Source organism: Telopea speciosissima, chromosome 9 (genome assembly GCF_018873765.1).
Source record: "Telopea speciosissima isolate NSW1024214 ecotype Mountain lineage chromosome 9, Tspe_v1, whole genome shotgun sequence".
Taxonomy (NCBI): domain Eukaryota; kingdom Viridiplantae; phylum Streptophyta; class Magnoliopsida; order Proteales; family Proteaceae; genus Telopea; species Telopea speciosissima.
The window spans coordinates 16,859,356-17,147,713 of NC_057924.1; the positions used below are offsets into that span (position 1 = coordinate 16,859,356).

The 288,358-nt window shown below is 40.6% G+C and overlaps 5 protein-coding genes and 1 long non-coding RNA gene across 8 annotated transcripts; 2 read left to right on the forward strand and 4 right to left on the reverse strand.

The window, feature by feature from the left end:
• Positions 1–2,161: 2,161 nt before the first annotated feature.
• LOC122639147 lies at positions 2,162–29,290 on the reverse strand. Of its 2 annotated transcripts, none has more exons than XM_043831976.1 (9): positions 29,061–29,290; positions 27,481–27,608; positions 23,318–23,365; positions 23,089–23,202; positions 12,417–12,482; positions 12,253–12,303; positions 11,660–11,770; positions 2,706–2,786; positions 2,162–2,584 (listed from the first exon to the last, which is right to left on the reverse strand). In XM_043831976.1, exons 1-9 carry the CDS (start codon positions 29,224–29,226, stop codon positions 2,519–2,521), a joined length of 831 nt encoding a protein of 276 aa, XP_043687911.1. In that variant the 5' UTR covers positions 29,227–29,290; the 3' UTR covers positions 2,162–2,518. The 2 variants fall into 2 exon arrangements, with proteins under 2 accessions (XP_043687911.1, XP_043687910.1); XM_043831975.1 differs by having other exon boundaries at positions 11,660–11,812.
• Positions 29,291–41,126: 11,836 nt separating this feature from the next.
• Positions 41,127–217,021, reverse strand: LOC122640903 (glycogen phosphorylase 1-like). Its single transcript, XM_043834188.1, has 22 exons — positions 216,282–217,021; positions 214,485–214,599; positions 195,143–195,243; positions 189,132–189,223; positions 175,614–175,749; positions 175,420–175,488; positions 175,143–175,244; positions 174,036–174,134; positions 155,424–155,534; positions 154,690–154,896; positions 154,263–154,373; positions 153,751–153,846; positions 152,637–152,693; positions 145,304–145,450; positions 145,147–145,206; positions 144,907–145,011; positions 144,561–144,722; positions 144,151–144,224; positions 129,745–129,868; positions 105,326–105,420; positions 41,478–41,598; positions 41,127–41,376 (listed from the first exon to the last, which is right to left on the reverse strand). Exons 1-22 carry the CDS (start codon positions 216,981–216,983, stop codon positions 41,224–41,226), a joined length of 3,039 nt encoding a protein of 1,012 aa, XP_043690123.1. The 5' UTR covers positions 216,984–217,021; the 3' UTR covers positions 41,127–41,223.
• On the reverse strand, positions 206,824–207,300 carry LOC122640904. Its single transcript, XR_006329774.1, has 2 exons — positions 207,112–207,300; positions 206,824–206,969 (listed from the first exon to the last, which is right to left on the reverse strand). It is a non-coding gene; the product is annotated as an uncharacterized LOC122640904 (long non-coding RNA).
• Positions 217,022–224,419: 7,398 nt separating the features above from the next.
• LOC122641013 (probable transcription factor GLK1) lies at positions 224,420–230,173 on the reverse strand. Of its 2 annotated transcripts, none has more exons than XM_043834326.1 (6): positions 229,557–230,169; positions 229,048–229,188; positions 228,579–228,917; positions 228,425–228,487; positions 228,010–228,129; positions 224,420–224,687 (listed from the first exon to the last, which is right to left on the reverse strand). In XM_043834326.1, the coding sequence occupies exons 1-6, from the start codon at positions 229,986–229,988 to the stop codon at positions 224,538–224,540; spliced, it is 1,245 nt and encodes a 414-aa protein (XP_043690261.1). In that variant the 5' UTR covers positions 229,989–230,169; the 3' UTR covers positions 224,420–224,537. The 2 variants fall into 2 exon arrangements, with proteins under 2 accessions (XP_043690261.1, XP_043690262.1); XM_043834327.1 differs by lacking the exon at positions 224,420–224,687 and adding an exon at positions 227,822–227,937 and having other exon boundaries at positions 227,973–228,129; positions 229,557–230,173.
• Positions 230,174–262,652: 32,479 nt separating this feature from the next.
• LOC122641074 (signaling peptide TAXIMIN 2) lies at positions 262,653–263,272 on the forward strand. Its single transcript, XM_043834394.1, has 2 exons — positions 262,653–262,763; positions 263,134–263,272. Exons 1-2 carry the CDS (start codon positions 262,666–262,668, stop codon positions 263,255–263,257), a joined length of 222 nt encoding a protein of 73 aa, XP_043690329.1. The 5' UTR covers positions 262,653–262,665; the 3' UTR covers positions 263,258–263,272.
• Positions 263,273–281,907: 18,635 nt separating this feature from the next.
• LOC122640549 (dnaJ homolog subfamily B member 13-like) lies at positions 281,908–285,900 on the forward strand. The gene is made up of 3 exons (XM_043833774.1): positions 281,908–282,184; positions 282,314–282,741; positions 285,282–285,900. The coding sequence occupies exons 1-3, from the start codon at positions 282,020–282,022 to the stop codon at positions 285,718–285,720; spliced, it is 1,032 nt and encodes a 343-aa protein (XP_043689709.1). The 5' UTR covers positions 281,908–282,019; the 3' UTR covers positions 285,721–285,900.
• Positions 285,901–288,358: the final 2,458 nt, after the last annotated feature.

Consider the following 288,358-nt stretch of genomic DNA (forward strand, 5'->3'; position numbering starts at 1 on the left):
CGAATGTACTTTTTAAAAATAGAATTGTCACCAAACGCAGCCTAAGAAAATGCACTCAAGCAATCATGCCTAGTCCCACATTGGAAATTGAAGAAGACAAAAAGTGAATGCGAGTATAAATGAGTTGATGAGAGGGAGAGAGGGAGAGAGGGTGGAGATTTCAAAGTTTTATTATTATTGAGCTAACCAATTGGAACAGGGCCAAACCCAAGCCAGCCCATCCTGAGTCCGGTAGGGCCGGACCTAGGCTGAAATACCCCAGCCCAACCCAGCCTGAGCCTTAGGGACCCCTTGGGCTGGACTTGGGTTTCTAATCCGACCCTGTTATACCCCTAGTCCAGACCGAGTAGAGATGCCAATGAGACTGCTCAAACATACACTGATGTCTACGTATAATGAATATTTCATCAGACACGAGCACGGAAGCCCCAGGTCCAGGCTTGTGGGCCGGCCCAAGCAGTTCAACATTACCAATGGGTTAACTCCCTCATATTGTAGACGTCAATGTACCCACCTGAGAATGAACATGAGAGAATTCACGATCAAGGTTCACAAGGTTCACGTATACGAAATCAGATCCAGAATCAGCAGATTCTTCCGACTGATCCACCAAAACTAGATCTGCCTATATATCGGTCAAAAATATGGCCAAACATTGCCGGAGTTGCAGAACACGGCCGTTGAATCCCCGAGCTTGGCATCCTCCCAAGTTTCCAACACATTACTTGCTCTGGAGTTATCCTATCAATCTCTGACTCTCAGAATTCAAAATTTTCAGCAAAAAGATCAATTGGAAAACCTTGCAAGTAAAACCCCAAAATGGCAAAACCCTAGGCTCCAGCAAAAGATCAGTTGGTGATGTCCTCATGCAACAATTCCTCCAGCAGCCGCTCCATGACTGCCTTCCCAAGCTCAATACCCCCGGGATAACAGCTCCAACATGAGGGTAAGGGAGACTGAAGCTCCAATCAGAGATCTATAGCAACAAAGAAACAGATGTGACAGTCAAGAGAGCAACCACTCTTACTCTGTAAGAAACAGCAGCGATGTAGATTGTGGAAGGAGTCGAAGCCAAAGGAGAAGATGGAGGAGGATGGCAGAGGAGCCAATGGTGATGGCAGATCTTGGAGAAGGGGAAGAAACCTGTAGTCTTCACCAGAGGAGCAGTGGCTGTGAGGATGATTGAATCCAGGTTCTTGGCTTGGATCATGCGCTTGACTGGCTCCTTCTCTGCAACTCTTCACCACACCCTGGAAGCATCTGGATTCCCTTCTCCTGTAAAGCATTCTCCATGATACCCATGCAGCCCTCCAAGTCGTTGGGTAGTATGGGCAGGTCATATGGTTGGGCAGTCATCCTGTTCTTGCTGCCCTTCGAAGCAACGTGGCCGAATAACCCAAGTAGAGCCAAGCGGCCAAGCGGCCAAGCACAGGGCAGCAGAGGCTCTGCCTCGACCTTACATGTGCATTTGGGCTATTGCCATTGGAAGCACCAAGTGTGGCTCAGGATGTGGAAGAGCTAGTTGGGGAGGTCGGGAGGACCACCTGCAAGGTTGGATTGCTCTGGTAAGGCTGGGATTGTAGCTGGATGATATGGGGTTGGGAAGAACGCCTAGATCAGGTCTAGGTCTGGTTCCGGCAATCCTAGTGGAGGAAACAGAGCTAGGTTTGCCGGAACCAGAGCTGCTGGCAGTAGGAAGAAGACACCTTGGAGAGGAGATTTGGAGAACATTTCATTGAGGGCTGCCCTGTGTGTACTCAGATACTACGATGTTAATGGAGGCCGGAAAGAAACTGAAGAGAGTGAGAGGCTATATTTCAAGTTGCAGAAATTGGAGAATTGGGCCATTCCAGATCAGCCTGGATCGGATCTCCAAAGAACCTGCACTCCTTAGGTATCGGTCAGATCAAGATTGGGCTCATCCGATTCCGATTTGAATTGGATGATTCAATCCTATCCGATTCTGATTACTAAAACCATGCTCACGGTTGGACAATCGGGTCTCCAAGTCCACAGACAATTGTATCTCTTCTCTTTAGACTATCTTACGAGCAAGTCCTGTCCATCAGCAGCCATATCTAGGTCAATCTGGCTGAGTCAAGGGGCTTAGATGGCCACTCTAATCCGGTTTTAAGCTAGTGAAATCCCTAGCTTGTCCAACTTGCCAGGGACAGTCCCAGTTTAATTGCCTCAACCAGTAGCTGATGTGGGTTTTAGACCAATTGTCTTAAGTTAATTGCAACTGTCGAGGTCACACAATTGCCAGATTGAAGAATGTTTCATGCAATTGCTAAATATCCAGAATTTACAACCCCCTTCCAAAAAAAAAAAGAGGAAAAATCCCATGAAAATACTGCACAAAAATTTGAATTGATTTACCAACCTGACAGTTGAATTCAGCTAGATTTGGCTGGTATTGGTTTTCCTGCAATTGAACGGATGTTCCAACCCGCAATTTCAAATGACATGCCCTCTTACTCAAAGGATTGGGAATTACCAGGACAGGTAGGAGCCCTGCTCAACTGAAACATGATGATAGCCAGGTCCAAGCACCCATTATAGGGAAAATAATTAGAGCAGAAGCCTGAAATACAAAGACAAAGCACAATTAGAAATATGAAGGAAATAAGCAGATCATAGTGGTCCAAATAAGAAAGAAAACTTGAAAAAGGTGGCAGTAACTCGTTACAGATACAAAAACATACCACGAAAAATATAACCTCCTTGTTCGCAAGAACTGCTGTGAATTCATTCCTTTCCATCTCTTGTTTCACAAAGCCTTGCAGCTGCAAAAAGATTTGAGAGATCATGAAATTTGCTCTGCACATTTGGGATCGAATTTCAAAACTTGGAAACAAAACATTCTCTATCTCATAAGAACGAAATTAAAAACTGCTGCTTTAATTATCATCTTGTGGAAGATCCAACTTTGGAGATCTCAGAGTGCCTGTAATGTCTGTTACATCAATTGAAACCAATGACAGGAGAGGTGAACAATATGCAAAGAAGAAACATAAGACCATCTAATAAAACTATCTTGGTTCCATGACCATCATTCATGACTCATGAGGTCGTGAAATTCCATCATTTTCTCCCTAGGAGATTTAGACACGTTTTCTTTGCAGTAATGTCACTTTTACTTCCACCTTCTGGTTGGGTCAAACTAAGCTTCAGAAGGATTCATTGTTCATCATAACGTGCTTCTGTCAACATCCTCAGATATGATAAGGGCACTGTCATTCTAGTACATGCTACTCTATTTGAGCATTTAAAACCAATGATTTAACTAAAGCTACAGGCCTAGCTAGTTGACCTGGGAAAATGAGGATTGCACTCTTTTTTTTTTGTTGTGGGGGAGGGGAGAGCGGGGGACCACCAAGTGATCCAGGAATTCAAAAACTAGGTAGGCTTGGCTGTACACTAAGTTAAGTTTGCCTGCATAGGTTGGTTTTTGTACAGAACTCAAATTAGTGACACAGAGAGTGAGAGCTCGGTCTTCTGCTAGACAATTTGCTGACTGAGAAAGATAAGAAAGCCTCCAATGCAGTTGGAGAAGACAAGAGCTAGTATAAGTTGAGATATAGCACGTAAGCGACATTTTATTAATCAACAGAATTATGGGTACTATGCAATAATATTACATTGCTGATAATGTTGGCTGATCTGGTTTGAACCACAATTAATCCTGTCCACCCCTTCATGGTATGGTCACTTGTTAGTATTTAAAATTAAGTTTAATTGAAGTATTCGTCTTTCAAATGGGATCACTTTCACAAAAAAAATCCCTGTGCAGTTTTAAATGTGCATTAGAATCTTGGATGCAATGAAAAATTCAAGATCTGTAGAGATCAAATGAAATGGGACATACTCTATCTGCGTCAGTCTTCCAACAACTCTCACAGTTTTGAAAAATTGGTGAATGAGGTACATGGTGGTGGACGAAGTTTTAAAACATTGTTCCCATAAAAGTGGTCAAAGTATGAATCCTCAGGCAAAGGCTTCTTGAGAAACATTATGAGGCCCTTCATACCTTGCAGTTTCAGTCAACCCAAAATGCAGTGATCAAGGCCTAACCCGGTGCAAGTCCTGCTATAGCAGGGTCTTGGGAGGGGTGGATTGGGGCTGGTCCAAACCTTCTGCATTATTCACATTAAGTGGCTGTCCTCAGTCTCAAACAGAGTCATGATGCTGCAGCCCAAGCTTTTAACATCACACCAAGTGACGGCCCTAAATGTAGTAATGTGTCATTTAAAAGAAAAGAAATGGTACTAGAAAATCCCCTGACCCCCCAATTAAAGTTATAATCAACTGCCACCATTATTTTAGAGTCGGCCCCCAAGAAGCCTAATGTTAGAATATATGTACTCCAGAATACCGTGGGGGTATTCTGGTCCTTTTGGGGTATTTTTATGTTATTAAGTGTATTTAGCTTATGTCGGCTATGTGGGTTTTAGTCCCACATCGCCTAGCTTAAGACTATTTGTAATTTCCCCTCTATTATAAATAGAGGGGCTTACCTATCAATACGACAAGCCATTCCATTATTTTATCCCCTCTCTCTAACCCACGGTTCAACCAACATGGTATCAGAGATGGTCTGATCTAGGTTAGAGAGAAGAAAAAAACCCTATTTCTCCCTACTTCTCCTCCATTGATCTCTCTTCTTCTTCTCCCTTTCTCGGTTTTCTCCTTCTCCTGTTCTTCTTCTTCTTCTTAGCCTATAAAGGGGCAGCACTAATGAGGTAACTGAGAATGTCGATGACTTAGTTGCTGCCCCCCCCTCTTCCTTTCTATCTTTTTATTAAAAAATCTGCTCGAACCCTGCTGGAGCCACATCTGCGATTTGGAGTTCCCCTTTTTCTTTGGAGATCAGATCTCTCTCACCTAATGAAAACTGATTCTCCAATTTTGGAGCACCCTATGCAGCCTTTTTCTGCCCTATTCCAAAACCTAACTTCCCTTTTTTCTTACTCTCCATCTTTTATTAAGTTTTCCAGCCACAATCCCCAAATCGATCTCACCTTGTAAGGGTTTTTCAAAACCCAAATTCCAATCGATTTTGGGGCTTCCCTTGTCAGATGCAGCTAATTTTTCAAGGATAATTTACTACAACTACCAGCCTTAATTGACCTCAGTTTGGCCACTATATGATGGCTGGATTTGTACCTACAGCAAAACCTTCTCAACCTGCTATTTTTGGTTACCTGTTAAAACCCTGACTCAAATCGACATTAGGGTTATAGGTTTCAGTTTTTGCTGCCTTTTGGAGGGATGCTTACTCCACCTACAAGGATCACTTGACCTCAGTTTCAGCCTCTTTTCAAGTGTTTGAAGACCCCTAACCCCAATCGATCCTTCTCTTTAGGGTTTTTTCAAAATCCTGACAAATATCGATTTTAGGATTAGGGTTGATTGCTGCTGTTGGAGTTTTGGGGAGGTGTTTCTACCATCAAGAAGGACATTCTACTTCAACTATTCCTGACTTGAAGAAGGCCTATTGCACATGATAGCTGCTGCCCTATTTTTCTACAATTTTTTGGTGTTTCTCCCACGTGAAGATCAAGTCTCAATTACCACGGAGATTGGTTATTCAAACTGGAGATCCATTGCAGCAGTGGTGGTCAGCATCTATTACCAGAAGACATAACCTTTGACAAGTCATCATCACTTTGTTGAAGCCCCCTTCCCTACAATCGATCTTCCCTTTCAGGGTTTTTTTCAAAACCCTGACTATAATCGATCTAAGGGTTAGGGCAGTCCACTATTGCTGATTTTTTTAGGGGAGTTTTATAAACATCAGAGGAGTATTCAGCCCCTATTTCAGCATCATTCATCAGTTCTTTTTGGAAAAATTCAGGTTCATTCTTATGGCTTGGTTTCTCCAATTATCAACCTATTTTTCTTAATTGTTCCTATATGGCTGGCTGCTTCAACAACCTATGGATCTGTCTGGTTATTTATCAGACATTTGCTGGTTAGTTTGAGCTTTACTACCTACCTAGCTGGTATTATTGTTTGACTTCTATAAGCATAACTGGTTGATATGTTACTGCTGCCTTTATGTGGTATACTGCTGCCCTATTATTGTGACTCAGTTTCCTACTATTGGAGATCGAATTTCTTTCATTCTTGAAGACTCGAATCTGCTATCCTGGAGATCAGTTTATTTGGGTAAACAACAGTGAGTTCCACGGTTATTGGTTGCAACTACGAACCTATTCAGTTATGTGAAACTTTTTTGGTTCATATCCGGCTCACCTTGGAGCTTGAATCCTAGCATTGTTCACTAATTCAGATCTGATCCAATTTTTGTTGAAGCTTCTTACATCCATTGTTGTCCAGTTCGTTAATACTGTTTAGCATGTGGGAGTTTATACATTGGGGTTTTTGCACACTTGTTCCTCCTTGTTTGAAGATTGATCAAGCCTTGAAGAATGGAGTCTTTCCTTACTTCAAATCAGATCTGTATACTTATCAGATTTGAATATTGGAGTTAGGCGTTTCTCCCCTGCAAGAGTTTCCATCAAAAGTGTTTGTTTGAACATTTGCAGATGGTTGGAGATTTATATGTTGCATTATTTACTCCGTACTTCATTATCCCACTGTTTTTTCTTCACCACCTCCCAAACCATACTAATGTAGTCCTAGATAGGTAGGAGGCCTACTAGGAACCAAACAACAGGATCAAATAACAAAAGGGGTTGCTGGTTCGAATGGACAGCACTAGGATTTAGGTCAATTCCTAGGGTTAGGGTTGGATATTGGAAAGGGGTTTATAGGGTATTAATGGGCAGGTCTAGGGGGTCAATATGGTATAAAAATAATAGGATTTGGGAAGGTTTTAAAATTCTGCAGTTCTAGACAGAATTGTGTTGCAGGTTTTGGGTTTTAATGGAGTGAAGGAATGGAGGGGATAAAGTGGGAGTTTGGGGCTGAAACTTGGATCGAGTGTCAACAATGATGTAAGGGATGTATGCTGAAAGTTTGGTTTGAAACTGATGGACAGATTTGGAGTTATGGAGGTTTCCTAGTAGAAGTAGGAGAGAGGGGTAAAACTGTAATTTCAGACAATCGGCTGGGTGGATGGTGCTGAAATTTGAATCGAGTCTCTCTTAGGGTTTGAGAAAGACTTGATCAAATTTTTAGCAGATTCTAATGGTTAGATTTGGCTGGGCAGAATTCTCACGAAAATCACCTTGTATGTGACCTTCTAGAAGGAAGAAGAATAGTTGCAGAATTTCTTACTTGTTACAGGTCTTCAATGGCAACAACTTTGAAGATGAACAATGGGGTCTCCCGATCTTCACAATGCAAGGAGATAAGATAGGAGATCCACCAATCCACTTCAACCTTGATATTACTCCACCAAGGCAACCTTGATATTACTCACAAGGCACACTCACGATGGAGCAAAGGCAGAAACAAAGGCACCAAGCATAAAGCTAATTTTTATTAATCAAATTCGTGTCCAATGCTGGCCTTCCTTACAAACTTATATAGAAGACTCAAAAAATAGACTTAGACACTAAAAAGGAATGGCCTAACCTTATCCCTAACCTATTAGGCAACTTAAACTGACTAGGAAACTCAAATAGACTCAAAATAGAGTCTTAATGACTTAAAACAACTTAAACTACTTAAAATAAAGAAGATTCCCTAGTAGCCAATAGGATATAAGAATCTCTTAGCCAATAGGATCACTTCACTTAAATTAGACCAATTGAACCAATTGGATGCAACCAATTTAAACCGGCTCAATTAAAAACACACAATAAAAACTAAGTATTGGGCTAATCCCGTATGCAACCTATGTACCCCTATTTTAGGCCCAGAAAAGTGGCATATTACATTAGAAACCCATGAGATCAAAGGCCCAACATGTATATAACCCAACGCTAGACTTATTTCTAATGAAACAAGCCCTATTTGGTGATGAATCTGCATCACATACCTTTGGCATAACCCATAATCACCTTGGAAGTTAATGGTATTCTCTTCATTGCCATTTCTTCTTTTTCCATTACCCTTGGCAGCTCTTGGAAAATTCTGGAATATTAAGTTTTGCCCTATTTCTTCCATCATCCCTGTTATGTCCACGTGTATCACACGTGAGAGGAGGATTATATACAGTATACCTGTAGCCATTGCAGAAAGCAGAACTTGCAGGAACATTTGGTGTAAAACATAGAAGGTCAGAGGTTTCACCATTGCCAATGGGTATCTACTTTGTTATTGGGTTGAACTTGCCGCAAGGGGGAGGTTGGTCTTAAAGTTTTGAAGATGTTTGGTAATTGCCTGCCTATATGAGATTCTACAGTTGGGTTGTTTTTTCCACTGCTTGATCTTTACTGCTGCCTGATTCATCTGCTCGCTACCCTAGTTACTTATCTTCAAGATTATCAGTTCGAGATTCATCACTGCACAGCTACTGAAGATTGGTGAAAGTTTACTGATCAAGTCTGCCCAAGTTTTGAAGATCTAATTTTACAAGTTCTTGAAGGTTTATTGGGGAGCTGCGTTCATCTTGAAGCTGGATTCTGCTACAACTTATCTTTTCCCATTTTCATTGTCACACCCCGGCCCGGTTAATAAGGGCCAAGTGTGACTGGATGTCTCAGACACCCAATCAATCCCACCAGGATCGCAAGTGCAGTGTTCTATTCACAATAATCAGAATTTAATGCAGCGGACGCAGTAAATAGAGGAATAAGACAATAGTAAGGAAGAACTAGTGATAACATTATATTCATATGAACAATTATGTACAAGGAGTTACATTTGTGATTCTCAAAAAGTGGTAACTCAAAAGCCCAAAAAGTTATATTCTATGTTACTACAAAAGTGTTATAAACAAAAAGGGGAGGAAGAGCTTGATCATTTTGGATGATCAAGAGAGCGCGCAGGCATCACAGGAACATGAAGCATCGTGCTCAACCAAGATAGGAGTATCAGCTCCATAAGCAGCAGGAGAGTCCTGAGAATGAGGAATCCCCACAGAAAAACTAGCAGTATCGAGAGCAGCTTCATCTGTAAGAAAAAGTAAGGCTCCACAGGGGTGAGCTCTCCACTGAGCCCAGTAAGGGAATGCATGCAAACAAACACAGTAAATTCATGATGCATATCCTAAACTAGTATGCTCCTAGCACAAATGCTAAGTCTCATGAGGTCTAAGTACTATTAGTGGTAGATGCTAACCTCGGTCCCGGAACTAACCCTTCGGTCACTCGAGCGAAACCATTCTACCACAGTGAGGACCCGCCAGTCCCGGAACTAACACATCGGACCCCGACAGACCCCCAAAGACCAAGCCTATCTATTTATTCCCGCAGCGAAATACACACGCTAACATGGGACAGAAGATGGCATTCTGGAACTAACACATCGGACCTACTACAGGTTGTCCAACACCTCTTCCCCTGTTGGTAAGGGGCGTAGTATTGGGTAATGAATAGCAACCTAGCCCAGTGCAGTCTATTCATGAAGATACAAGCATGTTCAGTTGGGTTACAGAGTACTAAATTCCATCATCATCAATTCAAAATAGTAATAATACCAATGCAATGCAATGCAACGTGCTATTGTGTAGCCTAAATCATATGCATTCTAGTGCATCAAATCACAAGCTAAGAAACTATATGCATCTATGTAATATCAATGATGCATGACATGGCATTCAGCATAACAGCGAAATTAAAGTGATAAACATTCCCAAATTAAGGTCAAGGTTCCCTTACCTGTAGTGTAATTTAGTCCTAGTCAGATAACCCGGCAAGAACCCAGCAAAACAGTCAGAGATCAGCAGATACAGACCTATATATTATATAAGAATAGCATCTATTAGGTCCCAATAGAAGTCTAGGGCAATTCCCAACATACTAGGGCAGCAAGGGCACAAAAAGGACCAGCCGGATTCAGAGGGATACAGGGCCGGTCGACCAGCCTTAGGCCTGCAACTGCATCCGGCCCTGAGTCCGAAATTGGGGTTTTTGTTCCATAGGGCCAAATCCTTACATGCATGGCCCCAATTTGATGTTTTAAGTCAAAATTAAGGTGGGTCAGTCTAATTGGGGGTTCAATTTCATGGTTGGCTTCCTAATTTAGGGATTTTATTAATTAAACCCAAATTAGTTGGCTTAGGGTTTATCCCATAGTCAATAGTTTCAGCAACTAAGGTCAGATTAGGGTTAATCATACAATTTCAGGTATAATTGGACTGGAACTGATCCAAAACAGTCCAATTCATAGTAAAATCTGAATATTCAAGCTAGACTTGAAGCTTTAATGGTGGGAAGCTTATTTAGGTGAATTTAGGTTGGAGAAGAAGGGAAGAAAAGGGAAGTTCAGCAAGTTTCCATGGCTTACCTTAGTGTAGAAGCAGAAACAAGGTGCAGGCAGCCTTGAATTATGCAGTTCAGTCCCAATAGGTGGTTCTAAGCTCAATTCCAAGTATGGAGTCCAAGCTCTAAGTGTAAGCCCCTTCTTCTCCCTTCTTCTCTTCTCTTTTCCTCTTTCTTTCCTTCTTTCCCAAGCTGGAACGAAATTCTCAGCTTCCTTAGTTTGTAATGTGATTTGTAAATAGTGAAAGAGGGTTATATATATAGGTAAGTGGTATTTAAGCACTAAGGGGTAAATCTGTCCTTTGGACAGAAATCATTCCTAAAACTAACTTCTAAAGCTATTTACAGTTATAAATCTGTTTCTATTGGTTATTCTAAGCATAATGTGATGCCGGACGACATCAGAGATCATCCGAACATGGGTAACTGTCTGGAACAGCATTCCCCACTGGGGATGTGGGTCCCACAGAGGCAATTTGACTAAAATACCCTTCTAACCCTATTTGGTCGTATAAAATATTATATAAATATATTTTAAATTATACTTACAACAATTCTAATTGAGGGAGAGCTTCTGCATAGCCTCCAGGCAGCAGATCCTACACAGGTAACTCCGGTGCGGGGTTTCACAGGGGTCCTCTGACTCCAGAAGGGCAAATTGGGAAGGATCCTTGGAGTCCTCCATAGGTGTGTCGAGTAATTCTTCTATGTCCTCGACCGATGTAGCCCATAACATCGATGCTACCATAGACTGAGAATTGGAACCTGTAATCAGACAAGTTCCAAAAGTTCAAATTTATTCGGAAATTTGACCGGGTTTCACATTAATCCAGTTGAGCATTAGTACCTTGTATGTGCCAACTTGAGGGGGAGTGTTAGCATTGTTATGGAGTTCTTTTTTCCGTTAGTCCAAGCTGGATCTTCTTTCTTTAATATTAGTATAATCCAGCTTGAGGGGGAGTGTTAGAATATATGTACTCCAGAATACCATGGGGGTATTCTGGTCCTTTTGGGGTATTTTTATGTTATTAAGTGTATTTAGCTTATGTCGGCTATGTGGGTTTTAGTCCCACATCGCCTAGCTTAGACTATTTGTAATTTCCCCTCTATTATAAATAGAGGGGCTTACCTATCAATACGACAAGCCATTCCATTATTTTAGCCCCTCTCTCTAACCCACGGTTCAACCAACACCTAACAAGTAGAGATGAAATGTGACCTTCAACTTAATAACAAACCCTGGATATCACTTTCAAGATCACATCATAACAAGCTTACTTTGAAATGTTTCAAAGAAAAAAAAGGAGGATTGTTATACATACCTCATGATGATATATTTTAGCTGCTGAAATGGTTTTTTTTAACTGATGCAAAGCCTGTGATGTGTAGGAACTCAAAAAGGACTCCCGAACAAATGAATATTGACCCAGCACCTGAAATGTTTTTTGAAGATGTACACAGAAGTTGTTGAAGAGCTGTAAACAACATGAAGCATCAACTTTAGTTAAAGATCTATATAACCCCTCTATAGAAAATAATTACTGTAACTATGGCCATTAATGTATGTTTTTATCAAATGTTGTGAAAAAATTACAAAAAATGTAATAATATTTGTCAAGATTGGTAAAAATGGAATAAAGAAATTTCCTTCTCAATGTCACTGCTACATAATGGAGCTGTCTGAAGAATGCCTAGAAGTTAGAAGTAATTCTAACATAGCAAGTGAGTTGAAAATGATTCACTTTCAATGGATGATGCTTAGAGCAGAAAAGGAAAATTGACTCCAACCACTTCAAGCCAAGTGGTATGAATATTTTCCAAAAAGTCAGGTCCTGCAACCAGCAGACTAGTGCAACATATACATCAGAATGCAAAAGGAACAAACATTACACTGCAATCAAGTATCATATATTACCTTCAAGAATGTGCATCTGTAGTTTGCTTTTTGAGCCTTTAAATTCCTTGTCTATTAAAAGAAAATCCATCAATGTAGTTAGCAAAGGATTATAGCGGTTGACTTATCTAGTTCAGTATCTATTTATATGTATAATTATGCTGTTTCAGGGAGATTATACTAACTGCAATTAGAAGTGCCTGCTCAAGTTGCTGGATCTGGATCCACTGTTCTGTAACAATGTCTGTCATCTGGAAGTAAGGAATAAAAGAAGGAGCATGATAACTATTCAAATTACTTCTCAAGAGACAGATAGAGGAGTTCACTTAAACTTTGGGACTCCTCACACACCAATACAAAAATATAAAATATAAAATATTCAAATTATGCAGATAGTTAAAATCATAATATCTAGAAAAAGATTCATGGAGAAAATGCATCTTTGTACACTGCAGGATGTATTAAATTTAAAATGGGTTATAAGTCCACCTTCCTCGGAGGTGGAGAGAAATGGATACTATAACAGATACACAAAGCCCTTAAAGAGATTAAAGTCTTCCTAGGCAGAATGCAATCACAAAAGGAGATACAGGAAACTGGCCTTAACAAAGCATCTTGTTATAGCCATTAGTCATTTTATTGGCTATCCATAATCCATGTATGCTCTAATATACATTGTTAAGTAATACCGTAGGAATTTATTGTAATGTTGTTTCAGTTTCAGGGGCTTATGAGTGAATATTTATTAGTCCAAGGAGGTCTTAGTTATTCATTATTTCCTTTCTTATAAATAAACAGCTTTGTCCCCAATTAGGGTAACACTTACTCTAATCGTTCTGCTCTTCTCTTCTCTTCCTTTTCTCCATTCTTCTTCTTTTGCGCGGGTACTGGTAGTTCTAGTTCTGGTTTTGTCACATGGTATCAGAGCAAATCAACCAGTGACTGCACACTGTAATTGCTGTTTTGAGAGTTCAACTGATTGTGGAAGTGTGCAGCAGTTTCTGTTGCTTCTCTTGTTCGTGATGTCTTCTCTTGTTTGATGAAATACTAAAACAAGAGAATTTTTTTTATCGGTGGAAACTCTGATGTGATCATGTATGGATGATTATCAACTTTCAATCAGGCCTTCTATGATATGATCTGATTGTGGATCAAAAGGGGTCTATCAGGTTCTGAATTACTTTAGATTTTCCTGCAAGTTCAAAGCGCCTGTGGATACCTTATTTCTAGGTTTCCTGCTCTGTTTGGGAATCTGTACCAGATTTTATGTTGTTAATCTCGAATTTGGTCCACATCAGACTGGTTGATTGAGAGATATTTGGTCTCCTAAATTTTAGAATCTAAAGTTTCTATTTTTTGAAACATATCCATAATTGGGATGTTGATGAAACAACAAAAGAGATGTATAACAATATTTCTGGATACCACACAACTCAAATAATGAGTGAATGGCAATTCAGTAATTTTATGAAATTCAAACTAACAAGAGAATGAACAATTTATGCACTATAGATGGGTGGAAGTAGCTTTATAAGTTGGGAGGGCAATCTTGGAATCAAAAGTAAAATAAGGACAATAAAGCATAAGAAGGGGATGGGTAATTGTGGAAACAAGAAGCAAGAAGGGGGAAAATTACTCATACGATGAGATTGTCTTCAACCTCCCACCTGATAACAGAGGCGGTAACATAACAAGGGTTTCGGCACATCGAGCTCCTTCACACGGCAGCAACCTGATCCCAATTTAAAGATGCTAGACCCTCACACCCATTCTCCATTAATTTACTACAAGTAAATAATGAAGAAAAGAGATTCCAATGCTGATGTAGATCTGCCGGAAGTTGCAATCTGAAACTGATATGCCACGCAAGGGAACCAGGGTCTGAATCACTACATGGGTTTAACCTAACCCTTGAACTTCAATCCCAATCGATGGGGTATTAGGGAGCTCGAACTCCAATCTCAGACTGCCAGTAATGCTACAACGGAACAGGGAAGAGACTTAAGAAGGAGACGTAGCAGAAGTAGAGAGAAGAAACCAGAAGAACAAAAGAATAATAGAAGGGAGAAAGATGATCATGCGCAAGGGGAGCAAAGAGGGAGAAGATAGGAAGAACATCCACTGCTGCTTACGCCACACGGGCAAAAACCAAAAGAAACTCAACTCAATACATTCTCTAGCATTGCATTGGATTGCTAACATATATAAGGCTATGTTTGGATGTCAAGAAAAGAAAAGAAAAAATTTGAATTTGAGGAGAGAGATAGACACATAAATCAATCATTGCATCATCATGAATTGTGTCTCATTATGTTTTTTTATTTTCTTTTCTTTTCTTTTCTTTTCTTGGCATCCAAACATAGCCTAAAGGGGGGAAAAAAGACTCCTAACAAATTAAAAACTACTAAAACAGACTCTTCTCAAACTAGTAAACTAGAACACAACTGGACTCTAATATAGTAAACCCACAAAACAGGATAAGGAAATAAAATAATAATTGTTGAAATAGGCTGCTTACCCGATTGGGATAAGCAGTCCTAGTTGGATTGGGATTAATCCTACTAATCCTAGCTGATTAGGATTAGTCCTAGTCATGTTAGGAGTAGTACTAGTCAGATTGGATTCTTTTCTTTTATTTTATTTTTTGTTTTATCCTCAGCTGAGTCCTATTCTGGCATTCCTAGTTGTATTAGGAATTCCTAGTAGGACTAGGACTGAGGTGTTATTATTCCTATTTGTACTTTGATCAGTTTACTTCAAGTTAATATAAATAAAGGGGCTTGGGTGATCGATTAAATCACTCAAGCATTCAGTTCTAAGGGCTGTTAACATGGTATCAGAGACAATTCTGATCTAAAGAGCAGCTTTCTCAGTTTTTTGTTTTTTATTTTTCACTTTCCCCTCCCCACGGTTTCTGGTTTTCTCTTCTCCACCACTCTCGGCTCCTCTCTCTCATTCAGGGCAGCAACTATGAGGTGATCTGATGAAGATTTAGATGCTGCCCTCAATCCTACCTCATTGAAGACTGAAGATTATTGGTATGACCTAATTCTGCCGGCAGATCTCCTCCATTCTTGAAGATCAAGTTCTTCCTACACTTGAAGATTGATCTTTCCTTTTTTTTGGAGATTATTTTCTGCTATTATTGGTGCATACCTTCCCTATTTGAAGACTGCAGAATTGGATCAAGTATAATTCAGATCCAGACCTGCGGATTCTCCAAACACAGGTTTTTTACCTAATTTCTGATCAAATTAGGGTTTCTTATTGGCTCATCAGAAAGAGCTATTTTTTGGAGGACTTCTTCCCCACTACTGGAGGATCACTCGATCTATCTTTCAACCTATTCAGACGGCTGAAATTGCTGCCACTTCACAACCCATACTTCAGATCTGATTCAGTTTTTTGAAGATTTGTGTTTTTTTCAATTTTGTGGATCGGTTTCTACCTGAACTATGGGTGATTCAGAGACAACTACTGCTACTTCTGGAGGGGATGGTCAGACTAGGAATGATTTCCTTCCCTATGCTGCTGCCATCAAGCTTGATGGTACGAATTATTTAATCTGGGCCAGATCACTATCCTTGACTGTGGCTGGTAGGGGATTCACTGGCCATCTCATTGGCACCACCAAACAACCAGCTGAAGAAGGTGCTGCCCGTACTAAATGGGCTGCCAATGATGCAATGGTAATGTCCTTTGTTCTGAACTCTATGACCACTGACCTCTCTAGTCAGTATCTTCTCCTTGACACTTCTACACAGATATGGACAGCTGTCAAGGGCACTTATGGTCGTTCAGGAAGTGGTGCTCAGGTTTATGAAATCAGGAAGACACTCCAAACCACTACTCAGAAGGAGATGTCTGTCACCAAATACTATGCTGCCCTCAAATGTTTATGGCAGCAATTGGATCACTATGCTCGGTTTCAGCCTACTACTACTACTGATATTACTGCCTACCACACCTATGTAGACCAATTCCGTGTCTATAATTTCCTGGCTGGCCTCAATGATGACTATGATCCTATTAGGGTGCAAGTCCTTGGACGGGTTCCTTTCCCCACTTTAGAGGAGACTTTTTCTTATGTTCACAGTGAAGAGACACGACGGGCTGCCATGATGATTACTCCCAAAGTTGAGAGATCAGCCTTACAGACTGCTGGCCCCACTCTTGTTGCTTCTTCTGACAGTGTTGCTGCTTCTACTACCAAAAAGCCTGTTAAGTGTGAGCATTGTCACAAACCATATCACACTAAGGCTCAGTGTTGGAAATTATATGGAAAGCCAGCTGAATTTGAGGCCAAACGTGGTCGTGCTAAGTCTAAAAACAAAGCCAATCATACTGAAAGTGTAGCTCCAACTCCCACTTCTGACATTGGTTTCTCCCAGGAAGAACTCCAGGCTTTGCGTCGTATGTTGAACACATCAACTGCCTCTACTATGTCTGCTGCCAATTCAGGTTCCTTCTTTGCCCGTACAGGTATTTCTTTTGCTGGTCATTGTGCATCAGTAGTATCCATTCCATGGATCATTGACTCCGGTGCTACTGATCACATGACAGGTTCTTCTAGCCTTTTTAATACATATTCTCCTGCCTCTGGTAAGGATAAAGTCAAAATTGCTGATAGGTCCCTCTCCTCCATCTCAGGGAAAGGATCCATTGGTTGTTCTCCTTCCCTTATACTGTCATCTGTGTTGCATATTCCCAAATTTACAACTAACCTTCTTTCCATTAGCAGTATCACTAAATCCCTAAATTGTAAAGTGACATTTTTTCCCACTCACTGTGTTTTTCAGGAACTGAACTCGGAGAAGACGATTGGATCGGGTAAAGTGCATAGCGGATTATACCTGCTTGATGGCGATCCTACACCAGCTTTGCCTTCGGCATCTTTCTCTTCTGATTTACATAAATGGCACTCTAGACTAGGCCATCCCCCCTTAGGTACTTTATCCAATTTATTTCCAGCATTACTTAAAGACTGTAATAAGGAAGATTTTTTTTGTGAACCTTGTGTCTTAGCTAAACAGACGCGTTCAACTTATCCTATTTCTAATAAACGATCATCTTCCTTATTTCATATTGTTCATACTGATGTGTGGGGGCCTAGTAAGAAAGCTTCCCTGACTGGCCATCGGTGGTATGTCACTTTTATTGACTGCTATTCTAGGTTCACTTGGGTTTACCTTCTGCACACAAAGAGTGAAGTTTTTTTATGTTTTCAACACTTTCATCAAATGATTAAGACCCAGTTTAATGCCACTCTTCAAATTTTGAGGAGTGACAATGGGAAAGAGTATATGGAAGGTCGGCCAAAAATACCTTCGCACATGGAATCCTCCATCGATCATGTGTCGACACACTCCACCCAAAATGGTGGGCCGAGAGAAAAAACCGCCACCTCCTGGAGGTAGCTAGGGCCCTTATGTTTGCTCGCACCGTCCCTTCCCTTTATTGGGGGATGTTGTCCTTACGCAGCCTATTTAATTAATAGGCTGCCCAATGGGTTCTTCTTTCAAAAGCCCCTATTGAGCTATTACTTGGCTCTTTTTCCTTTATAGTCCCACCTAAGGTGTTTGGATGCATTTGTTATGCTAGGGATACAAGGTCCCCTGGTAAACTTGACCCACGTAGCCTCCGCTGCGTTTTCTTGGGTTATTCTGCTACCCAAAAGGGGTACAAATGTTATTACCCTCCATCCCGCAGGACTTTTGTCAGCATGGATGTTGTCTTTCATGAACATGTTCCATATTATGTGTCCCCACCTCTTCAGGGGGAGAGTGTTAGTGAAGATGTGCTGACTATTGACTCTCCACCTCCACTTCAGTCTGTTTACCATGAGTCTGAACCAGTTCGGCCTGCCCCTAGTACTCCCCCTGAGGCAGGGGAAGAGGTTCCTACACAGGGGGAGACCATTTGTATTCAGGGGGAGCAATCTACCCCGGTCCAGACTCCTATCCAAAGGACTATTAGTGAATTTCAAAGGAGGATTGATGCCAGTAATGTGAAGACCTATGCAAGGAAACATAAGCAGGTTCAATCAACTGTTGCTCCAATACCCATCCAATTGCCGAACCCGGATCCAGAACCTGCCTCTCCACCTGGTAATGATCCTGACTTACCTATTGCTCTTCGCAAAGGTGTCAAAACTTGCACTCAGCATCCCATATCTCATGTTGTTTCTTATGATTCCCTTTCCCCATCCTTTCGTGCCTTTATTTCCTCTCTTTCTTCTGTTCGTATTCCTAACAATTGGCAGGAAGCTTTATCAGACGGAAAGTGGAAGGCAGCTATGATGGAAGAAATGGACGCCTTGAAGAAAAATAACACATGGGAGCTTATGGTTCTTCCACCTGGGAAGAAAACCGTTGGATGTAAATGGGTGTTTGTAGTGAAACAGAAGGTGGATGGCACTGTGGATAGGTATAAAGCACGACTCGTGGCCAAGGGGTTCACTCAGACATACGGCATTGATTACCAGGAAACTTTTGCACCTGTTGCAAAGTTAAATACTGTTCGTGTGTTATTATCTTGTGCAGTCAACCTTGGATGGGATTTGCAGCAGCTAGATGTAAAAATGCCTTCCTAAATGGAACATCTGGATGAGGAGGTGTATATGGACATTCCACCGGGGTTCTCTGTGATGTAAACCAAGGAAAAATATGCGATCAAGCGCGCACTTTATGGGCTGAAGCAATCACCTCGAGCATGGTTTGGCGGTTCCACAAGGCCATGATTTTTGTGGGCTATAAGCGAGTAATGCTGATCACACACTCTTTATAAAGAGGGTTGGTGAAAAACTCACTGTTCTTATAGTCTACGTTGATGATATAGTGGTTACTGGCAATGATGGTGATGAGATCAGACGGTTGAAGACCTTCCTTGGACAAGAATTTGAGATTAAAGATCTAGGAAAACTACGATACTTTCTTGGGATTGAAGTAGCCAGATCTTCTAAAAGCATTTTTCTCTCCCAAAGGAAGTATGTCCTAGACTTATTGGCTGAGACCGGGTTGCTAGGCTGTCATCCTTCAGATACTCCTATGGACCCTACTGTTCGACTCAAGGAGAAAGAGGGTGAGCCTGTTGATAAAGGCCGGTACCAAAGACTTGTAGGGAAGCTGATTTATCTTTCACACACGCGTCCTGACATTGCTGTGGCCGTGAGTACTGTGAGCCAGTTTATGCATGATCCCTACTCTTCTCATATGGAGGCTGTTCTTCGTATCTTGCACTATTTGAAGTTAGCTCCTGGAAAAGGAATTCTTTTGTCTACGCATGGTCATCTACGGATAGAAGCATACACTGATGCTGATTGGGCTGGTTCTGCTGATCGGAAGTCTATTTCTGGGTATTGCTCCTTTGTAGGTAGAAATCTTGTCATATGGCGTAGCAAGAAGCAAAATGTGGTTGCTCGTTCTAGTGCCGAAGCTGAGTTTCGAGCTATGGCACAAGGTATTTGTGAGTTACTATGGCTTAAAGGTTTGCTACAAGATCTTAGTGTTCCTATTCGTCTTCCTATGATGCTGTACTGTGACAATAAGGCTGCCATCAACATAGCACACAACCCAGTACAACATGATCGTACCAAGCATGTTGAGGTGGATAGGCATTTCATCAAAGAGAAGTTAGAAGTCTGGGCTGATTTGTATTCTCTTTGTGACATCTCATGGATCAACTTGTCGATATCTTTACCAAGGGATTGTCTAGAAAATTGTTTCATCCTAATCTAGTCAAGTTGGGCATGATCGACATCTTTGCTCCAACTTGAGGGGGAGTGTTGAAATAGGCTGCTTACCCGATTGGGGTAAGCAGTCCTAGTTGGATTGGGATTAATCCTACTAGTCCTAGCTGATTAGGATTAGTCCTAGTCATGTTAGGAGTAGTACTAGTCAGATTGGATTCTTTTCTTTTATTTTATTTTTTGTTTCATCCTCAGCTGAGTCCTATTCTGGCATTCCTAGTTATATTAGGAATTCCTAGTAGGACTAGGACTGAGGTGTTATTATTCCTATTTGTACTTTGATCAGTTTACTTCAAGTTAATATAAATAAAGGGGCTTGGGTGATCGATTAAATCACTCAAGCATTCAGTTCTAAGGGCTGTTAACAATAATCTAAGAGGATAATCCTTTCTAGATCTCCCACAAGCTTTGTTTTTAAGAAAAGTAGAAATATTCGACGGATCTTTCTCCTTTTCTGGCTGTAAACTGCATCACTGATACTGACTGGCAGGTGCTGAAGGCAATAAGAGGTCGACCATTAGCTACTGTATATTTGTTGGTGGTAATTTTGTTACTTGGAGTAAGAAACAAACTACAGTGGCTAGGCCTATTGTTGAAGCCAAGTATAGAGCTATGGTTCATACTGCGGCTGAGTTGATGTACTTAAAGTCACTTCTTTAGGAGCTTGGTTTTCCGATTAACAAATCTATGATATGTATGATAATCAGACAGCTATCTAATTGCCAACAATCCTGTTTTTTCATGAATGGACTAAGTACATTGAAGTTGATTTCCATTTTGTATGGGATGCAGTGATGCAGAAGTTGATCTCTACTCCTTTTATGAGCTCTGCACATTTACTTGGTGACATGTTTTCCAAAGCACTGTTTCTTGTTCCAAGCCGGGCATGGGTGATATTTATGTTCCAGCTTGAGAGGGAGTGTTAAGTAATACCATAGGTAGGGGTTTATTGGAATGTTGTTTCAGTTTCAAGGGCTTATGAGTAAATATTTATTAGTCCAGGGAGGTCTTTGTAATTCTCATTATTTCGTTTCTTATAAATAAACAGCTTTGCAGCTCATTAGGTTAACACTGACTCTAATCGTTCTGCTCTTATCTCTTCTCTTCCCTTCTCTTCCTTTTCTCTTTTCTTCTCTTCTTCTCTTCTCTTGCATAAGTATTGGTTGTTGTAGTTCTGGTTCTGTGACTGTCACATACATAATGGGAAAAATAAATCGTGTACATATGTAACTACAAAATTATCCAATTTATGATGGGAGGTCTTATGATGGGTAAATTACATGACACCCACTGAAAATCGAACAATACTCAACTCACCCCCTCTTATTTGAAAGTACTCACCCGTCTCCTAGCATTAGAGGACTATATTACAACTTAGTCCTCACCGTTAGTTTTATGCGGTTAAGTTATGAATTCAGCAAGTTAAATATTTTTAAATCCCTAAACTACCCTTAACCAGTGCAGAGTTACTTTTTTACCCTTGGATCTAAAAACTCCAAAATCGATCCTCTTCCTCAAATCACTCGCTTCCTCACATGACCTGCAACTCAATCTCCGCCAGTCCAGTTGAGTCATGCATCGGAAGAAGTGTTGGGTTTAAAACCCTTGACTTTATCCTTCACATCGTCCATTCCCGATTTCGAAGGATCCATGAGATATCAAAGCTCTGATATGCAAGCGAGGTTTTGGGTTCATCTGGTCCCTCTGACCCTGTTCTTGCTCACCCAACCCAGATCGCTGAATCAAGACAAAGCCCACCTATATCAAATCCAAAGCCGAAGCCGCAGATACCCCAGACCGATTCTCGTACCGACCAAAGGCTGAAAGACGAGTCCATTCGACAAAATGTCCCCAATTCAGATCACGGAGCGGCAAATGGTTTCGATCCTTTTGAGTCTATGGTCTATAGTCTTCCCATCTCTTTTGCTTCCACAAAACCACCTTTATAATCTGCATAAACCACTTCCATACTGCTATTAAATTCGCCTTCCAATCTGACTTGGCTAAAACGGAAGAAAACCAATCAGTTCTCTTCCTGCTTCTCTGGAAACCAGAAATGGATATGCTCAGTGTTCATCAAAGCAGCAAGAGCTGCAAAACCCATCAAGGTTGTGTACATCTCAAACCCTATAAAGGTAAAGACCACTGCCTCTGAGTTCAGGGCTAAGGTGCAAGAGCTCACCGGCAGAGATTCTTGTTTAGCGGCGGCAGCGGCAGCGATACTGGAAGGTTCTCCATCGACGGAGGCCTTCAAAGGGTTCCTGATCAAGCCATGAAGGTTAGAGATGATTATTATGTCCCTCATCAAGTCCCTCAAGTTGTGGCCTATCAGGACTCACCAGAGAAATTTGATGACATCTTAGAGTATGAGGTTGAGCGCTTTTATGATCGGCAGAAAACCAGAAGAATTGGAAATTTCAAAATTGGGTGTCGGTGGTGGCTGCAGCAATGGTGGTTGTAGCGGTGATGGTGATTTGGGGTATAATTGGAAATATCAAAATTGGTATCCTAAATATAATTTACAAGCTTTGGGTATCTAAAATGCATTTTCTACAAACGTTGGGTACCTCAATTGTCATTGTTTATCTTATTTTGGTTGAGGTTAAAATTGTCTTTTCAGTTTTTGGATTGTTTTAAGTTAACACCGTTACTCTAGAGGGGGACGGATGAGTGTTTTCAAATAAGAGGGGGAATCGTTTGATTTTCAGGGGGTGTTATGTAATTTACCCATTTATGATTATTCTCGAGTTCTCCTGAATTCATCAGAATCATCAAATCCATGGAAAGACAATTGTGCGTTGAGTTCCTTCAATTTACTTGAATCAACTCGTCCATGGAAAGGCATTTATCTATGACAAAGTGTTCTCTATATACCAGGCTGACTTAATTTGTTGAGGCTAATAACAGCACTTTAAAGTTATGATTTATGAAGTTCTAAATGATGAACTTGTGTTACTCCCTTAAGAGGGTATAATGCTACATAAAAATAAGTCTTCTTCAGTCCAGAAAGAAAGAAATTGGAACAATCATCCCAACAACTAAAAAAAAATGGGTATCTGCAACTAGATTCATGTTGAAAGAAGGACACAAGGATGAGGCAGAAAACATACCTTTTCAACTTGTGAGCTGACCACTTCTAATCTTTTCTCAGCATCTCGTGCTTTAGTCTCCAAAATATGCATATTAAAGTTGTTCTTTCTTGATGCATCCCAGAGAAGTTGCACCTAAGCATCCTCTAATATTTTCTTCAAATTAGTTCAATTTAAGTAAGCGAGGAATAAAATTTTCTTACCATGAAAGAACCTCAAGAAAAACATAATTTGAAGAAAAGAAACAAACCTTTTCTTCTAGAGCATTAATCTTTTCCTCAGCAAATGATGAATCTCCCTGTGATTTGTCCGAAAATTAAATAGTGCCACAAAGCATCAACAGGAAAGAATTGCTAAATCAAATACTAAATTTAGCTTCAAATATGGATTCATAGCTTTTGTTACTTATCTATTCATTCAGCAGACATACATGGGATAACCGACCCCATTTAGTTGGGATAAGGCTATGTTGTTGTTGCTCATTACTATGGTTAGAAGAAATATGATGGATTCTTTATTCCTCTTGAAGGTATCGACTAATCTTACCCAGAGTTTCAGACCATAAACAGTTCCACATCCAATTCCATAACATCAGAAAAACTCAAAATAGAAAACTAAAATTTCAAGTTGAGTGAAAATATTTGGAGATAGTTTCTTTACTGGCCACTGGAACATTAGTTCCTTGAAAGTTCTCAAGAAGAATATTACAAGAGGACAGACATGCATGAATACAGATATTATAGATGGGCAATAATGCTGGGCAGATCAAAAGTAATTTCAGAATTCAGATTCAATCGATCAAACGTACCCCTCCCCTGTACTATGGCCTAATTACACCTTCTTCCCCTGCATTTTCGCCAATTACACTCTGACCCCCTCTACTTTGCAAAAAAATTGCTATTACACCCCTTCCGTTAGCGTCCGTCAAACAAAGTGTTGACGTGGCTTAGTAAAATTTTTCATAATCCCCATACTAGCCCTGGGTCCTTCTGAGATGACCCATTTACCCTTTTGATTTAATCCCCAAACTAACCCTAGGTCCATGTAAATAGACCTTTTTACCCTTCTTCTTCTTCTTCTTCTTCTTCCTCCTCCTTCTCCTTTCATCTCGTATCCTCAACGATCCTTCAATTCTGCTTTCTAGGGTTCCATTTCAACCTTCAATCTCAGCAACATGGAAGGAAACACCTTGAAATTGATACTAGATAAAGTTCCTTGAAAGGGGGAAACCCTAGATTGCAAAGATAGATCTGTGGTCCGAATCGGTAGAGTCATCAGAGGCAACACCTTCTGCATCAAAGACGAAGGAATTTCTTTGAAGCACGTGTTGATCGAGTTCAAAGATACGAAATGGGTGGTTTCGGACCTCAAGAGCTCAAACGGTACCAAGCCACAACACTTGTTTTCAACGGGAGGATCTGTAAGAAAAAAATTTGAAACTCCGCTTTTGCTCTTACCAACACAGGGCAAAGCAATAAAACCAATTGATTATGAGACACTCTTCAAGCTCTCCAATTGAAGCACTCAGAAATGGAAAACAAATTTGCCCAGAAACACAGAACTTTGGATCAAATCAGATCCAATCCCAATCTCCCAAAAGATAAAAGTGCAGCACATGAAATTTGAAAAGCATATCTTTTTGGGGTCCTAGAAGTCTTGAAGTGCAACTACCCCTTCCCCAACCCAACCCAATCCTACCACACAAGGTGGGCAGAACCAGAAGTCCACAGGTTTTTTTATTTTTAGTGAGCAGGACAGAGGTTGCAGCGGTGGTGGGGTTTCTGATGTTTTTAGTACTTCCAGCAGCAACCTTCAGTGATCTAATACCAATCGATCCCCTTCTTTCTCCTCTGATCTCTTCTTATTTGTTCTCCCTGTAATGTCTCTCTGATCTCCTCTGATTTTCGTTTGAACAACACTATAAACACTCAGAATAGAGGCGGTGAAGGAGGAGCAGGAGGAGGCGGCGGCGGCAGTGGTGGCAGCGGTGGTGGTGCTGGCAGTGGAGGAGGAAAGATATGGGTGCTTTAGGTTGAAGATGATGAAAAGGGTATCATTGTAATTCTATTTGTGGTGTTTTAGAACAAGGGTAAAATAGTCTTTTCCAAACAATAACTAACAGCAGGTTAACACCATCAGCCAGAGGGGGTCCGGGTGTAATTGGGGAAAATGAAGGGGAGGAAGGTGTTATTAGGCCATAGTACAGGGGAGGGGGATGTAATTTTCTCATAAGAAAACCTCAAAACAGGGTATCACATGGAAGACGGGGAACTGCAATTCCAGAAGATCAGCAAGGCTGATCAGTACCAAACATAGATCAAGTGTACCTCTAGGAAGGGTGAAACAGCCCTTAAAAACTGAGATGGATCCAATGGCCTGATAAGGAGTAATTTGAAATCTTCATAGCCATTAAAAAAAATCCAGAATCTGCCGCAAGCTTTGTAGATGCAAGAAAACTGTCTTCAGTAGATTAATCACACCATGACAATCAAGAAATAGGTAGTAAAGACCCTAGTTTGTAATCATATCCCCATTAACTAGGGCCTGAATAGATATTAGGCAGCATAGGTTGCTGCAATCCATGAACAATAACCTTTTTAGACTATCAAAACCAGAACCACGAATATAGACTGACTATTGATGGAGCTCTGATTTGGGAAACAGCCTCTCCGCGAAGCGGGGGTAGGTCTCCGTACATTATGGCCCTCCCCAGACCCTGCAGTGGCAGAAGCCTCATGCACTGGGCACGCCTTTTTATTTATTTATGGAGCTCTGATACCATGTAACAGAATATAGATCAATAACCAGTCAATAACAAGACTTGAAGACTAGAGAGCAAGGAGAAGAAGAAGAGAAAATGGAGTGAATTACTAAACCACGATAGACTCAGCTTAAGAGCTATCGTGGTCACTCCAAACTTTATTTATAATCACAATTACAAGCTAATGAAGGTGGACTCAGAAGGAATCCTACTTAAGAGTACACAACAATAATTAAACAATAAGAAGGAAACTAAAGAAAAGAAATAAAACACAATATCATGTTAAGGACAAACCCCAAATCGTGACAACAGCTAACACATTACTGCAGGGACAATAATACCTCGGTGGAACACTTAACAATTAGTTCCATGAAACTTCTCAAGAAGAATATACAAGAGGACAGACATGCATGAATACAGATATTAGTTAGATTCCTCAACACTATAGTTTGAGTTGCAATTTTGAAGTATTTGTGGAAAATTATTATTACATGATACATTTAACAAATTGGCGCAAAATGAAGTATCTGTTAACTAGCATTGGCACCATATAAGTTGATTTGACTTCTGAGAATTGTAGACATAGACCATGGAATGAACCTAAATAATCAACTTAATAAAGTATTAAACAAAATTTTGAAAGTATCCATATATGAAGAAAAAGCATAAACCCTTAAACTCAGGCAGAATAATAAGACAGACATTGAATAAAACATGCACGTTGGGGGAGAGAGGAGTAAGGTTTGAAGCATTGTTATTGGCAAGAGTATTAAGTTTCTTTCGAGATACGATATTGTATGAAGGATGTGCTAGGAAGCACAACTAAAGCTGTAGTTCAGTGCTACGGTATAAGACTCTACAAAGACTTCTACCTTCATCACCTTTATGTGTGATTACGGTGAACTGACCACCCTAAAGCTTTTGTAGACATTGCCAAGAGCTGATCCCAACACTGAAGGAATGACAATATCAGAAGCGAAATCTAGTTGTTTTGGAGAATTAAAAGTAGGGCCTATTTTATGAATCAGCAAAGCAGACAAGCAAATTACATGGCTAATTAGTTTGTAATTAAGTTGCCACCATATGTTTCAAGGCATCCATGCCCAGATGATGAAGGAAATATACCTGTAATATTGACAGGCCTGGGAAATGGAAAAAAAATGTGGAATATGGAAAATATACCTGTGAAATGGGGCTCGCTTTGGCAACTATGGTCTGGTCACATGGACGAGGAGTTTCTTTGGAAATATTCAACCAGATTATTCCATCCCCTACCCCTCCCCTCCCCCCCCCCCCCCCACCCCACACACATACACACAAAAAATTCAAAGCAAACAGGCAACTACGGAGAAAGAAACTGTTTTTTTTTTTATAACAAGACAAAAAATTACTGTTATTTATACTTCATAGAACTAAAAGAAAAGCATATCCACCAAATGACTCTAGAAAAGAAACTAATCAAATATGAAATGCCCAGTCACAGAGTTAAGGAGACACTAATCAATAAGTTTGACAGTGCATCCAGATTTGCTTGTGCATCACCATGCTCAAAGAACAGCTACAAGGTTTGCATGGAAAAAGAAAATAATGTATATGTAGGAATGCACTGATGCACAGAAAACTCAATTTGTATCTTTGAATCAACATCAGACCTTCATGCTGATAAGGGCAGTTTGTAGAGAATGGATCTTATGTTTCATCTCTTCAATTAGCTTCTCTTGTTCTTTAAGATGAAGGCTCTTAGCATTCAAGTTTTCAACACTTTCCTCCAGCACAGACTCTGCATTTATATTGTCAGAAAATCATACAAGAAAAGTGAATTCTACATATAAAACTTAAGCAAAAAAATAGAGATGTGAGAAAAGATAGCTAAAAAGTTACTATAAATTATAGCAAGGAGAACTTGTCAGTTATCACTGTGATCATTTTTTTCGGTGAAATAATCGAAGGCTAAGGAGCTCTGCTTCACTTGATGAAACTACCTCGATAATGTGCTGGGAAATTTTTTTAGTAACATTAACTAGCAAAAGCAAAACTGCATCACATTAAAGACTATTCTACTAGGAAAATCCTCAAATGACATTCATTCCCAAAAGTTGATTCCAATGGAAGGCAAATCCTAGTCAAATGGATGAGAGCCAAAGACAGTACAGGAAAAGTACTATAGGGCAATGACACTATATTTATCACGAGAAAGAAATAAAAGAATTGAAAAAGAACACTTATATAATTGTATTTGAATAAGCTATAATTTATATTGGGACCTCCAAGTCTTTAAGAGGATTTGGCCCAACCCTTTGCAATTGAATAAAATTTCCTATTGTTGTTTAATAAAGAAGTTATCATGTCTTTCGTTTTCAACTTTTACTCGCCATTTATATAATTTTTATGTGTGCCAACTCAGTTTCAGAACATATATTCTGAGCACACTTATCTGAGCCAAAACCACATTTTAAACATACTTCATAACAGTATAACACATGAAGTGAAAAGATGTGCCTGTCCTTTTCGTTTGTTGAGGTCAGTCTTTTCTACACTTCATTTGTATGTACACATTTGGCAGACACTCATGGATTTCTTCACAACCATGATTCATCAGAAACTAACATTAAACCCTAGCATACAACTCCCGAATGTAAAAGTTCGTATGCATCTGGGGAAAGAAGAACGCAGAGAAAAGAACACTCTCAGGTTCCATAGAATATAACATGAAAGTCATTTAATGTCTTCCCTAACTAGGTGAGGGAAGGAATATAACAAAAGCAACACCGATATAGAACCAATGTATATGCGAAACTCAAGCTCCGGTCATTTTAACTTAGGAGTCAAATCTACCCTTCGAACTAACTAAGAGTTAACGGCTGACCACTAAAAACTTATCAAGCAATCACCAGAACTGAAAATTTTAGCAATATATAGAAAGATAAGATATGAGGCAGGTTGAAGTTGCAGTTGAAGCTTCTTTTGTTAGTTGTGTTGTCTGTATTGAGCATAGGCGTGCTTCCCCAAGCAACGACTAAAAGAAAATTTGAAACCAGACAAATTCCAGTCTCAACCCAATCAGAGATGTCACAAATAAGATACTATACAGAAATAAACGAATCCTGTGAGATGAAAGTGCATAAACATGTAGAAAACAGATGGATACAAACATCGATTAGAATCAGAAGAAGCAATGAACGAGGAAATAAAATCCAAAGTACTCAAAAGGGAGGGTAGCATTAACAATCACCCATATGCGCGATCTTGAGCTTCATCTGCTGCAATTCGCAGATAATGTCATTGTTCTGATCTCCGCAAATAGTTGCAGAGCCCACTCGAGACACCGGAGGTGTTGTTCCCGACAGAGCGATAGCGGCCGTGAAGAATGCGGGAAGCAAAACCAGAAAACCAGCCATGCTTCTGTGAGTCGGAAAAGAACCAAACGGAACTGGCTGATCTGATTTATAACAGAGAAAGAGACAGAGAGAGACTCTTGAAAAATCGTCCATTTTAACTCGCACTGGACGAACCACCTCTCACAGGTCACAGACACGTGCAGTAAAGGATGACGTGGCCGATCCAGCCACGTATTGGTTATCATTTGCTACATGTTATGCCCTTACCGAATATTTTCTTGGAATAAAATAACAAAATTAAGGGAAAATCAGTCAGCACACATATATATTGTTATCAAAGTTTAAAGCATCGGTTCAGGTATCCTATCGAAAGGGTGATGGGAAGAAACGTATCGTATTGTATCAGAGAAACGCAAGATACGCTAAATATGTATGAAAATGATCAAAAAACATATGAAAATGTTTAAGATGTATGTAAAATACAATTTTGAAGCATAGAACACTATGTAAAATATATCATGTATATAGGAAACATGATATATCAATTTTCCCCAATAAATAATATGTGAATTATATCATGTATAAAAAAAAGAATAAAGTACGACGAAACAAGTGCATTCAATTGATTATATATACAGAATGAGATTTCTCATATGTATTAATACCACATTTTTTAAGTATTGTATAGGTACCTTAAAGATATAATACGTATAGATTAGTATTGGCAAATATAAAAGGATACTTAAAATCTTGGTTGTTATTATGTGAAGAAGTGATGTGACAATTTTTGTGGATGACTACCATGGTAGTCCACTTTTTTTATTTATTGTTTGCTACTTGGCAAATTTAGTCGGTATATGATATGCATTCTTGGAATAAATTATGGGTCTGGAATGCATTTTGATGCTTTATTTTCTCATTTAGAATACGGTCTAGACACACAATCTATTCCAAAAATGTCTATCCAACACAACCTTAAAATAGTCTGTAATGTGACATGTGATTGGGGACCTTGATGTCCACCTAATTGGCTAGTTATCAAACTTTCAACCCCATCTGAACTACCATCTAACAATTATAAAAGGTTATGCTAAACTCTTAATCATACCAGTTGGTCATGATCACTGTTAGCAAAAACGCGTTTTAAACACGTTTCCGTTTTTTACCGTTTTAAACACGTTTTACCGTATGCTTTCCAAACATACGATAAAAAATGGCAAATGGCAAGCATTTCCGTTTTAAACGCGTTTAAAATACGTTTAAAACACGTTCCCCTTTTTTTGGCGTTTTTTAAGACCTTGGACTTAACTGACCATATCTCTCTCTCCCGAACTCTGATCAGCTTGATTCTTTCACTGACGTAAAGATGACTCGAAGGGCTACATTTTTCATGATATCACCTTCAACTCAAACTCCATGCATGGATACCGGAAATAGAAGCATGTATTTCTAATAAAAATTCATCAATTTATATGAGAATAGTAACGTTTTTTTGGTTTCGTATTTTTGAAATATAAACGTTTAAAACCCATACCGTCCATTTTCCATTTTTTACCGTTCTCTATTTTTTTGACCGTTTTATTTGATCGTCCGTTTGCAATTTTTTATCGTTTAAAACGCGTACCGTAAAACTCCGTTTTATTACCGTTCCCGTTTTTGCTAACTATGGTCATGACAAGGCATCATCACTTCAAAAAACACTGAACACTTTACAAGGCTTCATGATGAGCACATTTATGTGTGAAATCTTAAGGGCATAAAGCATACATTTTACCACATTGGACAGAGTTACTCGGTGCTTTCTTGTGCTTTTCAGGTTTTAGGTGAATTCTTGTGAAAATGGAGGAGATGATGTTAAGGAACTGTTTTTAAGTTGTTTAGAAGTGTTAATGACTTGGATGCGTAGCCCATCGAGTCAGCTTTGCAACGGTTCAAACGACACTTGATTCCGAGTTGAAACGAAGAAGTTACGACCGTTTCCATAATGAAGCGCGAAAATGGTCTATAGGGGTTTATTTATAAATATTGACAGTCGGCCGGAGACAAAGTGAATCGAAAGTTTGGATTCTAGGGGCTTTAACATAATAACCAAAAGTTATATTTCCTGTACCCGAAAGATTCCATTTGGAGGGCTCTGGACAGTCCAACTTCAACTTGAGATATCTTGGGCTCCCGAACTCCAAATTTGGGTCTATTTTGGGTGATTTTTCGCAAGGAACACAATGATGAGGCCTATATAAGCACCCCATGCTCCACGTTTTCTGAAGGATAGAATGGGTATTTTATTTATTCTTAAAGGAATCATAGTCATCACCCTTACTCTCTCTCCTCCTTCTCAAGGGCACTTTTGGAATTCTACTTGGGATAGATTTATTTTGAAAGATATTCTCTCACCTATGGAAAGTTGAAAAGTCAAAGATGCTTTGATTTTATTGCTTGGAGAAGATATCTACAAAGAAAAGGAAGCACAAGTTAGAATTAGAAACTTACTTTTTTAGAAATAGAAAGTCTATGTAACTAATATTCTCTTCTCTCCTTCTTTCTATTTTTTTTCTTTTTTTTCTTAGGATTCAAGGCATTGTAAAAGAGGAAGGAGAAGAGAATATTCTCTTTTCTTAGGGAATATTTCTCCTACACTTCCCTCTTCTCTCTTCTCCTCTCTTACCCCTACAAATACCCCTTGCCCTTTGGGTTGTAAGAAATTAGTTTTTTAGTTCAGTTTTTAGTTAGTTTCTAGTTCAATTTTAATTTAGTTTTTAGTGTAATTTTTGGCTCATTCACTTAGTGAAATTTCTTCTCTTCTTCTCCTTCTAATTTGTGATTTTTGGCTTTTCTAAGTTCTAGTTTGCTTTTATGATTTTTAGTTAATGGTTATAATAGGTTTAGTTTATGCTTTAATTTCAATTTAAGTCTTCAATTGGGTTGTAATTTCTTAATTCTAATTTAGGTTTTAACCCTTCTAGTCTAAGTTCTTAAGTTGATGACAAGACTTGAAGATTTAGAAGAGGAGGTTATGGTAAGTTTATGCAAGTATTCAAGCTTTTCAATTACATTCATGCAAGCACATCCAGGTTTTACTATCTAAACTCTCAATCTCATTCTCCATCTCCTTTATCTCTCTCTATCTTCTTCTTCTTCCCCCTCTATTTCTTTTATTTTAATTTTATATGGTTGTGGTTTATGGATGCATTTTTATTCCCTTATTTCTTTTTATGTGGTTAGTATGTGTGGCTGCATTTTTATTTCTTTCAATTCACTTTAATTTGATAGGTTAGATGCTCATGTGTTAGGACACCGATTTAATCCCTTAATTTTGTTAGATGCTTATGAGTTAGGAGGCATTGATTTTCGTTAGTTTAATTAGTTTAGTTTAACACTTTAATTTGGTTCACTTTGCATTACTTTTAAGTTAGTTAAATAGAGTGGCGTATATCTCTTCGTGTTCGACCCGTAGCTACGATTGACCCGTACGCTTGCGGTTTTATTTTAACTCAAACACTTCAATTAATGATAAAATTGCCCTAAATGTTCCACCCTTTTTAAGCCACAACTGTGAAGTGGTGGATAGGAAGGCCCACTTTGGATTATCCATGAGTTAGTTTTGCTCCACTTCTCTACTATATGAACCATAATGTTTCAACGGTTGACTGAAATTGGCCACAGCTAAAATCTTTAAGCTTACACATTTCATATAAATAAAAGAAATTGTGTTGAAATTGTTGGGCATTTGGAATAGTTGTGTGTTGGCAACATTATGTTGGTTGAGGTGTTTCTAGCGTTTGTTGGTATTTTGGAAGGTAATCGAGAGTTCTTGAGCTTGCTTGGATGCCCAGGGACATTATTGTAATACATGTACTGATATGATACAGTATGAACCTGAAGAGTTGGATATGTGTTTAATAAGTTGGAGAAGTGTTAGAAGTCATACATGTTGATTTGAGTTTATTTTGTATACCAAGGGCATTTTGGTAATTTTGCACAGTGCTTGATATGCTCTGGAATGCTCGGATATGTTTTTGACAGTCATTGATATGTTTGATATGTGCACAGTCAGTTTCAGATGGATTTAGTATGGTTTTGGCAATGTTTCATAGCACAAGGGCATTTTTTTACACAGGCCATGGCATGTCTGGTGATGGGTATATACAACTTGTGATGGGTTCTTATGAGTTTGAAGGTGTTTCGGCATGTTTCGGAATGTTTGCTATACATGGCATGATGAGGAGATGCATGGCATTATACATAATGGTCATGAACCATGTGATGCATGGTTATGCTTGGTAGGTCAACATGATGTTGACGTGGCATTGGTGAAGTGATGTGGCAATTCATGAGGTTGCCACATGGCCTAAGGGGGTAGCATGAATAGTAGTCCTGGGTTGGTACCTGTCACACCCCGGTCCGGTTAATAAGGGCCAAGTGTGACTGGATGTCTCAGACACCCAATCAATCCCACCAGGATCACAAGTACAATGTTTTATTCGCAATCTCATTCACAATAATCTGAATTTAAATGCAGCGGAAGCAAATAAATAGAACAATAAGACAATAATAAAGAAGAACTAGTGATAGCATTATATTTATATGAACATTTATATACAAATGAGTTACATTGGTGATTCACAAAAGAGTAACTCAAAGCCCAAAAAGACTATAAACTATAGCTACTACAAAAGTGTTATATCAAAAAGGGAAGAAAGAGCCTGATCATTTTGGAGGATCAGGAGAACACGCAGGCATCACAGCAACACGAAGCATCGTGCTCAACCATGACAGGAGTATCAGCTCCATAAGCAACAGGAGAGTCCTGAGAAGGAGGAATCCCCATAGAAACACTAGTTGTAACGAGAGCAGCTTCATCTGTAAAAAATAAGGATCCACGGGGGTGAGCTCTCCACTAAGCCCAGTAAGGAAATGCATGCATACACACACAATAATCCATGATGCATGTCCTAGTCTAGCATGCTCCTAACACAGATGTTAAGTCTCATGAGGTTTAAGTACTACTGTGGTAGATGCTAACCTCGGTCCCGGAACTAACACATCGGTCACCCGAGTGAAACCATTCTACCACGGTGGGGACGCGCCAGTTCTGGAACTAACATATCGGACCTCAACAGACCCCCAAAGACCGACCCTGACTGTTTATTCCCACAGCGGAGTACGTACACACACTAACATGGGACAGAAGATGGCACCCCGGCATTATCCCTTCGGCTGTACCACGGGTTGTCCAACACCTCTTCCCCTGTTGATAAGGGACGTAGTACTGAGTAATGCTCCACAACCTAGCCCAGTGCAATCTATTTATGATGATACAAGTATGATCAGCTGAATTATAGAGTACTAAATTCCACCATAAAAAAATCACAATAATAATAACATCAATGCAATGCAATGCAATGCAATATGCTAATGTGCAACCTAAATCATATGCATTCTAATGCATCAAAACACAAGCTAAGAAACTATATGCATCAGAGTAGTTTCAATGATGCATGATATGGCATTCAGTATAACAACAAATTAAGATGACAAACACGCCCAAATTAAGTTCAAAGTCATCTTACCTGTAATGTAGCTTAGCCTAAACCAATTAACCCTCCAAGAAACCAAGAGAACTGACAGAGAACAACAGAAACAAGCCTAACAATACACAAGACATCATCCATTAGGTCCTGAGATGGCCCAAGGTTAAGTCCCATAGGGGCAGGGTCATAAGGGTACCAAAAAGAGGAGCCGGATGCAGACTTCCAGGGAGCCGGTCGACCGCCCCTGGGCCTGCAACAGCATCCGGCTCAATGGCCGAAATTGGGGGTTTTGCTTCTTAGGGTCAGATCTTAACATGCATGGCCCTAATTGCAGGTTTTGAAGTATATTTAAAGTGGGTCAACCTGATTTCATAGTTTATTTTGTAAAAACCTAAATTAAATTAGGGATTTTTGGATAATTAACCTGATTTAGTATTTTAGGGTCCATTAGAACTCATGGCCCAGCTGTAAATGAAGAGCAGCATGAATTTCACAGCTGAAACCTAAGTTTGAACATCATTGGGTGCAAATTAATGGTCACAAGATGGCTTTTGACCAATAAAACTTATAATTACTAAGGTTTAATGGCAGATTTTGCCATAGAGGTCATGTAGGGACAGAGATTAGAGAAGATGAGGAAGAGGACAGCATAGGTTCTGAGGCTTACCTGAGATCAGAAGTGAAAGCAAGATGCAGGCAGCCTCTAATTATGCAGCTCAGTCTCAATTAGAGGTTCCAAAGCTCAATTTCAAGTATGGAATCCAAGTCTTCAAGAACAGCTACCTCTTCTCCCTTCTTTCTCTTCTCTTTTCCAAGGCTGGAACGAATTTTCAGCCCTCCTTAGTTGAAATTGTGATTTGTGAATAGTAAAGATGGAATATATATATGCATATGGTACTTAAGCACTAAGGGGCAATCTGGTCATTTTGGATGAAATTAGATTTTAAACTGATTTCTAAAACAGTTTATAACTAGAAATTTATATTTATTACTCTATTCTAACCATAGAGTGATGTCAGATGACATCAGGGATAATCCGAACACGGATAACTGTTAAGGACAGGATTCTCCACTGGGGATGTGGGTCCCATAGAGGGAATTTGACTAAAATACCCTTCTAACCCTATTTGATTGTACAAAACATTATATAAATACATTTAAATTACACTTACAATAATTCTAATTGAGGGAGAGCTTCTACATAGCCTCTAGGCAGCAGATTCGACATAGGTAACTCCGGTGCGGGGTTTCACAGGGGTCCTCTGACTCCAGAAGGGCAAGCTGGGAAGGATGCTCGGAATCCTCCATAGGAGTGTCGAGTATTTCATATGTGTCCTCGACCAATGCAGCCCAAATCATTGAAGCAATCATGGACACAGAGCTGGAACCTAAAATCACACAAGTTCCAAAAAGTTCAAATTTATCGCAGATTTTACCGTACTTATGGGCATGAGACTTGGGTGGCAACAATCATCAAATGGTACATCGCATGGGCGTCAAAGGCCCTTACATGGGCGGCAACAAGGGGGCGCGCGCATGCAAGGGGCAAGGTCCCCACGTGCGCTAGGCAACATGCCTACAAAGGTCCTTACGTACGGGGGCTAGCCATGCTGGACTGACATAGCTGAAATGGCCTAGGCAGTCATGAGTTTGGCCAAAGTTAGTAGAAAAGAAGTTGTTACAAATTCACCAAAGATCGAAATCCCCAAGAATCATGTGTGTAGTTCATGTCAAAAAGTTAAGTAGACAAGGGCAACCTACAAGCTGAAGAAGTACCATTTAATGTGTTCCTATGAGAATCCAAACTATTGTAGGTAAGAGGTACTTCATTCTATTCATTGATAAGTACTCAAGGATGACATGGGTTATAATTCTCAAAGACAAAACTGAAGCTCCGAACAATTTTAAAGTGTTAAAGAAAAGTGTTGAGAATGAAACTGGAAGAACTATTAAATGCTTAAGGTCAAATCAAAATAAGGAGTATACCTAGGATATATTTTTCTACCTTTTGCAATGAGAATGGAATTAGAATCCAACATTCTACAACCAAATCCCTCAACAAAATGGAGTAATAGAGAGAAAGAACAATAGTGTCCAAGAAATGGCTAGATCTATGCTATTTGAGGATAATGTGGCAAAAAGATTTTGGAGAGAAGAGTCCTCACCTCTATTTACATTTAAAACATGTGTTCTTTGAGGCCTTATGAAAACAAAACTCCAGATGACCTGTGGTTTGGGAGGAGAACTATAATTAAGTATTTCAAAGTTTTGTTTCCAAATGTTACATCAAAAGAAATGATGACAACTTAAGAAAATTTGATGATAGAGTTGATGAAGGAATTTCCCATGGTTACTATTCCTTCAAATAAGTATGGCATACAAGTATTACGACAAAAGACTGTGTAAGGTGGTTGAGAGTTCAGATGTAAAAGTAGATGATATTCTACCAACTTCAAGACCAGTCCAGTCAGCACTAGTTTTTGAAGAGATCATTAATGGTGATGGAACAATTAAGGCCAGAGCAGAAAAAGAAGCAAACACATAATCAAACACTCAAGAAACAGAAACAAAGGTTTGTAAGCATAGTAGACCAAAAGATAACAAATGGTTGAAAATACATCCCTAACACCAAGTTATTGGAGATTTTGATGAAGGAATGAAAAATAGGAGGAAAATGAAAACTGCAACAGTTCTTTACTATCATAGGTAGAACCCAAAAATGTTCAAGAGGCATAGGGGTGTCAATACCTCAATCGAACTAGTTAAACCGACCCGACTGGGACCGAACCACACCAAACCAACCTCTTATTAAATTGACTTCGGTTTGTGTTTAGTGTTCATTCGGTTTTGGTTCGGTTCAGTTTAAACCGACTGTGCACCATTGAACCCGACCGACAGACCGAACCAAACCAACTCAATATAAACCCTAGTGGTGACTAAATGACCTAATCGGCTAATCCCTTTCAATCTTTCATCTTTTCGACTTTTCCTAACACTCAACTCTCGACTCTCGACTCTCTCAAGTCTCACTGTCTTGGCTCTCAGCGACTCAGGCACTCAGGAAATGGCACAAAAAGCCGCACAACTGTTCTTCCTTCGGTTCTACAGAGGGGCGGGGGAAGTAACAACTAGGAGGTTCGAACTCGAGACCTCCTAGTGAGGGTGGACTTAGAGCACAACAACTTCACCAACTGCGGTAGGCAGTTGTTGTTGGCTTAGTCCACTTTTATAACCTCTAAACCATTTCCTTTGTATTGTGGATAGATTGTGTAGGTTATTTGTGTTGAAATGCATTAGCTACATGTGAGATGTTGGGAATGATGTTTTTAATTTGAATTTGCAAATTGTAAGCGTAGTTGAGTGGGTGCTCAGCAAGTGTTTGTTAAAATACTTTACAGATAATGGGTGCTATGGGGGGGGTGTTGGAGCTCTTGACAGTGTTGGGATATTATTTGAAGCAGGAGTTGTAGCTTTTGAACTATAGTAGTAGTTAAAGTGTTGAGTGTTGGGCAATACATGAAGCCTAGGGTTGGGCATTACCCCGTGGATGTAGGCACACTGCCAAACCACGTATAATATGCTTGTGTTGTCTACTTGTGTTTTTTGACAGTTGTGGTTTTTGCTGGATGGGAATGCAACCCTTGTTAGACCTGACCTTTCTTAGTTGAAGGCGAAGGTGCATATGAATTGTAGTAGTAATTATGGAGTGCTCCGACCAGTGGTGTTATTTGGTGACAACATTGCAATGATAACAATAATAACATAGTGATAGCAGTGGGTGATTTGAGAGTACAGTTGAATGAAGATTTTTATTGAACACCGATTCACCCCACCTCTCAGTGTCAACTCCGACAATATAGAATTAAGAACTTAGGTTGGGACAAGAACAACAAACTAATGAGCATAGAGCCAGAACAAGTACTGGACTATTATGGATAAGGTCTCAGATTTGAATTCAAATTACGAAGATAGAATTTAAGTAAACCTAAACTACTGTTACACATTATTACAAGAGAAATAATAGGAATTAGAGATAGGAATAGGCAGTTAAAACCACACGGCAATTTTGCATCATACACTCCCGTTGCCGTATTCAAGATTTGATGGTGCTGGTGAGATACCATTTGTTGAACCAGCGATTGTAGTAGGCAAGAAGGTGGCAGTTTGTAGCAAAGAAGACTTGGCTGAAGAGTCTGATCGGTGGGAAGCAGCATTAGTGGGCTATGTATTTGGTCCAATACCCACCTCTTCTATGAAAAGGTTTGTACAAGAGAAGTGGAGCCATGTAGGAGCAGTGGAGGTTTTTGGGCTTGACAGCGGTGTTTTTGTTTTTGATTTCCAAGGATCAGATTTAAGTCACCAAATTCTAGAGGAGGGTCCATGGAGTTTTGGCACAAGGCCTTTAGTCTTAAGGCCTTGGTCTCCTGATATCTCACTCTCGAAGAGAGAGGAATCTGAATTGCCATTGTGGATTCGACTCTACGGTCTTAATCTCCATTACTGGGGTAGTCATACCCTGGGAAGGATCACAATTGTGTTGGGTCGCCTTATTTGCGCAGATGGGAGAACCGTTCGTCGCGAGAGACTATCATTTGCCAGATGTTGTGTGTCTATCGCTGCTGCGGATGGTTTACTAGGTACTATCCATATAGCAATGAAAGATGGATCTTTGGTTGAATAGTCGGTTCACTACGACTGGGTTCCACCATTATGCAGTACCTGTAAGCTGTTCGGCCATGTGGAGAAGGAGTGCTCAGTAGCCAAGATGAATTGTGATCGATCTTCAAATGCAGCTCAAGGGGAGAGTATGCGAACTGAGGAAGAATGGAAACCGGCTGGCCGGCGACGGGGAAGAGGTAAGAGGCCTGTGCCGTTGGAGTCTGCCTCAACGCCGGTGGTGCCGCCTATGGTGTCGGCGGTTGCAAAAGCAGTTGGTCATGGTATAACTTCCAGCATGGATATGGAAGTGCCATCTGGACCACCAATGAAGGCGGTTACAACTGAAGGGCAGAGAAAACTTTCAAATTCAGTGGTTATTTGTGATGTGGATAATGATGTAACAAGAGTTAAGATAGATGTTTCATCCTTGAAGAAACCAATGGAAATAAGTGGAAAGAATAAGGGAGTTATCACAATTGCACCTAAGGAACAGCGTGGTGGCAGTGACGTCTGTGGGCGGACCCATGCTACCCATCCTTTAGATCTAGTGGAGCGTGCTGTGGATCGGGCTGTAGTTCATTTGCGAGGAAATGCAGTGACCAGTGTTACAAAAACTCTTCTGACAGACTTGGGTAATAGACCGATTGTGAAGGGTGAAGGACAGTCATCCAGTGTGAATAGATTTGCTCCATTGCAAAATAATGGCATTGTAGCTATAGATGTTGAGAGTGTTGATGTTCCTCGTGTGCGTGAGCGTAGTCCGGACCATAGGAACGCGGTGTTTAACCCACCCCCCTCTCTGTAATGATGAACATAACTTCTTGGATTACTAGGGGTAGACGGAGGGCTGTGTGGGATTGGGCAGCAAAGGATCAACTTGTTGTAGGAGCCTTTCAAGCCCTGTGGGATGTCATTTGGCTGTTAGAGGAGATACGTGAGTTATGCAATGGTTTTCGTAGCTATAGCATCATTCATCACGTTAGGGAGATCAATAATTGTGTTGACTTTTTGGCAAGGTTTGTTCAATGTGTTCATGTTTTAGATTTAAGTATAAGTTGTCTACTTGAGGCACTTTCCAATTTAATAAGGAATGATGCGTCGGGTATGACATATTACAAAATGTAATTTCTATATTTCTATTAAATATAAGCTCCTTTTAACCAAAAAAAAAACAAGATTTGAACTTGAATTCAAATCTAAGACCTTATCCGTAATATGGACTATTGGAGCGTGCAAAATGAGTACAATGGTGCAAGGCCACCCCAATAGCAATGTATATGGCAACCCCTAATAAAGCAAACACGTCTCACGTTACAGTAGAAATTTCTATTTCACCATACAATGTCACAAATTATTCCTCACAGATCACATAAACCTGAGTTGTGGAAATCAGCCACTCTTCTGACCCTTCAATGGTCTTAAATGTTCTGAAGTTTATGGTTACAAATATCAAATGAAGTGAACGCAAAGATAAATTATTTTCACATATGAATAAATGAACCTTGATGATTGTAGAATCAACATTGCGAAGCCCCTGCTGAACTCCCTTGATTCACTTTTGAGCAATACCCATGGAAGAATAGATAGCATGGCTACTATGTGCTGCTACAATCATTCCCAGGTCATCCTCCAAGAAAACAAAAATGTAGACCATTTTTTTTTGCTTTTTTTGACTGGTAGCAGTGAAATTTATTGCAAAACAAATAACTAGATTACAACAGTGAGGTACAAACAACAACAAAGGGCCAAAGCCCACCCCCAAAGAAGGAACTACACGATAGGACAAGGCCCAAATACATTGATTCTCTATTAAAAGGCAAGCTTTATTTCCACTCTAATTGTTCCTACAAATATGGAGGACTTAGGTTCAAAAGGGACATTTGCATGGTTCAATTCCCCATGTTTTCTCTGCGTACTCAACAATGGTCCGATCACTACTGAATTTCCCAGAGCCCGCAGTGGCAAGAATGCTCATCTGAGTCCATCTCTTTTGATCAACAAATGCCTTGTCCGCAGCAGCCTACAGTTGACCACCGTTGGAATTCAAATCCTAACTAATTTCAAGTAACAGAATAAACCACAGGCATTGTTTGGAAACTTTCTCAAGGGAGAGAAGAATACCTGTGCTTCAAGATAGCTCTCAAAATCATCTCCCAGCAGATAAAAATCACCACCACTCTCCACGGCATCACATAGTGATCTGAAGTAATCCTTGAAACCAAAATACCCTTCACGAACCATCCTGTAAGTATTTTCACCAATGTAAAGTTAAGCATAACATGGAAGACAAATCTATGTCTGAAGAATGAAGCAACATTACATGGTTGTTGCATGGAGAACAGCAACATGCAACCAGGTCCATAGGTAACAGGCACATGACGCACAATAGAATGGGGTTCATACTTGATAGGCACAAAATGCTGCAAATAAAGCAAATTTAAAAAAATTTGATGTACAGAGGTGACCCAACTGTTACCGATCACATGATATATTTTAACAGTCCACCTGACAAACATGGCAGAGGGGGAAAAAGGGACTAAAATCCACTATTTAGGAATGGTGTAGGGATAAAACAAATTTGCTAGATCAAAGTCAACCCTATCTAAAATTTCATCATTTTCAATGAGAGGTCCAGAAAGGTTATTCTTATATATGTCAATTTGCCAATGGCTATAAAAGATCAAAAAGTTTTGGCATGCCAAACATAGAGTAGTACCTACTCTCAAGGAAAATTGACAGTAGACCTAAATTAACTGGCCCTTACATGGAGAAATTTACAAAAGACAAATGATATACACTTTAACAAATTGGAGAGAGCACAAAATAATTGTTGTACTATAGGTACAAGGGTAAATCTGTCCATAGGGGCATTCTTGTACTTGTACCTATCATTCACTTATTATAAATAAAGTAGTAGGGCTGTCAATAGACAGTCAATCTTTTCCCCCAATCAAACATGGTATCAGACCTGAGATCCACCTTGGGATCCCAGCCCTAGCTTATCTCTCTCGTTTTTTTCACCTACCACCTCCCACTCTCTTTTCTTTCTCTCGTCTTCTACATATTGCCCACTCTTGGTGGTGGTCTCTTACACCACCGAGAGCTTCTTCTCCCTCTACTCTTCTTTCAGTCTCTCAGATCCACCCTAATATGATCTGAGAGAATCCCATTCCAGCATCGATTTTTTCCCCTTCAGGGTTTTCTTACCCTAATCGATTTTTCAGGGTTTTCTTCCCTGTTGTTGATTTGTGATGATGATGATTTTTGCGATCATGGTTGCTGATTCTCTAGATCATGGTATGTTTTAGATCGGTTGTCTTCTTTCTTCAACCCATGTGAACATCTTGATTGGTAACTATGTGAGATCTTACCACTCCATCAATTGGAACTGAGGGGACAAGTCATGGGACTCATAATTATTTTCCCTCTTTCCCTGTGAGCTCTGTTTGACTAGATGGGAGCAATTATTTAATGTGATTGCGTTCTTATTACCTCTCAATAGATTCACGCGGATATGTTGGATGTATTACAGACAAAGCCGAGAAGCCTACTACTGCTGGTGCAGCACAGAAGAAATGGAGTTCTGACAACTCCTTGGTGAAGTCTTTTCTCATCAATTCTATGCAACCCCAGATTGCTCAGGGTTACCTTCTCTTGAATACTACTGCCAAGATTTGGAAAGCTGTTCAAGACACATATTCCCAGACCGGGAATGATGCACAGGTCTATGAAATCTGGAAGAAACTTCATGAGACCAAGCAAAAGGATCTAACTCTGTCACAATAGTATTTTGAGTTGTGCAGTCTGTGGCAGAAGTTAGACTTCTATGATGCTTTCAAGCTACTTGCACTGCTGAAACCACTAGTTTCAAGAAGCGGAAAGATAAGTTCTGGGAACCCAATGGATTAGTAGAGATCCTTTCCCTACCTTGGAGCAGTCCTACTCTTTGATTCAGTTGGAGGACAGCTGTTGCGCTGCTATGTTGCAACCCATCTCTCAAGAATGCTATGCCTTACTTTCTGGGTCTAGTACACAACCTAAAGGTAGCTCTATTCGTTCTAGTGATCGTCCTCCTTTTGAACGGGAGCCTGTGAAGTGTGACTACTGTGGTAAGGAATGACATATCAAGGAATTCTGTTGGAAACTTCGTGGTTGGCCTAATTCCTCCGCCTCACGAGGCCGTGGTTGTGGTAGATGCTACCAGTCATGCTCATCACACTGAGGCATCCGAGTCTACCCCCGCCAATATCGGTTCTTCCCTATCTCAGGACGAGCTTGCTATGCTCCGGCACTTGATGACTAAATTGAAGCCTCCATCATTCCCTGCACCTGCTTCCGCTTCAGCCTCTACATCTACTCTGGTCACCTTTGACTCCAACCGTGCCCATACATGTAATTATTTGGTGGTGTCATTGTGCATCGGTTGTCTCTCGTCCTTGGATAATTGACTCCGGTGCCACTAATCACGACTGGCTCATCTAGTCACTTTTTTCAGTACTCTCCTTGATCGGGTAAAGACAGTTTGGGTTGTTGATGGTTCCCTCTCTATCTCTGGGAAGGGTTCTATCACTAGTTCTCCCACTTTATCCTTAGCTTCTGTCTTGCATGTTCCTGATTTCTCTACTAACTTTTTTCCCATTAGTTTCACTGATCTGAATTGTAAACCCTTCTCGTTGCATTTTTGAGGATCTAGAGACAGAGAAAACGATTGGCTGTGGTAGATTGCATGGTGGTCTCCAATTGCTTAATGATGATATCTCTTCTGCTCGTCAAGCTCATCAGACCGATTCAACTACAACTCCTTTATCTGATTTATTGCTTTAGCATAGGTGTTTAGGCCATCCTCCTGTTGGAACTTTAGTTAAAGTTTTCCTCATTTGTTTCGGAAATGTAACCCGAAGGATTTCTTTTGTGATGCTTGTGTTTTGGCCAGCAAACTCATTCTACTTATTCTAGTTTAAATAATAGAAGTACTATTATTATTATTTTTTAATTAATTCATTCTGATTTATGGGGCTCTGCCCGTTGTACTTCTATCTTGGTCGTTGGTTTGTTACTTTTATTGATTGTCAGACGTGGGTTACTTGGGTTTATTTGATACATCACAAGAGTGAAGTCTTCCGCTGTTTTCAGCTCTTTCATAGCATGGTTCACACCCAATTCAACTCTAACATTCAAATCTTCCACAGTGACAATGGTAAGGAATATATGGACTGTTCGTTTCAGTCTTACCTAGCCACCCAGTGAATCCTCCACCAAACTAGTTGTGTGGATACTCGGCTCAGAATGGTGTCGCCAAACGTAAGAATCACCATTTGTTAGAGGTGGCTCGATCCCTCTTGTTTGAGATGCATGTCCCTTCCCAGTACCGAAGTGAAGCCATTTTGACCGTAGCATATCTATTAACTAGATGCCTACCCGAGTTCTTGACTTTTGTGTTCCTCTTGCGGTTCTCTAGGGTCGTCCACCTATCTCATCCCACCCAAGGTCTTTGGGTGTGCTTGTTTTGCCCGGAATCACCATCTCCATCGCAAGTTGGATCAAGCGGACTAAAATGTGTGTTTATTGGCACTTTGCCACCCAGAAGGGCTATAAGTGCTACCATCCCCCATCTCGTTGCGTGTTTGTTACTATGGATGTGGTTTTTAATGAGTCTACTACCTATTTTTCTCTGGCACCTCTTCTAGGGGGAATCCTAAGTTTAGTGAAGACGTGCCTCTTGTTCCTTCCCTTGCTCCTCCTACTTCAACTCCTTCAGTTCAGCGGAAATATAAGGTAATAATCAGCCTATTGTGAAAGTATATGTTCGTCGGGATCGTGAGCAGCAAATAAACACCACCGCATCTGCACCAATTCTACCCAGTCAACCGCCACCTCCTGATCCAGGTTCTGCTATCGGGTAATCTCTTTCCCGAGTCTCCTAGCAGTTATGAACAGTCTCTTGACTTAACTATTGCTCTCCATAAGGAAATGAGATCCCATTGCTCAAGTGGTTTCGTACAACTCTTTTTCCCCTTTATATTGTGCTTTTGTGTTTTCCTTCTCTTCTGTCTCTATTCCTCAGAATTGGCAGGAGGCTCTTACAGACCCACGGTGGAAGGTAGCCATGGTTGAAGAGAAGCAAAACCTGAACAAAAATGACACCTGGGACTTGGTGTGTCTTCCTCCTCATAAAAAGATTGTGTGCTGCAAGCCTGCGAATGGGTATTCACGGTGAAGCAGAATATGGATGGAACTGTTGATCGATACAAGGCTACGCTGGTTGCTCGAGGATTTACTTAGACCTATAGTCTTGATTATCAGGAGACATTCGCCCCTGTTGCAAAGATAAACACCAATCGTGTGATTCTTTAATGTACAGTTAATCTAGGATGGGAATTGTAGCAACTTGATGTCAAGAATGCATTTCTTCATGGAGAGCTTGAAGAAGTATATATGGAACTTCCTCCTAGGTTCTCTTGTCAGAAAACTAAAGGGAAAGTTTAATTTTGTAAGCTCAAAGGTGAGTTCTATTGGTTAAAGCAATCTCCTCATGCTTGATTTGGGAGATTCCATAAGGCCATGATGTCTGTCGGTTACACTCAAAGTAATGCTGATCACACCTTATTTATCAAACGATTTTGTTCGAAGATTTCTCTTCTCATTGTTTATGTTGACGATGTTGTGGTCACTGGCAACGACATAGAGGAAATCTCACGTTTGAAAGCTTACCTGAGTCAAGAATTTGCGATCAATGACCTTGGTAAGTTGCGTTACTTCCTTGGCATTGAAGTTGCTCGCTCTAACAAGGGTATCTTTCTATCTCAATGAAAATACCCCTTGATTTGCTATCTGAGATGGGAATGCTAGGTTGTAAGCCTTCAGACACTCCTCTTGAAGCTAATATTCATCTCTCCAGCAAGAATGGTGATCCTATGGATAAAGGCATAGTATCAAGGGTTAGTTGGGAAGCTAATATATTTATCTCACACTCATCCAGAAATTGCCTTCATCGTAAACTTGTTAGTCATGCATGATCCCCATTCCACACACTTAGAAGCTGTATTTCGTATCCTGCGTTATTTGAAATCTGCTCCAGGGAAGGGGGTTCTTTTCTCTTTCCATGACCACCTACGAGTTGAGGCCTTTAGAGATGCAGATTAGACCAGCTCTCCAGATGATCAGCAATCTATGAGTGGTTATGGTACACTTGTGGGAGGCAACATGGTTACTTGGAAGAGTAAGAAACAGACTACTGTAGCTCGGTCCAGTGCTAAAGCTGAATTTCGTGCAAAGTCTTATTGCAGTTGCGAGTTGCTTCTCAATTTCATGCTTGTTAGATGTCGTTATATGTGAGGGGGAGGGAACATGAATTAGCAACTAGTGCTAATTTCGATTTCCCCTTTAAGAGTGTTTTTATCCTTTCAGCTTGTACACTGGTTACCCAATTGGGTAAACTTATTAATATTAATGGAATCGGGGGCAGTCGACCAATATGACTGTAGCTCCAACTGTTGCAGCAATTTCGTCTCTCTCCTTCCTCTCTTCTCTTCTCTTCTTCCTTCTTTCTCTTTATTATTTTTACATGGTATCAGAGCAGGATTGTTAGGGACTGATTCACTCTTCCAAGGATCGATTGTTCTCTTGTTTGAAGGTTTACATTCGCTGAGTTCTTCTTCTACAAACAAATTACGTTGTAGACTCTCTGACCTTTCGTTTGAAGGGGTGCAGCATCCTAATGCTGTGTTTGATCTTTGTTTAGAGACCAGTTCATGATTACATGAAGAACTAGGTCTGTTGTTGATGGTATTGATGAATTATTTTGGGGAAGAAGATTGATGAATTGAGATCAGTTTTATTATTATTATTATTATTTTTTTAATCAGAAGTCAGTGCTATTAAAGGTGTTTGGTGATTCATGATTTTTTTTTTTAATCGTGATTGTTTGGTGGAGAATTTCTGGGGCTGCTTCAGATTTTTGAGGATTATTTGACGGTTGAGCATGGTTGAGACAAAGACTATGGTGACTGAAATTTCTTCATGTTCTCATCGCATTACTGAAAGGAAGCTAGAAGGAATTTCTAAATTTCAGCAATGGAAGAAGGTAGTCAGGTTGGCTTTGACTGGTCGTGATCAACAGGATCACTTGACCAAGACGAAACCTGAAGATGATACGACATGGGACACTGTGGATGCAAGGATATTGAGTCAGATGTTGAATTCAATGGATAGTCAGATTGCAGACTTGGTGACTCATATTGACATGGTTAAGGACTTACGGGAATATTTGAATGTCTTGTACTCTGGGAAGGACAACTTGTCTCGCATTTATGATCTATCCCAGGCTTTCTATAAAATGGATCAGAAGACCCTTAATGTTACCCAATATTTTGCAGAGTTCAAGAGGTTGTATGAGGAGCTGAATTCCATCCTTCCTATTACTTCTGATGTACAAGACATGCAAAAACAGCGAGAACAACTTGCTGTTATGGTATTTTTGGGTGGACTTCAAAAGGGATTTGAGTCAGTGCGATCTCAGATTCTTGGTGGTGATAAGGTCACCACACTTTTCGAAGCCTTTTCTCGGGTTTTACGAGTTTCTCATGAGAGCAGTCAAGATTCCACCCCTGTTGAAAATTCGGTTCTTGCATCTTTTACACCAAACCGTGGGCCCAATGGTGGGACAGGTAATGGTAGTGGTCGTGGTTGTGGGACTGGTATTGGTAAAAGCTCCCAGGTTTGGTGCTTCAGAGACTTCTGGACAAGTGAGGACTTGACACCATTGTGGTAAACCTGGCCACATTCAGCGTTTTTGTTGGAAGCTTCATGGTAAACCACCCCAGTTTGCAAATTCACCGAGTAGTGATCCGGTGGTTCCTTCATCTTCCAAGTCTGAGGGTAAAACAGTAACAATGCCTGATGAAGATTATGAGCGCTTTACTCAGTTTCAAAATTCCCAGTCATCTCAGTTCTCCACTGCTACCCTTGTTCAGCTAGGTAATGCAATTACGTGTCTTTCATCCGCTTCTCGTCCCTGGATCATTGATTCAGGTGCTTCGGATCATATGACTGGGGTTTCAGGTATTTTTTCTTCATTTCGTGAGTCTTCTTCGAATGTTGTGTTAGCCGATGGATCTTTAGCTAAAGTTCGGGGTACAGGCATTGTGCATGCTACCCCTTCTTTGTCATTATCTTCTGTTTCCTATTTGCCAAATTTCCTTTTAATTTATTGTCTATTTGGAAATTCACCAAAGCTTATGATTGTTCTGTCACTTTTTTCCCTGACCATTGTGTGTTTCAAGATCTCAAGTCGAAGAAGACGATTGGTAGAGACGGTGAATCTGGGGGGTTTTATGCAAGGTTTAAAGTATCGGTATCGGGTATCGTATTGGTTGGGTGATTTTAAGAGACATATCGTATCGTATCGTATCGTTTTGGAGATACGTAACAAACAATACAAATACGCATAAAAATGGTCAAGATACACATGGAAATACACTTTTGGAACAAAAAACAATATAAGTAAGCAATATATAATAAGTGTCATGCATAAAACCTAAAATGGTGAATAATGTATAACCAAACAAGTGCATTAAATTGAAATTGTTATAAAAGATGAAGTTTCTCACATGTTGTAATCGTCTATAGCCATGAAGAGTATTGGATAATGCAAAGGATGATGTTGTAGCACTCCTTGATTCGTTTTTTAGTTTTAAAGTGTGAAAAACCAAGAATAAATGTAAGATTTTAGAATCTTGGTTTAGAGTTTTCCTTCATTTTTTCGTTAGATTAGGAATTGTATAGAGTTTGCGAGTGAAAATGGTTTTTTTATGGAATGTATCGGTATGTATCGAGCCGTATCGGCCAACATGTATCGATACGTATTAAACCACCCATTGAACCCTTTACTGGACGTATCGTTGGTATCGATACGTATTGGCCCGTATCGATTGATACATTTCGATACAATTCGAGACAGTTCATTTTATAAAAAAAAGGAGACGTATTGTATCGGTATCGACCGATACTGATATGTATCGGTCCGTATTGTATCGTATCGGTCGATACTTTAAACCATGGTTGTATGTACTTGAAGATGCATCAGTTGTGGGATGTTCGAGTGTGGCGCTTCCTCATCAAATTCATTGTCGTTTGGGTCATCCTTCACTGGAGAGTTTGAAGATTTTGGATAGTCGGTTTAGGTCATTGTCTAGTTTGAATTGTGAGTCTTGTCAGTTTGGGAAACTACACCGTGTTAGTTATCCCCCTCGTGTCAATAAACGGGCCGACCACCTTTTTCTTTAGTTCATTCAGATGTGTGGGGCCCTTGTCCAGTTATTTCTAAGTTAGGTTTTCGTTACTTTGTTACCTTTGTAGATGACTATTCTAGAGTTACCTGGATTTATTTAATGAATAATTGTTCTGCACTATTCTCCATTTTTTGTGCCTTTGTCCTTGAAATTCAAAATCAATTTAATACTTTATTCAAAATTCTTTGTAGTGATAATGCTACAGAGTATTTTTCTGCTCCTTTCAACGACTTTATGGTTCAGCATGGGATAATTCATCAGTCCTCTTGTGCGGATACACCTCAACAAAATGGTGTAGCCGAAAGGAAAAAAAAGCATTTGATGGAAGTCACTCGATCTCTTTTGTTTGAGATGAAGGTGACTAAATTTTTTGGGCTGATGCCGTTTTGACTGCGTGTTATCTTATTAACCGTATGCCTTCTTCAGTTTTTTTTTTTTGGGTGAATAAGAATTTCATACCAAAAAAGAGAAGAAAACACAAGGGGCCCTGAAGGTTAGAAGAAAAAATAAAATAGCCAAGCCCAAGCTTAGCTAAAGGCCAGCAGAAGCAGCAATAGAAACATTAGATAAGCCCCAAGAATCAACAATGAGCCTGTTCCTTGGGGTGTCCGAGCAACAAGAGGGAGGAGCTAGCATTAACTTTGCTTTGATTTCAAAGGAAATGGAATCCCAAATCTTCTGATAGGAGCGAGAATTGGAGGTCCATTTCTTGATACTGCGCTCCATCCAAATGTGGTCCAGAGTAGCACAAAAGGCTAATTTGCCAACAGTGTCACAAATAGAGTGACCCCTAAAGGTCATATCAATCCAGATCCATTCCCTTGAGAAAGGGAGGATTCTTCTGCGAGAAGGCCAGCACTTGGACAATATTCCTTTCCAGATGGTAGCAGCAATAGGGCACTCAAAAAAGAGATGATCCAAGTCTTCAGAATTGTTCCAGTAGAGGCAGTAAGAAGGAGAGACTGAGATCTGCCTAGAGCGAAGAAAGGCCTGAGTTGGGAGGCATTTGGTGAAGATTCTCCAGGCTGTGAAGCAATGGTGGGGGATGTGGAGCTTGAACCAGAGCAGCTTGCACCAAGGAGCTAAAGGGCTGTTTTGACGGATGAGATTACAGGCAGCCATGGAGGAAAAGGAGCAGGAGTTTTTGGTCTTCCAAGAAACACAGTCACCTCTAAAAGCAGGCCTTCTGGAGATGTTGTGGAGCTCATTCCAAATGAGACCGAGGGGGGGAGAGGGGGGGGGGGGAGACCAGCCAGCTTGATCAATGATATCAGCCACTAGGTATAGCCTGTTGAGTCCCGAAGCATAGATGGTTCTTGGTGAGACCAAATGAAGGAGAATTCCCATGGGGTGTCAGTGGTCCAACCACAGGTAAGTAGAGATCCCATCACCAATAGTAGAGTGAATAGCTTGTAGGACCAAGGGGCGACTAGCAAGGATCTTACGCCAGACCCAAGAGGCATTGGAAGAGGCTGAAGCAGTCCATTGAGTCCTGGCGAAGAAGGCTTGAATATAACCAGTCAACCCAAATACTTTTCTACTTTGAGGCAATCTTCCAAATGAGCTTGATGATACCCGCTAAGTTCACATCTTTTATTCTACGAATGCCTAGGCCGCCTTCTTTTTTGGGGAGACACACGGTTGCCTACCTGGTAGGATGCAGGAATCTAGCTGTTTCAGTGCCCTTCCAAAGAAAAGAGGCCATGAGAGACTCCATAGATTTAATAACAGATTGAGGAAGATCAAAGATGCCTAACCAATAGATGTAAGACGATTCCAGAACTGATTTGATGAGAACCAATCTGCCAGCGTAGGAGAGAAGCTTGCCCTTCCAAAGCTGAAGCCTCTTCCTAATAAGATCAAGCATGGGGGTGTAGTAGTGGGCGGAGAGTCTTGCCGGGATTAAAGGAAGGCCCAAGTATTTGAAAGGCAGGTGGCCTTCTATAAAACCAGATTTCTCCAAGAAGGCTGATTTGTCAAGCTCAGGAACCCCCGCAAAGAATAACAAGGACTTGGCCGGATTGATGCGAAGACCAGAGAGCTCATGGAAGTGCTGGATACAGAGCACGATGGGCTCAAGAGAGCCAATCGATGCCTTTGAGAAAAACATCAAGTCGTCGGCAAAGGCCAGATGAGTAAGCTTGAGAGCTTTGCACTTGGCCAGCGGAGAGATATGCTTCTGATCAGTACTAATCTGAATTTCTCTGGAGAGGACTTCCAAAGCCAAGGTAAAAAGGTAGGGGGAGAGGGGGCAGCCTTGGTGGATACCCACTGAAGCACCAAAGTAGCCAGCCGGGCTGCCATTGACCAGGACCGAGAACATTGGGGTCGAGATGCAGGAGGAGATCCAATTGACAAAAGCTAAAGGAAACCCCATCTTGTGCATGACTTGAGCAATGTAATCCCACCTGAGCGAGTCAAAGGCCTTGTGGATATCAATCTTCATAAGGATAGAAGGAGCATGATTTTTCCTGTCAAAGCCTCTCACAATATCATTGCACAAAAGGATGTTGTCCGCAACATTTCTACCAGGAATAAAGGCGGATTGGTTGTCACTGACAAGCTGGTCCACAACACCTTTAAGTCTTCTGGCAACGATCTTGGCTATAAACTTGTCGAGCAGGTTGCAAAGAGCAATGGGCCTGAAGTCATTCATGACAGAAGCACCTTCCTTTTTAGGGATGAGACAAAGGAAAGTGTGGTTGATGCTCTTGATCTGGCTGGGGTTGAAGAAGAAGCCCACAATGGCGGCAATGAGGTCAGTTTTGATGATATCCCAGCAGGCTATAAAGAATCCCATGCTAAAACCATTAGGGCCCGGGGCTCCATTCACCTTGAGGGAGTGAATAGCAGCAGCAATTTCCTCTTCTTTCGGAATAGCACACAAGGAAGCATGCAGCTCAGGGGCAAAAACTTGTTGAGCAAGTGATCAGGGATGGGAGGATGATCCACCTGATGACTAGAGAACAAGTCTTTAAAGTGCTGAACAGTCAAGTCTTTGATACCATTAACTGAAGTGACAAGAGAGCCATCCGGATGAAAGAGCTGAGAAATAGAGTTGGCATTTGCTCTAGCTTTCACAGTGCGATGGAAGTAAGCAGTGTTCGAGTCACCCAGATCCAGCCACTTGATTCTAGACTTTTGCTTCATAAAGCTCTCTTCCCTAGCAAGCAAAGAAGCAAGCTCAGAAGTGATCTCCTTCTCTTCAGCAGCAAGAGAACCATTGTGCAAGTCAGACTGAAGCCGCATCTGAATTAAAGCCAGCCTGTCTTTACACTCAGCCACCTGAATATTAATGTTTCCAAAGGTATTGAGGTTCCCAGCCTTGAGAGCAACCATTACATTTTTTAGTCTTTTTGAGAAAGCAAGAAGGGGATTGGAGAAGGAGAAAACAGGCTTGTTCCAAGCTCAACAACCAGAGGCAAAAAGGTAGGGTGAGAGGACCACATGTCGAAGTACTTGAAGGGTTTAGGACCAAAAGAGGTGAAGGGCTTAATGGTTAGGGAGATAGGAGAGTGATCAGAGATACCCGGGTTGTCAAAGTTAGCATGGGAAGAGGGGAAAGTGGTCAGCCATTCTTCATTAACAAGAACTCTGTCCAATTTACAGGCAATACGATTAGGACCTGCCCTTTTGTTGGACCAAGTAAGAGGAAAGCCAGTCCAGCTAAGATCATTTGCCCCAATTTCCTCAATACACACATTGAAGGAGTTCATAGCATCCAAGTCCACAGAATCTCCACCTTGCTTTTCAATGCTGTACTGGATGACATTGAAGTCACCTCCCAAGCCCCAAGGATTGTTCACAGTGAGAGGGGCAATGGCACAAAGATCAGTCCAAAGGGAGGATCTAAGAGCAGGGCAATTGTGGGCATAAACCACAGTGAAAAAGAAAGAGAAATTACCTTGGCAATCCGAGAAGGAAGTGTGCAGAAACTGAGCAGAGGAGGAAGAAAGGGTGATTGAAATTTTTGTGGGATCCCAAATGATCCAAATTCTGCCATTGGGGTGGGAGGAATAGTTGGAAAGCAGGGACCAACCAGGGGCTAAGGAGGAGAGGATTTTTTTGGAGTTTTGTTCCTTGATATGGGTTTCCAGAAGGCAACAGAAGCAGGATTTGGATGAGTGAATACGGGAGCGAACTGCAGCTTGTTTCGAGGCAGAATTCAGGCCTCGAGAATTCCATATAGTGCCGAGGATCATGAGGGAGCATCGAAGACTCAAGGAGTCCAGAGAGAACAGCACGAGACCTTGTTTTGTTGTGGTGCCGACGCCTATAGGAGCAGCCAAGAGGGGAGATAGAGGTGTGAGGTGGGGGGTGATTTTTCCTGGAAGTCGAGAAGGGCATGGAACAGGGGAAGACGGGTGTAGGAGAAGAAGAAGCAGGCAGGTTTGATAGAGGACCCGACCCAGGCCCAGCTAGGGAAGGAGAAATGGAAAGGATGGAACTAGAGGGACCCGGCAACGACAGAGGGGGGTCCACAGGAAAAATGGAAGTAAAAGGAGAAAAGCCAGCTTGTAAAGAGGGGGGCCCCACAGAGCCCACGTCAGCAGACACAAGAGAAAGATCAGGCATAAAGGTATCTCTGGCAGTATTAGCCAAACCCGAGGTCAAGTTGCAGGCGCTAGAGGCCAAGGGGAGAGATCCAAAGACCAGCGACTCCGTCTGGGGGTAGGAGGCGACGATTTCTCCAGAGCTAAAAGAGGGAGGTTCTGTCGAGACAGCATCAGACATCCTTGACCTGCTGCGAGGAACAACACCAAAGAGGAGCTTTTAGGGGCAGTCGCTGTTTTCCAGATCGTCAGAGGTCTCCAGCAGACTGAAACGATTCTGACTGTCACGCACAGGTAGGGACTTCGACAGAGACGTTGCTTTGGGGCTTAGGTTTAGAGGATTCTCCGGTGGACAAAGGCGCCGGCGCCGGTGCCTGGTTCTCACCCTTCCTCGAGAGATGGATCGATGCACAGGACGACGGTGAATAACCTCCGCGACGGCAACATCAGGGACAGGGGAAACTCCGTCGAGAGCAGAGAGGTCATTTGAAGGTTTTCTCCCAATAGTGTTCATAGTAGCAACCACTCCTGGACCAGCAGTTTTAGTGGCAGAAGGATCGACAACATCGGGAGCCTTGCCTGCCGGAGAATAGTGGTGTGAGTCATGGCCAAAGACGTTGCAGACCAAACACTGGGGGGGCTTCCATTCATAGTAAATTTCTTGTTCAAATGAATAATCGCTTCCTTCATGAACAGTGATGAAAGCAGGGAGAGAGTCGTGTACTGAAACTTCGACACAGATTCTCGCATAGGCCAATCGGTCCTTGAGTCTGGTCCTCACATCAGAGAACAACGGTTTGCCAAGGACAGAACCAACATAGTTGAGCCCATCGGTGCACCAGAAATGGAGTGGCAGGCCAGGTAGTGAAATCCACAAAGGGATAGATGAGAGATCCAAGCTTCTGAGCTGCAACTGTCGATGCCATTGTCTCAGGAAGATAGGCTTCCTGCCCACAAGCCAAGGACCTCCTTCAAGGGCTCGAGTCTTATCTAGGGGAGAGGAGAATCTGAAAATGAAGAAGCCGTTGTCCAGCAGGAAGGTGTCCAACGATCCCTGAGGGCGACACTGTTTGGAGAGGGAAGACTTGACAACGTGGAAAGGGGGGCGAGAGCCCAGGAAATTCCCAAACAGGTAATTCTCCCAAAGCAAAGCTTCATCAGCAAGCAAGTCAACAGGACACATAGCCACCTTCGAGGAACCCACAGAAGAAGGGGCCACAAAGTGCAGGGGGAGACCATCGGAACCAGCTGAGGGGTTAACAGGGAACAAAGAGGTCCATGGGGCTGGTTGAGGAGTAGACTGAGGAGCAGGAGATGGAGGGTGCGAGGAGGGGGAAGGAGAAGGGAGAGAAGCAGTAGGGGAAGAAGCCTGCATGCCTCAAGAGAAGGAGAAGCAAACCAGGAGGAGAGGGGTCAGGCCTGCCGGAAGCTCTGGTCTCTGGGTGATCCACCCTTCTTCAGTTTTAAATGGTGGTATTCCGTATTCTTTATTGTTTCCTTCTCACCCTTTGTTTGTGTTACCACCACGTGTTTTTGGGAGTGTTTGCTTTATTCGGGATCATCGTCCCCATCGCTCTAAGTTGGATCCGAGAGCTCTTAAATGTCTTTTTGTTGGGTATTCTAAAACTCAAAAGGGGTATCGTTGTTATTCTTTTGATCTAAATAAATACTTTGGTACGACTGATGTTTCTTTCTTTGAGTCTACTCCTTTTGTTGAGTCTTCGTTGCCCGATTCAGCCTTAGATGATGATCTGCCTGTATATGTTGTCGAACATTCTTCTCCTTTGCAGGTTCCGTTGCCATCCGTGCCACCTCCAACAGAGCCACTTGCTGTGTTTCAACGTCGCTCACCACACGAGACATCGATGCCCCGCATTACACCTTTTGAGATATATAGCACCCGATTACCTGCTTTTACCTCGTTTTCTTTGCCTTCAGATCCACCAATATATACTTCCTCTTCTTCCACCATTCCTGTTATTTCTGATTTAGATGTACCTATTGCGCATCGTAAGGGTGTTCGGCGTTGTACTGAGTATCCTATCTCTAACTTTGTGTCCTGTTCTGGTTTGTCCTCTACTTTTGTTGCTTGCTTGTCTACTGTTGACTGTCATCCTATTCCTAAGTCTGTTACAGAGGCTTTGTCTAATCCTGGGTGGAGGGCTGCTATGACTGAGGAATTATCTGCGCTGGAGGAAAATCAGACATGGGACCTTGTTTCGTTACCTCCTGGTAAGTCTGCTATTGGCTGTCGGTGGATATTTGTGGTGAAAGTCAACCCTGATGATTCTATGGCTCGTTTGAAGGCCCGTCTTGTTGCTAAGGGATATGCCCAGGCATATGGGGTCGATTATCTGGATACTTCTTCTCCTATTGCGAAGCTTACATCTATTCGCATTTTGATTTCTTTGGCTGCTTCACATCATTGGCCTTTGTTTGAGTTACATGTGAAAAATGCATTTTTGCATGGTGATCTCCATGAGGAGGTGTATATGGAGCAACCTCCTGGGTTTGTTGCTCAGGGGGAGTCTGCGAAGGTGTGTAGGCTAAAGAAAGCATTGTATGGACTGAAACAGCCGCCAAGGGCATGGTTTGGTCGTTTTACTGATGTTGTATTGGAGTTTGGGCTGAAACGGTCTGAGAGTGATCATTCAGTGTTTTTCTGGCATTCTGAAGCAGGGAGGATGTTTTTGGTAGTTTATGTAGATGATATTGTTATCACAGGAGATGATTCTTCAGGTATTGAGAGTTTAAAGATACATTTGGGACAGCAATTTCAAACTAAAGACTTGGGACAATATTTTTTAGGTATTGAGGTAGCTCAATCATGGAAAGGGATTTCGCTCTCTTAGCGAAAGTATGTTCTTGACTTGTTGTCAGAGACAGGACTGCTGGGCTCTAAACCTCTGGACACTCCTATGGATCCTAATGTGAAACTTATGTCAGATGATGGTGATGTTCTTGATGATCCTGAGAAGTATCGGAGGCTTGTGGGGAAACTCAACTATTTGACTGTAACTAGACCTGACATTTCCTTTTCTGTCAGTGTGCTAAGTCAGTTTATGTCCGCTCCTCGGATGTCTCATTGGGATGCAGTTATAAGGGTTTTACGTTATATCAAGAAGGAACCGGGACATGGTCTCCTATATTCTGATCATGGTCATGGGAGGATTGATGGCTTTTCTGATGCTGACTGGGCAGGGTCTTCGGTTGATCGAAGGTCTACTTCAGGTTATTGTGTGTTTGTTGGAGGAAACCTTGTGTCGTGGAAGAGCAAGAAACAGACCGTTGTAGCCCGGTCTAGTGCAGAGTCAGAGTATCGGGCTATGGCACATGGCACTTGTGAGCTGATGTGGATTAAACAGTTGATGACTGAACTTGGGTTTGGTGATGATTCTCCTATGTTATTGTGGTGTGATGGTCAGGCTGCTATTCATATTTCTGAGAATCCCGTTTTTTCATGAGAGAACGAAACATTTTGAGATCAACAGTCATTTTGTTCGTGAGAAGCTGCAATAAGGGGTTATTTCTCCTCGTCATGTTCAACCGGGGGAGCAACTTGCTGATTTGCTTACAAAATCTTTTGGGAAGTGTGAGAGTGAATTATATTTGTAACAAGCTGGGCATGATTAACATCTATGCTCCAACTTGAGGGGGAGTATTAGATGTCATTATATGTGAGGGGGAGGGAATCGAGAATTAGGAACTAGCACTCATTCACGATTTCCCCTTTAAGGGTGTTTTTGTCCTTTCAGCTTGCACACTGTTTACCCTATTGGGTAAACTTACTAATATTAATGGAATTGGGGCAGTTGACCAATACGACTGTGACTCCAACTGTTGCAGCAATTTCGTCTCTCCTTCCTCTCTTCTCTTCTCTTCTTCCTTCTTTCTTTTTATTATTTTTATAGTGCTCTACTATGACAATAAGTCTGCCATCAGCATTGGTCACAATCTAGTTCAGCATGATTGAACTAAGCATGTGGAGATTGATCGTAATTTTATTAAGGAGAAGTTGGAACAAGGGTTAATCTGTATTACTTTTGTTAAGTCTGGTGATCAGTTAGCTGATAGTTTTACCAAAGGGTTAAGTAGTAAGTTGTTTCATCCAATTGTGTGAAAGTTGGGCAAGTGTGATATCTATGCACCAACTTGAGGGGGAGTGTTGTAATATGGGTATAAGGGTAAACCTGTCCATAGGGGCATTCTTGTACTTCTACCTATCATTCACTTATTACAAATAAAGTAGTAGGGCTGTCAATACATAGTCAATCTTTTCCCTCAATCAAACAATAATCTTACAGGAAATCTTATGATTACTGGGAGGAAAGGAGCCTCTATAGTCTATATGACTATATGACAAAATCAACATTTGAAGATATGCAAGAGGATACATCTAAAGAGAACTGACGGGAAGACAAAAGAGTTACTGTTGAGAAAACTTTGCCTAGTCATTATAGATAGGGACGCTGAGTCATAAAACACCTTACTTACCTACTTTGTTAGGGTTGTAATTTCATTATAAATAAAGCTGACCTCTGTCATTAATTGACAAGTCGAATCATTCCCCTAATCTTCTGATTCTCAACTTGGCATCAAAGCCCAAAAACCTAAGAAAGTTCCCCCCCCTTTTTTGCACCTCTACTAGGGTTTTTCCATGGGGGCCCTAACCTCCCTAGTCTACCAATCCACCATGTCACGCTAACCCTAGTAACCAACTACGCCTCCTCACTGTGCCTTTCGCCGCCTCTCTCCTCTGATGAACATTGATCATTGCCGCCATTGCCTCGGCTGTGTTTCTATTGTTGCGCCTCTCTGCAGCGACCTCAAGTTGCTGCGTCGCCACCGCCGCTGCCGCTGTTGCTGCCGCTGTCGCTGCCGCTGTCGCCACCCCTTTGTTGTCGCACCTCACCGCTCTGACCTTCTCGTCGCCATGCAGCCACTACCGCAATTCTTCTTCCTCCCTGCCACAACCTCCTCTGGTCGCCGTACCTTTCCGCGACATCCCTTGGTCACTGCGACCTTCATCGCGACTCTCCTAGTTGCTGTCCTACCCCGCCGCAACCCTCTCTAGTTGCCGTCTCTCACCGCAATGACTCCTTGTCGCCTGCGCTGCAACCACTGCGCCTTATGGCGACCCCCTGGTCGTTGTGCCTTACCGCAGTGACTCCTTGTCGCCTACGCTGCCACCAGTGCACTCAATTGTGACCCCCTGGTCGCTGCTCTTATCGCCGCTGCGGCGGCTGCACCCAATCATGACCCCTTGGTTACTGTCCCTACTGCCGCGACCCCCTTGGTCGTTGTACCTTCCCATTGCAGTCTCTTTGTCGCTGGCACTGCTGCCGCTTCTCTTTTCCGTTGCGCTTTTGTTCTTCTGATTCACCGACCCATGTCTGAGGGAGCTAATAGTGGTACCTCCTCTGGAGTTGCCGATGGACATCTACTGGGTTGTCCTGGTATCCATGGTCACAATCTCTCCAACCGGGTCCTATCAAGTTGAATGGTCAGAATTATCTCACATGGTCTTGCACCTACTTCCTCACTATCCGTGGGTACAACTTCTTAGGTCTTATCACTGGTGATACACCTAAGCCTACGGATCCTACTTCTGCTAAAACCTGGTTAACAAACGATGCCCTTGTTATGTCTTTCTTGCTCAATTCCATGGAGCCTACCATCAGCCCCAGCTTTGTGCTGCTCAATTCTGCCAAGGAACTTTGGGATGTAGTCAAACAAATCTATTCTCAGGCAAGAAACTGTGCTCAGATCTAGGAGATTTGCCACCAAGTTCGTGCCACTACTCAGAAGGAATTGTCTCTCACTGCATACTACTCTGCCTTGCACACTCTCTGGCAACAACTGGACTTTTATCATCCAATACCTATGGTCTTCCACAATGATGCTGGTACCTTTGAGAAGGAATGAGAGATTGGAGCATGTTTATGATTTCTTGACTGGTTTAAACCCTAAACATGATCAAATTTGGGTACAGATTTGGGTCGTGACACTTTTCCATCATTGCTTCAGGCATATAATATGGTTCGGACCAAAGACCATCACCGCTTTGTCATAATGCATTCCTTTGTTCCCATCCAGTCTGCTCTTCTGCCAAGGAACTTTGGGATGTAGTCAAACATATCTATTCTCAGGCAAGAAACTATACTCAGATTTATGAGATTTGCCACCAAGTCCGTGCCACTGCTCAGAAGGAATTGTCTCTCACTGCATACTACACTGCTTTGCACACTCTCTGGCAACAACTGGACTTTTATCATCCAATACCTATGGTCTTCCACCATGATGCTTGTACCTTTCAGAAGGAACGAGAGATGGAGCATGTTTATGATTTCTTGACTGGTTTAAACCCTAAATATGATCAAATTCGGGTACAGATTTGGGTCGTGACACTTTTCCATCATTACTTCAGGCATATAATATGGGTCAGACCAAAGACCATCACCGCTTTGTCATAATGCATTCCTTTGTTCCCATCCAGTCTGCTCTTCTCACTACTACACCACTTGTTGTGGATGCTTCAAAGGTTACCTCTTCTACCTGTGAGCCGGTAAAATGTGATTATTGTGGCCGTCCACGTCATACTAGAGAGACCTATTGGAAGCTCCATGGGTGCCCCAAGGGTAGGCATAATAGTAAATAGGGCAATATCCGTTCTTAGGCTCACCTTTCCGAGACTCCTGACAGTACTACTACTGCACCTTTCTCTCCGATCATATGGTTGCCCTCCAACAAATGATGACACAGTTAGGCACTGCTCCTTCCTCATCTCTTGCCTCTAATCTTGCTCAGTTAGGTAATTTCTGTGTTTTCTTTTGCTTCTAGACCCTTGTGGCTACTTGACTCTAGTGCTACAGATCATATGACTAGTAACTCAGAGGTTTTCTGTACCTACCTTCCTTCTGGTTGGGATAAGGTACGTCTTCCCGATGGGTCTATGTCCTCCATCTATGGTAAATGTTCAATGACTTGTTCTCCCACCATTTCTCTTCCTTCTGTTCATGTCCCTAATTTGTGTGCTACTTTACGTTCTATTTATCGTTTGTCTAGTGGAATTAAATTGTTATGTTAACTTCTTTTCCACTCATTGCTTATTTCAGGATCTAGTAACGGGTGTAACGATTGGGTATGGTCGGGTCTGTGATGGGCTTTACTACTTGGATTCTCCACCAACCATGTCTTCCCCGGTTTCAGCTCATACTCTTCGTTCGGACAACACTCTCACTCAGCTCCACCAATGGTATTGTCGTCTGGGACACCCTTCTTTTCATATTTACGTTTGATGTTTCCTGATTTAGTTAAACTTTGTTGTTTGGAACAACTTAATTGTGATGTGTGCGAATTCGCCAAACATACTAGATCTTATCCTCCTACTTATAGTAAAAGTTATTTCCCGTTTCCCATTATTCATTCTGGTTTATGAGGTCCTCGGATTGGTGATCGTAATGGTTTTTGTTGGTTTATTACTTCTATTGATAACTGCATTTGTCTTACTTGGGTTTATCTCCTTCATAATAAATCAGATGCTTTCTCTTGTTTTCAGTCTTTCCATGCCATGATCCGAACCCAGTTCAATGCCACTGTTCGAGTCCTTCACAGTGATAATGGCACAAAATACATCGATGGTAGGTTTCAGCAGTACCTTGACTCCTACGGTATTCTTTCCCAAACCTCGTGTGTTAAAACACCGGAACAAAACGGCATCCCAGAGCACAAAAACCGTCACCTTCTTGACGTAACGCTTGCCCTGATGTTCGCCACCAGTGTCCCTAAAACTTTTCGGGGAGATATTGTCCTTACTGCTGCCTACCTTATTAACTGGGTACCATCTAGTGTCCTTAACTTTAAGACACCAATTTTTTTCTCCTAGATCCCACTCTTGCATCTTCCCTACCTCCTAAAGTATTTGGCTGCATTTGCTTTCCCCACAATTCTTCTTCTTCTCGATACAAGTTGGATCCTCATGCTCTTCATTGTGTTTTTCTTGGTTACTCCGCCTCTCAAAAGGGTTACAAATGTAATCACCCTCTTACCCACCGTCTTTATGTCACCATTGATGTCACGTTCCATGAGTTTGAACCGTATTTTTCGTTACCTCTTCAGGGGTAGAGTCTTGAGGAAGAGCTTCCTTTGGTTATTGACACGGTTCCAATTCAAGGAAAGAACATTGACCATGACCATGGTAAGGGGAAGACTCCGGTTTAGCCTATACAAGATGTGATCACATATACTTAGACTCAGTCCAAGAAAAATGATCCCATTGCTGACCAACCATATCCTACTGTGGCACCTTCACGAGATTTGTCGCCTCCATCATTCGGTAATATCTCTCCTATACCTGACAATGTTTCTACTGCTCCTATGGATGACAACCGCCCTATTGCTATTTGAAAGTGAGTCGTTCCTGTACTTAACACCCTATTTCCCATTTTGTTTCTTATGAATCTTTATCTCCTTCCTATTTTGTGTTTGTTTCCTCGTAATCTTCTGTGTCTGTTCCACAAGATTGGAAAGAGGCCATTACAGATCCGAAGTAGAAGGCTGCTATGTTAGAGGAAATGCAGACATTGAATAAGAATGGTACCTGGGAACTTATACCTCATCCTGAAGGAAAGAAATTAGTAGGGTGTAAATGGGTTATTTGCAGTTAAGCAAAGGGCAGATGGAACCATCGAGAAACACAAGGTGCGATAGTTCCCAAGGGCTTCACCCAAAAGTATGGAATTGATTACTAAGAAACATTTGCACATGTTTCCAAGATGAATTCTATCTGAGCTTTGTTATCATGTGCCACTAACCTTGGGTGGAATCTTCAACAGTTAGATGTGTTAAGAATGCATTCTTCAATGGGGACCTAGAAGAAGAAGTCTACATGGATATACCTCCTGGTTTTGCATCTTCATCTATTACCGGTCGTGTTTGCAAGTTATAAAAATCCTTATATGGCCTCAAACAATCTCCCAAGCATGGTTTAAAATCTCACGATATATCGCCGATATTTCGGATATCTCGACACTGCCAAGACAAGATGATCATATGAAATGAAAAAAAGTCCAAATTTCGGTATATTATTTAAACAATGTGTATTTAACTATTTATACATCAGGGTCCGACCGTATATTTGTTAAGAACAGGAGTTTAAGGGGTATTCTTGTACATAACCCCATGTATTTTATGTTTCTTCTATTATTTGTATAAGGCCAGGGGCCCCTATGTAATTTATTATTCTTTTCAATATAAGCAAGTTTGTCTCTAGTTTGAGATACAACAGATTAAACACAAACCGTGTCTGCTCTTCTCTTTTCCTCTCTTCTTCTTCTTCTCCTTCCTTTCTAAAACTGAACATGGTATCAGAGCTTACTCTTCCTGGAGTTTGAAGGTGTTAGAAGGGTGTTTAGTAGGCTAAGAGTTGGCTTCTCCTCTTGGTTGTTGCTGGAGTTTGAACTCAAACCTACGGTTCTTCCCAGATCTGTTTCTTTCTTGTTTCTGGAGAGCAACCAAGTGCTCTAGTTTCGTTTGGAGGTCACCTTTCTTCCCATTGTGTCATCTCAAGCCATTTGGGAGCATCCAAGGGATAGGAGTGAATCTTGGCTAGGACTATTCTGCATTTTTTTCCGCCAGCCAGAGTGTGGGATTGGCAATAGCTCTTCAATAGAGCTTTGTTTGGGAGTTTTTTTGGGCTACGTACTATTGTTTCTTGTTAAGGAAGATTATTCCTTTTTACTCCGCTGCTGTTTGATGCTTGTGTGAAGTTCTACAAGTTATTTCAAGTTTTTTGGTTTAGTTTGCCTCTGTTTTTTCTGCTGTTTCTTGGGAACCAACTGTTCTTGCTTGAGGTGTTGTTGGTTGCTTCCCCCAAGTGTTTGCTTTGAAGCCACAATGGGTGAAAAAACTGTTGAGACATCTGAACTCCCAACTGTTGCAACAGCCTTGCCTATCACCCCCTCATATGAGAATCCAAATGTTTAGCTTCCCATTGTCAAGCTTGACAGTAATAATTACTTGGATTGGTCATGGTCAATGAAGCTCATTCTTCGGAGTAGGGGGAAGTTGGGATAGATATTTGTGAGCTTTAAGGTCCCTTCCTCTGCTGACCCAGGTTACTCCAAATGGGAAATCGAGAACTCCCTTGTGATGACTTGGCTCATTTTTTCAATGAAGCCGGAGATTGGAAGAACGTTTATGAGCAAGGAGACTGCCAAAGATATTTGGGATAGTGTTGCTCGTATTTTTGATAGAGTGGGGGACTCTACAAAGGTTTATCAACTTCTCCAACAGATTGTTAGCCTGCGCCAGGGTGACAAAAGTATCTCTGAGTACTATAGCCTTGTTGTGGGACTTTGGGAGGAGTATGATCACTATAGAGATCTCCAGCTGTGTCCTGTTGATGAGCCTAAAGTGCATCAGTTGTTTGAGAAGGAGAGGGTCCTGTTCCTTCTTGGAGGTCTTAACTCTGAGTTTGAACCCTTAAGGGTACAGATACTTGGCCGACCAAATCTTCCCTCCCTGGAGGAGGTGTGTGGTTATTTACAGAGTGAGGAGACCCGTAGAAGTGCTATGGAGACCACTCCCACTGTTGAGCGTTCTGCTCTTGTTTCATCCACTCCACAGGACCGTCCTCCCTTCACTAAGGGGGCTGGTAAAGGTCGATTCTCCTGTGACTATTGTGGCAAGTCTGGGCATAAGAAGGAGTTTTGTTGGGATCTTCATAGGAAGCCATCCTCTACTGCATCTGGACGACAGAAAGGACAGAAGAAGAATGGGTCTAAAGCCCATGTTGGGGTTCATGAGTCTAATTCATCCTCCCTCTCCAAAGAAGACATAGCAGCTTTTCGTCGGATTGTAGCACACTTGGATGGATCCTCCTCTACTGCTACTACTACTTCCACTGCTCTACAGGTCTCTACCTCTTCTGGCATCACTCCCTGGGTCATTGACTCAGGGGCCACAGATCACATGACTGGTAGGTCTCAGCTTTTTAATTCCTACTCTGTTTGTTTTGGAAAAGATAAGGTAAAAATTGCTGATGGTTCCCTTTCTTCCATCTCGGGTAAGGGAGATGTCCAAGCTACTCCACTTATTCCTTTGAAGTCTGTCTTTCATGTTCCCAACTTTGCTACTAATCTTCTTTCCGTTAGCCAATTGACTAAATCTTTGAACTGCTTTGTCACTTTTTTTCCTACCCATTGTCTCTTTCAGGATTTGGTGACGAAGAGGGTGATTGGCAGACGTGAGACTGATGGATTATATGTTCTGGACACTTGTGCTTCCCCTGTGACGACAGCTTAATCTTATGTGTGTGGGCAACATAGCGGACGTACACAGGAGGATATTTTACTTTGGCATCAGCATTTAGGACATCCCTTTTTTTCTGTTATGCGAAAAATGTTGCTACATTTATTTACCTCTTTTCCTGTCAATCATGTTTTTCATTGTGAACCTTGTCTTTTTGTAAAAAGTTGTAAGACAGTTTATCCATCTTCTAGTAATAGATCTATTTCACCTTTTCACATTGTTCATACTGATGTTTGGGATCCTTCCCCTGTTACTTCTTTACGTGGCTTCCGCTACTTTGTCTCCTTTATTGATGACTTCTCTCGAGTTACTTAGGTTTATCTCTTGAAACAAAAGAGTGACGTCTATGCTGCGTTTAAAAACTTTTATGAGTTGGTGTATACTCAGTTTCAAACTCATATTCAGATTGTCCATTCCGATAAAGGTGGAGAGTATATGTATGGTGGTTTGGAGTCCTTTTTTTCTGACCATGGCATTATCCACCAGGTGGCTTGTGTTGATACCCCTCAACAAAATGGGGTTGTTGAAAGAAAAAACCACCACCTGCCGGAAGTAGCCCGGTCTCTTTAGTTTACAATGCATGTTCCAAAAACCTTTTGGTCCGATGCCTTACTCACTGCGGTCTTTCTTAGCAATCATATGCCCTCCAGTGTCTTGAACTTCAGAGTACCTCTTGAGGTCTTACCCTTACTTTCTTCTTCTTTCTCCCTTCCCCCAAGGGTCTTTGGTTGCATCTGCTATGCCCATATTAGCAAATCTGCCCGCACTAAATTGGATCCCAAGTCCTTGAAGTGCCTCTTTCTTGGGTATTCCTCTATCTCCAAAGGCTACACATGTTATCACCCTCTTACCCGTCGGTGGCTTATCTCCAAAGATGTTTCTTTCTTTGAAACCATCCCGTATTTTCAGTCACCTCTTCAGGGGGAGTGTCGTGGTGGTAAAGTTGAAGAGGCTCCTGAGTTTTTATCCTTTCTTTCCTCCTCTCTTGTCCCTATTTCCCCATTTCAGATTGACAATGGAAAGAAAAGTTCTGAGGATACTGTTGTTGAGGGGGAGTCTCCGAGTGCACAGGTGAACAAAGAACAGGGGGAGCTACTTGTGTATACATAGGACAAGAGAAACCCTCCTTCATGGCTTCCTATAAAGAAGACCTGCCAAAATCCTCCTTCGTCTCCTCATCCTAAGCCTCCATCCATTGAGACAGGTATACCTTCCTCTACTCCTACATCCTCAGACTTAGATCTTCCTATTGCTCACCGCAAAGGAACTCGAGCTTGTACTAATCCCATTGCCAAGTTTGTCTCCTATGATTCTATCTCCCCTACAGGTGTTGCCTTCACAATGGCTATCTCCTCCATCTCTATTCCTAAGAATGTAGCAGAGGCTATGGCTGATCCAAAATGGAGAGAAGCAATGAATACCGAGATGGTGGCCCTTGAGAAGAACCACACTTGGGATCTTGTTGAACTCCCAAAGGGGAGAGTTCCTGTTGGATGCAGATGGGTATTCACAGTCAAGTTCAAGTCTGATGGTACTGTAGAGAGATATAAGGCAAGAATGGTTGCTAAGGGCTATACCCAGGTGTATGGCATTGATTTTCAGGAAACCTTTGCTCCAGTGGCCAAGCATAACTCCATTCGGGTACTCCTCTCAATGGCTGCAAATCTTGATTGGCCAGTATACCAGCTTGATGTAAAGAATGCTTTCTTACATGGTGACTTAGAAGAAGAAGTCTACATGCACTCTCCTCCTGGGTTCAAGCATCCTAGTAGCAATGGAAAAGTGTGTCGTCTTAGGAAGGCTCTTTATGGCCTTAAACAATCTCCTAAGGCTTGGTTTGAGAGGTTTAGACAAGCTATCCTACAGAATGGATACACCCAAAGTCAAGCCGATCACACTTTGTTTATACAAAGGAAGGGCAGCACTATTACAACTCTTATTGTTTATGTTGATGACATTGTGGTCATGGGAAACAACGAGGCTGAAATCTCAAAGCTTAAACTTTACTTGGCTCGGCAGTTTGAGATCAAAGATCTTGGTCCATTGAAGTATTTTTTGGGGATTGAAGTTTCAAGATCCAAGCAAGGGATCAATGTTTGTCAGAGGAAGTTTGTCCTTGATCTACTTACAGAGACAAGGTACTTAGGGTGTAAACCAGCCTCCTCCCCTATTGATCAGAATCACAAACTAGGAGAAGATTGTGGTGAACCTCTTGTAGATGCTGAAAAATATCAGAGATTAATAGGCAAGCTAATCTATCTTTCCCTTACCCGACCTGACATAGCCTATGCTGTCGGCGTGGTAAGTCAGTTTATGCATGCACCCAAAATGGGACATCTTAATGCAGTTTATAAGATCCACAGATATTTAAAGTCATGCCCTGGAAAAGGTCTTCTCTTCTTTAGAAATGGTCACTTGAGGATTGAAGCATACACTGATGCTGACTGGGCTGGATCTATTTCTGATCGAAGATCCACTTCAGGATACTGTACTTTTGTTGGTGGAAATTTGGTTACTTGGAGAAGTAAGAAGCAGCCTGTGGTGGCTAGGTCGAGCGCTGAGGCAGAATTTAGAGCCATGGCTCACGGAGTGTGTGAAATCTTGTGGCTGAAGTGACTTGTTCAAGAATTGGGATTTGAGACTGTTAAACCTATGAGTTTATATTGTGACAACAAGGCAGCCATAACTATTGCCCACAACCCAGTGCAACATGACAGGACTAAGCATGTTGAGGTTGAAAGACATTTTATCAAGGAAAAGATTGAGTCAAAGACCATCTGTACCCCTTTTGTGAAGACAAATGAACAAGTGGCCGACATCTTCACCAAAGGACTTAGTACTCATCACTTTGATTGTTTATTGAACAAGTTGGGTATGTATCACATATACCACCCAGCTTGAGGGGGAGTGTTAAGAATAGGAGTTTAAGGGGTATTCTTGTACATAACCGCATGTATGTTATGTTTCTTCTGTTATTTGTATAAGGCCAGGGGCCCCTATGTAATTTATTATTCTTTTTCAATATAAGCAAGTTTGTCTCTAGTTTGAGATACAACCGATTAAACACAAACTGTTTTTGCTCTTCTTTTTTCCTCTCTTCTTCTCCTTCTCCTTCCTTTCTAAAACTGACCAATACTGTCAATCAAGGGTGTAAACCCAAAACATCACGTTGAGTTCATTTTTTTGCAATATAAAGGTTTAAATGTGTTTATTTAGCTTAAATAAGGGTGTACATGAAGTATCACGCCTTAATATGGCAAAAAACCTACCGAGATGGACTGCTGAAATATGGAAGAAAAAATACCATTCGGTGAAATTTCGGATATTTCAGAAATCTCGACTTGCTTGAAATGGCGAGATGAGACGAGATCTTGAATTATGCTCCCAAGGCATGGTTTGGTCCATTCTTGAAAGCTATGCAGAAATTCGGGTACGGACAAAGTCAAGCTGATCATACCTTGTTCGTCAGACGGAAGGATAGTCAGATTACTGCTCTTATTTCAATGTTTACGATATAGTGATTACTAGCAATAATGATGATGAAATCTCCAACCTAAAGGCAAGTCTGAAAAAGGAATTCAAAACGAAAGATTTAGGGCCTCTACGGTCCTTCCTTGGGATTGAGGTTGCAAGATCCAGTAAAGGTATTTTTATTTCCCAACGAAAGTATATTGTTGAAATAGGCTACTTACTCGATTGGGGTAACTAGTCCTAGTCATATTATGTTTGTCTTTCTTTTATTTTTCTCTTTTTTATTGTATTCCCTCAGCCAAGTTCTATTTTGGTATTCCTAGTTATATTAGGAATTCCTAGTAGGATTAGGACTGAGGAGTTATTCCTATTCTTACTTTGATTGGTTGTAATTCAATTTAGGGAAGCAGTTTTCTGTCCGGGAGTGTGGCCTACGCTAGCACTCCCATGTGTCTATATCTCTCCTCCTTAAAACAAGGGGGCAGAGGTGTCTTTTCACATGGGGAGGAGAGATATAGACTCATGGGAGTGCTGGCGTAGGCCACACTCCTGGACAGAGATCTTTTTCCCTTCAATTTATTATAAATAAAGGGCCTGGGTGATCGTTTTTGATCACTCAAGCATTCATGTTCAAGGCTGTTTACATGGTATCAGAGCCACCTCTGATCTGAAGAGCAGCTCCCCCCCTCGATTTTTTTTCTGGTTTTCTTCTCAAACTCTCTCGGCTACTGGTTTTCTTCTTCTCCAACTCTCTCGGACTCTCTATTTCATTCAGGGCAGCATCTTTGAGATGATTCAATGAAGAATTAGCTGCTGCCCTCAATGACACCTCACTGAAGATTATACAAACACTGGTGTGATCTGAATCTGCCGCAGGTTTCCTCCAAGCCTTGGAGATCGAGCTGTTGCCTTATTCAAGCTGGATTTCTGTTTTCTATTTGAAGATTGATCCCTGCACTTGCTGATCTACACCTTACTTATTTCAGATTGCAGATTTGAATCCAATCCACATCAGATTCAAACCTGCAATTACTTTGCATTCAAATATTCCTAAATTTTCTTAAATTTAGGGCTTTTAATTGGCTCATCTGAAGGGGCAAATTTTTGGAGGGTACCTTCTCCACTACAAGGGAGATACTCGATCCTTGTTTCAGCCTGTTTTGACGACTGAAACTCATACAGTTTCAAAACCCAGGGTTCTACTCGATCTTGTAACCAGCCCTATTAGGGTTTCTTATTCCATCATCAGAAGTTTCTGATTTTTTGAAGGCTTATTCCCCACCACCTACAGGGAATTCGATCCCAGTTAGAGCCATTTCTGACGGCAAAATTTGTGGGAATTTACAAACCCGTACATGATGTTTGACATCACTTCAGCTGACTCTGATGGATCTTCTCGACCCTTCCTTTTGCTTCTCCCACCAAACTAGATGGGACAAATTATTTAATGTGGTCCAGATCCACTTACCTTACAGTTGCTGGCCGTGGCTACATAGGACACCTTATAGGCACTACTCCTATCCCTACTGAAGAAGGAGCTGCCAAGACTAAATGGTTATCTACTGACTCCATGGTCATGTCATATCTTATTCATTCTATGCATTCTTCAATTGCACCGGGCTACCTTCTCCTAGACACTGCTGCCCAGATATGGAAGGCTACCAGAGACACCTATTCATAGGTAGGGAATGATGCTCAGGTCTATGAATTAAGGAAGAAAATCCATGACACCAAGTAGAATGATTTATCCATCCCTCAATACTATGCTGAACTCTGCAAGTGTTGGCAGGAACTTGATCATTACTCTGATTATCAGCCCACTAATGCCACTGACATTGCTGCCTACAGAAAGCATATTGACAAAATTAGGGTTTATGACTTTTTGGCTGGCCTTAATGTGGAATATGACCCAATTAGGGTTCAGATTCTAGGCAAAGATCCTTTCCCTACATTGGAACAGTCCTATGCCTTGGTTAACAGTGAAGATCGCCGAAGAATTGCTATGCTTAAAACTACACTTCTGGATTGATCAGCCTTGCATACTGGGGCTGGTTCTACCCCTTCGGTTTCTGATACTTATATCTTATATCTTCTCAATGAGACTGGTATGCTTGGGTGCAGCCTGCAAATTTTCCCATTGAGGTTAACCATCAACTCATCAGTGTAGTTGGTGAGTCTGTTGACAAGGAACAATATCAAAGACTTGTTAGCTGGTTGATACATTTGTCCCATACACGGCATGATATTGCTTATGCTATGCTGTGTGTACTGTTAGTCGATTCCTCCATGATCCCAAACATCGCACCTTGAACCTGTATACCGTATATTACGGTACTTAAAGTCTACTCCTGGGAAAGGTATTCTTTTCTCTAATAACGGGCATTAAAAGTTAGAAGCCTTCACTGATGCTGATTGGGCTGGCTCTATTGATGATCGGAGATCCACCTCTGGGTATTGTTCCTTCCTTAGAGGCAACCTTGTTACATGGCAAAGCAAGAAGTAGTCAATTGTGTCCTGCTATAGTGCTAAAGCCGAGTATCGTGCAATGGCCAGGGGATTTGTGAGCTCATGCGGTTTAAGGGCCTTTTGTAAGATCTGGGTGTAACCTTTGAGGATCCTATACGCCTTTACTGTGATAACAAGGCTGCCATTAGTATTGCTCATAATCCAATTCAGCATGACAGAACGAAGCACATTGAGATTGACAGGCACTTCATACAAGAGAAGCTTGAGCAAGGGTTAAAATGTGTTCAGTTTGTCAGCTTTGTAATCAACTAACGGATGTGTTTACAAAGGGTTTGAATTGTAAGGTGTTTTATCCTCTTGTTTCCAAGTTGGGCATGTATGATATCGGTTATCAAAACCTGAATTCTGAGAATGCTTGAATGATCAATGAGATCAGTCAAGCTCTCTATTTATAATAATAATAATAAAAGAGATTACAAAGGGAAACACTGTTCACGGCACTGTTCACAACCCAAATTACAACTCTACCCTTGTTCAAAAGTACATAAATAAAGCATAAATAAAATACCAAAAGTACCCTTATAATATTGGGTAACACATCTCAACACTCCCCCTCAAGTTGGGGCATAGATATCACACACCCAATTTGACTAGGCTAGGATAAAACAACTTTCCAGGCAGTCCCTTGGTGAAGACATTAGCAAGCTGATTAGAAGAAGTCACAAAGGGAATACAAATCCGTCCATCTTCTAATTTCTCCTTGATGAAATGCCTTTCCACTTCAACATGCTTGGTACAGTCATGCTGTACCGGGTTATGTGCTATGCTAATTGCAGCCTTGTTATCACAATACAGTATCATAGGAAGGCGAATAGGAATACTCAGATCTTGTAGCAGACCTTTAAGCCAAAGTAACTCACAAATCCCTTGTGCCATAGCTCGAAATTCAGCTTCGACACTAGAACAAGCAACTACATTTTGCTTCTTGCTACGCCAAGTGACAAGATTTCCACCTACAAAGGAGCAATACCCAGAAATAGATTTTCGATCTGCAGAACCAGCCCAATTAGCATTGGTGTATGCTTCTATCTGTAAGTGACCATGTGAAGACAAAATAATGCCTTTTCCAGGAGCTGACTTCAAATAGTATAGAATGCGAAGAATAGCCTCCATATGTGAAGTGTAGGGATTATGCATAAATTGACTCACAGCACTCACAGCAAAGCAATGTCTGGACGAGTGTGTGAAAGGTAAATCAGCTTCCCTACAAGCCTTTGGTACCGGCCTTTATCTACAGGCTCACCCTCATTTTCCTTGAGACGAACAGTGGGATCCATAGGAGTATCCAAAGGGTGGCAGCCTAGCAAACCTGTTTCAGCCAACAAGTGTAGGACATACTTTCTTTGGGAGAGAAATATGCCTTTTGAAGATCTGGCCACTTCAATCCCAAGAAAGTATCTTAACTTCCCTAGATCCTTGATCTCAAACTCCTGGCCGAGGAAGGTCTTCAACTGTTTGATCACATCACCATCATTGCCAGTAACCACTATGTCATCCACGTAGACTATAAGAACAGTAAGTTTTTCACCAACCCTCTTAATAAAGGGTGTGTGATCAGCATTACTCTGCTTATAGCCCACAGAAATCATAGCCTTGTGGAATCGACCAAACCAAGCTCGGGGTATTTGTTTCAGCCCATACGAGTCTGCACGCTTTAGCCGGCACACTTTTCCTTTATTTCTGTCACAAGAGAACCCTGGTGGAATGTCCATATATACCTCCTCCTCCAGTGCTCCATTTAGGAAGGCATTTTTAACATCTAGCTGCTGCAAATCCCAACCAAGGTTGACAGCACATGATAACAACACACGAACTGTATTCAGCTTTGCAACAGGAGCAAAGGTCTCCTGGTAATCAATGCCGTATGTCTGAGTGAAACCCTTGGCCACGAGTCATGCCTTATACCTATCCACAGTGCCATCCACCTTCTGTTTCACCACAAACACCCACCTACATCCAACGGTTTTCTTTCCAGGTGGAAGAACCACAAGCTCCCATGTGTTATTTTTTTTCAAAGCTTCCATTTCTTCCATCATGGCTGCCTTCCACTTTCCATCTGATAGAGCTTCCTGCCAATTGTTAGGAACACGAACAGAAGAAAGAGAAGAAATAAAAGCACGAAATGATGGGGAAAGGGAGTCATAAGACACAACATGAGATATGGGATGCTGAGTGCAAGTCCTGACACCTTTGCGAAGGGCAATAGGCAACTCGGGAGAAGGAATATTACCTGGTGGAGAGGCAGGTTCTAGATCCAGGTTCGGCAACTGGATGGGTACGGGAGCAACAGTTGATTGAATCTGCTTATGTTTCCTTGCATAGGTCTTCATTTTGCTAGCATCAATCATGCCCTGAAATTCACTAATGGCCCTTTGGACAGGAGTCTGGGCTGGTGTGGTTTGCTCCCCCTGTACAGGAACCTCTCCCCCTGACTCAGGGGGAGGAGGAGGAGAACTAGAAGGAGGCTGAACGGGAGAAGTAGGCTGAATAGTAGGCTGAATAGATTCAGCCTCATCATGAACCAACTGGAGTGGAGGTGGAGAGTCTAAAGTCAACACATCTTCGCTAATACTCACCCCTTGAAGATGTGGGGACACATAGTAGGAGATACTCTCATGAAATACGACATCCATGCTGACAAAAGTCCGGCGGGATGGAGGGTGATAGCACTTGTACCCCTTTTGTGTTGCAGAGTACCCTAAGAAAATACACCGAAGACTACGTGGGTCAAGTTTGCCCGGGGACCTTGTATCCCTGGCATAGCAAATGCAGCCAAAAACCTTAGGGGAAACAACAAAGGAGGAAGAGCCAAGTAATAGCTCAACATGGGGTCTAGAGTTAAGGACCCGACTGAGCAACCTATTAATTAAATTGGTTGCAGTAAGAACAACATCCCCCTAATAAACGGAAGGGACATTACGGGCAAACAGAAGAGCACGAGCTACCACCAAGAGGTGGCGATTCTTCCTCTCAGCCACACCATTTTGGGCCGGAGTATCCACACAACTGGTCTGATGGAGGATGCCATGGGCAGCCAAGTATTTTTGGAACTAACCTTCCATATACTCTCTCCCATTATCACTCCTTAAAGTCTGAACAGTGGCATTAAATTGAGTTTGAACCAGCTTGTGAAAGTGCTGAAGAAAAGAAAAAACCTCACTTTTATTGTGCATAAGATAGACCCAAGTGAACCTGGAATAGCAATCAATAAAGGTGACATACCACCGATGACCCGAAAGTGAAACTTTTCGACTAGGACCCCACACATCAGAATGAACAACATGAAATGAAGAAGATGATCTTTTATTAGAAGTTGGATAATTTGAACGTGTCTGTTTGGCCAAGACACAAGGCTCACAAAAAAAATCTTCTTTATTACATGAAGTACTTAATGCTGGAAATAAAGTAGATAGGGTACCTAAAAGGGGATGTCCTAATCTAGAGTGCCATATATGTAATTCAGAAGAGAACGATGCTGGGGAGCAAAGCCTAGAAGATAATGCCTGCGTAGATGTAGGATCTCCATCAAGCAGGTACAATCCGCCATGTACTTTACCCGATCCAATCGTCTTCCCCGAGTCCAGTTCCTGAAAAACACAATAAGTAGGAAAGAAGGTCACTTTACAGTTCAAAGATTTGGTGATACTACTAGTGGAGAGAAGGTTAGTGGTAAACTTGGGAATATGCAACACAGAAGATAATGTCAAAGAAGGGGAACAACTAATGGATCCTTTCCTTGATATGGAGGAGAGGGACCCATCAGCAATCTTAACTTTGTCCTTAACAGAAGGAGGAAAGTAAGTGTTAAAAATACTGGAGGAACCTGTCATTTGATCGCAGTCTCGAGTCTATAATCCACGGAGTGGAAACCATCGATGCACAAGACCAAGCAAAGGAAATACCTGCAGGGCAAAGAAGGAACCTAAATTGGCAAAGCAGATGTAGTAGGGGCAGTAGATGAAGTCAACAGACGCCGGAGAGCTTAAAGTTCTTCCTGGGAGAAGCCAATGTCAGTAGTGGGAGCTAGAGCTACACTTTCAGTGTGATTGGCTTTGTTTTTAGACTTAGCACGACCTCTTTTGCTCTCAAAATCAGCAGGCTTCCCATGAAGCTTCCAACACTGAGCCTTAGTGTGATAGGGTTTGTGGCAATGGTCACACTTCACAGGCTCTTTAGCAGTAGCATTAGTAGCAACAGTATCATCAGAAGTATCAGTAGTGGAACCAGCAGTCTGTAAGGCTGATCTTTCAACCTTAGGAGTAATCATCATAGCAGCCCTCCTTGTCTCTTCACTGTGGACATAGGAAAAAGTTTCCTCCAAAGTGGGGAAAGGAACCCGTCCAAGAACTTGCACCCGAATAGGATCATACTCATCATTGAGTCCAGCCATAAAGTCATAGACCCGAAACTGATCTACATATGTGTGGTAGGCAGTAATATCCGCAGCAGTAGTAGGCTGAAACCTAGCATAGTGATCCAGCTGTTGCCATAAGCACTTGAGGGCAGCATAATACTTAGTGACTGTCATCTCCTTCTGAGTAGTGTTTTGAAGAGTTTTCCTGATCTCATAAACTTGAGCACCACTCCCTGAACGACCATAAGTACCCTTGACAGCAGTCCATATCTAAGTAGCAGTGTCAAGGAGAAGATACTGACTAGAGAGGTCAGTTGTCATGGAGTTCAGAACAAAGGACATCACCATTGCATTATTGGCAGCCCATTTAGTACGGGCAGCACCTTCTTCAATGGGCTGTTTGGTGGTACCAGTAAGATGGCCAGTGAGTCCCCTACCAGCCACAGTCAGGGATAATGATCTGGCCCAAATTAGGTAGTTGGTACCATCAAGCTTGATGGCTGCAGCATAGGGAAGGAAGTCATTCCTGGTCTGATCTCCTCCAGAAGTAGCCGAGGCTATCTCTGAGTCACCCATAGGATAGCTAGACAGATGTCGAACCTTGAGGTGAACAAAAAAAACTGATCTTCAAAAAAACCTTGCCAGGCTGAAATCGATTATGAATTCTAAAATTCTGATCTGCAGGAAAAAACTGCACTAATTGGTGTGAAACAGTGGTCGATTGCAGCAGTATGAGTAGGGAATTAACCCACAAAAAAACTCCCCAAACAGCAGCCCAAAAACTCCAAATCGATAATGTGTTGAGATCCATAAGAAGGGAAAAAAGGGGCTGAAGCTTTGAGGTCTTCAACTGATAATAATCCAAGTATGATAGATGCTGTCTGAAGCCCTGCCAATGATGCTCCAAAAGAGTAATCGATCTTCCAAGAGTTGTGAGATCGATTTCCAAAAAAGGTTGAAGCAGTCCAAATCACAGAGAGATAATTGCAGCAGCTATCGATCAACTTTTAGGGCATTAAAATTGAGGTGGATTGGAGGGCAGCACTCGAACCATAATTGGATCACCTCATTAGTGCTGCCCTTGAAGGGTTGAGAGAACCAAGCAAAGAGAAAGGAGAGAGAGAGAGGAAGTCAATGAAAAGAAGGGAAGAGAAGGAATTGATGGAGAGGGGAGAGTTTTGAAAACCCTAGGTCAGAGAAGCTGCTCTAATACCATGTTATCAAAACCTGAATTCTGAGAATGCTTGAATGATCAATGAGATCAGTCAAGCTCTCTATTTATAATAATAATAATAAAAGAGATTACAAAGGGAAACACTGTTCATGGTACTGTTCGCGATACTGTTCACGTGAACAGTGTCACAACCCAAATTACAACTCTACCCTTGTTCAAAAGTACATAAATAAAGCATAAATAAAATACCAAAAGTACCCTTATAATATTGGGTAACACATCTTAACAATATCTTTGCACCAACTTGAGGGAGAGTGTTGAGATAACTATGCCTAGCCATTATAGATAGGGACACTGAGCCATACATCGGCTCAATTCGAGGGTGCGCATGTTTGGCTCTGGTGGCGCACGTTAATTTTCCTTTGCACGTGGGGTTAGGACATGGCGCTTCCTCCCCCTCGGGAGGAGCAACCCCCTGATCCTCGTCAAGGGGTGATCGCAGGTAGGATCTCGCCTCCTTATGCTGCGGTGGCATCCAGGTAGTTAGCCACGCTTCCAGTGGTGGTGGAAGTAAAGAAACCCTCTTCCTATTTCAGAGAACTTGCGGTGTATTTTACCAAGGAAGAGGTGGAACTTTCGGAGAAGGCTTTCTCTACTGCCTTAATCGCGAAGTGTAGTTATGGGAAACCCTCGCTGTTCGTGATCAAGGAGTACCTTCGAAAGGCGCTGTTCCTATAAGAGGATGTGATCGTATCGTCTTTGGACCAGAGGCATGTGCTTCTGCGTTTTGCTTCTCAAGATGACTTTGTGAAGGTTTGGTTAAAGGAACAAGTTCATGTGCGAAGCTTCCTCCTGTGCTTCATGAAGTGGACCCCTGAATTCATCTTAGGCTGGGAATCCCCCTATGCTCCAATTTGGGTTTCTCTGCCAGGACTTCCGTTAACTTTTACCAAGGGAATTTCTTGGTGTCTATCGCTGGGGTGATAGGGCGGTTGCTGAAGGTAGATGGCGCTATGGCCAATTGCACGCGCACAGTGGAGGCCAGGTTGAGTGTGGAGGTGGACCTTAGAGCCTCACTTACGACTAAGGTATGGATTGGTTGTGGTGCTGAGGGTTTCTACCAGAAGGTAATATACAAGAAGCTTTCGGCATATTGTGCGACCTGCTCGAAGATTGGCCACTCTGTGGAGTAGAAAGCCCCTGAGGGGGAAGAGAACCAATGGGCCACAGCTCCCTGCCGAAGCGTTAGGTGCCCAAACAAAGCCTGCTTCAGGTGCTCAAGAAGATGCGAGTGCAGGTGCTCAAGAATTTCCAGGCACAGTTGCTCAAGAAGTCGATGTCGCAGGTGCTGTGAGGATGAACAGGGATGCTGCGGACAGGAATAATGATGGTGTCTTCACTCTAAGGGGAGAGGGTTGTTCACGCGTTGTCGCTGATGGGGGCGAAAGCCGCTGTGTTGCACCTAGTCAGCGTCTCTCTGTGGCTGGTCATTCGAGGGGGAGAAGGATGTGGTGATGGATGCCTGTTGTGCCACAGCCTGCTGAACCTGGAGGGGAGCAGTTTGTGGGTAGGGGTGTTGAGGGTGTCATCTCCGTAGAGGCGCCAAGGCCTGAAAATAGGCCCTTTGAGGTGTCGTTTCCGTAGAGCTGTCCCGGGAGGTTGGTACTCAGCCTTTAGAGGAGGGGGAAGTTTGCGGCGAGAGGGACGATCTTTCAGAAGCTGGAAGGGGTGTGTTGGCCAGCTGTAGTGCTCTGGCGTTGGTTACATCTGGGCGGAGAATGGACCCGGTGGAGGAGGAGGTCACGGGTGGTGCTGTTGGTGGCATAGTGGGAGCTGTTGGTTCGCAATCTGTGGGGGGACATCCCCTCGCTGTATTTTGGGGACAGGGATGGGCCCATGACGAAGGATGATAGCCATGTGGCTTATATGGCTGTGACGCTTGTCGAAGGCCGCGAGGCTCTATTGAAAGGCTTTAAGACCTTTAACGACTCGATTGGGGGGAGGATTCGTAGGACCTTTGCGGCCCAGGGGGAGAGGACCAGAGCCTCTAGGGAGGTGGCCATCGTGAACTGCGTTCGACCCGGCGAATGTGTCTCAGTGCAGCGCAGGTTTACAAGAGGAAAAAGATTAAGGAGGCTGTTCGAGTGATGCCGTCTAGGGAGTTGCCCCATCGGCGTGTTACGAGATCAATGAGATCCCTGGCTGCTGATCCAGGCATTTCCAGATGAGTTGTCTTTTTTGGAATGCTAGGGGTGTGGGGAATAAGCCTAGGTCTAGGTGTTTGAAGACTTTAATTAATCTACATAAAGCCGACATTGTTGCAATTGCTGAGCCGAAAGTGCAAGTGTCTAAGGCAAGGCTGGTGATGAGACGGATCGGGATGCATTCGGTTCACACGACGGAAAGGATCTGGGTGTTTTGGAAGGTGTCTATGCAGGTTACAGTGATGGAGGAACATCGGAAGTTTGTTACGCTCGAGTGTGTGGATGCCAGTGTGGGTTCTTTCTTTATCACTTTTGTCCATGGTCTATGCACGGTGGTGGAGAGAAGGGAGGTGTGGGAACGGCTTGAACTCTTTTCCAGGACCATCACTGCCCCGTGGTTGGTGGGAGGAGACTTCAATGCCATTGTGTCCCCTTTGGAAAAAGCAAGAGGAAGACCTGCTTGCTCGATGTCCCTGAAGGAATTTGGGAGCTTTGTGAGTGGCGCTGGCCTGATAGACGCTGGCTTTATTGGTAACATGTTTTCGTGGTCGAATAACCAGGCCGGTGCGGCAAGGGTAATGGTGAGATTGGATAGATTCCTGGTGAACACTGCTTGGGTTGGTGCCTTTCCTAGGTGTGAGGTTACCCATCTTAACCGGACTTGATCGGACCATGCGCCCATTTGGCTCTCTTTCTCTGCTGTTTGTAACCGTCCTTTCTCTGCCTTCAAGTTCCAGCAGATGTGGTTGTTGCACCCAGGTTTTCAGGAGTTTGTAAAGACCCAGTGGGATATACCGGTGGTTGGGCCCCTCGTTGTTTTATTCCTGAAGCTCAAAGGGCTTCACTGTGCCCTTCGCAAATGGAACAAGGAGGTGTTTGGTAACGTTCATCAAAAGGTCAAGGATGCTGAGGATTCGGTGAGCAGAGTGGAAGCTGATTTTGATAATCACGCCTCTAATGAATCCAGGGAGACTCTTGAGGAAGCTAGGAAGGCCTTATAGGGGGTGTTGTTGCAGGAGGAAATATTCTGGAAGCAAAAATCCAGAATCACTTGATTGAAGGAGGGGGATCGTAACACGAAAATTTTCCATTCTATGGTTAACATCAGGAGAAGACAAGCTAGTGTACATAAAATAAAGTGAGGGGACGGTGAATGGATCTCTGATCTTGAAGGGAGGCAAGCGGAGGCGGTGCGTCATTTCTCAGAAATTTTTTCTTCTCAAGGATGCTCGATAGATGAGGAGCTGCTGTCTTTGATCCCCAGGAGGGTAACGGCAATTGAGAACTCTTCTCTGTTGCCAGTCCCCTCAATGGAGGAAGTCAAGGAGGTGGTATTCACTTTGTCTTGTGACAGTGCACCGGGTCCTGATGGCTTCTTAGGGTATTTTTTTACAGCATGTTGGGATGTAGCGTGCAATGATGTCTGGGTTGTTGTTAAAGATGTCTTTGAGGGAGGGGCCCTGCCCAGAAGTTTCACTTCGGCCAACCTGGTGCTTATTCCTAAGAAGGACAACCCGGAGGTAATGACCAATCTTAGGCCTATTAGCCTTTGTAACTTCTCTTACAAAATTATTGCCAAGATTCTTGTTTCCAGGCTTGCAGGTTTTCTCCCGTTCTTAGTGTCAGAGGAGCAAGGGGTTTTTGTTCAGAGAAGGTGCATCCACGATAATATTTCCATTATCCAAGAGGTGGCTCAGGAGATAAACAGGAAAACTCGGGGGGGGGGGGGAATGTGATTCTTAAATTGGACATGGCAAAGGTCTATGACTGCTTGGAATGGAAGTTTCTTTGGTCGGTTCTCTCCAGGTTTGGCTTTTGCGAGTTATGGATCTCCTTAGTCCAGAAGACGGTGGAGAACTGTTGGTTCTCAGTGGCATTGGGGGGCAGGCAATCTGGCTTTTTCAAATCTTCCAGGGGGTGAGACAGGGTGATCCCTTATCTCCTGCTCTTTTTATTTTGGCGGAGGAGGTGCTAAGCAGGGGCATTAAAAATCTTTTTGTGGAAGGCCATGCGACTTTCTTTAGACTCTCGAGAGGATGCCCTGGACTCTCCCACTGTCTCTTTGTAGACGACACCATTATTTTCACTAGAGGTTTGAAGGGCTCTCTCAGGTAGATATGAAGGTTTTTCAGGGCAGCTGGTTAACAGGCAGAACAGCTGTTTTGTGTTGGGTGACAAGGGTTCGATGGCTAGGGCCCGTATGGTCGGGACGATGACTGGTTTTTCCAGGAAGGCCCTTCCAATCACCTACTTGGGGGAACCCCTCCACTCTGGAAGGATGAAGATTTGTTGTTAAAATAAGAAACAAGGTGGCAGGGTGGAAGGGGCGGCTGTCATAGTCCGAAATCTCGCGAGATCTCGCCGAGATTCTTGATTTTTTGAAAAAGCGCGTCGAGATGGCAGTCGAGTGGAAAAAATACCATATCTTGCCAAGATCTCGGGTAATTTCTCGTTTCGGGTGGCTATGCAAATGACTGAAGAGAAATTGAAAATCTCGCCGAGGTCTCGGGTCATGGGGCAGTATCTCGGGTCTCGGGTGGGTTTTTGACCCATTTTAGTTTAAATTATTAAGCCATCTCGACAGAACTCGCAAGAGGCCTTTTTATCTCTCAAACCTCTCTTCTTCTCTCAAATCCTGTCTTCCCTTCTTCATTTTTTGCATGGATTGAAAGCTTTGGAAAGTGATTTTGCTGCCAAATTGAAGATTGAAGCTCACTTTTGCAAGATTGATCAAGTTTTTTAAGGATTTTTGAAAGGTAACCAATTTTCCCTAAATCTATTTTTAAAAAAAAAAATTGATGAAACCTTGGTGGATTCATGTGATTTTAAGTTATGTTACACAACTTTGGCCGATCTATCACTTGATGGAGGCCGAATTTTTTTTGGGTAATTAAATTTTTTATTATAATTTCTGAAAAAAAAATGATTTTTTTCAAAAAAGACATTAAAAAAAATAGGATAAATACTTATTGTTTGGATGAGATTTTGATATATGTTAGACAAGTTTGCATGCTCTACAGCCTCATGGAGTCATTTTTTTTTTCACCCATTAATTTTTTTTCTTTTCAGATTTAATAATAATATTATTAAAATAATTAAAAAATATATAAGATTAAGGAAAAATACCTGTTTTTGTTGGAAAATTATGCACAACATTTGTACATAATGTCCAACTTCAAATGATGTCAAATACATCATTATGTCATAATATTTTATATTTGAAGGTATAATTATTTTTAATAAAAATTGTAAATATTATTTTTAATTAATAAATAAATACTAGGGTTAGGGAATAAATAAGAGATAGGTATTTGATTGTTCTGGTAGCTTCATATTATGTTTAATAATTATGAATACAATACTTTAAGTGTTTAATACCTTATTTTAAGCCTGTAATAGCTACTAATACATGTTTTTTTATGTAACAGTGTAAAAAATAAGATATTTCTTATACAATGGGGGATATAGCATGTCTATATGGAGTCCTGATGTCTGAGGACAAAAAGAAGTCAAAGTGTAACTACTGTGGAAAGATTCTAAATTCTAGAGGAGCAACTAGGTTGAAGGAACCTTTGTTTGGTTTGGGCAAGGATGTTGCCAAATGCCGAAATGTTCAGAGCCAAGTGAAACTGGCAATGGCACAAAACTTAAGAGGAATACGAACAAAGAAAGCTCAGAGGGAAAGGCAACAAATAGCTTTTGATGAGGCAGTTCTAGAGAGGCCTGATGTAGAGATCCGTGGAGGAGTAGGAGATGATACTAAATATAGGCTTACACCTGGTGAGTTCGAATCAGAGGCTAAATGGAGGATTTACCAACTGATTTTGGCAGAGAGTAGGCAAAGTTTTCATTTTGAGAATATAAGAGCATATGAGCAAGCAAGAGGAGCTGGTGGATCTGGCTCAGCTGCACCAGTGCAACAAGATGAGAGGAGGAGAAGCACTGGCACAAGAGATATCCCACGGCCCCAAGCCCGACCACGAGCACGTTTCCCAGATACCATTTTTGAGCAGGATCCATCTACCTTTAGGCAACAAGATGCCTTCCAGCCAACCATCCCGCAAGTGTTTGGTGGTAAACAAGAGGAAGTACGGAAAGCCTTCAGCAAGTTCAAGTTATACAATGGCATTCCAGCTAATGTAGCACAAGGAACATATTATAATGCATTCCTTGACACTGCAGGGAGGGCTGGCCTAGGATGGAAGGGGCCTACACCATATAAGTTATAAATTGTATATTTGCCTAAAGAGGTAGAGGAGCTGAAAGAGTACATAGAGGGTCTGAAGCCAAGGTGGGACACATATGGGGTTACTCTTATGGCTGATGGTTGGACTGGACCTACTAGACAGTCCATTATAAATTTCATGGTAAGTTGTAATGGGAAGACTGTCTTCTTGAAGTCTGTTGATGCATCAATGCATGTAAAGGATGCATCATACTTGTATAAGCTACTGAAGCAAGTGGTGGAGGAAGATATAGGAACAAAGAACGTTATCCAAATTGCGACGGATAACGGTTCTAATTTTAAGAAGGCTAGAGAGAAATTGATGAACAAGAAGAGTAAGAGGATCCGCCTCTTTTGGACTCCATGTGCAGCCCATTCTATTGATTTAATGCTGAAGGACATGGGACAAAAAAGCTTTCGTGGCTGGTGTGGTCAATAGGGCAAGGCAAGTGACCAACTTTGTGTATAACCATGGTTATGCTTTAGCCATGATGAGGGAAAAATGCAAGGGGGATTTAGTGAGGCCTGGTGTCACTCGATTTGCCACCAATTATATTGCATTGAAGAGCTTCCAGACGAAGGTGGTAGGTCTGAGGTCAATGTTTGCAAGTGAACAATGGTTTAGTTGGCAAAGTTCTAGGATAGAAGAAGGGAAGGCAGCACAACAGACCATTGCAAGTGATCAATTTTGAAAGGACTTATATAAAGTTGTTGCCATATTAGAGCCAATGGTGGCAGTACTAAGGATGGTTGACACGGAGAAGAAGCCTACCTTGCCCCACATATATGCTACCCTGGAGAAGATGAAGGAAATGGTCCGAGCTGCAATACCCCGAAGTGCTCGATCATACATTAACATCATTGATGAGCGATGGGAGAAGCACTTGAGTCATCCATTGCATAAAGCTGGTGAGTTCAACACTTCAACATACTTTAAACTTTATATGAGTTTTTATATTTACATATTCAAAACTCAAAAGTATTAAGTCACTAACAACTTATATTTGTGGTTTCCCCTTTACTAGCATACTATTTGAATCCAAAGTACCAGTACTCACATAATCTTGGGCTAGACACGGATTTGTTACTGGCAGTTGAAACTGTTATTGAGAAGTTGGAGGTCAATGCCAAGACACAATCTGATTGCAATGATGAGGTGAGAGTATGGGACTTTATTACTTTGGTAGTAAGTAAAGGAATGTAATTACGAAATAGCAAATACTAATGCCTCTTAACACTGTTTGAAATTTAAAATGAAAATAGATCAAATTCTTCAGAGAGGCCTTAGCAAGTTTTAGTCGAAAAGCTGCAGTGGAGGGTAGACAAAAGTCAGACCCTGGTAGGTGGCAATGTGGCATGACATTACATTTATGAATTATAATTTAATCCCTTTAGAATGCACATATTCTTAATATTCTATGTTTATAATGCAGCTGACTGGTGGGTGTTTTATGGTACAAGTTCACCCAATCTGAGGAAGGTAGCAATCAAAGTGCTCTCACAAACTTGTTCATCCTCTGGGTGCGAGCGCAACTGGAGTACATTCGCATTGATACACTCAAAGAGGCGGAACAGATTGGGTAGTCAACAACTGGAGCAGCTGATGTATGTGCATTATAATATGAGACTAAGGATGAGGCATATACGTGAAGAATTTGAGAACAATGACAAAGATCCCATCGAGCTAGCCAACATATTCCAGGAGGACTCTGATGATGATGAGGATCCCCTATTCCAGTGGGTGAGGGATCGTGGTGCACTAGAGATGGATGAGCCTGGAGGTAGGCCCGACTCCACCATTGCGTCCGTAACCGGTACAGATGTTGACGACTATATGTCGCAAGAGGGGCGTGCACATTCAGAGTCACCGAGACCTTTTGAGGATGCAACAGGAACTGCTCCTGATGATGATGATGATGATGATGGTGGTGGTGATGGTGATGGTGATGACCCTGCTGGTGGTGATGACCCTGCTGGTGGTGATGCTGGTGGTGGTGGCATGCAGAGTGGTGGTTATTATGATGATCGTCATGAGGGGATGCACGAGCAATACCAGCATGATGTGGGAACGCAGGACCCTGTGCGTTTCACGGGTGAGTCTCAGTTTACACATGCCACACAAGATTAAGACCATGGTGGCCATAGCAAAACGTATAAGAGGACGTGTCACAAACACAATCAACCTCAGTATGATGACACGAGTATTAACACCATGCTAGCAAGTTTTGGAAGCATGACTATGGATACTGGTAGTAAGCATCAGTCGTGGCAATCATATCAACCTCATCATCACTATGATTATGGCCAGTAGAGCATTGGTTCTGAATATAGTGCCTATGGTCAGTTTGGCCAGTCAACACATGAGTATGACTATCAAAGCAGTGGGTCTGGCATTGGGTCCAGCATTGGGTCCACATTCCCAGTCCCATACACTCCTCAATATGACAGTAGCATAAACAGTGGATCTAACACTTCATGGCAACGGTCTAACGCCACTGTTGAACAGCTATACCCTAAGATAGGGGTCTTGACATATGTGGATGAGAACTCTTATATGAATGCTGTGGAGAACTATATGCAACAGTGGAGCAACAATATGTCATGGGAAGACTATGTGGGACAAATGGGGAATGAATATCTGATTCAATCTCATTTTATATGATGATAGTTGTAACTTGTAACATTGTTAAGCTTGAGCAATTTGATGTATCACTTATTCACTTTAACATTTGTAATGCTTATTAAGTTGTTTTCCTATTAATTGAATGTTTTGTTTGAGTCCTATATACATAAATTATGTCATTAATGTATATAGTATGCTATTTTAATACGTCGTCGCATACCAACTAAGGGTCCGATGTAAAAGTCCTATTTGGACTTTGTTTTTGCAAAATCTGATAATGCCATTGTGTTTACATGGCCTCAAATAGGCTGTTTACCGATTTTCAGACCCAAAAGAGGTCTAAAACCCACTGAGATGGGCTTCCAAGACGGAAAAAAAAAAAAATAAACAAACTCGCCGAGATCTCGGCTCAACTCGGTTTTGGGCTGGGCCGAGATGGCTCCGAGACCCGAGTTTTCGAACCTTGGCCGCTGTTATCCTCAGGGGAACGTGTTAAACTATTGAAGCATGTCCTCTCTTCCATTCCCATCCATATCCTAGCAACGTTGGTTCCACCTAAGGCGGTCATCCGGAGGCTATATGGGATATTTGCAGATTTCCTTTAGGGCAACTCTGAATGGGGCAAGAGAAGGCATTGGGTGTGTTGGTAGAAGGTTTGCTGGCCGCTTGAAGAGGGAGGGCTGGGAATTAGATTATTGGAGGATGTTGGCCTGTCTCTCAGGCTTAAGGGCCTGTGGAGGGTTCTCTTTGACCACTCGCGCTGGAGTGATTTTTTCAGGGCTAAGTTCTTTAAAAACTTACATGTTACGTTGGCTGGGTCACATGTGGTGGGCTCTCAGTTGTGGCGTAACACTAAAGGGCTTTTAATGGATAAATCCAGATGATTGATTGGTTCTGGCAACGTCTCCTTCTGGCTTGATAACTGGGCGGGGGCGGGCCCCCTGATTGACTATGTTGACAATGTAATGCTGGTGGATACGGAGTTGTGTGTTAAAGATGCTTTGGAGGAAGATGGCTCTTGGAGGCAGGACATCCTTCTTCACATTGATTCGGCAGAGATCAGAGATAGCAATTGTCAAGGAAGCTTTACTCTTTCTGACCGAGAAGATGTGTTGGTATGGACCTCGTCTAGTGATGGCCGCTTCACTACATGGTCGGTTTGGAATGAGATACGGGATGCCTCCCCTGTAACACCCTATGCTAAATGGTTGTGGAACCAATCGGTACCACTAAAGGTTGCATTCTTTTTCGTGGCAGCTCCTTAATGGGAAGATCCCTACGGATGACTCTTTGATGGCGGTCAGTATTCCCTTGGCTTCCAAGTGTAACTGCTGTGGAAATCCAAGGGGGGAGACTACGGACCACTGCCTAGTCTCTGGCGGTACTGCTTCCAAGGTGTGGAACTATTTTTGTAGAACTTTTGACATCCCTTCTCTACCCTCACAGGATGTTAGAGGTCATTTCTCTCTGTGACACAAGTCGGCTAGGTGCAGCAGTTTGAGTGCTTTCTTCATAGGGATCCTTCCTTCATCGATTTTTCGGGAGCTTTGGAAGGAGAGGAACAATAGAAGACATGGGGACATCAGGCGTACTGCTGGTTCGATTATTGAGCGCACTAAAGGCTGGGTGAAAGAAGCACCGGTACCCGCTTCGGTGGGTCGGATGGCTTCCTCCAGGGACAGCCTAATACTCCAGTGTTTTGGGCTTATAGCTCAAACCCCCAAGTTACGACATCCTATTCTAGTTTACTGGTGTCCACCCCTCGCTTCTGTAAAGCTTAATGTGGATGGGGTGTGTAGGGGAAATCCAGGAATTGGTGGAGGTGGTGGGATAATCAAGAATTCGAATGGTGTGGTTCTGACGGCTTTTGCTAACTTTTATGGTGTGTGCACGAACTCGATTGCGGAGCTAAAAGCCTTGAGGGATGGTCTGCAGCTATGCCATGTCCTAGGTTGCCTTGATGTGGTGGTCAACTCGGACTCGGATGCCACTGTTCGAATGGTTAACCATTAGAGGTGCAATCTTTGGAAAGGTTGGTATTGGTTCCGAGAGGTATTGTCCCTAGTAGCTTTGACTAGGGCTTCGGTGTCCTTTGCTTTCTTGAGAGCAACAGAGCGGCAGATTGGTTGGCTAACCTTGCTTGTGATTCTGGGTCTTCGACTACTTTTCACCAGGGGGGCTGCCTACGGGTAACTTCCTTGGCATTATTCGCAAAGACAAGGCTGGCTTGCCTGTCCTTAGGAAGTAACTGTTTCTGGGTCTTTGACTCTACTTTGGGTTGGGAATTGGCTGTGTTGAGTATGGTAAGAGTGTCTGTTCTCCAGGGCTTGGGGTAAGGTGGTATGTCCCCCCCTTGTATTCTTTGATTTATGGGCAAATTTCACAGACACCCCCTCTAAGTATTCAATATGTCACAGACTAACCAAACTTTGAAAAAATATCATAGACAACCCTTATTTTATGATTATATTTTAACTTAGTCCACTCTGTTAGACCTGTGCAGTTAAGTTGTTGTTAGTTTTTTTTATAATGGCCAACTTACCCTTAAAAAAGGACGAAGTTACTATAATGCCCTTAAGGGTAAAAACCCCCAATTTACATCAGAAGACTAAGACAAAGTTGCCGGCGTTCAACCTGCAACTCTTTATTTCTCTCACGGTCTCCTCATAGTCCCTATCAGTGAACCTTTTGTTTCAACTCTGATTTCATGTTAACAAAACAGGAATTTCGTGAATGGCTTGAATGATCAATGAGATTAGTCAAGCTCTCTATTTATAATAATAATAATAAAAGAGATTACAAAGGAAACACTGTTCACGTGAACAGTGTCACAACCCAAATTACAATTCTACCCTTGTTCAAAAGTACATAAATAAAGCATAAATAAAATACCAAAAATACCCTTATAATATCGGGTAACACATCTCAACACTCCCCCTCAAGTTAGGGCATAGATATCACACATGCCCAACTGGACTAGACTAGGATAAAACAACTTCCCACTCAACCCTTTGGTGAAGACATTAGCCAGTTGATCTCCAGACTTCACAAAAGGGATACAAATCTGCCCACTCTCTAACTTCTCCTTGATGAAGTGTCTGTCAATCTCCACATGTTTGGTATGGTCATGCTGCACTGGATTCTGGGCAATGCTAATTGCTGCTTTGTTGTCACAGTACAACATCATTGGAAGATGAACAGAACCACGGATATTAAGGAGTAAACTCTGAAGCTATAGTAACTCACATATGCCCTGGGCCATAGCACGGAATTCAGCTTCAGCACTAGATCTTGCCACAACATTTTGCTTTTTACTCCGCCATGTGACCAGATTTCCTCCAACAAAAGTACAATAGCCAAAGGTAGATTTCCTGTCAAGGTTACCACCCCAGTCAGCATCTATGTAAGCCTCAATGCGAAGATGGTCATAAGGAGACAAAAGGATCCCCTTTCCTGGAGCTGACTTCAAGTAATGGAGAATACGAAGAACAGCAGCCATGTGAGTGGAATAAGGATCATGCATGAACTGGCTCACAAGACTCACAACAATGGCAATATCTGGCCTAGTATGGGAGAGATAAATCAGCTTGCCCACCAATCGTTGATATCTGCCCTTATCAACAGGTTCACCATCCTTCTCTTGTAGACGGGTAGTAGCTTCCAAGGGAGTGTCACAAGGATGACAACCAAGCAAACCAGTCTCTGATAGTAAATCTAGAACATACTTTCTCTGGAAGAGAAAGATGCCTTTTGGAGAATGGGCAACTTCAATCCCAAGAAAATATCTTAGCTGTCCTAGATCTTTTATGTCAAATTCCCGTCCCAAGAAAGCCTTCAGGTGAGAAACTTCATCTGTATCATTACCAGTCACAACTATGTCATCAACATAAACTATGAGAAGAGTGACCTTTTCTTCCTTTCGCTTGATGAACAGAGTGTGATAAGCATTACTCTGTTTGAATCCACAGGAGACCATGGCTTTATGAAACCTACCAAACCATGCCCGTGGAGATTGCTTCAACCCATAGAGTGCCCGTTTGAGCCTACAAACTTTCCCATGGGTCTTGCCAGAGGAAAAACCCGGAGGAACATCCATATAAACCTCCTCTTCCAACTCCCCATGAAGAAATGCATTTTTTACATCCAACTGCTGTAGGTCCTAGCCAAAGTTGACAACACAAGACAGTAAGACCCGGACAGTGTTCAACTTCACAATAGGGGCAAATGTGTCCTGGTAGTCGATCCCATAAGTCTGAGTGAAGCCTCTAGCCACAAGCCTGGCTTTATATCTATTCACTGTTCCATTTGGCTTCTGCTTGACAACAAATACCCAATTGCACCCGACTGGTTTCTTACCCGAAGGAAGAACAAAGCTCCCAGCTCCCATGTCTCATTTTTAAGTAAGGCCGTAAAATCAAATTTCTTCCTCTCTTCTTCCTCATTTTTGCTTTTCTTCCTCCCTTCCAAGCCTCACATCCAAGCATTGTTGAAGCTCCTCGTCGCGGGAAGACGTCGGAGGGTCATCTAAGCTCATCATCCAAGCCTATTTTCATTATTTAAGGTAAATTATATTTCTCTAAAACTATTTTTTAAAAAAAACTTTGACAAATGTTGTTGGATGTTGATGATATTAATATATGTTAGACAATCGGAGGTCGATCTACAACCTCACGGTGTCGAAATTTTTTCCCATATGTATTTTTTTATTTTTTTCTGGTTTTAAAAATTCATTTTCCTACAACTAAAATAGGAAATAATTAGGGTAATATGACTTAGATGGTAATGAATTAAATATATGTTAGACACCAATGGCGATCTACGGCTCCACGATGTCGGATTTATTTTTCTGCTCTTAAATAATTATTTTAATTTTCGAAAATTAAGAAAAATATATAAAAAATTAAAAAACAGAAATAAATAAGGAAAAATATGAGTTTTAAGTTTAAAAATAAAAAAAATAAGAAAGTTATTTCTATATGTTTTGAGATGCATTACATGTATATTATGTTTACTAATTCATAGTTTTGTTGTGTTAGGTCAATATACTTATATTAACATTATATATAAAAACTTGGTTTTAATTATGTGAAAAATATAAGGGTTAGGGAAAAATATTCAATAACTATACAAGTGTATTAGTAATCTAAAAGTGTCAATTGAAGTGCATCTACATTAAGTTTTTAATTATTTCGTGTTACTTACATTGCAAGTAAACAAGTATCATTATGGCGGATCGTGATAGACAACGGCGCCAACACCCCCAACCCCCCCCCCCCCCCCAACCCCCCCCCCCCCCCCCCCCAAAAAAAAAAAAAAAAAAAAAAAAAAAAAAAAAAAAAAAACTGGATGCATCCAAAGAGATGCATCCAAAGGATAAAGGATGCAAAATATATTTACAGATTGTTAAAGGAAGTAGTGGAAAAGATGTGGGTATTGAGAATGTTGTCCAGTTAGAATTGACAATGGAAGTAACTTAGCTGGCGGTGAGAAGATGATGAACAATAGTAAGTACCGCTCTCTCTCGACTCCTTGTGCAGCCCATTGCATCGATTTAATGCTAAAAGATATGGGAAAGTTAAAGTTGGTGAAGACCGTGGTTGAAAAGCAAGACAAGTCACCAACTTTGTATACAACCACTCCTATGCGCACTCAATCTATCGAGGGAAAAATGTGGGGCGACTTGGTTAGGCCTGGCATCACAAGATTTGCCACCAACTACATTGCCCTCAAAAGCATTGAGACAAAGAAGGAAGGCAGTGAGAAGCATGTTTGCTCGAGGAGTGGTTTGAATGGAAGGGTTCCAAGACCGCAAATGGGAGGGAAGCACAAACAACGATGTCATCTCGAGGACTTGGACCAAACTAAGCAAAGTGGTGAAAGTTTTAGAGCCGAGTTAAAGTTCTACATGTTGCCGACTCGCCTCAAGGGCCCAACCATGCCACAATCCTATATGCCGCAATAGACTGATGAAAGATAGTGTGCCTATAGCGTGGGTCCTCAGCAAAGAGCAAACACTTCTTAGATATCATAAATGCTCACTGGAGAATCAACTTATGATCCACCGCATAAGGTCGGTGAGTAAATTTGTTTTATGTTTACTAATTCATAGTATTATTATTTACTAATTACCTATGCATTTGACAATACCTCTATTCTATATGTCATATTTCAAAGCATACTACTTGAACCCTAAGTATCAATATAACAATAGGCTTTGGGTTGGAAACTCAACTTATTGATCTTTGGAAACAAGTAGTGAAGAAGTTGGAGCGGATGTGCACTACAAGCAATTTGCAACAATGAAGCTGAGTTCATTTGGAAACTCAACTTATTGATGCTTTCAAATAAGTAGTGAAGAAGTACTTACTAATTTTCCCACGGGTGTAGATCAAGGTATTTAGGGATGCATGGGAAGTTTTGAACCGAGGCTGCGATGAGGCAGAGCACGTGGCGATGCGGTAATTCTTTTAAGTTTTAAATTACATATGTATTGAAATTTGAAAGTCGACAGTATATACAACATTTGACACGTCTTTTTGTTGTAAACTTGTAATACAATTGAATGGTGGGTGTTGATGGGAATCGGCTGAAAACTTAAGAAGAATAGCAATTAAAGTCCTCGCTTCAAACATGTCTCGCATCCGGTTGTGAGAGGAACCGAGTACTTGCACTCATCCACTCCAAGAGGCGCAGTCGTATCGGGGTCTCAACGCTTATCCGACACGGTGATGCGCACTACAACTCGAGGTCGAAACCGCAACACATATCGCGTAGGACATAAAGGACAGAGGGGCACCACGATCTAGCCGACATCTTTCAAGTTGACTCGAGATGATGAGGACCCTATTGACTAGTTAGGTGAGGATAGAAGGTGAGCCGTGTTGGACGAGGAGGAGGTAGGCCCGACCCGCACGTATAGCTCCGAGATTGGTGCTGATGTGGGCGAGTATATGGCCGCATTTAGGGTCGATACATGCGAGGAAGCCTGCACCTATACCATTCTAGCCCAACGCGGCAATGTAGCGATGATGAAGACTCGGTCTAAGTCCTCGAAATGATGATGATGGTGCTTGGTGGTGGTGATGGTGATATTTGGTGCGTAGCGATGTTTCTGTGGTGGTGTTGCTTTGGTGAAGAATATGACGCATGCGAGAGCGTTATGTGGTAGCCAGGAGGCCCGTGGATCTGGCGACTGTGACTCCACTCCGATTCACCGGAGAGACAACATCATGCTCCCGCCATTTCGAGAATAGAAACAGAGGAAAGAGATCCAGAAACAAATGCATTATACGCCACGAAGGAGATAAACCGCATCATAGTGGAAACAATATCGAGATGGGGCGTCCCGCCACTACGGGAATAGTACAGCCGAAAGAGACAAACCTAACGCCAGGAGATGGGGTATTTGACTAGTTTATACAACTGATGTTGTGACTCCAAGTGACATAGGGAAGGATCCTAAACACGACTATATGATGTAGATGTCCTTAAACAGAGATGATCGCGACTCCGGGATCTTGGGATGTTCAGGGAGGCACAGAACTATTAGTAGTGTGACGTATGACGTAAGTCGTGATCATTAATGTAGTCTTAACTATTTATACATTAGTGGCGCTGGGGTCCCAAGCCCAATAATATTCACATTTTTACAATTATGGTTTAAATGTTGATTAGCTTAATAGGCGTCCATCGCTCCCTAAATATGGCCAAATACCCCCGAGAGGCCCCCAAATATTGCAGAAAAATGCAATATTTGAATTGCTGATATCTCTGGATATGGCTAGGCCACCCGATATAATAGATATAGCCTGGAATAGAAGAGGAAAGAGAAGAAACAACACATCTTAGAACGTAAAGGGCCCCCACCCAAAAAGGATCCTTACCGATCCTGCTAGGTGGTATGGTAATGTGTCTCAACTTACGTGCGCTCCCCGCCATAGAGCTACCCGTAGGAGCTGAAGTTCTAAGGCTCCCCCCTCCGAATAGAGGAGATAGTAGACCATCTTCAAAACCCTGATCCTGCTCCCCCTGAAGAGGTGTCTGGGAATAATATGACAAGGACTCATGGAAGACAATACCCATGGAGACAAAACTACGACGTGAAGGTGGATGGTAACACTTTTATCCTTTCTGGGTCGCAGAATAGCCCAGAAAAATACACCCAATGCTCCGTGGATCAAATTTCCCACGAGGATGATGATTGTGAACATAGCAAACACAACCAAAAACTTTGGGGGGAACCACAAAGGAGGAGGAACCCTGGAGGAGATCAATGGGGGAACGACCATCAAGGACACGGGTAGGCACACGATTGATGAGATAAGCAGCGGTAAGAATGGCATCACCCCAGTAGTGAGAAGGAACCTGCCGTGCAAACATAATGGCCCGGGCTACCTCAAGGAGATGTCTATTTTTTCTTTCAGCAACCCCATTCTGGGCAGGTGTGTCTACACAGCTGGTCTGATGGACAATACCATGTGCAGCCAAATAAAGTTGGAACTGACCCTCCATGTACTCTCTGCCATTATCACTACGTAAAATGCGCAAGGTGGCATTGAATTAGGTCTGAACCATACGATGAAATAACTGAAAACAGCAGAAGACCTCACTTTTATGGCTCATCATGTACACCCAAGTGGCACGAGTATAACAATCAATAAACGAGACAAACCATCGATGACCAGAAAGGGAAGTACAACGGGCAGGGCCCCACACATCAAAATGAACCAAAGCAAAAGGAGTCTCACTTCTTTTATTTAATGAAGAATAACTGGAACGAGTCTGTTTGGCCAAAACACAAGCCTTACATACAAACTCATTCCTATTACAATGCTTAATCAAATGTGGAAACAAAAGAGACAAAGTACTAAGGGATGGATGACCAAGCTGACAGTGCCAGAGATGAAGGTCAAGGGACGAGGTGGACTGTAAATGATGAGCTGTAGAGGAAGCCGAATGCACAGTAGAAGGCTGACCCGGGTCAAGTAAGTAGAGACCACCCTGCATTTTACCAGTTACCACCCCCAATCGTGCGCCCTGTCTCCAGATCCTATATGACACAATGAGAAGGGAAAAAAGTCAATTTGCAGTTCAGATCTCTAGTTAGATTACTAATAGAGAGAAGGTTGGTAGAAAAGGACGGAACATGCAAAACAGATTTTAATGAAAGGGTAGGTGAGCAGCGTATGGAACCCTTCCCATTAATAGGAGAAAGGGAACCATTAGCTATTCGAACACTGTCTTTGCCAGAAGATGGAGAATAAAGATGAAATACATGGGAGGAGCGGTCATGTGGTCGCTGGCACCGGAATCTATAATCCAAGGATCGGATACAACCGATGCACATGATCATCGATCGAGTACCGAGGCAAAATTAGAACCAGGAGGGGCAGCAAGTGCGGATGCCGTAGTGGAGGCACGGAAGAGGCCTGTAGCATGCGACGGAAAGCTAGGAGCTCATCCTGAGTAAGCCCAATGTCAGATGAAGGGGTAGCAGCAGCAGTAGTAGGAGAATCAGCCATATGAGCCTTTGGCTTAAACTTCCCACAGACTTTCTTTTCTTCAAAATCAGCAGGCTTCCTATAGAGCTTCCAGCATTGAGCCTTAGTATGATAGAGCCTGTTGCAGTGTTCACACTTGACAAGACCTTTAGGGACAGCAGTACCACCATCAGTAGTGGTAAGAGGAGTACTAGAAGCAACTTGCAAGGCGGATCAATCAACAGTAGAGGAATGCAGCATAGCAGCCCGACGAGATTCTTCATTATGAACAAAGGCAAACGCCTGCTCTAGGGATGGAAAAGGGGACTGCCCAAGTACTTGCACCCGAATAGGATCAAACTCCATATTTAGTCCAGCCAAAAAATCATAGACACGTATTTTGTCAACGTGTTTGCGATAGGCAGCCAGATCAGTAGCAATAGAGGGCTATTAGACGGAGTAATGATCCAATTGCTGCCACATGTTCTTGAGGGTAGCATAGTATTTGGAGACAGAGAGCTCCTGTTGGGTAGTGGCATTAGCCTTCTTTCTAATCTCATAGACCTGTGCATCATTCCCCGTGCGACCATAAGTCTCTTTGGCACCATTCCAGATGGTATGGGCTGTGTCCAATAGAAGAAAATTGTCTGAGATATCCCCTTGCATAGAATGGATCAAGTAGAACATCACCATCGCATCATTAGATAACCACTTGTTGAGCTGAGAACCCTCTTCCACTGGTTTAGTTGTTGTCCCAAGAAGATGGCCAGTGAGGCCACGGCCAGCTACTGTCAAATAGGTAGACCAAGACCACTTCAGGTAGTTAGAACCATCGAGTTTGACTGGGGCAGCAAGGAGAAGAAAATCAGTCCGGGGCTGGCCATCAATGCCAGAAGAGGCCGAAGAAGAATCTGAACCAGTCATTGTAGCAGGTAACCAACCTTCAATGAAATAGCAAACAGCCAAAAAATATCCAAAAAAAATTCTGGAATCGACCCCCAATAGAAGAGGGTTGTATTGGAGCGAAAAATCTCAGATATGTAGGCTGGGAATGATGTTGAATGAAGGCAGCAAGGGTGCCAATCAGATGCAGCAGGAACCGGCAGCCCAACCCCAAGATCGATTAATGTCAGGGTTTTGAAAAAAACCCTGAGAAGAGAGATCGATAAGGGGCTGGGGTCTTCAACCAATCTAATGAAGTGAATAGGGGCTGAGAACAATATCAAATAAAGATGCCACAATAGAAGATGCAGCCGAAACAGATGTAGAGGCCTGATCTCCAAAAAAAATTAGGAATCTTCAAATCGCAGACAGTTCTTCAGCTCCACTCGATCCAAAAAAAAAAAAGGCAGAAAAAAGGAGGTATGTTGGGGCAGCAGCTAGATCATTACGATCACCTCAGTAGTGCTGCCCTAATGGGAGAAGAAGAACCAAAAGAAAGGAAGAAAGAAGAAGGGAAGAAGCTTGATGGAGGGAAGGAGAAAAAAAATCGAAGGGAGGGAGGTGGGTTTTGAAAACCTAGATCAGAGTGTATTTGGCTCTGATGCCATGTTAACAAAACAGGAATTTCGTGAATGGCTTGAATGATCAATGAGATCAGTCAAGCTCTCTATTTATAATAATAATAATAAAAGAGATTACAAAGGAAACACTGTTCACGACACTGTTCACGTGAACAGTGTCACAGCCCAAATTACAATTCTACCCTTGTTCAAAAGTACATAAATAAAGCATAAATAAAATACCAAAAATACCCTTATAATATCGGGTAACACATCTCAACAATACCCATCTCATTTTCTTGCTCTGTTCTAGCCGCAAGGTATCTTCACTACCTCTAACGAAGGCCTTGGGGGCATTGGCTCGCATCAGAGACCTCGAGCAGAAAGAGTGTGAGAGAAAAATTGAGGAAACATCCGTCATCTATTCATGGCTCACTCGGCTATTTATGTAGTCAGTTCGGATTTTACTTGAAAATTTTCCATGAAAATATAGATTTCATTTGAAATAATTGAGTCATGGAGAACACAAAAGACATTACTCTATTTCTTAATACAAACGATTGGCCTCTTCCGAAACATAATTGACAATATTTAACCACAATTTGTTCTACTTATTAGTGGAATTTCAAACAATCAGTCAAATATGCAGGTTTTGAAGCTGAAAATCTTCGAACTACAAAAGGAGGAGAGAAGGAAATTAAAGAGAATCCTAACCAGAGGGAGGTCGGTGATGGCCGGATGGAGAATTCAAGATCTTGAGAAAATTGAGGACTGCGACTTCGATTCTAGCTCGTACCTGTACCAATCACATTTGGGAGAACAATTCCAGTTGGAGAAGAAGCAGAAGAGGAAGCAAGAAAAAGTAGAAGGCTTAGATGATAAATACCACTGAATGTGGAAGTATTTCTGAGTAGCATAGTTGCTGAGCAGAATAGAACAAGGACGATTTGCAGAAATCCCCCATTATTGTAGGCTTCTAGTAGAATTTAAAAGCGACTTTGGTCATAGTCCCTACCTCTGCTCATGGTCACAGCAGTTGGGTTGTATAAGAAAATGAGCTTCTTGTTTGGGTTGCGAGCGATGATCGTAAGATCGACCTTGGAGTTGAGCTTGGAGGAGGAGCCGTCAAAGGAAGTGGTGACGTTGAACTGCGAGATCCGGATGGACGTCACAGAGAAGGTAGGGTGGTGGGGGCGGTAAAGAACCCAGATGGCAGCGTCGGCGATGGCGGCGAGCAGGATGAGAGTGATGATGATTTAGCGTAGTCCAGAGCATAGTACTATATCTCGCGATATATCGGTATCTCGGGCCTACCGAGATATCCGAAATATCCGAGATATCGCGAAATATGCCCGAAATATTGCATTTTTTCTGCAATATTTCGGGGATCCATCTCGGGGGGTATTTGGCCATATCTAGGCCTGAAACTTCATGGACAGCCTTATTTAAGCCTAATAAACACATTTAAACCATAAAATTGTAAAAATGTGAATTCAAATTGGTGTTTTGGGCTTGCACCCTTGATTGACATACGGTCGCCGACCCTAATGTATAAATAGTTAAATACATATAGATTAATGAAATCACAACTTAAGTTACAAATTACAAGTGCTAAACTGCTAATAGTAGTTGCTGTGCCTCCAGGATCAATCCCACTCATGCCTCGCTGGAGTCGATGTCCATTGCTCTATGTTTAAAGGACATATGTGGACCACGGTATAGAATCGGAGAAGAAACGAGTGTAGTCATCCACAAGTGTCACGTAAATGGAATCATCAACATACTGTAGGTAACCTATCCTAGGATATAAACTAGGGTTACCAATCAATCCGTCCGTGAAGAAGATGATCCATGTGATATGATGTTGGCGCCGGCGCAAGAGGCGATGGCATTGGCTGCATGTATGGCTGGTGAGGTTGGTAGCTAGGTCTGCTAGGGTATGCAAAGATGTTATCTACAAAAGATGATCTAGTATGTCCCAGGGACTGGGACTGGTAGTCATAGTCCCCTACCCCACTAAACTGCCCATATGATGATGATCCATATCCATATCCACCATAAGGTTGTGATGCACCATAATCCGATGCCAATGGAGTGGCATGTGCGTCAAAAGATGGGGCACGCCAATGTCCAGTCGGTCCTCCCTCCCTATCACCCATACTCAAACCACCAACAGAGCTAGATAGGTTATCAATGTCCATGTGATCAGGTTGCAATTGTGTTTGTCGACCCCTACGCTTCTGTTGTATGTATGTAGGGGGCCTCTCGAGGTGGGGGTGCGGGGGCATGTGCTCCGTGGTCCGTATCTTGTGTGACATGATCAAACTGTGTCTCTCCAGTGAATCGGAGTGGCTCTACAAGTGCCGTATCCTGGGCCTCCTGGCCTACCACATAACGCCTCGCATGCCGTCAAATTCTTCACCAAAGATCACCACCACCAACATCACCACCACCAAAGATTACCACCACCAAGATCACCATCATCACCATCATCATCATTCGAGGACTTGCACCAGTCTTCATCATCAAGAACATTGCCACCGGCTGATGGAATGGTATGGCGAGGCTTCCTCGCATGTATCCGACCTCGTCGCCCATATACTCGTCCACATCAGCACCAATCTCGTGGTTATCGTGGGGTGGGCCTACCTCCCTCCTCATCCAACACCTGGCTCACCTCTATCCTCACCCAATCCACAATAGGGTCCTCATCGCCCGAAGTCAACTTAAAAGATGTCACTAGATCAATGGCGCCCCTCGTCCCTCATGTCCCATGCGTATGTGTGTGCGTTTCAGCCTCAAGTCAGAGGCACATACACCATATCGGATAAACGTTGAGACCCCAATCTGTTGCGCCTCTTGGAGTGGATGAGCGCAAAGGTACTCCAGTTCCTCTCACAACCGGATGCGAACATGTTTGGGCAAGGACTTTAATTGCTATTCTTCTTAAGTTTTCAGCGATTCCCATACAACACCCACCATTCAATTGCATTACAAGTTTACAACAAAAAGACATGTGTCAAATGTTGTTTCAACTTTCAACTTTCAAATTTCAATACATATGTAATTTAAAACTTAAAAGAATTACCAAAGATCACCACGTGCTCGCCTCAGACGCGACCTCGGCCCAAAACTTCCCAATGCATCCCTAAATACCTTGATCTACACCCACGTGGAAAATTAGTAAGTACTTCTTCACTACTTATTTGAAAGCATCAATAAGTTGAGTTTCCAAATGAACTCACTTCATTGTTGCAAAATTGTAGTGCACCATCCGGCTCCAACTTCTTCACTACTTGTTTCACAAAGATCAATAAGTTGAGTTTCCAACCCAAGCCTATTGTTATATTGATACTTAGGCTTCAAGTAGTATCTTGAGATATGACATATAGAATAGAGGTATTGTCAAATGCATAGGTAATTAGTAAATAATAATACTATGAATTAGTAAACATAAAACAAATTTACTCACCGACCTTATACGGTGGATGCATAAGTTGATTCTCCCAATGAGCATTTATGATATCTAAGAAGTGTTTGCATCTGCGAGGAGCCACACTATGACACTATCTTTCATCAAGTCTATTCAAGATATAGGACTGGCATGGTTGGGCCCTTCGAGAGGAGTCGCAACATGTAGAACTTTAACTACCGGCTCTAAAACTTTCACCACTTTGCTTAGTTTGGTCCAGAAGTCCTCGGATGACATCGTTGTTTGTGCTTCCCTCCCATTTGCGTCTTGGAACCCTTCCATTCAAACCACTTCTCGAAGCAAACATGCTTCTCGGCCCGCCTTCTTTGTCTCAATGCTTTTGAGAGCAATGTAGTTGGTGGCAAATCTTGTGATGCCAGGCCTAACCAAGTCACCCCCACATTTTTCCCTCAATAGATTGAGTGCATAGGAGTGGTTGTATACAAAGTTGGTGACTTGTCTTGCACTTTCAACCACGTCTTCACCAACTTTAACTTTTCCATATCTTTTAGCATTAAGTCAATGCAATGGGCTGCACAAGGAGTCCAGAAGAGCCGGTACTTACTATTGTTCATCATCTTCTCACCCGCCACGAAGTTACTTCCATTGTCCGTTATAACCGGACAACATTCTCAATACCCACATCTTTTTCCACTACTTCTTTTAACAATCAGAAATATATTTTGCATCCTTTATCTCTTTGGATGCATCCACGATTGAGGAACACTGTCCTCCCATCACAATAAACCATGAAATTGATGATGGACTTTTTCAGAGGCCCACCATCCATCCGCCATTATAGTCACCCCATATGTCTCCCACATATTCCTCATCTCACTAATGTACTCATCAATCTCTCTTTTGTTGAGGTAGACAAACATTCATTACCTCATATGGGGTGGGGCCCTTGAATCCTGGGCCAGCCCCGCAATGGTATCTATCATAGTATCATAATGGGGGCCTGCAGTGTTTGCGGGATGGTATGGTATAGCATCCACTTGCTATTGATTCTTTAACTAATCCCTTCATCCCCTTCCATGCTCCTTTGATTCTGGGTTGACTGCTTCCTTTCTTCTTATGCAATTTAGGATCAGATGTTGATGGTGGTACTGGTACTGGTAGAGGTGTTGGGGTTGCCCTCACACTTTGTGATCTTTTAAAAGGATTCAAAGTTCTAGGACCTCCAAGCGCCCGCTCCTCCACTACCCCTACTCTTTGTCTCTCCGATCATCTTGAAAACTTCCTCTACTCCTTCAAACAGTCCGCCTAAAATCCCTAGCCTCCTCTGCTGTTTGTATGTCATCAAGTACTGCAATGTCATCATCAGAGGAGTCATCATCATCATCATCATCATCATCATTGTATCGTCTTCCTCCTCCCATCGAACTCCTCACTGTATCCTCAAGTTGTTCTCTTATCCTTTGCTTGTCAGCCTTCCTCTTATTTCTTCCCCTCAAACTATCACCAATCTCCCTGGCTACTTTAGTAGGGACCATATGACAACCTACAACATCTTTAGATCCTCCAGTCAGATGTTGTTTAAGTCTACTAGACCCACCTCCCATAAATTGCATGTGACAATAGTTACATATAGATTTTCTCTTATCCCCATCAATGGGAGTACCATGTAACCATGCAATGTCACCCCCTATCTTGGCTGGCTGGTCTCTCTTGTTCCCTCTGTTCTCTTTGTTCCCTCCGCCCCCTTTGTTGACTACTTTCCCCCACCTTTTGCTTGCCCTTCGCACGTTGTCTATCACGATCCGCCATAATGATACTTGTTTACTGCAATGTAAGTAACACAAATAATTAAAAAACTTAATGTAGATGCACTTCAATTGACACTTTTAGATTACTAATACACTTGTATAGTTATTTAATATTTTTCCCCTAACCCTTATATTTTTCACATAATTAAAACCAATTTTTTATATATAATGTTAATATAAGTATTGACCTAACACAACAAAACCAAAAATTAGTAAACATAATATACATGTAATGCATCTCAAAACATATAGAAATAACTTTCATATTTTTGCATTATTTTTTAAACTTAAAACTCATATTTTTTCTTATTTATTTCTGTTTTTTTAATTTTTTATATATTTTTCTTAATTTTCGAAAATTAAAAGAATTATTTAAGAGAAAAAATAAATCCGACAATCGTGAAGCGGTAGATCGGCCATTGGTGTCTAACATATATTTAATTCATTACCATCTAAGTCATATTACCCCTAATTATTTCCTATTTTAGTTGTAGGAAAATGAATTTTTAAAACCAGAAAAAAATAAAAAAATACATATGGGAAAAAATTTCGACACCGTGAGGTTGTAGATCGGCCTCCGTGTCTAACATATATTAATATCATCAACATCCAACAACATTTGTACAAAGTTTTAAAAAAAAAAATAGTTTTAGAGAAATATAATTTACCTTAAATAATGAAAATAGGCTTGGATGATGAGCTTAGATGACCCTCCGAGCGTCGTCCCGCGACAAGGAGCTTCAACAATGCTTGGATGAGGCTTGGAAGGGAGGAAGAAAAGCAAAAAATGAGGAAGAAGAGAGAAAATTTGATTTTCAGCAGCTCTCGGTCGAAATATCGACCAAGAGCTGCGAAATATGGAATTATAAGGCCCTTAGTGTGACACTATTTGTCACTTTTACAATATCTCGCGATATATCGTGAGATCTCGCGATATATCGTGAGATCCACGATATATCGTCGATATATCACGATATATCGACGAGATATTGTATTTTTATGTTTTGGAAGTGTTTCGTATCTCGGACATGTCGAGATTCACGAAATATGGCGATATATCGCCGATATTTCGCGAGATTTTATACCATGGTCCAGAGGCAACAGATGCAGCAGCAACTGCGGCGCTGGTGCATCGGCTGAGGACGGTAGATGGGGCGGTTGTAGAGCTGACCTTTGGTCGCCGGGAAGAAGATGCTCCAACGGGAAGAAGAGGGAAGAAGAAGGGGAAGGTTGATATTTTAGGGTTAAAATGGACATTTCAACTTTGGGGTTAAAATTGATATTTCACCTTTGGATACTAACTGTGCTTAACGTTAGGGGGGAGGTTGATATTTTTTCAATGTTTGATAAGTCCGTGACATATTGAATACTTAGAGGGGTGTCCGTGAAATTAACCCTTGATTTATTGATTGATTCTAATAAAGCTCTAGGGGCTGGGCCAGGTCCCAGGTAATATTCAGGTTAAAAAAAAAAAAAAAAGGGACGCTGAGTCATAGACATCTTACTTACCTATTTTGTTAGGGTTGTAATTTCATTATAAATAAAGCTGACCTCTGTCATTAATTGACAAGCTGAATCATTCCCCTAATCCTCTGATTCTCAACTGTTACCAATCAGTCTGACTTTAGAGTGGGGGGGGGGGGGGGGGGGCTCATCACACTTTAGATAATAATCACAGTAAAAGGGCTTTGACCCAGTACAAGTTCTGCTTCCACAGCGTCCTGATAGGGCTGGAGACTTTCTTCACCTTCGCCAATTTTTGCACTAACATGACTACTCTAAAATTCGAAGGCTATGCTTTCACAGTGGCAGCTCGAGCTTTTACCACAAGGCCAAGTGACAGCCTTTTGGATAACAATCATAGTCATTGTTGAATTGGATCCACTCCTTTCCTATAATATTTTTCGCTTAGGATGAGGAAGGGGAAAATAAAGGCAAAAAGAACAGATAATCAAACAACTTACTTGAGAACTTACCCAAATAACTGAGGTCAGGAAGGAGGGAAGAAAGGATTAGACCCCATTCAATTCAAGAGGGCCGGGGAAAGGGGGGGAGGGGAGAATGGATTCATCCTCCAGCAGAGTAATAATGTTGTCCCAAGCATTTTCAGTCCATTAACCATGATATGCTGTTTGTTGACTGATGTTTTATTCCCCACAAGGGCATTTTTGTCCTTTCAACTTGAACAGCATGAATATTTAATATCAAAGTGAAACAAGGATCCATCGCAGAGTTGGTTTCCTTGTAAGCATGGGAAACTTGAGTTGAAAGATTCAAGTGAGATTAAGAGGATATCCTAAATGATGTTTCTGATTGACCACGGATGTTTCAAGCCCTTGGGAGAAAGCAATTTGGAATCAGTCTAGTCGCTTTCCTCGAAGGCTGTCTAATATTTTATATGGTGATGTAAGAGGAGGGACTATCCCTCATCTATATAGTCCTTTTCTCCTTTTGTTTTTCTCTTCGTAAGTCAGTCAATATATACAAATATCAATCAAGGAGGACATCTAGGTCTAGAGAGTTTGAACCCTAACTGCCCATCACTTTGTATGTAACTAGGTTACAGAGGGTAATCAGTGTCACTTACATTTCAACTTTCACAGCTTGTAAAACCTGAAGTTCCCCGAGGGTGGTAGTCACAGAAAAACTGAGCCCAGATATTTACTCTTGGACCTAGCTTTTGTCCCAATGTAATTTATTAATTTTCCTTGGAACCCTGGCTCTTTCATAAGATGAAAACCAATACTGATAAAAGTGAGAGAAATGAACCTTATACTATATGTAAACAGATGTACATACTGAGACTAAAAGGGCGTACCCAGTGCACGAGGCTCTCGCCACTGCAGGGTCTGGGGAGGGTCATAATGTACGCAGCCTTACCCCTGTTTTCCCAGAGAGGCTGTTTCCAGACTCAAACCCGTGACCACTTGGTCACAATGGAGTAACCTTTACCGTTGCACCTGGGGAGGGTCATAATGTACATACTGAAAGGCTAAAGAATAAAATTCAGTTCCATACCTGACAACACGTGCAAATTGAAGAGATGGTTTACGAGCAGCAGACCCATTGTCACGCAAAGCTGGCACTTCATGTACTTTAGCACCAAATATAAACTACAGAAAATATAAATTATTTAATCATTAAGAAATTGCAGAAAAAAATTGTCATTCCACCTAACAATTCACTAATTGGTACCCAGAAAAAAGAAACAATTTGCAAACAATAAAAGAGGGAGGGGGGGGGGGGGGGTTGTAGATAATCACTAACTGTGCAAATTAAAATCAGGATAACAAATAATACAAAATGAGAATGCCAAACTTGCTGGGGAGAGTCGTAATAGCAAGGAACAAATCCATGTAGCAGAGCAGGGAGATAAGGTTGTTAGAGTTGTTAGAATATTTTGTATAAGGGCAGTTCTGTCATTGTCTTATTATAAGACATGACTAAGTTGTATTTTTCTCTTTCTTTTCTTATTTCCATTTACCTCCCTGGGGAGGTCTGTGTAATTCATAGAAGTTAATTAATGAAGCTAATATGTGTGTTGAGAATCACTCAACACACAATCGATTCTCTGAACCTCTCTTCTCTTCTCTCTTACTAGAATCAATCCATCTTCAAGTTCTAACTAAGGTTCCAGCTGAACAAAAGGCCTACAACTACAGGAAGGGGTTGTTTTTAATGTAGGCTCCACTAAGGCACCCATGTATATCCTTCTTTCCATTTTTTTAATGACTTAGAATTTTTCTTTCAAATTGTCTGCTGCCTATTATTCCATCCATCACAGTAGCTGAATGTGAAAATTCTTCTTCTTCTGAAGAATCAGACCACCCTTCCTGCTCTACCTCGACACTCGATTAGTGAAATACTATCTCGCCAAAAAAGTATGTTCTTTTTTACCGACACAGAAAATATTTTGTTGCGTATGAACAAGATATTGAGGAATTGTACATACATAAGATCATAGTTATTGATACGGGCATTTTCCAAATAGAGAGAGAATCTTGTCCTTTTGTGTATGGGTGTAGGAACCCCAACATAAACTGAACACAAAGTCACTAGTGCATGAAAAACCAATCACTGGCCAAAGAAGGGGACCCATTAGGCTTAAATTTTTGGAAAAGTTAAAAAATTCCTTAGTCATATTTTTATTTTGTCTGATCCACATTTTGTTTTAGTAGCATTTGTTGAGTTTGGATACAACTGTAATTCTTCCATAATTTTTTTTATATGTTGGGGGGCGGGATGTTCAAAACTTTCCAAATTGGTTTGACTTTGGTAACACTTTTTTATGGCCATAACCTGGTGGAGTCCCAATATTGTAGGGTCTCAGGAGGAGCAGGCTGGAGTCTATCCTGATTTTTAGCAGTTTCTGCAAAGTGGCCATCCTCAAACTTGAAACCCATATCTCATGTTGGCAGACAAAGCTTTTAACATACACACCAAGAAATGAGTCCATTAATTAACAAAATGAAGGTGGATTGGGACTTTGCAGAGTAAAGGAATCCAACATTGCAGGCATCATAAAACTTATCTGGAAAATAGTTTCTAGACAGAAAAGCACTTGGACTGACTGGGTATACTCAAGATACCTAAAGTCGAATTCCATTTGGAACATGGTTCTAAATCTTGGATTCCCAAGAAACCGAGAGAAAACCTGGTATGAGTCAGGTTTCGACCATATTTTCACAAATTTCGGTAGTTTCGACCGAAAAATACCAAGTTTCGATCAATTTTGACCAGTTTCGACCAGTTTTGACAGCACATGACATGTCGAGTTTTGCCCAGAAAAGTACCAGTTCGACCTGGTTTCGGTCGAAACTTGGGAAATCTTGGTTTCCTAGCTGGTCGAAATCTGCCTCGAAACCGAGATTTAGAACCTTGATTTGGACTGCACTTGCCCCAATGATGCATCTTGGGCTTGGAGGAAAATTCTTAAGTATAGACACCTTGTTAGTGATGCCATTCGGTCAAGCATTGATGATGGATGTGATACTTACCTGTGGCTTGATAACTGACATCCTAATGGTGTGCTCATGTCTAGGTATGATGGGGATCGTATAAGATATGATGCTGGATTTGATAAGATGGCCAAGGTCTCCTCCATTATCTGGGATGGAATTTGGTGTTCAGGGCCTAGTAATTCCAATAACCTAATTGAGGTAGGTTTGATCTAGTCTATCTTCTGCACTGTTGAGGCCAAGGGGTAGTGGTGATTTAGTTCTATGGCTTCCAAATTCTTCTCAGAAATTTACCTCTACCTCTGCTTGGAATTTGATTAGAGCAAAATCTCAGAAAGTTCCCTGGCATAACTGTGTCTGATTCAGTTCAAATATTCCTAGGCATAGTTTTGCAGTTTGGCGTGCGTTGACTTTCTCTCTAGAGAAACATTTCTATCCCAAATTGTTGTCTATGTTGGAATTCTCAAGAAAGTGTGGACCACCGATTCTTTTCTTGTCCTTTTTCTAGATCTATTTGGAAAAGGGGTACTTAGTAAGTGTTGCCTCATTAAAGAACTATTCTTCCCTTTCAGGGAGAATGGATGGGTCTTAATAAAAATGTTGAGTTATGTAACCCGATAATATAAGGGTATTTTTGGTATTTTTTCTCTTTTTATTTCCCTATAGCTATCATAGTCGACTATACAGGGATATTATTGTAATTCTGTCCTCTTATTGAAAGTTATAAATTAAGAGGCTGAGTGGTCACATTGATCATTCTAGCCATTCTCTAAATTCTGTTTTGTTAACATGGTATCAGAGCCAAACTCTTCTCTGATCTAGGTTTTCAAAACCCACCACCCTCCCTTCGATTTTTCTTCCCTTTCTTTCCCTCAAGTTTCTTCTCTTCTTTCTCCTTGGTTCTCATCCTCACCTAAGGGCAGCACTAATGAGGTGATCATAATGATCTAGCTGCTACCCTCCACCCTACCTCTTTTTCATGCCCTAAATTTCAGATCGATAGCTGCTGGAACCATCTTTGCGATTTGAAGTTCTCCAATTTTTTTTGAAGATCAGGCCTCTCTACCTATTATTGGCTGTTCTTTCTTTGTTGGAGCTTCCTCTGCAACCTTTCCCAGCATCTATCCACTTTCTCCAGTTTTTTAAAGACCCCTAACCCTAATCAATCTCTCTTTTCAGGGTTTTCCAAAACCCTGACACATATCGATCTCTAGGTTAGGGCTGCTTGCTGCTGCTGCACTTTTATGGAGACCTTTCTACTATCAAGGGGGACACCTCTGAATTTTTTTGCCATAATTCAGACCTTCTCTTGGGATCGATTTCTCCCAATATTGATTCCAGGGTTTTTGGTTCTTCCTGGCTGGTTGCATCTATTATTTGCTTCTTCAACAACTTGATTGTCATGCCCCAGAATTTTGAAAGCTTAATTAACTATGCCCAAGGGTATTTTCATAATTTTACACCTCAGGAGCATTTTCGTAATTTTACACTTTAGGGGCCTTTTGTAATTTTACACCTCAGTGGCGTTTTCAGAAGTTTAAACATCAAGGGCATTTTCATAATTTTACACCTCAGGGGTATTTTCGTAATTTCACACTTTAGGGGCAAATCCGTAAGTGCATAATTATTTTTTTCCTTGTTACATATTGTGTCTAGAATTTAATTCTAGAGGTAACCTAGTACTGAATGACGATGATATTTAAGAATTAAACAGTGTTTTAGTTCTTTATTTAAATTTAATTTGGGAATTTAATAATCAAATGAGCATCTAGCCTAGTGGTTGAGATATTAATTTATTAAGAGGTCCTAGGTTTAAGTCTTATAAGCTGCAGGGAGGTAGGTGTTATAATTAAGTTTTTATATATTTTTGGATTTAAGTTAAATGGTGGACACCACCCTACCAAATGAACCGTAAAAGGGAGGAAACTTCAGAATCGTGAAAAGATATGAAGGGAGAGATAAAATAGGAGTGGATAAAAATAAAAATAAAAAAAGGGAGGAGGCAGAAATACTGTGTGAGAGAGGGAGAGAAAGAAATCGAGAGAGATAGGGAGAGAATGAGAGATTATCATGTGAGAGAGGGAGAATAAAAGCAAGAGATGGAGAGAGAGAAACCGAGAGAGATAGGGAGAGAGTGAGAGAATCTCGCAAGAGAGAGAGAGAGGAAGAGGGAGAAACCGAGAGAGATAGGGAAAGAAAGAGAAAGACATAAATAAAAGGGGATTGAGCGAAGGAACTATAAAAAAAAGGGAAAGAAATCGAGAGAGGAGAGAATCGTAGGAAGATAATGGGAGGAGGAAGAGGTCGTGGAATTAGAAGGGAGAAGGGACAGGGACTGCCGTCACGAAACAGTTGCTGCTGTCTTTTTTTTCCCATTCCACACTAGTGTCAAGGGCTCAAGGCAAGTAAGTGATCTACGCCGTCTTGTTGTTTTGCCTAACGCTTCTGATGGGAGCGAAACTTGGATAAATCCTGATTTTCTTTGCTGCATTGGAACCTACTCTGTTTTAAAGTTATTTCTGGTTTGGCTGCATAGGAACCTAGACTGTTTTAAAGCAATTTCTAAATTTTGCTGCATTGGAACCTTCTCTGATTTTAAAGTTAATTTCTAAATTTACTGCATTGGAACCTTCTCTGATTTAAAGCTAATTCCTGATTTTTAACTGCATTGAAACTTAACTCTCCAGCTGATTGAAGCGACGAGAGCGACTGTGGCCTTTGCTTACAGGGAGAGTAACAGGGCTGCTGACTGGTTGGCCAAGCGGGCTTGTGCCTCGCGATGTTCCATAACCTTTCAGCCGGACAACTTACCATTGGGCGATTTTTGATGTATTGTTCGGGAAGATAGAGAGGGCCTGCCAGTCCTTAGAGCTTAGGGCCTGGTTTTGTTCTAGTGAGCTGATTTGCTTTGGGCTGGGGTAAGGCGGGACGTCCCCCGCTGTATCCTTTATTCTTTCTTGACTTAATAAAACTTAGGGGCTGGCCCGGGTCCCAGAGAAGTTCGGGTTAAAAAAAAAAAACTGCATTGAAACTTACACTGTTTTAAAAGTAATTCCTGATTTTTACAGTATTGAAACCTATACTGTTTTAAAGTAAAATTCTAGCTTTTCCCTACATTGAAAACCATTCTGTTTAAAGGTCAAAATCCTGGTCTAACCCTAAAACTGAGTCGTTCTTCCCATTTCAGATTTGATTTAATCATCTTCCTGGTATGCCGTGGTTTTGGGCTGCAGTTCTGTTGAGTGACCTACTGTACTTGGGGTTTAGTACCTAGTTAGTCCTATTTGTACCTAGTCTTGTTGAGGGAGCGTGTAGGTACGCATGTTGGGAGTTTATTTAGGCAATCTAAGAAAGGATTTTTGGGGGAAAATAATGTACTGGTTTGGTGCTTAGAATAAGGTATTAATGGAGGACAAAATGGTATTTTGCAGGTTGTGACTATTTTTGAGTACTTAGAACACAGAGAGTTGAAGTAGGAGACTTCCAGACTGAGGTAAGTCGATTATAGTAAGTGTGTATCACATGAGTGTGTGGTATGTTTGACTTGTGTTTTATATGGTATGTTTGACTTGTGCTTTATGTGGAATGTTGTCATTGAAAGTGATATGTTGAACTATAGTGATTTGCATTGTACTTGCTGATGTATAGCGATTTATTAGTGATCAAGTGAGCCATGTGATTGTGTAAGTGAATCCTAGCGATGATGGAACCTATGTGTGGTGATTGAGTTTTGTATCTTTTTTTTTTTTGGGTGAATAAATAATATCATTACCGAAGAGAAGAAAAGAATTACAGAGGGCCCCTAGGGGCAAGAAAAACACAAACAGCCAAAGCCTTAGCTAGGAGAGGCTGAAGAAACAAGAGAAACATTAGAGAGGCCCTAGGAGTCAACAATGAGTCTGTTCCTTGGGGAGTCTAAACAACTAGAAGGGGGGATAAGAGATAACTTTGCTTTAATCTCAAAGGAAATGGAATCCCAAATCTTTTGGTAAGGACGAGAATTGGAGGTCCATTTCCTGATATTATGCTCCATCCAAATATGGTTGATAGTGGCACAGAAAGCCAACCTCCCTACCACATCACAAATAGAGGAGCCAGCGAAGGTCATATCAATCCAAATCCACTCTCTAGAGAAGGGGAGAATTCTTCTACGGACCGGCCATCACTTGAGGAGGATGCCTTTCCAAATAGCAGCAGCGGTAGGACACTCAAAGAAAAGATGACTCAAGTCTTCAGCATTGTTCCAGCATAGGCAGCAAGCAGAAGAGACTTGGATCTGGCGGCTTCGAAGAAAAGCCTAGGTTGGGAGACAGTTGTTGAAAACCCTCCATGCTATAAAACAGTGGCGAGGAATGTGATGCTTGAACCAAAGAACCTTGCACCAAGGTACCAGCTGGCCTTTCAAACGAATGTAGTTCCAAGCTTCCTTAGAAGAGAAGAGGCCAGATCTGTTTGTTATCCAAAAACACAATCTCCTCGGGCAGTAGGCCTTCTTGGAATAGAGGGGAGCTCACTCCAAATAAGGCTAAGAGAGTTGCCAGAGGGTGGGGGAGCCCAGCCATCCTGATCAAGAATATCAGCAATCAAAGATAGCCTGTGAAGACCCATGGCATAAATGGAGCGGGGAGTGACCTGATGGAGAAGAATCCCCAAAGGGTGCCAATTGTCCAGCCAAAGGTAAGTGGAGAGACCATCACCAACCTGGGACCGAATGACCAGTAGCACAAGGTGTCGGCTAGCAAGAATTTTGCGCCAGACCCAAGAAGCATCAGAGGAAGGGGAAGCCGTCCAGATAGAGTCATTTCGAAGAGGACCCGAATAAATCCAGTCAACCCAGATGCTTTTCTTCTTGGAAGCAATCTTCCAAATAAGCTTGATGATTATGACATTTTATCGAACACTTAGTGCGCACAGCCTAGTATATAATTAGAAGTAAAGTTTTGGATAAAAGAAGATTAGTAAGAAAGAACTTAGAAAAGAAGAAAGGAACCCAAATGTGTCCCAAATTGTGAACCAAAACACTTGAATCAAATTCCCAATACAAAATAAACTATAATGAAAGTAAATGAAAATAATTTAGATAATATTAAGTGTATAATAATAGTATTCTTAGGATATGGATCACACATCCCCTGAACACCTTCGAGAATACATAGAATGGGCTGATATCTGTAGAATTGAGGAATGACAATTTTTCCTTGAACGCGCGGAAGAGGTAAGGGATGACATCTCTACCTAGACTTGAAATTGTATATGACCGGGCAGAAACTTAAGAGTCTGGCCTGTTGAATTCAGGTATTAAAATATATATAAAAAAAAATATATATATATATATATATATATATATATATCTATCATACATACCCTTATACATGAGTACATAAATAGAAGATTCCTTCATGCGAACATACACTTAATGAACTATGAAATGCGTGCTGATAATGAAGAAGAAACACCAATCTTGCCCTCGTATGCTCACGATGCTACTATTAAGTGTTTAGAATTTCTCAAATAACTGATTTATTCCGTGAGACTCACCAAAACAATTGTCATGTAGTCTAGCAAATAGGAGGAGGTTGTCTTTTCTTTTCTCGTGACCTCAGTGTTTGATCCGGACTACCTTGGGATGTCATCCGTAGAACTCATTGGAACCCTTACATGAAATACTGAGAGTGATCCTGAGTACCCTTAATGAGCCTATGACCTCACATGCCTCTTAGGAGTACCATTCCTAGGACTTGTCAGTAATCCTATCGGAACTTAGAAATTTATTTGGTGCTTAGGTCCAGCCATTGACCTTGTCCAATAGATGTTTCCTGACTCGTGTCTAGATTCCTTAGGGACAGTGAAAGATTGTAGGCACGTAGTGAGATTTAATTTGATTGCTCACCCGTAACCGAAGAATGATTGAAAGAGAAGTTTCAGACCTGAGGCTTGAGAGAGTGAGTAACAACCTTAGAGATTGAAGTTTATGAGAAATTTATAATAGGTGTTGGTATATCCAAGTGAGACTGATAGAAAAGTTGTGACTGAAGCTGAAAGATTTAATAATACTTTGCTCAACAATAGATATGAGTGGAGTAATGGGTCCCCGAATGTCCCCTCCGTTATTGGGAGTGAACAATAGGGATTCCATCAATATTCCAATTCATTCTAAAGTTGAGTTAGGCATTGAAGAATCAGAAGTGGTAGTCAACGACGAAGAAAAAGCCAAATAGATCACCTACCATACATATACTGTAAAACAGTACTTAGTCACTATACCCTCCCCTAGATCCTATGTCCTGTTGGTGTTTACGTTCCTTCACTAATGGCCGTGTCACGATAACTCATTCCTAGTACAAACATAGAAATAACTCTGCAATCATTCTTAGTCCAACGTTCAATATCAAATTCGTTAAATAACCTCCAAATCAACAATGAAATTATTTAAGTTACCTGTTATCTTCATTAACACCTAAATACCAAAACAATTAAGGAACATACTTATTTTCACCTCAATAATTAGGTACCCTCTGTAGTTCTTCAACTTTGCTTTCAACATCTAGTTAAACTTAAAATCCATTCAACTATTAATATACCCTTTCCTTCTAAATTAATAATTCCATTCGAAAATTGAACTTACATTATGCTAGCCTTAGAAATACAGCTTTTAATGATTTAAAAAAAAAAAAAAAAAAATTTTTTCTAGGTTCCTCTTAAATACTTCAATCATATGTATAACTAACTTCTTATAAACATCTTAGGTATGTACCACATCAAACTTCCCACTAAGCTTAAATTTACTTGTGTGTTTATCATATAATTGTATTGTCTATATAATTGTAATATGATCTCGAATATCTATATACTAGGTAAATTGCCTAAACCAATATTAAAATCTTCTAGACCAGACCTAAGGTAATCATACTCAATTGTTATGGCCAGGTTCTCCTTGCAAGAAGGATGTCCTCACCCTTTCAGCTGACCAGCTACGCCAATTTCGAGGACAAAATTCCTTTTAAGGAGGGGGGAATGTGAAACCCGCAAAAAAAAAAAAAAAAAAAAAAAAAAAAACTAAACTTTCGGAACTTGAGTGGTTTCAGGTTCTGGTTCATTGCCCAAGTTAGTCTCTATGTGTTGGACTGTCTCGATTAAGAAATTTCGACTAATCTCATGACTCGTCTATAGAGGGCATTTCGAACAGCCAACTACCTCGCCCTTCTAGAGTCAGAGAACCCCAATGGAACCCTGCACCTAAGCTACCTGTGTCGTATCTACTAGCTGGACAGCATGTAGAACCCCTCCATTAATTAAACCCATTGTAAGTACAATTTATTTGTATTTTATAGGGTATCGTTCTGACCTTTTAGAGTTATAGGGGTATTTTAGTAAATTTACCTCTATGGGACCCACATCCCCAGTGGGGAATCCTGTTCCTAACATTTACCCGTATTAGGATTAGCCATGATGTCATATGACATCACTCTATGGTTAGATTAATGTAATAAGTACGAAATTCTGGTTAAAATTAGTTTTAGGAATTAATTTTAGGAAACTGATTTTGGTTGTATTAAAACCAAACAGCCCTTAGTCAATCCACTACATATATATATATATATATATATATATATATATATATATATATATATATATATATATATATATCAATCTATCTTTACTATTCACAATTCACAAAATCAAAAGAGAGGAAAATCGATCCAGCCTAAGGAGAAGAAAAAGAAGAGAAGAAAAGAGGAGAAGAAGAAGGGAAAGTGAGGGCTTTGCATGGGGCTTGGTTCCTACACCTGAAATTGAAGTTTTGGGACCTCCAGTGACAACTTAGCTGCATAAATCAAGGCTGCCTTCACCTCTTCTCATTGCTGTACTCAGGTAAGCAGAAATTCCTGCTGTACCCATCTTCTTCTCCTAATTTCTCTATCCCTAATTGATCTTTATAACAAATTCTTCCATTAAAGCTCAACCTATTGGTTTAATAAGCTAAGATCCATCCCTAACCTTTTTAATTAGACCCAATTGAGGATCAGATCTTGAATTAAGCGGTATAATTTCTGCTGTACCTCAAATCACAGCTGAAACATGAAACCTAATGAACCCTAGCATAGTGAATTAGGTTAATTTGATCAATTTCTCAAATTGGTTAATGATTTTGAATTAAATTAACCAAAACCCCTAATTTCTGCTGTTCCCCATCTTGTTCTTCTCTAATCTCAGTCCTAATTAACTCCTAAACCCTAATCAGCCATTAAAGCTTAGAAATCTTAGGTTTATTAAATTAATTTCAGTATTTAAGCCTTGTTTTGAACCAAAGAATGGTTTAGATGTAACTATGACCTGAGAATTTCAGGTTAGAAACCCAATTCTCTGCTGATTTACTCAATTAACAAACCCTTGATAATCAATTTGGGTTAATTTGTTAAACCCCTCAAATTGATTTTTCAATTTTGGAATTAATCATGAAATTGGACCCTCAATTAAATGGACCCACCTTAGAATTAGGTGAAACCATGAAATTAAGCCCATGCATGTCAAGATCTGACCATTAGGAACAAGACCCCAATTCTGCCCTCTGAATCCGGTCCAATATTTTTGGACAGAAATGCCCCTAGACCCTTGGTTAGACCTTAGACTGCCTTCTGACCCTAACACTTGATCTTTTCTAATGTTTTAGGACTGTGTTGGGCTGTATACTCTATTCTTGCCTGTATTGCTGGGATCTTTGAAGGGTAACTGACTTAGTCTAGTCTGCAACTTCAGGTAAGGGAATTCTGACTTTAATTTTGGAGTGTTTATCATTTTAATTTGTTATTGTTCTGATTGCCATGTCATGCATCATCAAAATTATCCTGTTCATATAGTTTATTAGCTTTTATTTACTGCATTAGAATCTGCATGTGAATTGGGTTGCATTGGCATGTTGCATTTGCACTGATATTTACTTGTTACTGATGATTATTACTGGAGAAATACTGTTCTATTTAAATTCAGCTATTCATACATGTGCTATCATGCATAGATTGCACTGGGCTAGGCTGTTATATCATAACCCAGTACTACGCCCCTTACCAACAGGGGGTAAGGTGTTGGACAACCCGTGGTACAGCCGAAGGGTATGCCGGGGTACCATTCACTGTCCCATGTTAGCGTGTGTACTCCGCTGTGGGAATAAACAGTAGGGTTGGTCATTGAGGGTCTGTTGGGTTAGCTGCCTGGTGATATGCTTTCCTGGCGGGTCCTCACCGTGGTAGAATGGTTTCGCTCGGGTGACCGACGTCTGGAGCTGCCTGGTGTCATGCTTTCCGGTTGGTCATTGGGGGTCTGTTGGGTTAGCTGCCTTGTGTCATGCTTTCCTGGCGGGTTCTCTTCGAGGTTAGCATCTACCACAGTAGTACTTATACCACATGAGACTTAGTATCCATGTTAGGAGCATGCTAGATTAGCACATTCATCATGAATTATTGTGTTGTGCTTTGCATGCATTTCCTTACTGGGCTCAGTTGAGAGCTCACCCCTGTGGATATCCCTATTTTTCAGGTGATTTAATTACTTTTAATGATGGATTTGCGGCGCTGGAGTTTGAAGTGCACGATACTTCGTGCGCATGTGATGATTGCGCAATCTTCTGATCTTGGCCTGACAGTCCAGGCTATCTCCCCACTCTTTTATGCTTATAAATATTTCTATATTGATATAATATAGTTTTTGTATAGTTTTACCCTGTAGTACCTTTGAGAACTGTATAGTAGTATCACAAGCTTTGTCCGTTATATAAATGCAATATCACATAGACTTCTCTTACTACTGATGTTACCTTTATTATTTAATTGTTTTCGCTGCCTCTGATTATTGTATTTGTGAGCAATGATTGTAAATAGGGTACTGCACTTGTGATCCTTGGGGATTGGTTGGATGTCAGAGATATCCCGCCACACTTGGCCCTTATTAACCGGGCCGGGGTGTGACAGTGACAACCGCAAGTGATCGTAAGTGATTGTAAGTGACTGTAAGGGGGTCGTGTTCCTCTCATATTATGGGCAGTGGCAGCCTGTTTCCCTCAGTGCCGGCTAGAATGATACAGAGTGGTGGTAATTTAAGGTGTTTTGTGAAAGTGTTATTTTGAGAAAACTAAAAGTGTCTTTATTGAATAGTGTTGTTTTAAGAAAATCTAAAGAGTTTGATTTAATTGTCGTGATTGTTTGGTTGTTGTTAATGTGTTGTTCTCTTGCTATGTTCTATCTTACTGGACTGTTTAGCTCACCCCATTTTTAACATCACAGAGGTTTGAGATGGAAGTGCTTCAGGTGGAGAGTTCAAGGGTAATTTGATTCATTTTCATTCACTATTTTATTTCATTAACTGGATGTAAAAGGGAGTAGTTTGAGAGGTAAACTCTGATAGATTGAAATTTGAGATTTTGGTTTGGACAAACATTAGACTGCCACTAGTAGGAGTCTTTGGGATTTAAGGCTATTGTTTGAATATTTTATGTTTGAGACTTGAATTTGATAATTTGTTTTGAATGTTTCCGCATGGATTTAGCGATCTTTTGATCAGCGCCCGTGAGGGCTGTACCTTTACCTGTATCTGGGTTTGGGTCATTACATTGATTGCTTGCTCCAACGACAAGCTCTGATTCTTCTTCAGCTTCCTCTGGGCTTGATGGACTGCCTCGAAAAGAATTTCTTCCCCTTGCTGCTCCTATCAAACTCGATGGCACCAACTATCTCAAGTGGTCTTGGTCTACCTATTTGACCATAGCTGGCCGTGGACTTACGGGCCATATTCTTGGGACTAACATAATGCCGGCTGATTCTGGTTCTCTACAAGATAAGTGGATGTCTAATGATGCTATGGTGATGTCCTACTTGATCCATTCTATGCAACCAGATCTCTTTGACAATGTTTTACTTCTGGAAACAGCCCATCAAATATGGAGTGCTGCCAAAGAGACTTATGGACGTATTGGGAATGATGCACAGGTGTATGAGATTCGTAAGAAGGCTCATGAAACTACTCAACAAGAGCTGTTTGTTCTAAATACTATGCTGCCCTCAAAAGCTTGTGGCAGCAATTGGATCATTACTCCGACTATCAGCCTTCTACTGCTACTTATCTTGCTGCCTATCGCAAACACGTCGACAAAATACGTGTATATGATTTTTTGGCAGGTCAGAATGTGGAGTATGACCCTATTCGAGTGCAAGTGCTAGCCACTCTCCCTTTCCCACACTAGAGCAGTCCTTTGCTTTGGTTCATACAGAGGAGACTTGTCAGGCTGCTATGTTGCATTCCTCTACAGTTGATCGCTATGCCTTACAAGCTATTTCCAGCGCTAATTCTATTTCCATTATTGATGGTGGTATTGCTGCTTTTAAAGAGTCTGTCAAGTGTGAACACTGCAACAACTTTATCACACTAAGGCTCAATGTTGGAAGCTCCATGGGAAGCCTACTGACTTTGAAGTGAAAAAGGGCCGTGGGAAGTCAAAACCCAAGGCCAATCTTGCTGATTCTCCTACCACTACTGTTGCTGCCCCTACATCTGACATTGGGCTTACTCAGGATGAACTCCTGACTTTCCGTCGCATGCTACAGGCCTCTTCCGCTGCACCTACTCCGGCATCAGCACCTGCTGCCCTTCCTGCTTCTCACTTTGCCTCAGATATTCCAGTCGGTAGTCTTTGTGCATCGGCTGTCTCAAGTCCTTGGATTATGGACTCCGGTGCTACTGATCACATGACTGGTTCCCCCCATGTGTTTCACCATTATTCCCCTTCTTCTGGAAAAGATAGTGTTCGAGTAGCTAATGGCTCCCTTTCTCCTATTAATGGAAAGGGTTCCATTCGCTGCTCTCCTACCCTTACATTAAATTCTGTTTTGCATGTTCCCTCCTTTTCTACTAACCTTCTTTCTATTAGTAGTCTTACCAAAGATTTGAACTGCAAAATAACCTTTTTCCCTTCTCATTGTGTCATACAGGATCTGGAGAAAGGGCACACGATTGGGGGTGGTAAGGTGCATGGTGGTCTCTACTTACTTGACACCGGTCAGCCTTCTCAGTTGCATTCAACTTCTACTTCGGCTCATCAGTTACATTCAGCCACTTCACCTGCTCTCCATCTCTGGCATTGTCGGCTTGGTCACCCTTCCCTTAGAACTTTAGCCTTTTTGTTTCCCAACTTGGTCAAGGATTGTAAAACGAATGAATTTTTATGTGAGGCCTATGTTTTGGCCAAACAGACTCGTACCAGTTATTCTTCATTAAATAAAATAAGTGTTTCTCCATTTGCTTTAGTTCATTCTAATGCATGGGGCCCTGCCCGTCGTACTTATATTTCTGGTCATAGATGGTTTGTCCTTTATTGATTATTATACTCGTACTACCTGGGTGTACATGATGCAGCACAAGAGTGAAGTTTTCCACTGTTTTCGGCTCTTTCATGGTTCAGACTCAGTTCAATGCCACCTTGAAAGTTCTGTAGAGCGATAATGGAAGAGAATACATGGAGGATCACTTCCAACATTATCTGGCTGAAAATGGTATTGTTCACCAGACCAGCTGTGTTGACACTCCGGCTCAGAATGGGGTGGCTGAAAGAAACAATCGGCCTCTCCTGGAAGTGGCCCGGGCCATTATGTTTACATGGCAAGTTCCCTCTCAATACTGGAGTAATGCCATTCTTACCGCTGCCTATCTCATCAACTGAATGCCTACAAGTGTACTGGATGGCAGTGCCCCAGTTGACATCCTCCAAGGTTCCTCTTCTTTTGTGATCCCCCCAAAATTTTTTGGTTGTGTTTGTTATGCTCGCAACCATCATCCTCATGGCAAACTTGATCCAAGGAGCATTAGGTGTATTTTTTTGGGCTACTCCGCAACCTAGAAAGGTTCCAAGTGTTATCATCCGCCCACTCGGCGTACTTTTGTTTCCATGGATATTGTCTTCCATGAGTCCTTGGCATATTATTCTCAGCCACCTCTTCAGGGGGAGTGTAAATACCTCGGTCCTCAAAATTTCAGTGTCTACAAGGAGCATGATCTAGGTTTTGAGATGCGTCTGCTATCCTTTCGGCTCCTATTCAGGGGGAGCCTTCTTCCCTAGAGCCTCCAACTTCAGTCCCTACCATGGTTCCTATTCAAGGGGAGCGTACACCTGTGAGTCAGATTCCTGTGGATAAGGTCTATACCCGGAAGCACACAGAGCAAGTTGAGACTACCACCACCACTCTTACCACTTCTACAATCGTCTGCACTTGATCCAGATCCAAACCCTGCTACATTATCTGGTAAGGATCCTTCTCTTGACTTACCTATTGCTGTTCGTAAACGCGTTAGTTCTTGTAGCCAACATCCCATCTCCAATGTTGTTTCCTATGATGCTTTGTCTCCTTCCTATCGTGCATTTGTATCCTCTCTTTCCTCTGTTTCTATTCCTCAAAAATGGCAGGAGGCGATTGCAAATCCAAAGTGGAAAGCAACCATGATGGAAGAAATAACAGCCTTATCAAAAAATGAGACGTGGGAGCTGGTAGTTCTTCCTTCGGGCAAGAAACTAGTAGAGTGTAAATGGGTGTTTGTTGTCAAACAGAAGCCAGATGGAACAATGGACAGATATAAGGCTAGGCTTGTGGCTAAGGGCTTTACTTAGACCTATAGGATTGACTACCAGGAGACATTTGCCCTAGCTGCAAAGTCGAACACTATTCGGGTTTTACTGTCATATGCTGCCAACCTTGGCTGGGCCTTGCAACAATTGGATGTAAAAAATACATTCCTTCATGGAGAGCCGGAAGAGGAGGTTTATATGGAAGTTCCTCTAGGTTTTTCTTCTGACAAGACTCATGGGAAGGTTTGCAGGCTAAAGCGGGCATTATATGGGCTGAAGCAATCTCCTCGGACTTGGTTTGGCAGGTTTCATAAAGCCATGATCTCTGTAGGATACAAACAGAGTAATACTGATCATACCCTATTCATCAAACGAAATGGAGATAGGGTCACTCTTCTTATAGTCAATGTCGATGACATAGTTGTGACTGGTAATGATGCAGATGAAGTTTCTCAGCTAAAGACTTTCTTAGGACGAGGACTTGAAATAAAAGATCTAGGACAACTCAGGTACTTTCTTGGGATTGAAGTTGCCCATTCTCCCAAAGGAAGTATGTTCTACACTTACTTTCAGAGACTGGTTTGTTAGGTTGTCATCCTTATGACACTCCTTTGGAAGCTACTATTCGTCTGCAAGAGAAGGATGGTGATCCGGTTGATAAGGGTAGATATCAACGATTGGTGGGCAAATTGATTTATCTCTCCTACACCAAACCAAATATTGCTGTTACAGTAAACTTAGACAGCCTGTTCATACATGATCCCTACTCCACTGACATGACTGCTGTCCTTCGTATTCTCCATTACTTGAAGTCAGCTTCAGGAAAAGGGATCCTTCTGTCTCCGCATTATCATCTTCGCATTGAGGCTTACATAGATGCTAACTGGGGTGGTAATCCTAACAGGAAATCCACTTCAGGCTATTGTACTTTTTTTGGAGGAAATCTTGTCACGTGGCGGAGTAAAAAACAAAATGTTGTGGCAAGATCCAATGCTGAAGCCGAATTCTGTGCTCTGGCCTAGGGCATTTGTGAGTTACTGTGGTTGTAGAGTTTGCTCCAAGATATTAGTAGTTCTGTCCATCGTCCAATGATGTAGTACTGTGACAATAAAACCGCAATCCAGTGCAGCATGACTGTACCAAGCATGTGGAGATTGACAGACACTTCATCAAGGAGAAGTTAGAGAGTGCGCAGATTTGTATGCCCTTTGTGAAGTCCGGAGATCAACTTGCTGATGTCTTCACCAAAGGGCTAAGTGGAAAGTTGTTTCATCCTAGTCTACTCAAGTTGGGTATGTGTGATATGTATGCTCCAACTTGAGGGGGAGTGTTGAGTTATGTAACCCGATAATATAAGGGTATTTCTGGTATTTTTCTCTTTTTATTTCCTTATAGCTATCATAGTCGGCTATATAGGGATATTATTGTAATTCTGCCCTCTTATTGAAAGTTATAAATTAAGAGGTTGAGTGATCATATTGATCATTCTAGCCATTCTTTAAATTCTGTTTTGTTAACAAAAAATTTCAGTGGTAAGTTAATTTCTGATTGTATTGGTAAGCTTGCTTTTAGTACTGTGATTCATCATATTTGTCCGGAAAGAAATAAAAGAAGATGAACCCCCTCGTTGTGTACTATACAACAGATTTGGGAAGCTATTTCGTTTGACATCAAAAATAGACTTCTTCCTATTCGTTCTGCGAGGCTAGACACTTTAAGAAATAGGCATCTTCCAATTGTTGGGATCTTCCTCTTATTCTCCCCCATCTCCAGCTTTTTGATGTATCATCCTTTTATCGTTGTTTAAGGTGGTATGGTCATATTCAACGGAGGCCTAGTGAAGCCCCAGTAAGGAGGAGTGATATGATTCCGAATGAAGGAGCTAAAAGAGCTAGAGGCAGACCTAAAATGACCATAGGAGAAGTGGTGAGGAAGGACATGCCTAGGCTAGGGCTTGTTCCAAGTATACCTCAGACAGAGCCAACTGGAGGTCAAGGATCCATGTCGCAGACCCCATTTAGCTGAGATTCTCCTAACGGGTAGGGCTATGCCTCTTTCCTCTTACTATCTTTCATCTTTCATCGTTCATTTTTCTATTTATTTCCCATTTTTCTTTTGTCCTTTTTCTTTTTCATCTCTCATCTCTTTCCCCATCTCTCCTTTCCCATATTTTCTTTCCTTTTTTGGCTAAAACTATGTTTTCCATACTTTGTTTTTTTTGGATCCATGTAGCCGACCCCATTAAGTTGGGATAAGGCTGAGTTTGTTTGTTATATCCTTTCATCGTTGTTTCTTCCCAACCCCCTTTTTTTATGTATCACCCTTCGATTACTTGTTTTCCCCATCCCCGATGTTTTTGGATTTACCATCCGTTAATTGTTGTTTCTCCTCCCCTCCCCAGGTTTTGATGTATCATCCTTATTAGCTGTTTTGTTGCTTTGTTCGGGGTCCCCCTAGTCTTGCCTATAGGCTTCGTTGATGTACTTTACTCTTTTTCTTAATTAATTTTTGTTAACAGATTTAGAATTAGAGTAAGGCTTGGATGATTAATGATCACCCCAAGTTCTTTATTTATATCCTTGAGAATAGAGGACAGCAATACAAATAAGCAATGTGGGACTAAAGCCCACATAACAGAAAACATAAAAGAAACAAAAGAGGGTCCAAAATACCCCTAAGGTTCTAACAGTTCTAACACTCCCCCTTAAGCTAGAGTAAATATGTCAATCATGCCCAACTTGACTAGATTAGGATGGAACAATTTCCCAGACAATCCCTTGGTGAAAATATCAGCAACCTGATCAGTAGACTTCACAAATGGAACACAAAGCAATCTGTCTTCCAACTTCTCCTTGAAAAAATGTCTGTCCACTTCAACATGCTTGGTGCGATCATGCTGTATTGGATTATGAGCAATGCTGATTGCAACTTTGTTGTCACAGTACAACATCATAGGAAGATGAACAGAAATAACAAGGTCTTGTAGCAAGCCTTTCGGCAAAAGTAACTCACAAATGCCTTGTGCCATAGCACGAAACTCTGCTTCTCCTTACTACACCAAGTGACAAGATTGCCCCCTACAAAAAAACAATACCCAGAGATTATGAGGAGACAGAAGAATGCCTTTTCCAGGAGCTGATTCAAGTAGTGAAGAATCCGAAGGACAGCCTTCATATGAGAAGAATAGGGGTCATGCATAAACTGACTCACAGTACTCACAGCAACAACAATGTTTGGACGTGTGTGTGAGAGATAAATCAGCTTCCCCACTAGTATTTGGTACCGGCCTTTATCAACAGGTTCACCCTCCTTTTCTTTGAGACGAACAATAGCTTCTATAGGAGTATTTGAAGGGTGACATCCTAACAAACCAGTTTCAGACAACAAGTCTAGGACATACTTCCTTTGGGAGAGAAAGATGTCTTTAGAAGACCTGGCAACCTCAATCCCTAGGAAGTACCGTGGCTTCCCTATATCTTTAATCTCAAACTCCTACCCAAGAAACTTCTTCAACCGGTTGACCTCATCACCATCGTTGCCAATAACCACAATGTCATCCACATAGACTATAAGAACAGTGAGGTTTATTCCAGCCCTCTTTATAAAGAGAGAGTGATCATCATTACTCTGCTTATAGCCCACAAAAATCATAGCCTTGTGAAACCGACCAAACCTGGCTCTAGGTGACTGCTTCAGCCCATAAAATACTCGCTTCAATTTGCACACTTTACCTTGATTACTTTCACAAGAAAAACCTAGTGGAATATCCATGTACACCTCCTCACCCAGTTCTCCATTTAGGAAGGCATTTTTCACATCCAGCTGTTGTAGATCCCATCTAAGATTGACTGCACAAGATAGCAATACCCGAACTGTATTCAACTTTGCAACAGGAGCAAAGGCCTCCTGGTAGTCAATCCTATATATCTGAGTAAAGCCTTTTGCAACGAGACGTGCCTTATATCGATCCACAGTGCCATCAACCTTCTGTTTGACCACAAACACCCATTTACATCCCACTGGTTTTTTCCTCGGAGGAAGATCTACAAGATCCCAAGTATTATTTTTTTTCAAGGCTCTCATTTCTTCCAATATAGCTGCCTTCCACGTTATATCTGCATAAGCTTCCTGCCAATTTTTAGGAACAGAAACAGAAGAAAGAGAAGACACAAATGCACGAAAAGACGGAGAAAGAGAACTATAAGAAACAAAGCGAGAAATGGGATGCAAGGTGCAAGTCCTAACACCTTTGCGATGGGCAATCGGTAGTTTGGAAGGAGAAGTCTCACCAAGAGGAGGAGGATGAGGATCTGGATCCTGAGCCGACTATTGGATAAGCATTGGTGCCACAATGGATTGATGCTGCCCTCTTTTGGAGCATCTCTTTTGGTAGGTGATAACATTCGAGTTGTCACTTCTCTTTTGAAATTCACTGATGGTCTTCTGGATTGGAGTCAACTCCCCCTGACTAGGAACATGACCATCATTATTTTCTACATGCTCCCCTTGTAAAGGGATCCCTGCGGAAGAAGTGACAGCAGCCAAAGGAGACGGGGCAATAGCCAAAGTGGGCTCCAAAGAAGGCTGGACAGCAGCCAAAATAGGCTCCAAAGGAGGCTGGGTTAGCAACCACAATAGGCTCCAAAGTAGATGGAAGAGGAGGAGCCTCAAGGGGAGGAAACACAAACACATCCTTTCTAGATCCAGAATTCTCCCCCTGAAGATGTGGGGATGGACAGTAGGAAAGACTTTCATGCAAAATGACATCCATACTGACCAGAGTACGACGGGAAGGGGGATGGTAACACTTATAACTTTTCTGGGTTGGAGAGTAACCCAAGAAAACACACTGCAACCCATAAGGTGAAGTTTACCTTGAGATTTCGTGTCTCTGGCATAGCACACACAACCAAACACCTTGGGAGGAAGCACAAAGGTGGAGTTCCCATGTAAAGTTCGGCCGGACTGCGGGAGTTAAGAACACGAGAAAGCAACCGATTAATGAGATAGATTGTAGTGAGGATAGCATCCCCCCAATTTTGGGAGGGAACATGGCGCGAAAACATCAATACCCTGGTCACTTCCGACAAATGTCGGTTCTTCCTTTCAGCCGCACCATTTTGGGCTGGGGTATCGATACAACTAGTCTGGTGAATAATCCCATTATCAGCCAAATACTTCTGAAATTGGTTTTCCTTATACTCGGTGCCATTATCACTTCTCAAAACCTTGAGATTAGCCTGGAACTGAGTTTGGATCATTTTATGAAAATGCTGAAAACAGGAAAAAACTTGACTCTTTGTGTGCATAAGATAAACCCATGTATGCCTAGAATGACTATCAATAAAAGAAACAAACTAACGATGACCAGAAAGGGAAGCTTTACGACTAGGGCCCCAAACATCAGAATGTACCAAGTGAAAAAATGAAGAACTCCTTTTATTGAAAATCGAATAAGTAGAACGTGTCTGTTTGCCCAGTACACAAGCCTCACATAAAAATCGGTCTTACCACATGGTTTGACTAAAGTAGGAAATAAAGATGCTAATATTCCTAATGGAGGATGACCTAATCTAGAGTGCCACTGGTAAACTTCAGAAGAGACTAAGGAGTTCTGATGTGGAGATGGTAATGGAGGTGGAGTGAGACGACCATCAACAAGCAGGTACAAGCTACCATGCACTTTACCCAATCCAATCGTCTTCCCAGAGGCTAGAGGAAAATAAATCACTTTACAGTTAAGATCACAAGACTGACTACTAATGGAAAGAAGGTTAGTAGTAAAATTAGGAATATGCAAAACCGAAGACAAAGTATGGGAGGAAGTGCAGTTGATGATTCCTTTTCCAGATATGGAGGAAAGGAAACAATTAGCCACTTTAACCTTGTCTTTCCCAGAAGTGGGAGAATACCGATGGAACAGGCTAGAGGAACCGGTCATGTGATCCGTAGCCCCAGAATCGATGATCCAAGGATGGGAAGCTACAGAAGCACAATGACCACCAAATGGAATACCTGACCGGGCAAAGTATGTACCTGAAGGAGCAGAAGAGGTGGTAGGTGCTGATGTAGTAGAGGCAGCAGCAGTGGAAGACCTTATCAGTCGTAGGAAAGCCTGTAGATCATCCTGGGATAGACCAGTGTTGGTAGTCGGGGCTGTAGGAACAGATTCAGAGTGGTTTGCCTTATTTTTGGTCTTCTTCTTAGCAACCCGTTTAGCCTCAAAGTCAGCTGGTTTCCCGTGAAGCTTCCAACACATTTCCTTGGTGTGGTAAGGCTAGTGACAATGCTCACAAGTAACATTCCCTGTAGTAGAATCACCAAGAGAAGCATGTCTGACAGGTGCAGGGGTAGCCTGGGCAGCAGACTGGAGGGCTGATCTGTCAGTAACAGGAGGATGAAGCATAGCAGCCCGACAGTTCTCTTCAGAGGAGACCAAAGCATATGATTGTTCAAGTGTGGGAAAAGGGGAAATACCCAATACTTGAACACGAATCTGGTCATACTCCATGTTCAAACCAGCCAAAAAATCATACACCTTGGTTTTGTCCAGATGCTTCTTATATGCAGTGATATCAGCAGCTGTAGACCTGTAGTGGGATGGTAATCAGAAAAATTGTCCAGTTGCTGCCAGAGACTGCGCAAAGTAGCATAATATTTGGAGACAGATAACTCCACCTGAGTAGTATTATTGGACTTCTTGCGAAGTTCATACACCTGTGCATCATTACCAAGCTGGCCATATGTCTCCTTGCAAGCCGACCAAATCTGATGGGCTGTATCAAGGAGAAGAAAACCATTGGCAAGGTCAGATTGCATTGAGTCAATCAAATAGAATATAAGTATACCATTGTTGGAGATCCATCTGGTCAAGAGAGTACCAGGAGCAGTCGGCATGGTGATAGTACCATCAATATGGCCACTAAGCCCACGGCCAGTAATCGCAAAGTAAGCCAAATGGGACCAGATCAAATAATTGCTCCCATCCAGTTTGATAGGATTAGGGAGTAGATCACGGTTGTCATTCCTACCAAGCCCATCAGCAGCAGAGGTGCCAGTAGAGACTTCAGAGTCGCCCATAATGCAGCAAATAAAAACCAAATCACAAAGGAGGGTTATGGTGACAAGAAACCCAATAAATCCTTCAAATTAATGGCTGAAAATTGGAGGAGAATCCCCTTTCAATGTCACAAAATGTGTCTCCAAAAATCAGCAGCAGCAGACAAGTGTAGCCCCTAGATCAATTTTTTCAGGGTTTTGAAAAAAACCCTGTTAGGCTGAAATCGATATAGGGAAGAATAGGCCCAAAAACTGAATTGTAGAGGCTCAAATTTGGGGCAGATATGTCTTTATAAGTGGAGAACCAGCCTTTAAAAAATCAGCACCAACAGAGGCTCAAAACCCTGAGATCGATTTTTTCAGGGTTTTGAAAAAAAACCCTGATTTTGTTGAGATCGATGTAGGGAGAGAAACCTGCAGAAAAAACACTGGACTGAGCTGAAACTTGGCTCGAGTGTGGGTCTCAAATAGACTGAGCACCCCTCCAAATATCAGCCCCAACAGAGGACAGCAGCCCCTAGATCGATATTTGTCAAGGTTTTGAAAAAAACCCTGTTTTTGGAGAAATCAATCTAAGGGGTTTTCAAGGCAGATCTGAGATAGAAAAAAACTTCAACAAAGGAACCTACTGCAGTTCTTGATCTTCAATAAGGGAGATTGGTTCCTTATAGTTGAGGTGAAATCAATCAAAAATGGGAATCTTCAAATATCGCAGCCAAGGTGTTGTTGATATCGAAAAACTTATTTAACCATGGAATGAGGTGAGAAAGGGCAGCAGCTAGATCTATGGATCACCTCATCAGTGCTACCCTATTGAAGAATAGAAAACAAAAGAAGAAAAGAGAGAAGAGAAGAGGAGATCGAGAGAGAGAGAGAGAGAGAAGAGAAAGAAGGAGCAGAAAATAGAAGGTAGAGGACCCTAATTCAAAACCTGCTCTGATGCCATGTTAACAGATTTAGAATTAAAGTAAGGCTTGGATGATTAATGATCACCCGAAGCTCTTTATTTATATCCTTGAGAATAGAGGACAGCAATACAAATAAGCAATGTGGGACTAAAGCCCACATAACCGAAAAAATAAAAGAAACGAAAGAGGGTCCAAAATACCCCTACATTTCTAACAGTTCTAACAATTTTCCATTCAAACCCTCCCCTCCAAAAAAAAATCTTAAAATAGTTTATGCAGAATGAAAAAAGTTTTATGACAAATTTTTCAAGATTCTTCCCTAGTAATTGATCAAAACAAATTTAATGTTCTCTCATGATCACTTGGATTTCCTTCTGACTGGCATATTATTTTTTCTAAATAAAAATCCAGTGTTCAAAATTTCAGAGATTGAAATGGTAGACACTTCATAAAACTGAGCACCAATTGTAATCTTTCAACAGCTATTGGTACAAGGATGAAAATTGGCCAGAATTCTCAACGGTATGTTGTCCTGATGATTACTAGAATTTCAATTGGGACATGATTTCCAATCATAGTAGTCACCAAAATTCAGGTTCAACATAACCACACCCAGTCTCTTCCACCTACCATGACTTATTGTAGGATTACTATATAGTATATACAGTCACATTTGCCAGTTGACTTGTATTTGAGGTATTTAGTTCCAGAATAATTAGTATGGATACTATGGACAATGTAATTCAGTGGCAGATACAATGAAGTTCAACTCCTACACTATAGCATTGTACTCCAAGACATGCGGAAAAGAAACACATTATAATAAAGAAAATTCATTTAGAGAATGATCTAACCACAGTCCAACTACAGTCTTATCCTTGGAAGCCCCATTAAGATGGAACTCACCATGTTCTCTTCTCCTATTTCTTCAATGATTTCAACAGTAGACCCATCAGCAGTAGCTAAAAGTAAACATCCATTCATCAAAAATTTCATGCTACCAGTCCCAGATGCCTCATGACCAGCAGTGCTGCATCAGAATTAAGAAATGTTAAAACCAACAAGAGGCAAATGGAAAGTTAACAGAACACATATGATGATATCCTTTTCTGAATTGTATGGTGCCTTTTTTCAGCTAAAAACATATTGTCAATTCATAACAGACAATTATAGAATCAAAGTAATAGACATGTCATATCCAATTTATTTATTGAAAACAGGCCTATATAATATATAGTGTAAGTTTAGTAAGACAATTACCTAGGACATTAATTCATCGAATATATGAATGAGACAAATGACAAGCTGATTACTGCACATGTGAGAAATTGTCTCAAACAGAAACATGAATGTCCAAGGTCCCTCTGCTGTCCACTAACAATTTTAACTTGGTGCACTTCATTATCTTGACAAACCACCACAGAAAATAGGTGCAAAGGAAACTGAGAATGTCACTGATTCTAATATATTGCACACCAAAAATTTCGTTTGCCTACCCTCCAATCTTGATGGACATATTCATCAATCTAAGGAACCAAGGGGAATATCTTAGCTAATTAACAGCATAGTACTAAATCTCGCCAAATCTCGGTCGAGATCTCAACTATTTTGAGTATCTCGACCTGATTGAAATGAAACAGCAGCTCGAATAAAAAAAAAATGCAAAAACTCGGTCAAAATTTTGACCATCTCGCGATATCTCGAGACAAAATCAAAATCTCGCAAGATATCGAGATTCCTTTTTCAAAAGTAGCTTTATAAATACCAAAACTCGTTAGTCTCGGTCGAAATTTCAACCGAGACTTAACAAGTTCTGGTTTTTTTCTCCTTGTTCTTCATCCTTTCACTTCTCCTTGCTGATTCTTGCACCGGCTTTCGAATCTTCACCACATCTACACTGGAGAACACACCATTAGCACATTTGTGAAGCTTTTCCACTATTTTCAAGTAAAACCAGATTCTCCAAAAATGCTTTTTTGAAAGAAGCATGATCAATACTTGTTTGTTTGTGATGAAATTAATATAAGTTAGACACTGGAGGCCAATCTACAACTTCATGGTGTCGAAATTTTTATATATATATTATTTTTTTATTTTTCTGCTTCAAAATTTTAATTTTCTTACAACAAGAATGTTAAAAAAACTAGGGTTATGTACATTGTATGGTGATCAATTAAATATCTTCTCCATCCATTCCCAGTTTTGAGTATGACTCCCATTCACAGGGACGGAGTGGATCATCTTTTGTAGATAACATCTTTTCCCATCCAACCCACCAGTCATACCCGTACATTCTCCTAGAGACGTCATATCATAGTGGATCAGTGGGTAGTACTTCTTTACAGTTTGGTGACCCAGATCCTAGGATAGGTTACCTTCAGCATTTTTACGATGCAATTTACAGGGTCACTATGGATGACTACTGTCACACCCCGGCCCGGTTAATAAGGGCCAAGTGTGACTGGATGTGTCTCACATCCAACCAACCCACCAGGATCGCAAGTGTTGTAGTCTATTCGCAACCTCATTCACAATAATCAGAATTAAATGCAGCGGAAGCAATTTAATACAAGAATAAAGCATAAAGGAAACTAATAAAGGATATATATATATATATAAAACTATATATATATATATATATATATATATATATATATAAACAGTGAAGTACAGCTGAGTTACATCGGTAGATCTAAAAAGAAGTAACTCAAACCCCAACAAAAGACTATATACAATATCTATTACAAAAGTGGTATAACAAAAAGGGGTAGAAGTAGCCTGATCAATCGGAGGATCAGGAGAACGAGCAATCGTCACAGGAACACGAAGCATCGTGCTCCATCATTAAAGGAGTATCAACTCCGAGGGCTGAAGAAGCACCCAGAGTGGAGAAGTCTCCCACAGTAATAGCAGCAGTATCATCTGAAAAATAAAGTGATCACGAGGGGTGAGCTCCACTGAGCCCAGTAAAGGAATGCATGCAAAACATATCACAGCAATTATGATGAATGTCCTAAGTAAGCATGTCCTAGCATGGATACTAAGTCACATGGGGTATAAGTGCTACTGTGGCAGCATACTAGCCTCGGTCCCGGCATTAACCATCGGTCACCTGAGAGAAAACATTCTACCACGGTGAGGACCCACAGTTCGAGCAAGTCACCAGGCAGCCCAACCAGTAGACCCCCAAAGACTAACCCTACTGTTGATCCCACAGCGGAGCGGATCGCTAACATGGGGACAGTGAATGGCATTCCGGTATTACCCCTCGGACCTACCACGGGTTATCCAACATCTCAACCCCTGTTGGTAAGGGTCGTAGCACTGGGTTATGAGAATATCCTAGCCCAATGCAATCTAATCATGATGGCATATGATTGTGCAACTCAATTTCAGTGTAAACAACATATCATAACATCATTGTATAAGAATCAAGTGATATTCAATCAAATGCAGCATGCCGATGCGACCTAAAGATATGCAACCTAATGCAAAAATTTAAGAGCTAAGAAAACTACATGCTTAGAGCATTTATAATGATGATGCATGGCATGGCACATCGAATAAAGGGAAATTAAAGCAACAAACACTCATAAACAAAGTTCAAATTCCCTTACCTGAAGTGATAAGCTAGCCTAGGCAATAGGATCCCAGCAATTCAGACAAACACAGGATAAACAGTCCAAAGGCAGTCCTAAAGCATTAGAAAAGATCAAGTGTTAGGGTCAGAAGGCAGTCTAAGGTCTAACCAAGGGTCTAGGGTCATTTCTGTCCAAAAATATTGGATCAGATTAGAGGGCAGAATTGGGGGTTTTGTTCCTGGAGCATGGATCCTTGCATGCAAGGTTCCAATTTCATGATTTAGACTCAATTTAAGGTGGGTCAACTTAATTAGGTTGATTTAATTGAAAACCCATCACTAATTTGGGCAAATTGGTCAAATTAACCTAATTCACTATGCCAGGGTTCAATAGGTTTCATGTTTCAGCTGTAATTTCAAGTTCAGCAGGAAATATATAACTTAACTCAAGATCTGAACCTCAATTGGGTCTAATTTACTGTTTTAACCCTATTTTAAGATGGGTCAATTTAATTTAGGGGTCCAATTTCATGGTTCCAACCTATTCTAAGGTGGGTCAGCTTATATGTTTATTCAATTTTAAAAAATTAAGTATAATTTAGGGAATTTTAATAATAGATTTCAAATTGGTAAATTAGGGTTCTAAAATCTGGTTCCTAGAACCAGAATTGAATTCAATTAGGAGGCTGCCATGAATTTCAGGTATAATAGGGTAAGAATTGGTCCAAATCAGTCCCTAACATACTAAATCTTCATTATCACAGCTTGGTTTTGGAGCTTTAATGGCAGCCAGCAGCTTAGGCTGCAATTAGAGGGGTTTTAGAGAAGAAATTAGGGAAGAATGGAGAGGAGCAGCAGGGATTGAAGCCTACCTGTGTGTGCAGTAGCAGGGATTGAAGATACAGCTCTGAATTTCCTGCTCCTAGCCTTCTAATGGAGATTTCTAAGCTCCCAAATCAAGGCCAGGTTCGAATTTCACAAGGCAAGTCTTCTTCTCCCTTCTTCCCTTCTCTTTTCTCTATTTCTTTCTTCTCCAAGGCTGGAACGAAATTTGGTTCCCCTTACTTTTTTTGTGAATTGTGAATAGTGAGATAGGAATGTATATATATATGGTAACTTAAGCACTAAGGGCAATCTGGTCATTTTAAGTGAAATCAGTTCTAAAACTGATGTCTAAAACAGTTTATAACTAGATATTTGTATTTATTACTCTATTCTAACCATAGAGTGACGCCATACGACATCAGGGGAAATCCGGACACGGGTAATTGCTAGGAACAGGATTCCCCACTGGCGAAGCAGGTCCCACAGGAGTAAATTTACTAAAATACCCCTCTGATTCTATTTGGTCGTACAAAACATCATATAAATACTTTTAAATTATACTTACAATAGTTCTAATCAAGGGAGAGCTTCTGCATAGCCTCCAGGCAGCAAATCAGACACAGGTAACTCCGGTGGGGGGTTTGACAGGGGTCCTCTGACTCCAGAAGGGCAAGCTGGGAAGGATCCTCGGAATCCTCCATAGGTGTGTCGAGTAATTCATCCGTGTCCTCGACCGATGCAGCCCATAGCATCGATACCACCATAGACTCAGAACTGGAACCTGAAATCACACAAGTTCCAAAAAGTTCAAATTTGTCCGAAAATTTGTTCAGCTTTTACACTCCACCCTCCTTATTAGAATTTCGTCCTCGAAATTGACATACCTGGGAGATCGAAGAGGTAAGGGTATCTCTCTTTCATCAAGTCTTCTCTTTCCCAAGATGCTTCAGCCGCAGAGTGATTACTCCACCTGACTTTAATAAAAGAGATAGTTCGGTTCCTCAAGTTGTGTTCTTTTCTATCAACAATCTCTTCTGGCACCTCTTCGTAGGTCAGGTCAGCAATAAGCTCAGCTGGTTGCTGAGGCAGCAGATGTGATGAGTCAGGGATGTATTGTCTCAACATAGAGACATGGAATACATCGTGTACACCGGCAAGTGATGGGGGCAGTGCAAGCTGATAGGCCGCTGCACCAACTTTAGCTAGGATCTCGAATGGGCCGATGTATCTGGGGTTTAATTTTCCTCTTTTCCCAAATCTAACAACACCCTTTATTGGAGACACCTTCAAGAATGCTTTTTCTCCAACCTTGAACTGTATGTCTTGCCTTCTTCTATTTGCATAGCTCTTCTGTCTGGACTGTGCAGCCTTGATCTTCTCTCTTATCAGGTCCACCTTCTCACAGGTCTTCTGAATCAATTCAGGACCCAACATACGTCGCTCTCCAACTTCATCCCAGTACGAAGGAGTACGACATGTCTTGCCATATAGGGCCTTGAATGGAGTCATGTCAATGGATGCATGGTAGCTATTATTATAAGCAAACTCAATCAAGGATAAATGCTCATCCCACCTACCAGTCATTTCAAGTACACAAGCCCGGAGCGTATCTTCTAAGGCCTGGACTGTCCATCCATCTCAGGATGATGTGCTAAACTATGGCTCAACTCAGTACCCATAGCCTTTTGTAGACTCCTCCAAAATCTAGAAGTAAACCTGGGATCTCTATCAGATACTATGTTTACTGGTACCCCATGAAGTCTGATAATGTTATCCACATAAAGCTTAGCCAACTGATCCATGGAGTAAGTAATCTTCATGGGAATGAAGTGGGCTGTTTTGGTCAATTTGTCTACAATTACCCAGATTGTGTCCATTCCCTTCTTGGTACGAGGAAGACCAGTGACAAAGTCCATAGTAATATTTTCCCATTTCCACTCTGGAATCGCAAGAGGTTGCAGAATTCCTTGAGGTTTGTGCCTGACAGCCTTTACTTGTTGACAAGTAGAGCATTTAGAACATAGACTGCCACATCATGCTTCATCCCACGCCACCATAAGTATTGCTTCAAATCTCAGTACATTTTTATACTGCCTGGATTTACCGTGAAGGAAGAATGATGAGCTTCTTGCAAAATCAGATCCCTCAGCTGACTATCAACAGAAACACATAACCTATTCCTGAACATCAGAACTCCATCAACTGTCACTGTGAAATCAGCATCCTTTTGTATTCCAGCCCGAACACCTTTTACAATGTCTTGAAACCCAGCATTAGAAGCAGTGACGGCTGTACTACCAATGCTGAAAGTAACTCTTCAGTTTCTCCAAATACAAGCTCTACACTCATTGCACGTAAGTCCTTCAAAATTTCATCTTCAATTTCAACTCTGCCTGTTGCCCAATCAGAGGACTTTCTACTGGGTGCATCAACTACAACGGTAGCTTTCCCAGGATGATATTGGATATCAAACTCATAATCATTGATGAGTTCTAACCATCTTCTATGCCTCATATTTAACTCCTTCTGAGTGAAGAAGTATTTCAAACTTTTATGGTCTGTGAAGATCTCAATCTTCTCACCATACAGGTAGTGCCTCCACAACTTCAATGCAAATACAACCGTTGCCAGTTCCAGGTCATGTGTTGGGTAGTTCTTCTCATGGTCCTTTAACTGTCTCGAACCATATGCAATGACTTTCCTATTCTGCATCAAAACACAACCTAGCCCTGTCTTGGAGGCATCAGTGTATACTACCATCCCCTCAGTTCCTTCAGGAAGAACAAGAACTGGGGCTATCACCAATCTCTTCTTCAATTCTTGGAAGCTATTCTCACAATCTTCATTCCATTCAAATTTATCACCTTTCCTAGTAAGCTGTGTCATGGGCATGGCTATCTTGGAGAAGTTCTCTATGAATCTCCTGTAGTATCCAGCTAATCCCAGAAAACTTCTTATCTCAGTTACTGCCTTGGGACTCTCCCAGTTCACTACAGCTTCAACCTTCCCAGGGTCTACTTCAATCCCTCTAGCTGAAATTACATGGCCTAGAAACCCAACTTGAGGCAACCAAAATTCACACTTGCTGAATTTTGTATATAGTTGCTTCTCTCTCAATCTCTACAGGACAAATCTCAAATGATGGGCATGCTCCTCTTCATTCTTTGAGTAGATCAAGATATCATCAATGAAGACTATCACAAATTTGTCCAAGACATCATGGAAGACTCGATTCATTAAGGCCATAAAAGCTGTTGGGGCATTAGTGAGTCCAAAAGACATAACCAGGAACTCATAGTGTCCATATCGAGTCCTGAAGGCTGTCTTACTTACATCGGCTTCCTTGATTCGAAGCTGATGGTACCCTGATCTAAGATTTATCTTCGAAAAGACTTTGGCACCTTGAAGCTGATCAAAGAGGTCATCAATCCTTGGCAAGGGATATTTATTCTTGATTGTCAGTTTATTCAGCTCTCTGTAATCAATGCACATCCGCATGGAGCCGTCTTTCTTCTTCACAAACAAGACTGGAGTACCCCAAGGAGAGATACTCGGTCTTATAAACCCTTTCTTCAACAATTCTTGAAGCTGAGCTTGCAATTCTTTCAATTCACTCGGCGCCATCCTGTATGGTGCTTTAGATACTGGTGCCGCTCCAGGTATCAAGTCAATTACAAACTCATTCTCTCTAGGTGGAGGCAGACTTGTCAAATCATCAAGGAATACATCAAGGAATTCCCCTACAACAGGGATCTCTGACATAGGCCTAACCTGTGTCCTAGTATCCATAACTGACACGAGGTATCCTTGGCATCCCTTGTCTAACAATTTCCTCATTTTCAAGCCTGAAATCACCATCTTCTTGGGTTTCTTCTTCTTATCACCCACGAAGATGAATCCCTTGTCGCCTCTAGGCTGGAACACTATCTTTTTGTCAGCGCATTGTACATTTGCCTTGTGTGCTGCTAGCCAATCCATCCCCAATATGACATCAAAGTCAGTCATATCGAGTTGGATCAGATGTGCATTCATATCTCTGCCAGCAATTGTCACCTCACACGGCTCATACAGTGTATTCAAATCTATTCTTGACCCAATAGGTGTGCTAACTGCCAGACCCTCTGCCAAACACTTGGGTGATACACCAGTCCTCTTGGCAAATGACGGTGACACAAAGGAGTGCGTCACTCCAATATCAAACAAGGTGTATGCGAGGGTAGAGCAGATAAGAATGGTACCTATCTGCCATGATTTGATGATTATGTATGCATGGTATCATTTAATGAAAATACAATAAAGTATAACTTAGAATGATACCAGTGACCACGTTCTGGTTAGTCTCAGCCTCACTTGCAGTCACAGAGCACACTCGGCCTTGAGGCTTACTAGCTGGTTGGCGGGGAGGAGGAACAGGTTTCCGGTAGAAGCATGTCCTAGAAGTATGCCCCATTTGTCCACAAGTGTAGCACTTGAACTCTGCAGTACTTGCTGGAGCTGTTACATCAGTTGCCTTAGTGTTAGGATTGGCATATACTGGTCTGGGCACTGATGACTCTGACTGACTCCTCTGTGGCAAGGCTGAAGTTGCACTAGATCCAAAAGATTTGATGAACTTGCTGAATCCTCTATCAAAGAACAGGGCTGCTCGCTTGCCGGATGACTGACTAACATGATAAGCATCCCTCTGCTTATCCTTAATCTTCTTTGCGGTTTGCACAGTCTCTGAGTATCCCTGGGTCGGTCTGGTGGCCATTATCGAGGCAATATGTGGCCTCTTCGAACTTCTGTGCTTTAGCTTCATCAGTACCCATGTGAGGGGGAGCAAAGAAGAATAACTCTTCGAATTTCTATTGGTACTCCAACACTGACTTCAATCCCTGTATCAATTCAGCCAGCTCAATCTCTTTCCTCTTTTTCACACTGGTGGAAAAATAATTCCCAAAGAAGGCTTGCTTGAATATCTCCCATGTTAGAACAGGGTGCACTGCTTGCAAAATAGGCTTAGTGGTCTCCCACCAAGCCTCTGCTTCGTATTGGAGCTTATACCCAGCACAGGTGAGCTTCTGCTGTTCATTGCAACCAAGGAAATTGAAAGCTTTCTCCATCGCTTTCACCCATTTGACAGGTAACAGGGTGTCCTTGCTGATTCCAGCAAAAGTGAGAGGCTGCATCTTGAGGAACCTTTCCATCATACGGCCCTCAGTGTCATTTTGTGGAGCAGGAGGGGGAGGGACAGCAGGGGCTACAGGGACTGCAGGGGCTGCCTGCGAAGTCTGGATGTTCCTGATGGCTGCCTGGAATTGATCACCCATGTCAGTGATCATCTGATGCATCTGTTGTTGCTGCCCTTCCATTATAGTTCTTACCAGACTAGCAATATCGGGCGTAGGCATGTCAGGAGGAGGATTTGCCTGTACACCCCCAGCTGGAGGATCATTATGGGGACGATTAGAGGAAGAGGCTGCCTGTGCACGCCCCTCGGTGTTATGCCTCTGATATGTAATAGGAGGCCGTGGGTCCATAATGATCAGCTGAGAAAAAGGATAAACATCAAACTATTAGCATAAGCAACAGTTTGATACAATAGAGTGCACAGTAATATAAGACAATAGAACAGTAAAGCATGATTCATCATACTTAACAGAATTCAAGGAAGGCCTTGAAGTTTATCCGCCCATCTGTGGAGGATGGATTCGATGCGAGTGGTATGGGCTTGAAGGTATTCTACCCTTCGATCGATGATATAGAAGTCCCTGTTCATCAAGGACTTGCTGTCATTCCAGAGGATCGACTGGAGATACAAAAGGTCATTGACGAGTAGCTCGAGTACTCGGTTCAACTCGTCGATGTTTTCGGGGTTGTAAGTGTATTCCTCGATTGGCCTTAACACATAACTCATTTTGAAACATAGTTATAAGTTAAGCCAACATCCCGAGTTCCTAAAAAGAAACACGCAATTATATAACACAATATTATATAATATAATAATAATAATAAAATATATAGGTATAATATTTAACAACATTTTAATGCTTTATGTATAAGCAGTACTAAGCATAATACTAAGCCAAAACAAACATAAAGTGCAACATATATTATTTTTATATTATATACGTATACATATATGCATATATACATATGAATCATTTACATATTACATACTTATTTATTTAGTCTAATCTATTCCATTATATTTGTTTAGACTTATAATGAGTTTTTTTAACATACAACATGCATACACATATACCATATATACATATATATTTTACATACTTGGTTTCACCACCCATTTTCGATTTTTTTTTTTTTTTTTTTTTTTTTTCCTGCCTATGCACTTTGCTGTATTTTGATAACAGTACTTACATATAGGCTGCTGTCCTATATATGTAAGCACACACTGAGTAAAAAAATATATATATATATTATTTTGTTTTGCTACTTACCATCATTATACATTGCTTGCAGCCTTTGATCACCAATGGCAGCAACCCGAGGGTGAGGTAGAGGTGGCAGCCAATCTAGATGAGGAGTTTCAGTGTGGCAATGCTAGATGAGGAGCATGCCACAAAGAGAGTTTCGAGCGTTAACCGAGTGACCTTGGTGAAAATGCGCATCCCGATGCCTTCCTTCTCTCCTGAGTTAGGCCATCCGGATTGCACTGAGATGGGGCAGCCTGCAGTTGAGGAGAATCTGCCCATGTTTGAGGAAGACTTGGATGAGGATGAGGTCCCAGTACACATGCCTATTGATCATCCCCCAGTGCCACAGCCTACAGCACCTCTTGGGCATCCAAGTGCTTCTTCTTGCTGCTGCTGCTCCAGAGTACACCGATGATGGTACTACATGGGCACAGCTGTTTAGCAGGTTGGAGAGCATGGAGAGGACCATGCAACAGGGCTTTTCTCAGTTGGGTGGGAGGATGAGTGTCATGGAGACTCAGTTTGCAGAGTGGAGGTCTCAGTTCACATGGGCAGGGTCCACCACCACAGTGATGACTTGGTGTTTTAGTCTTTTTAGTTTAGACTTCCTACTATGTATTTTTTTCCCTTTCTTGTCTTTACTTTTCTTGTAAGGGCTATGTCCCCCAGCTAGATCGGCACACTAACCTATGTAACCAAATCAGCCTAAGTGCTGTAATTTTGTAAAGACTCGACTACATATATAAATAGAAATTTTAATCTTTACATTTGTAGTGTTCAATCAAATTCTTTTACTTAATATCTTTTAATTGAAGTTTTTATTTAAACCTAGACTGGACTCACCTTCAAATCAATAAGTCCAAGAGCTGTTGTACCATGAACTTGACTGCGAATAGATCTAGAGCATGATCTCTCTGATACCACTAAAATGTCACACCCCGGCCCGGTTAATAAAGGCCAAGTGTGACTGGATGTGTCTCACATCAAACCAACCCACCAGGATCGCAAGTGTTGTAGTCTATTCGCAATCTCATTCACAATAATCAGAATTAAATGCAGCGGAAGCAATTTAATATAAGAATAAAGCAGTAATAAAGGAAAACTAACTGAACAGTGATATATATATATATATATAACAGTGAAGTACAACTGAGTTACATCGGTAGATCTCAAAAGAAGTAACTCAAACCCCAACAAAAGACTATATACAATATCTATTACAAAAGTGGTATAACAAAAAGGGGTAGAAGTAGCCTAATCAATCGGAGGATCAGAAGAACGAGCAATCGTCACAGGAACACGAAGCATCGTGCTCCAGCATCAAAGGAGTATCAACTCTGAGGGCTGAAGAAGCACCCAGAGTAGAGAACTCAACCACAGTAATAGCAGCAGTATCATCTGAAAAATAAAGTGATCACGAGGGGTGAGCTCCACTGAGCCCAGTAAAGGAATACATGCAAAACATATTGCAGCAATTATGATGAATGTCCTAAGTAAGCATGTCCTAGCATGGATACTAAGTCACATGGGGTATAAGTACTACTATGGCAGCATACTAGCCTCGGTCCCGGTATTCACCATCGGTCACCCGAGAGAAAACATACTACCACGGTGAGGACCCACCAGTTCGAGCATGTCACCAGGCAGCCCAACCAGCAGACCCCCAAAGACTAACCCTACAGTTGATCCCACAGCGGAGCGGATCGCTAACATGGGGACAGTGAATGGCATTCCGGTATTACCCCTTGGACCTACCACGAGTTATCCAACACCTCAACCCTTGTTGGTAAGGGTCGTAGCACTGGGTTATGAGAACATCCTAGCCCAATGCAATCTAATCATGATGGCATATGCTTGTGCAACTTAATTTCAGGGTAAACAGCATATCATAACATCATTGTATAAGAATCAAGTGATATTCATGCAAATGCAGCATGCCGATGCGACCTAAACATATGCAATCTAATGCAAAATTTTAAGAGCTAAGAAAACTACATGCTCAGAGCATTTATAATGATGATGCATGGCATGGCACATCGAATAAAGGGAAATTAAAGCAACAAACACTCATAAACAAAGTTCAAATTCCCTTACCTGAAGTGATAAGCTAGCCTAGGCAATTGGATCCCAGCAATTCAGACAAAACAAGGATAAACAGTCCAAAGGCAGTCCTAAAACATTAGAAAAGATCAAGTGTTAGGGTCAGAAGGCAGTCTAAGGTCTAACCAAGGGTCCAGGGGCATTTCTGTCCAAAAATATTGGATCAGATTAGAGGGCAGAATTGGGGGTTTTGTTCCTGGCGCATGGATCCTTGCATGCAAGGGTCCTATTTCATGATTTAGACTCAATTTAAGGTGGGTCAACTTAATTAGGTTGATTTAATTGAAAACCCATAACTAATTTGGGCAAATTGGTCAAATTAACCTAATTCACTATGCCAGGGTTCAATAGGTTTCATGTTTCAGCTGTAATTTGAAGTTCAGCAGGAAATATATAACTTAACTCAAGATCTGAACCTCAATTGGGTCTAATTTGCTGTTTTAACCCTATTTTAAGATTGGTCAATTTAATTTAGGGGTCCAATTTCATGGTTCCAACCTATTCTAAGGTGGGTCAGCTTATATGTTTATTCAATTTTAAAAAATTAAGTATAATTTAGGGAATTTTAATAAATTGGTAAATTAGGGTTCTAAAATCTGGTTCCTAGAACCAGAATTGAGTTCAATTAGGAGGCTGCCATGAATTTCATGTATAATAGGGTAAAAATTGGTCCAAATCAGTCCCTAACACACTAAATCTTCATTATCACAGCTTGGTTTTGGAGCTTTAATGGCAGCCAGCAGCTTAGGCTGCAATTAGAGGGGTTTTGGAGAAGAAATTAGGGAAGAATGGAGAGGAGCAGCAGGGATTGAAGCCTACCTGTGTGTGCAGTAGCAGGGATTGAAAATACAGCTCTGAATTTCCTGCTCCTAGCCTTCTAATGGAGATTTCTAAGCTCCCAAATCAAGGCCAGGTTCGAACTTCACAAGGCAAGTCTTCTTCTCCCTTCTTCCCTACTCTTTTCTCTATTTCTTTCTTCTCCAAGGCTGGAACGAAATTTGGTTCCCCTTACTTTGTTTGTGAATTGTGAATAGTGAGATAGGAATGTATATATATATGGTAACTTAAGCACTAAGGGCAATCTGGTCATTTTAAGTGAAATCAGTTCTAAAACTGATTTCTAAAACAGTTTATAACTAGAAATTTGTATTTATTACTCTATTCTAACCATAGAGTGACGCCATACGACATCAGGGGAAATCCGGACACGGGTAATTGCTAGGAGCAGGATTCCCCACTGGGGAAGCGGGTCCCACAGGGATAAATTTACTAAAATAACCCTCTGATTCTATTTGGTCGTACAAAACATCATATAAATACTTTTAAATTATACTTACAGTAGTTCTAATCAAGGGAGAGCTTCTGCATAGCCTCTAGGCAACAAATCCGACATAGGTAACTCCGGTGGGGGGTTTGACAGGGGTCCTCTGACTCCAGAAGGGCAAGCTGGGAAGGATCCTCGAAATCCTTCATAGGTGTGTCGAGTAATTCATCCGTGTCCTCGACCGATGCAGCCCATAGCATCGATGCCACCATAGACTCAGAGCTGGAACCTGAAATCACACAAGTTCCAAAAAGTTCAAATTTGTCCGAAAATTTGTTCGGCTTTTACAACTACAGTCGTTTCTTCTCCCATACTATGATATGGCATTCATTTGTCCCACAGTCGGAGAACAATGCATGTCGGCTCCATCGGACTATGAGTGGGGTCGATCCTGGACATCGGAGTAATTATTATTAGAATATTTGCAAACATTTGAGTCACTAGATGACTACTTGACTTGTATTGGACTATTGGGGATATTGTCATATTGATATCATCTTCTTAACTTGTTATTTACTTATTGTACTTAATATTATGACTTAAGTTATGACTTATGAGTCATTCACTTTATGTCCCAACTTCCAATTCAATTTACTTGTTTAAATTGCTTATTAATCATTAATTTATTATGTCCTCTAGTATTTAAAGTCTTAAACAATGTCTAACTAAGTTATACATTAGGATACGATAGTACATTGCCAATCAATGGTGCAAATCTAAAACACCACTTTGGGTGACTATTTTTGCAATTTGAACATTGAAATGTGTTTATATAGCCTAAAATAGGGTTTCCATGAAGTTTCAGGCCTTAACTTGGCTTAAAACCCACCGAAATGACCTATCGAAACATAACAGAAAACTGCAAAATTTCGACCGAAATATCCGAAATTATTTCGGATATTTCGGTCAACCCGAAACACCGAAATGAAACGAGTTTTCGAACTATGATTAACAGTATTAACTAATCACAGTATGAATCAAGTAAGGAAAACAAGAGCTTTGAAACTGAACCAATATTGATAACACCTATTTAATTGCAATTCCAATCGTATTGTTTTTCAGACCTTATGTGCTGTGACAGGTCACTCCCCGGTATTACCAATTCAGCCACAGAAACATTGTAATCAGGAATAAAAACCTGAAAAATATAAGAGAGGGGGGGGGGGGGGAGAGGAAAGCTATACCATCAGATGATCCATATAATCTAAAACTAATGACAACAGAAATTCACTCCCTTGCCAATCAGATCAAATCATACAATCCATAGAACGAGGAAAAGAAACATTCAAATTTTTATTTTTATTTTTTTTAATTTCCCTCAAGGCTCCTAACTTTTATCTTCAGGAATGCAGAATAAATATAATAATCAGAAACTTTTCTTGATGGCCTTCTTTCAGCGTTTGATTTATTTATGGGTACACTGTTACACATTTACATAAAGAAATCATGAAATCCACAGCATCACTTATCTCACCAATTTCAGAAGATCTCCAACATCCGGATCATTATTAATTTTTTCTGCAACAGCATGACACAGTTTGATTATCTTCTTTGCTATTTCATAACCAGGAGCAGCTTTTCCTCCAATAATGCAAACACGTGGTACAACCTTCCACCTATCACTCTCCCGCATGTTCTGTAACAGAGTCAGAATGGAGAAAGTCAAGGCAGTGGAGAAAATCAACTACACTTCAAGGGAGCTACAAAATCTACGAAGATAATCAGAAAGTGGAAAAGAAGAAAATCCAGAATGTTGGATCAAATGATTTTTCAGTTCAACACTGCAAGGTGTTTGACAAATAGAAAATGGCACCGCTAACCTTTATACAGTCATAACGATGGATAATGCCAAGTAAATTAAGCAGTTGTCTTTTGTACTCATGTATTCGCTTGATTTGTACATCAAACATTGCATCAATGCTAACCTGCAACCCAAGGTGAAATACTGTCAATCAGATCAATGTGGAACTTCCAATATTCTCTATTCTCTTATGTCAATTTATCTGATAGATAAACATGACCACTAACACTCAAAACCCAGAGTAAATTATTATCTGAACCTTTACACCGCTCATAACTTCAAGGTACTCAGCAAGCCTCATTTTGTTTATCCTTCTGACCTGGCACATGCATTCAATAGATTCAATTCAATCTTAACAGAAGAAGTGGATATATTCTAGATTTCAAAACTGCATGAGCATTAAGCAAAAGAAATACCAGTTTCCATTCTTGTTGAAGATCAGCATTGGCTGCATGTTCTCGTAGTCCCATTAAGAGGTCCACATCACGGATCCAAGCTTCTGTTCCAAGCCATTTTGAGATGAGGCCACATAAACTAGGATTGCTCACCGCAATCCAGCGACGCTGAGCAATAAAATATTTTAGAAGTTATAGATGTTTAACAAGTAAACTTAATCAAAGCTTACATATGCCCAAAATTTAATATTATAAGTCCAAGGAGAAACAAAACATCAGGTACTGCAGTCATAAGCATTGCCTAACCACCTCTGCATGACTCTGAAAGCCAAGTCCACAAAGGACATTTTAGATTGTATGTATCCCAGACTGAAATCCATGCCAAAGCACACCCATATTCTAAACAAATCAACAGAATTGCAACCTACTCTAACAGAGCTGACAGCGTAACTAATGCTAATTGTGCCGTATTTTGGTGCATCAAGGCTACACCAAATCTCTCTCACAAAGGACCAGATCTCTTACCAACTTGCACCGCTTTTGATTATGCCTCGACCTTGAGCAAAGCATTGGGATCAACCTCCAACTCCCCAACACCGCTACTGAAACAACCCTGAAACCTTGATGGAAGACCTTCAGAGGTAAACCAAGCTCTTAAAAGATGCAGTACCCAATCCCTTACCTCGCAAAGCCACTGGCAGTAGGTGACCCGATGACCTTGCCACCCTTTGCCTTTGATGTTGGCAAGTGTTAACAGCCTTGGGAATGAATGCTTAGATGATCTAGATCGATCACCCAGCCTCTTATTTATAATAAAATCAAATTACAGCTAAAGTATGAATCCCCCCCAATCCTATTCCTATTAGGAATTCCCACTATAACTAGGAATCCCAAATAGAGATTGGATAGAAGGGAAAAACAGGAAAAAAACAATTAAAACATAAACTAAATAAAACAAATAACTGAAACCAATAAGGACTAAGTTACCCCTATCGGGTAAAGTAGCCAATCTCAACACTCCCCCTCAAGTTGGAGCAAAGATGTCGATCATGCCCAACTTGACTAGATTGGGATGAAACAACTTCCCAGACAATCCCTTGGTGAAGATATCTGCAAGTTGATCAATAGATGTCACAAAGGGAATGCAAATCAGCCCTTCTTCTAACTTCTCTTTGATGAAATGCCTATCCACCTCAACATGCTTGATACGATCATGTTGTACAGGGTTGTGTGCTATGCTGATTGCAACCTTGTTGTCATAGTACAACATCATAGGAAGACGAATAGGAACACCAAGATCTTGTAGCAACCCTTTAAGCCAGAGTAACTCACAAATACCCCGTGCCATAGCTCGAAACTCAGCTTCAGCACTAGAACGAGCAACAACATTTTGCTTCTTGCTACGCCACATGACAAGATTTCCACCTACAAAAGAGCAATACCCAGAAATAGACTTGCGATCTGCAGAACCAACCCAATCTGCATCAGTGTATGCTTCTATCTGTAGATGACCATGCGTAGACAAAAGAATTCATTTTCCAGGAGCTGACTTCAAATAGTGCAAGATACGAAGGACAGCCTCCATATGAGAACAGTAGGGATCATGCATAAACTGGCTAACAGTACTCATGGCGACAGCAATGTCAGGACGAGTGTGTGAAAGATAAATCAGCTTCCCTACAAGCCTTTGGTACCGGTCTTTATCAACAGGCTCACCCTCTTTCTCCTTGAGTCGAACAGTAGGGTCCATAGGAGTATCTGAAGGATGACAGCCTAGCAACCCGGTCTCAGCCAATAAGTCTAGGACATACTTCCTCTGGGAGAGAAAAATGCCTTTAGAAGATCTGGCTACTTCAATCCCAAGAAAGTATCATAGTTTCCCTAGATCTTTAATCTCAAATTCTTGTCCAAGGAAGGTCTTCAGCCTTCTGATCTCATCACCATCATTGCCAGTAACCACTATATCATCAACGTAAACTATAAGAATAGTGAGTTTTTCACCAGCCCTCATTATAAAGAGTGTGTGATCAGCATTACTCTGCTTATAGCCCACAGAAATCATGGCCTTGTGGAACCGACCAAACCATGCTCGAGGTGACTGCTTCAGCCCATAAAGTGCACGCTTCAGTCTACACAATTTTCCTTGGTTTATGTCACAAGAGAACCCTGGTGGAATGTCCATATACACCTCCTCATCCAGTGTTCCATTTAGGAATGCATTTTTTACATCTAGCTGCTGCAAATCCCATCCAAGGTTAACTGCACAAGATAATAACACACGAACAGTATTTAACTTTGCAACAGGTGCAAAAGTTTCTTGGTAATCAATGCCGTATGTCTGAGTGAACCCCTTGGCCACGAGTCGTGCCTTACACCTATCCACAGTGTCATCCACCTTCTGTTTCACCACAAACACACATTTACATGCAACGGTTTTCTTCCCAGGTGGAAGAACCATAAGCTCCCATGTGTTATTTTTCTTCAAAGCTTCCATTTCTTCCATCATAGCTGCCTTCCACTTTTCGTCTGATAAAGCTTCCTGCCAATTGTTACGAATACGAACAGAAGAAAGAGAGGAAACAAAGGCACGAAAGGATGGGGAAAGGGAATCATAAGAAACAACATGAGATATGGGATGCTGAGTACAAGTTCTGACACCCTTGCGAAGAGCAATAGGTAAGTCAGGAATATTACCAGGTGGAGAGACAGGTTCTGGATCCAGGTTCGGCAATTGGATGGGTACTGGAGCAACAGTTGATTGAACTTGCTTATGTTTCCTTGCATAGGTCTTCACATTACTATCATCAATCCTCCTCTGAAATTCACTAATAGTCCTCTAGATAGGAGTCTGGACCGGGGTAGATTGCTCCCCCTGAATAGAAATGGTCTCCCCCTGTATAGGAACCTCTCCCCTTGACTCAGGGGGAGTACTAGGGGCAGGCCGAACTGGTTCAGACTCGTAGTAAACAAACTGACGTGGAGGTGGAGAGTCACTAGTCAGCACATCTTCACTAACACTCTCCCCCTGATGAGGTGGGGACACATAATAGGGAACATTTTCATGAAAGACAACATCCATGCTGACAAAAGTCCTGCGGGATGGGGGGTAATAACATTTGTACCCCTTCTGCGTAGCAGAGTAACCCAAAAAAATGCAACGGAGACTACGTGGGTTAAGTTTACCAGGGGACCTTGTATCCCTGGCATAACAAACGCAGCCAAACACCTTAGGTGGGACGATAAAGGAAGAAGAGCCAAGTAATAGCTCAATAGGGGCTTTGGAAAGAAGAACCCGACTGGGCAACCTATTAATTGAATAGGTTGCAGTAAGGACAGCATCCCCCCAACAAAGGAAAGGGACATTGCGAGCAAACATAAGAGCCCTAGCCACCTCCAAGAGGTGGCGGTTTTTTCGCTTAGCCACACCATTTTGGGCTGGGGTATCGACACAGCTGGTCTGATGGAGGATTCCATGAGCAGCAAGGTATTTTTGGAACTGACCTTCCATATACTCTTTCCCATTGTCACTCCTCATAATTTTAAGAGTGGCAGTAAATTGGGTCTTAATCAATTGATGAAAGTGCCGAAAAAATGAAAAAACTTCATTTTTTGTGTGCATAAGGTATACCCAAGTGAACCTAGAATAGCAGTCAATGAAAGTGACATACCACCGATGGCCAGTCAGGGAAGCTTTTCTACTAGGCCCCCACACATCAGTATGAACAATATGAAATAAGGAAGAGGATCTTTTATTAGAATTAGGATAAGTTGAACATGTTTGTTTAGCCAAGACACAAGGCTCACAAAAAAAGTCTTCCTTATTACAATTTTTAACTAATGCTGGAAATAAATTTGATAAAGTACCTAAGGGAGGATGGCCTAGTCTAGAGTGTCATTTATGTATTTCAGAAGAGAAAGATGCCGAAGGTAAAGCCTGAGTAGGTGTAGGATCGCCATCAAGCAGGTACAATCCGCCGTGCACTGTACCCGATCCAATCGTCTTCCCCGAGTCCAGTTCCTGAAAAACACAGTGAGTGGGAAAAAAGGTCACTTTACAATTCAAGGATTTAGTGATACTGCTAATGCAAAGAAGGTTAGTTGTAAATTTGGGAATATGCAACACAGATGACAGTGTAAGGGAAGGAGAACAACCAATGGATCCTTTCCCTGAGATGGAGGAGAGGGACCCATCAGCAATTTTGACTTTATCCTTACCAGAAGCAGGAGAATATGTATTAAAAAGATTAGAAGAACCTGTCATGTGATCAGTAGCACCGGAGTCTATGATCCATGGAGTGGATACTACTAATGCACAATGACCAGCAAATACCTGTACGGGCAAAGAAGGAACCTGAATTGGCAGCAGACGTAGTAGAGGCAGCAGATGTGTTCAACATACGACGCAAAGCCTGGAGTTCTTCCTGGGAGAAACCAATGTCAGCAGTGGGAGTTGGAGCTACACTTTTAGTGTGATTGGCTTTGTTTTTAGACTTAGCACGACCACGTTTGGCCTCAAAATCAGTTGGCTTCCCATGTAATTTCCAACACAGAGCCTTAGTGTGATATGGTTTGTGACAATGCTCACACTTAACAGGCTCTCTGGTAGTAGTAGTAGAAGCAGCAACACTATCAGAAGAAGCAACAGGAGTGAGGCCAGCAGTCTGTAAGGCTGATCTCTCAACTTTGGGAGTAATCATCATGGCAGCCCTTCGTGTCTCTTCACTGTGAACATAAGAAAAGGTCTCCTCTAGAGTGGAGAAAGGAACCCGACCAAGGACTTGCACCCGAATAGGGTCATAGTCATCATTGAGGCCACCAGGAAATCATAGACATGGAATTGGTCTACATAGGTGTGGTAGGCAAGAATATCGGCCAGAGTAGTAGACTGAAACCGATCATAGTGATCCAATTGCTGCCATAAACACTTGAGGGCAGCATAGTATTTGGTGACAGACATCTCCTTCTGAGTAGTGGTTTGGAGTGTCTTCCTAATTTCATAAACCTGAGCACCCCTACCTGAACCGGCTGAATGACCATAAGTGCCCTTGACAGCTGTCCATATCTATGTAGCAGTGTCAAGGAGAAGATACTGACTACATAAGTCAGTGGTCATAGAGTTCAGAACAAAGGACATTACCATTGTATCATTGACAGCCCATTTAGTACGATACGAGCAAAGACCTTCTTCAAAAGAGGGTCGTTTGGTGGTGCCAAGAAGATGGCCAAAGTGAGTCCCCTACCACCCCAACGTTAGGGATAATGATCTGGCCCAAATTAAGTAGTTTGTACCATCAAGCTTAATGGCAGCAGCATAGGGAAGAAAATCAGACCTAGTTTGATCTCCTCCAGAAGTAGCAGTAGTCATCTCTAAATCACCCATGATCATAGTTGCCACGGCGATCCAAGTCGGTGGAGGGGTGTCACGTCGATATATCGACATGTCGCCCGCCATGGCGTTGCCATGGTCGTTGCCATGGCGAGCATGTCGACCATGTTTTATTTTTTATTTTCTCTATTTTTAATGTGTTAATAGATGTATACTCAAGCCATGTTTTATTTTTTCTCTATTGTTTCTCAAGTTTTAAGAAGAAAATTCAGAACTCAAAGAAGAAATCGAAGAGGGAAAGAAGAAATCGAAAGATATCGAAGAGGGAAAGAAGACGGGAAGAAGAAATCGAAGAAGAAATCGAAGAGGGAAAGAAGAAATCGAAAGAAATTGAAGAGGGAAAGAAGAAATCGAAAGAAATTGAAGAGGGAAAGAAGAAATCGAAGAGGGAAGAAGAAATCGAAGACAGGAAGAAGAAATCGAAGAGGGAAAGAGAGACAGGAAGAAGAAATCAAAGAGGGTCGCCATGGCGTAGGTCGCCATGCAACCCTCTCCAGTGCCAGGACGCCATGACAACTATGCCCATGATTCAGCCAGGGAGAAAAAAACCGATCTTCAAAAAGAACCTGATTCGAATGTGAATGATGGGTTTTGAAATTGCAGAATTTTCAACCGTCAGAATGGGCTGAAACCTTGGTCGAGTTTCCCTCTAATAGTAGGGAAGATAGCTTCCAAAAATTAGCTCTTTCTGATGAGCCAATAAAAAGCCCTAAATTTTGATAAATTTAGGAAGAAAATTTGATCGCAGAAACCTGATTGCAGAACTTGATTGCAGAAAAAATTGCAGGACTGGTTCTAAACCAATGCTGCAGTCTTCAAACAAGGTCTGGTGTAGACCAATAAGAGCAGGAACCAATCTCCATAAGTGCAGAAATCAAACTTCAGTTGAAAGAATAGCTCGATCTCCAACGATGGAAAATCCTGCCGGCAGATTTAGGTCACACCACTGTTCTTCGATCTTCAATAAGGTGACATTGAGGGCAGCAACTGAATTTGCATTAGATCACCTCATAGTTGCTGCCCTGATGGAGAGAAAGAGGCCGAGAGTGGTGGAGAGAAAAGAAAAAAGAAAAAAAACAGAAACCGAGAAGGGGGAAGACCAGAAAACCAGAGAAAACTGAGAAGGGAGAGAGGGGAGAGAACCAGAAATCGAGAAAAGCTGTTCTTAGATCAGAGTTGGCTTTGATACCATGTTAACAGCCTTGGGAATGAATGCTTAGATGATCTAGATCGATCACCCAGCCTCTTATTTATAATAAAATCAAATTACAGCTAAAGTATGAATCCCCCCCAATCCTATTCCTAGTAGGAATTCCCACTATAACTAGGAATCCCAAATAGAGATCGGATAGAAGGGAAAAACAGGAAAAAAACGATTAAAACATAAACTATATAAAACAAATTACTGAAACCAATAAGGACTAAGTTACCCCTATCGGGTAAAGTAGCCAATCTCAACAGCAAGTAAGAAAAGGCTTGCCAATAAAAGAGGTATACACCTTTTACATCTACACTTACATATGAAAAAATAAAAAACAGCCAACAGGCAGTTGGCACCAAGGTGTCCTGATTCTCACCCCCTGACAACAATCTTGGAGCAAGGCAGGAAAACTGAATCAGCTTTCCCAATTGCTATGGTCTGACCTACATATTTGGTTTGGGTTATAAAATAATACTCAGGCCTAGAGTGGATGAGAAACTCACCATTTGGTATGCAACTTCAAATGATGTTCAAAGGTCAGTTAAGAATTAGCAGTCTTCACCAATGACTTACATCACAAGCCAATGCTTTTGGAAGAGTGTTGTCAGGACTCGGGACCAGATAAAATTTTTAAACGTTGAAAAGAATATGGAGTATCTCTAACTACAATTGCCTTGCACCCAATTGAATATACCCAGTAGCAGTAGCAACCATTAAAAAATAAAAAGAATTTGAATATACCGAGTAGCATACAGCTTTAAAACTACCTGTGTAACACCATTTGTCTTGTATTGAAACTTTTGAGGCCACAAATCATAAAAATCCTGTAAGAATGTTTTGAAGAAGTCAAACAACTCCATTGAAATTTGCATATACAAAAGATAACCCCCCCCCCCCCTTCCCAAAAGTAAACACAACTTTGGATCAAGAACAAATAGTGGGCATAGAAAAAAAGTTCCAATTATGACAGTCATAATAATCTTTAGCTGTTCGGCTCATTCAGAAATATCAAACAAGAAGCTTACTAGATATATAGCAGGGAGCGCCTCTAGAAACCAATGGGTATCAGAAGATGATATGTCTCAATACATATGAAAATTTTATGGTCTGGGTAACAGAATGTTAATTACTGTAGGTAGGTCGAAACTTTGAATGTGAGTGACAAATAACATTAGATATAATCTAACCTAGACATTTTGCTAAAGACACTAGACCTCAGCAACCAGCATACCCCATTTGCTTTGTTACAACTTAGTGTGGGAGAACAAATCTGTGAATAAAAAGTATTGCTGAACAGACATGTTGAGAAGGGGACAATTTCTCAATTATGGCCTAACGAATAAAAGAATGAAACTAGGCATATCTTTTGTGTATGACAATGAAATGCATCCTAGGAAGAGAACTGTGAACTCAATAAAGGAACAAAGTGCGTCCAATAGTCTACAGGAAGGACAGGGAAACATTCATAGATTATATAAAGGAAATAAGCACTTGTTCCTCTCTATGGTTATACTTTAACCCCAAAATCAATAATATAGTTTCTAAATGTTGGATAATACCTAAAGGCTATGCAGTTGGGAATTGGGACAACAATTCTCAGTTCTTTCTGTCCAAAACATGACATAGTTGTAATACTATTTATCAGCCCTTCTATTTTCATTTTATTCATCAGCTCAAAGTACAGTATTTCAAGTATCTCAACTGACTTCAAAATAGAGTAAAAATTTGCAAAAGATAATGGTTTAAAGACAAAGCTTCTTCAAGAAGAATCTAGAGTGAACAACCTTGATCCAACAAATCAGGGAGGAGCAGGAAAAAAAAATAAAAAAGGGGAAACCAGAATTACTTTGCATAGGGGAAGCACCATGAGTTAAAAATTACCTTGAAAACCCTTGTTTTCAACAGTTCTAGATGAATCTGGGATACACCATTAACAGTATGAGAACAAACAATTGAGAGGTTTGCCATCCGAATATTCTGTATATTACCATAGGAATGAAGTATCAGATTAGTTAAAGAAAGCCCTAATTCAGGATGGAAGTCATATTTTCTTAGTAACAAATCTAAAAATAGATGCTTTTAAGTTTTAACATGAACACAAGAAATGGAAGGGGTGAATACAATAAGAGAGAAAAAAAAAAAAAGGAAGAGGAGAACAAAAATAAAGGCAATAGATACCTGCAACTACATGCTTGTAAACGTGACAGATGATTACAAGAAAAAATACAACTAAAAGTTCGATACAGAGGTAGTTTTGATCCTGTGTGATATTATCAGTACTTTACTGTACCCTAAAAATTTTAGCTACACATTTCTGGAAAGTTCACTTCTCTATCAGAGAACATCAAAGTATAATACACTATAATATAAAAGAAGGATGTTTTGTTGAGTACCTTCACAGAACCTTCCTCCTCAACAATTGACATTCGAGAGAGTCTACTGTAATCAAGACCAATCTTCTTTTTCAATTCCTCCATGAAATTAAAGTTTATCTCATATATGATCTGAAAGAACAAAGTTGTAAGAGATTACTAAAATGCAACATGGAAATGAAATCATTGCACCAAACTAAGTACATCTGGGACAGATCCATTTTACCCAAAAGTTTCCAACAGGCAAAAACAACATAGAATAAAAATCATGATTGCAATCTGAAGTTTCACATTTGAACCTTTCTACAAATTATCCACTTGTTTACAAATTATACTTAAAAACCAAAAACAGAACAAGTACAACAACTCATTGAGCCTTGTCCCAACTCCTTGGTGTTGGCAACAAAAAAAGTGCAAATATAGTTGCAATGTTATTCTAAAATGCAACCTGTAAATGTCGTGGAAGAAGACTGCCCAGTAGGTCCACAGGGATCTTCTCTAGTGCTTCAGGTTGTATCGTGTGAGTTGTGAAAGAGAAAATTTTGCATACAATGCCCCATGCTTTGTTCCAACTCAAATGTTCTTCATCAACAAGCACCCTCATGACCTCAGCAATTGCAAGTGATGGATGAGTATCACTCAGCTGCAGAGCTACCTGCAAAAGACATCACATGCAATAGTATTGATCAAGGAATAGAAGAGTAACGAATTTGTACTCTATGAACCAGAATTCTTTTCAGAGGGTGGGCCTTGGTGCAACGGTAAAGGACCGGAATTCTTTTCCCGTCTCGCATTTCATACAATACTATGCACCATTGTGTTCTAATGAGACCCATCCAATCATGAATTAGAGAACAAATCGTATTGGAGCATGGAATCTTCTGTCCTCACAATAAAAAGAAACATCAACACCAAAAGGTTTACATGACTATTTTATGTTCAGTGTATTCATCTTGCAGCTTATATAACCAATACAAACTATCGGAATAGGCAATATTTTAATTCACTTTTTTTTAATTTGAAATAGTCCAGGTAACCATGAGGCATCACGGGCACTGCAGACACCCATCCTAACCGCCCCAGAAGCAAAATAATGCAAAAACAAAGTGGGATAGAACGGACAACTGCCAGGCATCCCGAGCATCCCGTACATTTCTTTCAAACACTGGGAATAGGAATAACCTTATCAGGAAGCCCTTCAAAATTACTGTGCACTTCTTTAAATCTCCGTATGATGTCCTGCAATGATGCTGAGACAAAGAAATACTGTTGTTTCAACCGCAGTTCCTTCCCCTAAAAGACAGTAGCTCAAAATGAGGGTTTAAAATGGAAATATGTATGACAATAACAGATATCTACAGGGGAAATGAAACAAAATGCAACACATAGAACACACACACACACATGTCCACCTCTCTCTCTCACTCACTCACTCACTCACACACACACAGACAGAAAATAGTATAGAAACAAAATCCTATACAACAACAACAAACTCAGCCTTATGACTTATCCCAACTTAATGGGGTCGGCTACATGGATCCAAACAAACAAAGTAGGTAAAACTGAGGTCTAGGCACACACACAAGAACAAAAAAAAAAGAGAGAGGAATGAAGAGATGGAAAAAGAGGGATGGGAAATGAGATGAGAAGTGAAAAAAGGAAAATGACAAATGAAGTTTGGAAAATAAAAGAAAAGTGAAAGATAAAAGTGACAAATAAAAGTAAGACGAAAGAAGCACAGCCCAGAAACTCAAGAGAACCTCAACTAAATAGGGTCTGCTACATGGATCCTTGTCCTCCAATAGAATCTATCCAAGGTCATACATACAAGAGCTAGATTATCCATGCCCTTCCTCACAACTTCTCTTATGGTAATTTCTCCTCCAATAGAATCTATCCAAGGTCATACATACAAGAGCTAGATTATCCATGTCCTTCCTCACAACTTCTCTTATGGTAATTTTAGGCCTGCCCCTTGCTCTTTTAGCTCCTTCAATCGGAATCATATCACTCTCCTTATTGGGGTGTCCCTAGGCCTCCATTGAACATGGCCATACCACCTAAAATGACTCTCTCGGAGCTTGTCATTGATCGGAGCAACTCCTAAATCAGCTCTGATATGATCATCCCTTACTTTATCCTTCCTTGTTTTTCCACACATCCATCTTAACATCCTCATATCTGCCACACATAGCTTCTCGATATGACACTTCTTATCCTTTCTTGTACACCTTAGAGGAATACGTCGGCCATACAGCACTCCGGACGCACCTCTCCACTTCATCTATCCCACTTTAATTCGCTGTGAAACATCATCTTCTATGTCACCTTCTTTATTTATGATTGACCCAAAATATCTAAAATAGTCACTTTGCGGTATCTCTCTTTCCTCGATTCGCACCATGTCAGTATCCATCATAAAAAAAGGCGTACCCAGTGTATGAGGCTCCCGCCACTGTAGGGTCTGGGGAAGGTCATAATGTACGCAACCTTACCCTTGCTTTCGCAGAGCGGCAGTATCCATCATAGTGTGACTAAAATTACACATCATATATTTTGTCGTCGTTTTACTAATCCTAAAACCTCTTGTTTCCAAGATTGATCTCCATAGCTCTAACTTAGCATTAATCCCTGCTTTTGTCTCATCCACCAAAACGATATCATCGGCAAAGAGCATACACCACGGGACCTCACCTTGAATGCTCTTGGTTAGGTCGCCAATGATAAGTGCAAAAAGATAAGGGCTTAAGTTTGATTCCTAATGTAGCCCAGTCGTAATTGGGAATACCTTGGCCTGATCTCCCACAAATCTCACGCTAGTCACCATGTCCTCAAACATATCTTTTATTACATCCACATATATACTCGAAACCCCTCTCTTCATTAGACCATGATGGATTAAATCTCTAGGGACTCGGTTATAGGCTTTTTCCAGGTCAATAAAGATCATATGGAGATCCTTCTTGCTATCTCTATATCTTTCCATGAGCCTCCTCAATAAGTAGATAGCTTCCATCGTAGACCTATCTGACATAAAGCCAAATTGGTTCACCGAGATATGGGTCTCTCTTCTCAAACGGGCTTCAATAACCTTCTCCCAAAGTTTCATAGTGTGACCCATAAACTTTATGCTTCTATAGTTATTAGCTTATTGCAACTTTGGATATCACCTTTATTTTTGTAGATCAAGACTACAATACTTCTCCTCCACTCATCTGTCATCTCCCAAAGTTTAATAGTGTGACCCATAAGCTTTATGCTTCTATAGTTATTAGCTTATTGCAGCTTTGGATATCACCTTTATTTTTGTAGATCAAGACTACAATACTTCTCCTCCATTCATCTGTCATTTTCCTTGTGTTTATAATCCTGTTAAACAGATTGGTTAACCAATAAACCCCACAATCTCCAAGGGTGTTCCACACTTCTATCAGAATCTCATCTGGGCTTGGAGTCTTGCCTGCTTTCATCTTTCTTAAGGCTTCTTAACTTCCGCCACACTAACCTTCCTTACATATCTAAGACGTGTGGTGCCTCGTTGTCGTTCGGTTCATTTCTACTCAACTTATCTCCATTTAGTAGGTCACAAATATACTCATCCCATCTCTTCACGATGTTCTCATCCCTTACCAACACTCATCATCACTCTTGATTAGGGGTGTAAGTTTGGCCCCGTCTGCCCGAGCCCGCCCTCAGCCCGAACAGGGCCTAGGCTAGATTTTTCAACCCTAAGGGCGTGTTATGGTTGAAATTTTTAGGCCTAGGGTCAGGGTTGAGCTAGGCCAGAGTTGAGGGCTCGGGCTAAGCCCAGTCCAGCCCGGCCCTTTGTTAGGTTATGCTTTATAATTTATTGATTACATTTTTCAATTTTAGTTTAGTATCTAATTATCTATTAGTTTACCAAAAAAAGGTTAATTATCTATTGAACAAAAGTATTTAAAATTTTAAGATTGGGCTAAGTTTTTTAACCCAAAGAAAAGTTTCATGAGACTAGTCAATCAGGGCCAACCAGGCTATAGCAAAAATCAAGGTCAATCAGGGCCAACGCGGCCCAACCCTGCTCAATCAGGGTCGAACTGGGCTGGGCTGGGCTGAGCCCGATAGGGCTGGGCCTGGACTAAGATATCTCAGCCCCACCTAGGGCCAGGTTGGGTTTGGGTTGAGCTAGGAGGACTCAAGGTTGGGCTAGGGTTTTAAAAAACCCGGCCCAACCCGACCCTGTTTCACCCCTACTCTTGATGCACCTCACTTGATCGAAATCTCTACTCTTCCTTTCTCTCATCTTAGCTATCGTATATATAGCTTTTTCCCCTTCTTTAGTGTTTAGGTCGGTATAAGGTCATAGTTGTCAAGGTGGTAAGGCAACCCAAGCCGAGGGGAGGGGTGTCTAAGCGTTTAGGTGACAAGGCGCACACCTAGGCGTTGCCTAGGCAACCAAGGCACGCAAGCATTACTTTTTATTTCCCCTCTTTTCTAACATTATTTAGTATGCTACAATATGTACCTTATAACATAAAAAAATCAACATTAAGCCCCCATCAAGTCATCAAAAATCAACATTAAGTCACATCAAGTCATCAAAAATCAATATTAAGCCACATCAAGTCATAAAAAATCAACATAGAAATAGAAGACAGAAGAATCGAAGAAGCAAGCTATTGGAAGTTTGAAACAATCAAAACATACATTTGGTTTATATGTTCTTAGAATTGGTCATTTTCAACCATACCTAGTCTCACATTTGTTTTATAATGTTCTTAGAAAATATGATCTTATCAATAAGTAATTAACCTGCTCTCGATTTAGAGAAATGTTTTTGTTCTCTAAGAAATTTGAATGATCAAATGATTTTATTTTTACATGAGACTTTTGTAGGTAGAGCACAAAACCAGCTTTCCAACAAAACCAAGATTGCTTAAATCTGATTTATATTGAAGGATTTATGTTCCGGTCAAACCTTATTTGGTGTGCGCGAATGCTGTCAAAATCGCTCTGAATGAAAATATTTTTTTAAATATCAAAACAAATGAATATTTTACCACAGTTTTGGTTTTTAGCAATGTTTACCACATTAAGATTTATGAAATTTTTAAATTTGAGAAAAACTCCAACATTAGAAAGTTGAAAATTTCACCTATCGCCAAAATTCGAGTTTTTGTTCTTGAGCTTGGGGGGTTGACTTTTTTATCCTTTTAGAATTTTATTTTTTAACTATTTTTATTGGATTCAAATATGGGGGTATTTGCTTCTTTATGAATAATACCTCGAGTAAATGTTATTTCAATTACTTAAATGATATTTGGCATAAATAAGTGTCAGAACCTGATTCGATACCCAATTAAACCAGTGCAAGGCGTCCTACAATAAGGCGGCAGCCACCCAGGCACCCAAAAATCGGCCTAGACGCCAAGGCGACGCCTTGACAACTATACTATAAAGATGTTCATAATTTTTCACCCTAGCCATCCCCCACAATCTTCCTAGCTTCATTTTTGGCATCATAATACCTCTTTTTATCCTCAATTTCTTTAGTCCGTCGCCATGTCTTAAAACAAACTTTCTTGTTCTTAATGGCTGCTTAGACCTCAACATTCCACCACCAAGTCTCCCTAAGGGGGCCTGAGGACTACTCTTCGCTTCCCCTAGTACATCTTTGGCAACCCTCTTAATACAAGTCATCATCTCGTTCCACATCGCGTTGGTGTCTTCCTCAAAGTCCCACTTTCTTTTTTTTTTTTGGATGAATAAATAATTTCATTAACAAAGGTGTAAATAACACCAGATTTAATAGAGAAGATGGAGAGGAAGAAAATGAAGAAGAAGAGAAGTGGCTGTAATCCTTTGGGGAGAACTATCGAATGAAATTGTTCTCCTCTCTTCACCAATATTATTAATAATAGTGTAGAGCTAACACACAAGAGAAATTCCCAAATTGCCCCTGACTAACAACTCTCATCTTCTAGTTACTGTTCACGTGAACAGTGTACGGTACTGTTCACGTGAATAATGTACGGTACTGTTCACGTAAACAGTACCCAAAGCACATTAACACTCCCCCTCAAGCTGGAGCATAGATGTTAATCATGCCCAGCTTGTTACAAATATAATCAATTCTCACACTTCCCAAGGACTTGGTAAAAATATCAGCAAGTTGCTCCCCTGTACGAACATGTTGTGGAGCAATAAAACCTTCTTGTAGTTTCTCTCGAACAAAATGGCAATCAACCTCTATATGCTTCGTCCTCTCATAAAACACAGGATTGAAAGCTATATGGATAGCAGCTTGATTATCACACCACAGCTGTATAGGTAACTCCTTCGCAAATTTCAACTCAGTCAACAACTGCTTCATCCACATCAGCTCGCAAGTAACCTGTGCCATAGCCCAATACTCTGCCTCTTCACTAGATCTTGCTACTACTGGCTGTTTCTTGCTCTTCCAGGACACCAAATTTCCCCCCACAAAGACACAATACCCAGTGGTAGACCTCCTATCCACAGGAGAACCAGCCCAATCAGCATCACAAAATCCCTCAACACATCCATGACCATGATCAGTGTAGAGTAGACCACGACCTGGAGCTTTCTTAAGGTATCTCAGAATTCGAATCACAGCATCCCAATGCGACGTCCTAGGAGAGGACAGAAATTGACTTACTACACTAACCGGAAAGGAAATATCCGGTCGTGTCACAATGAGATAATTTAATTTTCCAACAAGTTTTCTCTATTTTTCCGGATCATCAAGAGCATCACCACTATTAGCTGTCAACTTCAAATTTGGGTCCATTGGAGTATCTAAAGGTTTAGACCCAAGCATACCTGTTTCGGAAAGCAGGTCAAGAACATATTTCCTCTGGGAGAGAGAAATACCTTTACTAGACTGAGCTACCTCAACTCCAAGAAAGTACTTCAACTTACCAAGATCCTTGGTCTGAAATTTACACTGCAAATGTAACTTAAGCTGCTTAATGCCTTCAACATCATCACCAGTGATGACTATATCATCTACATATACTACCAAAAATATCCTGCCAACCTTGCTATGCCGGTAGAACACCGAATGATCACTGCCACACCGAGTCATCCCAAATTCCAAAACAACATCTGAAAATCTCCCAAACCAGGCCCTAGGAAATTGTTTCAAACCATACAACGACTTCTTAAGTTTGAACACTAAACCAGACTCCCCCTGAGCAACAAATCCAAGAGGTTGCTCCATATAAATCTCCTCATGGAGATTACCATGAAGAAAAGCATTCTTCACGTCCAACTGAAAAAGAGGCCAATGATGGGATGCGGCAAGAGAGATCAAAAGACGAACAGATGCAAGCTTGGCAACAGGGGAAAAGGTATCAAGATAATCAACTCCATAAACCTGTATATAACCTTTGGCAACTAAGCGTGCCTTCAAACGAGCCAAAGAACCATCAGGGTTCACTTTAACCACATATACCCACCGACAACCAACAACCTTCTTGCCAGCATGTAACGGTACCAAGTCCCAAGTGTGATTTTCAGCCAAGGCACCCAATTCCTCCTCCAAAGCTGTCCTCCAGCCAGAGTGGGATAATGCCTCTAAAACAGACTTAGGGGTACGATAAGACTCAACAGTAGAGAGACAAGCAGTAAAGTTAGCAGATAAGCCTGTATAAGAAACAAAATGAGAAAAAGGATGTTGAGTACAACTACGAACACCCTTACGAAGAGCAATGGGAATATCAAGATCAGAAGAAGGAATACTTAACTGAGGAGTAGGATCCGCAGGTGAAGTTGAAGTTGGAGGATCAGTACAGACCGGGGGTGCTGTATCATCTCGAGGACGCCAAACAAATGTAAACCGAACAGGAGGACGGGCAGGCCGAACAGGAGGAGGTGAGGTGGAGGTGGCGGAGACAGAGCAGCAGCCGGTTGACCATGGGAAATAATACGTTGCACCACATATAAAGGAAGATCCTCATCCAACTCCGAGGAAACAAAAGATGTATCATCATAAGCAGTGGACTCAAAAAAGTTAACATCAACAGAGACAAGTACTTTCGAAGAACTGGTGAATAACACCGATAACTTTTTTGAGTGCGTGAATAACCCAAGAAAATACATTTAATAGCCGGGGATCTAATTTGGACAAACCTGGACGATGGTCACGGATAAAGCAAACACACCCAAAAATTCTAGGTGGTAAAACAAAGAGAGGTTCGGTAGGAAATAAAAGAGAATGAGGAATCCCACCCTGTAACACGTAAGATGGCATACGATTTATAAAGAAACAAATAAGACAAGATCAGCCCAAAAGATTTTTGGTACTTTCATCTCAAAAAGAATTGAACGGGTCACTTCCATTAAATGTGCATTCTTCTGTTCAGCTACACCATTTTGTTGGGGTGTATCTGACCAAAAAGACTGGTGCAACATGCCACGGTCAGCCATAAAAGAATTAAATGGAGCAGAAAAATATTCAAGGGCATTATCACTACGTAAAACACAAATATTCTTATTAAACTGAGTCTGAATTTCAGTAACAAATGCACGAAAAATGGCAAACAGCTCAGAACGACTTTTCATCAAATAAATCCAGGTGACTCGAGAATAGTCATCGACAAAAGTAACAAATTATTTAAATCCAATCTTGGAAGTAACAAGGCAAGGCCCCCATACATCAGAATGCACTAAAGAAAAAAGGTAAGCTGCGAAATCCGCAATAAATTTAAACTTTTTGGAACTTGTGTGATTTCAGGTTCCAGCTCTGTGTCCATGATTGCTTCAATGATTTGGGCTGCATCGGTCGAGGATACAGATGAATCTCTCGACACTCCTATGGAGGATTCCAGGGATTCTTCCCAACTTGCCCTTTTGGAGTCAGAGGACCCCCGTAAAACCCCGCACCGGAGTTACTTGTGCCGGATTTGCTGCCTAGAGGCTATGTAGAAACTCTCCCTTAATTAAAACTCATTGTAAGTATTATTTAAATGTATTTATATAATGTTTTGTACGACCAAATAGAATTTGTGGGGTATTTTAGTCAATTTACCTCTGTGGGACCCACATCCCCAGTGGGGAATCCTGTTCCTAACAGTTACCCGTACCCAGATTACCTCTGATGTCATGTAACATCATTATACACTTAGAATAGGTTAATTAGTAATTAATTTTAACAAAAATCAGAACTTAGAATTAATTCTCAAAACAGATTTTTGTTTTAAAAACCAAACATAACTTAATTAACCCACTAACTATATATATACATTCCTATCACACTATTCATTATTCACAAACAAGAGAAGAGGAACCAGAATTTCGTTCCAGCCTTAGAGAAGAAAGAAAGAATAGAGAAAAGAGAAGAAGAAGAAGGGAAAAGAGAGGGTTGTTCTTGAAGGCTTGGATCCCATACTTGGAATTAAGCTTAGGAACCTCCATTAAAGGCTGAGCTGCACAGTTGAAGGCTGTCTCCATCTTGTTTTCACTTCTGAACTCAAGTAGGCCATGAATCTATGCTGTCCTCTTCCTCATCTTCTCTAATCCCTGTCCCTACATGACCTCTATGGCAAATTCTGCCATTAAGCCTTAGCAATTATAGGTTTTATATAACAAAACCCATCTCTGACCTACTAAATTGAACCTATTTATGGTTCAGACTTAGGTTTCAGCTATGAACTTCATGCTGTCCTCCAAATTACAGCTAAACCTTAAACCCTAATGGACCTTAGAATGCTAATTTAGGTTAAATGACCAAAATCCTCAATTTAATTTAGGTTTTTACAAAATAAATTATGAAATTATGTTGACCCACCTTAAAATTAACCCAAATCCTGCAATTGGATCCATGCATGTAAGGATCCAAGCAGTAGGAGCAAAAACCCCAAATCTGGCCAAGCAGCCGGATGTTGTTGTAGGCCTAGGGGCGGTCGACCGGCTCCCTGGAGGTCTGCATCCGACTGCCTATTTTGGTGCCTTTATGACCCTGACCCTAAGGGACTTGGCCTTGGGCCATCACAGGACCTAATGCATGATGTTTTGTGTATTGTTTAGGGCTGTTTCTACTGTTATTTGTCTGTTTTGCTGGGTTCTTGGAGGGTTATTTGAAATAGGCTAAGCTACAACTACAAGTAAGAGAACTTTGAACTTAATTTGAGTGTGTTTGTCATTTTAATTTACTGTTGTTCTGGATGCCATGTCATGCATCATCAAAACTACTCAGATGCATATAGTTTATTAGCTTATATTTTGATGCACTAGAATGCATGTGTTTTAGCTGCATTTGACATGTTGCACTGCATTGTATTGATTTTATTTTTATTGTTAAATGTTGATGGTGAAGTACTGTACTTTATAGTTCAGCTATTCATACCTGTATCATCATGAATAGATTGCACTGGGCTAGGTTGTTGATCATCACCTAGTACTACGTCCCTTGCCAACAGGGGAAGAGGGATTGGACAACCCATGGTTCAGCCGAAGGGTAAATGCCGAGGAGCCATCTTCCGTCCCATGTTAGCTTGTGTACTCCGCTGTGGGAATAAACAGTTAGGGTTTGTCTTTGGGGGTCTGTCGGGTCCGCTGCCTGGTGATATGCCGACCTGGTGGGTCCTCTATGTGGTAGAATGGTTTCACTCAGGTGACCGATGTGTGAATTCCGGGACCGAGGTTAGCATCTACCACAGTAGTACTCATGCCTCATGAGACTTAGTATCTGTGCTAGGAGCATGCTAAATTAGAACATGCATCATGAATTTATTGTGTTTGTATGCATGCATTCCCTTGCTGGGCTCAGTTGAGAGCTCACCCCGTGGATCCTTATTTTTTTCTTACAGATGAAGCTACTCTCGTTGCTGCTAGTGTTTCTGTGGGGATTCCTCCTTCTCAGGACTCTCCTGCTGCTCATGGAGCTGATACTCCTATCTTGGTTGAGCACGATGCTTCGTGTTCCTGTGACGCCTGCGCGTTCTCCTGATCCTCCAAAATGATCAGGCTCTTTCTCCCCTTTTTGATATAACACTTTTGTAGTAGCTATAGTATATAGTCTTTTTGGGCTTTTGAAGTTACTCCTTTTGTGAATCACCAATGTAACTCACTTGTATATAAATGTTCATATAAATATAACTGTTATCACTAGTTCTTCTTAATACTGTCTTATTGCCTTATTTAATTGCTTCCGTTGTATTTAAATTCTGATTATTGTGAATGGAATTGCGAATAGAATACTGCACTTGCGATCCTGGTGGGTTGATTGGGTGTCTGAGACATCCAGTCACACTTGGCCGTTATGAACCGGGCCGGGGTGTGACATACGCAAACCGTTTATTGACTCTGGGGAGATAACTCACACGGTGGAGCTTTCCAAACTGACATGACTCACACTCTAAACTAGAAAGGGAACTAAAACGAGGATCCAATTTCTGTAAACTCTGCAAAGGCGGATGGCCCAGCCGACAATGAACTTGGTATGGAGACAAAACACTGGAATAAGCAACTAAAGGAGAGTCTTCAAGATGATACAACCCCCCCTGCTCACGTCCCCTACCAAGCATCTTCTCCGTCATAAGATCCTGAAAAACACAGGAATCGGATAAAAGGTCATCGAACAATTGTAGGCTTTAGTAATTTTACTAATGTAAAGCAAAGTTACAAGGGAAGTCGTAAATGGAGAACAGAAGACAAGGACAAGGACTTAGTTGGGTTGACAGTACCCGTGCCAGTGACTTTGGCAAGGGAACCATCAGCCAATGTAACACTAGACTCTAAAGACCGAAAGGAAGAAAAATTACCTGACACACCAGACATATGATCAGAAGCACCTGAATCAATGATCCAGGGACGAGAAATGGAGAAACACGCAGTGGCATTACCTGTCTGGGCAAAAGTAGCCGTGGAGGAAGATGAAGATGGTCGAGAAATCTGAAACTGTGTGAACTCAGCATAATCCTCATCAGATAACCTTACCAACTTACCCTCAGAAGGTGTAGCAGAAGACTCGGTACTAGCTACTGAATTAGTATACTGCTGTTGCGGTGGCTTCCCATGAAGTTTCCAACAAAAGCGTTGGATGTGTCCTGGTCGACCACAGTGATTACAAGTCTTCACAAAACCAGAATTTTCACCACCATTACCACCACCACTGCCTCTTCCACCTCCACGGCCAGCTATACCACCACCACTGCCTCTTCCACCTCCACGGCCAGCTATACCACCACCACGGCCCCCATTACGTCCACCATTACGTCTCCCATGACTAGAAGCAACAAGGGCAGAGCTCTTACCAGGAGCAGTTGCTGGTTCATGGGAACAATCATGAGAAACACGAAGAACGCGAGAAAAAGTTTCTGTAAGTGAGGCAATTTTATCTCCTCCAGGAATAGTGGAGCGTACTGAGTCATATTCCTGGCCCAGTCCTCCCAAAAATCCCATGACCGCAAGTTGTTCAGGTTGATCTTGCATCTGTTTCACATCCGAACTAATGGGCAGCAATGCATTTAACTCTTCGAACATTCGTTTATAATCGGCAAAATATTGGGTCAACAGACGTCCCTTCCTATCAGCACAATAGAATTCCTGAGATAGCTCATATATACGAGATAAATTATTCTGTCCAAAATACAAAACATGTAAGTAATCCCATAACTCCTTCACAATATCTATGTGAGTCACTAAGTCAACAATCTGTGAATCCATACTAGTCAACATCTGTCCCAGAATGCGTGCATCTACAATTTCCCACGCTTCATCATCCTCTAGTTTGGCCTTTGTAAGATGTTTCTGTTGGCCACGACCAGTCAAAACAACCCACACAATTTTCTTCCATTGCTGGAAATTACTTACCCCTTCCAATCTCTTCTCTGTAATAGATTTGGAAGAGCCCGAAACAACCTCAGAGATAACACCTTTAGAATATCCAGTTGGGTCGCCCATCTCGATCAAGCAAACCGATGCAGAAATTCACCAACAACTAATAAAAACGGAGCAAAAGTGATGAACTAGCAAGCAAACACGATCGCCAACAGCCAACGAAAAATTCAAAGATCGATTTTAGAACAAAAAATCGATGCAATCTCAATATCCAACAAGGGTCGATTCAGGGAAAACCTTACAAAGAACCTTCAAACCACCAAAAAAAAAGAACTGAAATCGAAAAAAATAATCACCTCGCAAAACCCTGAATCGATATCAAGCAATCACCACAAAATCGAGACTAGGTTCCTTTATATAATCATGAACCAGTCTCAGCAAACTCCACCAAAACGCAGCATAGGGTGCTGCAGCCCCTTCAAACTGTGGTCACGAAAACCTTCAAAACCGCAATACTGTCTTGATCAATTTGAGAGTAATCGAGTAGGTCCTAGGATGTAGAATCGACTCCTAAGATCCTAGCTCTGATACCATGTAAATAAAACCAGATTTAATGGAGAAGATGGAGAGGAAGAAGATGAAGAAGAGAAGTGGCTGTAGTCCTTTGGGGAGAACTATCGAATGAAATTGTTCTCCTCTCTTCACCAATATTATTAATAATAGTGTAGAGCTAACACACAAGAGAAATTCCCAAATTGCCCCTGACTAACAACTCTCATCTTCTAGTTACTGTTCACGTGAACAGTACCCAAAGCACATTAACAAAAAAGAAAAAAGGGAGGGGGGGAGGGGAACAAGCGCGAACCAAAAACAAGACCTGCCAAAGCGGTCAAGGGCTAGCATAACAAAAGGCAAGAGCCCAAACAAGAACTACACCCTAATCAAACAAAGCAAAAGACCAACAAGTCAACCCGGAGGCAGCCACGACGAGACAAGACCTCTAACCCAGATCCGCCGTCTCACGGCAAAAAAAATGATCTCTGGTAGCCAAACTCAAAGGCAAAATCTTTTCAGCGCAGGGAAGGGAGTAGGCAATGTAGGGTCGAATGTTAGGGAAAGGAAGGGAACTGGGGTTACGATGACGGCGGAAGACACTTAAAGGCGGGGGGGTTTTAGGCTGGGGCTCAAAGGTGGGAGCATCAATAGAGGAGGAAAGGCCCAAACAAGTCCTACTTTCTTGTTTGACCATATTATTAGTAAATGTCTTTAGGGACTCCCCTTTTAATCTCCACCACCTTATCTTAGGGTACATAAGTTCCCTCCTCTTATGCTTCTGTGAAACCCGCCTCTAATTTGAACTTTTTCGAACTTGTGTGATGCTAGGTTCTGAGTCTGTGTCTATGCTAGCCTCTACGTTATGGGCTGCATCAGTGGTGGATTCAGAGCAATCCTTTGACACACCTATGGAGGATTCCGAGGAGCCAGGACAACTAGCTATCCTTGAGTCTAAAAATCCTGTCGGGTTCCAACATATCGGTTTCTTATGCCAGACTTGCTGGGTCGAGCATATGCGGAACCTCACCATATCCTAGGCTGGTAAATAGGTAAGAATCCCAATCTATGTTTATATGTATACTATTCTTGTTTAATTACTGTACTAGGGGCAGAATAGTAATTTTTACCTAGTGGGACCCACATCCCCAGTGGGGAATCCTATTTCCAATAGTTACCCGTACCCGGACTACCCCTGATGTCATATGACATCATTATATAATTAGAATAAGCTATTAGGTACGAAATTCTATTAAAAATCAGATTTAAGAACTAATTTCTAAAAACTGGTTCTAGCTTTAATTAGGCAAACAACCCTTCACTTAAGCACTATCTATATATAAGTTATTTCACTATTCATAAATCACAAATCTAAAGCTAAGAAATCAGAATCGATTCTAACTCTTAGAACCTTAGAGAAGAAAGAAGAAGAGAAGGAGAAAGGAAGAGAAGAAGAGGAAATTGGGAAATCTCATCTTAGGGCTTTGGTTCCATACCTGATCTTGGAGCTTCTAAGCCTCCTTTGGAGTCCTTGCTGCCCAAGGTTAAGTTGCCATCACTTCTTCTTGCTACTGCATTCAGGTAGGTCATAAAAACCTGCTGTATCCAACTTCAACTTCTCTATTCTCCATCCCTAATTGAGACTGTAAAGAAATCTGCCATTAAACCTTAGCTTATATAGGTTTAATTGACTAATGACCCATCTCTGACCTCTTAATTTGGGCCTAACTATGGTTCAGACCTAAACTTAGGCTGCTAATCCCTGCTGTTCCCATCTCTTTCTTCTCTAATTTCACTCTAATCTCAGCCTAAAATATTGGCAGCCATTAAAGCTTACAAACCAAGCTTTGTTAATAGAAATTCTGCCATTTTAACCTTGAATTTATAGGTTTAAGAGACCAATTTCCATGCTTTAACCCTCAATTTCTGTAATTTATTGGTTCAGATGTAGCTGTAGCCTATATATTACATGCTACCTTCCATGTTACACCTGAACCATGTAATCTATTAAACCCTAAATGTGTGATTGGAATTAATTAACAAAAATCCCCAAATTGGAACCAAAATTTTGAAATTGATTCCCTAATTGGTTGATCCAACTTAAATTAGACTTAAATTGTAAAATTGATTCACTAAATGGACATGACCCATCTTAGAATAGGTCTAGAACACCAAACTAGACCCAATGGTGGTTCAGACATGAAATTAGGCTGTGAATTGTACGCTGTCCTCTTCCTCATCTTCTCTATTCTCTTGTCCCTACTTGGGTTCTAAACCCATTTCAGCCATTAAACCATAAATTAATAGGTTTAATTAGCCAAATCCTATGATTTAACCCTAGGATGGTAATTTGGGTTTATTTGGCCAAACCCCCAAATTTAATATGTTTTTGAAATTAACCATCAATTTATATTGACCCACCTTAAAAATTGTCCAAAAAGTGAAATTGGACCCATGCATGTCAAGATCCAGGGCCTACAACAAAAACCCCCAATTCTGCCCTCTGAATCCGATCCAATATTTTTGGACCAAAATGCCCCTCAATGCTTGGATTTGACCTGAGCTTACTTCTGACCCTAATATGTGACATTTTGTTCTATTTTAGGACTGTTCTAGCCAGTCTTTGACTGTTTCTGACTGGATTGCTGAGGTTTTACTGCCCTAGGCTAGTCAATCATATCAGGCAAGGGGATTTTGACTTAATTTTAGTGTATTTGTTGTATTAATTTCTATTTGTTAATATTGTCATGTCATGCATCATAATACTACTTTGATCATATAGTTTTATAGCTTTTTCCTTCTCTGCATTAGATGATGCATGTTATTAGGACGCATTACATGATGCATATGCATGAAATTACTTATGTTCTTGAATTGATGTTGTTATTACTATTGCTGGACAGAATTACCTTACTATCTTATATTGATTCATATGCCATCATGTTAGTATTCATATGGTTAGGATTATCATGAACCCAAATGCTACGACCCTTGCCAACAGGGGTAAAGGTGTTGGATAACCCGTGGCAGGTCTGAAGGGTTAATACCGGAATGTTATTCACTGTCCCAGGTCTGATGAGTACACATCGGAATGCATAGTTGTCACGGCGGTTAGGCGACCCAAGGGGGTGGAGAGGGCTAAAGTTCAAGGCGACACCAACTAGGCGTACAAGGCGTCCAAGGCGCCCGCCTAGGCGACCAAGGCACCCAAGTCGACCAAGGCGCCGCCTAGGCGACGCCTTGACAACTATGTCGGAATGGGAACAACAGTAGGGTTATCACTAGGGTTCGTCGGGGTCAGATGTGTATATCTCAGAACTGGCGGGTCCCCACCGTAGTAGAGTGGTATTCTTGGGAAGACCGATGAGTTCATTTCGTGACTAGGAATATCATACCTACTACAGCAGCATTTATACCTCATGAGACCTAGACATTGATGTTAGTAGCATTCTTAGATATAAGTCATGCATCATGGACTATGTCCTTGTGTTTGCATGTTTCCCTTGCTGGGCTCGGTGGAGCTCACCCCTGTGGTACCTCTTCTTTTTCAGATAGTGCTGTTGGTTTTGAGAAACCAGATGATGTTGATATTACTACTTCTGACTTCCACACCGAGGGAGACCGTGTGGTGCAGAAGTTTGAAGTTCATGAAGCCTTCTATGGATGCGATGCATGCGCGTTCACTTGATCTGGCCTGATGGAACAGGATAATCTTTTGTGTTTATAAACTTTTTGTTAAATATAATATGTAGTTACTGTTCTACTTTTGTACTTGTGGTGCCTTCTGAGAACTATACATTGTATCACAGGTTTCACTTAATATTAATACTCAGTTATCATCTAACTCCTTTATTATTATTGTTATTATTACTGTTTATTCTCTTCCGCTGCAATGATTTACTGTGTTTATGAACTGTGATATGGAGTACTGCACTAATTGATCATGGGGGATCGATCGACGATCACACCTTGCACTAACTGGGCCGGGGTATGACAGCTTTTATGCACTAAGGTACATATCCAGGGCCACCAATCTATGTTGGGTGGTTGGGTTCTCCCCAGGTATAACCTTACAGTCCTTACACACCTTTCTGTCTGCTCTTCTCGAAATCCTTTACATAATGTAGAAAACAAACAGAAAGAGCAATCAAACAATGACATAACACAAGGATTTACGTGGTTTGGCAAGGTGCCTACGTCAATGGAGAGATGAGAGCAGTTTTCACTAACAATGGAGAACGGGTTACACGCTCTCTTCTTCTCGCCTCTCTATGTTCGCAAAGAATTCCCAATAACCCTAATAACCCCCATTGCTACCAATTTATAGGGAAAACAAAGAGATGCAATTTAAAAAATTACCCCCATGTAAACTCTACAAATATTCCTCAGCGACTGCACACAGTACCAGTAGGCATACCCAAGGACTTAAGTATCTGTATCGGGTATCGTATCGGTCGGGCGATTTTAAGAGACGTATCGTATCGTATCGTATCGTATCGGAGATACGTATCGATCGGTGCAGAAACGCATGAAAATGATCAAAATACACATGGAAATACACTTTTGGACAATAAAAACAATATAAACAAGCAATTTGTGTCATATATCATACATATATACTAAGAATTGTGAATAATCAATAGCCAGACAAGTGCGGCACATTGAAATTGTTATAAAAGATTAAAAGATGAAATTTCTTACATGTAGAGTCACTCAATTGCCATGAAGAATGTCGGGGTGGATCAAAGTCATGTCTGTAAGGGTCTTCAACAATAGGAGTGACTATTGTGATAGATTTTAGGGTAAATATATAATCTTCTTGGAATGTGATAGATCTATACATAATATAGTACATATATTATATACATTAGCATTTGTTTTAAATTTTAGAAGAAAATAAAAAAAAAATCATTTTAAAGAAGCAATTTTCGATTTTGGGTAAAAAATGCAAAGAAACATGGATTTTGAACTCAAATCTATGTAAATGTATACAAAGAATGCAATACTAAGTTAGTTTAACATAATCTCTTTGAATCATAGCAAAAAAAATACCAAAAATCAAAGATTTAAACAAAATAATCAAGTTTTTTTCAAAAAACCTACCTTGCCCTTCAAGAACACCTTTTGATTTCGAATGTGGGCTGTTAGATGCAGCAAATGATGAGATTTCACCTCCTTTAGGATCGTTTTTGGCAAAGGAATCAAAGCCCTCAACAAATCTTTGGCAAAAACCAAGTTTAAAGATGTTTTTTTATGGTTTCTCAAAGCTGGAACTGTTTTTTTTCCGCCAGCCTGCTCCCGCTCGAGTTTTCTGTTTGAGAAGACTTGGGCCCATGTGGTTTTTAAGTTGCGATACGATCGAGACGTATCGAGACGCTCGGTATGTATCGATATGTATCGGTCGGTCGATACATATCGATACATACCAGACGCCTCGAACGCCTCGATATGTATCGTTATTTCAAAAATAATAAAATAATGGTTTAAATCATGTCTCGTTTGTATCGATACGTATCGACCGTATCGTATCGTATCGTATCGATATGTATCGGTCGATACATACCGATACATTCGAGACATTTACATTTAAAAAAAAAAAGATACGTCTCGACCTGTCTCGTCTCGGCCATGACCGATACCGAGACGTATCGGCCGAGACGATACGATACGCTCCGATACTTAATTCCTTGGGCATACCACGATAACAACCACCAAACTAAATTCAATAAATTTCATTTTGACTATTTAGATGGATTACATGCATATTTAAAGACTTGTAACAGAAACCAAACCTATTCAAACTCAACTACTGAAGTAGAGTTTGAATCAAATAAAAAAAATTATAAAATTAACCCCTCAATAACCATTGTGAACCAAGCAACTGCGGCAGTTTGTTAAAGTAAAATTGTTAATGAACTGGAGAAGTAAAATAGTTTGTAATTGGTAAATAACACAAAGATAAGAAACTTAGAAGAGCAAGGAACTTTGACCTAGAATTGGAAACAAATCTCACCAATAGCATTATAGGAGTTTGGGAAAAGGCCAGGCACGACGCCAGCCCAGCATGTATCATCCTCTCTCCTCCCCCTTTGGAAAAGACTCCCTTGCCCTCCTTTGTCCAGCCCTGTGATTGGTGCATGCCGCTAGCTGACCAAAAGCTGGCAGCATACCTAACCCTCTTTCTAGAAGTTTTTACGCCTCTCATCAAACACAATCTATAGTTCTTTGTTTATGCACCATTTGTTTCCAGTTAAAAACCGCTAGTCATCTTTCTCCCTGTCTTAATCATATTCATGCAACCTTTAGACATGATAATCTATTACATTCAACGTGGACAAATGCCCTCCTTATCAATCATACGAATACCATAAGAGCCATGAGCCCAAGATAGCACAATAGTATGCCAAACTTTCATATTAATTGGTTCATATAACACATTAAACAAAGCCAAGGTACCTGATAAGAACGATCATCAGGATATAAAACACAACTAATTGTCTCAGCCTTCTGTCTGTTGACTACAGCATTGATATAATCTCCAGTATTATAAGATTCCTGCCAAAAGAACAAACTAGTGACATATTTTTCAAAGGTATAATGTTAAATAAGTCAAAGTCCATTTAAAGTTATATACAATGTTCATAGTAATTCGAATAAACCTGATCCAGAATGAAATGAAATATATTTGGGCGAAGGGAAACAAACTAGAATCAAGTCTTAAATGTGACATGGATTAAAAATATATATGTACAATATAATGCTGAAACCAACAGTTAAATTGAGGAACTACAAACTTCAGTGTTCCCATCAGATAACTATGGCTTGTGCACCTCTTAATCCAGTTCATTTTCCTCAAAGTAAGCAACACAGAAGAGTGGGGGGAACATACAAAGATGTAGAGGCAAACACAAGAAAAAGAACGTCAAGAGAGAAATCCATTAACCTTATTGCTTCAAAAATAAATAAAATAGTGGCAAATCAAATTCAACAGCATGCAATCCATTTCATGTAGCAATATTTTGACAAACTCATCCAGACGATTTCTTCCATCATGATTTTAACCATGCACAGACACGAATAATACATCCTGGAAGCTGGAATCTATGTCCTGACAAATCCATTTATCTGAATTAAACCAGGTTAGATTTGGGTTTGCCAGTCCAGACAACATGACATGGTTTCCCAGATTAGAGACATTATATGAGACTATGAGTTATAACCTTTACAGTTTGCTTCAAAACTTAAGAAACAATAATTTTTTTTACTTGAACTAATTTTTTTTTACTTGTTCAATTGGAGAATTAAATGTATGTTGAATACACAGGTTCAAAATCAAGGCCTGGTAGCACTGGCTACCATTATGGACAATCTGGATTAAAACTGGTTAAAACACAGACAAAGTCATTGTCCAAAATCCAGGTACAGTAGCCATTAGCATTGTGCATTCTCCACCCTGTATCCAGATTTCTCCAAATTTGTAAGCCTTACAATGAATCACCGTGGATTAGATTGAGGAAATAAAAGGCTGAACATGAGCAAATGAAATTTTAGTTCCAAACTTACCATATCATACTGCCCACTTGGTTTAGCTGCCCATAGACGAAGATTAATTGTATTCCTCGTTCCGTAACCAGGTATTGGGTTGTCATAAGCAACGGCCTCAACCTAAAATGAGGAGATCAATCATACCCCAAAATAAGATCACATCATTTTGCAGACCACGGTTTTTACACAGTTTGTATCTGGAACTTTAAAGGAAAATGCTGGATGTTTACTTGGTATACAACTGCTAGTGGAAAAAGAACAAGAGAAGTAACAAACATTTCTTGGCTTGACTTACCATTTCTCCAGGGACCCAAATTGCAGATTTGTGTCCATTCATATTCTCCTCCTCAACAGTTCCATAGAACTAATCCATCAAGGAAAATAGTTTTAGGCACTTCGAAAGATTAGGAAGCTAATATATAACTTAAACAAGTCATAAACAACCTAAACAAGTTCATAGAAATAAAAGGACTATATATACATGCAAACCTTCACTGGGTATGAGACATGAACCCGTTCTATTTCCCAAGGATTCCCAAAGTTCAACCAGTAATCAGGTTGCTCATGTTGAAAGCCATCCAATATAACCTGACGGAACAACCCATACTGATACCGAAGTCCATAACTGAGAAATGAAAAATTAGTACTACCAAGTTTCAGCAGTTTCTAAACAAAAAAACATATATGTTCATTGACACTGAAATACTGAATCTGGTCTGGAACATGTAAAACCTTCAAATTGACAGTGTTCATCATATGTATCCTGGAAGCAATCCAATAGATAAATTAGCTGCATATTGAGTTGTAATTCAGAGTTTATTTTTTTCACACATGCCTTTTGCATAACTTTCTTAAAGTGAAGTTTCCTATTTCTGTTGTTCCTTCCAAAGAAAATAGACCTAAAAGATTTCTAGTTGGTTCACCTGAAACTCTTGGCTGGGTAAAAACCCTTATTTCTGCTACACAGAGGAATGATGCAACTGATCTCACCATCCCTCTCTCTCCTAGGGGAATCCTCCCCAGATGAGGAGCTACCAACTACCCACTCCCTCTATTGATTAGGACTTTCCACTAGTTTGGCATTGGTAACAGTTCAAACTGTTGTGGCTAGATGCACTGCAGAGATTAAGTAGAGAGAAGAGAAAAACCTAAGAGAAAAAGGAGGAGAAGAAGAAAAGATAGTGAGTTCAGAAATCATTGACTCACAGTCCTCATATGCTATTAACTTATATGAGAAACAATAAAATTACAACTATGCCCTTATAAGAAATGATATTCCCCCACATAAACATTTTACACTTATATGACCAAAATACCCTCACTAGTTATGCCCAGGGTTTAAGATTTCGCGATATATCGGCATCTCGGGCCTACCGAGATATCCGAAATATTTCGAAATTTTGCTGAAATATTGCATTTTTTCTGCGATATTTTGGCAATCCATCTCGGTTGGTTTTTGGCCATATCTAGGCCTGATATTTCATGGACACCTTTATTTAAGCTAAATAAACACATTCAAACCTTCATATTGCAACAAAATGAACTCAAAGTGGTGTTTTGGGCTTGCAACCTTGATTGACATTATACGGTCGCCGACCCTAATGTATAAATAGTTAAATACACATTGATTAAGCAGTCAAAGACATAAAAGAAATTTAAATAAACTAATTAAAACTCATAAGACATAATTCATAAATCATATTCTCATAAACTCCATAATAGTCAATGACTCAATACTCAATAGCTCAATAATTTAATAAGCAATACAAAAAGTCACAAGTTCACAAATCACAACTTACAACTTACAACTTACAAGAGTGCAAGACTCACAAGTCACAAGTGCTAATAATAATTGTTGTGCCTTCCTGGATCAACCACACTCATGCTCCACTGGAGTCGACGTCCATTGCTCTCTGTTTGAAAGACATATGTGGACCACAGTATAGTTTCGAAGAAGAAACGAGTGTAGTCATCCACAACTGTCATGTAAATGGAGTCATCAATATACTGTAGGTAACCTATCCTAGGATATGGGTTAGTGTTACCAATCGGTCCAGCCTGGGAAGAAGATGATCCAGTATGATATGATGTCAGCGGAAGGGGCATTGGCACTGGCTGCATGTAAGGCTGGTGAGGTCAGTAGCTAGGGTATGCAAAGATGTCATCCACAAAAGATGATCCAGTATGTCCCTGGGACTGGGACTGGGAGTCATAGTCCCCTACCCCCACTAAACTGCCCATATCCATATCCATATCCACCGTGAAGTTGTGATGCACTATAATCCGATAACAATGGAGTGGTATGTGCGTCAAAAGAGGGGAAACGCCAATGCCCAGTCGATCCTCCCTCCCTATCACCCATACTCAAACCGCCAACAGAGCTAGATAAGTCATCAATGTCCATATAATCAGCTTGTAACTGTGTTTGCTGACCCCTACGCTTCCTGTTATATGGTTGTATGGGGGCTTGTGAGGGTGCGGGTGCGGGTGCGGGTGCGGGGTCACGTGCACCGTGGTCCGTATCCTGTGTGACATGATCAAATTGTGTCTCTCCAATTAATCGAACTGGCTCTACAGGAACCATATCCTACCACATAACGCTGTTGCATTCCAGTAAATGCTTCACCATCACCACCATCATTATCAGAGTCACCTCCATCAGTTCCAGTCTGAGTATGTGTCTGAGTTTGAGTCCTACCAATACCACCTGAGGACCTAGCCCAGTCATCATCATCAGCAACATTGCCACCAGTGCTGGAATGGTATGGGTGATGCTTCCCGTGCATGTATCTGACCCTCGTCAGCCATATAATCATCCACATCAGCACCAATCTCGGAAACTATCACGGGGTATGGCCTACCTACCTCCTGATCCAACACTGGCTCTCCTCTATCCCTCACCCAATCCACAATAGGGTCTTCATCGTCTGAGTAAGCTTGAAAGATGTCAACAAGGTCAATAGTGCCCCTTTATCCCTCATGTCCCATGCGTATGTGTTGCAGTTTCAACCTTAAGTTGTAGTGCACATACACCATGTCAGATAGACTTTCGGACCCCAATCTGTTGCGCCTCTTGGAGTGGATGAGCACAAACGTACTCCAGTTCCTCACACAGCCAAATGCGGAACATGTTTGGGTAAGGACCTTGATTGGTATTCTCCTTAAATTCTCAGCCGATTCCCCATACAACATCCACCATTCAGCTGCATTACAAGTTTACAACAAAAAAAGACATATGTCAAATGTTGTTTCAAGTTTCAACTTTCAATACATGTGTAATTTAAAAGAATTAGATATTGAATTGAGTACCAACATCACCACGTGCTCTGCCTTGTATTGCAACATCGGTTCCAAAACTTCCTAATGCATCCCTAAACATATTCATCTACGCCCATGTGGAAAATTAGTAATTACTACTTACTAATTATATTCCAAATGAATTCTAAGACTCACCTCATTGTTGTAAATAGCTTGTAGTTGAACATTTGGCTCCAACTTCTTCACTACTTGTTTCACAGCATCAATAAGTTGAGTTTCCAACTCAAGCCTACAATTATATTGATACTTGGGGTTCAAGTAGTATGCTGAAATTTGACATATAGAAATGAGATATTGTCAAATGCATAGGTAACTAATAAATAGTAATGCTATGAATTAATTACATAAACAAATTTACTCACCAACTTTAAACAATGGATGCATAAGTTGATTCTCCCAGCAAGCATTGATGATATCCAAGAAGCGTTTGCTACTACTAGGAGCCACACTGTAGACACTATCTTTCATCAAGTCCATTGCAGCATATAGGACCAGCATGGTAGGGCCCTTAAGAGCGGAGTCGACTATTTGTAGAATTTTAACTACTGGCTTCAAAACTTTCACCACTTTGCCTAGTTTTGTCCAAAAGTCCTCAGATGACATGGTTGCTTGTGCTTCCCTCCCACTTACAGTATTGGAACCCTTCCATCCAAACAACTCCTCAGAAGCAAACATACTTCTCAGCCCGGCCTTCTTTGTTTCAATGCTTTTTAGGGCAATGTAGTTGGTGGCAAATCTTATGATGCCCGGCCTCACCAAGTCACCCCCACATTATTCCCTCAATAGATTGAGTGCAAAGGAGTGGTTGTGTACAAAGTTGGTGACTTGTCTTGCTCTTTCAACCACAGTCTTCACCAACTTTAACTTCCACATATCCTTTAGCATTAGATCAATGCAATGGGCTGCACAAGGAGTCCAGAAGAGCCGGTACTTACTGTTGTTCATCATCTTCTTACCAGCCAGCTTGAAGTTGCTTCCGTTATCCATTACAATCGGGACAACGTTCTCAATTCCCACATCTTTTTCAACTACTTCCTTCAACAATCTATAAATGTATTTTGCATCCTTTATCTCTTTGGATGCATCCACAGATTTGAGGAAAACTGTCCTCCTATCACAATAGACCATAAAATTGATGATGGACTTTCTTGTAGGCCAGTCCAACAATCTGCCATTACAGTCACCCCATATGTCTCCCACATACTCCTCATCTCCCCAATATACTCATCAATCTCAGACTTCTGTTGAGGGTAAATAAACATTCATTACCTCATGTGACGTGGGGCCCTTAAACCCTGGGTCAGCCTCTATAATTGTAGCAATCATGGTATCATAATGGGGGCCTTGTGCAGTGTTTGCTGGGATGGTATGGTATAGCATCCACTTAGCTATTGGCTCTTTAACTCACCCCTTCATTCCCTTCCATGCTCCTTTGATTCTTGGTAGACTGCTTCCTTTTTTCCTATGTAGTTTAGGATCTGATGGTAGTACTGGTACTGATAGTGGTGTTGGGGCTGCCTTCACACTTTGTGATCTTTTAAAATGATTGAAAGATCTAGCTCCAGATGTGACACCTCCTCCACTACCCCCTACTCTCTGTCTTTGCTGATCATCTTGAAAACTAACTCTACTCCTTAAAACAGTCCGTCGAAAGTCCCTAGCCTCCTCTGCTGTTTGTATATCATCAGGTACTGCAATGTCCTCGTCATCATCATCATCAGAGAAGTCATCATCATCATGGTATTGTCCTCCTCCTCCCATTGACCTCCTCACTACATCCTCAAGTTGTTCACTTATTCTCTGCTTGTCAGCCTTCATCTTCTTCTTTCCCCTCAAACTCTCACCAATCTCCCTAGCTACTTGCACAGGTGCCATATGACAACCTACAACATCTTTAGATCCTCCAGTCAGATGTTGTCTAAGTCTACTGGACCCACCTCCCAAAAACTGCATGTGACAATAGTAAAATTGGGATTTTCTCTTATCCCTATCAATTGGAGTGCCATGTAACCATGCAATGTCACCCCTATGCTGCCTGGCTAGCCTCTGTTCTCTCTGCTCCCTCTGTTGACTACTTTCCCCTACCTTTTGTTTGCCCTTCGCACGTTGTCTCTCACGATCCACTATCATAATACTTGTTTACTGCAATGTAAGTAAAACACATAATTAAAAACTTAATGTAGAAGCACTTCAATTAAGACTTTTAGAATACTAAAACAATTGTATAGTTATTTAATATTTTTCCCCTAACCCTTATATTTTTCTCATAGTTAAAAACAATTTTTATATATAATTTTAATATAAATATTGACCTAACACAACAAAACCAAAAATGCATTTCAAAACATGTAGAAATTACTTTCATATTTTTTCTTGATTTTTCAAACCTAAAACTCATTTTTCCTTATTTATTTATTTTTTTTATTTTTTAAATATTTTTCTTAATTTCCAAAAATAAAATAAATTATTTATGGGCAGAAAAATAAGTTCGGCACCGTGAAGCCGTAGATCGGCCATTGGTGTCTAACATATATTTAATTGATCCCCATCTAAATTATATTACCCCTAATTTTTTCCTATTTTAGTTGTAGGAAAAACAATTTTTAAAACCAGAAAATATAAAATATAAAATACATATGTAAAAAAAATTTCGACACCGTGAGGTTGTAGATCGGCCTCTTGTGTTTACCATATATAAATTTCATCACCATCCAACAACTCTTGTACATAGTATTTTCAAAAAAATAGTTTTAGAGGAAAAATATTTACCTTAAATAGTGAAAAAATGCTCGGAGGATGTGCTTAGATGAACCTCCGACGTGTTTCCAGCGACAATCCGTAAAAAAACGAGCTTGAACAATGCTTGCAGTCTTGGACTATGGCTTGGAAGAGTGGAAGAAGAAGAAAAATGGACAAAACTTCACCTTACAGCAGGTCTCAGTCAATATTACAAAATTTTTGACTTAAAGTGTCTCGTGACACTTGCATATAATGCAAAATTTCGTAGGTCTCAGGCGAAATATCACGAGATATCAACGAAATATGTATATTTTTCATTTCGGTACTCCATTTCGTCTCGGCCCACTCGAAATATCCGAAATTTACCGATATTTCGCCGATATATCGCGAAATTTTGTACCATGGTTATGCCAATTTCCAACACTCCCCCTTAAGCTGGAGCATAGATATCTCACATGCCCAACTTATCTAACAAGTCATAAAAGCGTATGGAAATGAGTTTTTTGGTCAAAACATCTGCCATTTGTTCTCTTGTTCTAACAAAAGGTGAGCATAGACATCCAGATTGAAGTTTTTCCTTAATAACGTGACGGTCCGCTTCAATATGTTAAGTGTGGTCATGCCATGGTACAAAATTTGGCGAAATATCGGTAAATTTCGGATATTTCGAGTGAGCCGAGACGAAATGGAGTACCGAAATGAAAAATGTGCATATTTCGTCCATATCTAGTGATATTTCAACGAAATTTCGTGGCCTCACGAGATATCGTCGAAATATCAGTTTTTGACTTAAAGTGTCACGTGACACTTGCATTTAATGCAAAATTTCGCAGGTCTCGGTCGATAGGACCTGCTGTAAGGTGAAGTTTTGTCCATTTTTCTTCTTCTTCCACTCTTCCAAGCCATAGTCCAAGACTCCAAGCATTGTTCAAGCTCTTTTTTTACGAATTGTCACCGGAAATACTTTGGAGGCTCATCTAAGCATATCCTCCAAGCATTTTTTCACTATTTAAGGTAAATCTTTTTTCTCAAACTATTTTTTTGAAAATACTATGTACAAGAGTTGTTGGATGGTGATGAAATTTATATATGTTAGACACTGGAGGCCGATCTACAACCTCGCAGCGTCGAAATATTTTTTACATATGTATTTTTTATTTTTTATTTTCTGGTTTTAAAAATTGATTTTCCTACAACTAAAATAGGAAAAAATTAGGGGAAATATAACTTAGATGGGGATCAATTAAATATATGTTAGGTACCAATGGCCGATCTATGGCTTCACAGTGCCGAACTTATTTTTCTGCCCATAAATAATTATTTTTATTTTCAAAAATTAAGAAAAATATTTAAAAACTAAAAATAAATAAATAAGGCAAAAATACGAGTTTTAGGTTTGAAAAATCAAGAAAAAATATGAAAGTAATTTCTACATGTTTTGAAATGCATTAGATATATATTATGTTTAATAATTTTCGGTTTTGTTGTGTTAGGTCAATATTTATATTAAAATTATATATAAAAATTATTTTTAATTATGAGAAAAATATAAGGGTTAGGGGAAAAATATTAAATAGCTATACAATTGTTTTAGTATTCTAAAAGTCTCAATTGAAGTGCTTCTACATTAAGCTTTTAATTATTTGTTTTACTTACATTGCAGTAAACAAGTACTATTATGGCGGATCGTGAAAGACAACGTGCGAAGGGCAAGCAAAAGGTAGGGGAAAGTAGTCAACAGAGGGAGCAGCGAGAACAGAGGCCAGCCAGGCAGCATAGCGGTGACATTGCATGGTTATATTGCACTCCAATTGATGGGGATAAGAGAAAATCCCAATGTAACTATTGTCACATGCACTTTTTGGGAGGTGGGTCCAGTAGACTTAAACAACATTTAACTGGAGGATCCAAAGATGTTGTAGGTTGTCATATGGCACCTGTGCAAGTAGCTAGGGAGATTGGTGAGAGTTTGAGGGGAAAGAAGAAGATAAAGGCTGACAAGCAGAGAATAAGTGAACTTGAGGATGCAGTGAGGAGTTCAATGGGAGGAGGACAATACCATGATGATGATGACTCCTCTAATGATGATGATGACGAGGACATTGCAGTACCTGATAATATACAAACAGTAGAGGAGGCTAGGGACTTTCGACGGACTGTTTCAAGGAGTAGAGTTAGTTTTCAAGATGATCAGCAAAGACAGAGAGTAGGGGGGTAGTGGAGGAGGTGGCACATCTGGAGCTAGATTTTTCAATCCTTTTAAAAGATCACAAAGTGTGAAGGCAGCCCCAATACCTCTATCAGTACCAGTACCACCATCAGATCCTAAACTACATAGGAAGAAAGGAAGCAGTCTACCAAGAATCAAAGGAGCATGGAAGGGGATGAAAGGGTACGTTAAAGAGTCAATAGCTAAGTGGATGCTATACCAGACCATCCCAGCAAACACTGCACAAGGCCCCCATTATGATACCATGATTGATACAATTGCAGAGGCTGGCCCATGGTTCAAGGGCCTCACCCCATATCAAGTAATGAATGTTTATTTACCTCAACAGAAGTCTGAGATTGATGAGTATATTGGGGGATGAGGAGTATGTGGGAGACATATGGGGTGACTGTAATGGCAGATGGTTGGACTGGGCCTACAAGAAAGTCCATCATCAATTTTATGGTCTATTATGATAGGAGGACAGTTTTCCTCAAATCTGTGGATTCATCCAAAGAGATAAAGGATGCAAAATACGTTTATAGATTGTTGAAGGAAGTGGTTGAAAAAGATGTGGGAATTGAGAACGTTGTCCAAATTGTAACGGATAACGGAAGCAACTTCAAGCTGGCTGGTAAGAAGATGATGAACAACAGTAAGTACCAGCTCTTCTGGACTCCTTGTGCAGCCCATTGCATTGATCTAATGCTAAAGGATATGGGGAAGTTAAAGTTGGTGAAGACTATGGTTGAAAGAGCAAGACAACTCACCAACTTTGTATACAACTACTCCTTTGCACTTAATCTATTGAGGGAAAAATGTGGGGGGTGACTTGGTGAGGCCGGGCATCACAAGATTTGCCACCAACTACATTGCCCTAAAAAGCATTGAGACAAAGAAGGCCGGGCTGAGAAGTATGTTTGCTTCTGAGGAGTGGTTTGGATGGAAGGGTTCCAATACTGCAAGTGGGAGGGAGGCACAAGCAACCATGTCATCTGAGGACTAGACAAAACTAGGCAAAGTGGTGAAAGTTTTGGAGCCACTAGTTAAAGTTCTACGTATAGCTGACTCCGCTTATAAGGGCCCTACCATGCCAATCCTATATGCTGCAATGGACTTGATGAAAGATAGTGTCTACAGTGTGGCTCCTTGTAGTACCAAGCACTTCTTGGATATCATCAATGCTTGCTGAGAGAATCAACTTATGCATCCACTGCATAAGGCTGGTAAATAAATTTGTTTATGTAACTAATTCATAGTATTACTATTTACTAATTACCTAGGCATTTGACAATATCTCATTTCTATATGCCAAATTTCAGTATACTACTTGAAACCCAAGTATCAATATCATAATAGGCTTGGGTTGGAAACTCAACTTATTGATGTTGTGAAACAAGTAGTGAAGAAGTTGGAGCCAGATGGTCAACTACAAGCTATTTCCAACAATGAGGTAAGTCTTAGAATTCATTTGGAATATAGTTAGTAAGTAGTAATTACTAATTAGTAATAAGTAATTACTAATTTTCCACATGGGTGTAGATGAAGATGTTTAAGGATGCATTAGGAAGTTTTGGAACCGATGCTGCAATACAAGGCAGAGCACGCGGTGATGCTGGTACTCAATTCAATATCTAATTCTTTTAAATTACATATGTATTGAAAGTTGAAACTTGAAACAACATTTGACACGTCTTTTTTTGTTGTAAACTTGTAATGCAGCTGAATGGTGGGTGTTGTATAGGGAATCGGCTGAGAATTTAAGGAGAATAACAATCAAGGTCCTTGCCCAAACATGTTCCGCATCTGGCTATGAGAGGAACTGGAGTACGTTTGTGCTCATCCACTCCAAGAAGCGCAACAGATTGGGGTCCGAACGTCTATCTGACATGGTGTATGTGCACTACAACATGAGGCTGAAACTACAACACATACACATGGGACATGAGGGACAAAGGGGCACTATTGACCTCGCTGACATCTTTCAAGTTGACTCAGACAATGAGGACCCTATTGTGGATTGGGTGAGGGATAGAGGTGAGCCGGTGTTGGATCAGGAGGGAGGTAGGCCAAACCCCGTGATCGCTTCCGAGATTGGTGCCGATTTGGATGATTATATGGCTGACGACCGTCAGATACATGCACGGGAAGCATCATCTATATCATTCCAGCCCACTGGTGGCAATGTTGCTGATGATGATGACTGGTTTAGGTCCTCTAACGGTACTAGTAGGACTCAAACTCAAACACATACTCAGACTGGAACTGATGGAGGTGACTCTGATGATGATGGTGGTGAAGCATTTGCTGGAATGCGAGAGCGTTATGTGGTAGGCGAGGATACGGTGCCTGTAGAGCCTATCCGATTCACTGAGGAGACACAATTTGATCATGCCACACAGGATACAGACCACGGTGCATGTGACCCCACACCCGCACCCTCACAAGCCCCCATACAACCATACAGCAGGAAGCATAGGGGTCGACAAACACAGTATGGGTATGGGTGACTTATCTAGCTTTGTTGGCAGTTTGAGTATGGGTGATAGGGTGGGAGGATGGACTGGGCATTGGCGTGCCCCATCTATTGACGCACATACCACTCCATTGTCATCGGATTATAGTGCATCACAACCTCATGGTGGATATGGATATGGATATGGGCAATTTAGTGGGGTAGGGGACTATGACTCCAAGTCCCAGTCCCAGGAACATATTGGATCATCTTTTGTGGATAACATCTTTGCATACCCTAGCTACCGACCTCACCAGCCATACATGCAGTAGTGGCATCAATATGGTCAGTAAGCCCACGGCCGGCAATGGCAAAGTAGGCAGAGCGAGACCATATCAGGTAATTGCTCCCATCCAGTTTGATAGGATTAGGGAGAAGATCACTTGTATCATTCCTACTATACCCACTATCAATAGAAGTTCCATTAGAAATTTCAGATTCAGCCATAAGTGTAGCAGAACAAATCAAATCGCAGAGAATGTTGTGGTAATAAGAAACACAAGATATCCTCCAAATTAAAGGCTGAAAATTGGAGGAGAATCCACTTTCAATGTCACAAGATGTGTCTCCAAAAATCAGCAGCAGCAGACAAGTGTAGCCCCTATATCGATTTTTTCAGGGTTTTGAAAAAAAAAACCTGCTAGGCTGAAATCGATATAGGGAGGAATAGGCCCAAAAACTGAATAGTTGAGGCTCAAATTTGGGGCAAATATGTAATTATAAGTGGAGAACTAACCTTCAAAAATCAGCACCAACAGAGACTCAAAACACTGAGATCGATTTTTTCAGGGTTTTGAAAAAAACCCTAATTTTGTTGAGATCGATGTAGGGAGAGAAACCTGCAAAAACAGCACTGGATTGAACTGAAACTTGGCTCAAGTGTGGGTCTAGAAGAGACTAAGCACCCCTCCAAATATCAGCCCCAACAGAGGACAGCAGCCCCTAGATCGATATTTGTAAGGGTTTTGAAAAAACCCTGTTTTTGGAGAAATCGATCTAGGGGGTCTTCAAAAAATTCAACAAAGAAACTAGCTGCAGTTCTTGACCTTCAATGAGGGAGATTGATTCCTCACAGTGGAGGTGGAATCAATCAAATATGGGAAGCTTCAAATATCGCAGCCAATGTGTTGTTGATATGGAAACTTATGTAATCATGGAATGAGGTGAGAAAGGGCAGCAGCTGGATCTATGGATCACCTCATCAGTGCTGCCCTATTGAAGAATAGAAAACAAAAGAAGAAAAGAGAGAAGAGAAAGAAAGAGCTGAAAATAGGAGGTAGAGGACCCTAATTCAAAACCTGCTCTGATGCCATGTTAACAGATTTAGAATTAGAGTAAAGCTTGGATGAATAATGATCATCCCAAGCTTCTTTATTTATATCAATGAGACCAGAGAATAAAAGTACAAATAAGCAAGGTAGGACTATGCCCACATAATAGAAACATAAAAACATAAGATAAGGGGTCTACAATAGCCCTACGGTTCTAACACCTGTAATAGTCATATTCCTCCCACAAGCCAACCACCGAATTATAATACTTGAACATCTTTGCGTCGCCCTGTTTAGTGGTAATATGTTAAAGCAGGTGATAGACCTTCGCAGAATCCCCCACTCGATCAAAAGCCATGGCCATGCTATCCCCTATTTCTTTTGCAGTCAACTTTCTAATCAGTCTCCTACCAACCTCTGGTTTCATAGAAAATATAAGCCATGTCATTACCATAGAATTTTCAGTCTCCCACTTTTAGTAAGTGGGATCACTAGAATTGGAGCTTTTATTTCTCTGGTAATACATTGTAATTTTACTCGGCTCTGCAAGGACAACTTGATAGAGTGAGACCAGTCTAAGTAGTTGGTACGATCCAACTTGACTAGATGTCTGTGGAGGCATACTGTCCATTGTAAACACACTTGAACTTTTAGTGCAGGCTCTCCCCAACATGCAGTCCACTGACCCATTGATGTCCAACATTATGAGATATTACTGGAAGCTTGGTCTGGTTGGATACCCAAACCCCATAGGGATTCACAGAAATATCACAAACTAACCGATAGAAGTAAATTTCAAGAGTAAATCACTCCTAGCATGGTATGTAAACTGATATAATTGATCCTTACCATCCAGGCTTGACTGATTGTAAGCCCGTCTGAGAAGCCATGAGATGCTTGACTAGTTTTAGTGAACAGCTAACAGGTACTACTTGTCGGAGTTACTGTCATCAGTATAGGTGATCTCTGAATTTGATGTTGAAGCCCCTAGAAGAGAGCCGTAGGGAGATCTGGAAGGTATCAGATTTGGATCGGTTTGTAAAAAGTACGAAACAATTGTTCCTTTAGTAAGGTAGGACTCATTATGGGAATGGGCATGTATTCTGTCCCTTGCTATCAGCCTTCTTCCCTAAAAGACCCTGGTTTGTGTGAAATCAAACCCTGCAACCAGAACCTGGCAGTAGAACCTTTCCGCCATGTCGGAGCTGCTGCACCCACACCAGGTAAGCTCTTAACTTGACATCTGGAGCACCACTAGAATACCCTAGGCAACCTGAAATATACTAGTTTCATGCCCTAAAGCCTCTAGTTGATGAAAGAAAGCTCTGCAACTATACTTAGTGCACTGCCCAGAACTGTCCCAGCAGCTCTATACTCGCATCTAAGGATTAGAGATGACAATCCTCACATGCTTTGAGCATATCAGAACCCTTCATCTCTATTGGGTCAGGACCCGATAGAGAAGGAGCTGTGAAAACTTTACCTGATTCTCAAAACAATAACCTTGCTCTGATACCTAGTTCAAACTGTTGTCGTTAAGAGCAAGGTTATCCTCATCACACAGAAGAGGATAACCTGAGAGAAAAAGGAGAAGAAGAAAAGCGAGAGAGTTTAGGAGTCATTGACTATCACTCCTCATATGCTATTAACTTTCATGAGAAACAAATAAAAGAAAAAATAGGCCCTTATAAAAAATGGAATTCCTCCCACATATACATTTTACACGTATACGATCAGAATACCCTCATCAGTTATTCCAACAGTAACATTACCGAATCTAAGGCTAAGAGGCGTTCAGAAAATTTGTTCATAGTGGTAAGAAATGACGTGAGTCAGTAGAGACAGAAAGAAATGGGGACATGATTCACATGTAACCTTATATATTGTGATTTGTCACCAGGCTTTGATGTTGGTTATAACAAGATAAATGTATTTCTAAGACAAACAAGGCATACCCCCAAGCAGGAAAGTCCAGTGTTGCCAAAGAGTCCATCTGACATGCAGAAAGGCGAGCTAGGCCACCATTACCAAGGGCAGCATCTCCTTCCTGGAAGCAGCAAGAGCAAAAGAGGGGAGAGGAAAGAAAGATCAGGCATAAAAAATAAATAAATCACTTCTCTGAGTGGTAATCAGGAGGGGAAACAAAAGAAAAAGAAAACAATGAAAAAAATATTTAATTCCCAATCCACAATTTGCCAGAGTAATATGGTAATATTTATCATTTAATATTCCGGAAAGAAAAACCATTAGTATGAACAAAGTGTTGTACTAGGCTTCTCTACTGAGAGGGGGGTGAATCAGTAGTTATCAAAATTTCTTCCCAAAACAGTCCCACTGACAGTCACCAAACTCAATCACACATTCACAGGTTGCCAAGAGTTGAGACAGATCAATTTGAGCACCACTGGCTAGGGCACCCCATTGGCCAGCTACAGTTCGTGTGTACTCTTGCCTACTACCAAGATTCGTTAGGCCTACCTAGTGTAACCCACCCACTCTGCACACACCCCAACACTTCAAAGAGCACAAGCAACAAACCACAACACAAAAATATACGGGGTTCGGCAATATGCCTATATCCACGATGCAATACCCATGTTAGGTTTCGTATTTGCACAATCATAGTACTAAAACTCGCGAAATTTCGGTCGAGATACTCGAATACCTGTCCGAAACGAAACGCAAGTCCGATATGAAAAAATGCAATATTTCGAATATTTCGGAAATTTCGGTCATCTCGTTTCGGAAATTTCGGAAATCTCGGTAATTTCGGTCATCTCGTTTCGAAAATTTCGGAAATCTCGGACATTTTTGGCATTTTACACCCACAGAAAAATACCATATTTCGACCGAGATTTCGACGAAATTTCGGTATCTCGGAAATTTCGGTCAGACCGAAACACCGAAACGAAACGAGATTTAGTACCATGTGCATAATATACTCCAATACCGCTCCTAGAGCTATGGCTTCGGTCCTTAATGGTACAAGGATTAAGGGCTACAACCCCAACCACTCAACCCCAACTATGAGCACCTAGCACCTAGTAGCATTTTTTACAAATACCTTATGAGCAACAACTCATAAAGGTTCTTATAATGAAAATATCAAGGTAAAATGGAAATCCCCAATCACTACAATGATCAACTAGGAGAATACATCATACATCACCATTTCGTAGGATTTACAAATGAAAGAAAGGGAAGATTTCACCTAAGTGAACTCGCGACTTGAAAACCAATCTCCAATGGAGTCTCCACAAACTCCACCAAGCTAACACACCTCCAAAATGATGAACTCAAGCAATACTCAAGTCATTTCAGGCTCCCAAATGCGTTGAGCATAAAAAACCTTCAAAAACCAAATTTCAAATCCAAAGCACTCCCAATGTATTCTTTACAAAATTCTGGAAAAAATCCCCAGTTTGAATCATCAAAATTAGAGTTGTATAGCCCAAGATATGGGCATTTGAAATTCCAGGGGCAATTCTGTCCATTAAGGACCTTTTTCGTGACATGGGGAGCCTCACAATTAAAGTCCGTGGGTTTCTACACGTAACACACACGGTCGGCTGCCATTAAGGCCGTTGGATCCTCAAGATTTCTTGCGCCTATCATAACAGCCATTAGATCTGGGCATATTTAGCACTCGAAGACCAATGTATAATAACCAAAATAATGGAATCAATTAGAGGACATCTATGCACTAGGGCTTCACTGAATTAAGTCTGACCCCTGACGCATTTGTCGGATGTGACACCGCATATAAATGCATCTTTGCACAACCGATTATAAAATTTCAAATGGAATGTTAACCAATGTCTATTCAATGTACAGCCACACACAGAGGCTTCTCTGCACTCAAAAAAATAGGAGACCGCGCGTAAGAACCTGACGCGACTGACATACCCGTGTTCTTTGGATCGGAATCTCAATGATGTGGCTAATTGTGAGCTCACAATCTAGAATCTTGTGAATTCTTCAAAATAACAACAAAGATCCACACACCTTTTTGTTTAATTTTTTAAACCCTTCCGACTTTATATGAATTACATTTAAACCCCTACAAAGAAAAGAGGTTTCAGTAGCCATTCAAGAGAAAAGCCTTGAAAATTTTCTAACGCATGGAAATGCCTTGCATTCGGGAGCCCATGGGGGGCCATACCACTTGCCTACCGAAGGGCCAATTGGCTGCCCACATGGGGGGCCACTGCCGCCCAGGCCTTAGCCACTACTACTAACCCGAATCTCTCCACAGGCCATGTGACCTTATTTCTTGCCACAACAGTCCACTTTTCCATGACGATGCCATTTCACCAAAACACCTCAACTCCTTGTGGGCCCCATACCCTTATAAACAACACAAATACTTATCACCATGCCACCATGAACATTTCATGAAAACCACATGCTGAATGCATTTAAAACTCATCAACAACCATCAGTAACCGACCGAGTACATCATCTGCCACATCAATACCAGTGCAAAAGTATTGAAATACCCTTAGGCATCAAAATACACTGTATACATGTAGAACCATCTCGAATACATCTGAAAAAATTTCCCAGCTCATCTTTGACACCTCCAACACATGAAACACCATGAAACACCTGCACTGTTGCCAACAATGACAACACATGCACTGTGAACTCTGTGAAATGTTCACAGAGCTCACAATGCATGTGTTGTCATTGTTGGCAATAGTGTAGGTGTTTTATGTTGTTTCATGTACCGGGATATGTTGGGGGTGTCAGAGATGAGCTGGGAATGTTTCCAGATGTTTTCGGGATGTGTATGATGTGTTTTGTAAGCATACAAAATATTTTATAGTTCAAGGGCATTTCAATAATTTTGCACTGGTTTTGGTATGGCAAGAAATGTTATTTGATGGTTGTTGATGTGTTCAATATATGTCTTATGAGTTTCGGATGCTTCTACATGTGTATTTATGATATTACAAGAGGGAGCATATATGCGGATGCATGGTGATAAGTTCTTGTAGTTTTTAATGTGGGTGTGAGCCCCACAAGGAGCTGACGTGACAACTTGGAATGATCTGACAAGACACATGGCCACATGGATAGCACTGGGTTAGTAGCAATGGCAAGGCCATATGACTTATGGCCCTACCCAGCTGGGCAGTAATGGCCCATAGCCATGCCCACGCGCATGGGCGACAAAGGCCACTGTGGCCTAGCAAAAGGGGCGGTGCATAGGCAAGGGCATGGCCCCCACACGTTGGGTGGCATGCCCGCAGAGGCCCCCGCGTGCATAAGCAAGCCATGGCTCTCCCGCACATGGGCAAAATTCTCATGCCTTAGAATACTTTTCAAGGCAAAACTCTTTTGAAGCTATTGGAATGGTTTATGACTTTCATTGGTTCTTTTAAAAATCATATAAATCAGCAAGGTAAAGAAAAATATCCAAAAAGGAACACAAACCTTCTTGTTAATTTGAAAACTTCGTGAGATTCCAGATCGTGAGCCCATATTGAGCAATGTAGTCAAGATTCAATTTGTATGAGGCACGATTTACTTGAGTTCGTCACATTTAGGCGTGAGCCCTGGCATCGGATGGTGCAAACATGCCTTGGTGAGTGGCGCATTAATGATTTATTCATTCCAAGGAAGATTCCATAAAGCAGACTTTGATTAGCCGCGCAGAGAAGCGGACGTACGTGGTTATACTTCGCGAGCGAATGCTGCGGAGAGCCGTTATTCGGTGTACCGCCTGTGTACAGCACACAATTATATAGATTCCATTAGAGAGGGTGGCAATTCTCGTTATTTGCGTGACGGATTTAACTGAATCAGACGGCTGATTTGTCAAGCGCCAGGAATCTTTAGATCGGACGGCCTTAATGGCAGCCGACAGTACGCATTGCGCACAATTTGACACGCCTTTAAATGGTGAGTTTCCAACTGTCACAAAAACTATTGCAAATTGACAGTTTTGCCCTCCGAACTTCAAATGCCCGTAACTTGGACTATACAACTCCGAATTTGGTGATTCAAATTGGGAGTTTTCCAGAATTTCGTGCATAACACATTAGGAGTGTTGGTGAAAGCTCCAGTGTGCCCAGAAATTCGATTTTTGAGGGTTTTTTGTGTTCAATGCATTTGGGAGCCTGGGATGACTTGAAGATAGCTTTGATTCATCATTTTGGAGGTGTATGAGCTTGGTGAAACTTGTAGAGACTTCATTGGAGATTGGTCTTCAAGTGACTAGCCCACTTAGGTGAAATCTATCATTTCTTTCATTTGTAGATCCTAGGAAGTGTTGATTCATGATGTATACTCCTTTAGTTTATCATTGTGGGGATAGAGGATTTCCATTTTACTTTAATATTTGCATTGTAAGAAGCTTTTGAGTTGTAGCTCATAAGGTGTTTGTAAAAAATCCTAGTAGGTACTAGGTGCTCACAGTTGGAACTGTGAGTGGTTGGGGTTGTAGCCCTTAGTCCGAAACTCCTTGTACTATCCAAGACCGAAGCAATCATTGTCAGAGCAGTTATTGAAGAATATAGTACATATACGAGACTCGTTACAGGTATTGCACCGTGGACGTAGGCAATTCGCCGAACCACATAAATATTGTTGGCTATGGTTGTGTGGACTTGTTGGAAGTGTGTTTGTTTTGCACAGTGGGTGTGTTACTCCAGGTAGGCCTAACCAATCTTGGTTGTAGGTAGTACACACGAACTATAGCTGGACAAAAATGGGGTGCCCCAGCCAGTGGTGTCTACAACTTGACAATTGTGTGGATTAGTGATTGGTGACCGTCAGTGGGACTCAGTTTCGTGAGAATTTTTATTGTCTACTGATTCACCATCCCTCCCCCCCTCTCTCTCAGTAGTGACGCTTGGTACAACACAAAGTTGGAGTTTAGTATAACTCAGGTGCTAGAAATAGAAAAGACAGGGTCCATGAGACAACTAGTCAGTGGCAAAAAATTTTGTTACAATGAAGGGCAAAACATATTTGTTTGGGCCATTAGTGGTATGCAACATTTTTGGGTAGTCATTTATTAAAAATACTTTTATTCATCTACTTGGAAGGAAACATTAGAAAGCTAGTGCATATGACGTTCTCTCAACAGGAATCACAGGACAATCCAAAGGCAAACATGAAGTTCCTTGTTTTTTTTCAGGGGGGCGATTGCAGGGCAAGTATGTCAAATTAAATGAAGGCAAGCAATGCAAATTCAATTCATGCGCAACAATAAACGAAGTCAAGTGATGTTCGGTCTACTGTTATGCAAAGCAGAAGCATCACAGATCAAGTGTTTAGCACACAGGTTCAATTTAACATCAAATACTAGCACATACAGACTCAATTAAATTGACACATATTATGCTATACGGATCACAGAGAGATTCATCTCTGGCATAATCACAAGAAATATTATGGCAGAAGCAACCACTGGAAACATGCTTTAACAGACCCTTGTTAATTAACAATAAGGCTGGACTGCATACTGAAGCAGGAACCCGCTGGTAATCAACCGCTTTTATAAAGTCTGCCTCCAACCCCCTTTTCAGTTGAATTTAAAATACGGCTCGCTCTGACCTTATAGGATGCACAGGATCTTTCAATTGCGATATCAGGGATATTAAAATTTTAGCACCATATGCACCTAATTAACTTGTGCCCCATGCTCTGCTTCATAGAAATATTCGCCTATTCCTCTTCTTGTTTATTTTTTAATGCATTTGGCAAGTATACCAAATGAGATGCTACTGAAATATAACAAAGCATCACGGGGTTTTCATCCATAATTTAACACAAATGCATTAACAATTTTTATTTTGGTAGGGTGGGGGGGGGGTGGGAAGTAAACTACAATTAGCTAGAAGAATGTGACAGGTGCAAGCCATGGACTTATTTCAGTATTGTCTATCATATAATGTAGTAAAAACACAACCACCAAAAAAACAATTTCAAATTCAAGGTCACATGTTTTTCCCACCTGTTCAGCCAAGACTTCAAAATCAAAACCGAGTTGCTTCAGAGCATCTGCATACTGGTCCTTGATGCCTAAATTTATAACACTATTTGATAAAGAACGACCTGAAAGAACAAGTGGGAGTAACTTCAGCAAATTGTATCTCCAAACTGAGGGGTACCAAACTACCAATAGAGATTGCATATTTAGTCTAAATTATTAACAGAACTAAGTTAAAATGTCAAAGAATCCTTTCACCGACGACTCTACGACAAAATCCATGTATACCATTTGATAGATCACAAAATTCTTCCGACTAAACACTGAACCTGAAATTCATTTTCCCTTAATGTTCACAGCTACAGAATCACAAGTCCTTAGATGTTAGCATGCAACAGATGATTGTATGAATCATGAATGCAATCATCCACAAAAAAAAAAGGCATAGGGGAGCTGCTATAGTCCATCAAATACATCAGCTCGTTAGCATCCCAGTCATCCATGTTACCATGGGCCCAAGGCCAATTGACAGACAAGAGTTGCAAAATAGCCAGAGGGCTATGCCACATGAGCAGTAGGACTTAGCTTGGTGGGATAATTGAATAAATCTTATCATGGATTTACGAGAACATAACAATGCACACATTCAGGACACCCCCCACCCTCCAAAAGAAAATGATTAGGGAAAAAAAAACTGAACACATATTCCACGGAGACCAATCTAATCCAAAGGAATGATGTGTAGCAACAGGTTTTTGCCTTGTGCAATAGAAGGTCTACAAAGGAGATCATGCATGTGACAACTTTTAGGATGGCTGTAATTAGACTAATCCCAAACCAGAAATCCAACTAGAGACTAATACAAACAGAATCAGAACAGGGTGAAAATAGAGATTCCACAGGGTGAAGAATTTGACAGAAATCTGACCTGCGCACTTGAATAAAAATAAATAGAAATCAAGAAGAGATAATAAGGAAAAAATCCACCTGCAGTGGTTTTGGAATCCACCAAAACCTGTGAAGAGAATTCACTCTTCCATCAAGGAATGTACCTTAGCCTTCAATTGGAATCCACCCAAGCAACTACGGAATCCACAACAGTAAAATTCAGGAAATCTGAACTGATGTATTACTTCAAATTGATGGGGAGCCATAGACCTTAAATCTATTAATAGTATAAGCTACGCCAAATATGATATTATAAGGACAGATTACAGATGACCTTATCCAAAAGAAAATAATATAAAACAGCAACCTACTTTACTAAAAGACAATGACTCTAAAGATAGAGATAAGCTTATGCTAACATCAGGCCTATTCTAGCTAGAGATAAGAAGGGAAAATTTCTATCACTCCCCAATATTTACTCAAACTTTATTTTCTGATTCCCCAAGAAAAGAAAACTTCCACCTCTCTCTCTCTCCGGTTCTCCCTTGGTACTTCAAAATTCCCAAATTACCCCTCTATTTGCATAAACCAACCAATGCCTACCTGTCACCACATCCAGGCGCCGGAATGGCACGTCGCTTACAAGGGACAACCTAGCTAGTCCAAAATCATAGGATTAGGTTAGCATCTTGGAACATTGGATCTTTAACGGGTAAGAGTCTAGAACGGATAGATGTTATGAGGAGCAAGGTTCGACGTTTACTGCCAGCCAAGGGTGCAAATCCAAAACGCCACTTTGTGTGATTTTTTTTGCATTTTGAAGGTTTTACATATATTTATGTAGCCTAAAACAAGGTTTCCCTGAAATTCGGAGCCTACTATGGCCTTTTGCCCACCAAAAAGACCAATTGAAACAAGCTGGCAAGATTTACACCATTTTGGCGATGTCTCACCGAAATTTCGGTATTTCATTGGTTTCGGTCCGACCAAAATAGCGAAACGAAGCGAAATTTCGAACCTTCAGATTTGCATCATCATAGTTCGAAATTTCGTCTCGTCTCGCCATGTCGGGCTGGTCGAAATTTTCGAAATATGGTCTTTTTTCTACCATATTTCGGCACTCCATCTCGGTGGGTTTTTGGCCATATTAAGGCCTGATACTTCATGTACACCCATATTTAAGCTAAATAAACACATTTAAACCTTCATATTGCAAAAAAATGAACTCAAAGTGGTGTTTTGGGTTTGCACCCTTGATTGACAATATATGGTCGGACACTCGGACCCTAATGGATAAATAGTTAAATACACATTGTTTAAGTAATAAACCGAAATTTCAACGAAATATACCGAAATTTGAACATTTTTCATTTCGGAAGCCCATCTCATCTCAGTAGTGTCGAGATTTCCGAAATATGCCAATATATCGGCAATATATCGCGAAATTTTGAACCATGCATCATATGTATCCAGTAAGAAGATGAAAAAAAAATGCATACTTAATTTATAGAATTAAATGAAAAATTTTGTATGCCAAATGCATACCAGATACAAAGATGAGATGGTGTTCCCTTACAAGCTGGAATGGATTTGGGTCCCTCTTGGCATGGACTAATGTTGAATAATGTACACCAGAATACCATGGGGGTATTCTGGTCATTTTGATGTTTTATTTTTATTATTGTGTACTGCCTAGCTAAGTCGGCTATGGTAGGGTCATTATTGTCACTATGATGTAAATTTTCAGATTATAAATATATGGCTTGGCTGATCACATTGATCACTCAAGCAATTCCATTATTTCTGTTTTGTTAACATGGTATCAGAGCCAATTTCTCTGATCTAGGTTACAAAACATTCCCCCCTCCCTCCCCTCCACCGTTTTTCTCCTTTTTTAACCCGAACTTCTCTGGGACCCGGGCCAGCCCCTAAATTTTATTAAGACAAAAAAGAATAACGAATACAGGGGGGGACGTCCAGCCTTATCCCAACCCAAAGCTATACAGCTAACAAGAACACACCAAGTCCTAACCTCTAAGGACCGGCAAGCCCTCTTTATCTTCCCTCACTATACATCGAAAGCCGCCTAGCTGCAAGTTATCCGGCTGAAAGCTTATGGAGCATTGCGATGCACAAGCCTGCTTGGCCAGCCAGTCAGCAGCCCTGTTGCTCTCCCTGTAAGCAAATGCCACCGTCGCCCTAGTCGCTTCCATCAGCTGGAGGATCACATCAAACCAGTACCATCCCTGCCACAGGTTACACTTCTTATGATTAATCTGTCTAATAGTGGTCTCTGAGTCCGAGTGAACAAGCACATCTATGTACCCCAGATCATGGCATAAGCGGAGGCCATCCCTCAAAGCCCTCAACTCTGCAATAGCATTAGTGCACATCCCATAGTTGTTAGAAAAAGCTGCCAGGACTGCTCCCTCATTATTCCGGATGACCCCTCCTCCTCCGTCCCTTGGATTGCTCCGACAGGCTCCAACAACATTTAGCTTGACAGCAACAGAAGGGGGGCACCAAAAAACAGGGAAAGGCCGAGTGGCCTTGGCCGGAGGAACCACTAGCTCGAACCACTGCTGAATCAGCCCATCCCTTGCAGATCCACGTTTGCCCACCTGTGAGGGGAGCGGGAGCTCTTTCACCCACCTTCTAATGCGATCAATGATAGTGGCAATTGTACGCCTAGACTCCCCATGCCTCCTGTTGTTCCATCGTTTTTCTCCTTCTCCTTGCTTCTTCTTCTCCTTTTTTTCTGGTTTTTCTCTTTGCTTACGGGCAGCACTAATGAGGTGATCAAATGATCTAGCTGCTGCCCTGTTTTCTTCTGCGATTTTTTGGAAGCCCTCCCCTTTGAAGATCAGATTTACTTATTCCTGGAGTTTGATTGTTCACCTTTGGAGGTTCCTCTCTCGCAACATTGGACAACACCTATTGCAGCCCTACATCCATCATTGAAGCCATCTTCCCTCAATCGATCTCTATTTCAGGATTTTTTCAAAACCCTGACTCCTATCGATTTTGGGGTTTCAGGTTTCAGATCTTGCTGATTTTTGGAGGGTGTGTTTCTCCAACCACAAACAGCACTCGACAGTATTCTCAGCCCTTTTCAGAATTTTTTGAAGACCCCTAACCCTAATCGATCACCTCTTTCAGGGTTTTTTTTAGAACCCTGTAACTTATCTATTTTTGGGGTTAGGGTTGTTTGTGTTGCTGCTGCCAAGAGGGTTTTCATACCCCATATTCAGCTTCTTCTTCTGGTATTTCTGTTCAACATTTATCCTCATTATGCCGGACTCTGATGTTACCACGGCTACTTCTGACGGCGATGGTCAGACTAGGACTGACTTTCTTCCATATGTTGCTTCCATTAAGCTTGATGGTACGAACTATTTAATATGGGCCAGATCTCTCTCCTTGACCGTGGCTGGTAGGGGACTTACTGGCCATCTTACTGGCACCACCAAACAGCCCACTGAGGAGGGTGCTGCTCGTACTAAATGGGCTGCCAATGATGCTACGGTGATGTCCTTTGTTCTGAATTCTATGCACACTGACCTCTCTAGTCAGTATCTCCTCCTTGACACTGCTACACAGATATGGACTGCTACCAAGGGAACCTATGGTTGGTCAGGTAGTGGTGCTCAGGTTTATGAGATCAGGAAGACACTCCAAAACACTACTCAGAAGGAGTTGTCTGTCACTAAATACTATGCTGCCCTCAAGTGTTTATGGCAGCAATTGGATCACTACGCTCGCTTTCAGCCCACCACTACTGCTGACATCACTGCCTATCACTCTTATGTGGACCAGTTTCGGGAATATGATTTTTTGGCCGGCCTTAATGCTGATTATGACCCCATTCGTGTGCAAGTTATTGGTCGGGTCCCTTTCCTCACTTTGGAGGAGACCTTTTCTTATGTTCACAGTGAAGAGACACGTCGGGCTGCTATGATGATTACTCCTATAGTTGAGAGATCAGCCTTATAGGCTACTGGCTCCACCCAAATTCTTTCTTCTGACAGTATTGCTTCTGCTGCTACAGCAAAAGAGCCTGTGAAGTGTGATCATTGCCATAAACCATATCACACTAAGGCCCAGTGTTGGAAATTACATGGGAAGCCAGCTGGTTTTAAGGCCAAACGTGGTCGTGCTAAGCCTAAAAACAAGCCAATCACACTGAAAGTGTAGCTCCAACACCCACTACTGACATTGGTTTCTTCCAGGAAGAATTCCAAGCTCTACGGCATCTGTTACAATCTTCCACTGCCTCTACTACATCTGCTGCCAGTTCAGGTTCCTACTTTGCCCGTACAGGTATTTCTTTTGCTAGTCATTGTGCATCGGTTGTCTCCACTCCTTGGATTATAGACTCCGTTGCCACTGATCACGTGACAAGTTCTTCTAGTCTCTTCAATACCTATTTCCCTTCTTCTGGCAGAGATAAAGTCAAAATAGCTGATGGATCCCTCTCCTCCATTTCAGGGAAAGGATCCATTGGCTGTTCCCCTTCCCTTACATTGTCTTCTATGTTGCATATTCCCAAGTTTACAACTAATCTTCTTTCTATCAGCAGTATTACTAAAAATCTGAATTGTAAAGTGACATTTTTTCCTACCCATTGTGTTTTTCAGGAATTGGACTTGGGGAAGACGATTGGATCTGGTAAAGTGCATAGCGGATTGTACCTGCTTGATGGCAAACCTACATCTGCCAAGGCATTACCTTCTCAACTCTGTCACCCGGCATCTTTCTCCTCTGAATTACACCAATGACATTCTAGACTAGGACATCCCCCTTTAGGGACATTATCCCTTTTATTTCAAGCATTAGTTAAAGATTGCAATAAGGAAGATTTTTTTTGTGAGCCTTGCGTCTTGGCCAAACAGACACGTTCCCATTATCCAATTTCTAATAAAAAGTCTTGTTCCTTATTTCATGTTGTTCATATTGATGTGTGGGGTCATCCAATTTCTAATAAAAAGTCTTCTTCCTTATTTCATGTTGTTCATATTGATGTGTGGGGTCCTAGTAGAAAAGTTTCTCTTTCCGGTCATCGGTGGTATGTCACTTTTATTGATTGCTATTCTAGATTCTCTTGGGTTTACCTCATGCACACAAAAAATGAAGTTTTTTCTTGTTTTCAGCATTTTCACAAGAACCACTCTTAAAATTTTGAGGAGTGACAATGGGACAGAGTATATGGAAGGTCAGTTCCAAGTTCCAACATACCTTGCTGCCCATGGGATTTTACATCAGACCAGCTATGTTGACCCTCCAGCCCAAAATGGTGTGGCTGAGAGGAAAAACCACCACCTTTTAGAGGTGGCTAGAGCACTTATGTTTGCTTGCAATGTTCTTTTTATTGGGGAGATGTTGTCCTCACTACAACCTATTTAATTAATAGGCTGCCCAGTCGGGTTCTTGATTCCAAGCCCCCTATTGAGCTCTTACTTGGCTCTTCTTCCTTTGTTGTTCCCCCTAAGGTGTTTGGTTGCGTCTGTTATGCCAGGGATATAAGGTCCCCTGGTAAACTTGAACCTCGTTGTCACCGCTGCATTTTCTTAGGTTACTCTCCTACTCAAAAGGGGTATAAGTGTTATTATCCTCCTGCCAAACGTACTCTGGTCAGTATGGATGTTGTCTTTCATGAGACTGTTTCCTATTATGTGTCCCCACCTCTTTAGGGGGAGAGTGTTAATGAAGATGTGCTGACCATAGAATCTCCACCTCCACTCCAGTCTATTTGCAATGAGTCTGTTCTTGTTCGGTCTGGTCCTAGTCCTCCCTCTGAGTCAGGGGGAGAGGTCCCTATACAAGGGGAGACCATCCCTGATGTTGCTGACATTCTTATTCAAGGGGAGCAAACTACTCTAGTTCAAACTCTTGTCCAGAAAACCATTAGTGAATTTCAGAGGAAGATTGATGACAGTAATGTGCAGACCTACACAAGGAAGCATAAGCAGGTTCAATCAACTGTTGCTCCAATATCCATCCAATTGCCGAACCTGGTTCCAGAACCTGCCTCTCCACCTGGTAATGTTCCTTCTCCTGAGTTACCTATTGCTCTTCGCAAAGGTGTCAGGGTTTGCACTCAGCATCCCACATCCCATGTTGTATCTTATAACTCCCTTTCCCCATCCTTTCGCGCTTTTGTTTCTTCCCTTTCTTCTGTTCGTATTCCTAACAATTGGCAGGAAGCTCTATCAGATGAAAAGTGGAAGGCAGCAATTATGGAAGAAATGGAGGCCTTGAAGAAAAATAACACATGGGAGCTTGTGGTTCTTCCACCTGGGAAGAGAACTGTTGGATGTAAGTGGGTGTTTGTAGTGAAACAAAAGGTGGATGGCATTGTGGATAGGTATAAGGCACGACTTGTGGCAAAGGGGTTCACTCAGACATACGGCATTGATTACCAAGAAACCTTTGCACCTGTTGCAAAGCTAAATACTGTTCGTGTGTTACTATCCTGTGCGGTCAACTTTGGGTGGAATTTGCAGCAGCTAGATGTGAAAAATGCTTTCCTAAATGGAGAATTGGATGAGGAGGTGTATATGGACATTCCACCAGGGGTTCTCTTGTGACAAAAACCAAGGTAAAGTATGTAAACTGAAGCGTGCACTTTATGGGCTGAAGCAGTCACCTCGAGCGTGGTTTGGCCAGTTCCACAAGGCCATGATTTCTGTGGGCTATAAGCAGAGTAATGCTGATCACACACTCTTTATAAAGAGGGTTGGTAACAAACTCACTGTTCTTATAGTCTATGTTGATGACATAGTGGTTACTGGCAATGATGGTGCTGAGAGCCGGTTGAAGACCTTCCTTGGCCAGGAATTTGAGATTAAAGATCTAGGGAAACTACGATACTTTCTTGGGATTGAGGTTGCCAGATCCTCCAAGGGCATCTTTCTCTCCCAAAGGAAGTATGTCCTAGACTTATTGGCTGAAACTGGATTATTAGGTTGTCACCCTTCACATACTCTTATGGATCCTACTGTTCGTCTCAAGGAAAAAGAGGGTGATCCTGTTGACAAAGGCCGGTACCAAAGACTTGTCGGGAAGCTGATTTATCTCTCACACACTCGTCCTGACATTGCTGTCGCTGTGAGTACTGTGAGCCAGTTTATGCATGATCTCTACTCTACTCATATGGAGGTTGTTCTTCGTATTCTTCACTACCTGAAGTCAGCTCCTGGAAAAGGCATTCTTCTGTCTACACATGGTCACCTACGGATAGAGGCATATACTGATGCAGATTGGGCTGGTTCTGCATATCGCAAGTCTATCTCTGGGTATTGTTCCTTTGTAGGTGGGAATCTCGTCACTTGGCGTAGCAAGAAGCAAAATGTAGTTGCTCGTTCTAATGCCAAAGCAGAATTTCGAGCTATAACACAAGGCATTTGTGAGTTACTCTGGCTCAAGGGTTTGCTATATGATCTTGGTGTTCCTATTCGCCTTCCTATGATGTTGTACTGTGACAACAAGGCTTCAATCAGCATAGCACAAACCCAGTACAGCATGATCGTACCAAGCATGTTGAGGTGGATAGGCATTTCATTAAGGAGAAATTAGAAGAAGGACTGATTTAAGTTCCCTTTATGCAATCTGCTGATCAACTTGCTGATATCTTCACTAAGGGATTGTCTGGAAAGTTATTACATCCTAATCTAGTCAAGTTGGGTATGATAGACATATTTGCTCCAACTTGAGGGGGAGTGTTGAATAATGTACACCAGAATACCGTGGGGGTATTCTGGTCATTTTGATGTTTTATTTTTATTATTGTGTACTGCCTAGCTAAGTCAGCTATGGTAGGGTCATTATTGTCACTATGATGTAAATTTTCAGATTATAAATATATGGCTTGGCTGATCACATTGATCACTCAAGCAATTCCATTATTTCTGTTTTGTTAACAACTAGTAAACAGCCCTCTGATGTAGTATGTAGTTCTTCATTGTCTTATGAATTAAAGAAGCCTCCTTATCTTTCTAGTCCTTTAATATTCCATCCTTTGAGAGCTGTATCAATTGTCAAGTGTCTTGTCACTTGTGCTCTCTTTAATCTTTTTTTTTTGTGTGTGTGTGTGTGTGTCTGTGTGTGGGTGAGTGGGTTATTCTTTTCTATTATTTCCCTGTTGTAATGACTGATAATACTAATGAATTTTCTGATTTGTTTTCAATTGAGAATAGAAGATTTAGAGAATGATTTGGCTTGTCTAGAATGACAAGGGCCACCTTTATTTATAGATGGGAGAAGGGATTACAATCATAGTTGTCACGGCGTCACGGCGATCCAAGTCGGTGGAGGGGTGTCACGTCGATATATCGACATGTCGCCCGCCATGGCGTTGCCATGGCGAGCATGTCGACCACGTTTTATTTTTTATTTTCTCTATTTTTAATGTGTTAATAGATGTATACTCAAGCCATGTTTTATTTTTTCTCTATTGTTTCTCAAGTTTTAAGAAGAAAATTCAGAAATCGAAGAAGAAATCGAAGAGGGAAAGAAGAAATCGAAAGAAATCGAAGAGGGAAAGAAGACAGGAAGAAGAAATCGAAGAGGGAAAGAAGACAGGAAGAAGAAATCGAAGAAGAATTGAAAGAAATTGAAGAGGGAAAGAAGAAATCGAAGAGGGAAGAAGAAATCGAAGACAGGAAGAAGAAATCGAAGACAGGAAGAAGAAATCGAAGAGGGAAAGAGAGTCAGGAAGAAGAAATCAAAGAGGGTCGCCATGGCGTAGGTCGCCATGCAGCCCTCTCCAGCGCCAGGACGCCATGACAACTATGATTACAATTAAGGAATGTTAGGTAAGGAACTAAGGATGTGTCACAATCCTTATCCTAAGTCCTAACATGTATAACAATGTGCACAATGTATGTAGATGCATACATTGTATCTACACACTTTAACACGTACATTGTATCTATTGAGAATTAGGGGTATTTTAGTCTTACAACTTTGGGTTTTGGGTTTTTATGTATTTTCAGTATTTTCTTGTCCTTAGTTATAAGGCTATAATGTGTAATAGGTTAGGAGTAATATTGTAAACCTCCAACTTATTTACACTCTTATTCATATTTAACTTATATATAGTTGAGAGAAGGGCCTGTGATAGATTATTCCAACCTTTCTATCGCAGGCTGCCTTCTGCCTTCTTCCATCGGCAGTGTGTGCTTTCCCCTCTCTTCTTATATTCCTTCTTTCTTCTCTTCTCTACTGATTAGTTAGGTTCTAGTTTGTATCATGGTATCAAAGCCATGCTAATCAGTAGAAGAGATCCCCCAAATCCTTAGGTAAGGAAGGTGACCCAGTGGACAAGGGTAGCTATCAGAGGTTAGTTGGCCGATTGATATACCTCTCACATACTCGGCTAGACATCACATTTGTTGTAAGTGTTGCCAGTCAACACATGCATGATCCTCACTCTTCTCATTTGGAAGCAGCATACAGAATACTCCGTTACCTCAAGTCCTCTCCTGGAAAGGGAGTCTTGTATTCTTCATATAGCCATCTCCGGATAGAAGCATACACTGATGCAGATTGGGCTGGCAATCCTGATGATAGGAAGTTCACATCCGAATATTGCACATTTGTTGAAGGGAACCTTACTACTTGGAGAAGCAAAAAACAAGCTGTTGTAGCTTGATCTAGTGCTGAAGCTGAATTTCGAGCTATGGCACAAGGTATTTGTGAACTTCTCTGGCTCAAGGGGCTTTTTCAAGACTTGGGGATGAATGTTGATCTTCCAATGCGGCTCTACTGTGATAGCAAGTCAACAATCAGCATTGCTCACAACCCGGTTCAACATGATCGTACCAAATATGTTGAGATTGACCGGCATTTCACCAAAGAGAAATTGGAACAGACTGGCATTTCATCAAAGAGAAATTGGAACAAGGAACAGTTTGTATTCCGTTTATCCAGTCTAGTGAACAGCTGGCTGATATCCTTACCAAAGGGATCAGGAATAAGTTATTTTTTCCTATTGTTAGCAAGTTGGGCATGTTTGATATGTATGCACCAACTTGAGGGGGAGTGTTGTAATATGGGTTCAAGGGTAAAATGGTCATAGGGGTAAAATTGTCATAGGGGTAATATTGTCCTTGTACCTAGTCAAGAATGTTCGTTCACATATTATAAATCAAGGATGGCTGTAGTCACTCTGACTCAAGCCAGTATTCACGGAATTCAATAACATTAAAAGTAAAATGGTTGCTCTATGACGTCCAATTAGTAGATGGGATATATTCAATAGTTAATTTTGTCAGACAAAGCAGAATATTTTTGTGTAACTTTACCCAAGTGCGGTAATGGATCTGTCAGGTTTTGGATCAAGACTTGGATGCTCTATAAATTGAAACACCGCCAATCAAAAATTATTATATGGGTGATATTCAACTCCTTGAATATTAACCAGTCATCTGGTTTATTTCCAATATTTTAATCAAGGGTTTTTTACACGTTCCTCCCCTGAGCTTTCAACTATTTACAAAAACACCCATGAGTTTTGGACATTTACGCATGCCACCCCTACTTTCCAAAATGTTTATTAAGTAAACCCAGTCCGTTAACCTGGGACTAAAAACGTTAGAATATATCCTCTATTGACCAAATTGCCCTTCTAAACTAACCTCTTCTTCCATTATTTCTACTGTGGAGCAAGACCAAACCGAAAGGAGAAGCCCTAACAGCTACTACACCTCCGAGGCGACCATCATTCTTGCCGCTGAACTGAAACTGGCCATCTATGGCTTCCGGCGACCTGGAAATGATCCAGGGTGGTGCAGACCCACTTCACCAAATCCTTTCTAATTCAGGGTGGTGCAGACCCACTTCATCAAATCATTCTCCCCATACTCAGGATCAATGGGAAGTCTCCCTGTCACCAACTCTAGAATCACCACTCCAAAACTGTATATGTCACTCTTCTCGTTCACTCGAAGAGTATACGCATATTCTGCATCAAACTGGATAACAAATTCAGCTATCAACAGTGTCAAAATCAGCACAAAAATATTATGAGCACAAGAATTACAGATTATAAAGGCTATGAGCAATCTGCAAGCTTATAAAATCTGGAGAGATGTAACCACATGAACCTGGAGCTATGTAACCACACGAACCAGCAATCATAGACATGGATTTCCGTCCCTTCCCAACCATGTCAACTACCTTGGCAACACCGAAGTCAGCAACCCGAGCTCCAAACTCCCCATCCAACAGGATATTGTTTGATTTCACATCTCTGTGAACAATGGAAGGCACACAATCGTGATGCAAATAGGAAAGCCGCTTGGCTGAATCCACCGACCAATCCAACAAGCCTCCCTTGCTGCTATGAAGCAAATCACGTAAGCTTCCATTTGGCATCATATACAAGAAGCCTGCAATCTCGGGTAGTACAGCAACACCATAATTTGACAATATTTTTGTGGAGGATTTTTCCCAATGTCTAAACCTCTGCCTCAAGCAATTGCCTAGGATCTGACCTTTCTCAGTATCATCACTACTATCATCTTTCTTTGATCCTCCCCAAAGCTTCTTCACGGCAACTGCCTCTCCATTACTAAGTACAGCTTTGTAGACCTTCCCAGAAGCTTCACTACCAATCACGTTATCTTTATCTAGGCAATCCAGAATCTCGTATTCACTGAAACCCAGTTTATGGAATGAAGTCAACGTCCACTTTGATTTATCAATACCATTCTTCACCACCTTGAAACTCCTGTACTTATTTATCAATACCATTCTTCACCACCTTGAAACTCCTGTACTTGCAGTAGAACCACCCAATCCCAATAAAGAAGATTAGAACAGCAGGTGTAAAGATTGATCGAAGCAGCCAGACGAAACCCTGGTTCTTAGCTTCACTTCCCCTTGGACAAAGATCCGGCAGATCACCACACAAGCCCGGATTGCCCAAGAAGCTATCCCTATAATTTTCCTTGTCATAAAGAGGAGGAAGGTCTTCAAAGAGTTGGTTGTCTAACAAATTGTCAAATGGGATACTCCCAGAGAAAAGATTTCCGGAGAGATTGAGATAATTAAGCACGGTCAAGCTCCCAATTTCAACTTTGATCTTCCTATAGAACTCATTATTCGCAAGGTTGAGATCCTTAAGCTTCTTTAACGACCGAAATCCGGATGGAAGCTCACTGGAAAGCTCGTTGTTGTGAACATCAAGCCCCTGCTCACCGGAAAGCTCAGCGGCGGCGGGGAAGATGAGTTACAGGTGTACACTGTGGAGATGTTCTTGCGCAAAGATGACGCGAATATTTGGTTTGACGGTCGATTGTGTTTTAGAGGTAAGTATAAGGACAATAATGTCATTCTACCCTATCAAGGGTATATTGGTCAGAAAATGTATAAAAAACTCCTACCATTCACAACTAACAGGAACCAGTAACGGACTGGGTTTACTTATTAAATATTTTGGAAAGTAGGGGTGGCATGCGTAAATGTCCAAAACTCACGTGTTTTTGTAAATAGTTGAAAGCTCAGGGGAGGCACATGTAAAAAACCCTTTAATCAAAGTTGCTAATATGTGCCTAATGGGGCCCGATCTAATGTATGGGTGCTAGATTGGGCCAGCCTAGTATGGGATAGGTTAAAGAGCTTGATTTAACTTGTTCCATCAGCTCTGGAGCTTTTGAGGTATCGGCATAGTTCAAAAACTCGCCGAAATCTTAATGAGATCTCGAATATCTCAAGTTCCTCAAGACGAGATGACATATGAGACACAAAACATGCACAGTTTTGAATAACTCGACCGAAATTTCGAATATTTCAAGAATCTCGGAGAAATCTCGAATATTTCAAGCATAGTTGTCACGGCGTCACGGCGATCCAAGTCAGTGGAAGGGTGTCACGTCGATATATCGACATGTCGCCCGCCATGGCGTTGCCATGGCGAGCATGTCGACCATATTTAATTTTTTATTTTCTCTATTTTTAATATCATTGAGTATGCTATAATATATGTCCTATAACATCAAAAATCAACATGAAAGTGTACTACACTACTACTAATATACTATGCCACTATGGACTTACCCAGGACTAATTTGTGTAGAACCATCCATTAGTTCAACTATGAAAGAGACTACAAAAGTCACAAAACAAAAATAACAATTAAACTGGTTTTTAGGCTGAACTAAAACACAAAATCAAACTATCAAAGTACTGGTTTTTCTGCTATAACATTAAGTTGAAGGGGGAAACAAAAAACTGAATTATGGACTAATGGAGTTGAATATGTGCTGCTGTTGTGTGTGGCTGTGTGCAGGGCAAGAAGAAGAAAAAAATAAAACACCTCTCATTCTCTGTCTATGTGGAAGCCTGCAACTGCAAGGCAAGAAGCGGAAAAGCTCAAAACCGAGAGGTTGTGTGCAAGCCTGCAAGGCTGCAAGTGCAAGGCAACAAGAAGAAAAAAGGAAAAAAAAAAAAACTGAGAGGTCTGCTGTAAGCAAGCCTGCAACTGCAAGGCAAGAAGAAGAAAAAAGAAAAAAAAACAGAGTACTGTGGCTGTAACTGGAATAAATCCCTCCCCCCCCCCCTCTGTCTCTCGACTATCTCCCTGTACAAGCAGTTGCGAAGAAGAAAAAAAAAACCGAGAGGCTCTCCGCTGTCTCTCAAGTCTCGACTATCTCCCTGAGTCCCTGTTCACAGAGACTGAACAAAGAGGTTGCGAAGAAGAGAAAAAAAGAGAAAAAAAAAAACCAAGAGGCCCCCCTCTCTCTCGACTATCTCCCACTGTACAAGTAGTTGCGACTTGCGAAGAAGAAAAGAGAAAAATAAAAATAAAAAAACCGAGAGGACTACTACCCCCCCCCTTCTGTCTCTCAACTCTCTCCCTGTCTCTGTGTGTAACACTGTAACTGCGTATGTGTGGCTGTGCAAGACAAGAAGGGGAAAAAAAAAAAAAACGATACTATTACTACTGGCTGGGAGGAGAAGAACTGAAGAAGAAGAAGAGGACTGCTGGGAGGAGAAGAACTGAACTCAAAAATCGAGTTGCAGAGGACTGGGAGGAGGAAGAAGAACCAATTTAAACAAAAATACAAATTACAAAATAATAAAAACTTACCGGAATGGAGTCTTGGAGGTTGCTGACTTGCTGGAGATGTTCGTTACTTCGAAGGAGTGAAGAACTGCTGCCGAGAGTTGCAGGAAGCTTGCCGGAATCTCGTCTCAACTCTCACGAACTCTTCCTCACTTCCTCCGTCTCGACTCTCTGAGGAGAACCTTGAAGTTTCGAACTCTTTAGGCGTTTAGCCTTTTGCGATTTCGATTTCCCCCAAATTATTAGGGTAATATGTTTATTGTTGATAAATTGATAATGTGTATTGCAGGTGTATACTTTTAAGTTACACCTCCAATAGACATTAATAAAAAAGCATCTAAGCTATTAAATGGTTTAAAAAAAAAAAATTTTAAATCTAACTTTTATATGTACAAATATCGACCGATATGCCAACATATCGTGGTATGGCGTCCATGGCAACGCCATGGCGACGCCATGGAAGCCATATCGAACGATATATTTACATCCACCATGGCGTAGCTCGATATGCCACCTCTCCCAGCGCCATGGCGACGCCATGACAACTATGATTTCAAGAATCTCGGAGAAATCTCGAATATTTTGAGATCTCGATCTCCTCAGTACTCATTAAGTCATAGTATTGTATTGTTGGGACTTGGGAGTTGAGAAGTGGAAGACTAGGGTAGTAAGGTGTCTATGACTTATGTATTATTTTTATTTTTTTTTGGTGAATAAAATAATTAAAATACTAAAGGGGAACAAGATTACAAGAGCCCCTTATTCATTGTACTTGGGTTGGGTGTCTATGTAATTGGCATTGTGAACACTTCACTGCATCTTGTGGTTTGTAGTAGAAACTTTAAGTTCAACTATTTCTTAAACAATTATTCAATATTATGTCTCTTCATCCATTATTACATAATTTACTTGTTTTACTTGCCAATTACGTCTCATAGCACTCAAACAATGTGTAGAATAGGCAATATTACATTAAGGGTTCAATGATTACTGCCAGCAAAGGGTGCAAATCCAAAACACCAAATTGGGTGCTTTTATTTTACAATTGGAAGATTTAAATGTGTTTATTAAGCCTAAAACAAGCTCCCCGTAAAGTTTTGGAGCCAACTATAGCCATTTGCCCACCGAAAAATACACTAACTCGCCGAGATCTCAGTCATCTCGACTTAGTCGAGACACCGGGTCGAGATGAGTTTTTGAACCTTGCGTATCGGTCAAGTACCTAACATTTGGTATCAAAGTCAGGCACCACGTCACGGGTTCAAATCATGGAAAGGGCTACCTAGGAGAGGGCTACCCGGAGTAGAGTGAAAGCCATCAAGAAAGGGCTACCTGCTACCAGACAAAAACTCTGGAGCAGAGTGGAGCCGCTTGGAAAGGGCTACCTACCACTAGAGTGAGAGTTGCCTAGAGTGAAAGCCGCAAAGGATGACGGCTACGGAAGTGTGGTGGTCTGTTATGTGTCTAATGGGGCCCGATCTAATGTATGGGTGCTAGATTGGGCCAGCCTAGTATGGGATAGGTTAAAGAGCTTGATTTAACGCATTCCATCAGCTCTAGAGCTTTTGACGTATCGGTCAAGTACCTAAAAGTTGCCCATATGTGTTCAAACTGAACAGGCTTGCATCTCTCATGTCATGTAAAAAGCATTGGTCGGTTGGGTTGTTTCAAGTATCAACCACTTTCCTCCTGAAATGCCTGTTGTGTGCATACATTGCATAAAATTATGAACTAGCAGAATGGAACCACTAAAAAAAAAATCAAAAGCCAGTTAAATTTCCTGGCTGAAGTTTCTATAGATGAGTGTTTAATTCCTTTCTAATAGGATCCCGTACAAATTTTAGAGTTGTTAAGAAGGTGAGGATATTACTAGCATAAAAAGGAACACCAAGGAAGTAGCATGCCCCAAAAGTACCTATTGAGACCCATACAGGGGATGACCAAAAGAGAAATGTGCTGTAAGCCTTCTGTAGCTGCACCATTGGCAACCATCTGTATTCTTCTGTCCACAATCTTTCTATAACATTTTTGAAATGGATCTCCCATGCATAGCTTCAACACTTTCATGTTCCCAAGAGCTCCTGAACTAGCCTTCAGCCTCTCATCTTGCGCTTCCTTAGGCATCTAGTCATCTACAGTGACATTTCATTATATTGCACACTGAATGCATCTTCTTAGCAGCATTTGAGAGTCTCAGCTTCTTCCTATAAATAGCTTCCTAGAGCATGGATCTAACTTTAAGTCCTACTATTCTACTTCGGAAGTACCATTGCCTCTGTGATAGAGGATTCTAAGCTTTTGCAAGGAGTAGCAATATGGTTAATCTTTAATCCTCACTAACAAAAGCTCCTTTCCCTTCAGCAACCTCAATGAAGGCATTAAGAAACAGAGGACCAGCAGTTAGCATGAATATCTCAAGCAGAGCAAAGAATCCAAAAATTAAAATCTCTTTCCAATGGCAAAGAACAATTGTCCACAAAATTGAAGGTGTGGTAAATGACCTGGTTCGTTTTTGGCTATTCAATTTTTCCATGAAAATCAAGTAACAGAATTCCGCCCAGTCTATCTTGCGTAAGCAGGGTATATCTGCCCCCCATGGGGTCTTTTCCTTACCTTCCTCCTCTAAGGCGTTCAAACACCAAAATGATATTCTACTAAGAAATTCAGATTTGGCAAGTCACTTTACTGTCCAAATCAAAGGTGTATGGGGGGAAGAGCCATCAGCAGTTTCACTGTTATCTTCATATTTGTGTACCTTATAAATGCAATATAGCAATAGAATCAGTCCTGGCAAAGATAAAACATTCAGCACAATAGTAGTTGATATTTCCTTCCCCACTGTGACAGCAACCAGAGATGAAACACAAAGGATTCCTACAAACAAGCAGCCAGCAAGCCCAAAAGCCTCAAAAAAGCATTTGGGTATTGCCTTCCTCTAAGGCTAACTATTAAACCAAGAAGCAACCGTGACGAGTACCAATGTACCATCCACTAATGAACAGGTAAAAGATTATCAAAAATTTTATATTTCTCTTGCAGGATTACTTAAGTATACCATATCCAAACCACCATTGAAAATGACAAAAAATGTCTGTGAAAGTCAAAAGCCTAGGAAGAGGCCAGGAATTCATAGTGTTTTCCAGTGATGGTTTGTGAATCACGGTGAATAACAGCATGAGCAGGAGCAAGGTATCAAAGGAAATGACAGAAAAATCTTTCAACAGTTTTCCTGAAACCTAAAAAGGATGAATTTTTTCTCGTATTAACTACTTTCCCCAGAAAGAGCATCCATTCAAGGCTTGATTTAAGAACATTGCAATCAAGCTTTCTTTATGGAAGAAAAATAAGGCAGAAAAGGCAAGTATGAAGAGAGAGAGAGAGAGTGAATGAAAGATAGATTGAGAGAGTACCTTTGAGTTGAAATTGATGGTTAGTGTCCCAGAAGCAGAAGAGGATTGTTTGTTCTTGTTCTCAAGAAGGTGGGAGGAGAAAGAGTCGGAATGGGATTGTTCTTGCTCTCAAAGACAGTGGGAGAAGGCAAAGTCAGTTCCCGTTCCGCATATTTTCCCTTCTTTTCATTGTTTGCTTATCTGACTCACTCAAGTAATTTGGTGAAACCAAATATGTTGAACCAATTCAATAGGAATGGGAGAACTTGTTGGGTTATGCAAATAGAGGAGTAATTAGGGCATTTTGAAGTACCAGGGGAGAAAGAGAGGTGGAAGTTTTCTTTTCTGGGGGAATCAAAAAAGAAAGTACGAGTAAGAGAGTTTGATTAAATATAGGGTAAGTATTGAGACGAGAGAAATTTTCCCTAAGATAAAATAATAAGGGAGAAGGTTCCCCATGCTGCCAGTGTCTCCCACACCACACCAATAACGGCGAGGGAAACGCTTTCATCAACAAGGAGGGCCTACATGGTCAGGGAGGAGAGAGAGGGTGATGTGGGTCCCACATGGTCAGGATGTGAGCAGACATGAGAAAGGATCCTCACACTGTCGGTGTGGGTATCTTTTTCCCAAATAATAAATAAAGTGAAACAGAAAACAACGACTAAGACCCCAACTTAACTAACCAATAAATATTGTTTCCTATCTTCTACCTATACGTTAGGTTTATCAAAGTGGCCCATTACAATGAAAAACTCTTGGACCAAAGGCCCAACACATATATAACCCAGACCAAGGTTTATTTCCACTAAATAAGCCCACTTCCGTGTTTTATCTGCATCAGGTTGTAGGGAATGAAGAACGAAAATGTTCACCAACCTATAAAGGATTAAATTACCTTTAAAATCTGTCAATAAAAATATTTACATTAATGGCACACAGAAAACAGTCACCATTGTTACTACCAAGTAGAGACAAATGATAAAGCATTGAAAATTCATCAATAATGCTGCAACAATACCCATAAGAAATTCGAGAGAGAGAAAGTACAGGCGCTTTGGGTCTTTCCTCTTGAAGTACTGTTGAGTATCATGCCAACGCTCAATCAACCGGTCTCTCACACTGTGTGATAATGCCTACAAACACCACCATATCAAGACCAACTTTATGGTAAGAAGAGACGAGAAATGAAACCAGAGAATGGAGGAAGTGGGGGTCATAAATTTTTTGGCATTATCTTGTCAATAGATCATATTCACAGCTTGCATAAAAGAAATGATAAATATTCGGACATCCTACCCATCGGCCGGGGGAGGAATAAAAGTTTGGCTCACCTTTATAACTGATGACAATGGCACAAATGTTCAATATATTTTTCTATAATTCCTGCCCATGATATATTCCTAGCATTTTGGTATTTTCTTTTCTCAAAAACTAAATTTTTTATTGATTGCATGGAATAGTTAACAATTTCTATTTATTGAGAACAAGTTTTCTTTTTTTATACCATGTAATGACTCTTTTTGAGAAAAATAAGATTTTTTCCCCTGATGCTTCTACAGTGTTGATTCAAAAAAATATGTACATAGCGCAAACTCTATGTCACCAGAGGGTGAGCATATTGCATGGCGCTGGAGTGTGGAAGAACATAATGAAGGACTTTGGTCATTGCATTTCATTTCTCTGATCTCTTACAGAGTGGGTTATGATTCAAAGCCCAGGTTTTGGGAAGATGTTTGGGCTGGTGATGAACCTCGTTTAGTCACTTTCTAAATACTTTCTGGTGCTGGATTTGAAAAAGAAATGCCCTGGTTCAGTAGTAGATAGAGATCCATAACAGAGTTATGAACTGGAAACTTTCTTCAAAGGAATCTGCAGAAACAGTAAACAGAAGCTTGAGCCTAACTTTAACAGCTTATTTTGAGTCCCTCTGGATAGTTTTAATCTAATTGCAGGGTATGGAAGAATGGGGTTAAGGGGTTGTTCTCAGTCAGAGCTTATATCATGAAACATTATGTAATATAGGCCCTGATCATAGTGATAAGGTTGTTATTTGACATCCAAAGATCTTTCAAGGACGATTTTTCTAGCTTGGTTACTCTATTTGAATAAAGTTGTCATCTCTTTCTACATTGTAATTTTTCTTTTACAGTATCAATCTGGAAATATTATGTCAGTATATCTGAGCTGAATCATCTTCCACTTCCCCCCCCCCCCTCCCCCCTCTCCCCCAAGAAAAAAGAAGCTGAAAACAATCTTTACAAAATGGCCTGAATTGGAACTTAACCCAAAGCTTTGATGCTGTGGAGATCATTGACTTTCTTAGGGTACATAGAAGGAAAGGAACATATGTATTTTTTATAATGAAGTCCAGAAATAACTACACATGATTGCAATTATTAAAAGCATGGTAAAGCTATGAATGGATATTAAGATGTTTCACAGGGGTTCTCAGTGGTTTGATATAATCCAAGGACTTGCACAAAGTGAGAAGTTTGGATTTTACAAGCAATGTACTCTATAAACTGCTGTAACTGTACATTCTTCTAATCACTTTATTGAATCATCTTCTCTTAATCCATGTAATTTTATTTACTACAAATTAGTCTGGCTACTCTCCCCCCCCCCCCCTCCCCCCCAAAAAAAAACCCTCCATTTTATTCGAGATTCAAAATCAGATTCACTTTCATTTCTGACTGCGTAAAGTAAATGTAGAAAACAACAACATTGATAGCTCGAATTAATAACATTAAGAAGCCGATTCTAAGTTTAAAATTTAAATTAGATATAGAAATACATTCACTAGTCACTACATTACCTGGTAAGCCTCGAAATCGTCGAAACTAAACCGGGACCTTGCCACAGTATACTCAACGTGATCTAGAATGTCCTTCTGAAGGCTATGTGAATCATTCTTCAGGAATCCATCCATCAACCCGAACAACTTCTCTGCCTTGGCCTTCCTCTCCCCAGCTTCGGGTAGATATCCCGCTTTCCGCACAACAATTCCTCTAGAAGAAGGCACTGAAGAATCCGCCAACACCACCACTCCATCACCACCCTCGATAGCCTCCAACAAAGCCTTCTCGATACGGTCCAAGCTGCCGGGGTCCTCGATCTTCCTCCCATGCGAATCAGTCACGAAGAACTTCTTCACAAAGAAATCGCTCTCGATTTCAACGGTCGCTTTCTCAATTCGTAAACCGAGGACCTTGAGAACCCTGGTGATAACTTGAAGAAGGCCGATCTTATTGCGAGCTCTGATCTCGAAGAGCGTTGAGTCAGAGGAGGAGTCATTGTCGATGCTTATGGTTGAAGTGGAAGTCTCGGAGATTGTTCCCTCGGTAGCTCGAAGAGGCTTGGTTTGAAGAGAGGAATAGCGGAGAAGATAAAAAGAAGAACATAGTGGCTTTGATAAAATTGAAACTGTAGAAGCAAAAGAACGTGAACAAGGAGCCGAAGAAGAGATTTTTGAGAGGAATGGACCGAAAGTGAGAAGGGAAGAAGAGATCGCAGACATCGAAGAGAGAGCGGAGTTGCAGAGAAGATTGCGATTTTTTGAATTACTCGAAAGAAGAGAATCAAGAGATGAAAACGAGTTCCAGGGCTTGCTGCTCAGAGTGACTTTGCGACTACTGATCACTACCGCTACTGGAGCTAGAACAGAGAGAAGGTCGGAGTGTCCAACGGCTCGAACAACGAAAAGGACGTCTCTATATTAAATGACCAAATTGTTAAAAATTTTCAAGTGGATACTTCATTCTTGGCAATAATTAAAGGATAATCTGGTGATTTGGTCTCTACACTATCACGATCTTCGGATCTTGTATGTAATCTCACGCGCACAAGCAACAGAGTCGGATCACGCTCGGACATCCAACGGTCCGAACTCAACATAGTCAATGAGCTCGGACTGTTGGATGTCCAAGTTGCCACGTGTCAGGATCTCCTCCTAACATTGCCGTACTGCCAAGCTTTTAGGGAATTGAAGAGGTTAATTTTCCCTTGGGATCATCCGCTTGCAAGGAAACTCCCTGGTGAACATAGGGGTACAGTATCTCCTAGTTCGTGTGTGTTAAGGGGTCGTGCACCAACCCTGAGGGAATTAGTCAACCAAAAGCCGAACACCTCTTGTTACCAAAAAAATAAATAAACAAAAAAAAATAATGGTAAGCCGAGCAACCTCCTCTTTAAAGTTATCTTTTTCTAATTTTTTAATGGTGAAAATTATCATCCATGGTCATGCATTAGTATGAGTGGCATTAAATATAATCAGATTGACATAAGTACCCATACAAAATAACATAAAAACACCTTCCCCCTATTTGATGGAGCAGATTAGAGAATATCCTGTGTTCAAATACCTTCCTCTTTTTCAATATCAGAAAATAGTGGGACCATAGTCCACTTGACTACTTGAGTCTGTCTGAAATGGAACTTTCCCCAAAGACCCAGTTAAAGGAAAACCCTACGACAAGTAACCCATCCTCATTGTGTTTTTTTTTTTTTTTTTTTTTTTAATGATAAAAAAATCAAAATAACTTACAAATTAAGATAGGAATATACAAATGCATTGTTTGATTGCTGAGCCATTTTGCCTTGGTTTGAAGCGACCACCGAGCAAAACGGATCCCTCTTAAATCTAAAGTTCATATCTTGTCCTATAAAGTTGATGTCTAAAAGAAGTTTAAGTAATGGCCAGGGCCAAAGATTAATAGATGGAGATGGAAGAAGATCGGCAATTCGCTGATTCGAACCCATCCTCATTGTTGCAATATGTTTCAAGGCCAATCGAGTTGGACTTAAGTCATTTGGTGGGTAATGTTTTGGATCATCCTAAAGACCTTTCTGTGCTGAGCCCATCTCCACGATTGAACCCCACGATTGAACCACCTGGTTTCTGCTCCAGGTTCCGACCAAGTGCTGAATAATCAGGGCTCTAGCTCACCTTTTGGATTGCCTTTTGCAAACCTTTATGTGCATAATCTGGGACTTAAGAAGACATCAAGCTCTGATAAAGGAGGAAAGGTGTCTTCTGAGCCTGAATGTGATGCTATGGCTATGTCAAGGGTTTCCAAAATTATTTAGTATCTTCTAAAATGCCCGAGGCTAGTCCTGATTTGTCATCTTCAGTTATAATTGAGGAATTGCCTTCTTCACCCCACTCCCCAGTGAGTAGGAAGATCGATAAAAGATCCCCCAGAGAGGTTCCTAGTCCTTTCATTCGTAGTTTCAAGCGATTGTATATATCCTCAAGCTCTATGTTGTAAGAAATCCCCATAAATCAACCTACCCTTCTTAAATGGCATCTGACAAAATAGTGCATCAAGACTCGTGCTCGACAACAACGCATTGTCTTCAACATGGAGACCTCTTCTTCTCAACTCCCTCTATTTCTGAACAGGTGTGGGTGGGTGGCTGCCCAATCTCAGCCCCCAAGGGGCCATGAGTCTATTGTTTTGAAACTGTCAGGGGTGCTACCGTCCCCTGATGATTCAATATTTGAGCAAAATTTGCTCGAATGTTCAGCCGGCTCTTGTTTTCTAATTGAAACGAAGCAACATGATTCTTATATGAGTAACATCCAAAAAAGGTTAGGATTATCTCACTCTTTTTTTCTTACACCTCATGGTATGTCTGGTGGTTTCGCATTATTTTGGAATAATTGTGTTTCTCTAATCATGCTCTCGGTGTCTCGCAAAATTGATATGCCCATTGTGCTTGGTTGATGGCATCGATTGGAGACCACATGTTACTGTCGTGAGTATTGTTGTTTCTGGCTCGCCAAAGGTACCAACCAAGGAAACTGTTGGATGCGTGTGTCCATCAAACCCGGTTTATATTAATAAAGTGTTTATTTTATATCACGCATGACCTATATTTATTGGACTTGTAAGTTGTTCTATGAGTTTTCACCCAAAATAGTTCTCAGTTAGAGATAGGACCAGACATCCCGTTTATATGGTCGTCACATTGTATGTTACTAGAAATATGTTTTCAGTACATAAATGTGGTTACGCATATTGTGTGTATAGAAAAGAATCTGGTAAAAATCTCGCACATGCTACTGCCAGTTGTGAGAGGACGAGATTTGAACATGTCATTTGATCTTTGACCTAAGAGATTTTATTTGGTACAACACTGTATCATTTGTTTTGGTAAGCCAATGGTTGGTGTCTTATGGACTATATATCAGTACACTGGACATGTGATTCTGTGTTGTGGATGAAAGAGATGCTGAACATGGAATCCACTGTCGTTAATTTGGGAATATCAAGGAGAGAGAAAGTCTGTGACCGATCATACACAAATCTAGTGCTAGTGTCGTTTTTGTAAATTGTTTAAAAAAATTATTTATAATATTAAAAATAATAATTAATATATTAAAATTTATTTTTAAATATTTTACAGCATCCGATCGTGGTCACAGAGTCTCTGAAATGGACATGTACAATGAGTTGGGGTTTGACAGTATTTATTTACTTGCCATGTAGCTCATTATGGGATATAGAAAAATGAAAGGTCTTACATGTGAATTAAAGAGTCTAATCGTGCATGACAATTTTGGGAATATTAAATTTGTTAATTGTCTTTTTATTTATGACATTAAATAAAATATAATTTGATTATATAGTTGGTCATAATTAACGAGATAGGAATCATTTTTAGATTCTACCTCTTCCCACTTAAGAAGCAAGGGTGGTGAACAATTTGGAAAGAAGACAAAATCTCACTAAAGTGGCAAATCCCAACTTGAAAATTTAACTTGCACAAGGCAACACTCCAAAAAAAGGGGCTTTATATATTAAAGGAGAGGGGAGAGAGCTCCACGGTTTTGGAGAATCTCTCTCTTGTGTGTGAGGGTTGAGGTGACTAGGGTTTTATAAAACCTTAGTGAGATTGGTGGCGTTCTTCCATATTGTAGGGGATTGAAAGCTTCAAGGAATTGAACAAGTCAATCACATACATTGCTCAAGTTGTGGAAGAACTATTATTTGGAGGAGGAGCCACGTTTTCTGCTCTAAGGTAACCAAATCTTCTCGAGTAAATTTTGATTTACCATGTTTTTCCAAATATGAATGCAAAAGCAATGTTATCCAATCTGTTTCCGCTGCACCATGGGATCTAAACCAACAGAAACTACATAAAGAAGTGGTTTCCCTTTGAGTTTGCTTCCCAAGAGTACTTAAAAGAACTTGAACTCTTAATCCATTGAAAATGCTTGGTTGTCGAAAGACACAATAAGTTAGAGAGCTTCCAAACCAAATTGCCTTTGCAAATGGACAAGAAATAATAATGTGATCAATTGTTTCCATCACCACATTGCACCTTAAAGAATGGTGATCAAAAGTAACCTTTCCCTTTCGTTGAGCTAGCATTGCACGTGTTGCTAAACCTCCCGCACAAGCATGCCAAAGAAAATTTCTAATTTTTAGAAGAGTATGATATGACAAATAGATTTCCAAACCATTGTAGATAGAGTTGACACTTGAGTATTAGATGAAGAGGGTCCCCTTGCAAATTCTTGTTGCTCCACCAAACAAAGAAGATGATAGGCAAACTTCACACTAAAGTTTCCATTCCTTTGAAGTGCCCCAATATAATGCATCACTTTGGGGGAACAACAACAAGGGATATCAGGAACAACTTGCATATCTGTTGGATGGAAAGATAAGCTCAATGGTTTCTGGTTCCAAACTTTATTGGATCGATCAATGATCTCTAAAACAAAAACCAACGAACAACTGCTTGGACATGGATATTGTGTCTTGAATCCTGGTGGACCTTTATCCGTTGCTGTAACTGGAGCACTGCTAGCTGTATGCATCACACGGCGCAGCAACGGCCATGTACGTATGGTGGGGCCCACTATGCCCACATGGCTGCTGCTGCGCCGCACGATGCGCACAGCAGCGCTCCAGTTACAGCAGCGGATAAAAATTTGAATCCTAGTAGACCTGGAATCCATCGATCCTCCCAAATGTTAATTTGATCTTCAACATGCACTTACCAAATTAGACCCTCCAATAATACCTCTGGCCCCACCATGATGCTTCTACACCAATTCATCATGTGGTAGATATTTGGACCATTGAGATTAGCTTATCTCAATGCGTCTTTGAGAACACCTTTGGCCTCGTATATTTTAATAAATTAGTTTCTTTTTCTCTATCGACCAAAAATTCCAATTAAAAAAAAATCAACTTGATCTTTTGATTACCAATCACTTGCATTATTTTTGAAAAACTATCAAATTAAAAAGAAAAAGAAAAAATTATATGGTATTAAGGGCTGATTTGGTATGATTTCAATTTTAATTTCAGATTGATTTCATGAAATAGTCAACAAATAGAGTTTTGGTCAAGAAATTGAAATTGTTTTGGTTGCATCGTTATGAAATATTTTAAGAATAACGATGCAACCATTTGATAGTTCAATTTCTGAGAATAGACACTCTCTCTCTCTCTCTCTCTCTCTCTCTCGCTCCATATTGGAAGGATTGGAACCTCAAATCAGAATCACAAAAAACAGAACTACAATGCACGGTTAGCACTACTTGCTTTCTAGCCCTTACACAGGCGACCTTACCATGTGAGACCGAAGCACGACCCATGAGCTACTAATGATTTGTCAAGTTTTTCTTCACCTGTTATAAGGGTTATTTTCTCTTTTTCACTCTTTGTAATACAAGGCAAATACTGTAAGACTAATCTGTAACACAGAAATAAGAAAAATATCTGTTATCAGTACCGAGACACGAACCAGAGAGGAGAACTCCAAACAGCACAAACAGGAACAAGCACGAATAGGGTGAGTTGAGTCGTATCTAACAGATACTTTCCTTAAGTTTTTAGATGTCCCCACTTCTGCAACGGGGTTGACCTTGCACCTAACCCTCCAAGATGAAACAACTCCTAATCGTATAGGTTGCAGAACCTAATACGAGTACTAAGGATACCAAACGGCTATACTAGCCCTCTATTAAATAAAGAAAATATAGTAAAGACTGGTCTCTGGAACGGACTGTTGCAGAGACAATTCATTTCTGTTGTATGTTTGAAATGCCAGGCAAGACTTGGTATTTATAGTGCTTGAGTACCCTTTCATGAAGGGATATATCCATAGGTGAGACAGTACGTGTTTCCATCACATACAGGGAGGGGGTGTATTTATTCGTATATGTGTATGAATAGGTATGTACAGTTCAACCGTATAGATGAACCATGGGTGAACCAAACCGAATTTTAAAATGAAAATTAAAATTCAAAAGTGCAAAACTCCTACTATCTAAAAATAAGGTTTTGCCCACACCTTGACCCACACCCCGACCCCGGCCACGGCACGGCCACTTGATTCAAAAGCACCCCAAGGACCCCCCACACACTAGAAAGTAGGGTGACTACCCCTCAAAAGGGCTCACACCTTAAGGAACCAACCGTATATATATCTCTCTCAAGTTACTCTCTCACAACCAATGTGGGACTATACTTGAGCTCAATATTGCCTCTTGCACACAAGAGAACACAATAAATTCAAACTAAAAAAATGGAGAGAAGATAAAAAAAGGAGGGAATGAACAAAAGACACTCTTTTTGAAACTTTGAACCTCTTGACTCTAAAAATACTTTTTTGAAATAGTAAATTGACTCAAAAAATGCTTTCTGAAATAATAATACAACACTCTTTTTTTCTTTTTCTTTTTTTTTCAGGAGGAATAAAATACATTTTATTGAAGGAGAAAAAAATAGAAATGCAGTATTCTCCTTCTAGTCAATGAAATAGCAAAGGGGAAAAACCCAATGAAACCAACCTCTTCTAGCAAGTTGTATAAGTCTTTTGAATAAAAAACTCTAAAAAATTACAAATCTATGACAATATTTGTTTTTCATCTAATCATTGTTCCAAATATCGGTATGGTATCGGTGTGGTGTATCTTTTTTTTTTTTTTTTGGAGACAGGAAGGGTATCCGACCGGTGTGGTGTATCTTATTGGTATTGCTAAGGCCTGATACAAATACGATACAGATACTGATCGGGTGTATTGGCAAAAATTGGATCAGTTTCGTAATTATGCCCGATACCGACACAGAAAAGTAAATCAGTTTTGAAATTACGCCCGATATTGGTCTGGTTCCAGCATCGATTGAGACTGATTCGGACACTAATACCGATACCTATAACCCTGACTCGGATCCCATTATACCGTGGGAGGTGTGGACAACTGTCTTCATCACTGCCAGATCTGCCCTGAGATTCCATGTCAGCATCATCGACTTTTGCAATGTTGGATTTTTCGGTATTTCTACTTTCACTTTCACATCCAGTGGTCCCTCCCACCTACGAATCTTGGGCTGTCCTTTTCAGATTATAAATTTTAAAATTCTTCCATTAAAATGAAAGTTTAATAGAAAAAATCGAATGAAATCAAATAGAGGTGAAGAATATTAGAAGGGAATGAGTTTTCGGTCCGGGAGTGTGGTTCCTACGCTAGTGTGAGAGGCCAATTACAACGCACATGAAAGAATCAACATGGGTCATATTTTTGCTTTCATGTGGGATGGGGTGGTCATGTCACCCATCATGTATCTTGACGCAGTCCTCTTTCCCATATTAAAAAACTAAAAATAATAGAAGTTCTGAAATTTACCAACGAAATAGATGTTCTTACCATTATTAAGAACTCATACAACCATTAATAAAAGAAAACAAAATGGTTTATTCATCTTCTAAGGCCTTATCGATCACTTTTTAAAGAAAAACTGTTATTTCTCTTACAATGAAGACAAGAACAAGGAAAGAGTACAAAAAAAAAAAAAAGGTGTACCCAATGCACGAGATTTCCACCAATGTGGGGTATGTGAGGGCCATAATGTACGTAGCCTTATTACCCTCTTTTCGGAGAAGCTGTTTTCTGACTTGAATCCATGACCACTTGGTGAAAAACAAAGAGAGAATGAAAAAACCAAAAGGTTACCCTGATCAGATGGTTACATTAATTACATGAAATTAGACATGTCGTCGAATTCTGGTTTGGAGCTAAAATCACCATCAAAACCTTCTCAATGAGAATGGATCAAGCACAAGTGGGTGGTATTTTGGAGATTCCCTGATGTTGGAGTTCTATAACCACACTTTCAACTGATGGAGGCTTTAGCCCAAGAGGAAGTGGCAACCATGGTTTGGATAAAACATCTCCAACAGCTGCATCTATGCTCTCTTTTGACTGTCGATCAACATCACAATGTAAACAATTTCAATACCTAAGATGCTTCTAGAGTAAATCAAGGAGAAACAACCAAGCAAGACAAGAGGATCCGGCTCCTCTCCAGAGAGCCCAGCGCCCAGGGAGTGTCCAGGGGGCATCCAAGAGCTAGGCTGTGCCACACACATCTCGGAGTACATCCAATCAGCCATTGGGATGCATGCGACACAGCCCAATGGCTAGATGCCCCCGACCACTCCTTGGGCACTGGGCTTCTTGGAGAGGAGCTCAACCCAAGACACGAACCAAGTACAAGCTATGAAAGTTGACGGGTCGTAATTAATAGAGAAGAATATTTGATGTATTTCAACCAAGATAAAAAATCTTTCTCATTTTCTCTCAAAAAAGAAAAAAATGGAGAAAAAGTTAAAAAAATATGAAGAGAATTCCAGAATAAAATCAGCGACCAATCCCTACAGAGGATTAAAGCTAAAAGAAGAATCCGCGAAAAGCATACATGGACAATGCCCAAAACAACCATACACCTGAGCCTATCCTAGAATCTAGCTTACTGAGAGGATTGGTGAAAGGACCACACCCACCTCAGCTTGCTAGAGGTGTTTAAACCTCTATCAATCTAAAAGACAAAATGAAATAAATAGTACTTCAATTTAGAGTCTCCCTAAACAAAATGACAAAGAAAGTTTGGTATCTATCGGTATAAATTATTACCCCCTTGAAAACAACAGGTTACATTGGTACATAATAAACTTTAAATATTATAGTAAGTGACACCCACAAGATAGATCAGAGAAGATATGCATTCAATATTTTTCCATTTATGAAAACTATATGGCCTTATCACAAAAAAAAAATAATTATAATTATATGGGAAAAGGTTAGGCACGCCAGTAGGTTGCCCAACATATATCATTCTCTCTCTTTCTCTTTTGGAAAAGACCCTATTTTTATTTTTTTTGTGTCTAACCTTGTGATTCGTATATGCCACTAACTTACTGAAAGCTGATGGCATGTCCAACCCTCTCCCAAATTATATATATATATATATACACTCTAGAAACATGAGTTGAAAAGTGTCATAAAGCTTAGGTATATACTAATTCAAAAATATGGAGAATAGATTATGACAAATCCTAATCAACTTAATGTGAAATTTTGCTAGGAATTATTCTATACATATTAATGCTTAGAGGCAAGCATCTGTCCAATGACAAAATGTTATGGAGGATAATATTAACATTTCAAAGTTAAGCTGTAATAGCCCCTCAAAATTCATGAAAGAAAATATTCAAAAATGGTTACTGAATTGAGCTACAAAGTCAAATATTTTTGTATTTGGATAGGACACAACTCGATCAATTGAGCCTCTTCTTAAATAATTTGGGCCGATAAATTATCCAATTTCACCATTCAACTATGTTTAAAGACATGTGGGTAATATTATAATAAAATAAGAAAAGAAATTGATATACCAAATCTAATTGTCTTATAAAAGTATAAATAATATGTTTAGCATATTTCCTATTTAGAATTATAGATAACTATATGATAATTTTATGAAATCATTATAAATTCCTTTAATATTGTAAGGATTTATATAATTGTTTCCGGATTCAAATATCCGAATCCTTAACATATTTGAATTTTGAATTAGTTATTAGTAGAAATGTGTATCAAGTACCAATTTGAATTCGAATATTATGTACATAACAGATTTGGATTCACTTGTTGGTCTATTCTTAGTTTTGTTCAGTTCTTTTTTGTTCCGAGATCTCTAAATCAGGATCCGGCTTCACTTTTCTTCTATTTGGTGGTCTAACCCACCCGCTTTGTATCCAATCCTACCCTTCTTAAAGGTAGGAACTTCTTTGCAATGTTTCAATAAAATCATTTGACCGAAAGGCCTGTTCCTGACCCAAAAAAAAAAAAAGATTTGGATACACTTGTTGGTCTATTCCCTTTGAATTTTATCTGATTATATACCTAGCTTAATGCTTTAATTTATTTAATTTTTCCTGTAAATGAAACATTATCATTTTGCCATCAACTTAAATAGAACAAAGAATTAAAAACACTATTATCTTTCCTTTTCGAAGCTTCTACTAATTACTCAATAAAATTATCCAAGAAAATATTTAATAAAATCATGTTTAATAGTATAAAATCCATATTATATAAAATATTCAATTATGAATAATTTGATGGCTTATGTGGCTTCTCCACAAGTTCTCAATTAATTACATTTTTTTATTGGTTAGTAAAGAGAGAAAGGGAGGAATTGGTGGCATTTTCTAAGAATCTAACATCTCTAACAACTACATAAGGAATACTTACAAAGCATAAATAGTTTAAGAGACATAGGCCTGATTTGGTATGATTTCTATTTCAATTTCAGGGGGTCATTTCTATTTCTGAAATTGTTTGGTTTGATTTTTGCACCTTATTTCAGTGAAATAGAAATCAAGTGAAATAGAGATTCTGAAATAGCTGAGGAGCTGTTTTAGAATTTCTATTTCATTTGAATTAGCACTCTTGCTCTAGAATGAACACATGGTTAATTTCATGGACAAAGTAGTAATTTCATGTTAAAAATAAAATACCACTCTTCTTCTCCTAATGGTCTCACCATCACCACCCCACTCCCACCATTGCCACCGCCACCACCACCACTACTATCCTATTACCACCACCACCACCACTACCCCACTACCCCACTACCACCACCACCCTGCCATCACCACCACCGCCACCACTGGCATTGCCACCGCTACCACCGCCACCACCACCATTGCCATCGCCACCACCCCCACCCCCACCCCCACTACTTCCACGTCACCACTACCCTGCCATCACCACCACTATCCCGCCGCCACCACCACCATCTTCCCAAAGAAATATAGAGAATCTATTCTTCGAATTTGAACTATCAAATGGATTTTTTTATTCGTGAAATATTTCATATTGATACAACAAAACAATTTCAATTTTTTGACCAAAAATCTATCTATTGACTATTTCAAGAAATCAATCCAAAATTGAAATAGAAATCATACCAAATCAAGCCATAATCCCTAAATGCTATTATTTCTTCTACCCAACCAAATTATATAATACTTTTTAGATCTCAGCATTAAGGAATTCTCAATCTATCAAGCAACATGACTATATAGGATAATTGAACTTGCAAGCATCTGGGTTTCAAGGGATGTTGGTGTTATTGATTTATATAGTTCTAATAGAAGGCTATACAGTAAAATAATTAAGGCAAAACCCAATTTAGAATATAAGTAATTAACATCTTAAAATAATAAGGGTTTCTTACCGGATGAAAATCAAAGGGAGGGAGGGAGCCTGACTGCCCATTTGAGACACCCATACCAGCTTGGTCTACCTTGTACATGGCTGGAGGTGGAATGCCCCGAATTGGTGTTGTAGAAAACCTCTACATTCATTCGTAATAGCAAAATAATCAAGTTCCTATTATATATGCGGGCAAGAGATCTCTACTTGATCGCATGGTCTCTACACAAGTGTCTAGGCCAATGGGTGAACATGCTTGGGAATCTATCCCATGGGGCAAAGACTCATCTCATGGTGCCCTGTGAGAGGGCATAGTAAACACCACCAAGTAGAGATCTTTCTGGAGACGCCAATCTAAAAGATTAAATTTACAAATGCATCCAATACCTAGGTGCATAATACACATGAAAACTCCAAAAGAGTAAGGAAGTAGTTACCGTTGTTGGCCGTGGCTGTGGAAAGCAAGGAGTCCCTGGTGTAAGACCATTTGGACCTTTAACCTAAAAGAGACAAAGAGGTAAAGCTGGCTTGAGTTTGTGCGTCTTTTGAGAGAGAGGGAGAGAGAGAGAGAAAGAGAGAGAGAGAGATTACAAGCTGGTGAAGTTGCTGCCAGTAAGAAGGGTCAGGTGGAGGAGGAGGTGGTGGTGTTGCCCATGGAGAAGTAGGTGAATGAACAAGATGTTTAGGCCACATGCGCATTACAGACTGATCAACGGTTGGATGTCCCCACACATGCAAGGGCCTGAAGGGCTGCAAGGGAGTAAGAGGAGGAAAACCCATGGTGGGTGGTGCAAGCCATGGGCTTCTTATCTCTCTTTTGCTTCCTCCTCCTCCTCCTCCTCCAGCTCCTCCATGAATTTGCCTTCTATGGCTCCAACTTGCCGCTTCTGCTTCCCTAGCTAGTAAATGTTTCCTATGTGATCGATATTTCTACACAAAACCCACAAAAAAAAATCTCATATTCAAATCAAATAAAACCTAGCTCATCTTGAAAAGAAGAGGGATGGAAAAGAAGAAAAACCCTAAAATAAAAAACAACAGAAAAAGATAAGATATGTACTTGAAGGTGACTAGCAATGTTGTGTCGAGTAAGACAATCGACACCCATAAGCTCTAAAATCCTTGAAGGGACTGCCTTATCCACCCCTAGCTGCTCCACTGCTTGAACAAACCTCCTGTGCAGCTCTGGAGTCCAATCAATCTACATTTTTTCCCCCGTTAAAGATCAGTAAAATATATTTAAATAAAAAATAAAAAAATAAAATTAACAACGAGACATTCTTAGACGATAAATGTAATACTATCACCTTCGGCATCCATCAACAGCAAAAACAGTGACTATAAAAAAAAAAAAAATTAAAAAACAAAAGCACACAGGTGCTTTCTCCTTTGCATATCCCAAACAATATCCTACAGGACCTACACACAGTTCGATAAAACAAACTTTTTTTTTTCAACTTTTCAAAATTTTCAGATCTGCCTTATTACACTCGTGATTTCTCTCCTTCCCATGAAAGTAAACCTGCCCACCTGCTCATGTTAGTATAGATCCATCAACAATTTAATTACCTTCACTTTCCGCTTCCCTTGTGAACTTTTAGATTGGTTCATCGATTTACGTCTTCTTTTCTCATCTTCGTTTCCAGATGGATTCACAACAACTGATTCATCTTTTTTCTTACTCCCAATTTCTTTGTCTTCTTCTTCTTCTTCTTCTCTTCTCTCGTTCTCCTCTACTTTTCCAACTGAAACCGAAGCATTCACTTCCGATGATTCTTCTCCACCACTGACAGAAAATTCGGCAAGGATTTCTGGGTCCGTTTCCAAATCGGGCAATACATCTCCATCTTCAATACCAACAAAAAGATCTTCGAAATCAATTCCTTCCAATAAATTTCCATCAGTGAAAATATCTGAGAAGTCGTCCATTTCGAGTTGGAAACTCTCCATCTCTCCCTTCCTTTCGTCATTGGAACTTCTTAAAGTTGACACTTCAAGCATTCCAATTACTAAACAAAAGAAATTGAAACGTAGACAGCAAATATGATTCACTGTTTCAAGGAGAAACAAAGTCTAGCAGACATGAATAGTGAAGTGAGACGACATGATATTGCATGGAAGTGCAATAGAAATCTGATTATTAATGGAGGGTTAACGGTGGGTCATTGAAGGGAGATGACTGACGAAAGAAAAGGGAGACAGTATAGAGTTTTATGTTGGCTGGTTTGGTTTTTGCAGAGTAGGAGTGTGGAGAGATTGGATCTCAACCACAACTTGTATTGAGATTTCTGAGATTTTGTTTTTATTGTTTGGACTTGACTACCCCTTTTTTATTTTTTCGTTGATTTGTGGACTGCCTTTTTTTGAAGTTTAGAAATTATGATGAAGGCTAGTCAGCTTTTATTATTGTATTTCTTTTGGTTTCTTTCTTGGTTTATTGTCTTTCAAGAATGAAGAAAAGGACGGAAAATGAGAACAAAAGCTACAAATTGTTGTCAGATGGTGAGGTGGGTTCATTTTGACCATGTCTATTGTTATACATTTGATATTAGCTTTAAATTAGCTGAATAAATATGAGATATTGCCATTAGAGCCCCCTCCTCACCCTCGATACCAAAGTGTTATAATAAGATCTGTCCGAGTTCTCCCTGGATCCGAGCTGTCTTGCATAGAAGAGCATAAGAGGCTTAAGGAGTGCTGGTCTAAGCCGACGGAATAGTTCCGATGCCTAAATTAGACCCCGCGCAACAGATCAATCTCAAAATAGAGAAAGTGTGAAGTGAATTGGCCCCTTTACCTCTGTTGCGAATGGCAATTTATAAGGCTGAGTTAGTAGATCGGCATAGGACTTTGATCACCTATAGACCACTGTTTGTGACTCTTGTTCGCATAGGTGAAATCCTCCAGCGTGGAAACCTATTATAGGAAGTCATGCAGAATATGTTACCTTAACTGGGCTGATTAAGGGTTGAGTTACTCTTTTAGCTTGAGTTATCTCTTTCAGTCGAGGTGGCTTTCGACTCATCGCTAGGTGCTGACCTGGATGATTCGGGCTTGCTGACTGTATCTGAGCAGATCAGTTCGATGGGACATACTGTCCGATCTATGAACCAAGCTTATCCATTCGTCTTTGTTGGTCGATTGTTTGTGAACTGATTGTTCGAACCTAGGTTAATTAGGTCGGTTCGGTCTTCTAGTGGACAGATGGTAGAGTATGATCTCTTCCACTTCTCTTCATGCGTTAGCCAACCACTATTCCATATCTTTATTTTCGCTGTAAAACCAGTCCCTTTCTTTGGTGATTTTCAAGGTCTGTTCGGATAAAGTGGCGAGCTTGTTCTGCAAATCTAAAATTGTGGCTTGCGAATCCTCATCCTTCTTTTCAATTCAAGTTCTTTCTTTTGCCCTAGAGTCGTATTCAGATTGAGGCTAGTCTCCTATAGTTTCTGACAAACCCGCTCCAGACGAAAACTGGCCTCGGTAGCACAAGTGAAGCCCTGCAAGCAGAGCACAACACACCTTAAATGTTGAAACCCTAGTCATGTACTTGTAGTACTCAAAAGTAAAGGCCCTGTCAGCGAGATCTTTCAACTCTTCTTGGTCACATGGGAGTCGACTCTGGAGGATCCATTCCCTAGCTACAGTGACATCTTCCATCACTGAGTCCCCAAGTTGGAGATTCCACCGGGGAGCATATCATGGACCATCTTTTTTCTTCTTCAGATCGGGTTTAACCTCAGCAAAATTTTTGCCTTTATCCTGGGGAGAAACCACATCTTTACCTTGCTTAGATCGCTTGGCTGGGGGCAGGACAACATCTTCGCGTTTCTATTTTTTTTTTATCTTTGCCATCTTGACTATACTTGCCTACCCGATCATCCTTGTCCTTGATAGTAATGACAATGGCATTAAGGGGCACACTCAGACCACCCCTATGAATCTTGGAAGGGACCGAGTCGCCCACTTTACCTTTCTCCCTCTAACCCGTCGCATTCACGGCGCCTTTGTTCAGGTTGCGAATCTTGTTTTTCTCTTCGGCCTTCTTCTTCTTCTTCTCCAGAGCAGCTCGGGCAAGATTTTCCTTGTTCAACTAGTAAGTCACTGCAAAAACATGAGCAAAACCCAAAAATTAGGATGCCCAATAGTAAAATAAGAAGTACTGAGTCGAGTCAACTTAACTCACCCATATTCCATCGACAGAGAAACTCTTCAAAGTTCAAATTTCTGACATCTAACTACTTTGCCTTAGAGGCCAGAGCAATTGACTTCTCTTCATCTTTGCTTAAAGGGAGAGATCGGTTTACATACTTTAATACGGATCTCCAACCATTTTGATCTAAGGGGCAATCCGGGAATGTCGGCGAAGACGAACTGATCTTTCCACTTCTTGACTAAGCTGTACATTTATGTAAAAAATGAATGCCCTTTCCGATTTTTACCTAAATTACTTCGGATGAAATAGTACCACCCTTCCATGTTGCACTTCTTCAACATAAAATAATAAGAAAATAACGCAAGGGTTGGCTTGTACTGAAGCCTCCTAAAAAAGATATAAAATTCGAACACAATCCTTCAAGAGTTCGGCACTAGTTGGCATGGAGCTAGGAGCCAGTGATTGGAGATCTCTTTAACCTAGTCCACGGCAGGAAGCCTAAGTCCATTATAAAAAGCTACCTCCTAGAGACTAACCCAAGGTTTTTGTGTGTGGCACACCTTCTAATCTTCGGACGGTACCTTGAGAGCGACTTGATCTAGAATCTTGAACTTTTTCCTTAATTGAACCAGATCTGACTCAACTAAGGTACTAGATACAGAATCAGCATCTTCTAGATACTCATTTTCTGCATCTGACTCAGTTTCCTCACCATCGTGTTCGGTCATGTCCTAATCTTCGTGATCGGCCAAGACCTGATTCTCATGGTCAGCAGAACCCTGGTTTTCCTTGGTATCGACATTGGCCTCATTCGCTCAATGGCTGGACCGGCAGTCTGGACCCGTCCTCCCAAGTCAGGACGAGCCGCAGAAGAATTAATGATCTCCCAATCTGATCCTATTGCCTTCCCAAGTTCGGGTAAGACTTTTCTTAAATTAGGGGTTACCCTATACTTTCCATTAAAACTTCTCCCGAGGCTTCGCTAAGGACATCCTTGAGGTGAAGACTACTTAGCGGATTAGGGTTAGTACCACTGCTCATACCAGGAAAAGAACCACCTAGATTGGGTAATTGATATTCACTACTGCTATAGACTATGAGGGGGTACTTATTTTTATCGAACTAATCAAAAACTTTGATTGAAACACGATTGACTGATCTCCGAAATAGTTAGCTTCCTTAAGTTGTGCGATCTCTAAACTCAAAAACCAACGACGAGTGATAAAATTGAAGGTTAGGGGTCTTCTAGTTATAACGGAAAGAAAAGAAAAATCAACAGTCAAGATCCAGCATAATGGACGGATACGATTGAAAGACGTTTCGATTACCCGCATAATAATGGTACGCCAACACGTCGCAGATGATGACAACTTCCCACCAAAAGCAAAAGTCACGCGTCGCTCTTTCCGAGGACATACAATGCAACACATTTAATACACATGCATCGGAAATCACATCATCATATGCAAAAACTTCTACTCACTCAGATCATTATCGACCCGAATGAGTGGGGGCATTTGATTAAACAAATTAGTACTAGCCAATCATACTCTGCCATCTGTCCACTAGAAGACCGAACCGACCTAATTAATTGAGGTTCAAACAATTAGTTCACAAACAATCAACAAACAAAGACAAATGGATAAGCTTGGCTCATTGATCAGCCAACATGTCCCACCAAACCGATTTGCTAAGATACAGTCAACAGTCCTGAATCATCTAGGTCAGCATTTGGCGATGAGTTGAAAGCCACCTCGACCGAAAGAGATAACTCAAGCTAAAAGAGTAACTCAACCGTTAACCAGCCCGATTAAGATCACATATTCTGTATGACTTCCTATAATAGGTTTTCGCGCTAGAGGATGCCACCTATGCGAACAAGAGTCACAAACAGTGGTCTATAGGCGATCAAATTCCTATGTCGATATACTAACTCAGCCCTATAAATTGTCATTCACAACACAGGTTAAGGGCCCAATTCACTTCACACTTTCTCTACTCTGAGATTTATCTATTGCGCGAGGTCTAATTTAGGACTCAGAGCTATTCTGCTGGCTCAGATCGGCACTCCTTAGGTAACAGCATTCACTTAGGTTGCAGACCACCAAGGTAACTCGTTGGAGAGAGGAGGTTGCAGACCACCAAGGTGACTTGCCGGAGAGAGGAAGTGAACTTCGTTTGGGGAAGAATGGTGAGCGGAGAGAGAGAGAGAGAGAGAGAGAGAGAGAGAGAGATACATGGGAAGTAAAAAGTTGGATAGCTTTGGAAAACATGTTTCACCTTTCAAATTTGTCCATTGGATTAGCATCGAGAGGGTGGACTTAAGGAACCTGAGGGTGTTAGTACTTAAGGAGATAAAAATCCTTAAAGCCACTGAGCCGATCATTTTGCTTTCTACCAAGTTAGTTCCGTTCGCTTAGAGGGAGAGAGTGAGCTAGAGAGACGGGTAAGAGAATCAAATCTGATGATATGAAGGAAGATCAGGTTTTTCCTTACTACTAATTATAGCATGTTTAGTGTGGTTGGAAAAATTTGCACTTGATGCTTGCCTGTTTCTGTTGGTTTTTTTTTTTTTTTTTGTTGAGTTTGAGGAGGTTGGGTTTTGGAAGCGAAGGGGGTTTGCTTGGTACGTGTTCTTAGTTAGTGGTTCAAACATGATGTGATGTTAATGATTTTGTCACTTATGTTTTTCTTCTTCAACATATGATTTGATCTTGAAAATGACGATGAATGATAGGTAGTCCTATGTTTCCTCTTCAACTTTCATCTGTAAATGTGTCGAATTTGTTAGACGAGCTAGTTTTTACCTAGTTAATTGTTCTTGACATACACGGTTTTGTGGATGATGGATTATGCATGGATGATCCATCGTGGGTTTTGTAATTACAGGATAAAGTGCAATAGAACTTTTCTACCATTTAGGTTTTCAGGTTACACCGTTTATATAGATGTCCTTTGGTGTAATTAATATGACTTAGAAAGTCACCCTTTAGGATCATACCACTTGGCGCAAACATGTCTGTTAGATTGGAATCTTCTAACTAAGATTTTCTATAACAGAATGGCTAAGGCTCAAACCCTAATTTGCCCATCACAATTAAGAGTGAGATTTGATGAAAGAAAAAGGCTCTTCTTCTTCCTCAAGCTAGGGTTTAGAGCATTGAAGGTAGCGCCATCTCAACGGAGTTCACAACCTCGTGCTACATTCCTTTGAAGGAACGTGTCCCTTCTGCATTCTAGATAACGATCAAACTCTAACAGGATTTTTTTATGCATGTGTTCATCGAGTTCCTGGGTCTATGATATTTGTATGAGATACTTGAATCGAAATACTTCCACAATGCCTTTCAAGTGGTATCAGAGCATGTGTTCATCGATGAACATATAGTTTATTATCATGTTGATCATACCATTAAAATCTGTTTTTGTTAGGGTTTATCTTATTTTTTTCTCCCATCTATTTTTTTATTTTGAATCATGGTTGGCAATCCCATAGTGGGGCTGTTGAACGCAGAGAAAAGGAAAGGGAGAGAGTGGCATCGAAGAAGAGGGAGAGAGAGGGGGTCGAGGTTGCTGCCCTGTGGCTAGCGGTTGCGAGTAGCAACCTATTGTCACTGGTAGTAGGCTACTATCCGTGTGCACATATAGTAGGTGGTAGCTTGTAGCCCATGAGCCAGCAGGCCGCCCGCGAGAGGCAGGCTTATGCCTGCATAGGCAAGCAGCGGCCATGTCCATTTAAAAAAAAAATTGCTGAAACTAAGAAGGAGAAAGAGGAAAGGAGAGAGGATAGAAGAGGGAAGGGAATCAGCCATGGGGTTGCTGCCCACCCTAGGCGAGAGCGCCCTAGGGGTGCTCGGTTGGGGTGGTGGTGGTCTCACCTTGTGTGGGGCTAAGGGTGTCAATTCGGTATGGAATCAGGTATTCAGTCTGGTTCCAAGCAGTGGTAGTGGGATCCAAATCTAGACCAAGTCCTGGATCGGTTCTAGAATTGAATATTCTAACCGATCCTAGTCGTTTCGGTTCGGATCTGGTTACAATTCGGTTCTTATCTAGTTAATACATCCGGTTACCATATCCAAAAAAAAACTCATGGAGAGAGAGAGACAGAGAGAGAGAGAGACCATTACTTCTATAGCTTCAATACACAGTGTTGCAGCATTTGCTTGCCTTGGAACAATGCAGTAAGACCAATGGAGGAGAGGAAATGGAGAACTGGAAGGATGATCCCACAAGCTCTACCTTCGGCTTTCATTGTGTTCATTCAAGACTCATGAGCACAAAAGAAGCTTAGCAAAAGATTAACTCCGACTTGCATGGAGGTTGAAATTGCAAGGCTGTTGAAGATGGAGAATCGACTATGAAGCCGTTGCAACCCTACTAGAGACGAGAAAATGAAGCGGTAAAGAGAAAGAGATGAAGAATTGAAGAGTTACAGAAGAAGTCATGATCGTGAAGAAATCCGTATTTAGTAAGACATAAGGACTAAGGAGTAAGTGAGTCTAAGGCTTTAAGGCATCAAGGGTTAATCGTCAACTTAGAGTTTTAAACCATTAAAATTCTAAACCTAATAAACTATTATGGTTTTAAGTTTACTTTTAAGGTGGGTATTCAGTTCGGATTCGGTTAGATCCGGATCAGAAGTGAACCGAATTATAAAGACGTTTTCAGATCCAGGATTTAACCATATTAAATTCAGTCCGAATCGGTTCAGGTTATTCGGTCAAGATCCGGATTCGTTCCTGGTTACTCATTGACACCCTTATGTGGGCTGCCTTCATGATCTCCGCCATCATCTTCTCCTTTAATTTTTCTATTTCCTTTCATGTTCTATGGTATTGTTGAAGCTCCATTAATGGAGTTCTAAAGTCCAACTTGAAGTTTTGTTAATGATGATCTAGTGCTCATAGAAAACTAAGATTTGGATTCCTATTCTTAACATGTTTCCTTGTTAATTAGATTAGAAAAGTCAATTAGTCAAAGTGTATCCATGTGGAATAAATTTTAATAGCTAAAATCATTTAATGGGTTTTGCACCAAACCTAACTCGGTTATCGGTATGGTCTTATGGATATGGCATGTGGGGCTTGGATCATGGATCCTATTATGGATAAAATCGGTTTTGAATAAATTCAACCAAAAATTGGTCCAACTATGTTATGTTTAATTTTATATTATTATTAAATAAAAAATTCCATATTTGATTATTGGAATCGAAATAATTATTTGATGCTGTAAAATTATCTTTTTACTATTTGCCCTTTGGATCAATAGATGTGATCTAAATGGTTTACATGCCCTTAATTATAGGTATATGAAATCAAAATATACTAAAGCGTTTAATCAAATATTGGATTACAAAGTGTTGTAATGACCAAAATACCCCTCAAAACCTATAATATTCTTTTGTACTTTCTTGAATATAGAATTAAAGTTTTTAATTGCATATGATTACGAAGTGTTGTAATGATTAATATGCCCTTGAAACCCTTATTTTAGCAGGTAGATGAATTGGAAATTTGAAATTGTAATTTGCAATGCAATTTTGTTCCTAACCTTTGTGATGCAGCTTGGGGTGGCAATAGGCTGGAATGTATGAATGTATGTGATGCATGTTTATTTTCTTTCCCCCTTTTACTCCCCACTTTTAAATAAATGTATCCCCTTTGGGCACCCCATAAATGGAGAGGGTTGGTTTTCTCAAGGGTCTTCACAGGATTGTATTTATTAAACTTTATTTAATTTAAATCAATGAGATGTAAGTTAGTTAAAAATTCATGAGATGTAATTTTGAGATGAGCATGTGATGAGCTTTGAGGAGAATGAAGGAGCGATGTCTACTATAGGATGCTACATTTAATGGGAGAATTCAAGATTTAATCGTGATGCAATGCAATCATTGATGATCGATGCGAATGAATATATCTCTTTTCCGTATCTCTTACCTCTTGGTCGTCATAGAAATGATCTTTTGCGATGATTCTGAGATTATTTGTTAAAAAAAAAAAAACTGGTCAGCTTTGAATGATGGGCCCAAAAAAAAAAAAACTAATAAACTCATTTAAAAACCTTTATTTCTAATGTCAAAGTATTGATAGTCAAAGATCTTGAGCTTTCCACAGATCTGATCTCCTTCCAATGAGTCTAACTTAGAAGGGAATTTCATCTCACGGAACCCATTAAGGGAAGCCAATGTTGGCCGCTTGATATCCCAAATATATCCTAAGGCATTACAATCCTCTAGTACCCCAAAGATAACCGGCCTATCAGCCTGAGTAACCGGTCCATCTGATTAAACCGAATGAAGCTGCCCAAGAAACACAAAGGTAACCTCTCTGAGCTACTGATTTGACCACTTTAACTGGTCGAAGTTGGCAGATTGTAGCCAGGCCATACCAGCCTGAGCAATTGGGCTGGGGTCAGCCACCGGACTAATTCCGGATTGAGTACCGACTTATCGGTGTCCAACCAGCTCAAATCAATGGCTAGAAAACTAACCATTAAGCAACGGTCACTAGGTACCAGACTGAGTACCAATCCAACCTATTGGGTCAATTTTTTCCAGTTAGACCTAGTCTTTTTGCCATATTTTAGGATTAAAATTTACTCTATTGAAGGTCCATTTGTGGGCCATTTGAAGCAACTCTTGAACTTTAAATTGCATATCCTATGTTTTTAGAGGTTTTGTGTTTCATTTGTATATCTGGTTATTGAACCATTGTAATTGATCGAAAACACGCAAACATTTTTACAAAGGGTATTGTTTATGGAGATTAAGGAATCTCTATTGTTATAAGGTTTGAATATTAATTAAAACACTTAGGTTAATAGTGATTTTGGAAAACTATCAAGGTTTGAGTGTGAGCCAACATACTCAAGTTCATTGTGATCCCACAAAAATAATTGTGAGAAGGCTTGATCAATGTCATTGGTAAATAGATCGATCATATAATGGAAAGTTCAAGTGTAGGATTTTCACTTGATAGTAGCTGTAGGATAGGTTGCCGAACAGTCCAAACCGCTCTAAAAAATTTATGTCTATATTATTATTTTCCCCTCTTTTATCACTTTTGATCATTTAATTTGAACATTGCAATAATTGCATTCATCAATTGATTAAGTAGTTAAGTTTTTATTTTCCATCATATTTTCCATACCCAATTCACCCCCTATTGGTTGCCTATGGTCCTAACAAAGTAGTTGTATAATCATGTAGCATTATTATCCATAGATTTAATGATAGAGATTGAATTGGCCATATTAGTTGAGAGACATCAAGATTGGACAAACTCTATTGATTCAAACAATATTTTGACTTGGGACCAATAATGGCCGCTCCAATCTTCGAGTCTACTCCCTGGATCTTTTTTCTTTTTTTTTAGCATAACACCCGATGAAGGGGGAATTTTATTTAACCTCATCGAGTAAAAACTGATATACAATCTTAAGAAGATCCACAGGAAAGAAGGACTCCCAAAATCCCAGATGAGGGTAATTCACAACCTAGATGGAAATGACATGAAAAAAGCATATGATCTGGAATTAAGGACAAAGCATCCTCCACATTCTGGTTCACCAAAGAGATCTAAGACCTGAGAAGGTAATGTGACTTTGAAGACTAGCATTTCTCTTCTTCCAAACTCTAGAAATTTTTGAATTCCACAATATCTGTGTACTTATTTTGGAATAGAGAACTAACTCTTGTAGCAAATTGAGATTGAGATGAAGAAAGTAAAGCACCAAGTCTCTATATTGATTGCACTGATAACATGCCCTTTGGATGGGGGTTGGGGCGGGGGGGGGGGGGGCAACAAAGGAGGTCCTAACACCCCTCAGAGCTAAATGGAATCTTAAGAGTAGCCTCCATCTCAAAAGACATGAAGAGCCTCCTTAGCTTCATTTGAGCCAATAAAATTTGAAACCCACCTATAGGAGCAATCAGGAGGTCTAAGAGAATACAGTCGATAGCTGTCTAACGGATCCAGATCCTTTATTGCCGAGCTGCCCGGTAGGACTGTGCTACCCAAATACAATGCTACACGCAATGATTGCCTTACCCCACTCGGGCAAGGCAACCAACCAACCACAATAACCCTTTTTGCAATAGAATTCTGCCCTTCAAAAATACTTCTCCAAGTCTAAGAGGGCTTATATCCCACCCGAGCTTCATTGAAATTCTCAAACGAAAAATAAATACTCTCAAACAGCTGAGTCTATAGGGAATTTTGGTTGTTGAGAAATGGTCACCCCTGCAAGCCTCCTATCTCTCATCAGATTTAATCAACGACCACTGCCATCCAATGTTGAGGTAGAGTTTTGGTGCGCCAGGTCCCATCTCCTTAGAAGTCTCATTTCTCCAATGGTGGGCCTTCTAGATCTCTGAATCTTGGCCAATGGTTCAAGTTATCTGATGATTTTTTTTATGGAGAATTTTTTGCCCTAGTATTGATGGAAAGTATTCGATGGTTGAATAAATATAAATTGGGAAAAGAACGCTACCTAATCACATGGCTCATATGGTTCCTGCACTTAGATACAGAATCGCATGAAAATACTTTGCTATCCCCATGAAAAGGTAGAAATTTCATGCACGGATCATGTCCTTGTACAAGCAGAGTCCAAGGACCTTCAAGGGGATCCAGATTCTCTACTGCCAAGTTACCCAGTAGGACCGTGCTGCCAAGACACGGTGAGGCACACAATGACTGCCTTACCCCTGCTTGAGTGGGGGTAAGGCGATCATTGCGTGCCTCATTGTGTCTTGGCAACGTGGTCCTGTCAGACAACTCGGCAATAGAAGATCCGAAGAGTGGATTCCATGTGAGTGGCCCTTTAGGGTCTTGGATAGTACTTGTACAAGAACATGATCCAGTCTCAGAAATCCCATCGAGGGCGATGCTTTCATGTGTACTCCCATTGGCCAGCACAGACAGCAATGAATCTCTTGCGATAAATATACAATCAATGTTAAATCATGATCCAGATCATCCAAATACTGCTACATAGAGACATTATCATTCCTCTGTATCGGATAGAATCGAAGTCATTTTTAGTTGAGGTCCTGTGAAGTGACTTTCACCAAAAAAAAGACGTTGTCAGAGACTATGACGTTAACCGAGGGAACACTCCAGTCTCCAGTCATTCCCATCTTCTCTCGAAATGGCTAACGTCGGTTCTGTTTAGGTTCCTACACGACTGTGCATAATGCATGGCCATGCACCATGCACATACAGTCAACCACAAAATGGGAGATGAGAACAATCAAGGGGTTGAAATGACCAATCCCCCCTATCGGAGGGTTCTATATATCTGTTTATGCCATCGTGCATAAAAACCTCTCTTTTTTTTAATTTAAAATGGGAAAAAGAATGTTAACACAGGACCGAGTGGCAGCGTAGCAAGATCCATGATCCAAACACCCCTTGTTTTATTGGGCTGGGAGAAATTGACAATTGAGAATAGCATGGATGAGACCCTGAAAAAAAATTATATTATTATTATTATTTTTGGTAAGAGAGAAAAAAGAATTATGACCACATGTTGAAAGATATTTTAACCTCACAACCTGCTACACTTTTTTTTGTTTTTTCTTGGTATGAACAACCTGCTACACGATAAGATATTTTATTTGTTGAGAATCCCTAGGTAATCGTCTATGAAAACCTTCCAAATATCTTGTTGGAATTTTTCCAAATAATAGATGTGTGATTTAATCCCACATCGGTTACGGAGAAGTGTTTCCTTTGGTTTATATATGATTGTATGTTATTGTCATATGTTATGTTGGGAAAGGGTTGTACGGTGCACTTGCGAGCGAGGACGGTGACCGTCCGAACGCATATTCGTGCACGTGACTCAATGTGACGCTTTGATGGCGCACTTTGCACTTCCCATCAGAACAGCCATATGAACCTATGGGTGTGACCCATCCGAACTGGCCCTGTGGGCCTATAAATGGGCCACGAATTCTCTCAGTCAAAAAAAAAAAACAAAACTTCTCTGATTGCTTCAAGAGGTTACTGATTCTGCAACCAGTAATTTGTTTTAGTCTGGTTTATTTTGGGAGGCAGGTTTGCTGCAACCCTTTGTAGAAATAGGAGGGTGCAAATACTGTCTTAAGGACAGAACGACCTCGTTCGACTCAGGCCATCTTTCTGTCATCTTCCTTTTGATTTCGGTATTTTCTAACATATCCCCACATCAGTGTTTCTAGGAAATCTACCATTTCAATTAAGATCTCTTATTTTATAGTGTTAATCGAACTTGTGAAGACCTGGTTCGGGTTTGGCGCCCACCCATGGGGCAGCTGGATTTGACCAATTTGGTTGGCCACTTAAAGAGGTGGCCTTTCCTCTTTGGGTCTCTTCTCTTTGTGTGTCCTATTTAGAGTGGAACACTGTGAGGAGGTGGGGACAGATTATATATAAATATAATCAAATCATCCCAAAACCTAATCGCATTCTTGCACCATTAAGATCTCTTTCTCACTCTCAATATTGTGCCCCAAATTACTCGTGTGTTCTCTTTGGGATTTCATCTGTTTTCAAGGATTTGTGGTGTGAAGTTCACCGTGGAAAAGCCTTTCAAATATCTAGAGATTGAAGAAGACCGTTCGAGTTCATAAAGCTTGTAACCAAATCTGTACGAGATCTTTCCACTATGTGTTCCCATCTCCGTTCAGGTAACACCATAACGGGTAGTGATTTCTTTACAATTAGCACAACATTCATCAACATCTCACTATACTGTTGTTTCAGATATGCCAATTGAGTAGATAGGGTAATAAAGAATTCTTCACAAATTACAGCTAGCATATGGAAACAATTTTCATTATTTGATTCTCAAGGTTTCAGCCTCGGAGTAGGTAGTCCTTTCTCCACGGCTTTCTATTCCAGGTAGTGTTATTGGTGAAGTTTGATCTCAGTTCTAATCCAAAAAGTATTGTCGATACTTTGATGGGCTGTTTTGATTTCGAAACGCGCCAGAAGGGCCAAAAAGTGCATACATCAGTGCCATAGGGTTTTTCTATATTTTATCTTTACATAGTGGTTATCTCTTTGAGAGATGTAATGTGTGTGTGAGAGGTTTTGTATTTTTTTTCACAGAAATAGTGGATCTGGGACTATCATTCTACTGTGGATGTAGCCTACCTTCTTGACGGTGAATCACGTAAAAATCTCTGTATTGTGTGTGTGCTTTCTCTTTGTCGTTGTTTTATTTATTTTTTTTCTGTAAATTTCTATTCTACTGCATTGTTTTTTTCTAATAGGTAGTTCTTTCTTTGACTTGAACCCGTGACGTGGTGTCTAGCTCTGATATCAAATATTAGATACTTAATGAATACGCCGAAAACTCCAAAACTGATGGAACACGTTAAATCAAACTCTTTAACCTATCTCATATTAGACTGATCAAATCTAATACGCATACATTAGATTAAGCCCATTAAGCACATAACAGTAACTCATTGCTTTTAATCTTCATGGATGTGAAACTTCCATTGAGAAGAAGCAACTTTCATTGAAGTTTTGAGACATTTGGAGTACTTCTTTCATGTTTCAAGCCCCAGTAAGCTGCAATATTTAACGATATATTTGTTATTAATTATTGGCTATGAAAGGACATAGGTGTCCTCATCATTGGGTCGTGTCATAGAAGACAAGAACATGCACGAGTCCTCAGTACCCACACAGCAATAATTTTCTTTCTTTTTGGTTGTTTAGTGAGAAATGGAGAATAGATTTTCAAAAATCCACAAGTTCTTCTAGGGGGTGGAGGTCCCCCCACCCTTCCTTCCCCAAACAATCCAAAATCTGACTCTGACACACCCCAATAATGCAAATCCAATTGAGATATCTTAAGCACAGTTCATAGAGACATATATATAAATGTGGCCAATGTATAATAGCTTCAATTTTCGATAGTTAAGATTAAGATTCTTTTCTTTCATCAGTGGTTTGATGAATAATTGTCGGTGGTGTCAACATTTCTGATCAATGAATACGTACAATGAAGTTTGTTATGATTTTTCCATTATTGTGTCTGTGGGGGTCATATTGAGAAAGACTTACCAGTGAGGCTCAGCTTGATCTCCACTTTTTTTTTTTCTTTATATTTTTTTATGAAAGCATGATCTCTACCTACTTTAAAGTCTTCTTGAAGTGGTACTACACATGCAGACCAGAGGATTCCGGGACTAGTACTCCATTAAATGAGAAGTCATGGATTAGATATTCACTAGAAAGCCTATTCTTGACGACTCACAACCAATTAATACTCCCTGTAGTCTATTGTGTCTATACAAAGCTGTGGTAATTGAGAAGAAGGAACAGTAGTTGTTTGTTCATTGATGCGAAAACAATGAGTTCAGATTTGCTACCCACATGGAGACGGGTGGGGATAGATCTGAACCTTTCTTGGGGGTGTGGGACCTTGGGACCTGCCTCTAGGGTGTGGGACTCACACCCCATGGAGGGGTCAGATCTATCCCTACCCGTCCCCATGTGGGTAGCTTATCCGGATTTCAAAACAATTAGGCCTACTGGTTATAGTTGGCAGTACCTGTTAGGAAAAGAATACCGGATGTCAATTTCTAATAGGAAAGAATAGGGGTAATTTTGGAAATTATCTAAACCTTATGTAGAAGGGTTGCGTAATATATAAGGGCATGAGGTCCCTACTTGGTCTCATGGTCTCTACACTAGCATCGGTATCCACCTAGGGGCAGGAGTGTCATTTCATTACATCTTATGAGAGGGCGTAGAGGTCGCCACCGAGTAGGGATCTTTTCCCCTATAGATATATTGTGAAACCTAACAGAAATAACAATGCGCAACATAAAAAAAAACCGCGGTCTCCCTCCCTAGAAAAATCGTTCTCTTTCTCTCTCACACACACACTCACACACACACACTCACACTCACACACCTCTCTACTAATTTGAGTGAGTGATCAGGGTTTTTTTAGAAGACCTAGTTAATCATGGAGGAGTTTGAATTCAAGGGATGCAAAGTTCTTTGTGTACGTTGGACTCATTGTGAAATGACTAAAATCATATGAAGGCTTTGAGTATGTGAAGTTTCATGTAATGATCGAAACTATTGTTTTCGTTTATGAGATTGAATAGTATCTCCCACCGGTTTTCGATTTGTTTCGTTTTTATTGTATCACTATCAATACCTAAACTGGTTAACCCAGCAAGGCCCGGCATAGCATGGTCATGGCTTAAGGTATCTAGTGGATTCGTATCTGGACACCTAGATCTTGATACTCATCTAATCACGAAGCGGTTTCCAGGTCGGGTATCCCCATATTTCAAACCATGTTCCCAACACCTAAATATTTAAAATTTAAAAAATGCCAACGCCCTTGTATCCTTTGGAAACTATAATTTGAGGGATAAAGTTCTTTGCACTGGGGCACTGGGGGCGCAGGGTGCACCTAGACACATGTGGGGTGGACAAAATGGCCGGCCCTCCCCTTGAATGACATAAACCTCGCCCCTGTCCCGCCCGATATGTTTGGGCATAACCTGCACCCAAATGCGCTCCCGGGTAGATAACATCGCCCCATAATTTAAATATAATTATCATTTATGATTCTAATACAATTTCTAGAAATTACCAAAATTGGATAAAATATATAATTTAAATTTACAATCCTATACAATTTCTGGAAATATTGTATAAGAAAATATTTTTTACATCGAAGTTATAATTTTATGCAATATTTAACATAAAAATATGTTTTATTCCCACTTTTAATCTTTATATCGAATGAATATTTCAAAAATTTTATAAGAAAAAATTATTTTCTTTCAAACTTATTGTATTATTTGTTGCATTTTATGGAATATTTTGCACAAAATTGATTAAGTTAAATTTTTTTTTTGAAAATATTATTTTTATGGGAAAAGGCTAGACACACTACCACTAGACCCTTGAGCTCTCTCTCTCTTCACCTTTAGAAATAACCCCTTATCCCTCTTATATGATGTCTTGTGAGAGTATGTCGTACCCTTAGATGTCACCTGCTAGTTTACTGCACGCGAGCAATGTGTCTATCCTACATACTCCCTAATTTTATTATTTATGTAATATTTTCAACTGATACTTGAGATGATACCAAAAAAATATGTTGACTCAACATTTTGGCTGATACCAATTCAATACCATATTGGTTTCCGAGATGATCGATCCCCAATCCAATACAATGCACTTAAACCATGAGCATAATCACAACTTAAGTGAAACCCTTTTAGTAATAAAGGAGCTTGATTAATACACAATTACATTAGGTTTAGGCCTTGGGGTTGCTCAGCTCATTTTTATTCTATATTCAAAACTGATAGTGAAATTGCATGCAAGATTGTGACTCTCTGACAAAACCAAGGGCCTGAGTCCCCACAGTATCCATCGTTGAGGGTACAAGCATAGTACTATATCTCGCGATATATCGGTATCTCGGGCCTACCGAGATATCCGAAATATCCGAGATATCGCGAATATTCCCAGAAATATTGCATTTTTTCTCGCAATATTTAGGGGGTCCATCTCGGGGGTATTTGGCCATATTTAGGCACGAAACTTCATGGACAGCCTTATTTAAGCTTAATAAACACATTTAAACCATAAAATTGTAAAAATGTGAATTCAAATTGGTGTTTTGGGCTTGCCCTTGATTGACATACGGTCTCCGACCTTAATGTATAAATAGTTAAATACACATAGATTAATGAAATCACAACTTAAGTTACAAATTACAAGTGCTAAAGCGCTAATAGTAGTTCTTTGTGCCTCCCTGGATCAATCCCACTCATGCCTCGTGAGTCGCGTCCATTGCTCTCGTTTGAATGACATATGTGGACCACGGTATAGAATCGGAGAAGAAAGCGAGTGTAGTCATCCACAAGTGTCACGTAAATGGAATCATCAACGATCTGTAGGTAACCTATCCTAGGATATAAACTAGGGTTACCAATCGATCGATCGCGTGAAGAAGATGATCCTTTGTGATATGATGTTGGCGCCGTAGCGCAGAGGCGATGGCATTGGGCTGCATGTATGGTGGTGAGGTTGGTATCTAGGTCCGCTAGGGTATGCAAAGATGTTATCTACAAAAGATGATCCGATATGTCCACTGGGGCTGGGAGTAGTCATAGTCCCCTACCCACTAAAGCTTGCTCATATGATGATGATCCATATCCATATCCACCGTAAGGTTGTGATGCACCATAATCCGATGCCAATGGAGTGGCATGTGCGTCAAAAGATGGGGCACGCCAATGTCGATCGGTCCTCCCTCCCTATCACCCATACTCAAACCACCTGTGAGCTAGATAGGTTATCAATGTCCATTTGATCGGGTTGCAAGCTGTGTTTGTCGACCCCTACGCTTCTGTTGTATGTATGTAGGGGCCTCTCGAGGTGGGGGTGCGGGGCACGTGCTCGCGTGGTCCGTATCTTGTGTGGCATGATCAAGCGTGTCTCTCCGGTGAATCGGAGTGGGTCTCACGTGCCGAATCCTGGGCCTCCTGGCCTACCACATAACGCTCTCGCATGCCGTCATATTCTTCACCGGCATCACCACCACCAACATCACCACCACCCGGCATCACCATCACCACCACGGCATCACCATCATCACCCATCATCATCATTTGAGGACTTAGACCAGTCTTCATCATCGGCAACATTGCCACCGGTGGGCTGGAATGGTATGGGTGAGGCTTCCCTTGCATGTATCGACCCTCGTCGACCATATACTCGTCCACATCGGCACCAATCTCGAAGCTATCATGGGGTCGGGCCTACCTCCCTCCTCATCCAACAACTTGGCTCACCTCTATCCCTCACCCAATCCACAATAGGGTCCTCATAAATGCGAGTCAACTTGAAAGATGTCGGCTAGATCAATGGTGCCCCTCGTCCCTCATGTCCCATGCGTATGTGTTGCGATTTCGGCCTCAAGTTGTAGTGCACATACACCATGTCGGATAAGCGTTGAGACCCCAATCTGTTGCGCCTCTTGGAGTGGATGAGTGCAAAGGTACTCCAGTTCCTCTCACAACCGGATCGAGAACATGTTTGGGCAAGGACTTTAATTGCTATTCTTCTTAAGTTTTCAACCGATTCCCCATACAACACCCACCATTTTGCATTACAAGTTTACAACAAAAAGACATGTGTCAAATGTTGTTTCAACTTTCAACTTTCAAATTTCAATACATATGTAATTTAAAACTTAAAAGAATTACCAGCATCACCACGTGCTCACGCCTTGTATCGACCTCGGTTCCAAAACTTCCCAATGCATCCCTAAATACCTTGATCTATACCCATGCGGAAAATTAGTAAGTACTTCTTCACTACTTATTTGAAAGCATCAATAAGTTGAGTTTCCAAATGAACTCACTTCATTGTTGCAAATTGCTTGTAGTGCACCATCGGCTCCAACTTCTTCACTACTTGTTTCACAACATCAATAAGTTGAGTTTCAACCCAAGCCTATTGTTATATTGATACTTAGGGTTGAAGTAGTATCTTTGAAATATGACATATAGAATAGAGGTATTGTCAAATGCATAGGTAATTAGTAAATAATAATACTATGAATTAGTAAACATAAAACAAATTTACTCACCCACCTTATGCGGTGGATGCATAAGTTGATTCTCCCAATGAGCATTTATGATATCTAAGAAGTGTTTGCTCTGCGAGGACCCACACTATAGACACTATCTTTCATCAAGTCTATTATGCATATAGGGGCATGGTTGGGCCCTTCGAGCGGAGTCGGCAACATGTAGAACTTGAATTCTCGGCTCTAAAACTTTCACCACTTTGCTTAGTTTGGTCCAGAAGTCCTCGAGATGACATCGTTGTTTGTGCTTCCCTCCCATTTGCGGTCTTGGAACCCTTCCATTGAAACCACTCCTCGAGAAGCAAACATGCTTCTCGGCCGACCTTCTTTGTCTCAATGCTTTTGAGGGCAATGTAGTTGGTGGCAAATCTTGTGATGCGGCCTAACCAAGTCACCCCACATTTTTCCCTCAATAGATTGAGTGCATAGGAGTGGTTGTATACAAAGTTGGTGACTTGTCTTGCACTTTCAACCACGATCTTCACCAACTTTAACTTTCCCATATCTTTTAGCATTAAGTCAATGCAATGGGCTGCACAGGAGTCCGGAAGAGCCGTACTTATTATTGTTCATCATCTTCTCACCGGAATTGAAGTTACTTCCATTGTCAGTTACAATCGGACAACATTCTCAATACCCACATCTTTTTCCACTACTTCCTTTAACAATCGTAAATATATTTTGCATCCTTTATCTCTTTGGATGCATCCACATTTGAGGAACTGTCCTCCCATCACAATAAATCATGAAATTGATGATGGACTTTCTTGTAGGCCCAGTCCATCCATACGCCATTATAGTCACCCCATATGTCTCCCACATATTCTTCATCTCACTAATGTACTCATCAATCTCACTCTTTTGTTGGGGTAGATAAACATTCATTACCTCATATGGGGTGGGGCCCTTGAATCCTGGGCCACCTCTGCAATGGTATCTATCATGGTATCATAATGGGGGCCTTGTGCGAGTGTTCTTTGGGATGGTATGGTATAGCATCCACTTAGCTATTGATTCTTTAACCAATCCCTTCATCCCCTTCCATGCTCCTTTGATTCGGGTTGATCGCTTCCTTTCTTCTTATGCAATTTAGGATCGAGATGTTGATGGTGGAATTAGTCTTGGTAGAGGTGTTGGGGTTGCCCTCACACTTTGTGATCTTTTAAAAGGATTCAAAGTTTTAGGACCTCCGAAGCGCAGCTCCTCCACTACCCCTACTCTTTGTCTCTGCGATCATCTTGAAAACTTCCTCTACTCCTTGAAACAAACCCTAAAATCCCTAGCCTCCTGCTGTTGTTTGTATGTCATCAGTCTTGCAATGTCATCATGAGGAGGAGGAGGAGTCATCATCATCATTGTATCGTCTTCCTCCTCCCATCGAACTCCTCTTTGTATCCTCAAGTTGTTCTCTTATCCTTTCGCTTGTCGGCCTTCCTCTTCTTTCTTCCCTCAAACTATCACCAATCTCCCGGCTACTTCGGTAGGGACCATATGGCAACCTACAACATCTTTAGATCCTCCGGTCAGATGTTGTTTAAGTCTACTTGGACCCACCTCCCACAAATTGCATGTGACAATAATTACATATAGATTTTCTCTTATCCCCATCAATGGGAGTACCATGTAACCATGCAATGTCACCCCTATCTTTGGCTGGTTGGTCTCTCTTGTTCCCTCTGTTCTCTTTGTTCCGTCCGCCCCCTTTGTTGACTACTTTCCCCCACCTTTTGCTTGCCCTCGCCGTTGTCTATCACGATCCGCCATAATGATACTTGTTTCTTATGATATAAGTAACACAAATAATTAAAAAAACTTAATGTAGATGCACTTCAATTGACACTTTTAGATTACTAATACTGCTTGTATAGTTTAATATTTTCCCTAACCCTTATATTTTTCACAAAATTAAAACCAATTTTTTATATATAATGTTAATATAAGTATTGACCTAACACAACAAAACTTTGAATTAGTAAACATAATATACATGTAATGCATCTCAAAACATATAGAAATAACTTTCATATTTTTCATTATTTTTAAACTTAAAACTCATATTTTTCCTTATTTATTTCTTTTTTTAATTTTTTATATATTTTTCTTAATTTTCGAAAATTAAATGAATTATTTAAGAGAGAAAAATAAATCCGACCTGTGAAGCCGTAGATCGCCGTTGGTGTCTAACATATATTTAATTCATTACCATCTAAGTCATATTACCCCTAATTATTTCCTATTTTAGTTGTAGGAAAATGAATTTTTAAAACCAGGAAAAAAATAAAAAAATACATATGGGAAAAAATTTCGACACGTGAGGTTGTAGATCGGCCTCCGTTAACAACATATATTAATATCATCAACATCCAAACAACATTTGTACAAAGTTTTTAAAAAAATAGTTTTAGAGAAATATAATTTACCTTAAATAATGAAATTAGGCTTGGATGATGAGCTTAGATGACCCTCCGACGTCTTCCGGCGACGGAGCTTCAATGAAGGCTTGGAAGGGAGGAAGAAGAGAGAAAATTTCATTTTCAGCGGCTCTCGGTCGAAATATCGACCAAGAGCTGCGAAATATGAAATTTATAAGGATTTGAATGTGACACTATTGTCACTTTCTGATATCTCGCGATATATCGTGATATCTCGCGATATATCGTGAGTTCCACGATATATCGTCGAAATATCTCGATATATCGACGAGTTATTAATTTTTTATTTCGACCTTGTTTCGTATCTCGGTCATGTCGAGATTCACGAAATATCGCGATATATCGCCGATATTTCGCGAGATTTTATACCATGGGTACAAGACATTTATCCTTATCTTAAAAATCATGCGTATTGGTATGTCCTATTATAAGGGTATTCATATTTTTATTATTATTAAAAAATGACAAAAAGAAAGAACTTGTGGAAGAGAGAGTCTCATATCCAAGGTCTCTTATTAAAATAGAAAATATGAAAAAAAAATTGGGACCTTGATGGTGTTAATTTTTGTTGGGACTCGGAGGTTTAGTCTATTCTCTGGACTGGTTTTCCAGTTTTCCATCCTTAAAGGGTGGATAGGACCACCATTCTCGTCCTTGTACTTTAACTTTGTAGGCCTGAGATTTGTTGTGATAGAATAGACCCAAATATATGGTCCACACATATGGTAGTTGACATTGACTAAAAGCCATTACTTTGGAATCTTTAGTAATTTGATCAGTAGAAATTGACTTGCAATTATCCATGAAGGTTGCTGTGTCTATGAGTCTATGGGAAGCTCATATCACTCTCTCCTACCTCCGTAGTACATCATCTATTACCTTGATATAGAGCTTCAATCTATGAGTGTTTGGAGGACGAGGACTTGTGTAGCTGAACCCCTTGTAGGGGATGTTCCTGGGATGCTGCTTTGACTACTGCTTAGACTTTTTTTTTTTTAGTAATTTTATTTTATATTTTCTTATTTCTTCTCACTCCTTTTTACTTTTATTATTTTTTTTCTTGTCTCCCTTCTACTTCTCTTATTTCTATTACTATCATGACGTCTTTAGATCCATGTAACCGACCTCATTTAATTGGGATAAGGTTATGGCTATTGTATATTACAATACTTTTAACAAATAGTAGGCGAGCTTTGGTACAACGATTAAGTTGTACTATTGTAACTATCAGGTTACAGATTCTAAACATGGAAATTACCTCTCCTTGAAGCAGGCTTGGTCAAAGGTGGGGTCATCTTTAACCCAGTGACATCAGGCCCAATCCTAAGCTCGATGTAGGCACTATTGCAAGCCTAATTGGTCCAGTCTAATATACATGTATAATTTTGTATGTATTAATTAACAAGGATATAGTATATACTAAGGTTATGTTATACTAACATATAAATGCTATATTATACTAAGATGCATATACTAAAATTATGTTATACCAGCCTATATACTAATATATATGAGTCAAAATTATTCTACATACATGTACATTGTGCAAGCTAAGATTGCATTATCTTATACTAATATGTACTAAACCCTAATTAAACTAATTTGATTAGATGACTATGTTATACTAATTAACTTGGTTGATTGATGTATTTACACTAACTGAAATGATTTAATCTAATTATACTTGCTATGTTTAATTATGCTAACTAAGTAACCATGTAATTTAAATTGATTAAACTAATTAAGCTAGAAATGCTCATTAAACTAGTTTAATCTAATTAACTATTAGTTACACTAAACATATAACAAATTATTTAATTTTTTTGGTAAACAAAGCTTTACAGATAAGAACGTGTAGTACACATGAATTTTAAATTACAAGATTCAAGAAACCATAGAGTGGAAATGGCCAAACAGTTTTACACGTTAAACAAATTATCTAATTAAATGCATAATCTACTGAGCATTTTAAATGATTGAAACCAGTTTATTGGTTACATTATCTATTCTATATATCTACCTTAATTACACTAATCATCAAATTAAAGTGCTAGTTGGACCAACTAATTCCAAGTTAGAATTATTGACATCATGAGTTGGGTGAGTTCGGCCATCAAAACCCTAAATTAAAAAAACAAAAACAAAAAAAAATAAAAATAAAAACCCTAAATTCAGGAAATTATTTATTGAGGTGTTTATTATGACATTGGATTGGATTGGATTCATTTGCCAATTAATATACAAGAAACCCTCAAAGCCCATGTCAAAGCCCAACGAAGTTTCCTTTTATAGTGTGCAGCCCATGGTCCATAGACCCTTATCACAGGGTCGGCTGAATGTCTTAAATGGTTTGGTTTAGATTTAAATGGTTCAATTCAATTTGGTGCAAGATTTTTTAGGTAAATCAATCCCAACTGTTTAATAAACGGTTTCAACAGTTTCAGTTTAAACATTTTTTTTGTTTTAAATGGCTTTAAATGATTTTATTAGGTTTTTTAATATTTTTATTCAAACAGTTTTTTTCTCTTTTATTTTTATTAAAATAGATGTAAACTTAACATTGAATTGAATTGGTTTATTGTTATATATGTTTTCTTTTAATAATTGTAAGTTTATAGTTGTTTATATGTTTTACTTATTTATTCAAAAGGTTTGAATGCCTATTCATTTTTCAATGGGATTTGTTTATACTTATCATAATTGTTCATTTTAACCTGGAATGACTTGAATTACTATGTATATATTAATCGGTTTACTAAAGTTGTTTGCCGTCGGTTTAAATAGTTCGATTTTGTTCAGATCGTTTAACTAAATGGAATCAATTTTGAAACCCAAACCGAACCATTTATTAAAAGGTTTATACATAGATCGCTTCAGTTTCCGTTTGGTTTTGACACCCTTACTGTTGGCCCAAACCCCACACTGATTTTAAAACCGAAAGCCCAAAGTTGGGCTTTAATACTCCTTATTCGACCTAACCCAAAAACACACCAGCCAAGGGCCAAGGAACGAACCAGAGTTCAACTTTGACCCTGGTATCTCGGTTCAACCAAAACCAGCCCACCCCTTGATTTAAGGTCTAGATATAGAATAAATCCCAAACCCTTGATTACAAGGTTGATGAGTAGATGTGATTACTGTCCTTAAGATCTAAGGTCCTGATTAGGATCAAACTCAACCCTACAATCTATGGTTCTTGATCATCGACACTGTGAGGACAATGACATGGAGGGGGATTGCCACATGCCCTCCACCTCATCCCTCTTTGGGGGAGAAGAGAGGTAAAAAAAAAATGTATGTAAAAGTCACCACCTAGAGGAGGGTCTAGAACCTAAGATTGTAATGTAATGACTCACATGAAACGCCTTTTTGGGGGCAAATGGTTCGTCAGTCTGGGTACGGGTCAAGTTACGGTCCGAAGAAGGTATTAGGTACCCTAGTCCGTCCGGTCAAGCCGGTCTTTCTATTGCTTGGTAGGGTAGGGTTACAACATGTTGTTGGAGAGAGGATGTAAAATACAAAAATAACAAAAATAGAGAGTAATGTACAGGCGAGGATGAGAGGACATACTTAGAAGTTTGGCTACAAAACAAGGGTTAGTATATAAGAAAGTAAAGGCGAATAACGAAGGAGACTAACGAACAAGTAACATGCAAGAATCATGATATAGGTAAGTGATGAACATGTAGGTTAAAACAAGACAAAGATAAAAGGACTTAAAAGAATGAATTAGGTATAGAGCATGGCAAAAACTTTAAAGAAAGGACCAAAAACCTAACCTAAGCGCATGCATGCAAAAAGGACTAAAGCATGAAAGAAAGTGAGAGATATTATGACGGACACAACTTGATGTGTAAAATATGACGTATGAAAAATACATTGGACAATCTTAAAGTGTTACAGTAGAGAAAAGAAAAGATACATGTCCTAAGCTAGAAGATGCATGAGAAGGAAAACAATATGTAGCACGTAATCACATGGAAGGATTATTAAGTACAAACGATAACAAAAGTAGGGGGAGTCTTAGATTACAGGGGATGGGGATCATGTTGGAGAATACCCGACATATAAGACAATCGGATTTAGTATGTGATCATCATCTAAGGAGATGAGATCACACTCTTCCTAAGAGATGTAAAACAAATATAAAAGGAACCGACAAAACTTCAAAGAAACAACAAGAAATAAAAGGTGGTTTACCTTGTTAGGAGATTCAAACTCAAGGAATGTTGCAGGTTTCCCTTTTGTGACTCAGGGGAGTAGTTTATGGAAACAATATCTCTGCTTGTGTAGGCTTCTTTGTCACTTATTCGGGCAACACTTCGTCATCCGTACTTGGGGATCACTCAATATGAGTAGAACTTGCCAAGGGGGAGACTTAGAGTTGTCCAAGGGTTTCAGACTTCTAAAGATCAAAAGTTCTCTCCTCAACGTGATAGGGGGTGTATTTATAGATGTAGAGGGGTGTGTGCACTCCCAATTTTGTGTAAGAATGCTGGATTTGATCCGGATCGTTGAAAAGGGTTGTTGTCTTTGCATCGACGGTGGGAAAGTGATTTATTACCAAAAGATGAGTTTCTTGGGGCCTAAGAGAGCCAAAATTTGGATCCTAGCTGCCAAATATGAGTTGGGACGCAAAAGCAATCGAGATCGGAGTAAAAAATGGCAGGTTTGGGCTTCTCAAATTTGCACAGAGTTGAAAGGGAACTGGGGCCGAGTTGACATCGAGGAGGGGTTAGGTCGATATCGAGTAGCTGTCAATGAACAACTATCGACATCGAGGGAGATGGCTCAGATGTCAGTGTAAAAATTCTGATTGTCGAAGTAAATTAAAAGTAGGAATGCTTTACTCGATAGTAAGTGGAGAGGGCTCGATGTCGATGGAAGGTGGGGTCGATGTTGACTTAGGGTCTTTGAGTGTCGACCTGGACTTCGATGTCGACAGGAAGGATTTGGGCTATTTGGCCCAGGCTTGTTCCAAGAGGTCTGGGTCAGGACTAGCCTTTCCAAGGGGTCTTGGAGGGCTTGGAGGCTCTGATTTTGAGCTTCGACAAGGGGTTCGATGATCAGTAAACATATTTGGGCAGTACACACTGACGCTACATCCACAGATATAACGGCTCTATGCCTTGAAGGTTGTTCATCATCGTCATGGGATACCTCTGAGGGGAAAGACAAGATGAGGTGTCTACAGACACACCACTAGTACACTGCAAGCTAGCGCCCACTGTGTCTATCTCTCTCTTCCTCCCCCCTTGAAATGTCTCCCCTGCCCCTCCTATATGATGCCCCATCCATGCCCCATTGGTGTTGCCTACTAGCTTACCGCACGCAAGTGGTGTGCCTATCCCTCTTCTTGAAACAAAACCATATTCCTAAAAAAAATGAATTGTTTAATGGAATTAAAACATGATTAATGAAGACAAATTAAAATTAAATGGTCTTACCATATTAACTTAAGGGAAAAGGCTGAGCACAACACCAGTGTATTGGAAACTAGCACCCACTCTGTCTCTCTTTCTCTCTCCCCACTTTTGAAATGACCCCTGCTCCTCCTGTATGATACCCTATCTTGGGCCTCCATTGGTGTTATCCGCTAGCTTACCACTCACGGGCAGTGTGCTTATCCCTTTCCCCTTAACTTAATTAACGTAAAGTAATCAAACCATTAACATTTAATTAATTATATGATTAAAAAAGCAAAAAGGGAGCATTTAACAATATTGAAAATCACTATTTGGGCAGTATAACGGCTAAAAAGGGAGTATTTAACAATATTAGAAATCCCTACTTGGGTGGCATAACAGCTAAAAATGGAACATTTAACGATGTTGGAAGTAAATAATTGAAATAAGGACAAGGATAATAACTTATTTGTTTAGACCTTGAATAAAGCTTACAGGTCTATTCGTGTAAAACCTCTATGCTTTTGATGCTTTTCCAGGCCCTCAAGGGCTTTCCTAGAACTTCTTCAGAATTTTCTTCCTTGGAAATTTCCTATTTTTCTTTGGATTTTTTTTGATATTTTTTTTCTATTTTTGAATTGATTATTTATAGCAAAAATATTTCACTGGCGAATTAGAGTTTTTGCCACACAAAAGGAGGGGTTTTGCTACCGAAAACCTAATTTCGCCACACGCAAATCGACATTCTGTCGACTTCCTACTTTTTTTTTTTCATTTTTTAGGTGTTTTTTCCTTTGTGTGAATGTATGTACCCTTAAAAATCGGTTGGGGGTTTTGCCTCCCCTACACCTAGGGGTGTCAACTGGTCGGGCTTGGTTGGGCCTAGCCAGGCCTCATGGTGCTTAAAGCTTGCACTATGACCGCCCCGTTTATATAATTGGGCCAGGCCTAGACGGGCTCGATCGGGAATGGGCTATAATTGGGCTACTATAATCAGGCCTTAACCAAGTTGTGGGGATGTTTAACTCTAAACGGGCCTTAACCAGGCTCTAAACGGTGCAGCCACAGATTCATCAGAATGCTTTTATTTTTTCATGCGGATTTGTTTGCTTAACGAAGCAAGGAAACAAAATTGTATCGAGGTCCTTTAATCTAAAATATTGTAGAACAACAGCCTACAGAATCAAGCAATATTCCTCTAAACCTTGGATATGCTTATATTAAAGGAACTCTAGTCTTTGACAAAGAAGGAAGAGTTGTGGAACTCAAAAGGAGATGATAAAAAAAATGAAAGAACATGAGAAAGAATGTGAACTCAAGAGATGGTACTTAGCAGAAGGCTTAATTGAAATGAGCTGGTGATAACCTCTCTAGCTACCTAATTGAGCAGGGCAAGGACTACAGAGTGACGATAAAATCGTCCTTTCAATAAACTGATAAATTATAGCTACAAACCAATCTACCCTAGAGATTAAAATATTTCATTTGTGTACTTTAAATTGTAAGTTTAAAGTTTTAATCCTAAGAACAGAAACCAGAATCAAACGCTTTTGGCGTCCTAATGGGTCGGGCTTAAACGAAGCTAGAAGCTCGGGCTTCGGTTGGGATAGTATTCAGTCGGTCCGATCGGGCGCCCGACGAGCTAGGACCCCACATTAGGACCGCCCGATTACTAAACGTGTTGAGCCGGGCGGGGCTTTAGCTGGGCGGGCTCGGTTGGGTCTGCCAAGCCGGGCTTAGAATTGACACCCCTACCTACACCCCTGCCAAGGTGGTTTCTTGCCCCTACAACCCCTACGGACTGCTCAGTGGCAAGCGGGACCGCCGATTTTGGGGAAGAGTGACCAGTAACTGGATCAAATCATGGTTAGGTTTTACCAAACAACAATGCCCAAAGAGTCTTTTGGGGTGGCAAAATTCAGTGTCTACAGGCTCCCAAAAGTTCACGGATTCGACTCTCTTGTCTTCATTTGTGCCACAAGGCATCCCTTCCCCCTCTCCTATAGTTGTAGTTAAAGTCCCATTGGGAAATTAGATAGGTAGCCCCCCCCCCAAAAAAAAAAAAAAAAAAAAAAAAAAAAGAAAAAAAATAAACACTACGACCTCTATATTGTGTTTTTAGGTGAATGCATTTTCCCCCAAGTTTGTCATGCACACCTTGTAATTTATGGATGTGTTGAGGAGGGGTGAATAAAGGCAAATTAGAAACGCTATTGGATTCCTATTGAAGGATCATCCAAAATGGTTGCAATAAACCTATTTTCTAAGGACCACCCTATTGCAACCTTTAGAGGAGAAATCGAGTAGCCATTAACCCCACCTTAAGCCAGTGTTAATGCTGATGAAATAAAATCACACACTTGTAATTTTCAGATCGGTCTAAGGCTGAAAATTGACCGAGGGCTCCCTATATTACAAAATCTATAATACCCCTTATCCCTTACTTTCTAGATACCTTCTCTAGGGGTGTCAATTTTAAGCCCACACCAGTAGGACTGATCTGCCCCAATCGGTGAAAGCCTGACGCCGGCCCGACACGTTAGCTAAATGTATCGGGATAAGGCCCAACAAGTTAGTTAAACATGTTAGCCACAATGCAAGAAGATGGATCGACGGACGCCCGACTAAACCCGACATGTTTAAGCTTGTTTATGGACTGTTTGTGTTACCCCAATTACTCCATAAATTCCCTATTTTGTCCGAAATGTACCCTTTCATAACCTCCTTGATTAATTTATCATCTTGCATTACGTAATTTATATATAAAGGACTATGGACCAAGTAAAAATATAGAATTTGATAATAGTATATTATTGCACTATGAAGTTGATGGTACCAAAATAGACAGGACACATAATCAAGGCCATTTATATTGTTCGAAATGCCAGCATATATATGTGTCCATTGAGATTGAGGGCCATTGAGCTTCAAATAATTTGAGATTTACTTATGGATGTCCATTAACCTAGTGAGGAGCATTCTCTTAAGTAAATTCTTGTTTCTTCACAAAGAATTGAAACCCATTAGGAGCTATATGGACCAAACTTGCATAGCTCAATTGTAGCCCATTTAGTATGAGCCCATTTAACCCGTTTTATAGCCTGTTTAGTACAAACCCGATTATAAACCGGCACCCGATTAATCATTTATAAATGGGACCATGCCTAGCCTGTAAGGACCGATTACTTAAACAAATTAGTCCCGATGCAAGATCCTAAAGTAAAGAAGACCGATTAGGCTCATCGAAAATGGTCCAAACCGACCGATTGAGACTCCTAATCTTCTCCACCTCGATCAAAGGATTGTAGCCAAAGGAAAACCGAGGAGACCACTCCTCTTTTTTTTGGTAAAAGATCATCTATTCATTGATGCATGGGGGCTCATAGTGGGGGAGATACAAGGTTCCTTCAGCCATGGAGTGGATATCGGCCACACTGTCGTACATACAATAGACAGGGCCTCCTAGCTAGGGAATCTGCAACAGTGTTTTGATTCCCTAGGGATTAAAGAGAACTTACAATCCTTAAAAAAGTGGACAGGTAAAGGATGTCTTCCACAATTGGCTGAATTGATAGAGGAGTTGTTGCAATTGGTTATTGTAGGTACCCAATGAGATCTTTACAATCTGATTCCGCCATTATGCTTTCCAGCCCAAATGAAATGTACTCCAACATACCACTTCTTAGAGCCATTGCTTCACCATCAATCACACTAGCAAAACTTTGAATTTCTGATTTTGCCCGAAGAATGTTACCCTCACTATCCTGAATAATCATCCCTAATCCACCTTACTGTGGTCAACGCTTAAGGATGCATCACAGTTCACCTTGAAGTAAGGATTTTTAGGTTTAATCCACTTACCATTATGATCCTCTTTACACATTGGGGCCTGTGAGGAGGTGGAGCTTGGGCATTAAAGAACTCAAGGTGAGCTGATAGGGTCTTTTGAATAACTTCCTCAGGAGACTTGTTCCCTTTTCCAAACACAAAATCATTCCTCGCAAGCCAAAGATGCCATGCCAAGAAACTGCATAGGCTTGATAGTTCTTGCGCCCTTCTCTTGCCCAGCTTCTGGAAATCCTTCCATCCATTAATCCATTGGGGGAGGGAGATGTCATCCCTGTTATACCCTATATACGCCAATGGACTACCAAACCAGACTGCTTTGGCAAATGGACATTGAAGGATAATATGATCAGGGATTCAACTTCTGCCCCACATCACACACATTGGTGGTCCACCTTGATATTTCGTTTTCAAAATCCCCCCTGTAGTCAGGGCCAATGAACAAGCTCTCCATAAAAAGATTTTATTTTGGGGAGAGTCTAGTAGGACTATATTGTTGACCAGGTAGATGATGGGATTGTTTCCCATCTACTAGTTCTAGAGGTTGATGATTGTTGTCTAGTATGCGCTCGGTGCTGCTCACATTTCATATAGTAGGATGATTTTACAAAAAAAATTACCATCCTTGGCCGCACCCCAAACTAATTTATCCTCTATAGGGAACAAAGAAATTGGAATCTGCAGGATTGCTTCCTTCTCTGGTGCGCTAAACCAACTATTGATCAGCTCTCTATTCCATTGCATATTCTCTTGATTAATGAGGTCTGAAACTTATTGGACAGGGCAATCCGGAGGTGGTTGCTGCTGCAATTTATGATCCGGTAAGCTTGGGATCCACCGATTAGACTAGATACGAAGTTTGTTCCCAATGCCAATCTTCCATAGTAACCCTTTCTGAAGAATCTTCCTTCTCTCGATGATGCTCCTCCACCCCCCACGATGGCGAGCTTCCCAGCTTAGCCTTAAGGAAATCACAGTTTTGGAAATATACGGCCTTAATAAAAAACACTCATGGTGCAGTTTGCTGAATAATTTTCAAGCCACCTTTGACGGTAGTGCTTTGTTGTGGGTAGCTGAATCCCTAGGAGACCTCTCCGATCACCATGATATCTTTATTTTTTTTTTTTTTTCGTAACAAGAGGTATCCGGCCTTTGGCCAACTAAATCCTCCAAGGCTCGTGTACGACCCCGCAACACACACGAACAGGGAGATATTGGAATTTAGCTCGTCTCCAGGGAGCCCAGCACGCCCAGGGTGCTGCTAGCCGTTGGGCTGTGCCGCACACATCCTTAGGCATGCGCCAAGATGTGTGCGGCACAGCTCAGCCGTTAGATGCCCCCTGCCAGCACCTTGGTCACTGGGCTCCTTGGAGATGATCTTGATCCGAGATATTGGGGCGTCCATGTTCACCAGGGAGTTTCCTCTAAGACGGGTGGCATGATATCTAATTTTTATCCGTTGCTGTAACTGCAGCGCTGCTGTGCGCATCGTGCGAAGCAGCAACGGCCGTGTGTGCACAGCAGCTGTGCGCATCGTGTGAAGCAGCAACGGCCGTGTGTGCACAGCAGGGCCACGGATAAAGGCTTGCTATGCACACACGGTCACTGCTGCGTCGCACGATGTGCACAGCAACGCTGCAGTTACTACAGCGGATAAAAGTCCCATGATATCAAGGCTATAATCTTACCAAAAAAAGATTTCTTGTTTTTGGTACGAACCAAAAAAAGATATCAAGGCTATAAAACTAGGAAACGTATGCGAGAATGGTCTTCATCCATTCCAAGTCAAATCGTTTTTGGACTTTTGAACTTGGAATTGGAAAAAAATTAAAATTTGCAGTACTTCAGGCAGCCGGCAGGTCAACTAATTCGAGCCAATTACAATGTGAATAACGAAAATACCCTCATGAGCTAGGGCTTTCTTTCATGAGCATTTCTCATTTTAAAAGGGTTTTCTTGTCATGTGAGAAAAATTTCCGCGTCGTGGGAGGACGTGATCTTAACTTGCTTTAATAGAAATCGGTTACAACGAACCCTTCTCTAATCTCTAGAGAAGTCTGATCTGCAACCCCAACATTAGAAACAGAGAGAGAGAGATCTTCGTCCCCAGGATAAAACTCTATCTGCTCTAAATCCTAGAGATCAAAAGCTGCGAGGAAGTAAAGGGGGAGACAGAGACAGAGACACAGAGAGAGAGAGAGAGAATGGGAGAGTGTCGACCTCTGGGTTTCTTGCTTGGATTGCCCTTTGCCCTCATTGCATTGGTTTTATCCCTTGTGGGAATTGTCGTTTGGATTATTGGGTAATTATTTTCTCTTTCTTTCTTTCTTTCATTCGTTCTTCTCTTATTCTGTTCTTCTTTGTTTAATTTTTGTTCTTCTTTCAAAACTAATCTTCTCCGTTAATGGGTTACATTCAACTGGTTTCATCTATTGATTCTTGAAGAAAAATAATTTTCTTGTTTAGGTTTTCTTTCTGGTATATGTTATAATAAATCTCTCCTTTCTATTGCGTTTCCTTGCGAATTTCAAATCTTTAAACAAGATTTCATTTTCCATGAAAATCTTTTTCTTTTCTTTTACAAATTTATAAATTTCGGAGTTGTTTGTAATGTATTGGCTTTCTGATTGGGGTTTTTTTTTCTTCTTTTTCCCCAAAATTATAAATTGCAGGTCGGTGTTGAGTTGCTTATGCCCATGTTGTATATGTTGTGCGGGCATTGCGAATTTGGCAATGGATACTGTGAAGCTTCCTGTTAAAGTGATGAGATGCTTCACTGATCAGATTCCTTGTTAATGTCAGGTGTTTGATTCCCCCCCCGCCCTCCCCACTCACCCCCAAACCCCCCACCACCCCCACCCATTCTTGATGTAATTAGTTCTTTACTTTGAGGTTAGAATCTGTAATTAGCAGATCAGGAAGGAGTTTGAAATGAAATCTGTTTTTCTTTCTTGAAAGCAATATCTCTCCACTTTCCTATGGTTTGATAAACTTCGGTTTAAATGGACTATCCTTAATGAGGGCAAGAGTTCTCTGTGGCCAATGGAAGCCCCCGGGCGGTCATCATCACCTTTCATGGGATGCGGCGGTCATTCTGCCATTTTGTTCCCAGTGTCTCTGGCCCACGGAGAACTTTCTCCCATCTTTAATATAAGATCTTAGGGTTTGGGATTTTGGGTAAAGACTTGAAGATTTCAGACCCAAATGGCCATATTCAACAGTAGCTCTACCATTCCACCGGTCGGCTTTGAAATATTGGGCTCTCCTTTTTGTTTTTTGAATTTGAATAAATGTGATATCTTGAAATGGTGGGAGGGGTTGACTTTGGCCAGATCTAAAACTGGTCCAACCCATAATTTGGGTTAGAATCATGGACTTGGTCTTACCCTGAGTACAGGATGGGCTAGATAACTGGATCCATTGGGTGAGCAAGAAAATAAGAAAGATGTATGAGCACAGTTTAAAAAATCGGGAATCAAATCGGTGAATTGCCCGATTCAGATTGGACTTGGCTGTGAGGGATTCCAATCCCGGACGATCTGAATTGGGATGGGTGTTGATTGCGAGTCTTTGTGTATGTGTTATACTTGTGTATGGACATATAGTCTACATCACCATCTACTCGTGTTGTTGAGCCATAAAGCATTACGGACACCAGCTTGCTCTGGTGGTTTGTGCTCTTGGTCTTTGCAACAGGGTCTTAGGCTGGTCTTGTGTACGAGTCCCCCAACCGAAACCCCCCCTTTTGGGCCATGGGCGCTCAGTCTCCCTCCGGGCCACCATTGTGGTGGACACCTCAACACCCAAAACACAATAAGCCATAAAGCATTAGAGCCGAGAGACACCTCAAAAATTTTCCAATACGATTGGTTTTTTTTATTTTTCCCTCCTGTTTTTGACCTCTAATATGTGACCATAAGATTTGAGTTAAAGCTACAAATTTGACACAAGGCAAACTTGGGCTACCTAAGCTTGGCTGGGCTGGGCTGGGTTTGGCACAAAGCTTCGCCTGGGCAAAGACCAAGGGCTGCCACCCACAGTCCACCCCCCAACTCCCATGTGTTCGAACTAGGAAAGATTTCCAAAGATTTCCAACTTCTGCAACTCGTTTCAAAATAATAAAAAAACAAAAATGCACCTAAAGATGAATTGACCTCAGAGATCATGCTACTGGGGTTTGGGTTATGGTAAAATTTTCTTGTGCATCACCTCCTTTGCTTGCCAAAATCGTGTATGCGTTAGGAAAATTATATATATAACGTTCTCAAAGCCATTGGGATTTAGGGTAGGGTTCTGTAGTACTTCTATGTCTCTCTCTCTCTTTCTCATATGAAGTGACCTAGGTACCCTCCAATGTATGATACCATTTTACTACACCTTATAGGTGCACTTCTCTATGCCACTTGCTTAGAGACCCCTTTCCTAACAACTATATAGGGAGAGGGTTCTTTGAGCAAATGGCATAGGGGAGCACACCAATAAGGTGTGATAGAATGGTTTCATACATGGGAGGGCAGCGAAGTCATTTTATATGAGAGAGAGAGAGAGAGAGAGAGAGACAGTGCTAGTGTGTCCTCCTCCCTTAGTGGTTCGGAGAACCTTTTCCATATATGGGAGAGTTTTCTCTAAGTGAACTGCTTAGAGGGGCACACCAATGAGGTGTGGTAGAACGGTTTTGTACTAAGGATGCCAGCAAGGTCATTGCATGTTTGGAGAAGAGAGGTAGTGAGAAAGGTGCGAGCGTACCCTCCCCGTGCGGTTCAAAGAACATTTTTCCAATATACATGGTTATAATTTCTTTTTCACCAAACTTGATTTCAAAATAATACCTCTTAAAGTGTCAAATAATTTGTAATCTTACTTTTTTGCTCTTTTAATATAACACGTTTTTTTTTTCAATAAGAGAAAATCTTGTCATGTCATTTGTATACTAAAAAAAAATGACAACTTTTGATAATGACATAATAATAAATCACTTTAAAATTACTTTTAAAAACCCATTTTATATACCTAAAAAATATGTAAGACAATGACACCTTTTGATAATGATATAACAATAAGTCAGCTTTAAATTTTTTTTTTTGAAGACCCATTTTTATCATTGGCATACTTTAAAAGCCATTTTTATCACTTACATAGAGAACTTATAGGAGGGCTTCGCAGAGGGATTATATCAAAATTTCAACCAAGGTTTTAAGAAAATTGAATAAAATTTATAATTAAGATAATGGATTTTTTTGGGGGGGGGGGGGGTAAAATGAGGCTGTCTTGTCGCATGGCCCCTAAACTTGCATGGGGCCAATGGGAACACGTGAATAGACATCCAACAGGGGTGGACTTACGAGGCAGGGTGATCATTCCACTATCTGCATGGCCATGTGACATGGAGGTAATCTCCAGCCCTTTATTTGATAAGTTTATTATTTTAAACTTACTTCTAAAGCATTTTCATGGACTATCAAAATTGAAACTTAAATTGATGAGGTAATGTGAGGTCCTCTATGTTGGGAAACAGCAAGGGTGCCCGAATGCGCAGTATAATCTAATCGGGTATTTACCTTTGCATTCAGGTTTGAGATTTCTTCCCACAGCAAAAATTAAACAGAAAACATGGGTTACCTGATAACCTCAAGTGTAATTCCTCCTTCAAATAATAATTCTTCCACACTCGAGCAACATTGGGATTTGAAGAAACTCAACTCTTAAATCTCCAAATCAAGGCAAACCAACACAATTGTTCACCAACGATTTAGGGTTTCAAAAACCCCAACCACACACCACAACTCACAAAGAGAGCAAGAGAGCGGGGAGAGAGAAAATTTGACTAGGGGGATTAGACAAGTTTGGCTATGCCAGCCCTGCCCCCTCTTTGTGATGTGCTTTTATAATCACAACTTTTAGGGTTGTATTGGATTCCTTTATTCACTTTCCTAAAGTGAATAGGAAACTTGTTGGTGAAGAGAACTTTGACTTACATTCCAACTTGCTTCTAGAGAGGGAAGAGGTAGAATCTAAAATGGACTTTGTGATATTTTAAATATAGTCCATTATATTTATCAAATAAAAATTAATGACCATAAATAAAATATTAACAACCTATTTTAATTTCCCAATTAAATGTCTTGCATAATTAAACTTTTTAATTTGCATATAGGACTCTCCACTAAGCAATGTCTCATGATGGACTATAGGGCATGTAATTAAATACTGCCAAACCCCAATCCATCGTACATGTATTTAATCAGAGAGTTTGTGATCATAATTAGATGATTAAAAATGTGATTAAAAATTATTGAAATAATATACTAATACAACAAAACAACAACAAACTCAGTCTTATCCCAACTTAATGGGGTTGGCTACATGGATCCAACAAAACATAGTAGGGAAAACTAAGGTCTAGACAGAAATAGAGGGATGAAGGGATGGGGAATGAAAAACTAAAAATGACAAATGAAAGATGAAAAATAACAACAAAATGAAAGATGAAAGTAGATGAAAATAAGAGGAATGACTGAATGAGGCACAACACAACAACTTAGGAGAATCTCATCTAAATGGGGTCCGCAATATGGATCCTAGCCCTCTAACGGACTCTATCCGAGGTCATACTTGGTACAAGACCCAAGCAATGCATGTCCTTCCTCACAACTTTTCCTATGATCATTTTAGGCATGCCCCTAGTTCTTTTGGCCTTCAATCGAAATCATATCACTCCTTCTTACTGGGGCATCCCAAGGCCTTCGTTAGACATGATTGTACCATCTCAAATGACTCTCTCGGAGCTTGCATTGATCGAGGCAACTCTCAAGTCAGCTCTAATACAATCATTACGTACTTTATCTTTCCTAGTTTTTCCACACATCCATCTTAACATCATCATCTCTGCTACACAGATTCGCAATATGACGCTTTTTACATAGATTCGCAATATGACGCTTCTTAACTACCCAACATTCAGCCCCATACACCATTTTCGATTGTATAACAGTCCTATAGAACTTTCCTTTAAGATTCAAGGGAATACGTCAGTCACATAGTACACCGGATGCACCTCTCCACTTCAACTATCCCACTTTAATTTACAGCAAAACATCATCCTCTATGTCACTTTCTTTATTTATGATTGGCCCCAGATATCTAAAATAGTCATTTTGCGGTATCTCTCTTTATTCAATTCACAGCATGTTAGTATCCATCACATTGTGACTAAAATTACACATCATATATTCTTGTCTTTGTTATACTAATCTTAAATTCTCTTGTTTCCAAGGTTGATCTCCATAACTCTAACTTAGCATTAATCCCTTCGTTTGTCTCATCCACCACAACGATATCATCGGCTAAGAACATACACCATGGGATCTCATTTTGAATGCTCTTGGTTAGGTCGTTCATGATAAGCGCAAATAGATAAGGGCTTAAGGCTAGTCCCTGGTGTAACCCAATTGTAATTGGGAATTTCTTGCCCTGACCTCCGATAGATCGTACACTAGTCACCACACCTTCATACATATATTTAATTACATCCACATATTTACTCGACACTCATCTTTTTACTGGAATATGCCAGATTAAATCTCTAGGGACTTGGTCATAGGCTTTTTCTAGGTTAATAAAGACCATATAGAGATCTTTTGCTATCTCTATATCATTCCATGAGCCTCCTCAATAGGTAGATAGCTTTTGTCGTGGATCTACTTGGCATAAAGCCAAACTGGTTCATCGAGATATGAGTCTTCTCTTCCTAAACGTGCTTCAATAACCTTCTCTCGGAGTTTCATAGTGGGGCTCATTAGCTTTATGCTTCTATAGTTTTTACAGCTTTGGATATCACCTTTATTTTTGTAAATCGAGACAACTATGCGTCTCCTCCATTCATCTGGCATCTTCCTTATGTGCATAATCTTGTTAAACAGCTTGGTTAGCTAATAAACCCCATAACCTCCTAGGGTTTTCCACACTTCTATTGGAATTTCATCCGGGCATGGTGTCTTACTTGCTTTTCATCTTTCTTAGGGCTTCTTTAACTTCCACCATAGTAACCTTTCTTACATATCAATGACGGGTGGTATCATGTTGAAAAGAGTACTCGTCCAAGTCAATTCTACTTGACCTATCTCTATTTAGTAGGTCACAGATATACTCATCCCATCTCTTCATAATGTCCTCATCTCTTACCAATACTCTTCCATCATCACCCTTGATATACCTCACCTACTCAAAATCTCTACTCTTCCTTTCTCTCATCTTAGCTATCTTATATATAACTTTTTCTCCTCCTTTTGTGTTTAGGTTGATATATACATCCTTATATTTCTTTGCCTTAGCCATCCCCACAATCTTCTTGGCTTCTTTTCTGGCAGCATAATACCTCTTTTTATCCTCTTTCATTAGTCCTTTGCCATGTCTTAAAACAATCTTTGGTCTTAATGGCTACTTAAACCTCATCGTTCCACCACCAAGTCTCCCTAGGGTCCTGGTGATTACCCTTCTCTTCCCCTAGCACTTTTTTGGCAACCCTCTTAATACAAGTCATCATCTTGTTCTACATCACATTGGTGTCTCGCTCAAAGTCTCACTTTCCTTGTTTGACCACATTATCAGTAATTGCCCTTGAGGACTCCCCTTTTAATCTCCATCACCTTATCTTAGGATGCATGTCCCTCCTCTTAAACTTTTGTGTATTGAGGGACATATCCAAAGCCACCAGTCTGTGTTGGGTGGTAAGGCTCTCCTCAGGGATAACCTTACACACTAATCTGTCTGCCCTTCTTGTTAGGAAGAAATCTATTTGGCTATAATGATTCCCACTTTTATAGGTAACTAACCATTCCTCTCCCTAACCCCATAACCGTCATGGAAACCTGCATATCCTCTATGATTACTCCGAACATGTCTATTCAGGTCAACTCCAATAATAATCGATTCATCTTGACCATATCCTTGCATTAAATCATCCATGTGAACCCACAATTGACGTTTAATCCTATTTAGGGGGCATAAGCATAAACAATATTGATAGCTTCTTTCTCTAACACTAGTTTGATGGATATAATTCTATTTCCAAGTCTTTTTATGTCCACTACAGCCTTCTTTAGATCTTTGTCCACTATTATGCTCACTCTATTTCTATTACTTTGATTTCCCGAATATCAAAGTTTGAAGTCATCCAACACCTTAGCTTTGTTACCCTTTCATCTAGTCTCTTGGATACACATGATATTTATCCTTCGCCTCCTCATAATATTTACCAACTTCATACTCTTACCCATTAAGGATCCAATGTTTTAGGAAGCAAGCCTTATCCTATGTTTCTGGGCTGGCAAATTTCCTCTCACTTTTCCTTGCATACTTATCATCGTGTTTGGGTGTCGATGCGGCACATCACAAACGGGGGATGCCCTAGCCAATTAAGGATGAAAAGACATGAAAACAAGAAAGAAAAAGGGATCAAAAAACACGAGGATCCATGCAAAAGGTGATTGGCTAAATAAGTAAAGTGCGGATACCTACCTGACGCACCACTAGGAAAATAGATAAAAAGTAGATACGAAAAAAAAGGTAGAAGAGAGAGAACACCTAAAGAAATAATAGACACACACACACATTAAGAAAAGGTGCATAGTTGAACAAAGTAAGAAATCGAGATGGTACAATAGTGCATAACACAAACTAAATAATGTTGAGAAGTATAGGCAAGTGAATCTGCCGCAGGAGTAAATATCTCAAAACTTTTCAACCATTAACTCAAAATAACAACACTAAATGGAGTAGTTAGAGCCAAAACTAACATAGAAGTAAAGTAAAATAAAAATGTTAACAATACTGTGTCGCTTTAGTAATGTGATAATGCAGTAGTATATAAAGATAACTGAATAGGTAATTTGGTGTACTATGATCCACTAGTACAGCTTGGCCAAAATAAAAGCGCAAATGAAAAGATCATGAGATACAATAACAACGTAAAGGAATATATCAAAACAATCTCTCGTAAAAAAAAATCAATAAGCAATTAAACACCAAAACAATAATGTAATATAGGCACAACAAACACTAGTAGCATCTAACATAAAACTAAATAAGTAAATAAAAAGCTGAAAAAAAACCATAATACAGGAAGGACAAGGTTACACTGATCAAATTATATGTATAATCTTGTTGTGAAGGTGTACTCGGAACGGCCACCGCTGAACCTGCGGCTTGCAGAGAGGCTTGGGAGTCGCTAGTCTTTCAATAATGTAGGGAAGGTTATTAGTAGCTAGGGCTGGAACGAATCAGGGGAAAATCTGTGGGTTTGTGTGATGGGTGCTAGGGGGTTGTGGGATAGGGACTTGTGATTGGGATGAGTGCTTAGTATTAGCAGATGTCCCATGAGTTTTTTTTTGGCTTATAGTTCGGGGGTATGAGCGAGAAAGGAGAAAGTTCAGAGGAATATAGGATTGGGTAGGCAAAGGTAAGGGTTGAGGAGGCAGAGCTTAGGGGAGAGAGCATACTTGACACCTTCGGAGGAGGAGGGGAGGGGTTTCTGTACTACTGATACACCGATGAAGGTCGATGTAGGGGCCCAACATATCTAGTAACCTAGGTACTGCAATCGACTGTCATTTTTTTTGTCGACCTTAAAACACCTTCAGTTTGATTCGACGAAAGGAGAGTGTTGGGGGTAGAACCAGAGGCTATAGAGAGAGTGTCTGAGGGTATTGGGCTTAGTGCAGGTGTCGGAGATGGGGGATAGGGAGTTGGGGCTTAGCGAGAGATTTGGGAGTGGGACTAGGGAGGGAGAGACTATGGAGTATATGGGAAAGAAAGTCGGGGGTGGGATGAAAAACCTACACATAGCCATTGACAGACTCAAAGCCATTCATAGTAGCCCTGATGCTTCACACACAAAGGGAAAAATAACTCACCTACGAACCCAAAGCCTTAATGATTTGCAGACAAGCTACCAAAATGAACTATCATAGTATCACTATGAAATTCTAAAGTTGACAAGCAAGATTTTAAGTTTAAAAAATTCATCTGCAAGAGAAGATATAATATTACACGCACATTTTAGTACATTATATCTGCACGAAATAGTCAAAAATGGAAAAGAGTTCCCTACCTTCATCTTACTCAGACTTCTTTCACTTTGGATAACCTAATTTTACAGAAGCTTCTGTTGCATGAATTTCTTTGGTGCTACTTTCTTCTGCTAATGTGTTATTCCATGTTAAGTTTCTTTAATAATTTTGAACACAATGCTTTTGAACGAGTTTTCCTTAAGCCACGGTAAATGGGAACCCATTCACTGTAGGGCTTTAGATGTGCACATGAGGGTATCGAGAGGGTGTTTTGGGGAACATACTAAAACCCTATAGGGGTTTGTGAACCCTAGGATGGTGTGGTGATCCTCTACGACATGGTGAAGTAAAACTTTCTCCTAATGCTTTTGTCTTCGTAACCTCCCCAACCTTCACTAGAACTATTTAACCTAACTCTTAATGCATCCAACTTAATCCAAGTCTATAAGTTCAGTCTTCTTCATTCTAGCAAGTTTCTAACTCATCTGCCTCATCATTTTAGTATACTATGATAATTATCATCAGATGCCTTGTTTTTAGCTTCACATATTACTTTTTATCTTCTCTAATACCAACATTTTACCCTTTTAAATTTTCTTCATTCCTAGCTTTGCAAAAACTGAATAAAACACATCTTCTTAACCTTAACAGTTGTTTGAACTTTCTATTCTACCACCAAGATCTTTTAGATATCACCTAATCATTTTTTCCTTTCATGGATTCACCTAATCAATGTATGATATGTTAAATCATCGACATGATATGCCAAATGTAGATCCTGGGTTTGCTAAATAGTATGTGCACAAAAAAAGGACTAATCCATCAATCTAGCAGTCCAGCAGCCCAACTAGCCATCGAGCCAATTATCCCAATCTGGCCAACCAGCACAGTGAGCCAGGTTTAGGCCTACGAATAAGTTATTTGTTTAGTCCTTGCGTAGAGGACTTTAGGTGATGCAGAAATTCAGCAAAAACAGAAGATGGATCTGTTGTTTTGGGTTTAGGTCAAAATGGCATAATTTTGAATGCTCAATGGTTTATATGGGCCATGGGCTTAGTATTTTTGAGTTTTCATTTGTAATGGATCAATTTTATTATCCTAAATATTAGGGACTTAGGTCTTATACAAGATTAAGAAGTTTGTTTTTAATTTGTTGTAGTCAAGATGCTTGCTTTATTATTTTCTCTAGAACTCTCTTGCTTGTGCATGAAGAGTTACTATTTTTTTGTAATGTTGCAAAGTTATAAATAACTGAGTAGGGGGATCATACTACCCCAACAATTTTAACAATTTCTTGAATAACTTTATGTTGTTATTTTGTGAGATGCAAGTCTTGTCTGTGGGATGCAGAAAAGTTAGTGGGAGACTGAGTGGGTTTGTGGGATTTTAACCTAGGTTCAAGGGGAGGCTGAACCATTTCACTTCCTTTTCTATTTCCCATCTTCTTATTTTCATTCTCCTGCAATACAAGAAAGTGAGTTCAGTATTTTAGTTGACTCTAGGTCGTTGTTTGTGATTATAGAAGGTATCCTGTTGTCATTAATTGAGGAGTAAGAATGGGAGGTCACTGCTAAACTACTGCACACATAGACTGACTAGTGGCACCTCTGTTTTGGTGTTTTTTTTACTGCAACTGTAACCTGACATTATCATTTAGCCTTTGAATCTCTAAGTTAAGACCTACTGGCTATACATTCCTGTTGGTTAAAATTTAACCTTGATCAGACTAATGGATTAACAGTTTTTTATAGTTACTAAATTTTATCATATAGTTTCTATTATGTTGAACCAATGTATTATAGAATTGACCAATGGATGATGTTGGTTTTTAGTTATTGTATTCTATATGTTTTTTTTTTTGTTGGTAAAATTGTATTCTACATGTTGAATAGGGGGATTTAATTGAAGTTGTTCTGTTGTGTGGTTATTAAGATATAGCTTTGTTTTTTAATTTGGATAAATTACAGATCACCCCCTGATTTTCAATCAAAACTCAGATCACCCCCTGGTTTTTGAAAAAACTCAAATCACCCCTGGTTTAGACCCCAAAATGATAAATTAGTCCCTAACGTTAGTTTTGCTGTTAAGTGATGATGTCAACCAGTTAAATAAATTTAAGTCCCTAAACTACCCTTGAACAATGTTGATTTATGATTTTACCCTTGTACCTAAAAACCCCAAATTCATCATCTTCCTCACACCGGCAACTCACCTGGAACGTTGTCGAAAATCTACCAGAGCTCGAAGAGATTATTATTGAGGATGAGAGATGGGTTGGAGAGGCTCGAACGCTTGGAATTCTCATCATCATCGAATGACCTTGATTCTTCGGAACTCTATTTCTCTGTCAAGAAAGACATCGCTCAGATCCAACCTCTCTGTGTCGAGATGGATCGCCTCTGGAGATCCGTCGCTTCCAAACCCCAACGTGATCTCTGGAAGCGGTAACAATTCCTATAACCCTAATTTCTCTTTTACCTTCGTTACCTGATTGATTTGATCCCTTATTTTGAGTACCAAATAGACAAATATGTAAACCCTAATTTCTCTTTTACCTTCGTTACCCGATCGATTTGATCCCTTATTTTAAGTACCAAACAGATAAATATGTGATTCGATCTCGACTTGGGGCATGTCATGATCTCATTTGTATGAAAGAAATGATTCCTTTAGATGGGTTTTTGAATGAAAACTTGTGAAATTGCGATGGGGGTTATTTTAATGGAAACTCATGATTGGGTGATTCAGTCTTTCTATCTAAGTAGAGCAATTTGACGAAGAAAATCATAATTAATTAAGTTTCATTTCATTTGATAGTTTGCAATCTCATGGATTTTTGAATAGTTGTTATTAAGGGCTTGGACATTCGAGCAGATTGGGGTAGACCTCCACATAATTTTCTGGTGGTTTAGTTTATATGAATGTTGAGAAGTGGCATAACTGTAGAATCTGTTATGAGTCTTTAACTTCCTATTTTACATTACAAGAAAATGTCAAAGTGTCGATAATGTAGCGCATAACAAGCTGAGGCGGCAACGGTGGTGGTGGCGGTGCTGCCAGCGGTTGTAGGAAAGGAGTGGGGTATTTTAGGTTGAAGATGAAGGAAGGGTAGTATTGTAAATTTAATTCTAATGTTTTAGTACAAGGGTAAAATAGTCCTTTTACACCAATAACTAATAGCAGACTAACACTGTTACTATAAAGGGACTTATTTGAGTTTTTTCAAAAACCAGGGAGTGATCTGAGTTTCGATTGAAAATCGAGGGGTGATCTGTAATTTATCCTTCTAATTTTGAAACCTACTTTTGTTTGTAAATACATCATTTATAAATTAATTTTTCTCCTCTCTAACTCATCTTTTTGCATTATTAGGTTTATAAAAAATTATGTGACTCTAGAAGATGACTGGTATCAGAGAGGAGAACACTGACATCACAAAGGTGAAGAAGACAAAAATCACAGAAATCACTAAGGAGAAGATTGAAATCATAGAAAGCACTGAAGAGAAGACAAAAATAAAAATAAAATCACTAAAGAAAAGACTGAAATCATAGAATTCACTGAGAAGATGACTAACATCACTGAAATAACAGAGGAGACTAAAATCACAGAGAAGAAGACTGAAATTACAGAGCGTAAGGATGGATAATTAATTCACAAAGTTGTCTATAGAGTTGATGACCAATATACTTTCACTCCTCCCATTAAGACCATTGCAAAGTACTATGCGGTAGATAGAAGCCTTAACTGCTTATTTATGGATCCTTATATGGTGCATCTGCAAATTAATATGCTAAGGCAAAGAAACCCTTTCTTTGTAATTTGACTATTGGATCCCTAGATTTTTCTCCAATTATTACCCTCCTCCATACATCCATCAACATGGAAGGGAGAGTTTTAAATAAATTTGAATTGATATCATTCAATAATGATTTTACATTGCCCATACTCTTTCCTATGCGTTTGGATCTCATCTGTTTTTTATACTACGAGAGTGTGTATATCTTCAACCCAACTACAAAAGAAAATCTTTCAGTGGGACCATATTAAGGTGAATCTTATGGCTTTGGCCATGTGGAGTCTTACAAGGTCATCCATCTATTTCATTCTTCAATTGTTGGATCTACTGAAAGAGTTTGTAAAGTGTAGACACTACTGGGGATCTCTCTTCCTACTTGGAGGAGTATAGGAAACTCCCCATATAATGTAGAGGACTGACCTGAAACATTTGTTGATAGACATTTATATTGGCTAATCGACCGCGAATGTCACCGAGATTTTATAGATGACGTCAATAAGTTCATATTGGTATTCAATATTAATAGCAAAAAATTCAGCATCATACCATGTGTAGAAGTATGTCTAAATCATATTGCTATCGTAGCCACGAATCTTCAAGAGGTAGGAGCTGAGAGGAGTGCTTAGCCACTCCATTATTGTGAATCAGTTAAAGGACATTTGGTCACTTACGGAAGACTAAAATGATAACTATACGTGGGCAAGACACTACAAGAATGACATCTCTCATTTGGTTTAAGCATTCAGAAGTAATTTTAGGATTTATCTTCCCAAAGAGATTAAGGAAGATGATAAAAAAGTGATTCTTGAATCAAAAGAAAAATGGATGTTATATTATGATACCCACAACACTTCATTTAATGAATTTATTCTCTAATAAGAGTCGTATTCATTGTTCAATTTCTGTATTAAGAGTACTCGTTCAATACGATGACTACAAGTAATGTACCTAGTTGTTTCTAAGGCTATTATCGGTTGTGGTTTCTTCGTTTATTAATGTCATGGGTACTAGGGTATTATGGTCATTGTATCCTTATTTATTCTAGTAGTGGTTATTATAAATATAAGGGGAGAGTCTACGGGAAAGGATTAATATCTTGTCGCAAGCTATTCTCCCTTTTATGGATAACTTGCTTCTTCTTCTCTCTAACCTGATTACAGAATTCAGGTATTGTACCATGGTATCAGAGCAGATACGTTGGGCCTTTGTAGATGATGGGTCCTGCTTCACCCATAAAATCAAAGCCCACAAGTAGGCTTGCATGTAAGGGGGAGTATTGAGGTAAGCCCACATCAGTTGCGGGTGCTCCAACTATCAAGTATAAGAGCCACAAGATGCCACCCCACTTTTAACCAATTGGTTTTAAGTTGGAAGCTTACATGATATCAGAGCTCCTGTAGTCAGGTTTATAACTTTTTATCTTTTTTTTGGGTTATTCTCGTATTCAAAAGTAATTTTGTGATTTATTTTTTCAAGAAGATTAAGAAAAATAGTAAAAATGTGGTTTTTTATTCAAAAGAAAAAAGAATGTTCTATTATGATACTCGCAACATCTCATTTAGTGAATTTATTCTCTAATAAGGGTTGTATTTGTTATTCAGTTTCTACATTAAGAGTACTCATTTAATACGATGACTAAAAGTAATGTACCTAGTTACTCGATAAATGTTGTTGTTAAGTTCTAGAAGTATTTTATCTATTTCAGTTTCTAAGGTTATTCTAGGTTGTGGTTTCTTAGTTCATTAGAGTGTCATTGGTACAGGGGTATTGTGGTCATTGTATCCTTCTTTTATTTTAGTAGTGATTATTATAAATATAAGGGGAGAGTCTGCGGGAGAGAATTAATCTATCTTGTAGCAGGCTATTCCCTCTTTCATGGATAGCTTACTTCTTCTTCTCTTCTCCTCATTCTCTCTTCTTTCTTCATTCTCTTTAACCTGATTACAGAATCCTGATATTGTAATATGGTATCAGAGCGGGTACGTTGGGTCTCCATCGATGATGGGCCTTACACCATCCACAAAGATAGAACACACAAGAAGGCTTGCACGTAAGAAAAAGTATTAAGCTAATCCCACATCAATTGTGAGTGCTCCAACTATCAAGTATAAGAGTCATAAGATGCGACCCCACTTTGAACCAATTATTTTAAGATAGAAGCTTAACATGGTATCAGAGCTCCTATATTCAGGTTTGTAATTTTTAACATTTTTTGTGGATTTTTCTCGTATTCAGAAGTAATTTTACGATTTATCTTTCTAAGGAGATTAAGGAAGATGGTAAAAAGGTGGTTATTATCAAAAGAAAAAGAGATGTTCTATTTTGATATCCGCAACACCTCATTTAGTGAATTTTATTCTTCGATAAGGATTGTATTTGTTATTCAGTTTCTGCCTAGAGAGTCCTTGTTCAAAATGATGGCTACAAGTAATGTACCTGGTTACTCAGATAAATATTGTTATTAAGTTCTAGGAGTATTTTAGTCTATTTCAATCTCTAAGGTTATTCTTGGTTGTGATTTTTTGATTTATTAGAGTGTAATGGGTACAGAGATATTGTGGTCATTGTATCCTTCTTTTATTCTAGTAGTGGTTATTATAAATATAAAGAGAGTCTGTGGGAGAGAATTAATCTCTCTTGTCGCAAGCTATTTCCCTCTTCATGGATAACTTGCTTCTTCTCTCTTCCTCTTTCTCTGTTATTTCTTCATTCTCTCTAACTTGATTACAAAATTCTGGTATTGTAATATGGTATCAGAGTAGGTACGTTGGATCTCTGTCGATGATGGGCCCTGTTCCACCCACACAGACAGAGCCCACAAGAAGGCTTGCACATAAGGGGGAATAATGGGGGTGCCACAAGATGCAACCCCACTTTGAACCAATTGATTTTAAGATGGAAGCTTAACATGGTATCAGAGCTCCTATAATCATGTTTGTATTTTTATCCTTTTTTTATAGGTTATTCTCGCATTCAAAAGCAATTTACGATTTATCTTCCCAAAAAAATTAAGGAAGATGATAAAAATGTGATTTTTAATTCAAAAGAAAAAGCGATGTTCTTTTAAGATACCCGCAACACCTTATTTAGTAAATTTATTCTCCAACATGGGTTGTATTTGTTATTCAATTTATACATAGAAAGTACTCTTTTAATACGATACCTACAGATAATGTATCTAATTACTCGATTTTAAGGGTATTTTAGTTTATTTTAGATTCTAAGGCTATTCTCAGTTGTGGTTTCTTGATTTATTAGAGTGTCATGGGTATAGGGGTACTGTGATCATTGTATCATTCTTTTATTCTAGTAGTGATTATTTTAAATATAGGGGTACTATGGTCATTACATCCTTCTTTTTTTGCCGCAGGCTATTCCCCCCTTTCGTGGATAGATTGCTTCTTCTTCTATCTTTTTTCTTCATTTTTCTCTATTTGATAACAGAATCTTGGTATTGTAACATGGTATTAGAGCGGGTACGTTGGGCCTCCGTCGATGATGGGCCTTGCTCCACCCACAAAAACAAAACCCACAAGAAGGGTTGCAACGAAAGGATGAGTATTAAGGTAATCCCACATCGACTGTTGGTGCTCCAACTATCAAGTATAAGAGCCACAAGATGACACCCCACTTTGGACCAAGTAGTTTAGACCCAATGAAAACTTCACGTTTTTCTAACTCGAGTGATTATTTTTCCTGCACTAGCAGATCTTACTTGTACTGTTAATCTATGAGCTAGATTAATAGAAGTTCCTTTTTTTCTTTTTCTGTAATACAAACATGTGAAAATGACTTCATGACTAGGGGTGCAAGTTTGGCCCTGTTGGCCCGAATCCGCCTTGGCCTGCCCTGATCTCGAACATGGCCTAGCTGAGATATCTGGCCCTGAGGGCAGGTCCGTACTGGAAATTTATGGTCCTAAGTTAGGATCGGGTCGGGCTACAGTTGCGGCATCAGGCTAAGCCCGGCCCGACCCAGCTTCACCCTGTTTTAAGTTATACTATAAAATATATATTGATATACTGTATATACCATAAACTTTAAATGTCACAGATATTTTGTTATACAATATATTATATATGAAAATAATAAGTGATAATATATTTTTTTTGCAATGGTATTTTATGTAAAATTGATAATTTTCCCCAATCCAGCCCAACTCAATCCAGTCCATGCATCTATCCCTTCCCCCACTCCATGATCAAAGCTAGTCAGGGTCTGCCCGGCCCAACCTTGAGGGTGGATTATGGTTGGATTTTTCGGGCCCCGAGTCAGGGTCGGGTCTGGTCGGGCCTAAGCCCAGCTAAGGGGACTCAGGGTTGGATTGGGATTTTAAAAAGTCGAGCCCAACCCGACCCAGTTGCAACCCTGTTCATGACAATTTTAATGTCTAATAGATAAGGGAAAATTTCCCATGACCAATGAGGTGTATCTTCATTTGTCCACAACACAATCTCATCACAACTAGTCAAAACGTCTACTTTGTCTGCGCCTAAGGATCTGACCTTTTGAAGTCCCATGAGCAACCTCCAAGTTTCTAGCTCTTGTGCACTTCCTATAAAACCAAAATCCATATATGCTGCAATAATTTGCTTATGGAAAGAAATAATCAAAGTCCAACCGGCTTTGTGTGATGTTTTAAAGAAACTACCATCACAGATTAAGCCAAGATGAGTTAGCTCAAAAAAGTGCTCAATAGGCATGCCATTATCAAATAGTGGTGAAAGGTTAATATTCGATACATTAGTAGCATTAGGTGGTTACATTGTATTAAACAGATAATAAGCTTCTAACCACTTATTAATGTTAGTCAAAATGGTTGGGTTTGGTGGAGTATAATTAAAAAGGCAGTAATTACGAGTATTACATATGAAGTACATGTTATAGGGAAAACAGTCATGAATAGATTGGGAAAAAGAACATTGCTTTGTCGCATGGCTCTTATATATACACGCAGACAAAGCAGCTCACGCTATCACTCAGCCCCTCTTAAAATAAAAAATTCCATCCATATTGATGCCCATGTGCATGCTCTCATTTGGCCCGGCGGTAGTACATGGGCTACACAACCCAAAAACGATCTCTTGCCCGAATACATTTTTATCAATAGAAAGATCTGGGTTAGTGATCTTGTAACAAGATCACTGATATGATCACATAGTCCTACCTTGGAGGAATTCAATTCTTAACCCTATTAACCTTGTTGCACTACCTAATTGTTTGTGTGTTCAAGCTAGGGGTGTAAGTTTGGCCCTATCGGCCCGAGCCCGCCCTGAGTTCGAACAGAGCTGGGCTGGATTTTTCAACCCTGAGGGTGGGTTAGGGTTGAAATTTTCAGGCCCGGGATTAGGGGTGGGATGGGCCTAGTTGAGGCCTTGGGCTGAGCCCGGCCCAACCCTATGTTAGGTTATGCTTTACAATTTAGTGTTTATAGATTACAAATTTTGTTTAGTATCTAATTACCTATTGGTACATCCAAAAAAATTCTAATTATCTATTGAATGAAAGTATTTAAAATTTTAAGAATGTACTAGTTTTTTAACTTAAAGAAAAGACTAATAGTCAATTTTTTTTGTTTTTTTTGGTAAGAAGTAAATTTATTGAAGTAAAGAGTCATTACACACATTGGCTTCACACTGACAAAGACGAAGAAGCCAAGGAGAGGTAAGAGGCCAAACAAGCAGAGACTCAATCGAAAGGGCCGACATGGCCAAGGTATTAGTCATAGTGTTGGCAGTCCTTGGAACAAAAGAAAAAGAGCAATCATCAAAAGATTTCCGAAGTTGAGCAATATCATGATGAATACTGGCAATGGCAAGCTCCGGGTCAGAAGAAGATTGGGAAAAAGAATACTGCTTTGTCGCATGGCTCTTATATATACACCCAGACAAAGCAACTCACGCTATCACCCAGCCCCTCTTAAAATAAAAAATTCCATCTATATTGATGCCCATGTGCATGCTCTCATTTGGCCCGGCGATAGTACATGGGCTACACAACCAAAAAACGATCTATTGCCTAAATATCACATGTTTCTCATGTTTTTTAAAGCATAGGACGATCCAAATGGAAAAAAAAAATTGGGTCAATCATGGCCAACTCGGCCTAGCCCCACCCAATCAAGGTCAATCAGGACCGGACTAGGCTGAACTGAACCCGAGTGGATTAGGCCTAGACTGAGATATCTCAACCCAACCTAGGGCCGGGTTGAGCTTGGGCTACGGTTTTAAAAAACCTGCCCAACCCGGCCCTATTTCACCCTTAGTTCAAGCGCAAATACCTTATCTGGGCCAGGCTGAACCAATGAGATATGTAGGAACCCATCTCATTACAAATCAGGCCGATGTCAGACCAAGAGGGATATAGGTTGGTTGTCGACACCAAACAGCTGCCACGGCTTAAGAATGAGGAGTAGCAGACAAAACTCTGGAAACTTCCACATCATTCCCATAATCCCAACCTTCTAGACAAATCTCTTTACTTCTTTCTCTTTCTACTCAAAAATCATCAAATCAAAATTTCTCACTCTCCCACCGCTTGTAATTTAACGCTACTCAACGCAGCGGCACAACGAGTCCGAAGAACACAAAAATAAGATCAAAGCTTTCTCAGAAAACAAAACCCATATAACAGAGCTTACAATCTAAAAGCAGAGCAATTAGGAAGGAATAAAGAAGAGAAGAGTCGGAGTAAATGGGCGTGGATTACTACAAGATCTTACAAGTAGATAAGAACGCCAAAGATGAAGATCTTAAGAAAGCTTACAGAAAACTTGCCATGAAGTGGCACCCAGATAAGAATCCCAATAACAAGAGGGAAGCTGAAGCCAAATTCAAAGAGATCTCTGAAGCCTATGAGGTAATGCTTTTCTTTTCTCTCCTTTCTCTAGTTTCTTCTTCCAAAACATGGAATTTCTGGGTTCTGAATTCTTTGTTTTCTCTCTTAACATATACCAATGTAAGAGTTCCTCTGTATATGTGTATATAGGTTCTCAGTGATGCCCAGAAGAGAGCAATCTATGACCAGTACGGTGAAGAGGGACTGAAAGGTCAAGTGCCTCCGCCGGGCTCCGGCGGTCCTGGTGGGGCTCAGTTCTTCCATACGGGAGATGGGCCCACCGTATTTAGGTTTAATCCAAGAAACGCTGATGACATTTTCGCTGAGTTCTTTGGGTTCTCGAGTCCGTTCGGAGGGATGGGAGGTGGTGGTGGCGGCACGTGGGGTGGTTCCAGGTTCCGCAGTGGACTGTTTAGTGACGATTTGTTTAGTTCGTATGGTGAGGCAGGTGGTTCAATGAATCAGGGTCCTCGTAAAGCTGCTCCAATAGAGATACGTTTGCCTTGTAGCCTTGAGGAGCTCTATAAGGGCACTACCAAGAAAATGAAGATTTCCAGAGAGATCGCTGATGTCAGTGGGTGAGTGTTTCTATGCTATCCTCTTCGTCCTGCTTTTACTTGCTTCTTTTTTTTTTCTGTTTTTTGTTTCGGTGTATAACTGTATATCCGTAATTTGGTGGCGATTGTTGCTTTATCTGTTTAAGTTAATTAGCTAATTAAGGGCAAGAGTTCTCTTGGGATCGCTGCCTGGCAGGACGCTACTGCTAAGACACAACAAGGTGAGGAATGATCGGCGGGGGTAAGGCGGTCATTCCCCACCTTGCTGTGTCTCGACGGTACCGTCCTGTCAAGCAGCTTGATAGTAGAGGATCCAAATTGGTTTTCTTGGGGTAGCATGGCCCCTGGTGCATGAGCCAATGTGAGCATGCATGGGGCATCAACGGGTGATCTTTACCATATTTTATGGGGGGAAAATCATTTTGCCCCGTGTCTGGGTGCACACTCCTCTACAGGGAATTTTCCCTCCCATTAATTAATTAGGCAGTCAAAATGGCTTTTGAAATCTATATTTTTAGGATGAAGGTTCAAAACCTTATCCTAGGGTATTATTTTGTTTCTTGTTTGATGAAACATCTTAGGAGTTCATTTTATTTTATTTTATTTTATGGATTGTATACATTCATCACTGTACGAACTGAACTATAAAGTTTCATTATTTGTTACTTTGTTACATGACAATACATGAGTTAGTCAATGTGATAGAGGACCAAACAAACATCTAATTGGTATAAATTTCAGATTAAAATGAGTAGGGAAAGTAGTTTTAATTATAAAAGACGTCATTTTGTATTTTATATTCATCTTTATTTGATGGTGTTGTGAATAGGGGTGCAAGTTTGGGCCTGTCGGCCTGAACCTGCCGTGACCCATCCTATGCTTGAACAAGGCTTGGACTGAGATACCTGACCCTGAGGGCGGGTCAGGGTTGCAAATTTCTGATCTGGACTCAGAATCGGGTCGGGTCAGGTTGAGGCGTTGGGCTCAACCCTATAGTTTATATAGTATATCAATATAAATATAAATTGATAAAATATATATATATATTTTAAATTTTAAATATCACATATTTGTTATATAATATATTATATATAAAGGTAATAAATAATAATATATTTTGCAAAAGTTTATATACACGGCCGAGCACATGCTCGGCCTGCATTAATTATTGTTAGATGGACATTTATGCCCATGCAAATTGACCATAAAGCCCCCACACCCCCTATTGAATGAGTGATGCATGGAATCTACCGTGCACAAACTCCTTTTCCATACATTTTATTATAGTATGATTTTCTGTAAAATTGATCATTTTCCCATTGATCCAGCCTAACTAAGTCCAGTCCATGCATCTCTCCCTTCTCCCACTCCATGATCAGTGTCAATCAAGGTCTGCCTAGCTAGGCTGACCCTAAGGGCGGGTCAGAGTTGGATTTTCTAGGCCTTGAGGCAGGGTTGGGTCGGGTTGTGATTGGGCCCAACTAAGGGGACTCAGGGTTGGGTTAGGATTTTAAAAAGCCCAGTCCAACCCGACCTTGTTGCAGCCCAAATTGAGATAATTTTATTAAAACTTTGAATCAGAGTTTGAGCACCTTTCCTTGTTATCCGACCACATTTTTTCCATGGTGTCATTGTGTTCCTCTGTCACACTACCAAGTGGCCAATAGTGAAGCATAGTAAAACATTATACTTCACAAGGCATAGTGATGCCTAGAAGACTTTTTTATACTTCTTTATCAACAATTCTCTTGATTGATTCAACTCCTATATCTTTAGGCAGTGTAGTAATAGTTTCATAGATCATGTCTGCAGATGGAACAACACCAGTAAGTTTTGTGGGCATGGGATCTATGATATGATATTATGACACGTTTTTTTTTTTTTTCTTTTCTTTTCTTTTTTCTCTGAGAATAGGATACTATTACACATGGGGTCATGAAAAGACCTTTGGATCAGTTCTGCAAGTCACACTGTATTACTTGTTTGATTAATGAGTTGCACACATGAAAAGAGATTTCCAACGTTGGAGTTTCACAGCCAGTTTCTTCATCCTCTTTTTCTCTCTCCCTCTCTCCAAAAGAAAAAACACTTAAAGAGTAGTGAAATTTCCTTTCTATCAAACTAAATTGTCTTGCTTAAACCCCACTTAAAGGAGCAGTAAAATTTCCTTTCTATCAAACTGAATTGTCCTGTTCAAACCCTGAATTTGAATATTGAAGAATATAAATTATGGAATACTGAAATTTTTCTTCACACATGGACTCTGGGTCCATCATTAATTCCCACCTCTAGTGTATATATAAGATCAAAACACCCTCTTTCAGTCGCAATTAGAGGGTCAGATCCCCATGGTTGAAAGAGAAGAGATTCTCCATCCATCATGGATGGGGAGAAACTGGGTCTAAATTAAGTGTTAATGTGTAAACAGAAAGAATTGTTTCATCTTATTCTCTTCAAAAGTTACCCATTTAGGCATATACTTTGATGGTGTCTTAGCTGTTTCTTCTTCTAGTGATTACATTCTCTATCTACTTACACCTCAAATCTGTCTATTGGTTCAGGAAAACAATTCCAGTGGAAGAGATTTTAACTATTAACCTTAAGCCTGGATGGAAGAAGGGAACAAAGATCACATTTCCAGAGAAAGGGAATGAACAGCCTAATGTTACACCCGCGGATATCGTCTTCATCATTGATGAAAAGCCACATAATGTCTTCACTAGAGATGGAAATGATCTGATTGTCGCTGAGAAGATACCTCTTGTTGAAGCTCTCACAGGTCACACTGTACATCTCACTACACTTGATGGCAGGAAGCTTACCATTCCTATCAATAATGTGATCCATCCGAATTATGAAGAGGTTGTCCCAGGGGAAGGAATGCCTATACCAAAAGATCCATCAAAGAAGGGAAACTTGAGAATCAAGTTCGATATTAAGTTCCCTGCAAGGTTGACGGCCGAGCAAAAGGCTGGAATCAAGAGACTGTTACCTTCATAAATCTTATCCATGGCAGAGCCATTGGATGATGTTTGGAGATATCCAAGTAGTTGATAGACTCAATGTGAATATTTTTGGAGTTTTATCTTTTGATATGATGTTGTAGTTGGGTAAGGATTTTGGTTGGATCAAGTGTGTTAAATTTTTAATTTAGCAAGTCAATAAGCTTGATTTTGATTTTTCAATTTATTTCAGTAGTCAGAAAGGATCCCGCTTGTGAAATGACTCAAACACCATTTGTTTTGCTGGGCTAGATCCTTCGGCTTCCACCCCGGCTGGAGGAGAGCCAAATTGGTCAGAAAGTTGCTAGAAGGTGATGACAATGAGGAAGAACAATGCAACCTACCACATATACTTGATATCTTAGGATATTTTTTTTTTTTTTGGCTCCTGGATGTCATAGCGTTTCGCTATTTACCATTTGGCGGTACATGGGTTAGTCCATGTAATAGAGGACTCTAGGACGTACTCCACATACGTCTTAGTGCCAAATCTTAGTCCAAAGTAAGGGAGAAAAGTTCTCAAATTCAAAGTTGTAGTAAAATTACCAAAATACTTATCTTTTTTAATTTTAGATTGTGTTTGGTATGCATTCCCATACTCAACGCAGAATGCGAGAACTTTGTTTGGATACATGTAGGGTCAAAAGGCATTTTTGATTTAATGCTCGAACAATTCATCGAACAACTGACGGGCAAGAGTTGATCATGGTTACTGGCAGAAGTCGTTCAAAAATTTAGCAACACAGCTTGATGAAAATCGTCTCCTGTTCCAACTGGGGAGAGAGAGGATCTTGTCAAGCGCCACCAGAAACAGTAGGAACTCTATCATGATGGGCTGTAACATAAGGTTGAAGTTGAAGATTCGACTGTTGCTTTCACTGTCGTCGGAGGACGCATTGCTAGGATTACAACGGTGATTGAAACAGAAGATTTGAGGGAAGAAGCGTGAATGTTGTCGCATTTGATGCAAGTAACAATTGATCGAATTGGCTTGAAAAGAGAAAAGGCTAACATACTTTAAAGTTTATTCTGATCTTTATTCATACAGAGAAAGAAAAGGTTGCCTATCCAACTCATGAGTTCCTTCTAAATATTGATTGGCAACAGAGATGAACAACCCTTGTACTATGACAGGGGAGAGAATGCAGACCTCTAGGCCTGCATCTTTAGAATCCCTTCTGCATAGTGAGGGAGGGATCTTTATCCCCTGCAGTTTCTTGCCTGGTACAGTTCCTGCAATTCCTCTCATAGGGGATGGAAATGACCACCTTACCCCCTGCCCGAACACGCTGCCTGGGTGGGGTTCACCCCCTCCTATTAGAGGCACTATTGAACTGTACCGAGCAGAGAATCGCAGGAGATAATTTTCCTCGAGGGGGAGGGACAGAGGCGACATAGGAGAGAGAGAGAGAGAGACATTCTCACGAACCAAGTTCTGGCCACCGAATCAAAATGGATTAAAACCCTTCGTTTCAGAATGGGTTAAAACCCTCCGTTTCAGAATGGGGTTCGTTCTCGAATGCATTCCAAGATTTGAGAATGGGAATGTGTATCAAACGTTGCTTTTTACTTTTTAGAAGGTATTCTACATCTGGAATGCATACCAAACGCAGCTTTAGCTACTTCCTCTATTCATTTTAAGTTGAAATTGTACGAATGAGATGCTTGCTTGGTCCTCTATCACATGATTAACCCACGTAATGTCATATGGTAATTAGTCACACCACAAGTTGATACATAACCCTGCGTAGAAGAAGGACAAAAACAACCCAATTGTTTTGGAGAAAAAAATTGGAGTTCCAACAATAGCTTGAGCAATAGAATGGGGAAAGTCAGAGAAAATCAACTCACAACTCCATTGACTTCCTCTTATAATATCTCCGACCTCTGATAGCCCTTTCATCGGACAATAATTTCTTGGTATCTCTTACCGGATATCCATCACAATCCCCAGCTCACCTACCTTATCCACCTTTCCATATCTGTTGTAATTCTACCATGTTATTAGCAGTAGATTGATTGTAGATTTTACTTGTATATATATTCCATATATTGAATGAAATATACAAGTGTCCATTATTGGATACCAACATTAACATGGTAGCAGCCAAATCAATCGATCCTTGGATATTTTGTTAATTTTCTCTTTTCATTCTCATCTTCACCATGGGCGATCAACTGCCTTCTGCAACCATGCCAGCAGGTTCATCTTCTCCTGCAATACCGGTCTCCTCACCCTACTTCCTTCATCCATCTGACCAGCCTGGTTCTGCACTCGTTCAGCCCCTCCTCGACGGCGATAACTACCCCACTTGGCACCGATCAATGATCATGGCCTTTGAAGCAAAAAACAAACTGCCATTCATTGATGGTTCTTTACCCAAGCCTGATGCTGCTTCGTCTGATTATCACAATTGGATCCGCTGTGACAGCATGGTTCGTTCGTGGATTGTTCATTCCACCATCCCTTCCATCTCCCATAGCATACTATGGGTTCCCTCCGCCATGGCTGCTTGGCTGGACCTCCGTGAGCGATTCTCGCCGAAGAATGCTCCCCAGATCTTTGAAATCCGGCGTGCCTTATCCACCCACGTGCAAGGAACCGAGTCAATCTCGACCTATTATACTGCCATTAA

What these genes read in the sequence shown, in the direction of transcription:
- LOC122639147 (XM_043831975.1), bottom strand. Translation starts at nt 29,226, where the DNA reads ATGGCTGGTTTTCTGGTTTTGCTTCCCGCATTCTTCACGGCCGCTATC. An exon ending in GCTCAAGATCGCGCATATGG is followed by an intron (nt 27,609 to 29,060) that starts GTGATTGTTAAT and finishes ATATAAATGCAG; the next exon opens with AGTCTGTGCTGGAGGAAAGT. An exon ending in CTGCCCTTATCAGCATGAAG is followed by an intron (nt 23,366 to 27,480) that starts GTCTGATGTTGA and finishes GACAAATCACAG; the next exon opens with GGAGATTCATCATTTGCTGA.
- LOC122640903 (XM_043834188.1), bottom strand. Translation starts at nt 216,983, where the DNA reads ATGTCTGCGATCTCTTCTTCCCTTCTCACTTTCGGTCCATTCCTCTCA. An exon ending in CTGATGATCGTTCTTATCAG is followed by an intron (nt 155,535 to 174,035) that starts GTACCTTGGCTT and finishes ACTGTCTTTTAG; the next exon opens with GGGAAGGAACTGCGGTTGAA. An exon ending in AGACAAATGGTGTTACACAG is followed by an intron (nt 145,451 to 152,636) that starts GTAGTTTTAAAG and finishes TTTATTGCTCAG; the next exon opens with CGTCGCTGGATTGCGGTGAG.
- LOC122641013 (XM_043834326.1), bottom strand. Translation starts at nt 229,988, where the DNA reads ATGCTTGAAGTGTCAACTTTAAGAAGTTCCAATGACGAAAGGAAGGGA. An exon ending in ACATTGCTAGTCACCTTCAA is followed by an intron (nt 228,918 to 229,047) that starts GTACATATCTTA and finishes GGTTTTGTGTAG; the next exon opens with AAATATCGATCACATAGGAA. An exon ending in CTCCCTTTGATTTTCATCCG is followed by an intron (nt 224,688 to 228,009) that starts GTAAGAAACCCT and finishes GTTGATCGACAG; the next exon opens with TCAAAAGAGAGCATAGATGC.
- LOC122641074 (XM_043834394.1), top strand. Translation starts at nt 262,666, where the DNA reads ATGGGAGAGTGTCGACCTCTGGGTTTCTTGCTTGGATTGCCCTTTGCC. An exon ending in ATTGTCGTTTGGATTATTGG is followed by an intron (nt 262,764 to 263,133) that starts GTAATTATTTTC and finishes TATAAATTGCAG; the next exon opens with GTCGGTGTTGAGTTGCTTAT.
- LOC122640549 (XM_043833774.1), top strand. Translation starts at nt 282,020, where the DNA reads ATGGGCGTGGATTACTACAAGATCTTACAAGTAGATAAGAACGCCAAA. An exon ending in AGATCTCTGAAGCCTATGAG is followed by an intron (nt 282,185 to 282,313) that starts GTAATGCTTTTC and finishes ATGTGTATATAG; the next exon opens with GTTCTCAGTGATGCCCAGAA. An exon ending in GAGATCGCTGATGTCAGTGG is followed by an intron (nt 282,742 to 285,281) that starts GTGAGTGTTTCT and finishes CTATTGGTTCAG; the next exon opens with GAAAACAATTCCAGTGGAAG.